This window comes from Thermobia domestica, chromosome 8, assembly GCF_964235325.1.
Source record: "Thermobia domestica chromosome 8, izTheDome1.hap1.1, whole genome shotgun sequence".
In the NCBI taxonomy this organism is placed as follows: domain Eukaryota; kingdom Metazoa; phylum Arthropoda; class Insecta; order Zygentoma; family Lepismatidae; genus Thermobia; species Thermobia domestica.
Window position 1 is genome coordinate 246,122,082 of NC_137461.1, and position 288,358 is coordinate 246,410,439.

The 288,358-nt window shown below is 35.1% G+C and overlaps 2 protein-coding genes across 2 annotated transcripts; both read left to right on the forward strand.

The window, feature by feature from the left end:
• Nucleotides 1–33,735: 33,735 nt before the first annotated feature.
• On the forward strand, nucleotides 33,736–73,250 carry LOC145691988 (protein takeout-like). Its single transcript, XM_081767286.1, has 6 exons — nucleotides 33,736–33,869; nucleotides 48,682–48,777; nucleotides 56,454–56,601; nucleotides 58,513–58,646; nucleotides 63,585–63,734; nucleotides 72,957–73,250. The coding sequence occupies exons 1-6, from the start codon at nucleotides 33,812–33,814 to the stop codon at nucleotides 73,109–73,111; spliced, it is 741 nt and encodes a 246-aa protein (XP_081623412.1). The 5' UTR covers nucleotides 33,736–33,811; the 3' UTR covers nucleotides 73,112–73,250.
• A 10,627-nt stretch (nucleotides 73,251–83,877) lies between these two features.
• Nucleotides 83,878–162,223, forward strand: LOC145691989 (protein takeout-like). The gene is made up of 6 exons (XM_081767287.1): nucleotides 83,878–83,990; nucleotides 115,889–115,984; nucleotides 119,765–119,912; nucleotides 123,543–123,676; nucleotides 136,348–136,497; nucleotides 161,875–162,223. The coding sequence occupies exons 1-6, from the start codon at nucleotides 83,933–83,935 to the stop codon at nucleotides 162,027–162,029; spliced, it is 741 nt and encodes a 246-aa protein (XP_081623413.1). The 5' UTR covers nucleotides 83,878–83,932; the 3' UTR covers nucleotides 162,030–162,223.
• The last annotated feature ends 126,135 nt before the right edge of the window (nucleotides 162,224–288,358 follow it).

The window sequence follows — 288,358 nt, forward strand, 5'->3', positions numbered from 1 at the left end:
CATCGAAAAAATTGGGGGGGTGGCACCAGCCAGCCTTACTTATTTCCACATAATAATATAAAATTATATTGTCGAAATACACACACGAGTTAGCTAGTAATATTTCATATAATAATAATAATAATAATAATAATAATACTAATAATAATAATTATTATTATTATTATTATTATTATTATTATTATTATTATTATTATTACTATTATTATTATTATTATTATTATTATTATTATTATTACGTGTGCATGTGTGCGCGTCTTTTAATTACGTGTGCATGTGTGACATTAAGCAAAAGAGAAGATCCATCATTCGTAGAAAGAATAAGATTAGCCAGTTACTTTAATTGTGAACGACCTCGTAAAATTCAGAAAGAGCGATCTTAGCGAAAAGAAACAATACTTACTCTGAATTGGATAAAAAAGCAAGCCGAGATGGATTCGAACTCGCATGGGCGGTGCGAACAGCCAGTTCATTGTCCACTTTTTTTTAACTGACTCACCGAACGTGTTTCAGTAACTTACTTATTGCTAATTTTACTTGCTTCACTCGTTCAACTTGCTTTTTCTAATAACTTATAACGACAGGGACACGAATGCAGAAACATCGAGGACAGTTAAAAATTATAGATGCTCTCCCGCTGGGAATCGAACCCGGGACACCATACATCAAAAGCGCACGTGCTAGCTACTAGACCAGCGTGCAGGGCACTGCTCACTCTCTGTGTTGTTAGGGATTACGACCACTGTATTGCATGCTATCACTTCTGTGGGTTGTATACTATGATCACATGTTTCTTCTTTGCTGGAAGAGTTAAACCTACATTCTATGTAGTACATGAGATATTTAGACCTACATCATCTTCATATAATGTAATAAAAGTGTCATGCTGGGAATAAGAAAAAGAACATTCCTTGGACAAAACGGAAACTATTGGCATCAGAAATATTTATCTACGAGGCATGCGCAGTAGTATATTTCAGAATAGTTACTGTTTAGTTCAGTAAACGAAGAAAGGGGTATAAAAAAGCAAATATGTCGAGTCAACGAGATCGACCAGAGTTGACAGAGGCGAAAGCAGATGTGTACCCCATCAGGATGCCGCGGTCGGCAAGAGGGATTGCCGCCGTCGACGGTGGCAGGCCGCCGGTAGGCAGCCGGCACCCGTCCGCGGCGGCACGACGATCTACTTGTTCAAAATTGCCGACCTTTTGCCGAGGCGGCAAGCGGTCGAAAATCGTAAAAAAAAAAAAAAATGCCCTCTGCCGACTCTTTGCCGACTGTTGCCGACCGCCAGGGTCGGCAAAACAGTCGGAAAGACCTCTTTCCGACCCTCTGCCGACTCCTTATGCCGGCCTCTTTTCGACGGCGGCGCCGGCGCATTTACTGCACCTTTACGGCTGTTTGCCGACTGCTCGGCAAGGCAACTTTCCGACGGCGGCGCCGGCGCATTTAATGCTCATTTCCGGCTGTTTGCCGACTGCTCGGCAAGTCAACTTCTCGACGGCGGTGCCGGCGCAGTTAATGCTAATTACCGGCTGTTTGCCGACTGCTCGGCAAGGCAACTTTCCGATGGCGGCGCCGGCGCATTTAATGCTCATTTCCGGCTGTTTGCCGACTGCTCGGCAAGTCGACTGTTCGACGGCGGCGCCGGCACATTTTATGTGCCTTTCCGGCTGTTTGCCGACTGCTGGAAAGGACCTCTTTTCGACGTCGGCTTCCCGATTCTCCCACTGGCGGCATCCGACTTCTTGCCGAAGTCGAAAAGTGGCCCTTTGCCGACTGGAAATCAACGCTTCAGGAAGGCAAAATTTTCATCAGCTTTTACATTAGTCTTGCCTAAGTCTTCCTCCATGCTATGATTTCTCGACAAGGAGCACCCTTGGAAGTTCTTGAAGTATAATACTTGCATTCTTCTGTGTGTCCCAGTATAAAATTTGTTCTTTTTGCTTTTTTGCAGCAGTTTCAGCCAAAAAACAAGAAATTGAATGGGACATGGAAGTATTATATACTTTCAGAACTAGCAATTGTGCCCTTCATGAGAAATCATAGCACGGAGGCAAACTTAGGCAAAGCTACTCTAAAAAGTGGTGAAAATTTTGCCTTCCTGAAGGGTTGATATCCAGTCGGCAAAGGGCTACTTTTCGACTGCGGCAAGAGGTCGGATGCCGCCTGTGGAAGAATTGAGAAGCTGACATCGAAAAGAGGTCCTTTCGAGCACTCGGCAAACAACCGGAAAGGCGCATAAAATGCGCCAGCGCCGCCGGTGGAAAGTTGCCTTTCCGACCAGTCGACAGACAGCAGAAAAGATGCGTAGCACTGCAATGAAAATCATGGCGGATTCCCACCAGTAATAAAAATGAAATGTAATCTTTAATTTTACGTCCCACGGTTATGCCGGTTAGGCTAAAGGAGACGGTGATGATGAATAATGAATGAAATGGTGGAATGAAGAAAGTGGGAGGAAACGGGAGAACCCCGAGAAAACCCACGCATACGGTGTTTGTCCACCACAAAGTTCACTTGGCGGGAGCAGGGCGGCACCAGAGGTGAACGCTCTACCACTGAGCCACCGCGGCCCTCCCCCACCAGTATATTGCACTCGGTACATACGCAGTACATTTCTACAATTCTCAGTACGATTTAAGTGCTATATAGAGGAAAAGTATCTGGAAATGACTTACAAATGCTTAACAGCGAACTAAAAATAACAACTGAGCAGCTAATAATGAACGTTAAGAATAATTCAATTAACATGTCTGTGCGCCTAATGTGAAAAACTTATAACAGTCAGTACATTTTCCCCCTGAAAGCACATTTTTCACTATCACGACCACTAGGAACAACACTGTTCTATGCAATCAAAATTTGCTAGTTGCAAACGCTTTCTTCGAAAAAAAAAAAAAAAAAAAAAGCCGCAGCAATCCGTCGGAAATACGGTCTTTTTAGGTTGTCGTTTTCCCATCAACTATTGGAAAAGGATTTTAAACGTCAATGATTTTCTAAATTTTTTTAAAGTACAAGGGTCACACTCCCAATGGAAAATGAGATTTAAATAAAAATTAATGAAGTAAAAATTATAAATAAAAATACTGTAATAAAAGGTATGTGGTGGCGGAGAGATTCAAACCGAGCCTACACGCAAAAAAAAAAAAAAAAAAAAGGTTAAAGTAAACAAGAAAAAGGTGGACAGTAACCATGTTAGTTTGTCAATATATGGAAAACAGAGACGTGTATCCAAGCAGCCAAGCCAAAATGTCTCTGCATTTGTTGTAACTTTGGTATTTAAAAAAAAAAAAAAAAAAAAAAAAAAGTGGCTGGAGCGATCACTTGTCTGCTTACACCCATGACTATATTCGTAGAAACCAAACACTGAAATGCACTAAACACAAGTTCTAACGACTAAGCTGTCAGTTCTAACTCTATGCCTTAAATATTTATTTAAATACACTTTAAAAGTGGAAATCATATTAAGATAAAATAATAATTAACAAGTAGGTAACTAATTGTTCATTTAATTCGTTCCTATATGATTTATACATTAATTGTATACAATGAAACAGAAAAATGTGAGAAAATAATTTATATCGTAAATGAAACAGCCACATGTACAGTATACTCATAGTGCATACCCATTATATAGAGAAAAAAGGTTAATGAAGTCATTTACATAAAAAATGAAGTGTTTTAACATAATACTTTGCAAAGATCCTTTGTTTTAAAGGAATTCTTTAAGAGAATAAATGAAGGGAAGATCACAATTTTTTCTGGTCTATATTAGCACTAAAAACACACCAAATTGTATTAACAAAATACAATGCACATCTTATTAACTTATATACATTAGCCTATGTAATGAACCTTATCATCATTTAGAAGTTATATGTAATATACCTTCGGATGTACTACTACTTTTTTTAAAAAAAAGAACAGAAATTTGTAGCATTCCATAACATTGAGTTTTAACACAGATAGCCTTCATACAGTATGTAAAATCAGAAAAGCAAATATATATGAAGTGATTACAATGTTCAAAAAAGCACTATATTATTCTAAAAAATTCCTGCTATCCATATTTTGTCTTGAATAACTCAGCCATTTTTTTTTTAGCCCATTGATATATACGAGGAAATCTTCCTCTGTTTCTTTGAGATTTTAAGGGTTTTACTTTTTATTATTTTTCTTCAGGTCTATTTAAATGTCTCTTACTTTGTGGAAATAAAATTCTGTGTTGTATATTTTTAATATTCATAAATGACATCTAATTTAAATAATAATATACTTATATATACTAAAAGATCATTTTGACAAAGCAAGGGACATTTAAATAGATATTCAGAAGAAATGAGTAAAATCAGAACATCAAAAATTTTATTCATTTCAAAGAAAAGGAAGAATACTTCCCCTACAAATCAATGGGATAGAAAAGAAAGGAGGTGATGGTACCGTTAAGGAGCTTGTACTCTGAGAAATATAATTACACTTTCTCTCTTAACTGATTCCACGCAAAAAAAAAAAAAAAAAAAAAAAGTTAAGAACAATATCAAACAACAGTTGTCTTTATAATTGAAGAAAACTTCAAACCTATGAAATAGTAATGTAGAATTTAAATAGCTCAGAATCAGGATTGTGAGAATATAGAGAGATACAGAAAATTTTACAACACTGCATAGAAAAGATGTAGTAATAATAAAAAAAGAATTTAACGACAAAAACTGGGATAGGGAGACTAAGGTAATATTGGCAAAACAAAAATCAATTTCAAAGCCGTAATTCTCAATATTCGCTTGAAAGGTAAGTGATGACCATAATTCCCGTGTGATTTGAAATAAACCGCATTAAAATGGGAAATTTTTTACAAATGTTATGATTGAATGAAATTCACCCCTTCTAAAAGGAAAAAAAAACTGTAGTCCCACATATATCCTACCACTCTTCACAAATATCTTTAAGGATGTTAGTACATATGATTTTTGTCAATACTCTCCGTTAGTGGCGTAGGGAAGGGGGGCCCAGAAAGGCCGGGCCCCCAAAGAGGTCCGACAATGTAGTTTGATGTTTGTAATTTTTTATATATTTTTATGTTTATATATTTTTTGTTCTGAATTGTTCCATATGTACCTATAACAGCACTTGCCCCACCAAACACACATCCTGGCTACGCTACTGCTCTCTGTGGGTCTTCTTCCATTGCAACACATCTGTATTTCTTGAGCAACATTTCCCCTTGCTTCCAGAAATAAATGAACTATCTAAAATAGAACAAATATAATGCTTTGTAAAATATACTCTTCAATGTGTACGGCGTTGGCACATCACGTATATTTATTACAATCGAAAATATACTTCATCACACCAAAACCAAACCAAACTACACAGTGTAATAGACCTTGTTGCAATGAACCGGCTTCAACGCTATATGTTAGACGCTATATGTTACAAGAAAACATGTAAGAGTAATGAAAACTATAGTCACTGATGAAGAATTCAATTACGTCGAAACAGTTAACTTTTACTTAACCTTTTGTCACTCGCGCTGTTGGAAAAAAACAAACAGGTGAGTAAAAACTAATGATTTTTACGAATGGGGTCGCATTAGCGGAGTCACCCTCACTCCTATTCCTCAAGTGGCTCCTTCCCCTCTATCACCCTAAAGCTCGCTGACGTGCTGCAATTGTAGTAGCTTCCAGTACAGGTTGAGGAAATAGTTTCGTCTGCGTTTGCTTTTTTCAAACGCGCGAGTAGTTCCGTGATAAAACTAGCAAACATATATTTTTATGGAGTTTGAAATTTTCCAACGCGCGATCGTTAATGTGATAATTATTGTTTATGAGTGAAGTTTTGTTTTTCTAAGCAACGTCTCGCTTCTTGAATAGAAGTGAGATAGAGAAGTGGCTTGACAATATTAATGATGAGTCTGATGTTAACTATCGAAAATTAGTGGCTGCTGAAAGTGATGCGAATTGAAGTAATGAAAAAGTGAATGAAGATGATATTGATCATGATAGTGAAGCAGATAAGAACAGTGTAGATGCAGATTCAGATGCAAACGATATGGATGTGAATTACAGTTACAGTGAAAATATTGTTTCATTGGGAAAGACAGGAAAACAAAATGTAAATAGTAACTGGCAGCACCAGCAAAGACAAAGTGTAAAAACATTGTGAAAAAGATGCTAGAACCGAAGTTTACTGCTAAGGGTATCACTGAGTAAACAGTTTTTTTTTTTCGAAATTTATCGATATAGCCGTGATTGATGAAATTGTAAAATGTACTAACAATTATTTGGATAAATTACGAACAAGTTTCGGCGAAGAACGCACTGCAACTGTACAGCAACTTCAAGAGCAAAATTAATGACTTTATTTCGACGTCTTTATTTGATTGCCAAAAGAAAGGAGCACGTGATGATGTACGATCACTGTGGACATGTGACGGAACAGGAATTCCAATCGTAAGAGCAGCAATGAGTTACACGAGCTTTTTACTGCTACTCAGGGCATTAGATTCGATGATTTCGAAAGCCGATCTCAGAGAAGAGATATTGACAAGCTATAGATATACCACATTGACTTGACACCTAGTTTTCTGTTCCAAGCGTTGCTATCGGCTGAAGGAATTCACTCCCTTTCGCCAAGGCTCTCTCGTTTAGCAACAGCTGAACCCTTATTGGCTCAACGCGTGGATGTGTCGATGGTTTGAACTTTAGTTCGCATTTTTGCCACGGATCAAGACATTTTGACAGCACTATAGCAACAATTCCAAATATCCTAAGTATTTACTCAACAATTGCATGCATTACTTCAAATAAGTTTACTAAATATATTGTTTGTATCTCAAAATGTCAATGTTGGAAAAAAACAAACGCGCGAGTAGTTATGTTACTAAATTTGGCGCGAGTGACAAAAGGTTAATCTTTATTACAACAGTACGGTCGCCACCCCAAACGAGAATCAGAAAAGAAAAGAAATCCTGCCGTATATCCAATGGTAGGAATTTGAGTTTCTTGAGAAATCTTTGAAACATTACCTTGAAGCTGCAAGTTAAACAATAAATCCCTAAGTCCCTCACCAGACAAAAAGATGTATTAAAATAGAATATTATATTTAGTGAAGATAGCATTATATTACTTTGAAATAGAACTTCGATACGCGTCAGGGTTTTGCGACACTATTGTATTGGCAATTGAGAATTTTGTATTCGGCTGAATACAAAATATTACATCTTAAAATAAAACCTTCTTAATGGAACAAATAAAATGCACATATACTTAAATAAACTACAGGTAAAATCGATCAGGTGGGCAAAAATGATAAAAGTTTCAAAACAAATACATTTTATGTTCTCCTAGGAGTCAATTTGAGTAAAATATCTAAAACACAAACCATCTGTAATAAGAATTCAATCGAATGAACATAACTTTGAGAAACGCTATAAAAAAAAAAAAAATCACAAAACTATAACTTTACATTTGTTCGTTTGTCTGCCGAGCTCCTTTATGGCTGAGAGGTTAGTGTACGCGTCTTAGGCGTGGGTGACCCGGGTTTGCTTCCCGGAGAGAGCTCACGTGGTTTGGATTCCACTTTAATCAGTAGGTCCCGTCTCATATAGCCTCGCTGCTGAAAGGGACGTTAAACACAAAATCAACTCAACTTTCGGCCTTTTAAGTTAAAATTTTCAGAGTACAAGCACGAGACACTCTAAATTCCCTGTTTAGATTTTGGCGGCATACCAACGTAATATATCAAAATGGCGGCCATTTTGTCAAATGAACGAGTATCTACGCTACGAAGCGCAATTTTCAGTCTTTTAAGTTGAAATTTTGACGGTAGAAGCACAAGATATGCTAAATTTGCTGTGTAGATTTTCTCGGCGGTCCAATGTAAAAAAAAAATAATCAAAATGGCGGCCATTTTTTCAAAACGGCAGTGAGTAGAAAATTGTTGCAAGTTGTGACAATGACAATATTGAAATATAAATCACATTTTAACACTTTTACCCCAAAGACATTGAAATATTTCGAAAAAAAACGATTAAACCCGAAAACAACCAACTAAACTCGAAAAAACCCGAAAAAATGGGCCCAGGTGGGTTTGGCTTTTTCAAAAAAGCCCGGGTTTTTTCAAACCCTCGTTCGTGATGAGCTTTTCTCCTCAAAAAAGTTTTAATAGTAGTCGCTAATGGTTTTCCACAGATGTTAATGTTAAATTCTTAAATTTTTTCAAACTTCCGATGTCCAAGTTTTTGTACCTACACATCGTGAAACAGTGTCAGGAGAAAGGGTTAACACTCGGAAAATGAAAATGAAATATTTGAGTTTTACGTCCCACGGTTATGCCGGTTAGGCTAAAGGAGACGGTGATGATGAGAGATGAATGAAAATGGTGGAATGAAGAAAGTGGGAGGAAACGGGAGAATCCCGAGAAAACCCACGCACACGGTGTTTGTCCACCGCAAAGTTCACTTGACAGGAGCAGGGTTTGAACCAGGAATCCCATGCACCAGAGATGAACGCTCTACCACTGAGCCACCGCGGCCAGCAAAAAATCAAAATAAGACAGTCTGGTGCAGGTGTAGTTTTGGTGCACTACATTTTGGAAGATTTACAGGTAAAATTCAATACTTTCCATGGAAAGACATGTTTATAAGGAACGAATTTCTACAGGTAACTTAAATACATACAATGTAATACAACTGTATCTTACGTTTACTAATGTTAAACCATTACAAGTGCTTTATGACGAATAAAACAAATGAGTGCATATGAAAAATGGCTCTATTAGATGTTATTTTCCACGGGCGGCTTATTTCTGCACCGTGTACACCGGCATCATATTTCTGCACAGTGTGCAGAACCTGTATTTTGTTTACAAGTGGAGAGTTACTAGTATGAAACAACAACAAGTGTTGTTGAAACTTGTATTATTCTCAAAACGCACTTCCTTCCACTACCCTTACTTCTCCGCATACACACTATCGCAGACGTGCCTGCTCCCTTCGGACGTATTCCCGCGCGGGCCCACCAGCTTCGCCCTATCTGACTCGGTTCGATAGCATTCGTGCTATTTAGTGGCCACCCAGCACAGATTGTTTTGTGCTTTTTTGCGCTGTTTTTATGCTAGACATCTGGAAGCCTTATTTATACGCAAATCGTAAAAGAATTATAATTTTTCAACAATTACTTCTAGAGGTCCCCTTGAATTTTATTTATGCCAAGTAAAATATATTCCGCCCATTTGAAACCGACTAGGGGACAATAAAAAAGAAACTGGTGAAAGAATTATAATTTTTCAATTTTTTTTAGTATTGCGCCACAAGTAAACATGTACACAAGAGCGTTTAACCACTACCTCATTTCTCCTTTTTTTTTTTAATTGGAAGTTTTCGCTCACATATGAAACAAGTCCTGCAGTATATAATCTAGTGGATCTTATTAGGTTACTAAAAATACACTAAATACTAGAGAATACTAAAGGAACACAAACCTTGTCATGGCACAAGCATTATGAGAAATTGTCCACGTTTCTCTAAGATAATTATCTTGCTTTTTGGTATTTCGGCTTAAAACTTATGTACAAATCCGAATTTGTGTTCGTTCAGGTTTATTTTCGGCGCACCACCCGGAATAATTGATGAAAAATTTTCATTATTTCACCAATTTCCTTCTTATTGCTTCTAAAATATTTCCACTGGGCGACATGAAAATATCACACCTGGCATAGATAAAATTATTAACTGCTTCTAGCAGCCATGTTATCCTTTAACCTCCAGTTGGTTACCGATTAATTTTCTCAGTGTACCACTCACCGCGCTGACGTTTTCCCCTGGAGTAGGATTTCTGCTTGGAAATAGCGTTCCTTTGATTGTATTATAAAAGTGCAGCCTGTATACCACCTCGCTTTATTAAGTATTTTAGCCATAAGAAAAGGTTGCGGGTCACTTTCTCACTCTATTATGAAACAACTATTCACAAAAGACAAAATCAAGCTAACATCTCTAGTAGTACGTCAGAGCACTTAATCTAAAAATTATCTAATCTAACCTAACCTAAATTTATGGATTTACTGTTGTATCGCAGAACCAATTTGAAAATCGAAAAAAAAAGTACCAAAACGTACTCCGATCGGTTATATTTGGTTGGATTAGATTAAGTTACGTTCGATTACTTTACATTAGCTTAGGGGCATAAAAACTACAGTGCAAAAACACGAACGAACCTGTGCTAGTCAGGGGCAGATCCAGGACGGATTTCTGGGGGGGGAGGCAGGTTGTAATACTACTACTTTGAGCTACTTTTAAGTACTCGAAACTCTGGAATGGGTTTTATTTATATATAAAATAAGAAGGATTTCTCTTTGGGAAGGGGGGGGCGCGGTGGCTCAGTGGTAGAGCGTTCACCTCTGGTGCTTCGGGTCCCGGGTTCGATCCCAGCCCCCGCCAAGTGAACTTTGTGGTGGACAAACACCGTGCTCGTGGGTTTTCTCGGGGTTCTCCCGTTTCCTCCCACTTTCTTCATTCCACCATTTCACTCATCTCTCATTATCACCGTCTCCTTTACCTAACCGGCATAAGCGTGGTACGTAAAACTCAAAGATTTCATTTCATTTTTTTTCTTTGGGAGGGGGCAATCGCCCCGATCGCTCCCCCTGGATTCGCCCCTGGTGCTAGTTGGCCACTAAAGAGCACGAATTCTATATAACTGAGTCAGAGCAGGGCAACGCTGATGGGAACAAGTGCGTCAGCGACGGTGGGTATACGCGTAAGCGAGGGTTCTGAAAACATATGGGCTTTGGTAATCATACATTTTTCAATATCACTTTTTATGGTTTCATACTAGTAACGCTTCAGTTGTAAACATAAAATACAGCTTTCGTACACTGTGCAGAAATACATTGGCGTTGAGTTAGAAGACACTTATCTTAAAAACTAAGACATGTAAACTTTTGCAATTTCAAGAAGAAAATAATGTACTACAGTTTCTTAACTGTCCCTCGTTTTGTAAATAAAAATTAAGTGAAACCTTTAATTTTTTTGTCCAACGGTTAGGCTAAAGAAGACGGTGATGAGTAATGAATGAAATGGTGGAATGGAGAAAGTGTAAATAAACGGGAGAACCCCGAGGAAACCCACGCAGACAGTGTTTGTCCATCACAAAGTTCACATGGCGATGGCTGGGATCGAACCCGGGACCCCAAGTACCAGAGGTGAACGTTCTACCACTGAGGCAGCGCGGACCCTACAATTGTAAGCGAGTTCTTGATATACCGGTAACTCTTTACTTTGGGCAAGGCAATGATATCCTGTCAGTACATACTATTGCCGAACGAGCGTTAGCGAGTGAAGACGGGTTAGAGCCCCGCAGGGCACATTGTTTTCTGTCTTTCCTTTTTGGGAACTGTAACTATAATTGCGGGAACCAGTTCAGATGACTTGGTTATTGTCACTGCCTTGCCTAAAGTAATGACTTGCCGATATACCTTAGGGGGTTCGTGAAGGTAAGCAGCAAGGCAACAAATAGAATCGAAGTTAATACACAGGTTGGGGTAGGTAGTACCATTTAAATTACTTTCTTTGATACCCGCCCCCCCAAAATTTTATATGCCAGAGACGCCAGTGCGCGGGAACATACTATAACCGAATCTTTTTCATGCGCAGCAACAATTAACATATGTAACACAACATATAAAATTCATGACAATTTGAAATGTATATGCATAATATTAAATTAACTCACCAAATGTATATTGCTCTCTCCACTTAATACTCAATGAATTTTCCATAAAACTATGAGCGTCCTGCTCCTTCGGGAACTGTTGCAGCCTGATATACACTTTATATATATACACAATATATATACACAATATATTTATATTTATAAACATTTTATCGCCATTTGGAAACTCAACCCCAACGAACTTTATGTTTGAACTCTGGCCCACACTGCATCACCATGTGACAAATGAAGAACGCGAACCGAACATACAGGCAGCGCAACCAGACTACGATTTCTGCAATCAGGTTCTTCAGCGGCAAAGGCGGCTCGGCGCCTGTCCGAGCATCTTTTCAAGGTCGGTCCATCCGCTGTTTGCCGACCTTCTTTCGGCTCCTTTACTTGTCGGCACGCCGCCAACGTTTCGGCGTCTTTCCGACAATATTTGCCGCGGTCGCCGTCCGCTGTTTGCCGTCTCCTCGCAAAATGTTTGTCAAGGATCCTCTCGTACTTGTAATTTATTTTAAGTATTTACTTCTCATATACCCTTTACGTGCAGTCCCTTTACTACATTTCTTTTCATGCATTTACCTTTTTCGTGGTCGGCACGCCGTCAACGTTTCGACGTCTTTACAACCATCCTTTGACGCTGTCGTTCCGTCCGCTGTATGCCGACTTTCTGCCGACTCCGTTTTCACAAGAAAAACCTTCGGACAGTTTCAATTTTTAATTCATCATTAAAGAAGATACAGGCTCTATTCATTTTCCAAAATTCGACTCTTTGCCGCTGGTACGCGTTATTGCAACTTTCGCCGACGTCGTGCCGACGTCGCTTTTCAAGAAATTGCCGGCAGTCTCTTTTTGCAGTCGTCGTCCGACTGTCTGCCGACTGTTTCGAGAAAGCTTTATACGAGGGAAATATAAGCCCTAATTTGTATTTTAAAGCAACAAATTACCTGCTAACTCTCTTTGTTTTCTATTGGTGAACGAATCTCTTTTTGCTCGTCGCGGTCGAAAATCGAGCGGAAAGACGCCGGTGTCCGGCGCCGGCAATCCGACCGCGGCATCTGGTCGGCATGCACAAATTGTCCGACTATAGGCGGCAGGATCCTGATGGGGTAGTAATACAACAACTTCGTTAAATTGATAATTGGTTCTTTATTCTGTAGTAGATTGTATCACAACTTTACGGGAGAGCACAGAAAGACTTACTAACGCTGCCATATAGTAAGCTTTAGTAACACGATCATACAGACACAAATGGATGTAACTGTGAGTACTACAACTTGGATTTAACGAAAGCCGTTTAGATTTTCAGTGGTTTGGATGATTGTATAAGACGCAAAAAGTTAAGAGACAATACAATTCTTCATACCTCAGCTTCCAGTAACTAGATACATGCAATTTCAGGATAGATACTGAAACTGCTGTCGGATTTTAATACATGACGTATTGCAGGACACAAAATGCTTTGCAATACTTGTTTGTTTGTAGGCAGCTACTAGCTTAGTGTTCTGAAAAGTTGTGTATAAACTAGGGATAGCCAATTCCGGAATTATTACTTTCCGGACTCCCGAAAGTAAAACCGGACAAATTCCGGAATTCGGAAAATTCCGATTTTGGAATAATTCCGTAATTCGGAAAAATCCGGAATTTAGAAATTTCTGATTTCGTTTACATTCCGGAATTCGGAAAAATCCGATTTTTTCGAAATCCGGAGTTTTTCTCAATTCTGGAATTTTCTAAATTCCGGATTCTTCCCGAGTTCCGGAATTCTTCTGAATTATGGAGTTTAACTGAATTCCATAATTTTCCGAAATCCGGAAAGTGAAGTTAAGTTCCGCTTCCAAAAAATGAATTTATTTTGGTTAATATGAATCGTGGTGGAAATAAGTCTTTGACCAGGTAATGGCGACTCCTTTGAAAGAAATAGAGAGTATGAGAATTCAATCTGTCATATTTGTAGTTTCGTGTGGAGAAAATATGAACTTGTGAACCAATGGTTTAAGGAAAACTTAAGTTATTAATGTAAACTTTTCGGACATCATAAAATAAATACGAAGGACATTTTGAATCGAAAAAATATAACATACAAGTTTGCAAGCGGAGACAAAGAAACCTAACGTAACCAGACTAAAGACGAATCGTTTACCGCGTAGCGATCAAGGTCAAGCTGTTTTCCAGGGCGAGTTTCGAGTTGAGTCGAGTTTGATAATGGCTCGCTCGCTCGTTCAGCTCGATTTAACTCTTTTCTAAATAATGGCCTGATAAGACTGGAAAGCGAAAGCCATGAGAAATGTAAGCACTAATGTGGAATACTTTTTAGTGTTGCTCAGGACAGGGGTGCGTCTCGTCTCGTAATTTTAGTGCATCTCGTGGGGCAATTTTTGTGTATCTCGTCTCGTCTAGATAACGAGAAGACAAGGGTTTTTTTTATTATTACGAGACAGCCTCAAATGTCGTAATCACCAATATAAGTATATACTGTTGTTCTTAAAATCAAGGCTGAGACCTGCACTGTCGAATTTTTGAGCCCAAGCAGAAGACCAACTCGGGTAGCTATATCAACCGGCTCTGCTCGTATCAGCTGAGCGAACAGCTCGAGTTGGCTCGGTTGGGATGAGCCGAGGACCCGAGCCGGCTCAGTTGGAACGAACCATCGACTCAGCTGAATTGAGCCGATGGCTCGAGCTTTCTCGGTTGGAATGGGTCCCCTACTCGGCTCATGTGAACCGGTTCAAGCCAGCTAAGTTAAAATTAGTCCATCAGCACGTTTCGATTCAGCTCAACTAAGCCGATGGCTCAAATCGGCTCGGTTGGGTGAGCTGTTGGCTCGGCTCACTTCTTGGTTCGGTTCGATAGTGAATGAGCTGTAAGCCGAGCCGCACGAGCCGTTGAGAAGCCTAGACCCGGTCCCAGCTGTTTTGAACATGTTTGGCTGAAGCCTATAACTTTTAACAATTTTTGGCTCGAGCCCGAATACTTGCCCCTTCGGAACTCAAACCCAGAACGTGACCGATGTCCTTCCCTCCTGAAGACTTCTCGACGACCGAGATCGACAGTCACTTAGCTTTTACTATTCAGATACAAACCGTATATCTTTTAAAGATTATACACGGTGTTGATATAATAATAATAATAATAATAATAATAATAATAATAATAATAATAATAATAATAATAATAATAATAATAATAATAATAATAATAATAAAAGTTTTAAACTTGCCGTTGAAATTTGGCAAAACTTACTTAAAAGTAGAGATTTCGGGGAAAGGGTTCCGTACCTTCAAGACAGTGGCGTAGGGAAGGGGGGACCGGCCCCCCCCCAAATAGGTCCGATAATGTACTTTGGTACTTTGATGTTTGTAATTTTTTATATATTTTTATGTTTATATATTTTTTGTTTGTAATTTTTCTATATGTGCCTATAACAGCACTTCCCCCCCCCAAACACACATCCTGGCTACGCTACTGCTTCAAGACACACCTCTGCAACTACCAACATTTTAAACTACAACGTTACATTGAAGTTTCATGTAGAAAGTATTCTACTGTATGTTTTAAGGAAAATAACTATAATAAATATAACTGAATATCACGCAACAGTAAGGCATATAATAAACTAATTTTTAGGATATGCAGAGGTAAATATAAAAGTTTTGCTACAAAATACCTACACAGAGCATAATTCAATGAGCTCTGAAATATAATGTAACAAAATAGCCTATGAGATTCAGTCTACAGACCAATTGTTACTTAAAGAATGGACATACACTATTTCGAGAATCGAGACAAGAAGGGAAATGTATACGATACTTTTCGTCTCGTCTCGATTCTCATCTCTAAAGCGAGACGAAAATTTTGAGTTAGCCTTGACCCGTCTCGAATGTAAAATGTTAATTCTTCTGTTATTCTATTTGTTTTAGAAACGAGATGAGAAAGTCCTCTTCTTGTGAGCAACATTAAACCAAACCGAAATATTCTTTCCAAATGTCACGCTTCTGCTTGTAATGGTATGACCTGAGCGATAATTAGCTCCTAGCTTTTAATCTTCTACGAGATAATAATAATAATAATAATAATAATAATAATAATAATAATAATAATTATTATTATTATTATTATTATTATTATTATTATTATTATTATTATTATTCCTGAAGATTTGATAGTTCAAATATTGAAACGTCCGAGTATTCAAATATCTGAATATAATAAAACATGTTATCGCTGATCAATCGCCATCAAAAATCGTAAAGTAAAAAAAAGTAAAAAAAAAAAAAAAAAAAAAAAAGACATTATAATGTGCATTCGCACAAGCACCTTCACCACTCAACCGTGATCGCTATGCGATAAAAGATTCGTTTTTAGTCTGGTTACGTAAGGTTTCTTTGTCTCCGCTTGCAAACTTGTGTTATATTTCTTCGATTCAAAATGTCTTTCGTATTTCCTTTATGAAGTCGGAAAAGTTTACATTAATAACTTGAGTTGTTCTTAAACCGCTGGTTCACAAGTTTGTTTTTTCTCCACACGAAACTACAAATATGACAGATTGAAATCTCATACGCCCCATTTCTTTCAAAGAAGTCGCCATTACCTGGTCAAAGACTTATTTCCGCCACGATTCATATTAACCAAAATAAATTCATTTTTCGGAAGCGGAACTTTCACTTTCCGAATTTCGGAAAATTATGAAATTCAGTTAAACTCCGGAATTCAGAATAATTTCGGAACTCGGAAAGAATACGGAATTTAGAAAATCCCGGAATTGAGAAAAACTCCGGATTTCGAAAAAGATCGGATTTTTCCGAATTCCGGAATGTAAAAGAAATCAGAAATTTCTAAATTCCGGATTTTTCCGAATTCCGGAATTTGTCCGGTTTTACTTTCGGGAGTCCGAAAAGTAATAATTCCGGAGTTGACTATCCCTAGTTTATACACAACCTTTCAGAACACTAAGCTAGTAGCTGTCTACAAACAAACAAGTATTGCAAAGCATTTTGTATCCTGCAATACGTCATGTATTAAAATCCGACAGCAGTTTCAGTATCTATCCTGAAATTGCATGTATCTAGTTACTGGAAGCTGAGGTATGAAGAATTGTATTGTGTCTTATACAACCATGCAAATCACTGAATATCTAAACGGCTTTCGTTAAATCCAAGTTGTAGTACTCACAGTTACATCCATTTGTGTCTGTATGATCGTGTTACTAAAGCTTACTATATGACAGCGTTAGTAAATCTCTCTCTGCTCTCCCGTAAAGTTGTGATACGATCTACTACAGAATAAAGAACCAATTATCAATTTAACGAAGTTGTTGTATTACTACACATCTGCTTCCGCCTCTGTCAACTCTAGTCGATCTCGTTAACTCGACATATTTGCTTTTTTATACCCCTTTCTTCGTTTACTGAACTAAACAGTAACTATTCTGAAATATACTACTGCGCATGCCTCGTAGATAAATATTTCTGATGCCAATAGTTTCCGTTTTGTCCAAGGAATGTTCTTTTTCTTATTCCCAGCATGACACTTTTATTACATTATATGAAGATGATGTAGGTCTAAATACCTCATGTATTACATAGAATGTAGGTTTAACTCTTCCAGCAAAGAAGAAACATGTGATCATAGTATACTATCCACAGAAGTGATAGCTTGCAATACAGTGGTCGTAATCCCTAACGACACAGAGAGTGAGCAGTGCCCTGCACGCTGGTCTAGTGGCTAGCACGTGCGCCTTTGGTGTATGGTTTCCCGGGTTCGACAGTTGTAATTTTTAACTGTCCTCGATGTTTCTGTGTTCGTGTTCCTGTCGTTGTAAGTTATTAGAAAAAGCAAGTTAAACCAGTGAAGCAAGTAAAATTAGCAATAAGTAAGTTACTGAAACACGTTCGGTGAGTCAGTTAAAAAAAAAAAGTGGACGATGAACTGGCTGGTCGCACCGCCCATGCGAGTTCGAATCTATCTCGGCTTGACTTTTTTATCCATTTGAGAGAAAGTATTATTTCTTTTCGCTAAGGTTGTCACACTCTTCGTATTTCTCGCCGTCGTTCACAATTAAAGTAACTGGCTATTCTTATTCTTTCTACGAATGATGGATCTTCTCTTTGGCTTCATGTCAAACATGCACACGTAATTAAAAGACGCTGTCGATAATAATAATAATAATAATAATAATAATAATAATAATAATAATAATAATAATAATAATAATAATAATAATAATAATAATATGAAATATTACTAGCTAACTCGTGTGTGTATTTCGACAATATAATTTTATATTATTATTTGGAAATAAGTAAGGCTGGCTGGTGTCCGCCCCCCCCCCCCTAATTTTTTCGATGCGCCTTATGGGTCTACGGTGTCCAACGTTGGTCCCATCTCACTATCACCTCCTGTTTCTCTCGATAAAAGTTATCGACATTTTGCCTAAAGAGGGCTCTGCTTGGCTCCATGACTACCCACGGCAATGACTCTTCGTTCATTATTCATTGAAATCGCTTATTTTTCTGAGTACTATGAGTGCATACTGTCCAACGTTGCTCCCATCACTCAACAGTTTCCCGTTCTCTCGATATAAATTGCTAATATTTTGTTTGTAAGGGAGATATGGCGTTACAACTATTACGTTTGAAGAAGAATTGAGGAAGATATTGCCTTGCCACAAACAACACCTATTATTTTTATTTTTATTATTTTATTATTATTATTATTATTATTATTATTATTGTTGTTGTTTTACTTACCACTAATGTTGCCTACCGTTATTTGCAATGCAATGTGTTACTAAAAAGCAAATCAAATAACACTCCTCGCCATTCAGGCTCCCGAACTCGAATTACATGATTTACAGTTCTCTGTGTTAGAGGAAAGGACATTTATTATATTATTCTTTCAAATAACACGTTTCACAAGTTACTTCACTTTCAATGTGTAATTTCATATCATCACTAGCAATCATCTTGTTCCCATACGAAAATAACCCCCTCCTGCAAAAAAAAAAAAAAAAAAAAAAAAAGCCTGACCGTAGCGAAAAGGGCGTGAACATTCTTTATGCGATTAATCGGGTCCAATATTTCAATAAGTCTCTGCACACAAATATTTCAGTAAAAGAGGAAAAGTTATTCAAACTTTCTGAATACCCACTTATGGGCGAAATTTGGCGAAGTTTTTAAGAGTTTAAAGGGCTGCCATTTTGAACATTTTCGTCTGATTATTCTGGTTAACGAACTGAAGATATTTCAACAATTAATGTTTGTGCCAAGTTTCATCTCAATCCGCTGAAAATTAGGGTGGTTATGGCATTCACAAATAGCGTTATATATATATAGATAGATAGATAAACAGACACACAGAGGGAGAGAGAAAAAGTGTTTTGCTCCCTTCTCGCACCTGTGGTGCGTCAGAGCTAAACCGGGCCCCTTTGCAAAACGTATTGACCAGCCTAACCTAAACACAAACCTCTTACTTGCTAACGTAGAAACGTGGTTGGGAGGTGTAAGGCATGCAGAAATTGTATTTCTAATAACCATGAGTATGGTCTACTTCCATGTTTTTCTTTTTACTTTTTGCAGCTACATCGGAACGTTCAATTTTTATTCTTTACTAATTGCAAATGGCGTTTACATTCAAAATATGAAGAATTTTGGTGGCATTTGTTCGGATATTTTTCTCTTTTTAAATGAAGAAAAGAATAAAAGCAATACGCAAAGACAAAAAGTATTATCAGTACTAAACCTTACCAATAATAATTGCTACGAAAGACTAAATACGACCTCTTTTACCATCTCTCATGAACTGCATGTATTATAAACAAAAAATTTTTAAAAATGTCCTCACCAAAGATTCGAACTGGGGACCTTTGCATTCGTAAGCCAGCACCTTAACCACTACACCAAGATCATGGCATGATGAACGTTTAGTTTTCGGCGTATTTTTTGTATTTTTGTTTTATGTTCCCACTTCAACAATTTTTACTCTTTTTTCTAAATTTAACAGCTGTTTGTGGCTTTCTCTTTCTTTTATTTTAACTATGCACTATTCATATTCACAGCTTGTGTCCCTCTGCAATGTCTTATTCAGATTAAACTTTTCTTTTTGCCCCTCAGTAAACATTTGATTGATTTAATTCTCATACTCTCCACGGATGGAGAGCAGGAATGCCAGACTCGAAAAACAGGTGTACACTTACTTTCCTGACAGATAATACCAAAAGGTCATGAAAAGACAATCAAAACTATCACAATATATGAAACTTCCATTGGGTTACAAAAACGTACACTACTTCCTTCCTTTGTAAGAAATGCATTCTCTAACAAGACCCCAACAATAGTCCCCCATCATTGAAGGATCCCATCGTCCCTGGTACCTTTTCTCCATTGCCATTATATTTTGGTGGAATCTTTCCCCCTGGTCGTCGCTGAGAGCACCTAGGTTAGCAGGAAAGAAGCTGAGGTGGGAGTGCAAAAAGTGGATTTTTAAAGACATCCTACAACCCAACTCTTTGTATTTCTGTATCATGTCCTGTACGATTTCTGTGTAACTCTCAGCTTTGTTATTGCCCAGAAAGTTGCGCACAACACACTTAAATACTGTCCAGGCAGCTAGCTCAGCACTGTTTAACTTGCTGTTAAAGCTATCATCAAGCATTAATTTCCTAATTTGGGGACCAATAAACACTCCCGCTGAAATCTTAGCATCACTCAGGTTAGGGAACTTATCTCGCAAATACTTGAAACCTTCACCAGATGTGTCCATGGCTTTGACAAAGTTTTTCATAAGTCCTAACTTGATATGAAGTGGCGGTAGTAATATCTTATTAGGATCTACCAAAGGAGCGTATTTGACGTTGCATTCTCCAGGTACGTAATTCACTCTAGGTTCCCATTCCTTCACTTCATAATGTTTGTCATCAGCTCGACTATCTCATAAACATAAAAATCATTGGTACTTCGTGTAACCGCACTGCAGTCCTAATAAAATACCAACTACCTTGAGATCACAACATATTTGACAACAATGGTCCTTGTAATTTATAAGATTTAGCAAACTTGACATGGTGTCATAGGATTCCTTAATCTTCACTGAGTGCGCAAGTGGTATAGAAGGTTTTCTATTTCCATTATGTAAAAGGACAGCTTTAAGGCTGACCTTTGACGCGTCGATAAATAACCTCCATTCTTCTGGAACGTAAGGAATTTCTAGCTCCGCCATCAACCCATTTATATCCGTACATACGCACACATTATCTTGCATTGAGAAATAGCTTGAAAATTGAACATGCCTTTTCCTGTACACTGATATGTTCGTTTCTGCATCCAATAAGTTCCACTGCTGGAGCCTTGATCCCAGAAGTTCCGTCTCTTGTTTTGTCAGGTGCAAATCACGGACTAGGTCATTAAGTTCACATTGCCGGATGAAATGTGGCTCGCGAACACAGTCAGGGATGAACGTTGGATCCTTGGATGTACATGTTGATGTCGATGGTTCATAAAGGTCATGATCATCATCAGAGTCTTTTGGCCATATCTCTTCCCAGTTGGTAGGGGGCTCGGGAAGTGGAAGTTCATCCCCGTGCGGAATAGGTCTAATTGCGGATTTAACGTTGGGATAGCTTATTGTGTATTTGCTTTTTTTAGAATGTCCCTTAACTACTGTGAGACAAAAATAACAATCATCCAGATGGTTGGTGGGTTCTCTCCACACCATTGGTAAGCAAATTTCATGAACTTCCGTTTCCCTTTGGCCCATGCAAGTAAAGTGACGTAGCACGACGCACAAATTATGTTGGGTGCCCAAGTTTTGTCCTGATCTCCCACACGACATCCGAAATATATATAATATGCTAGTTTCACCGATGGCGTAATGGATCTACACTGTCCTTTAACTACAAACTGGCCACACACATAACAAAAACTATTTGGTGAGTTAACACACAAACGCCGTCCTCTTGACGCCATTGTACTGATCACAAACTAAACTTCTGGTCTTAGTTGGGTATAATGCCGTTAAGATCAAACATGAAAGCACTCTTACCAGCAAAGACAACTTTGAAAGTGAAGTAGTGTTAAACCACACGTCAATATAAAAATGTACAAAACTCCCTCACCAGGTGTCAAGAACACAAGAAAGAAAGAAATGCGCGGGGGGAGGGGGGAAACGATACCGTAGTGGAAAATTCAGACTGCATTAGTTCATTGTTGTCAACAATGAGTCTGTATTCCATTCTTTCTTTCTTTTGCATTCTGTTACATTTGATAACAAATATTGATAACCATTTCATGAACAAAACGAAAAAACTTGGAGAATTGTATATATGTGTATTAAGATATACATATACTGTACGTTTAAAAAAATATACGTTGGAAGTACATTCTATTTTTATACACGTTTCTAATTTACAGAGAGCAATACAAGTGTGTTGTTGACTATTGTAAATATTCATTTTTATGTCTGTGTTTGTAGTAATAAAGCAAATCGTTTTTACCCCAACTCAGCAGATCTGAAAGCATTACTATCAGGTGCAATAAACAGTGCACACAGTATACATACAAATATATTTATTTCTCTAGAAAGAACAAAGCGATTTTTACGAAACTTTTAGGGTTTATTAAATATAAATCAAGGTATACTTAGGTATAATTTCTATGTTACTATATGTAAGGGGACAGGAGCTAGGGGAATAAAATATCTGGAAAAGGGAAATTTTTGAAGGAATTTCCCGAAAATCCCTCTGTTACGGGAAAACTGTACGTGATGGAGAGAAACCGAGTGCATATTCGAATTCAGCGCAAAAAGTTCCTTTAAGATCACGTGATTTTTCTCATGTAACAAACAAAAAGTTTAAATTTGTTAACTAGTGTTAGCAATAATAGCAATAATAACGATTTAAAAACAATAAGAAAGGAAGTCGGCCAACTCACAGTACACTATTTCTACTTCACAGATGAAATGAAGAAAAGTTTTGTCAGAATGGTCGAATGCTGAGTTGAATTCCGAACTTCCCGATACATGCGCCAAAGCTCCACTCAGTCATGTTTGTTGTGCAGTTGTATTTATCTCAACTTAAATATATTCCGTAGTTTTTTTTCTTTTTTTTTCTTTTTTCTTTTTTCTTTGGTGGTGGTGGTGGTAGGGGGAGAGTTCCGTAATGATACGAAGGGTGTGAGCCAAGAACATGGTAACCAACAGATTTTCAATTGCTGAATTATGCTGCACCAGATAGACAGCAACGCATACCGCTTCGTTTAATCCTTTATGTATAGTCTTATGTGAAAAATCAGATTTCCGACTTTCAAAATGAATTGTGCAGCAGAAAATCTCTAATTTCTTAAAATAATAAAATTGTGGGTTACCATGTTCTTGCCTCACACCCTTCATATGTTGAATCCCCTTGTTAAAAATTCAGAAAACTTGAGGACTGAGTAAACCGTGATGGTGGTTATATAAAACTATAGAATTTCAAGAATACACAGAACCAAAAGCTCTAGATGTGTAGCCTTTAAGTGTATCATATAAATCTAAGTATTTCTCTTATGTTTTATTTTAATTTTATTTTGTTACGAAAAGAGGGTATGGAATATTTTGAAGTAAAAATACTACATAGAATTTTGCTAATTATTTGTGTATTATTTAAAAGAAATATTTACTTTTAGGGTTGGCTGGCTTACACCAGCTGTTTTTGTCTTTTTTTTAAATAAATAAATAAACAACTGGTTTAAACCAAAAAATAAAAAGAATGAAAAATGCGAATCGTGTGAACTTCATGGTGACGTTTCCACACATCAAACTATCTGCACTAGTTTCTTTTCTTTTCACCTTTTAATCAAGGTGTCCCATGTTCAATTCTCTGTCGAACCACAATCCTTGTTTCATGTGTAAACAAAGTAGCGGTTCGGATGTCACTTTAAGCGAAAGTCTTCTCCTTGATAACCTAGGCATCACATAAGAATGTTAAGCCTGAACATACAAAACGAAACCAAATTGTATATTTCTCCATGCCTAAATGGCTGTTTTATAAAGAAGCCAAGGTTGCTTAAATATAATGATAGAAATTGGCAAAATTTATCGATTGCCTACGTAGCTTCCAACATTAGCTTGGATTGGACTTTCAATGATATGTACGTACTAAATTTGTAATTTAATACCTCAGTTTTAGCGTACTGATTATGATACGTTGACCTTTAAATTTTAAATCCAAAGCAATAACAGGATTTTTCCGTTATTGTTTTACATTTAGAGTAATAACGGGATTTTCCCGATGGCTAGGGCGAGAGTTTCTCAATTTAATAAACTCACTGACCGGATTTCTTTAAGCTTATGTGATCTCTTCCAGCATAACGCCGTTGTTGCATAATAACACCAAGGCGAAACAAACTTATTTCTGTCAATATGTATTATAAATACATAAAGCAGAATATCTAAACCCCCCAAAAAAACTGGTTTAAACCAAAAAACCTAGTTTAAACTCCCCCCAAACAACGGGTTTTTGGCATTTTCAAAAAACAACCATAGTTCTTGCCAACCCTGCTTACTTTTGTATATAGGAGGTTAAAAAAATCTTATTATATACATTGGTTAATCCTTTGGAAATCATAATGTAAATATGTTGAGAAATAAATTTATTTGAAATATCTTTTCGAAATTCATTGTTTATTTTCGTGATTTTATATTATTATCGGCATCAACCACTAATTAAATTACTTTTTGTGTTATAGAGAAGCGAAACAACATCTGTTTTATGAATTTAAAGCAGAATTTTGAAAAAAGCCCAAAATTTCCCAAGGATAAAATCGAAGCAGAAAAAAACGAGTTTTTTTCTTTCAAAAAAGCCGGTTTTTTTCCAAGCCCTTGCATCTCTATTCCTGGCTGATTATTTGTCTCGATGACTCGAGATCCGGAAAGTTTTTAATTGAAGCGAGCTATGGAAATGAAGGACAATGCATGTAAATCATTTGTGAGTTTTGCATCGCTGATTGAGGATTTCATCTGTTGAGTTGATTTTGAGTTTAATGTCCTTTCAGCATCGAGGCTATATGAGACGGAATCTACTGATTAACATGGAATTTAAACAACATGAGCTTCCGCTGTTGATCGAACCCAGGTCGTAATGTAATATTATGTAATATGGCGATTTTAAGTTAATAATTGTGGATGCAGAAACTAACAAGGTTTGTGACTAAAGTTGCATATTATCTTCTGTTAGTTTAGATCATGGCATGTCTAGTTACAGCATTCATGGTTACCATCATTAATAAATAGCTGCTCTGAAATTTGATGTTAGAAGTATGTAGTTCATCCGAGATCAGCTTACGTGCGTGAATCAACTTATGAAATTTCGTGTTTAATTTTAGTGATATTTCGGAGGTCTTGACTGATTTATTCATAAAGTGTCAAACGTGGAGATTCTAAAATATTTCTTTAAAAGTCGCTAAAGAAGGGCTGCATTGTTTAATGAACGACAGGAATATAGTTAAACCATAAGTTCATTACCTTATTTTGTAAAAGAGAACAAATACTTTCACAACTACAATACAAATAAATAGATCGGGCTATCAATGCCTTAACTAGACCTGGAATATCCTAAAGTAATACTAACCAGTACGCAATTTTAGGCACAGCACTTGTTAGTTTCTGCATTCACAGCTAGGCTTTATTAACTTAAATCACCATATTACAGAACAATACAGAAATTACAGCTGAAATCCTAGCTCAGCAATGCAAAACTGTACACAAATGATTTACGAACCTTGTTCTTCATGTAAATAGCCGCCTCATTAAATTAACTCAAAGCATCGAGAACTAAATAACAACGTAGAAATAAAAACAAGCAGAACTTATTTACAAAAATAAACCTTATTTACGCGTGTTTAATACTACTCTGGTTTGCGGGAAAAAGTAATATTATATCGAATAGATAACACGCAGCTTATTTTATCACATGTTACCCTCTTGTCGAGGATGTTTACGTTTAACCCTTTCGGACACATCATTTTTGACGTTATCCTACATTTTCAGTTAGTGACTTATTGCTCAAAAATAATTTACCCGATTGATATGGATAAGGTGTTGTGTTTTAGAAGTGGGATATGTTTTTTTGGTTTAAGTTAAACTGCAGTGTTGCTAACGGAAGGGAAATTATCGGAGGAAATGTTAGAGTGAAAATTTACAAAAAAAAACCGTAACCGAATTTCAAGGTTTTTGTAGCTGGCAACACTGTCGCCACATAGGACCAAGTCACCTAAAATACTCTTTGGTGCATTGACAAGGTACAGTGGAAACCTTAAGTTGCTGGCTTACATAAAAAGAGAGAGGAAAAATTGTCTTCATACACATGAAATTTTGAAACTTTTTACGCCTCAGAAGTAAAAATTAACAGATGTACCGCGGCTACAGCTTTCCTAATTATCCTATTGAAATTGTTTATGATGCGATCTGTAGGACAAAGGTGGCTTTAAGATAGTGGTACGTTTGTTCCAATGTAGCCAGCAAGAGGGAAATAATCGAGGGAAGAAGAGAAATTTTCCTAATTTCTTACCAAAAAATCGGATTATTTGGCTGAAAACACTACCAAACTACCTCAAAATAAACGTTAGTAATCTATCTTACAAGTACCATGGCGATATCTACAAAAGTAAGCATGAGGTAATATATTTCAATCTTGTATCTTGAAAACAAAGGGCGGAATAAATTGTTGAAAGTCTGAATTTAAGCCCTATATAGATATATATAAATATAATAGAAAAATTACTGCGCCATTACTATTTGGCCTAAAATCATGGCTCAAACGTATTTTTCTTCAGTATAACAACCTCTTCCTAGCGGTACCACTCACATGTTCGTATCGTACACTTGAACCGGAAACCCGGGAAAACCCGGAAATTTTTATTTAAAAAAAACACTCCCTCGGAACACTTGCACTCCTCGGGTCCGGTCCTGGTATCACGTAGGAATCTCAAGTGCAAAATACCCCCAAAAAAGTGCAAAATACCCAAAGATACGCACAACTCGTACCAAAGTTTCAATCTGATACCTTGAAAACTAAAGGTATGAAAAATGTTTGAAATTTACCTTAAGAAAGAAAAACGTCACGCCAGTCCGCCCTTACTTGGCGCCGCCAATTTGAACATTCGCTTCTAAAACACATCTGGGGTGTTCTTTAGTTCGTCGTTGACTTGACTAATGAAACAAACCCGGCTTAAATACCTGTTATAGAACATGAACAAGTGGTGCAAAAGGATACGCCATGGTATAAGAAATACACCATAAATCCATGATATGAGGATTTTCTGATCTCCAGATCCGGACATTATGACGGTTAACTGATCCAGAGACGTGAAATATAGCCTCATGGGAAAACCACACACCCCCGTTAAGAAATCATTTGCCTCATCCAAACGGTTCAGCATGTCTTTAGTAAATTGTTCACGTTTTGGGCAATCACGTGGTTGTACCTGTCCGTACATGAGATTACTTGTCCAAACATACTTGTCCATGGGATTACAAAATGAAACATCATAGCCATAATTTTGCAACACTCTTTATATAACGTTAAGAACTGGTTCATACTATTTTTGTTATCTTAAGTAACTTGTACTAGAAATGTAATTTGCTGAGTAAAAAAACGTTTATTTAAAAATAACAAATCTGTAACAGTTTCGCTAACTAACTAACCACCTCTATGGCCTATGGAACCCGGAGGTTCAATGCCGCCTTTACAAAAGCTCTCCACTGACTTCTATCCTTAGCTAACGTCATTCAGTTTCTACTTTGTATTTCTATCTCTGCGACATCCATCTTGATATCGTCCTCACATCTGCGCCTAGGTCTTCCTAATGGTCGTCTTCCGATTAGTCATCCAGTCAAGACTTTGAAAGCGTTTCTACTTTCTGACATTCTAGCTACATGACCCGCCCACCTAAGCCTCCTAGACTTGACGATCCTAACAATGTTGGGTAAACCATATAAATTATGTAGTTCCTTGTTATGAAGTTTCCGCCTATCTATCTATCTATCTATCTATCTATCTATCTATCTATATATATATATATATATATATATATATATATATATATATATATATATATATATATATATATATATATATATTGTCATTTAAAGTCATTTAAATTTAACAGTTTTGAATGTTATTCCATCTTCTTAAATTTCTAGAGGATTGCATAGTAAGGGAGGGGGCCCAAATTTCGTCCCCTAGTCATGTTTTCGTACCTTGAGGCTGCAGGATATAGGTTAGGAGAGCCAAACTTGCACATTATCTATAGTGACTATTCCTTTATTGGGTAGCCAAGATGAGTTGCGTGTATCAGCATTTAGTTTTATTTTTACAATATGATTTCAAAAGTATTGCAATTTGTCCAAAAACAAAAACGTGGTCCTAATTCCGTCCCCCATTAAAATTTCAAAAGAAAGTACAACGTTTAGGTTTCTTTCGTAATAAGCAGTTTTATTTAACTAGTTACAAAAAAATAGGCAGAAAAGTGAACATGCGTAGCTGACTATGATGATGTACTTTTAACTTTTACGTGTAACGAAGCAAACTACAAACAAATGAGCTAAGGAAAATACAAGTAAAACAAGTGCAAATAGAATTATAGAAAAACTGGTTATAAGATGAGGATTTAACCATTTAAACAATCCCGGCAAATGAATGTAGCACGGCGTTCAACACCACAACAAGCTTCATGAAACCATGTAAGGCATTGCGAGCAGCGGATCCACGTTTCACCATGTCTATCTGTAGAATATTTGCCCCCACAAATTGTGCATTGAGCATCAGCATCATCCTCACTAAAGCTGTCAGACGAGTCGGCATATGGAATGTCAAAGCTGGAGTCACTGTCGCTTGTCGTGTCTTCTTTGGCTTTGCGGAAGGATGGTTTCCCGCACTTTTGTTTGGCACTAGTAGGTTGAACACGTGTCTTCGAATGTCTCGAGCGATTTTTTGCCATAGCTTCTTCAATCTTTCTCTTATGGGGCGAGCTGGTGATAACAGTTGCTGTACCTCGTCTCGTAGATGTTGATGGTTGGATCACTGGAACGTTCCTAATGTTTTGAGGTGTAACTGCTGGCTGCTGGTTTCGAAACTGCTTGCTGGTGGATGCTTGGTCAGAAGGACGGATTATATCATCGGAATTATTAGTTTTATCCTGATGTTTGGTGTCAGACTGTGGATGGCCAAGAAAATCCGCTTCACTAAAAATATTCGGATTGTATGGAATAATGCCCGTTTTGCGAAATCCGTTGACAGCTGTTTGTACGACTGCAGCACGCTCATATGCTTCACGGAACAAACCAGTTACCTGAAGATTGCCAACTGTGCGACCAGGATGGTTACTCTACCAACTTTCAATGGCTTGACCATAATACGTCTTAAAGGAAAACATGAAAGCAACATCAAGCGGTTGCAGTTTCGATGTAGAATGAGGAGGCAAGCAAACTATTGACACTCCATGTTCGCGAGCAGCATCTATTACATTGATGTTACGCGTGTGCGAATAATGTCCGTCTACAATTAACACAACGGGGTCTTCTTTTGAAGGTTTTGTGATCAACAAGAATTGTTGAAACCACTTCTCAAACAGATCGGCCGTTATCCATCCAGACGGGTGAACCGCTCCGATACTTCCTGGTGGTGCCCCATCCATCAGTTCACTTTTCATTAGTTGTCTTGGGAAAATCATCATAGGGGGCACAAATTGCCCAGCAGCAGACATGCACATCACCACAGTGATTAACGAACCGCGCTCAGCAGAGGACACTTTATGCACCTCGCGTTTTCCTTTCATGGCCACAATTCGCGCAGCTTTGTGTTGCACGATCGAAATGCCCATCTCATCAACGTTGAACACTTTGACCGGGTTAAATTGCACTTTTTCCAGTTCTGGCTTTCCAGAGCAAAAAACTGTTCAACACTTTGAGGGGTGAATCCTTGAATCCGAGCAAGTGACAGAGATTGAGGTTTTCGAATTGAGATTTCGGGATGTCTTTTGAAGAATAGACGCTTCCACTTACGTCCAGCTGTTTTATTTTCTACTGAAAACGGGTGTGGAATATTGTTCCGAATAGCAAGTTGATAGGCCATGCGTCGTAAATCATTCAGTGTTACACCGTAAAAGTGCTTCTCCATGACCATGCAGTATTCAACAAGTTGTCTCTCCAAGTCGGGGGTCAGCACTAGTTTCCTGCCAATTGTCTTCGCTACCAACTCTTCTCCACTTAAATGTCCACCTTTCTTCACATAGTCTTTCAATGTCGCCCTAGGAACATTATACATCTTACTGGCTGCTTTGTATCCCAACTCTTTCTTCCGCACTGCAGCAATCGCAGTCCTCATAGCATCTTTATTCCATTGTTTCCGCGGACCCATCTGAAACAAATGGAATGCATGTGTGAGTTCCTAATTTCGTCCCCTGGGAATAAGGGGACAAAATTCGGAACATACAGGTGGACGAAATTAGGAACAACTTACATGCTCACATGTCTCCTCCTACCTTCCTAACAAAAATACCTTGTGACACTTAAACACGTACAAATATTGCTATTGTCATCTACTTACACCACTGACATGTGGACAGTACTAAACCAATACTTCCAACAAATACAATAGAATAATATGAACAACAGTGCAAGAACTCACCTTCGCAAAAATCACACGTTTCCTCGTCAAACAACAGCACACGCGTCCTTGACCGCTACACTCTCACAACTGCCCCCGCTTGTCTTCCCCTGCACAAATGTTGCTGCACCGACAGCGCTCCTACCATCAACAACGTGAAACTGAAGGGGACAAAATTAGGCACGTGGACGAAATTTGGGCCCCCTACCTTACAATTTCTCAAATTTTGGGAAATGTCAAAACGAAAAGCTTGGTACAGTAGTATAGAATTAGAGTGTGTTCGAGAATTAGAATATGTATGTATTCTGTCCCAAATCATAGTAATGGGATCTTTACAACATCGGAAGTTTGATTGGCTCATCTCGTGCCCTTTAATGTTAAAAAATGCCAAAAATTCAAATTTCGCGATATACTTGATTTCATTATCATGTTGTGTTGAAAGTATGAATCATAGAGTACACACATATATACTATGTGAATAAGTGCTCACTGATTTTGACTGCGATATTCTGAGTGATAGTAGAACATGAATTTAACCACCAGCTGGATGTTTTCGAGAAATGATAATGACAAGAGAGGATCGTATGGATTGAGTATTTGAGTTTTATGCAGGAAGATCGGTATTCACAGTGCAAAAAAATATCTCTACACAATTTCACATGGAGATACCAAGTGAAAACATAATGTGTAAATGGTAGGTACAACAATTAGATATATTGATAAGAAGAAATCCACGAGACGCCAATCTGTTTTCGATGATTCATGTCTGATAACGTGGCCTCCATGTTCCTGTAATTGGCTGTTGCTGTTTCTTTGCGGTTTAGTCAAATATGAAGTTACCTTGACAACCTTGACCAGTTAAGCTACCTTGACAACTAATTCTGATGGCCTGAAGAATCGATATACGTACAGTTGGCAAGAATATGGATGGATGGATGGATTGAAACTACCATGTTGATATGCACCGCGTGACTAAAGCAGAACGCGTACTGAGACTTGTAGTTCTTGTGGCTGAAGTATATTTTTCTACTGAGTGTTTTAATATTTACCACCTTAAACCTTTACTTATACTTTAATATTCTACGCCTAACACAACACGTCAACAAAATCATGGAGATCATTAATTGATCAATAATTCCACATAATTATTATCTGGAATAGGTGACGAGTTATCACATAGAACTGTTCTCTTACATGTAGTATTGTGCGGTGTGGTCTCGTCAGTTCTTGCAGCCCGACGTAACAAAAGTAAAATTAGGAATTTCTTGATTTAGAACATAGTCCATCCTAGGATTTAGTAAGCTATTATTTTTTAAAAGCAGAGATAATGGGTTCGTGACCTGGGTCGGTTCACAAATGAAATTGAATACTGTTTAACTGAAAAGAGATTGTGAAGTAAGGGGGTGAAAGATAAAGGATAAACTTAAGATGGTAAAAGTCTACACAAGCGATACTCCATCGATGATCCTCTCGATGTATTGTTGTCTTTATTCAGAAAAATAAAGTCTGAGTTATGGCAGCCAGACAGTGTGAACAGAAGCTCGGCACGGAAGCAACAAAATTAGGATGAACTTATAGCATGGAATGACTCGGAGTTCGAAAGCTTCCTAATAACAAAATCATTCTTAGCATATATGAACGAATACTATATGCGTTACCCTTATAAATAAGCGTAAGATTTAGGTGCTAAAATCAAATGTAGTGATGAGTTTCTTATTTACATCGTTGCAGTTGGTCAACTCTGTCTTACGACGTGTTCTTTCTGTAGTTTTGTTTCAAGACATCGTTCAATGTAAATCTAGTTCAACGAATCGAATACAGATTGATGAAATGCAAAACGCGTAGGTTCATATTGATATATTGACCTTTAGAAATGTGGGCAAAGGAATAACCTACATACTTATTTACTAATAAAAATGTAAAACGAAAGAGTCAACACAAATATAGAATTTTTTAATCTCTGAACGTGTAAAAAATCTTAAGTTTAGGGGCATGATTTAGGAAGGACAGGAGGGGCCAATTGCCCCACTCCCCAAGAGTTTGAGAAATACGTATACTTTAATCAATAGTACAAAACTTGAAAATCTTACGTTAGTGGTGCTCTTGACTTTCCCCCCAAAGAAAAGTATGTAATGACTCCTCTGATTAAATTGTACTAAAGTAATTGGATATTTAAAATATAATTTTTAACATAGATCTGAAAATTAAAATTCTCTGTATATGATTTAAATAAATTATGTTTGAAGCTTTCACAGAATTTCAATTCAACATATCACACGTTCTAACTTTTTATAATTGTTGTTACTATTTAAATCAGATCGTACTGAACAAGATATAAGATTCTTTTTTTTAAAAAAAATCGTATTTCTTCTGGATAATAGTTCATTGTAGTCATGGGCGGCGATTAGGGGGGCTAAGAGGGGCAGTTGCATCCCCACTTTTCTGAAATGGCCTATTAATGCATATAGTTTCAACCAGGGAAATTTGTATATTAACATTGATATGCAAATATTCAGATCATGTCTTCCCCCCCCTTCACTTTTAACGTCCAATCGCCGCAATTGACTTTGGTGTTTAAAAACGGTACGGTAGCTCACAAGTTCCATAAGGTTGGTGACCACTGGTATAGACCACAGTCACTATTTCAGTCTTTCGATTCCTCTCCCATAGTCCCATACTCGAGACAAGACGGAGATTTTCGAGACTAGGGGTAGTCTTATTTCAAATTATATGTGTTTGTTTCCATCTTGTTTCTAGTAAGTCCTGACCTGTCCGTGACGTCCGGCTTTATGCACGTACGTCTGAATCTCTGACCATAACTACTTTAATGTTAACTTTGCATTTTGTTTTCTGTTTAGTTTATATTCTCTTTTTTCATGTTACCTCATTCAGCATTATTATTGTAATATTATTAATAACTATGAGTCAGTATCATGCGAGACAGATAGATTATTCTGCCATGGAAAGGAGACAAAATAAAAACATTTTGTTTCTTAAGCTTCCTACTATGCAATGTCATGATGATTACGAATATATTTATAGTACATATTCTTTTCCATGAAATTTTTTCTAACATTATAAGTGGAGTACTTAATAAAAGGAAGATCTCCCCGCTCTCTTTCTTCCTCTTTATTACTGCCTGTCTCTCACCAAACCATACCGGTAACACTCAAAATATGATCTCCATGACTAGAGTATTCTTTTCCTACCGTACCGTATGTTTAAAATAAATCAAGAAATTGCCACTCATGTAATGATAATGGAAGTCAATTCCTCATTTAGAAAAGATCAAGGTTTCAAATAAATCTCACCAATTGAGATACAAGGTCACTTATATGCTAGTATAAAATAAGTTGCAAATGTTCCCTCTTGTGCAATTCTTATGATTCAAAAATCTACATAGGTAACACACCGTTTAGTAAGGCAATCAGACCTTAGGACTGCAGTTACCTCCATCATGAGTATTATTCTTTGCTTTCTCCTAACAGTTTTTGTGGTGTTGGAGGCCAAGATATGTAAGTATTACTAACATAGTAGCAGTTTATTTGCTGTGAAATACAAGATTATCATTTCGTGAATATAACTCTCTATATTAGTTAGTAATTATTTCATTTTTTTTTTTTTTTTTAACAGAAAGATAATAAAGTTGGACGAATATTGATGGTAGTTTCTAAAAATAACAATTTCGTTTGGGGTTTTGCATATCCTAGAAAAAACATACAGTCCTTGAGGAAACAAAAAGTTTTAATTAAAATTATAAACATGATATAGTTTTGCCAACTAATTAAACATTTGGCTTCATCAGACATAGTAACTTAAATACTAACTAAAACATAAAGTCAAATATTTAGTTATTTCACGAAACTGTAACATATTTTTAATTACAACTTTTTGCTTTATTCATAAACTATATTTTTTTCTTTATTAGCTTGAATTAATAAAGAAAGGCTAAGACGAATTAAATATTAATTGCATAGTATGTTAAAAACTATTTCTGATCTGTGCACCGTTAAAATCTTTTCTTAGAAACGAGATTTAACAGTTCTCATTCCTAAGAAAAACAATAGCTTAAATTGAGTTCTGATTTATACAATCGCCACCATTTTCCTTTTATTTCTCATAAATGCGAATTTGAAATCCCTTGTATAAGAAGCGTTCTTATCATTGTACATGTAAGAAACAGTTTCTCAAGATTTCTAACCACGTAATTAAGCGGAACTGTTAACATCTGATTTTGAAACAGTTGCAAACAGCCACGGTGGCTCAGTGGTAGAGCGTCCACCTTTAGTGCATGGGGTCTTTGGTTCGATCCCAACTAGTGTCAAGTGTGCTTTGTGCTGGACAAACACCGTGTGTGGGACTTTTCTCAGGGTTCTCCCGTTTCATCCCACTTTCTTTTTTCCACCGTTTCATTCGTTTCTCAGATCACTATCTCCTTTAGCCTAGCAGGCATAATCGTGGTACGTAAACCTTCAGAATTTTATTTTGTTATAGAAAAAATTCAAAGCTTCTTCCGTATGAAGTGTCATACTTATTAGAGATTTCCAAAGTTAAGATACACCTTAAATATAATAAATGAGCACTTTAGGGTGTGTGACTTCGGTAAGAGTACGCGTGTTACCGTTGGGATAAGACCACGGGCGGCGATTAGGGGGCAAAGGGTAGCAGTTGCCCTCTCACTTTTTTGAAGTGACCCATTAATGTATATCATTTGGAAATACAGTTATTGTATGTATTTCTGGTTCATAGAAAGAATGATGCCATATAATATTTGCCGTTACGTGAGTACATATTGGCTGTCTTCCCGTGGAGTTATGAAAGCTGCACAAATTACGTTTTAATTGCCACGGAAAATTGCCCAAAATTAACCTATTTTAGCTCCACAATTCCAGCGTACTTTCATTTCTTCTTACAAGGGATCGATATGTTAGTCAGCCGCTTTGAAACTAATTGAGATAACATTTCGAAAAAAGAAAGAAACAAAGGAAAAATTTTTCATAAGTTATCCTTTAATTGCACAAAAATTGGCAGTTCCTTAAAATGTCTTTTCTTCTTTCTAATAGTAAGGAATATTGATTAAAAAGAGAATAACAAGAAACAACTTCTATCTTTTGTATTGTTTTGCAGTATAATATACTAGTGAAGTGATGTGTTTAGGAGTGTACGAGTGTATATAGCCTACAACTAAATTTAGTGAATTCAACAGAATTCTAGATTCTAGGATTATTTTGTATAATTTGAGTGTGGAGTAATTCTAAGATTGTTGAGTTTTGATGTATTCCAAGAAAGTGAAAACTGCAATGAACTTAATGGCAATGAACAAGTTTCGGGAAGCTGCAAATGTATTTCTTTAAATGTCGTAGCATATGCTGCTAGTATTTACTGTCTTTCTAAGAGTAGTAACATACATTTAACAGCATGTGTAGAATTAAAAATATAAGATGTTCATTAATCCCCAGTTTCAATATAACTTTTGCAAAACAAGGCTCATTATCCATTATTATGATTAATATTATCCTTTATATTTAGTTGTTTTGCAAATTTATTATTAAATAATTAGATCATACAATATTCCAGACAGAATTTTAAGATGTTCATGAGCAATGAATTAAATTTTTTCTTACACCTTCGTTGTATAAGAGTACAAAGGGCTAGGTACCTACTTGCGTTTCTCTTGTGAATTTACGTAATAAAATTTGAAATGCGATATACAATATATTAACTGAAGATAGTATCCTATTAGTTATACAACCTTTCGTCAAACGAAGTGTTAGCATCAACCAGGAAAACCAACATTGTTATACAAATATTCAGATCATGTCTTGCCCCCCCCCCACTTTTAACGTCCGCCACTGGATAAGACAATAAAAAATGTAACTTATAAGTAACAGTACTTTATATATATATATATATATATATATATATATATATATATATATATATATATATATATATATATATATATATATATATATATATATATATATATATATCATATAAATGGGTAAACTATATGTTTCAGCAGAATAAAAAGTTGTAATTATTACTGACAAGGAGCGTCATATTTCTGTAAGGCCATAAAAGTTCGTTGTTTTTGTCTATTTTCTTGAAAATTGTGTATCTGGATTTACGCTCACCGATATAATTTTGTTTTCATCTTAATACCAACTAACTTACTGGCATACGAGTTGGTTCAAACAGTATCCAACCTTATTGTTTCCTCGCGTAAATCAATGAAGCGCGATAAACTTTCTTCAGTGTAGATGTAAAGAGGACACTCATACGCAGTCGTGATTGTTCTCACCTCCAGAAAGCTTCATTCGCTGGGAGTCGGCCAACGGATGAAGACGTGTAGTAAACAGTCGTCGAATTTAAGTTTTTTGTAACGTGACAGGAAAAACTCGAGTAGCGACATTGCATCAAATTTTGGCAAAAGCTTAGAGATACTCAAACGAAAAGCATTTAATCGAACCGATACACTCAAATTTGAACGAGAATTTGGTCATGAGCCAAATGTCCGCGAAATTTGATTCAGGTTTTCATCCCCAAACACAATATTTCTGTGTGTCGTCAGGCTTCCTACTCATCCGACGTGGCTCCGTGTGACTTTTGGTTATTTCCAAAATGCCACTATAAGGGGCCCGATTTGAGTAAAGAGAAGACATCATAAGGAATGCGACGACAGAGTTGTCCACCATTCCTAAAACTGCGTTCCTGGAGTGTTTCGAATAGTGGAGGTGGCACTGTGAGAAATGTATTTGGACCAAGGAGACTACTTTGAAGAGGATTAGTGTTTCGAGTTTCCCAATCAATAAATGTAGATTTCCCAAACAAAGGTTCAATACTTTTGGAACACACCTCATATTTCTTACTTTTTTTTTTTTTTTTTTTTTTTTTGGAATAATTGTAATATTGCAAACTTTAAGATGCCAATTTAGAGAAATATACCAGCTGCAAGTTTAAATGTATTATTACCATTATTACTAATATTTGCTGCTTCAGAAGATCACATGAAGCGTTCTAGGTTGTAAGGAAGTACTCAACAATACTTATATATGCTATAAACTCTCGGATCAACCTTCTCTGTAGCAGCCGGTGCTCGTGAGTACATGAATATTTTGTAGAAATATTTCTTCTTCTCCATAGAAAACGTAGTTTCAAAATAAATGGAAGTGTAGTTTGGCCCTTCAGAGTAGGGTTGAGATAATTTTTTGATCCAAAATACGGACAAGCCTTAAAATGACGACCCATCAAATATAAGGTGCCCATACAAACTCACACACATACAAAATAAATATCTTACGTAACAATCACTTTTTTGGTTATCACATAATAGTTTACTGAAGTACTTAAAACACCATTGTAAACTAACATGTTTTATAAGCTTTCTTCATTAACCCAAACATAATAAATCATACCATTAGATTACATATATTAAACCTAACAAAGAAAAAAACTGGAATGGAAAAATTAGACGTTTTTCAAAAATCGTTTACATTAATTTAGTAACTTTCGTGCTTGCCTTTATCACACCACGAGTACCAAATTTTAAAAATAAACTAAAAATCTAACAAACATTGTACAAAAGAAAAAAAAAACAAAATATATTATGATTATATTTATACTGTAGTATTTTTTTTCGAAATAACTTATTATTGCATATTAGTCCTGTAGTGCGTGAAAAACATTCACTTTTAGTACAATTCCAGTCATATTTTTTCTGAAGACAGTACCTTTAAAAATAATTGATTTTTAATAAAGTTTAACTCCTTTTTCAAATCACTGAAACTACACTTCCTCTTCTGCTTACTTGTCATGATTTTTATAAAATAAAGGTTATCATTATAATATACAAAGGTTATTCAAAATGTCACCTACTGTTGAAAGCTGTACCAATCACTATTCTGGTTTGTATATACAAACATATCCACTGAGAAAAGCTTTTAATGAAGCGCACGTTAGCTATTTGAACACGAAGGGCCTCACCTAGTCAGAAGAAGGATATGGTTAAATCATTCTTCTGATCTGAAAGAATATTTTTTTCTTATATACCAGTGTTTTCTGATTACAAATATGGGACTAGCACATAGGAGTTAAGTTCTAAAAGGTGTCGAGTTTTCTCTTTTTGATTTAATTGCCTGCAGTGTAGTTCCTTTAGTTTAGGCGTCTCAAGTTACAAATTCAGATGTGCTTTGAAAGCCCTTTAGAAAGAACGGTCCGATAAATATATTGTTCTATATTATATTTACAAAGTTAGGGCCGAAAAGGCACCAGAAATATGTTAGTATATTTAAAAATTTACCGCCCGACCTCGGCCCGAACTCGAGGTTATCAAGAATGAACAGTTAGCGTCTTTCGTCAAAATACTTCCCAGATGTTTGAAATGGTTGACTTGATCAAGTACTCTTTGTGCTACTTTGACCCATAAGGGCGCATTTCCACGGGATATTCTCATGACTGTCGATTTCTCGATGTTGATTTCCATTCTATATAGTTTTTTTTTTTTCCTGCGTCAACTATTTTGTCAATCATCTCCTGTAGTTCTTCTCCTGTTCTAGCTATAATAACAGTATCATCTGCATATCTCATCTTGTTAATAACTGCTTTCCAACCCTGAAACCTCCAATTTCCATTAATGCTCCCTCCATTATAACCGTTCTCTATAAATGTTGAATAATTGGAGCGACATACTACACCCTTATCTGACTCTTCTTTCAATCTCCATGTTATTGATTTCTCCTTCATTCCAGCGCATCTTGGCTAGTTGTCCTATGTATAGGTTGCGACTGAGCTGTCGATATCTGCAGTTGACCCCAATTTCTTTAAGTATTTACAAAAGTTTCGTCGAATTGACCCTGTCGAAAGCTTGTTGTCAGTCTATGAAGCACAAACACGTTGTCTCTTACCTTCTCAAAATTTCTTTAGTACTTCGTTTCACATATTGTTTCATATTCTCACAGTTTCAGAAGAAGAGAAGAGAAGAAACTATTGGCATTGCATGAAAAAACTTTTGAGATTGTAATGGATTTACAAGTTTCGTTCCTCTTATATGTCAAAAAGAATATTTTCGAGTCCCCTGTTCTAGTGTTCATCCGTTTTTACTTTTTAGTTTATTTTTTCATTTTCCTTTTTCCGTTTTCCACTAGCTCGCTGCATGTATGAACATGTACCTAGAGTGAATATCATGCAAGATATCAGAACCAAACTTTTAATTAATTATTTTTGCTAAATTCGTCAGGAAGATTTGTCGAATTTACCTCCTACAACTAAAAATAAGGAGTTTTTATTAAAAGGTGAAAGAAATTGCAGTTTTGAGAGAAATGGCTCAAACAGTTATATTTATATTACACACATAAATATTTGATTAAGTTGATTGATGTCACTATCTGATTAACAATTATACAACAATGTGAAACATACTTCTCTAGGAAATGTTCAAAAACGTTAGTTTTTTTTTCTTTTGTGTGTGTGTGTGTTACTTTTCCGACGATTGTTCTGAATACTACTCTCAGATTTTGTCTATATTTATAATGAAATATTCCAGTAAGGCACCTATATCTAGGGTAAACGGTAACGACGTGGAGAAACTTGGAGGGGTCATAGTAGATCCAAAAAGGAAACAAAAAAAGTCCTAGTGGAGATGGGGGAAATTCTGTCCCGTTTAGAAGTGACAGCGTGTCGAAACCGAGGAAACATGAAGTTCAGAGGACAATAGTTCAAAAACATTACGCCGTAGAGAGTGCGGTTAAAAAAGCCATCTAAGAAATCATACCTACTCTACTGAAAAATGAATATTTGAAATCTTTACGTGCCACGGGATTCCCCAAAACAACGGCGGGATTCCCGGACATGCTGTGAAGGAAGAAGTGTCATACGTTGAAAATCCGTGCGCACTCATAGCTACGATTTCAAACATGCATTTTTGAATAGAGCAGGTATAACTTTCTAAGTGACATTTTTAACCGTACTCTCTACAATGTATTGTTTTTAAGCTGTTGGCCTCTGAAGTTCATGTTCCCACGCTGTCACTCCTAAACGGGACAAAATTTCTCCCATGTTCACTAGGACTTTTTTGCTTCTTTTTAGATGTACTATTATCCCTCCAAGATATATATATATACTACAATTTGCAACCATTTGAAATAGTTTAAGAAGTTTTCACTTCTTGTTCAAACGCTAGAGAAGGATCAATACCAATAGAAACAATGCCATGAAGAAACAAACATTAAATTCTAAATTAAGAGATGTTTATTAGAAAATAATGCTTTATAAAGAGTAATAATAGGATTGTACATCCTTGACCATGACTTGCAATACAGTTACTTCTAGTTGCATAATTGTTTGGGAAATTTTACTACGAAAAACTAGAAAAAAACAACTACAACGATAACAAGGAAGCGACCTTGATTTTCAGTCAAATGATAGTACTGAAACTAAAAAAATACATAACTCAATGTTGTTACTACTCACAAAGTACAATTAGTATGTCAAAATCTTAATGAGAGATTAGTGCTTAGAACAATTATTTCCACGACCGGTTTCTTGCTAGTTTTTTACGCTCTTGATCTCTTTAATATAAAATCCATATAACTCCTTACACGGATCTCACTTTTAGATGACATTAAACGATAATGTTCGTTTAGAATTTAAAAAAGAAATTGGCGACATTTAATTTCTACAAATTCATTAGCGTTTAACGAAAAAAAAAAAACTTGTCCAAAGATGAAAGAATATACTAACCAGTAGTTCTCATTTAACTAAAATATATATACTTACTACGATAATATTAATACTAGGGGCCGCGGTGGCTCAGTGGTAGACCGTTCACCTCTGGTGCTTGGGGTTCCGGGTTCAAACGCTGCTTCCGCCAAGTGAAATTTGTGGTGGACAATCACCGAGTGCGTGGGCTTTCTTGAGGTTCTCCCTTTTCCTCCCACTTTCTTCATTCCACTATTTCATTCATCTCTCATGATCACCGTCTCCTTTAGCCTAACCGGCATAGCCGTAGAACATAAAACTCAAAAATTTCATTTCATAATATTAATACTGAAGTGCACTAACCAAACTTTTCATTATGACAGTAAGAAGAATAAAGGTATAGTTAATCAGATATAACCATACCTATGATGTTATCAAGTATACACTATGTTGCCATTCATCATCACACAACCCCTATAAAGGGCTTGAGATCGTCTGTACAAATCATACAATTTATGAAAGCTGTGGTTTACCTAGGTTCGTATCATAATCTTGCATACCGAAGCAGATGTCGACTGCAAAGAAGTTCATCTGCCATTCGTTTCTGAATGCGCGACTTTTGCGACACTATTACAGTCTATCATATATATGCTGCTCAATCAGGGAAACCACGGCAACAGGCCCAGCGCGAATATATACCGCTCTGCTAGACGAGTAGAGCAGTTCTTGGCAAGGCTGGACGTTGTGGAACAGCCTTCACTGATTGAGCTACGTAAAGCATGTGCATAACTTATCTGCTCTTCTTGTCCGTGATATGGCTTAGTCGTTGGGATCGTCATGTGCATCTGTAGTGCCTTCGTGGAGTGATCGAGTTTGCACGAGCTGGACAGTGCGAGAATTCCGCCCAATATTTGTTTGAATGCCGAGGCAGGATAAACCACACTTGCGATACGCTAATATTCGTCCGCTATAAAAGATCAAAACCTGCTAGATCAAGGTCTGCCACATTTGACCACGATACATATTTCGACCGGATACGCACACTCAAGTTATTTGTACCGTTGAACGTGTCTCTTTGGCCGTATTACACTTGCAAGGAATAGATGGCATACCAGCAACAACTCTGCTTTAGGGTGCCGTAGTGCTAATCAATTGCCTGTTCTTGCTTGTCTTACATGTTCTGCAAATTCCGACTTTCTATGATTTCTTCCTCTTGGTGTTGTATTTTTAATGGTAAACACCGAACTTGGTTGTTTATTGAAATGTATTATTTCTTCTTTAGCACAACGTTATGAGAATTATGCATATATCTCCAGGTGTTATCTGAGCTACTGTAAATCGCTCAATGACATCCAATCGGAAATCGAATACGAGAATGCATGTACTGAAAGTACTTGTACTAGTCACTAAAAAGACGAGGTCCACCAAAACTTAATTAACACCACATTTCGAAGACATTATGCTACCAGTTTGTGTCTCTAGGCTTAAAAAATATAGAAACATAATACTTTAATTGCATAATTATAAAGAACTGGATTTTAAGATGCAAAGTTATGGTCAGAAATGGGGAAGGAAAGCTGCTGAAAAAATATTCGAAGTTTTTTTTTAAAAAAAAATCGTGTTGCTATAATGCATTTATTAGGTGAAAAACAGTATCATGAACATCTTTCTTGCAACAATAAAATGCAAACTTACTTACAGAATCTAAGTACATTACGGCATTTCAAGAATCATATTGTATTTAATTATGCGCATCTCTTGAACTTATGGTTCTCTAGCTTGGAACTCAGTAAATCCTTGTATGTAGGGAAACTGCATTCAACTTCAACGGAAGCTAACAATGTATATCTTGCAATCATACTGGAAGAGAATTCAGTTGAAACTCCGAAGGTTTCTACATCCGCACTGTTTCTCAAATTTAATTCAAAATTTGGCTTTAGCAAATTAGTGAAGGTAGTTCCACATAGTGTTTAGCTTCTTCCGTCTCTTCTTCTTTCAAACTTTGAACCTAACTATGCAAATATTTGTAGTCATGCACTGTGAAAACTTAAAACTTAAAGGCCTTCTTCGTTTATTGGCCAAATTTGATGCGTGTTGCTGGTGCTGATAAACAAAATTGAAATAATTTATTTCAATGCTAAACTACATTAGAATACATAAGAGAAACACCATATATTAGCATTTAACAAAAACAAATGTGCAAAGATGAGTCATACACATATCAATATGTTTCATTAAGCTGAACAGAATTATATTCGTGAGTGTAAAGCTCCATGCATAGCTTTGGAGAAGACCAAGAAGAACGAATTAAAAGAAGAAATATTAATTGAAGCTGAATAAGAACAATATCACTTATTAAGACTAAATTGATACTGAAATATTTGCCTTCATTAAGCTCCTTGTTATGACAATAATAAAATTTATTTATTTATTCGACCCAACAGTTATCGTTCCTTAGAAATGCATTTAACCACAGTTATATATAAACTAACTAACTAACTCTATGGTCTATGGAACCCGGAGGTTCAATGCCGCGTTCACAAAAGCTCTCCACTGACTTCTATCCTTAGCTAACTGGATCCAGTTTCTACTTTGTATTCCAATCTCTGCGAGATCCATCTTAATATTGTCCTCCCATCTGCGCCTAGGTCTTCCTAATGGTCATTTTCCGATTGGTCTTCCAGTCAAGACTTTGAAAGCGTTTCTACTTTCTTCCATTCTAGCTACATGGCCCGCCCATTTAAGCCTCCTAGACTTGACGACCCTAACAATGTTGGGTAAACCGTATAAATTATGTAGTTTCTCGTTATGAAGTTTCCGCCATTCCCCATTCATATATATATATATATATATATATATATATATATATATATATATATATATATATATATATATTATGGCACTAAATTCGTTGTACAAAAGCGGCAGAGTGATTCCTGGGAGTAAAACAAACAAAAATATTCCAATAAACATAGGGCGAAACCCCCATCGTTTACGTGTTAAAGGCTGCCGAAAACATGAAAAATGAATTTTAAAGGTTCATACCTAAAAGCTATGGGACCTACCGTAGTCGGGTCAAGACTTCACTTATGAACTAGTATGTTCCCCATCCAAAAATGTGTGGTTCAGAATTCTGAGGTGCTTCCACAACAATTTTTATAGATGGAGTTTGATTACGGGCATATGAGTACTTTCCAACTACCTCCATAAAAATTCTTGCGTGAGTACCTTAGGATTCTAAAGCATGTATTTTTAGATAGAGCACATACTAGTTCCTAAGTGAAGTTTTGGCCAGGCTACAGTAGGTCTCATAGTTTTGGAGCTATGATCCTTTAGAATTCATTTTTCCATGTTTTCGGCAGCCTAAAGCACGTAAACGATGGAGTTTTCGCCCTATGTTTATTGGAACTTTTTCGTTTGTTTTACTCTCAGGAATTACTCCTCTGCTTTTGTACAACGAATTTAGCGCCATACTGTATATATATATATATATATATATATAGGCGGATCCAAAGGGGGCTATAGGGGCTATACCCCCTTGACGCTCATGTATACACTGGATAAAATGGGCTTCAATCCCATTACACTGGATAAAGCTACAAACTATGATTCAACAACTCCCTTGATCATATCCTGGACCCGCTACTGCAAACATATAAGCAGATAAAAGATGGCCAATAAAATAATAATCACTGTTCGTGATTGCATACCTCCTCAAAATGTACTTGTAAAGACGTTGTGCAAGATTTCACTGGAAATACCACGTCGCTACAATGTAAAAATACGTAAAATAGAACCCGATAGGTAACAGAGAATAAAGAAATTCCGATTGCTAATCTGCTCATATTAATGATATCGCAACACTTTTGACAACACTTTTTTACATTGTGGCGACGTGACGTTTCGTGTGATATCTTGCACAACCTCTTTACTAGTACTTTATAAGGAGGTATGCAACCACAAACAGTGATCATTACATTATGTGTCATCTTTTATCTGCGTATATGTATATAGACCTGCCACGTGGTATTGTTTCCAGGTAGTGAGAAGTCTTTTACGTACATACTTTTGTCAACTCAATTTACGTCATAAAATGTCCGAGAATCCCTAACGTCCTTTGGGAAATCCCTTGAACCACCATTGCACAAGTGCGAAAACTGCAAATTATGATTCTTTGATGATATCATGCCGCATCACGTGTATGCTCAGTACTTTTTGCAATATTTAACTCTAAGATTTGTTTTCCCACACTTTCAGCAGCTTATAACACGTAAACGAAGAGAATTTCGCCCTATGTTTATTAGAACTTTTTGTTTGTTTTGGTCTCGGAAACCACCCTTCTGTGCCATACTGTATATATATATATATATATATATATATATATATATATATATATATATATATATATATATATATATATATACATATATATATATATATATATGAGATTATACATTTTTACATATTCCTTATCACATAAATTTTAAAGTATATTCTTATATACTGTCTCCAACATACCAAAAACATCCATACCAAATATCCTTTTCAATTGCATTGCAGGAAGCACTCATCCTCCATATACGAGACTCAGAGAAGATGTTTGTTCTTGCCTTTTTGAAATGAATACTGTTGTTTCACACGCGAGTTTTACCTAACGGGACATGCAATTGAACTTTCGAAGTAACATTAGGACAGTCAATTTTACCATGTAGTAATTTGTGTAAAATTAGAAAAATCCGTATGTTGTCTCCGCTGTTTCAAAGTGTGTATATTGAAGTTTTGTATTTTGTACTATTTCTCAATATGACTCATATTTTGAATACACGCCAGTTTTTCCATAAACAACTAACTTCAAGAATATTGATTGTATCCTTTCAATTATACCAATGTGGTTCAGTGTTTTTGGTGACCAAACGAGAGTCGCATATTCTAATTGTGACCTCACAAAACAGAAGTAGAGTTTCATTAATATAACATTGTTTTGAAACTCTTTACCTAATCTCGTAATAAAACCAAGATAGCTATATGAATTGTTAACAATCGTTTCAATATGATAAGTAAAAACTTAATTTAGGATCAAATAGTACTCCTACATTTTTAATTAAGTATATCTAAAATATTTCCTTTAATATAGTAGTCATGTTTAATGCTGGTTTCCTTGCGGGTAAAGGAGAGAGTTTTGCATTTATTCAAGTTCATTTTAATCTTGATATTGTCACACCTATTCTCAATATTTCACAAGTCTATTTGCAGTTTTCCACAAGTAAATTTTCAAATGACAATACATGGCATGGTTAACGAGATATAATCTAAACTTGTCATTAATTTTTAGTTTATGTTTATCTAAAAATAAAAGAGAGAGAGACATGTATACTTCGGCAAACTTTCATGTGTAGGTTTCGAGAAAATAAAACAACAGTGCTAGAAAGTATGATATTCATAACCAAGATGAACTGAGTTTTCTTATTTTGCTGGAATAACATTAGAAATGAATAGAAATTAAAAGTAGGTTTTAACTATAATTTTATTGTATATATCTCATAAAGGACTACGCATTTGTCGTCTTACTTGTGCCATAATGAAGGGTTTAATGATGGTATATATATATATATATATATATATATATATATATATATATATAATTAGGAATATTACTTCAATAAATGTCATGGATTTTGTATAGTATCATTTATTAATTTTACAAATAAATTATGTTTTTCACTAACTTCTAGAAAAATACACATGAGATTTTACACTCGATGAATATTAATTTTTTCATATTGTGAGATCGTATATCGATGTCTCATTTTTGCATTTTTCTCTATTAAATACCAATAAGATTAAAGAATTTTAGGCAAGATTTACCATTAATTGTAATTAAAATAATTACAATGTTTTGTTCGGAAAAAAGTTAAGTTTCAATACTTTTATACGATTTTAGTAGTTCTATTAATACTAACTTGAGTATGATGAATCTAATGAAAGTATTCTAAACCTTATTCATACATGAAGTCACGTAGCAAGGATAGGACTCTACGAAAACAATTGTTGTTACACTCTGTAAGCAAATGAAACCAAAACTCATCCGAAAACTCTAAGGGAACTATGTTGTAATAATTTGTTATCGAACGAAATCGCTATCATTTGTTTAAAATTGCTCATAAATACCTCAGTATATGCAACATAACTATCTTTAGCAATGCTTTTCTCATAAAGTACACTATAAACACCAGAAATTTTCACAAATATTGATAAAGATTCATTTGAATCACTGTTCTAATGTATTTGCTTTATTTTACCTTTAATGGTATCAGTTTCTAGTCTAGTATACATAATTACGTTCAATACTTAAACTCAACAAAACATACACAGACTGCATAGTAGAAAGTGTGGAAACAGAGGAGGTTTTTCTTGTACACAATCTTAAATTCCATAAAAGATGACACATTGTTTCTATGTCTGATTGAGCTACGCTTCGTACAATTGAGTTCCACTAACACTTTTATCCTTCGTGTACGTAACTAAAATATGCGTTACTTTGTGCTAGTTCTTAGAGCCATGTTGACTTTTATTAAAATATTTCTGAGTATGGGCAAGAAGTACAAAACATCAAGATAGTCTGAGTATTCAAGCTTATTACATGTTAAGCAACAAGCGGATGCTGCTGTAGTAATAGATTGACTATGGGTTATTTTATGCCGGGTGATCATAAATGATTCTTCGGGTTTCAAAATGAAACTGTCGAATGCTGTTTACTTAATAAGTTTGAGCTGACGATGATACGAAATTACACATCTGAAAGTTTCATTAGTCATATTCACAATCTTTCGTCGTGGCAACAGATGGCAGCACAAACCTAGTTTCCGAAATTGTATCTTTACAACAGAGAAACATTCTTTGTTTTTTAGTATGAGAAGTGCTTTTCCGTTATTGTACAACTTGCATTCTCCAAACACTGAACTCCATCGCCAGGTCCTTTGGGGCTTGTAAAGGATGTAGCGTATGAGCGTCCACTATCAACGACTTTGGATGAGTTTCAGCATCCATCACTGCTGAATTTACTACTATTAGTATGGAATGCAAAAACACTACACTTCTGCATAACTGTGTGTCGTGGGGCGAAAGGAATCCACATTGAACATCTGCAACAGTATGTCACGAACCTGGACAGCCTATTAATATTTTCATGTATCAATCGTTACTGTACATGTATTTCTTGTAGTACAGTAAACCCAAAGAGTCATTTAAAATTACCTACAGGAATATTGAAGGGGCAGAATATTTCCTTACGACATTTGTAAATTACAACAGAAAAAGTGTCACCGTTATCCGTATCGGAGATTCATTTGGCAGTAACAATGATTCCCAAAGATAGTTTATCGTGTAAACATATATCTTATAAGTGTATACCGTATACAGTAATAAGATATATGAGGAACAACAAATTGCTAATGTTTGAATTAAAGAGTGGTAAATATGGTAACAAAACTTGAGTATCAGAAGTCGGTTTCAGAAAGGAAACCAGAATTATAGTATATTTGTAACCGTAGTTTACATGGAAGCATCATCTCAAACTGCTCATATTGTAAATTAATGCGATTTTCTACATAATGTATTATTTTATTACAGCTGACTACATAAAAGTATGTGACGCATCTAAACCAGATATCAATGACTGCATTGGGAAGTCTGCTCAGGCATTAATCAATCTCATGTCATCGAACGGTAAGTTCAACAATAGATACTCAGAATAAAACTACTACGCCTTCTCCATCAAGATTAGGATGTCTGTTTTTCTTTTTCTTTTTTTAAATCTGAAACAGTACATGACTGTAAACTGTGTGACCTTAGAATAAGAATGAATGAAACACCATAGACTAGTTATTGGTAGGGTATTGGACTCATGTCCGCATAGTGCCAGGTTTGATTCTCAACCGATGCTTCCCAAGTTTCGTTATCCACCCAGTGTCGTGAGGCAAATTAGGGAGTCACGTGAGTAAAAGACATGACGGCCTCTACGTCTATAAAGATCTTGATAACCTGGTAGAGACTGGGCTTTGTAGGGTTAGTCGCTACGAAGGACGTCGTTCAGCTGGTCGCTAACAGATGTCGTTGGAGGGTCTCAGGCCCACGAAAAGAGCTGCCATGCAAAGTGGAATAAATAAAAACTGCTAAAAATGATAATTTTACATGTCCTCATCAAAAATTGAGACCACGTATTGAATATCGTAACAGTGATTGTAATCTAAATAGATTTGGAAAACATTAAGACATTTTCGAAAAAAAAATGAATGAAATTGCATATTTTTACGTTTGAATAATGAAAGTCGAAGCATAATTTGTGAAAATATATAATTTCTGTGGTTAGACTATATAGTATTTCTTATTAGTATAGTAGTATTAGCCGGTGAAGGACGTTTTCTTACGGCTAGCCCAAACTAGTGAAGTCCCAGGTTCACATACCTTGTGCGTATAAGTTATAAACACGCCCTCCAACATTAGCATTCCACTTTGGAAACTATGTAATTTTATCCAAGACTCGCGTCGATTCTTCAGGACTGTTTGGAACAGCAAATAATTTCTACGTGGGATTATCCCGGCAAATTTTTCCCAGTGCTAATCCCCCAAGTGCGTCAATGGTGTGAGAAAAGCATTTACAATGAAATCTCAATTATAATTTTCTATATATAAATCAAAGTGATAAAGGGCTACAATATGCTGAAAAGCAAAGTGGGATTGTGATAATGGAAATAACACTATATATATATATATATATATATATATATATATATATAGTGTTAAGTGTTGTGATCATTTTTCTTCGTTCTTCTTTTTAATAGTATTCTAATAAATAAGTATAGTGTCATTTAACCCAGTATGTTTTCGTTGTAAGTGTGAGTGATATTTGTGTGCGTTAGGGTCTAGATGACCGTCTGATCGCCCGTGAGATTTTCGAGACGAGACATCCGAACATCTCCACGCCTAATGCTCATCTCATCATTGAGACCGACGAGCGATTTGGAAACAGTTTTGTAATCCCTTCTTGGAGAGGTCCTTCAACGTCCTACCCAGGTAAGTCCAGGTCTCAGGAAAATTCTTATTGGCAGGACCACGGAGGACAACGGAGGACAGACTACGATCAGGCGATTACTAATAAATGGTAGCCCGAACAGTGATCCGACACACTTGACGGTTACAAATAAATGGCAGCCGAACAGCGACCCGATACGTGGTCGATTACATTCCTTTAAGTCAACATTTGATTTTCGGGTACAAAGAGTCGTAAGGTGCCAAGTTAGTCGAGTGCAACATGTATCCTAACACTAGTGGCAGGTTCATTGTCATGATACAAGCTCCAGCTATTTTTTTTTCAAAATTGGTGTTTGTTTTCAACCTTTTCTCAATAACTGAACTTAGTAATTTGATTTAAGGTTTGTCCGTTAGGAAGCAAATCAAACATCATTATCCTCGAGTGTCAAAGAACACTACTTACATTGCTTTAAATTTGGAGTTTGAAATTTTTACCATTTTGGAACTGGGAGAGCCGAGGCATTTTCACAGCATCGATTGTCACTTTGCTTCCAAATCGCAGGTAAAAATGCATGTTACGTTAATAGTTGCAACCAAATTCAACAAATTTGAGTCGTTGTCAATCCTTTCCAAGATGTCAGTACACAAGTCCTTTCGGCACTGTTTTCGATCATGTTACAACACTTTGGAAACGGCACTTGTAAAAAAAAAAAAAAAAAAAAAATTCGTTTGCAATTCTTCTGAAAAGATGCGTCTAACTGATTTCCTTTCTAAATTCACGGCCATAGAAATTGCTTTAATAATCACTCTCTGGTAGTTTCACACAATATAACGAAATTTTGATATGTGTTTCTGTCACAGAAGAAAGAGGGCAATCTTATCGTTAATCATTATTATAACTCTACCTATCCTCCGAAAACCTTTTATGCAACTCAAAAACCTGTGTTCCTGACCTGGACATGGAAGAAGACATCATAAACTTACCTGAACATTTGAAATGTTTCTGTAACAGTTTCATTAGTAACTTGATATTCACTCTTGTTTTTCTTTCAAACTTGTCAGTTTGGCTCTGCACTGAAACACTTGTTCACACAGGAACACATACCTCGTGACTGGCTGATCCGAGTGAGACCAAATCACGGTAGTATGGAGGGAAGATATGTTAATTTAATCTTGCAGCCAGTAAAATATTTTTAGTAATACAGCCACAATCCATTTCTTTTGTATCACATACCTTGTATCTCAGTTCTCAAGGACAAACACTTCTTTATAGTTTCTCTCCTTGTGTCCGAGAGGGCTGTACGATTACAAGGTGTATGGCGCATGGCTACCCTTTTTGCTTCACCTTTAGAATGCATTCACATCCTAAGTTGCAGTACAAGTCACATGAGCAACCTCATGTGACTATGTATTCAAAAACTTGTGTATTTAGGTAGTATTGAAAATCAGCACGTATACAACACAGTCGCCTTATTCATTAAAAAGGAATATTTCACAATGATGAAGAAATGCTGTGTTTTTTACTCGTTCTGTAATCAAAAGTATTAGCATAGTTTAATGAAGTATGCTTCGATTTTCATGGTCTAAACATTGAAATGTACATAACTTTTTTTTTCGAAAATGTCCAAAAGCGTTTCCGAAAATATGCTTCTCTAATTTATTTGATCCATAATTACTTTCTATCATATTCTACACGTGCCTCAAACTTTAGTTGAGGGCCGTATCTTGAAATGAATTTTCATCAATTAACAAGGAAATGTGTGGACATGAAACCCCGGAGGATCCAAAGAAAAACGTGTGGATAATGTAAATCGTGCGGCACAGAAACAGTGGTGTTAGTCATTCCTATGCAAAACGCCGTGTCTGACGACAGGTACTATCTGATGACATTAGTTTGGAACTGCATTGGAAGATATTACAGGTCTGATGTAGTAGCAGAAGGCTTATAAATGGAGAGTTTGGTTGTGTGCAAATGTGCAAAAACTATAGAGTGGAACAATGAAATATTTAATCATATAAACGTTGTAAAATTAATGGACTCAAGTCAATAATCTTTCACACTATCACATAACAAAGATAACACACAGTTAGCATATTGAGTTTATGCATAGCTCCACTCACAGTTATACGATAGATGTAGCTATCTCAATAGGGGTCACAATTGCCAGATATTTTCAAGAGAGGGAAGGCAAATTATCCCATATGTTGCCAACGAAGTTGAAGAAACATGTCCTCGTATGATTTGCATGGAGGCAAATAAAGTGTTAATACAAAGGAAGTACATACATAAGTATTCTAACATCTGTACTTGGTGATGAGAAGTGAATGTAAAAAAAAAATAATAAATGAAATCTTTAAGTTTTACGTCCCACGTTTATACCGGGTAGCTAAAGGAGGCAGTGATGATGAGAGATGAATGAAATGATGGAATAAAGAAAGTTGGAAGAAACGAGAGAACCCCGAGAAAACCCACGAGCACGGAGTTTGTCCACCACAAAGTCCACACGGGGAGAAATGAATGTTATTATGTAGTTTCTGATTCGGGCATAAAGACAGTAGCGTATCTAGAAGGTAGAAACTGAATAGGAGAAGCCAGAACCGAGACTGTGATAGTTATATCATGAGTTTACTATAAACGTCTAAAAAATACGCGGGTGATTCAGAAGTAATGCCTCCTAGATGATAGTTTCATTTGTGTTTGACAAATACCACCGAAACACCTATTAATGAAATGCATGTATTGAATGCATTTTTCAACATAGTCCTCATTACAACACACTTGCGCCATGGAATCGGTGAATAAGCGTGGTGACTGCTTGCGACATCATTGCCGAACTGCTGCTTTCACCTCCGTGTCACAACTGTAGCGTTGGCCCATGAGGTGATCCTTATGTTTGCGAAAGAGCCAAAATTCGAAGGACGCAAAGTCCAGACTGTAGGCAGAATGAGGCAGAATGTCAGTAAAACTCAGACAAAGCAGGGCTCCCTGAGTTTTGTGGCTTCTGTGCGGGCGAGCATCATCGTGGTGCAAAATTGCCTGTTTATCTTTGCGTTTGCGCTATAATCTGAGCTGTAGTCGCTTTTGGGTGTCAACGTAGCAATCTAAGTTTATTGACTGTCCTGATGTTGATGATCCTCATCAGAGGCCGTTGCGGGCCGTCAACTTGCTGTGCTGTTCATAGAGATTTGATGCAGATTGACTTTGGTCTTTCATAGTCCTTGTCCACTTCCGCACAGTATTGACATCAACACAGGCATCCCCGAAAACTGCAGTCATTGCGCGATGAATGTTCCTGGGCGCATAACCTTCAGCAGTCAGATATTCGATGCTGTTTCAACGGACGTCACAACTAGACGCCATGGATTTCTCTATTACTCTAGAACGAGAACAGATAGGAAAGAGAAACAAGTGAAAGTCTATAGCTTAAACATCAGTACATTAATGACAAATAGTTTAGCCCGTGTACATATTATTGCCAAGTAGTGGGTTTGGAGGCATTACTTTCTAAATGTCCCATGTAATAGCTTAAATAATTTTTGTTACTCAAAAAACTAGGTAGCTAAGATCACTGTCCCCAGGCTAGATCCGCCACTGCATAAAGATCGTTCGTAGTTACGACTTTTTCCGAACAAAAATGTCACGTTGAAGATAACACCACCCAAGGTAAAGAAATATTTCAACTTCTTCTCATCTGTTTCTTTCCACAATAGAAACTCTTTACACTTGGGTATTTGATGTGGTATTGCTTCAATGTGACAAACTTAAGTGAATTTATACGATCGCTATTTCATTATCAAGCCACACTCTATAATCTACAAACAACTTCTAATCTATGTTATAATATGCTTGGAAGAAAGCACAATAGGATATTGTTTCAGTCATATCTTCATTTGATATTGCCATTAATTATCATTTAACAAGACTGTTAGCATGCAGAGGTGACGCTCACTGTGAGTCCGCAGCAATTGTCAAGTAAGCATTATTTAAACTATTATTGTGTTTTGACCAATTCTTTTACATCCCCCGTCTACGCGCATATGTATTGCAAAATTCGTGACCGAGTTTTTAAATTATGTGCTTTTTGTATAAGTAACATAGTGCTTCTTGCATATGTTCCAGACATAAAAACGAGCAATGATACTACTCTAAACAAAATGTCTAGTCTCGTATTTAATTGAAACTGAAAGAAGTGTTTTAATCAAACCAACCAAATATGTATATACATACAGGGAATCATGTTTATATGGTTAACACTTTATATTCAAATGCAGTTTGTAACTTTTAACCTTGTATACAAAAATTAGTGAAATTTAGTACTGTGCAAATAAATAACTCCAGGACAACGCTGCTTGACATACTCTGCCATACCACCAAAATAACAGTGTTGTCAACCCAACAAAAAGTATTTATTATAACAACGATAGTTTCTTACATATTAAACAAAACGACACTGTAACTGTGCATTAAGTCTGTTCTGTTATCCTTATGAAATAAATAAATAAAAATATACAATTTTGTACATATTGGAAACTAAGGATGCTACAGTATCACAAATATTAGAAAAAACAACTAAACTTTGAAGATCAATACGACAGTAATAATACAAGTAAAGGGATGGAGAATTACATCACGTTCACAATACCTCATTTTGCAGTACTATAAAGATCATGACGATGTCATGCATTTTGAATAAGCGGGAGAAATGCTTTAAAAATAGAAACTTTGACTTTTTCAAAATGTTTTGTTTCCTAAAATTGTTTAGATAATTACCACACGCAATCCTATGGATGGTTTCGGACAACGTAAATATCATATCACCGCATACAAGCAATTTGATATCTCAAACCATTCCGATGGTAAGATAAAAATTGTTAAAAATTGTTAAAGTGTTACAAGTTTTAAATCTATTTAGTTGGAAGTACTTGTAATTACTACCGTAAACTGTTGCTGTAATGTCATAGAAACAACTAAAAGCAAAATTATTTGTAAAAGTTCCCCAAAATAGGTCATTTTAAGCAGTATACCAATCTCTGGCCATACTTGTCATATGCACGGAACGGTTTGATGTATGAAAAGTAGCATTAAACCCTTTTTTGCGTGGGGAGAATACATTTCATTTTAGACACAAAGAGAACCAAAGCAGTCACCAATAAACTTAGCGGTCCCAAAAACTATGAATTCGACATGAACATCGGTCAGTTTCATTTTCTTAAATGTCACCATCCCACCCTATTAATACCAATGGGAGCTGAATTTGGATTTAAACTGCATCGGAAGTGTCACTGTTCATCTCATGGACCCCAAAAGTATGGATTCGGCACTGATATCGGTTATTTTCGATCATCTTGATATATATATATATATATATATATATATATATATATATATATATATATATATATATATATATATAGATAGATAGATAGATAGATAGATATAGATATATCCCTCTCCCGTCACCAAGTTGCAACTTCAAACTGAAATGACAAAAACATTACAGGCCAAATCCTCATCTATGTTGATCTATGTTGAAAACTTGATCGAGATAGGTTGGGTGGTTCAAGAGATATGAAGTTACAAACATTGTCCCTTTTATCTATCTATCTATCTATCTATCTATCTATCTGTGCTTATACATACGTATTAATCCCTTTTTCCAACTAAATCCTTTAAAAAAGAGTCTAATTTTGAATTCGTTGTAACTTTGAGTGTTATTTGAAATATATCATATCGTGATGATAGCACTTGGAAATAACATGTATTAGATGTGCGTTTCCCAATCTATTTCACTTAAGTTATTACTGGTTTAGGCCCCAAAGTAAATGTAGTGTCTTGAGTTTGCAACGCTGAACTAGAAGTGTGTATGTTCTTGTTTAGTATGTAGGTTTAAAACATGTGATAATGCTATTAATAAAACGCAACTTTATGTTTAGCTGCCAACACTGTTAATCGGGTGGTATTGTAGACTATTGACCATATAAGAATGGTGCGGATTTTCAATATTTCAATGTGATTTACAAGTTACTGGGTCGTTTCAAGATAATGGTCTACCTTGTATACCGCACATGTTTACTAAAAGAAATATAATATCATATGAATTTACTCACTCAGAAATTTTTACTGAGTTATTCTCACTTGAGAGTAAAGTGGGAGATCTTACTGATAAATGCAACAACACTTTTTAGATAAACGTCTTTTTTTTAATTACAAAAAATAAATATTTGAGGATGACTGAAGACAGAGTAAACATATTTTGGCTGAGATTGTACTACCAAAGCTAGGTTATAGAGGGCTCATTGTATGTGTATACATCTTGGATCTAGCGCAAGAGAGAAATATAATCAGCAAAATTCTATATTTCTATCCACAGGACTCAAAGAGTATGGTGTTCCACCTCTTGACCCACTGTCTGTTCCTGGAATGGTGATGGACCAAGGTAAAGGTCCTGTGGGTTTGGTCCTGTCTCTCAGTGATTCTAAGCATCATGGGTTCAAGAACATCGTTATAAAGAATGCTAAGTAAGTCATGTTCTTCTTGATATGTAGCGTTCAATTAAATTACCATTAATGTTATTTATAGAATCATATAGTTCCTGGTAGTAGCGACTAGTGTTCATTTCTCGGCAGTTATTGTTAAATATGGTAAAAAATATAAGAATCTTAGTATATACTTGCTAGTAGTTGGGTGTCTTGTTTTGCGATGAAGGGATCCCCGGAAGAGGTTTCTTAGATTTTCTTTGAGATTCCCATCTAAAATAACTGAGGACATTTTTAAATTCTAGACAGGGCACGGATAACTTCCTTGAAGATATTTTCTGTTAAAAGCGTATCCTGTAAATACAACGTTTTAGCTCGACAGAAAAAGCAATGATTTTCCCGACAATAATAATACTCTAGTCATGTTGGTAACATGTAAATATATCACTTTGAAACATACGCAAGAAAGTATGGTAACCTTATTTTTGTCTTGGCTCCTTTCATGGACCGCAAACTAGAAATTTGTCAAATAACAGATAAAAGCGAAAGTACTGCGGCTTATTTCTACAGTTTCATAATTTCATATACCGTAATGCTTTGCAAGATAATATTTTCCTTCGTAATACGCTGCTTTGAATTCACGAAATACTTTTGTAGTCTATATGTACAAATATATTCTCAGTAGTTAATTATAAACACTTTCTGAGTGTCTCTTTCTGATAATCTTGTCAGATATGGTTTATAACTATAATTATAATTATAGGTTAAATCAAGGGTTTTCAACCTATTTCACTGACGTAAAACTATATAACATTAATGTACCAGTTATTCTGAAAAGCACAATTTCAGATTTATTAGTTTCTTTCGCAGATTCCATATTGGGAAATAAATTATTCCCTCAGTACATTCAATGAATTCTTTATTTATGTACATCGAACAATATTTTCTTTTGCCATTTCAGTGAAGAAACAAAAGGAAGTAGCAGAAGAGGTTTCTGGCCAATGCTATGAAATAACTAGGAGATGTGTTATTTATTAAATTGAGTACGGAAATGAACATATTACCCCAGAAATTGAAACAACAGAAAAACCGGAAAGGAATTACTGATACAATCTCATGTTTTGCTGGTTATGTAAAGTAATTTCCGAAACGCGAGCTGAGAACTTGCAATTCATAACTCATTGTGGTGCTTTGTTTCGATATACTATAAGATACAAGAGTACACATGGCACTTTTGTTGTCAATCCTGCAGTAATTTTTCCTGTAGTATCTATACCATATTGAATTGGTATGTATTATTGAGAATCAAAGTGACACCTAATGGGGAAAGTCGAGTTTCCGAGGGAAGATTTATCACAACTATTAGATCAAACAAAAGCCCTTCTATAATGAATAAGAAATAAGTATACGCAGTTTTCTTGTAGAAAAAGTCTAATTTCAGCCTACCTTAATGATCATACGTATACATAACGAACATATATGGATCGCATTTTACGATGCAATTTTTCGTTTCTGTAGAAATTTCATACTATTATGTAGCAAATTGTGATGTGATACTGCTTTAAATACTATTAGACATGTATGGTAAAAATAAGATAAATATTTCCATTTTAGGTTTTTTCTCTATTTTTGTTTCACTTTGGTGTGCAGGCTTCATGGTTCGGTTCCCTGTTCCTATATATTTGAGATATTTGATTACCCAATTGGTTATTTTATTGAGTTTTACTCATGAATATCTTAAAAATGAAGTAATAGTAGTTACTGGATAGGTGAATCAACGTATAATTTTCTAAAGCAATGACGTCGGCCTAATTAGGTTGCATTCACATTTCATGTATAATCGTCTTTAAGTCCCTAACAGCTGTGAAAATATATTATTTCCCAGCCTTGAATACTTTTAGCATGAAATGCAAATTGTGGTTTTTAAACTTTTAATTACATTTTCCTTTACAGTGTAGACATAAAAAATAAACATGGGGAATTTGAAGTCTACTTCCCATATTATAGTATTGTCGGAAAGTACAAAGCAGAAGGACGAATTTTGGTTCTTCCAATTTCTGGAGAAGGAAACAGCAACTTGACACTGTGTAAGTTATTAATAGTAAGACAGGTATAGGAAGTTCCAAATGCTGTTTATGAAATGAAATCTAATAAACAGATAAAGTGGCAGGCTGTTAAGTGATGTTTTACATAGTAATGAAAGAAACACTTACTCCTTATGGTTGCACTGCTTCATGTAGCGAAACTTAGTAGGGCAAAGTAAATATTTTGAAAGGATTATACCTTTCTTTGTATGAAAATCAATGTGATTTAGGCATTTTATGTATAGTTGCTTTGCAAAACGAAGTAAGTGAGAAGTGTTTAGAGAAATAACAAAGCAGTCACTTAAGGGGAATTTTAAATGTTTTGAGTATTTTGTTTGGTTAACTGTTTGTTTTAACATTCTGCATTGGCCATTCCACTCTTGATCGAAGTATCATCATAATCATAGATAATCTGCTATTATTAGCACGTTACTCGCTGCAAGTGAGAAGCTTTCATGCTCCATGGTCTCCTGCTAACCTCTTTGTCTTCATGTGCGATTTTTCTGTTTGGATATTGTCCATTAATGTAGTCTCCTTCGCCTCCTCCCTCTCTTTCCTGCCACCATACACTATAGCACGTCTCTCATGAACAGTTTCTTTTTAGACAATGTCTAAACAGTCCCTCCTCCAATTCTTAATAATATCTAAAATCTTTTTTTTCTCCCTCACTTTTTCTAACACCTTTTCATTCTTTTTCGGCTTGACCCAACTAATTCTCTCCATTTTTCTCTACACACACATTTCTAAAGTTTCGAATCGTTTCTCATCATTTGTGCGTAATGTCCATGTTTCTCACCCATACAGCACAATACTCCACACGAAGCATTTTATGAGTGTTTTTCTCAACTATTTATTTAAAATTTCATAAAATATATTTTCTTCACCCTAAAGACTTCTTTCGAAATTCCTATCCTTGCTTTTATTTCATTACGCTTCATATCATCACTAATAATACTTACTAGTCAAATGTTCTATTCTTCCCCTCCCATTTCTATATTTGACACCGGCCGTCTTTCAAATACCATGGCTTTTGTCTTTTTAACATGTATTTTAATACCATATTCTCCACATCACATCTCAAGTTTTCCAACATCTTATTGATTTTCTTTTCAGATTCCGCAATAAGTGTTATATCGTCTGCAAACCGTATACACCTAAGAATTCTATGACCTATCGGAATGCCATCTTCATTATGAAGGATCTTTTTCTCTATCTCTTCTAGATAGATATTAAATAATGTTGACGAATGACAGCATGCCTGTCGAACTCCCCTTCCAACTGCACTTTCTTCTGTCACTTCCACCCTATTCTAACTTGTTCTAACTTGAGAAGCTTGCCTGTTGGTTCATATATAGGTTTCTTATGAGTCCCCATTTTTTCCATTTCAAGCCAATCTTTCTTAGAACTTAAAACAACAATTCCCAATGAAAGCGGTCAAAAGCTTTTTCGAGACTAATACTATCACATACACCTCTTTATCTTTTCTACAAACATTTCAGCGATGACTCTTAATAATCCAATGGCATCTCTTGTGTTCTTACCTCTCCTGAACCCGAACTGTTCCTTTGTCCTCCCATACAACATTCTGTTCAGAACGCGAAGTAAAACTATTGATACATGAGATATGAGACTATATTATAATCATCACACTTCACAGGATTAGAATTCTTTGCCATGCGTATAATGATCGTTTTCAGGAATCTTTTGGCACTCGCCTATTTCATATATTTCATTGCAGAGTCGGAACAATACTTTCTTACTCAGGTTTCCCATATTTTTAATGAATTCGATTGCTATATTATACATCGTTGCTTTTCCGTTTCTAATCTCGGATATAACTTTTAGAAACTCATCCCGAAGAATACCAAATCGTTTATCCTCCGCGTACTTCATTTTCTACTTTAACATCTAGGCCGCATAACCTATCCTTGCTCTGATATAAGTCCCCAATATACTCTTCCCATCTCCCCAAGACTTCACTTCTCTTGCTCACTATCTTCTCATTCTTATTTTCTACTTTCAGCTTAATATGCATTTGTTTGTTCCGAAGTTCCATAAATTTCACCTCCTTTACATTTCCCCTTATTTCCCCACTTTTTCTAAATTTTTTTATGATCTCGCATTTCTTTTCTTTCTCTTTCTTTCTTTTTCTTTTCTTTTCTTCTTGTTTTAGTAAAAATTTTCCCTTCATATTTTTACTATTAGATCATTAATACACTGTATAATAGCACCCTTTCAATGCATAAGTATCTTATTTAAACCTTTGAACGTACAGTATTGTATAACAATTTTTCTCAACCTTTTATGATTGACGACACACTTTACTGAATTTTGAAAACATCGCGACACACTTGTTTGATATTTTATTAATAATAATAATAATAATAATAATAATAATAATAATAATAATAATAATAATAATAATAATAATAATAATAATAATAATATTTTATAATGGTAAAACCATTTAGTTTTCATAATGACTTTATATAGAACTGACCACGTTATTGCTACTACTGGAGGTGTTAACTGGGTACAGTCTGTTTCGATTTTCACTAATTATTATTAAATTCTTTATGATTTTTAAATTCTAAAGAGACCCGGGTTCGATTCCCGGTGTAAGCTCATGTGGCTCGGAATCCACGTTAATCAGTAGGTCCACGTCTCATATACCCTCGCTGCTGAACTGGACGTTAAACTCAAAATCAACTCAACAACTAACTAACTAACTCTATGGCCTATGGAACCCGGAGGTTTAATGCCGCGTTCACAAAGCTCTCCACTGATTTCTATCCTTAGCTAACTGGATCCAGTTTCTACTTTGTATTCCAATCTCTGCGAGATCCATCTTAATATTGTCCTCCCATCTGCGCCTAGGTCTTCCTAATGGTCGTTTTCCGATTGATCTTCCAGCGTTTTTACTTTCTTCCATTCTAGCTACATGACCTGCCCATCTAAACCTCCTAGACTTGATGACCCTAACAATGTTGGGTAAACCGTATAAATTATGTAGTTCCTCGTTATGAAGTTTCCGCCATTCCCCATTCCCGTTCCTCTTGGGTCTGCATATTCGTCTCAGGACCTGTTCTCAAGTAATTTCAGTCTATGTTCTTCCTTCACAGTAAGCGACCATGTTTCGCAACCATACAGAACAACAGGCATGATTATCGTTTTATATATTTTAAGCTTCAAATTCCTCGACAGAATTCGCGACGACAAGAGATTTTGAACCGAATAGTAATACGAATTCCCTGCTTTTAGTCGACATTTAATTTCTTCTTGAATATGATTTTCGTATTTTAATATTGATCCTAGATATTTTAATCTATCCACTTTATCAAAAGTATTCTTTAATACTTCAACGCATCCATAATTTGCTGTATTATGGTTCCGACGCACTTCCATGTATTTAGTTTTCTCTGCTTTTACTTCTAAATCAACTCAAGTAAATTCTGAAATCTCTCGACATATCTTAGAGGACTGCGTCACACGTTAGTGTGTCGCGACGCAGCAGTTGAGAAGCACTGATTTAAACTATAGCAAATTATTTTTCGTTTGGCATAGAAAACTCCACTAGTCCAGAAAAATAAAAAAGAAACCCTTTCTTCTAACGTTGTTAGAAAATAATAGTGTTGGTTTGATGGTGCATTTTACTAAACTAAGGTTAGTTATTGTTGATAAGTCCATCTTTATAAGAAGTTCGTGTGGATATACACATAGGAATACATAATAAAGTATTCAGAAGAAAATCCACATTTAATTATTTGATTATTATTAGTGTAGAACTACGAACAAATGTGGCCAGCGATGACAGTAAGGGTAATACACAACATATCAAAATACTGCATGCATGATTTGTTGATTAAGCCTTATAAATATAAATTTAAAAATAGGAGTAGTTTGATGTTGTATATCGAGTTTCATGTACAACTTTTCATAGTTGTACGCCAAGAAAACATTGTACTGCTTACTCAAACATAAATGTTATGTTCATTTTAAATCTCTGCTATAATAGGTATGTGAACTAAGTAGAACTTATAGTTATTTCTAGTTGGAATTGTGAATAATGTGTGGGGAGCTAGTACACAAACGAATGACGTTATCTTTGGTCATTTCATTTATTTGCCCATTTTATTAGCTTACAAAACACGAGATATAAGTGTAAGTGTTACAGTTGTCAATAAGTGTTACAGTTGCCAATAAAATACATACAATATTATCAGGTAACAGAAGATATATATGATATTGTACCTGTGCATCTTTCTAAATACAACACCATAAAAGAACATATAACAAGTATTAAATATGATCACTCACATCGTAATTAGCTAACCGTTCATACCACAGCTAGCATGTACTCAGGAGTAAGTATCTATTATCCCTTTTTTTCATTTAATGAGTCATTTAAATATTCCTCAAATGTATAATAGCATTTTACAGCAAGTACTTTAACATGTTACGGAAAACAGTAACATTACTCCTATTCTTTAAGTACATAGGAAGTTTATTATACAACCTAACCTAACACAATTCATATGAACAGTTTTGCTTATATTAGCACATTTCTGGTGCATCATAAATATGTCACTGCTTTGTCTTGTATTATACTATGAATATTCTTATAAAAGGTAAAAAGATGCCATTTTTATAGTAAAAAGAATATATTTATAGATGTGTAACCTAGACGTTTTAGACGCTTTCCATGCTTAAGACTTTTACCTAAAGATCCTTTCCGTAGTTAAAAGATTCAAATCAAAATATACTGTAAATAGGCCTAGTTCTTGTAATCTAAAATACAATTTTCACTTTTCCATTTTCTTAAACGGAGTGTACAAACTTTGTGTCTCTTTTACCCTACACCCCGATATTTGAATTTGATTCCCATGTGCTCTGTAAACCCTACCTGTGTATTAATCCTTTTTTTTTTTTTTTTTTTTTTAGATGATGTTAATGCAAAGTGGATTATGGACGGTAAAGCTAAGGAAAAAGGTGGAAAGACATTTACAGATTTAACATCGTTTGTAGTGAACCTGGATGCTGCGAGAGGAAGTTTTGATATGGAAAATCTATTTAATGGCAATGAAGCGCTTGGTAAGTATGACAACTGTACAGGTACCAGAATGCCAGTCTATACCTTGCCGTTTCAGGAATCACAGTAGATAATTTCAGCCCGTTTTTTGAGCATCACTAATAAGAACTAGAACTATCATTGCGAGAAACTTTCGTCCCAAAACTAAATTGGCAGAAAAAATACTATCGTTTCTTGCTAACTATCGACAGTACAGATCTGAGTCTTTCGTTCTCCTCCATTGCAGCAGTTCGTGATGCTCTACTAGAAGGGCCGTGCCGTGGAAAATCAGCGCCCAGGGCGAGAGTATATGACGGCGCCCCCATACATATATTCCAAGCAATTTTTCCTATCTTTTTTCCTTTTTTCTCCCGAATTTTTCGCCCCCTTACTTCGGCGCCCTCCTGGGCGTCAATTTTGTCTGTGCCACAGACTGAAGTTTCTCGTTGCTTCAGCCACTATCTTTTACACATATTGTTATCGTATGCTATCCACTTTCATCACCTGTGGTCCGGTGCTTAAGAAATACCTCCAGTTCATTACGTTTCACTAGAGATTGGCAGATAGAATATTGATTAAATAAATATTTTGGGTCAGATTAGGTGTGTCCAAATATCTAGCCTTTTTCTGTAGATAATATTTTTCAAATTTTAAAACTGTATGTTGATGGATACAGAGGTCTTGTTGATATCGTAATTGCTTACATGTCCTGCTCGACTTTCTCCAGAATGTCATCCACTTTACTGTAACTGCTTGCCTACTGCGAAGAGCATTTGGACTTCGAAATTTCCAGAACGGATGAGACTTAACCACATTTTGGATGTTGATTTGAATAACGCATCTGGCCAATAAACAGTAAATATTTCAACACTTATTTCTTTACCGAAACAATTGTAAATTGCAGCAGAGTTTTGTAGAAATTTCACTAGTCTTCACGGAACAATATTTCACATGTCGTTATAAGAATTACAACATTTTTTTAAAACTACTATCCTCAGGTACTATCTGCAGAATGACGTTTGAACTGATCCCCTGTGGCTTATACGTTCTGAGATTTGAAACACTAATTACATCTTGTGCTCAAAGTGCTCACGATGCTCTCAGCTATCTCTTATTAAGAGCGAGATTACAGTTTCTTCTTTCCTCATGTTTTTGATTTGCAATTTCCTTACTTTTCTGTTATTCCGTCCATAAGTTTTAATCCTTTTTTTAGTGCTTATTATGTAGGTTGATTTTCTATCCTTCCACTAAAACAATATCAGGACTTTTGCATGCTATAATTTTGTTCGTGATTATTGATTTGCGCCGATATAGTTTTAAGGTTTTGTTTTCCATAAAGGAACGATAACACAACAAAGAAACTGTTGTAATTTCGTAATGGTTACCGCTAAAGGAAAGCCAACAGTGCGCTTCAATTTCTACAAAAAAAAAAAAAACAGCTTTTAAAATGACATAATTTTACTAAATGTGATTATTTGCAATGAAGACGATTCCGTATGATTCAAGATAGCGAACGCCATTGTGATATGTCCTCAAACATTTCTCCCATCTTTATTACCCACCTAAGTTGATACTTTACTTAAACTTTGCAGCGATCACTACTAATTATGGTATTTCCACCCTGTGTGCACAATTATTTGATATGGGGTTAAAGTATCGAATTATCAACATTGATACAAGTTGCTTAGTTACTCTAAAACTATACCAAATGCAAAGTTGGGTTAGAAGTATTGAATTAGTAACATTGGCATTAAATTAATTAGTTATCCTTGTATTATCTTGGAGCATATCATTGCAAAGTTCGGTTTAAAGTATCAAATTACAAACATCGTTACTAACTTGCTTAAAAACTCATGTCTTGGCCTGCAGCGTACCAATGTAAAATTGGGTCAAATTTTGGAACGTTGACGATGAGCTGCTATTCGTCCGAATCATACCAGTGTAAAATTGGGTATAAATACCGATTTAGCAACATTATTATTAAGTTGCAGAGTTACTTATTGCCTGCATGACAAGCCTACTCACCCGAGTTGGATCCTAGCGTAGTTTAGTCCAACTTACTGCATTTTCCACGCAATTGTTTCAACTTGAGTTTCTCAGTGAGTTTGTAAAATAATAATAATAATAATAATAATAATAATAATAATAATAATAATAATAAGTTTGCTATCTTTTTGTTAGGAAACCAGATGTTAGGAACTTCTTCGATGATAACACAGTTGCCATGTTGTTTCATTGTGCATGCTAATAAAACATGCTTGTCTATTTCTCTTGTTCTTAATACACACCATTAACGTCGCTATCATCTGTCACATATCATGCGCTTCATGTGTAACAGACTAGACGAAGCAAATAATAAGTGCGGTAAACGTTCCAGAAGCAGGATCAAAATTTAGATAGTTTCTAAACATTTAAACGTCTGGGGCTTTAAAATTATTCGCTTTTCAAATTTGGATAACATTGTAGATCAAGAATGTCCATAAACATAGAAATATTCACCCCAATTAGTAGTAGAAAATGGATCGATCTGGGACAACCTAGGCCAACCTAGGCCAACACAGAACAACTCAGGAGCCCCTGGGAAATTGAGCACCTTACAGCGTGAACCCACGGTCTTTTACGACCTCCATTTTAGGAGTGAATTTGTTCCCTTTTATGAGAACTTTTTAGGGGGTGTACTCGTTCCCTTTTATGATCACATTTTAAGGGTAAACTCGTTCCCTTTTATGAGCACTTTTCCAACCCCTATTTAATTACGAACACATAAAAGAGCAGATAACACATAAGAGTACGTAACACACAGCAGAGCAGATAACACATAAGAGTACGTAACATAACAAGGGTGTATTCGTTTTCTTTTATGAGCATATTTTTCAACCCCTATTGAAATATAGCAGATAATGCATAAGACTACGTAACATAGTAAGGGTGAACTCGTTCCCTTTTATGAGCATATTTTCCAACCCCTATTTGAACATAGCAGAGATTATTTTCTTTTACGGGGGTAGCAACACCCCCAACCCTACTCCTTTCTCATCCAGGGCTTGGGACCGGCAATGGCGGAGTTTAAAAAAATAACATCATCATACTCTCATAAATGAATAAAGCATAATATCATTAGCATCAATAGTGGTAAGTGAGAATTTGTTTTAAAAATCGTGCAGTGAATAACCAGATGCGCGACATGCAAGATATAGAAAACAGTAATATCCACAAAATTGAGATAAATCACCTTGAATACGTCTATTATTCCATGTATAATACAGACAGTTTCGTTTTAAAAACCTTATATGATGTTGTACATAGGGAGGTATATCATAGCTATCGAAATACTCTCCCACACACATATTAGATATATAAACAGCAACCCAATGTTCACCAGGCTTATCACTAGAATCAGTATTTATAATTATGGCGGCTGGAAATGTATGAATAAACAAAGGTAACTCATCAGCAGCATATACACCAACAAAATGATCTTTAGGCAAATTTTGTTGTAATGCTTCATAAAGCTCAATTGTATTTAACATTTTTTAAAATTAATATATATTTTTCTCTGGAAATCAATTTCTAATTCTAAAGAGAATTCACCATAAATAATTGTTGTTACAGGAGATGGCAGTGCTACTTTAAAATGAACCTCTAGGCGAACCTTCCTTGCCGTTGTGGACTAGTATGAAATGCAGCACTTGCGATTGAATCAGGAGTTAAATCAAACACCAGTAGAGTATAACCATTAGGATATTCGGCGAGTGAAATATTATTACCTTGATTTGAATAATAAATACCTGAACCTGTAAATAACGTAGAATATGCTTGTACATATAGATTATTATCAAAATCCGGTTGTAATGGTTTGAATGGGACTGCCGTTCCATCAGCATACAGTGTAAAAAACGTCATACTAAAATGTTGAAAATTGAATGGATTTGTTTGATAAGTACCATTGAAAGCAGTATTAGTAACAAAACCAATAATAATACGTTTAGGCACTATGCCTGAAAACAGATCTGGAAGTGTACTATCCATAATTCCTTGTGGCAGAGTTTCTGTCTTCACCTGCACTTTTGTTATAGGATATTTTATTCTAAATTTAGGATTTTGTAATACTTTATTTTGTGCTATTTTAACTGCTGGTGATAGATCAACCTTTTTCACAAGCAATGTTGCATCTGTAATTACAACTTTTCCATCAGCATCTGCGTCACCCATTAGACAAAATGTAGGTTTAGCTGGAATTAGTTTAATACGCAATTGTACACCATTCAGTAAAAATTTCTCCTGATTGAAAATATCAGCATGAATATAACCCAATAATTCAAATAACTGACTTAAAGCAGTGAGAAGAAAACGTTGTTTAAATCCTACATTAGCATCGGCCACACTGTCCATATGTCCTGCAGTATCTTTAAACCACATTGATGTTTGAAGATGCGTTGTTTTAGCTTCAGCATTATAATTTAGTAGTTTTTCAATATACGATCGATATGGATATGTATGTGAAGAGTAGAAAATAAGTTGATTATTTAAATATAATTGCACTTCACTGAACATTGCATTGAGAAAATCATTTACAGGGCCGATTTTCTTATCGGCAGAAGTTAAATTAGAACCATCTGATTTAGTAATTTTACCTTTAACATATAACATTGTGTGCGATAAGTCAATATAGTCATCCCATGACCGGGGACTACAAATTCTATTGGTGCATTATCAGCTATCGAAGCCACAGGCTTATATGGAACTATTTTATTACCTATAATACTGGTTTGAGTGGGTAAACCAGCAAATAAATCTAATTCTGATTTCATACACTCACACTGCATTTTTTCTTACTATTAATATTCACACAGGGTAAAATTTATAACACCGTATTACGTTTGAGAAAATGTAATTTTACACATAAACTGCGATATTGGAAAGGAAGTGGATTACCTGTACTATCTCTTAAATCAATAATAATTTGATCAAATTGTTTACGTTGCACGGGGACATAGTGAGGATTATCAAAAATATGTACATTATTAATACCATACTCTGTAATATTTGTATTTATAATACGTAACAATGGAGCTATGGTGTCACCCACCGTTTGTGGTTCTACAATATCACAGTAAATATACATAAGTGTAGGTAGCGATTTTTGTAAATCAGGTGGATAACGAGCATGATGAACAACTGCAATATCTTCTTGTTGTATGTGATCAAAGCCTAGTATTCTGGCTAGTTCAGGAGATAGACGTACTTCTATATGCTTCTCTTGATTTCTTATTACTCTATTAACCTCAATTCGTTTTACAGATGCTTTGACTTTTAATTGTAAATTTAATATATACCTTTTATGATTAATTTGAGTTAGAATATCATCAACATGATAATAGTGGCCTGCTAAGATTTTAGTTATGTTCCAGTTTTTTGTATTCATGAGACGGTAATAAATATTATTTGTATATTTGGAAACATTCTGAAATGAACTTGTATAATGTACTTCAACAACAGCTGTTTCCCACACTCCCTTTTCCAGTACAATAGGTTGATATAATTTAGTAGTATAACAAGCAAGAGTATTTTGAGGAAAATATTTCATAGAACTATTGCTAGGAAGTGTGAGATAAAAACTATCACTTTGCTCCATAATTAATCAATCAATCAAAAATATCTTTGGATGTTTTTATCCGTTTCACACCACCACCAGCAACACTAAAATGAACTTTCTTTCTTTTTGTTCTTCCATATCCTTCCAACACTTGATTTAATTTATTTTTTAAATTTGTTTTAGCTTCTTGCCATCGGTCATGCAAAGACTCTTCAATAGGTCTATTATTATCTAGTATATCTCCTGCTACATTAATTCCTGTACGTATCAATTCTTTACCAACAGTTTTTGCATGATCGATGGCAAGATGCTAAAACAAATTTAAAAAATAAAGCTCAAAATAAATTAAATCAGATGTTGGAAGGATCTGGAAGAAAAAGAAAGAAAGTTCATTTTAGTGGTGGTGGTGTGAAACGGATAAAAAGATCCAAAGATATTTTTGATTGTTTGATTATATAGCAAAGTGATAGTTTTTGTCTCACATTTCCTAGCAATAGTTCTATGGAATATTTTCCTCAAAATACTCTTGCTTGTTATACTACTAAATTATATCAACCTATTGTACTGGAAAAGGGAGTGTGGGAAACAGCTGTTGTTGAAGTACATTATACAAGTTGATTTCAGAATGTTTCCAAATATACAAATAATATTTATTACCGTCTCATGAATACAAAAAACTGGAACATAACTAAAATCTTAGCAGGCCACTATTATCATGTTGATGATATTCTATCTCAAATTAATCATAAAAGGAATATATTAAATTTACAATTAAAAGTCAAAGCATCTGTAAAATGAATTGAGGTTAATAGAGTAATAAGAAATCAAGAGAAGCATATAGAAGTACGTCTATCTCCTGAACTAGCCAGAATACTAGGCTTTGATCACATACAACAAGAAGATATTGCAGTTGTTCATCATGCTCGTTATCCACCTGATTTACAAAAATCGCTACCTACACTTATGTATATTTACTGTGATATTGTAGAACCACAAACGGTGGGTGACACCATAGCTCCATTGTTACGTATTATAAATACAAATATTACAGAGTATGGTATTAATAATGTACATATTTTTGATAATCCTCACTATGTCCCCGTGCAACGTAAACAATTTGATCAAATTATTATTGATTTAAGAGATAGTACAGGTAATCCACTTCCTTTCCAATATCGCAGTTTATGTGTAAAATTACATTTTCTCAAACGTAATACGGTGTTATAAATTTTACCCTGTGTGAATATTAATAGTAAGAAAAAATGCAGTGTGAGTGTATGAAATCAGAATTAGATTTATTTGCTGGTTTACCCACTCAAACCAGTATTATAGGTAATAAAATAGTTCCATATAAGCCTGTGGCTTCGATAGCTGATAATGCACCAATAGAATTTGTAGTCCCCGGTCATGGGATGACTATATTGACTTATCGCACACAATGTTATATGTTAAAGGTAAAATTACTAAATCAGATGGTTCTAATTTAACTTCTGCCGATAAGAAAATCGGCCCTGTAAATGATTTTCTCAATGCAATGTTCAGTGAAGTGCAATTATATTTAAATAATCAACTTATTTTCTACTCTTCACATACATATCCATATCGATCGTATATTGAAAAACTACTAAATTATAATGCTGAAGCTAAAACAACGCATCTTCAAACATCAATGTGGTTTAAAGATACTGCAGGACATATGGACAGTGTGGCCGATGCTAATGTAGGATTTAAACAACGTTTTCTTCTCACTGTTTTAAGTCAGTCATTTGAATTATTGGGTTATATTCATGCTGATATTTTCAATCAGGAGAAATTTTTACTGAATGGTGTATAATTGCGTATTAAACTAATTCCAGCTAAACCTACATTTTGTCTAATGGGTGACGCAGATGCTGATGGAAAAGTTGTAATTACAGATGCAACATTGCTTGTGAAAAAGGTTGATCTATCACCAGCAGTTAAAATAGCACAAAATAAAGTATTACAAAATCCTAAATTTAGAATAAAATATCCTATAACAAAAGTGCAGGTGAAGACAGAAACTCTGCCACAAGGAATTATGGATAGTACACTTCCAGATCTGTTTTCAGGCATAGTGCCTAAACGTATTATTATTGGTTTTGTTACTAATACTGCTTTCAATGGTACTTATCAAACAAATCCATTCAATTTTCAACATTTTAGTATGACGTTTTTTTACACTGTATGCTGATGGAACGGCAGTCCCATTCAAACCATTACAACCGGATTTTGATAATAATCTATATGTACAAGCATATTCTACGTTATTTACAGGTTCAGGTATTTATTATTCAAATCAAGGTAATAATATTTCACTCGCCGAATATCCTAATGGTTATACTCTACTGGTGTTTGATTTAACTCCTGATTCAATCGCAAGTGCTGCATTTCATACTAGTCCACAACGGCAAGGAAGGTTCGCCTAGAGGTTCATTTTAAAGAAGCACTGCCATCTCCTGTAACAACAATTATTTATGGTGAATTCTCTTTAGAATTAGAAATTGATTTCCAGAGAAAAATATATATTAATTTTAAAAAATGTTAAATACAATTGAGCTTTATGAAGCATTACAACAAAATTTGCCTAAAGATCATTTTATTGGTGTATATGCTGCTGATGAGTTACCTTTGTTTATTCATACATTTCCAGCCGCCATAATTATAAATACTGATTCTAGTGATAAGCCTGGTGAACATTGAGTTGCTGTTTATATATCTAATATGTGTGTGGGAGAGTATTTCGATAGCTATGGTATACCTCCCTATATACAACATCATATAAGGTTTTTAAAACGAAACTGTCTGTATTATACATGGAATAATAGACGTATTCAAGGTGATTTATCTCAATTTTGTGGATATTACTGTTTTCTATATCTTGCATGTCGTGCATCTGGTTATTCACTGCACGATTTTTAAAACAAATTCTCACTTACCACTATTGATGCTAATGATATTATGCTTTATTCATTTATGAGAGTATGATGATGTTATTTTTTTAAACTCCGCCATTGCCGGTCCCAAGCCCTGGATGAGAAAGGAGTAGGGTTGGGGGTGTTGCTACCCCCGTAAAAGAAAATAATCTCTGCTATGTTCAAATAGGGGTTGGAAAATATGCTCATAAAAGGGAACGAGTTCACCCTTACTATGTTACGTAGTCTTATGTATTATCTGCTATGTTTCAATAGGGGTTGAAAAATATGCTCATAAAAGAAAACGAATACACCCTTGTTATGTTACGTACTCTTATGTGTTATCTGCTCTGCTGTGTGTTACGTACTCTTATGTGTTATCTGCTCTTTTATGTGTTCGTAATTAAATAGGGGTTGGAAAAGTGCTCATAAAAGGGAACGAGTTCACCCTTAAAATGTGCTCATAAAAGGGAACGAGTACACCCCCTAAAAAGTGCTCATAAAAGGGAACAAATTCACCCCTAAAATGGAGGTCGTAAAAGACCGTGGGTTCACGGTGTAAGGTGCTCAATTTCCCAGGGGCTCCTGAGTTGTTCTATGTTGGCCTAGGTTGGCCTAGGTTGTCCCAGATCGATCCATTTTCTACTACTCCTATTTAAGTTTCTCACTTTACTACTATGATTATTTACAAATTGTTTTCTTTTATTCTATTTCAGCTGGACCAATGCTTACATTCCTGAATGAAAACAGCAAAGAAGTTATTGACGAATTAAAGCCAGCAATTAAAGAAGCATTCGGAAAACTTTTTCTTGATTTGTCCAGAAGAATATTCAACAAAGTTCCACTGAAAGAAATGTTTGATGGATTATAAGATAATGGATTACGTTTCTGTGTACAACGTTGTACGATTTGTAGACAACTTGAAAAATTATAGTTTAATTTGACATCAATTGTTATAGAGGTACATGACATTCCGAAGAAAGAACTAGAGCTCAGGAAATGTATTATTTTTTTAAAAAAAAAATACACTGTACATTTGTAATGTAGCTCGTCAAATTTACTGCTTTTCTCAAGACTCTATTTACCTGAATAAGCTTTAAAGACATTCCACGTAATAAACTGTATTCATATGTTTACAAACTTTGCGATCAGAATGCTTATATATTGTATTAAAGAGTGCATCTTTACTATACAGTTTGAAGAACTTCTTATAATAAAATACTAATATATATGCAGTTTATTTAATAGTTTTATTTCAAAGTGCAAACTATATAAGGTAAATATTACGTTCCACTAAAACTATTTGTGAATGACTGTACTATTGAACCTTGCTTTAAGCATTTCAAGCAACATTGTGTGTGAGAGAGATTACTTGTTTTCTTCCATTTTATCAAGAACTTCTTCCAAATCTATATACGTTTGTACGTACATTCCTGATGGAATTCCATACTTTTAATAGCCTTACTTAAGCCTTCAAGGTTAAGGCTATAGGTTTGCACAATCTTACGTTAGCACAATTGCAGACCAACCAAGGCTAAAACTAACTTACTAAGTCCTCGATTGCAAGCTTGCTTCAGACTTTTAAATAGTCTGTAATGTATGGCTAAGTTTGAAATTCCGTGAAATTGGAACACCTGTTAAATATGGTCTAAAATGTACACTTAGTAGAGTCATACTGAACTCAGAGAGAATCTCTAAGCGTAAGTTTAACGCGTATACGTTTTGCGCAGCCTTCTTTCTTATCTTTGGTTAATGCTTATACAACAAGTTTATACGACAAGCCTTTTAGACTCGAAGCATGACTTAAAATTTACACTTAACAAGGCCACTTAACAGGGAGAATCTCTAAAGTTAAGTCTGTCAAGAGAAGCAAACGGCGCACTTAGACTTAGGCCCCGTAGGCCTGCGTGCTTACTGGGTTGTTTCTTTCTCAACTTCTTATATATTTATTTCAATTAAGATGTAATTTCAAATTATATTTAGGCCGGGGTCGGTGATCATGCAATCCAGCTTTCTGGGAAGAGAATAAGTATGGGGTTGGTCTGTACTGTGAGGATTGAACTAGTATCATTGCGGTTTGCACACCCGCCAACTACATTAGATTCAAGACCCGATCATGGCTCAAAGCCTTCATCAAAAATAATTTCCATCTTTCATAACCCCATTGTTGCATAAGTACGACAAAGACAAGAACTCAAAACAAAAATTGATCAAGATATACAAAACACTCTTGTATAACTTTCTATTTACATAATAAAATTTACAACTCGGATATATGTAATTGTAAAATAAACGAGGTAAACAGACCAAAACAAACTACACATCTTTGGTCTCTTGAGTTACAGTCTGTTGTTGTCGAAGCTTAGCATCTTTTTTTCTTAGAACCGAGGCTATTTAAGACGTAGACTTATAGTTTAAATCTCTTCTCTGGTTAAGTTTCTGGCGAAATGATTTCCCGTTCTGTCCATTGTTTAAAGTTTGAAATGAAATGAAATGAAATATTTAAGTTTATCGTCCCAGTATTATGACCTATAAGTAATGGTAGACGATGATTAAGGCAAGTGAATGATAATGAAAAATTGGTGGAATGAGAATGTGGGACAAAACGAAAGTATCCTCAGAAAACTCTACGGGCACGATGTTGTCTACCACAAACTTACTCGGCCGGGAATCGAACCAGATACCCCCACACACCAGAAGTAAGTGCTGTACCATTGAGCCACCATGTCACCTTTTCTTAATTTGAGTAGTAATATTTTCAAATAGCTACTGCTCCAACACAATTCATCCAAGCAACATGGTTCATAGTCTTTCATAATGATCCAGCTTTCTTATTGATACGATCGTCATATGCACATGTTATGCAAGAAAAGTAAGATTTTGGACCATTCGAGAATTTTCCTCCAAAATTTCCTTCTCTTCTACACTTCTGTTCTCTCCACAGCATCTCCAGTTACGGTTAACCAAACACATTCTATCTTTAAAAGTGCTATGGTCTATACATATGTAATACACATGCCAAATTTTATTGCAATGTCTAGAATAGTTACGAGGGAAAAATCTCACTCAGGTATGTTACCAAGGAAAAACTTGTTATTCCGTTCAACACAGGTTAACTCAGTATGAGATATTAGCTAGTGTAATATTACACCCAGCACAGAGTATGCTATAGGGACTCAGGGTGAAACATGATGCTGAACACAGGGAAGGGGTTAAGTTAAAATGTGAACCACAGTAATCGAACCCGGGACTCCATCGGGAATCGAACCCTGGACTATGTGTATCAAATACACGCTAGCTGCAATCTGGATCATTATTGAAAGGAATCATTGGTTTTAAAGACCGATGTGCATGTGGTAAACAAAATTAAAATAAATAAGTAAATAAATAAATAAAAGCAAAATGTTCTTATTTACCTTCCAAGCCGTTCATTTTCATACTTCTTAAATATAATTATAATTTCCGGAAATTTTAGTTTTCATTCATTTTCTTTCTTTCATATTCACAGAATACCATCTTTTAACATTAATACCTTGAGACTATATATTGTAAGGACGAGTGTTCGCTCTCACTGTGTTTTATTTTTTGAATAAAGGATTAGTGTAAAATTGTACATAATTTTGTTAGTGATAAAAGCAAGTCTGGTCATATAGTTGGAGTTACTGATAAAGGTAAGCTGGGGGCTCGTAACTGGATTTTTTTTCATGATTCCAGAAGAAGCGCATGAATAGATAGAAAATAGTAAAGTTTCTGTTATTAAGATCTGCTACCTACCGTTTCCCTCGGGTGCTGGCTTCCGGAGAACTCCCTAAGAAAACAGCTGATAATAATTCTGGTCCAGGCTCATACTCTGTTCAGGCGCAGATTGATAATATTGAAATATAACAAATGATTTGACATGAGCAACGTTGGTGCTTTTGAGACTCAGCTTGTATTATACTTACTTTTGTGTATGCACACGTATACATGTACGTAACTGGCAAGCCGACTGCTCGTAGGGATTCACATACACATGAATGAAGACGATAGTATTTCCTTAGATGAATTCCTATTTATTACACAAGCATATATGTGGATACGGAGTGAAATGAGAGATATATATATTAACAACACACAAAATTTTCACTTTGCAGAGCTTAAACGCTCAAACAGAAGAAGTTGCGCTGACGCAATCAAATAAACGAAATGATGAAAATTAAAACATTCAGCATTGTATAGTAAACGTATATATGCGCACACTGTATAAGAACACTAGAAACATAGTCCTTCTATTTGATATCACTTGCACTATAAACTTATGATTCGCACTGAGATGAGACTTTCACTGCGTAATTATAACAAGGGGAATTGGGAAATTCTGGAAACACTAATTGTGATGAACTTTCCTGACCCCAAAGAAATGCTACATTCTCAAAAGATGATTGATCACTTTTTAGCTTCACCCCAAAGTAAGATTCTTCTTACATATTTAAGTATTCTTGATTATTCCTTCCTTCTTCCTACGATGACTCCGGCTCACTCTCTGCTTATCCTAACGCTTAGGGACAACCCGTTCGCTATACTTAGGGTTGGTAGTGCATTGTACAAAATAATAAAGAAATGTCAAAGTTTTCTACACTCATACACAATACCAATATGACGACGGTATAATGGAAAGCACTGGCAACATATGTTTTGGTCCCGTGGCAACGAAATTTGGAAGTAATAGTTAAAAAAAGTGTTGCAATCTGAACTAGTGGGTTCCTTCCATGACTATTAGATTTTTATACACTACGATGATACATAAAACAGTTCAGTGGAAAGGAGCGAACGTTGGTAATTGTGTGAATGAGTCATTTCACCTATGACTCCTGCAAGCCATGAACACTGTTCTCACGGTAGGAAGGATGACGTAATATGAGTACATGGGAACCCGACAGACGACGAAAATTCGTTCACACACAATATCAACTTCGGGTCCAAAAATATTCCCAATCTTAATAAATGTTGTTGTGGAGAAAATATATACGGTGTATATGGAACAGTCATGGTAACGAAAACTATAAGTTGGTAACTATTTTTAGGGAAAGAACAAAATGAGTCTGCTGCTACAAAGCACTTTGTCCAGACGATAAGCGTAGTATTGAAAAACAACAAGAATGGCAAACAGATGGAAAAAAAGAGGTACCCTCTAAGAAAAGCGAAAATTTGAGATATCTCTAGCAAGTGGCCATACGAAGAGTGTTGCAGTAATTACTCCAGCTTCGTGTATAAAATCACGTAATATTAAACATACATGCTACGTTTTCCGTAAGCCTAATATTTCTTTAATTTGTGGTGTAGACCTGATGCAGAAAATTTGGTATATCATTACATCTTAAAGAAGGTGGATGGATATTCAATATATATATATATATATATATATATATATATATATATATATATATATATATATATATATATATATATATATATATATATATATATGAGTAGGTTTTTCTAGTTCCATTATTCAAAATATTTTTCTATTCCCGTAACTCTTTGCAGCACGGAGTTACGCAAACGTTATGTAAAAGGTGTACCACCGTGCTTCAAAGAGTTAAGCCGTTTCTAAATTACAAGAGTTTATTCCAGCTTTTCCTTATATACTATGTATTGTAAACGCATCCAAAACTTTAGGTCGTTTGGAGCACTATTTAAAATTATTCAATGGATCTAATTTTTCTCCTGGCTTAATTTGGTCCCATATGGAACCATTTTAGGAGGTGAGTCCAAGTAAATTCCTAAATTTATTTTTCCCCATATAAATATGGACCACCCACATATATATATATACTACGTGATCAAAAGTATCCGGACACCCCCAACATACGTTTTTCATATTAGGTGCATTGTGCTGCCACCTACTGCCAGGTACTCATTATCAGCGACCTCAGTAGTCATTAGACATCGTGAGAAAGCAGAATGGGGCTCTCCGCGGAACTCAGGGACATCGAGCGTGGTCAGAACGGGCGTCACTTGTGTCAGAAGTCTGTACGCGAGATTTCCACACTCCTAAACATCCCTAGGTCGACTGTGTTTAATGTGATAGTGAAGTGGAAACATGAAGGAACATGTACAGCACAAAAGCGTGCCGGCCGACCTCGTCTGTTGACTGACAGAGACCGTCGAAGTTGAAGAGGATCGTAAAGTGTAATAGGCAAACATCTATCCAGACCATCACACAGGAATTCCAAACTCCATCTGGATCCACTCCAAGTACTATGACAGCTAGGCGTGAGGTGAGAAAACTTGGATTTCATAATCGAGCGGCTGCTCATAAGCCACACATCACGCAGGTAAATGCCAAATAACGCCTCACTTGGTGTAAGTAGCGTAAACATTGGACGATTGAACAGTGGAGAAACGTTGTATGCAGTGACGAATCACGGTACACAATGTAGCGATCCGATGGCAGTGTGTGGGTATGGCGAATGCCCGGTGAACGTTATCTGTCAGCGTGTGTAGTGCCAACAGTAAAATTCGGAAGTGGTGGTGTTATTGGGTGGTTGTGTCTTTTTTGGAGGGGGCTTGCACCCCTTGTTGCTTTGCGTGGTACTGTCACAGCGCAGGCCTACATTGATGTTTTAATCACCTCCTTGCTTCCCACTGTTGAAGAGCAATTCGGAGATGGCGATTGCATCTTTCAACACTATCGAGCACCTGTTCATACTGCACGGCCTGTGGCGGAGTGGTTATACGACCATAACTTCCCTGTAATGGACTGACCTACACAGAGTCCTCACTGGGATTCTATAGAACACCTTTGGGATGCTTTTAAACGCCGACTTCGTGCCAGGCTTCACCGACAATCATCGATACCTTTCCTCAGTTCAGCACTCCATGAAGAATGAGCTGCCATTCCCCAAGAAACCTTCTAGCACCTGATTGAAAGTATGGTTGCGAGAGTGGAAGCTGTCATCAAGGCTAAGGGTGGGCCAACACTATATTGAACTCATCAGTACCAATGGAGGGCGCCACGAACTTGTAAGTCATTTTCAGCCAGGTGTCCGGATACTTTTGATCACATAGTATATATATATATATATATATCAGGCACGTAGCCAGGATTTGGTAACGGGGGGGGGGGTGAAGTGACATGAAATTCTGAAGGCCCAGAAGCTCGATCAATCTAAACTACTTTACTATCAACATATATTGGTTTGTTAGGACAATAAAATGAGGATATGTTGGCAAGTATTTTAATAACAAGTTATGAAGAAATTTCGAGCAAAATAAAGAAGTATTGAAAAAGGTTTTGCAATATTTACGTCCTTCTTCTGTTTATTCAAATATAAAAATTTTCCTTTCGTTATAACCTCAATTATTATAAAAAGTACATACTGAATACTGTCTTGTAAACTATCTTCAAATATAAATAAAATAAAGAGTTTGTTTGTGTGTTTGTCTATCTGTCTGTGTGCGGCCTGGGGACCAGACGAGTGGACCGAGAGTTACCAAATTTTGGTCAGGGGTATCTTGGCCCAGGCCCCAGATCAAGACGAAGCGTTTTTTTTTTCAAATTTCGAAACAGTGAGGTCTCAGGCGGGCGTTTACCGGGACACGTAAAAGTAGTAGAAAATGACCGATATTTATTTATTTATTTAACAATCACCAGATACAGCTCAGAGGCCATTTTACATTGGATATCCAACAACATTAACAATGAAAAGGATTTGGGAAGGTATCGGCCAGGGCCTGTTTAGTAGGTGCCATCCCGGCATTTGCGTGGTAGGACTGAGGGGAAACACTGGAAAACCTCAGTCAGGATGGTAGGCAGCAGGACTCGAAGCCACGACCTCCCGAATGCGAAGCCAACGCTCTACCACTTGAGCTATTAGTGTCGAATTCATATTTTCGCGGTCGCTGAAATCAATGGTGAAACTCCAGTCGCATTAACGTCCAAATTCACGCTATTCGGCTCCGGGCCGGGAGTCACTGGAGGGAGGTGAGATACCAAGACATATAAAAGTAATCCAAAATGACCAATATTAGTGTCAAATCCATAGTTTTCGCGTCGCTGAAATCAATGGTGATACTGCCACAGCCGTTGATTTCCAAATACAGCCCGTGTGCGAAGAATGTGTATATTCAACTAGTTTTACAATATATGCGTTCCTTTCTCTGTTGAATCAAATGCTACCAGAACTTTCTTTCAACATATATTTTTGTTTTCATTATTCCGTCAACTACTGTCGGTTCCAAATGACAGGTTAAAGGAGCAACAGAAAATTGTCCTTGAAATAACATGTTTGATACTGCAAGGATGCGATGACGAAAAGTTATGATTTAAAAAGTCCACGCTGTTACACAACGGCATTTATACTTTCGAAAGCTTGAAATCTCCCTGACTAGTAGCAGGAATTCTGAGAATTCCATAACTTTTCTTGATTTTTCAAATTCCCTGACTCTTGCAGAATACCTCGCTTACCTCGCCACATATTTCAAGTAATACAAATCTCCTCATAAGAAAGAGTAAGCAAAAGCTTCCTGTAGTGTTCTTTTTAATTTTTAACGCTGATCCTTCTTTTTGTCATTTTATTTTGTTTTATCCTTCCTTAATTTTTCCATTTCTGGTCTCGAAGGGGGGGGGGGTCCGGACCCCCCTCCCCTTGGCTACGTGCCTGTATATATATATATATATATATATATATATATATATATATATATATATATATATATATATATATATATGTCTTTAACGAAACGTATCTTCACAATTGAAATGTTAAATATACTTTCGTCTGAGCGATGTTCTTCGGGGCACCTCAGCTTGTACTTCTGTTCCGTGTTGTCACATCCCTACTTATGTTAGTATAGACTGGAATAGTGATGTCGTCATTTCCTTCCCGTTACCATGGTGATCGTCATGTTTTTTCTATACAAACGCGTGAAGCTAATGGAGCTAAAGAGCTTATTTCTTAAAGCTCCATTCCTAAGTTATAAAGTAGAAATCGAATAGTTAATGTAAGCACAATTATCATGTAATCCACCATAGGAAGCAATTATACGCAATATAAACTCCCTAACGTATAGATTGACAAACTGTCGGCACAGAGAAAGCTGTAAAAATATATGATTTTTAAAAAAGAAAAAAGTCTTTTAGAATAATGTTAATTCTATTGGGGCATTTACACCTCTAATGTTACTGTTTATAATAGGAGCACAATATTATTTCTAAGTATACATTACAAAAGAAAGAAAAGGCTAGTCTTGAGAAATATTCAATCCAGATCATCAGTGGATATAGGTAACATATTTTCTTATATTCTCTATCAACTTTTTTTAAAAAAAGAAAACATTTAGAAAACGTACAATAATTACACATCCAATAATGAATGGTTCAGTATATATTTTAAACAACTGTTAAACAATAATCCTCTTCAAATTTGCAATACTATATCATACTCATATTACTGAATCAAAAATTTTCCGGAATTATTTAAAGTTAATATCTGATTATGAACAGGGTGAGTAGACTTTAAGGTTTAATTTAACCTGAAAATATAGAAATTCTCAAAATATACATCAGAGAGAAAATTTCTCAAGACATGTGAACTCGCTAATTTCAGTGTCAATGCTTGTCATGCACGTAACATTATTTAACATATTTCTTTTCTAATTACTTTTTCTAGCCTTTTTTTTTAAGTTTCAATCATTATAAATATTTAAAAACAAACATAAGTATTTGTTCCACTCTAATGTTTGAAGTTCCGAAATATTTCATCAGTGTTTTCGTTTTGCACATATTTTCTTTAGGTATTTAGGCTACTTGTGGTTTAGAAAATAAAATGGCGATCACCATGGCAACGACAAGGATGTGACGTCACACTATTTCAGTCTATTGACATTCAGTTTGCTATTGGTTTTTACAATGTAGAGTATTAGGATTTCCTCTTGAACTTTAACAAACGTGTAATGGAATAATCAATCAAAGATGGAAGTGTAATTTCAGATGATGTTTCAATCACTGTAATTTTAGAAGGATAATGTAATAGTTTTGTTGCTTTCACTTTGTAAGCTGCTGGATAAAAATTAACAATATATCTTGTATAATTTGTTCTATTATTGTTCCCGTGTGTAAAGATTTGTATCTACTACTAACGCAAGTGCTTAATCAGAGGATAATGATTCTGATACAGACAATTTTATTTCTTTTTTCTTTGTAGTGCCTTTGTTTGATGAACTTTCAAAGTTCATTCACTGCTGTTGCAGAATCTCTCTTTCCACTCTTACGCAACCTGAGTATTGTATAGTTAATAATGATTCGTCATAAATTGTTGTTTTCATAAGATTTTTCCTTCTCGTTTAGAAAATGGTGAATTTAAAATCTTTTGGAGTTCTCCTATGTCAATTTCTGAAGTGCTTGCAAGAACTTGAGTCACAGTATCAGGCAATGTAAACTCTGCCTGAAGCCAGGCATAATAACCTTACACAGATCGATTTCGATGAGTGCTGTTTTGATCCATTTTTGATTAAGTTTTTGACATAAACTACCTTTTTTTTTTACAACAATTACATCAAAAACTTAATGAAACCTAATATTATGTTCTTAACAATTCTGAAGAGGAAACGCATGGCCTTCTATTAAAAATCATCGTATTCATTATTACAGATAATACAGTGAAATATTTTCTATTGACACTATAAAAAAGCGTAATTGCAGTTTTTCTGAGTTGGTTTAACAATGCCAAAGAATGAGAGGTGTAATTCGACAGTTTAAAATGAAATGCCTGTTGGGTAAAGTACCTAAAGCGAATATTTTATGAGGGTATAATTCCAAGTTTCATATTGGATAAAATTATCATACTCTTAAGCACAAGCCGAAATTCGAATTCACTTTAATTGATTGGTCCCGTTTTATAAACTTTTGGTTGTAGAAAATATTGCAAAATGAAATCTATCAGTGTTACTTCCTATGGTTATGCCTTGTACGCTAACGGAGACAGTGATTACGAGAATGACTGAAATGGCGGAACGAAGAAAGTGGGAACAAACGGGACGACCCCAAAGGAAACCTGTGCACACAGTGTTTGTGAACTACAAAGCCCACTTAGAGCGAGCTGGGGTCGAACCAGGGAAAAGAAGCGCCAGAAGTGAAGGCTCTAGCACTGAGCTACTGAGTCAGTGAGATTCAAGCCCAATGTGATTTGTGTCTCCGTGATTGGAAATCGAATGCCAAAGACCACTCACTCAGCTATTGTCACCAGGAATCATCTATCAATTTGAGCACTTCATTCAAAATTATTGAACGAAACTATTCAGAGCAGTGACCTGCTCACTGTTATATTCGCAATATAAAATGAGCAAGTTATGTCATAGAAAATAATGATTTTTATTAGACTTTAAAACGAAAATTACTATGAGAACAAACAACGAGCGGATCACCTTAATAACAGTCTATGAGAAAAGAGAAGTTGTAACATGCAACTTGGTTTTCTTTTTATTTTATATAAGATTTTTTTATCCATATATTTAAAATATTTAACGAGAATAACCAAAAGAAACGAGCAAAGATCTCCAAGGTCAAGAATATTCATCCAATCAGAGACAAGGTTATGTGAAAATTGGTGCTGGGTGCAGAGCTTGGCTTTTTTCCTCCAATATATTTTAGGTTATATTAAAATAGAACAGGTTTACAGAAGAGTTTGCGTGCATCAGTACGTATATTACGATGAAATACGTTCTGTGTGTTTTGGTATCGTCTTTGATTCTTGTGGACGCAAAAATATGTAAGTACGCTGTGCAATTTGCTAATTCATTTCTTAAAGATATTTCCAATTGGAAACGAATATTAATAGTCACTTTGTTTTGCAAATAAGTACGACACAAAAACTCATCTTTGTTCTTAAAAAATATTATCAAGTTGTTATGTTCGAAAATCGTCAATACAAGCGAAAAGTAGTAAAGGTTCAAATGAGACGCATTGCGAAAAATATATAGATTAGGCTGCACAATATATATGATTAGGCTGCACAATATATATATATGTATATATATATATATATATATATATATATATATATATATATATATATATATATATATATATATATATATATATATATATATATATATGTGTGTGTGTGTGTTTGATACACAAGGTGGTTAGTCCTCGCTTCTAGGACTAATTCGAAAGGGGTGTCTTCCTACTTACGACAGCCCTATTAGCGACAGGAACTGTTAACTGTCCTATAAGCGACCGATTCGATCTGTTAACTGCCCTATGAGCCACCGATTCGTTCATACCAAGATGACGGAAGAAGATAAGGTTCTCTCTTCTTCAGCTTGTTTCATGCTAATGTGATTTAGAACCTAACAAAATGTGCTTTGAAAAATTTCGTTCCGCCTGAATTTAATACGTGAGAATTTTCTGATTACATTACCATTCTTTTATACGTTCTTCCTAATATTATATTATATTTTCGAATTTATTTATATGAATACACTGATTATATCAAAGAGAAGACTAAGTAAATATTTAGAGTAGCTTCGCCTTTGTCTATGATTCTAATATAATTAAAAATTTAATGTTAAAATGATTCGGAGCATAAGTTTAGCTTGTATATGTTTATGACATAAGAAAGAAATCAGAAAGAGGTAGGAGCGCCCGAAGAAAGTTTTCTAGGGAGGGGGGGCATCTCCATGTTGCTATATCACGTTTGGTATTTAATATACGTGGCTAGCTATATTACGTAAATATTTTCGTGAGTCAGGGGGTGCCCCTGTCTTCCCTTCGGGCGCCCATGGAAAGAGGGTGTTCATCACTTGAAGATATCAAAGAAATCTCAAAACACGGTGTATTCGAAGAAATTATTACACAAGTTACAAATCTCTTCCAGGACTTAACAGTTCGTCTAGTAATAAGGGATTATATCAGATTGCTATACGACAAGATTTTATGTAAAAGTCAAAACAAGGGAGGAAGGTGAATTAACCAATTAGTTTACGTTTTAGTAGATTACAATAGGGCAACGTAGTTTAAAGAGTTTGTGTACCTTATGGATTGTTTAGAGTGAACTGCATTGTAATTGGTGGATTGGATGAGAATCGTGAATCAGATGTAAGGGATCTCAAAAGCTTTTTATTATTGAAATATGTTATTTCATTTTATTCACAGTGCCTTATGAAGTCTGAAAAGTAGATAGTTTGCGGAACTGTTACACGTTTAAGTTTTCCAAAATAAAATATATAGCTGTGCTTAGTGGGTAATTAGATTGGAATCAAATTAAGTACAGAGAGCAGAGGTTTTGAAGAAAGGGGATATTACAACTGGATTTTCAATAATTGCATAGGAATATACTTTTCATGGAAATATCCCTGTAGCCTCGTTAAGTAGTTTGATATGTTTTATGCCAAATCTAACTCAAAATTAAAATAAGTTTTATTTGCACTCACAGTAGAAGAAAAATATATTTGACGAACAGTATCACTGGCACGTACATTTTTCATAGCAAAGTCGTTCGGACGCTAATAACGCTAGAGGCAAACATATTTAACGAGAAGGAATCATATCATCCTCCATCATCTCAATGTAAATGAATCGGTCGCTCATAGGACACATAACAGTTCCTGTCGCTAATAGGACTTGTGCTTCTAGGACTACTTCGTAGAAAGTCTCTTTCCCCAAGAAAAGTAAGGAAAGAAAATAAGTAATAAGCACTATTATGTCTCTTGATATAGTTGGGCTTCGTAACTAATGCATACCTATTCTGTTAAAGATTTGTATACTGACTAAAGTTACGGCATGCAGTATAGTTTGAGATCAATCGGAAACTAAGAAAACAACAACTTGTTATCGTGCTACAAGCTTGATGGAAACATATGGCGACAGTAGATTTCAAAGGTAGATTTTCAGGTGTGGAGACACCACCAGTTCTGCATGTGGGGTCATATTTGAACAGTATTTGTAAGCACAATAAAAATATTTACTTCACTCGGCTTATCTCATTTTATTTCTTCATATATTCGGAAAAGCGACTTCGTGCACAACCTATACATTCATACATACACACACACACACACACACACACACATATATATATATATATATATATATATATATATATATATATATATATATATATATATATATATATATATATATATATATATATATATATATATATATATATATATATATATATATATATACGGTGTTTCAAAACAACATCGACAATGTTTGGGAGGTAATTCCTGACACTAAGATAATACAAAATGTATAGACCAACCTAGGTGCACAAATACTTCCTTTTGGAGTGTTACGCTGCCGAAAACGTGAAACAATGAACTTTAAAGGTTCATAGCTCCAATACAATGGGACCTACCGTAGTCCAGTCAAGACTATACTTAGAAACTAGTGTGTGCGCTATCCAAAAATTTATGTTTCAGAATTCTAAGGTGCTCACGCAAGAATTTTTATAGAGGGAGTTTGGCTATGGACATGCAAATTGAAGCACTCACAAACTACCTCTATAAGAACTGTTGCTGAAGTACCATAGGATTCTGACACTTGGATATTTGGATAGGACACATACTAATTCCTAAATGAAATATTGACCCGACTAAGGTAGATCCCATGATTTTGGAGTTATGGACCCTTATGGTTCTTTTTTTGCTTTCGTCAATCTATAACTTTGAAAGGAAGCATTTGTGCACCCAGGCTGGTGTATACTTCTTGTCTTATCTTGGTGTCAGGAATCACCTCCCAAACGTTTGGTGTTGTCTTAAAACACCCTGTATAGGATGAATCATTAATCTTAGTACGCCGTTGTAACTCTTAAACTGATAGGAAAAAATGTTCAAATGTCGTACCATCCAAATATAGGCTAAGAAACATTGTCTGATATACTCCGTCATGTCACCAAGTTATAAATGTCCCCAATCTAACATAAAGTTATATATGGGACATTCTCATTTAACTACGGCTGCTCATGTAAGAAAAAAAGTCAGAAATGGTTTTCAATAAATAACAAGAAAGATGGTTTTTATTATGATCTTTGGAATTGCTTAGTAAAGATTTCATGTTTTGACGTACACTTTTCATCTTCATTTTACGAAAAATTAACGTTCTAAGAAAGATGTCGTAATTCATGTCACATTGCCGTATGCGCTTCTTCACTAAAGCGAGTTATTTTGTGCTTATGGAAGTGGTTTGTTTTGCAGAACTAGACAAGATATGCGTTATGGTGTGGACCAAATATTTCTTAACGGCTATCCTTGAAGAAAGTTTGCTACAAGGTACGAAAGTAACATATGTGACATGTACGTACAATTACTGTACGAAAGTTCAGATTTTAGTAGATGAAAAAGAAGAAAATTAACTTCTAAAACACTTATGAGACTCCACATTGAAATTTTCAATTTTCTTTCTTCTCAGTACCTACCTATTTGCAGATATAGTAGTATACCGAGTGCGCAAAAAAAATTGGGTCTCTTTATTTCGCTTCTAAATTAATTTGTTTCGGTTGCATTTTTTAATATTTTTAATATTTTTTAAAAAAAATCTCTTATATTTTTAATATGAAAGAACAAAATAATAATAATAATAATAATAATAATAATAATAATAATAATAATAATAATAATAATAATAATAATAATAATAATAATAATAATAATAATAATATATGTTTTAAATAATCTCCCCTGTATTTGACATATTTATAAAAGAATGTAAAAAAGATTGTATTATATAATGAAATAGTCTATACGAAAATCATGTTAAAGAATATGATCAACATTTAATTTCAAAAATGAAAGGACTTATTTTAACTTTCGCAAAAAATGCACTATTGCGTTTAATAATTTCAGCACAGCAGTAGTTCAGCCCAAGAAATCAGAAAACTGGATGTTAAAATAATTAAATAAATAAATAAATTAATTAATTAATTAATAAGCAAGGAGCCAATGCGACGAATTTATTGCAGATGCAAGCCCGTCGATCGGCGTTTGTTTTTCATTAGATTGAAAGAGAAAATTGTTTGTCACTTTGGAGATTGTTATTTATATCATCGTGCTATAGAATGACAATTATTGATGACATAATTCTTGTTCTATGTCAGAGGTGTTGTTTGAAGTCATATAGGTGAAGTTACTGAGACATTTGATAATGTATGTGACAGTAACGTATGTGACATTTTGTATATTTTAAAGAAAAATTTATCAGTTACTAACTTCGTATGCAATTTGTTTTAATACTTTATAAACGATAGGTCAGCGCTTCAGAATATAGTAAGTATAATTTTTTAGCAACATAAACAGTCCTGAAACATTGGCAACTTTTGTGATACATATTAAACCTACTTACGCATTTATCTACATGTTTTCTTCCACAAGATCAAAAATGTATAACGGCCATCGGCGCTACTAATTACACTGAAGCATGAAACATTCAGAGAACAAAATTAACTATGTTACTTTGTATTTTGGATCCTGCATTGTTTGTAAATTCATAGAATCAGAGAGTAACTTAAGTAACAGACAGTTACAGGACTGAATTATCTTTTTTAAAAAAATAACAAAGGTACTCACTAAAAAAGAAAATTTATGTTTTTTATTTCTATAAAAACTTCTGATTACAATCGTAATAATTTTATTTTGCATCTCATACTTTTCAATGTAGAATAACTACTTCAAACTTTGAAAATGCTATTGAAACCGGTAATTTAATTATTAATAGAGGTGACAAAATTAGTAATTTTTATATTATTTTCAAATAACTCTGAGATATATTCCCTGCTAATTCTGTTCCAAGAATTAGCAGCAGCTATCTTGTTTCCTTTTAAAATAGAAACTAGATAAATTGAAATTTGAACATCCTATGCAGTTGGACATAGCTTGCCAGAGTTAAGTGAGAATAACCCATATATATATTAATGGTGTTACGTCAAGTTATTACATACTTCAGATGTACTTCCTTAACTAGAACTTACAATATTATATTTTCTAATCAGTGCTAAATACTGAAGACACTACAGTATCACAACGTTCAAATTTTGAAGGCTTCTATAGCAGTAGTGACACAGATGAAATAATGATACGACGTATTTTGAATGAATAGGAACAAAGATAAAAGAGATTGAAAATATTTTTATTTTTGAAGAGCCTTTACTTAAAGAAAACTGCCAAGATAAGTACTTCATCCAATTGGGTAGATTGTTCTCAATAAATCTTAAGATTATAATGCCTTTTACCGCAAGTTGATATCTCAAACCCTTCCTGAGATTGGTGAATACTAGTAAAGTATACAACACTGCTTAAAATTATGTTATTTCGAGGACTTGTAATTACACCTACCTAAATGTGTTACCGTGATGTTATAGAAGTAAAGTAAATAAGATAAACGTTTTATAAAGTTCACAGAAATACGTAGTTTCAAGCAACATATCATACTTAACCATTTCTTTTATAGCTATAGAATAGTTTGAAATATAAATGTACTGTAAACGACATAATAATCGTTTAATCTATTGAAAACCATCTTTAAAAAGAAATAAAGTATTTTGAAAAACTAAAATTTCCAATTCCTTGTAACTTTGTTTCTGTTTGTACAAAATGCATCATATGATAACACTAGTATTCAACACTAAGATACTTAAGATTTGCATTACCCTGTCCATCTCACTTGCGCTATTACTGCTATAGAACACTCCAAGATTTGATTATTTTTCAAAGTTCATGATACTTTGCAATACTCCACAACAAATGAGTTATTGTGAGTTTTCATTTTATTTATAGATTTGAAACAGTAAGAACCTGACGTAGTGCTATTCGAAAGAATACAGATTTATGTTGGCTTTAAAATATTATTAATCTAATTGTGACAGAATATATCAGACAATGTTCCCTTGCCAATATGTGCATGGTGGAAAACTTCAAAGTGTTGTATTTATTAGTGTGAAAGCTATAAGAGTCATATCGAGATGAATGGTCCACTCTGTATAGTATGTGTAAGTATAATATAGAGCAATAATAAGTGTTGCTAAATTTCCGTATGGTATTTATTAAGGAGTTTGGTCCTTGTTTACCAAGACTCCTTTATAATATAAACCCTGTCTATGTATGTGTGTTCCTCAGGAAGGACCCCCCCCCAAAAAAAAAGAGCTACTTTTGATGAAGGAAAAGCAATTTTTGTCAGGTTATATAGGGGTTAGAACCGACTTCGTTAATGGAGATGATGCATCCATGTGAAGTGGTAGTGGTTGGCATAGTGCCGGTTTTAACGTTGATCGTTATAGAATGAGAAAAGTGACAGATAACGGTAATTGTACGGTAGCCAAGTGTCCCACATGCTCAAGTATTATATTATAAACTGCACTCCCCCACCCAAAAAAAAATCCATTAAGGGGTAATTCAAATCTATAGTTTTTAAAATTACTAATTTTGTCTGGGAACAAATAATCCAACTGATAGGAATCAAAATTGTAGTTTCGCGTCTCACCTGTAGATATTGACCTGTAAGCTGAAGAAGGTGGGTAATTAACGAAAGTTAGTAACTATACTGTAAAATAATGGCAAATGATAATATGAGAGGCAACTTGTGAGATGTTGTCCACCACAAACACACGTGGCTTGGAATCTGACTAAGTCCCACACTTAAGGTGAGCACTCTACCACTGAACTAGCGTGTTCTTTTAAATCCACTGATTTTCATGGGTCAAAAACGGTAAGAATGAAAGAGAAATATTTTTGTGGATTCACCACCTTCAAGAAAGTTTCACTGTTATAGATCGATTCATATCTAAAGTAGCTAATACAATCTGTAACAATAACTAAAATCATTAGCATCTTCAATAAATCTTCACTTCTATTGATTTTTTTTCCTATTTTAGCTTAGTCATTTTTGTATAACTTAGTCATATGCCTTTATGATTTAACTTTTTTTAAAAATCAGTATCTTTCTTGAATCTTCGAAAATTTTTGTTTCATTCCATGCCGCTGTCTACTGTCACTACACAATTTCGCATAAATGTATTGCAAGGGACAGGTTAATGACATTGAAGATTCTACCTTTTTTTATAAAAGAAAATCTTTAAGTTTTACGTCCCACGGATATGCCGGTTAGGCTAAAGGAGACGGTGATGAAGAGAAATGAATGAAATGCTGGAATGAAGAAAGTGGGAGGAAACGGGAGAACCCATAGAAAACCCACGAGCACGGTGTTTGTCCACCACCAAGTCCACACGGAGCGAGCTGGGACCGAACCAGGGACCTCAAGCATCGGAGGTGAACGTTCTACCACTGAGCCACCACGCCCCCGCTTCTCTTTTATAATGGTTGTTGCGATGTAATAATAATAATAATAATAATAATAATAATAATAATAATAATAATAATAAAATTGAAAGAGCAGTAAAATGCGGTAGCGATTGAGGTTCATTCTTCTTGTAGAATTATACACTTCACACTGTCTAACAAAAATAAAAATCATGTTGTTTCTCTTCTATCATTTTCTTTTTGCTGTTTCTCTACTTACTTTCAAGGTACGTTAGAATTGAAGAAACACTTTAATTTAGCACTTGGATGCAATTAAGCATCCCATGTCCTTTACATTTCATCTGTTTATGGTGTTTTAATAAGCTTAATTTTGTGCTTGTTTGCTTATCAGCATAAAATATTAGAAATTAAATTTTAGCCACTGTCATAGTACTACAATACTGAAATCTTTTATGTCAAAATCCATTCACAGTATAATATTGCAACATTGTTTTTTTCTGTAGTGGCCCCCAGTGGAGTAGTCGTTGATGCTATCGCCTATGGCGCGAGCGATCTCGGTTTCGATTCCCGGTGGGAACACTCGGTCGAAAATGTGTAATAGCTTTTCGAGGCCAGCCATCTGGAGTGAGGTTTTCCTGTGTTTTTCTCATTCACACCAGGCAAATGCCGGGATGGTACCTAACATATGTTTCAGGTCGCTTCCTTCCCTCCCTTTCATCGGATAGTGTGCTAGCCGAGGGACGTCATCACTCGTATATACGTGACGAGATAAATGGCCTTAGGTGCCGACAGCCGAGAAATCTAATTCCTAATTCCCTGTTTTTGCTGTAGCTCATCATTTCGCTGTATTCAAATGGCTTAATGCAGGGCGCGAAATTTCAAAATCAGACTCAGTTGCCAATACAGTATCTCTCACGTACACATTATAAGAGGCCTCCCCCTACCCCAGGACCTTTGGTTTGACAAACAAAGAGACTGCACCAGGGCATAAAATTTCAAAAGCAGAGAATTAGATTCGGTGTAATCAATTTTGAATTGGATAATTCATATACTTGTTAAAAAAATATCTTACTCTAAGACTACACCTTTGTGTAACGCTCTCTCTCTCTCTCTGCACTGAAGTACCAGTTGTCGATTGCAGTTTCCGGATCAATGTCCTTAAGTGAAGGGCCATTGATGGAAATTGTCAGCATATCATCCAGTGTGTCGGTCTTCAGTGGATTCCTGTAGAAAATGAGACTGCTGAAGTCTCTCTCACATGAAGCAGTACTCACAGGTAAAATTGCACAAAATGTGATAATTGGATGTAAATTCGGCAATCTCGCAGTATCTGATTCAACATCAAAATAAGAAAACAAAAGTTTTGAAGACTTCACATTCCCTGTTTTCTCTCACTCAGTAGCAATTACTTTCCTGCGAAACAAAAACTGCTCAATCCTGTGAGTTTAGGCAGAAACCATACCCACTGAACACTGGTCGCCAAACCTAGATTTCTAGTCTCCAGTTGCGACCTGGAGACTGGTAATTTTGTGCCCTGGCTTAATATTTCACAGTCCACTTTTACACCAGCGCATTCTGCATGACTCCAATCATTGCAGCTCTTACATCGAGTCCAAAGATCCTCTCGGAGCACCAAACTCCTTTAATGTATTGAGATATTTCATCCTTAAATCTCTTATTTCTTATACTCTCTTATTTCTGTGTGTTTCGATCGTAATTTTTCGTGTATAATCGTTAAGCTTTCCTCGCTTTCGTGCCACAGCTCTTAGTACTCTGAAAAATAAAATAATAAAATGGATTGTTATAACTTGAGCACAACTATTTTTTTATTACCACAAGTAAAACTTAGCGAAAATGTCTAAGATAATAATTTGAGTAGAAATTTTTGTAGATATCCGTTACTGCTTAGAATACAGCTATTGTAGCACAAGTGTTTGTCAAATTTTACTTACTTCCATACCTTCAGAATATCATAAAAATCGTAAATTGAAGATTTTTTTTAAAGCCAAAACACAGACTTAAAGTTTAAAGAGGAATTCGACTTACTAAGAATCCTGTTGGAGTTAAATGATGCTTTTTTCTTCAAGTGTAGCATGTGGTTGACATAATAAATAGTCTTCTCTACCGTGAAACTGAACTGGTGCTAATTTTAGGATGTGTCGTAGATATTACACAAATCAAAAACATTAAAGGAAAATTACAAGGAAATGTAGAGACTGTTATTTTGCATCACATAGCACTCACATGACATTTCTGCACACTTTCATGTTGCAACCATTAGAAACCTTTTTTTTTTCCTTTTCAGTTCTTTTTAATAAATAGTTGCAAAATGAAAGGGTGTACACAAATGAAGTGAGCACTATTTGATGAAAAATAACAGTCTCTAATTATCTCTATAATTCTCTTCGCTTATCTTGATTTGCAAGATATTTGCGAGGAATCATAAAATTAGTGGTAATTTAGTTTCCTGATAGGGAAAATTCTTAAACAATGTGAACTTCAATTACAATATGTAAAGACATTTTGTAATTTAAACAGTTTCATTGCATTCATAATGAATAAGATCTATTTCCTAAGTGCAATGAAATCAGTACCCGAATGGTGGATAAAGTGGAATAGTATTCCACATTAGTCATAGCTAGTATTCCACATTGACCGCACTCAGCTTACTTCAATTTCATTTTGATTCTAGAAATGTCACACATCAAACTTAACTAAATTTTTAGGTGTGACTTAGAGTAATGTGTTAACTTTAATAATTAGTACAGTGTCAATAGCTCATAGACTAATAAGTGTGAATACCGAGGCATTCAAAAAACATATTTTCTAGTTTTGTGTAGAATTGAATACTGTAGCATGCCATACTTCGGATAGAATATTTGTTTGCTGTGACTTTGCTTGTGCCATTCAAAACTTTGTGTTTCAACAGTCTGGTCAAATGAGGAATAGTGTGAGCATTGTTGCGAAGGCAAAACTCATCTTTTGTCCTCAAAGAAACTTTTGCTTACATCATAGACATAATTTTTAGGAGTTAGTCTTAATTTTTCAGTTTTTTTTTTAAATATACATTTCTCATGCAAGCTCACAGTCTTGTGGAGAATTAAGATTCTTTACCTAAATCTTCAGTGTTTATGTAAATCATACTAAATAATATTAAAGAAAGTAACGTTGTGACGGGGACAAGTAGTCTTGCTTTGAGATACCCGTTAAAATTTGTAATCAATTAATCAAGGATCAGGGCGAGTTTCCCAAACTTTATATTACCCTCACTACCACTCACTCAGAGGCCCATTTGGAAGTACACTTGCTGTTTTCATCACAAGTAAATCTCAAATATTCAAGATTACTAATAAAACTCCAACTGACCAAACCAGCATATATATTTTAATATTATATATTGTGTTACATTTTAGGTATGTAACATAGCCGAAACTGTAACACAAATGTATAATCTTAAAATATAATATATATACTGCTTTGGTCAGTTGGAGTTTTATTAGTAATTTTGAATTTTCCAAAGCTAAAATGAATAATTTACAAGTTGAAATATTCAGAGAAATTTTAATGTCTTTTGCAAGATATTGAATAGTTTTATGTACAACTTGAAAGTATGGATGTTCGCAGTATGTCAGATTAAGAACTGAGGGGCACGGTGGCTCAATTGTAGAGCGGTTACCTCTGATACGTAAAGTCTGTGGTTCGATCTCCGTCCAAGTAAGTATGTGGGTGAACAACATCGTGTTCGTGGGCTTTCTCGGAGTACTTCCGTTACCTCCCACATTCTTATTCCAACACTTCTTCTATCATCATTCAATTGTTTTAATCATTGTCTCTCTTAGCATAACATGCCTAACCGTAGGACGTTAAACTGAAGGATTTCCTTTCGTTTCACTTTTCGTTTCAAGAACAAGAAATTTCTTTCCTGTTTATTGATTTTAATCATTCAAAATTCTCAGAAGTTTGAGAACAAACGATAAGGCAAGTGTAGATTGCTGGGAAGCAAAATTCTTCCTTCACTTTTTGAAAGGACCTTACCGCTTCCAACTCATATGTTCATATATATATTTTTTAAGACATTAGTTTCAATTTTGAGGAATCCCTGAAAAGATAATTTCTCAAGCGAGCTTATAGCTAGGGGAAACGTGAAAGCTCACTCGCTAAATTTTCAGTCTTTATAAATTATGTTTAATAATGATCTGAAGGATTGAAGTGTTTCTCTAAATTTTGTTTATCTTATCACTTATAGCTAGTTGTTATTTTGTTCGAATCATTGTTTGTTGATGGTCTTTTTTTTTAACTGAAAATTTTTACCAATCGTAGTAGCTGTAATTGTATAAAAAATGAGATGAAGATGAGTTAGTTTCTTTCCTGTGTCGTTACCTGGAATTTAGTTTCTCTTTTTGGCACCGAGCCTATATAAGACGGGACTCCGTGCACCATAGATATGTGTGCTGACTATTAGTCCTACGGCGAAAGTTCTTCCCCTTGTCGTGTATGAAAAACTGAAAGTGGAAATAATGGAGTTAAAGTAAAAAAACATTGTTTGAAATTACGATTAGCGATACCTCTATTCTAAGAACTCAGTAATTATAGCTTTCAGCTTTCTTAAAAGCAATTTGAGGTACATGCGATAAGTCACTCCCTTCAATGTAAGACATTCTATAAGACAGAAGCAATGTAGGTGTAAGACTAACAATTATTAAAACAACAAATATAATAAATTAGTAGATGGGGTTCTTTGTTCGGCATACATAAGTTTAATACGAAACATAATATTTGGAAAGTATATATGAAACTCTTTCCCACATTAAAATATGTATTATCCTATTCTTACGATGCGTTTGGTGATGAAAGTAAAATTATAAGAACTAAGCTCAACCCAACTGCTAAGTTTTATGCACAAAACTTGAAAGGCATAGTTGAAACACATGGAGGAAAACTATGGAAGTCTCCATTTTAAAAACCAATTAGTTGTTATTGTTTTCTCCCATTCCTTTTACTTGAACTATATTTCCTATAGGATATGCACGTATATCCGCTTAGTAAACATAAATTTTAAAATAAAACTAAAATTAATTATAAAAAGAGAAAAAGAGAGAGAAAGCTCCAGCAAAGTACTATGTTCAGAATTCCATTTTAAAGAATTCAGTCATTTTCTCATGAAGCGGTGAGATAGGAAGCCAAAAATATTATAGAATTTGTTCTCTTCACCCGTCTACAAAGTGATGTAACCAAAGCGAAAACAAACAAGAGAAATGAAAGAGAAAGAGAGATTGAAACAGGACCGAAATTGCTACGTCATCACCTGTAGTCTTCCGCAGGGGAATCTGATGATCAACTACATCTTTGTTGGGCAAGGTCAAGGTAAACATAAACAACTCTCGTGACTAATATTAACAAGGTCCTTTTCTTTTCGAAATACAGATTGACAAAATACTATCAAAATATATTTTAGGAATATGCCATCGATATGCGTAGTTTATGTCCATATTTATTGTAGAAATGAAATTAGTTTAAACTTAGCTGAGTAAATAATTCTATGGCCTATGGAACCCCGAGCTTCAATGTTGCATGCACAAAACCTCTCCACTGACTTCTGACCTTAACCAACTGGGCTCAATTTCTATTTTGTATTCCTATTTCTGCGGGATCCATCTTAATATTGTCCTCCCATCTGGACCTAGATCTTTCTAATGGTTGTTTTCCGATTCGGACTACAGTTAGAATTTTGAAAGCTATTGAGCTTTCATTCATTCTGGCTACATAATCTGTCCATCTGAGCCTTCTAGACTTGCTGACCCAAAGAATGTGTGATAACTGTATAAATTATCAAGTATAAATCATTAACAATTTATTAACATAAGCACCAACAACCGAAAAGCTTACTAAAAACCGGAACTTACTTAAGGATGTCGCTGGCAAAAAGAAGTGATAAAAGATGCATCATGATACGAGAAGCTCTGCCTAATTTAAGCCAAAGAAAACCTGTGTTTTGGGAAATCTGTGCAGGCATTGGGAAACTTGGAGCAGCCTCACGCATTTCTAACAGCCTTGACAAACTGATTTAAGACGAATGTTACATTCATAGCATCGTCACAAGAAAACAAAGCAAACCATGGAAGACCACAGGCGTATAGTAGAAATGAACTCACGATTGGAGACCTGGAAAACTAACTTAATCACCATTGATGTTCTTGTTTCACTGTTTAAGCTCACTTCGTAAGGAGTTTTTTTTTAAAAGGTAGTTTTAAAATGATTGGAGGTAAGAAATCCTTCCATGAGGGTTAAAACTCTACAAGTGGTTACAATTGTATCGAAATATTTTCAAATTCAACTTTTAGTTTGGGTTTGATATGATCATAGTAGTTCGAAATTCTTCTACAAGTTGCAAGAGTGATGTTTTTGGATGCCTACCTGTATAAAGTATTTTGCATCCTACAATTTTATGTTATTCGGTTTGTTGTGAGTGTTCAATGTGAGCTTCGTACAAAATTTCGAAAAGAAGCACTATAAAAGAGATGCAGTCACAAGTAGTATAAAGAATTCAAGATAACACGATACATTTGTAAGACAAAATTGCGTCGTAGAACCTCCACATCTGAGGCAGACTTACGTTAGAGAAAGTTCCAATTTGTTTTCAACGCAACCCTGAAAAGTCTACAATGAGCGATATCTCGAGAATTTTAAGACGTTGTGCAGATAGTTTTCCCTGAAATATATATGAACTGCAACAGCGCCTTACTGCTGCAATACAAGCTGTTGATAGAAGCATGCTTAACATATCTGGAAGGAATTGAGCTATCGAGTTGATGAATGCAGAATAACAAACAAGGCCAACATTGCTTTTTTTTTTATTTATATTATCTTTCTTGCTTTACCATTAAAACTTAGACAGTTATAGTACTTTTGTTAAAAATTTTAAGCAATTTGCACATACAATAAAAATATATAAAGAACCTGAAATCGTTCAAATAATTTAGTCCCTCTGTATGTTCAGTCTGTGTGTCCGTCTGTCCGTACGGGAGCCAGAAAATCTCAATAGCTACTTGATGGATCAGAATTAGTTTCGACTCAGGGTCAAAAGTTAGAAATCGGGTTAATTGACGGAGGTTATTCATCAACTGGAAGTAGTATTTTTTTTTCAGTTTAACATCCCAGGATTATGTCCTTCAGACTAAGGGAGACAACAACTAAGGAAGTGAATGATGATAGAATAGTTATCGGAATAAAAAAGCGTCGGTAGAAACGTGAGTGCCCCGAGAAAACCTTAGGTCACGATGCTGTCCATCACAAATTTTCTTGCCGGGGATCGAACCATGAACTCAACGCACCAAAGCTAAGCGCTCTACCACTGAGCTGTCTTGCCACTCCCCTTTCCCCTCTTGAAGTGGTAGAAATCAATCACTTCCAATTTCAACGTTGATCAATATCACGCAAAAATGGTAATAGACAGTGAGAAGGGATTTACAGTACAGATTAAGCATCTCAAGAATATATTTGATATCTATGTTTAATTCTCTACCAAAACCATGAGAGATAAAAATCCACTACAACCCATCGTTTCAAAATCAATCAACATACAGAAAAGAAAAGATATTAAATAGCATTTCGTTTAAACCATTTATTGTTCTAAGAATAAGTATTACCTTTCTCTCTATTTAAAGCGAAAATAGAGAAACGACCATTTTCATTTTTAACGTTGATCACTATGAAGTTAAAAAGGAAATAACAAAAAGGGGCTTTATGCAATCAATTAAGCGTCCTGCATTTCTACTTAAATGCTTGTACTGAAGTGGCTCCGCGTAGGGTAGTCGCTAGAGCTCAAGCCTTTAGTGCGAGCGGACCCGGCTTCGATTCTCAGTGGGGACACTCGGTCGAACACGTGTAAAAGCTTTCTCAAGCCAATCATGCTGAATGAGATTTTCCTGGGTTTTCCTCATTCATACCAGGCAAATGCCGAGACCGTACCTAACATATGGGTCCCAGGCCGCTTCCTTCCTTTCCCAATAATTTCTTAGAAACCTTTCCTCCACTAATGTGATCGCCGAGAGACGTAGCGGTACATACGTGACGGGCAAACATGGCCGTAGGTACCGAAAGCCCAAAAATCTAAATCCCAGTCCTTCTTATCCTGCTTCTACTAAAATCAGAAATTGTATAAATCTCCCGAAAATTAGAAATAGTAAAAATCCTATTTCAGTATTACGTAGAGAACTTATCACGTCATACGAAACAAACTCCTTTACGTGGTGTACACGGGACACTGTTGTTTGCTTAACTTAGCTTTTCGTCTAATCGATTCAGAATGAGAGAAAAAATATATGATGCCATATAATTTCAAGTTTAAATCTAATAATGTCTTATTTCGTCATAAAATAACACGAGATATCTAACAGAGACTTGCTTATGGTTGTAAAATTGTATAGTTTTATTAACGTGCTAGCACAAATTACCCACTTCCCCGGGTTAAAATAGGAAAAAATTAACAATCTGTTCCGATAGTCAGTCACTTTTTTACTATTACTAAAACGATCACTGATATCAGTCATTTTCGATCATCTCTTTCCATTCCATTCACACAATTTGCGGCCTGAATTTGCATTTAAACACTGGTCATGTCAGTGACCTTGAACTTGTAACTTTCAATGCGTGATTCTTTTTAGTGATTGGCGGAGTCCATTTATGTACTATGTAACATAAAAATGCACGATTAAGCAGCAGCATTGTTCATCTTCTGATAGTGACACAGATATACGTCTAACAGCCGATACGCATAATGCTTGTGTGACAAAAGTAATTAACTCTTCAATATATCTTTATTGAAATGACATTCAGCCATTTTTTTTTTCGGATATTCAATATATAGTTTCAAATAATTCGCTACAGATACATGTTAATATTACGTAATCAAGCCTTGCCCCAAGTATGATAAGTTCACCTTTTTAGTTATATAACAGGCATCTACCTTCCTGACTGTGACATCACACGTGAAAGTCAAGGTCAAACAAACTGACGATGCAGATTATTTTCTATTCTCAATAGTCATCATTTCTTTTAGAAAAATCTAATTTTAATGAGAACCTCAGCTGGACATAATTAGAACTTTATACGTAAAAAAGATCTGTTCATTAAAACTTCCTAAGAAAGATTATTTATTTAGTTATGTAATGTATTTTTCTTCTTAAAATTATAAACATTAGTTCTTTACAAAAAACTAGGTACCTCCTTATTAAACTATTAGGAATTCCTTAGTAATAATTTCGTTGCATGAAAATTTTAGTTATAAAAAAGGAAAATAATAAAGCTAAGTTCATTCACGAAGTGTATTTAATCTACGGAACTGCGTCGTAAACTTTGTAACACAGTGAAAAAAAAAAATGAAGTATGGAAGATAATCAATCAATATACAGAGTGTCTCAAAAGTCCCTTGACAAAGGATAACTTTGTTATTATCAGAATTACAACAAAATGTAAAAGGGGAAACCGTCTCAAATATGATGTTTTCAATCTAAAGTGAAGGATTCATTTAAATCAGGCAAGCCGTTTGGGCTGTATACGCTTTATGCGCCAATGTTAATTGAAAATGCAATATTGCCATTTACCTGGAGCCACAAGATAAGTGAATGAAGTTAATGTCTTTTACACTTTTAACATGTTGATGACCAGTCCCCATTTCAAACTTGCCTCCATTCACCATACTTTTACGAACTTTATCCACCTCCTGCTCCATCTCCCCTCTCCAGCCCGTCTATTAATAACAAACGTTGCTTTTTCATTTAACCTTGTACGCATAAAGACCGTATAGCCCAAACGGCTCGTCGGATTAAAAAAAAAAAATTAAAAAAATGAAATGGAAATGAAATCTTTGAGTTTTACGTCCCACGGTTATGCCGGTTAGGCTAAAGGAGACGGTGATAATGAGAGATGAGTGAAATGGTGGAATGAAGAAAGTGGGAGGAAACGGGAGAACCCCGAGAAAACCCACGAGCACGGTGTTTGTCCACCACAAAGTTCACTTGGCGGTTAAAAAAAATCTTCACTTTAGATTGAAACCATCATATTTGTAAGCGGTTTTCCCTCTTATATTTGGTTATAATTCTGTTAATAACAGAGTTATCCTATGTCAGTGGACCTCTGAGACACTGTATAAGCGTCAAGAGAACGAGGAAAATAAAGAAGTAATAGGTACAGTACATAGTAGCAAATTTCTCGCAGAACATTATTTTTATAAAAGTAAAAAGAAAGGAAAATATGCTAGGTCAGTATTTAAGAAGAAGTAGCATTCTGATGGAATTGATAAAGGATATTTTAGGTTGCAATGCTGAACGTAGTGTAGGATGGAAAAGAATAAAATTATAATTTACGGGCGGTTTTTACGTTGAACATATTATATTTGTCTCACAGTTGAGAAGCCATGGCAGACTTCCAAACAATACAATTTCAATATTGAAAAAAAAAAAAAAAAAAAGGAGAAAAGTAAAAAGAATCTATGACTACCTGTTGTAATATATTTAGGAATTAGATTTCTGGGCTTTCGGCTTGTATGCAGTAATACTGAGAAGCGGATTAAGGGCGGAGCCAATGGAGCCCAGGCTCCGGGGCCCCCAGGTTCAAGGGCCCCCAAAATTCCCTCTCTTTAATACTAAAATATAGCGATCAACTTCAATCAAAATATAGCAATAGCAATCAATATTATTGGCTTCAGACCTATAGTAGCGTTGCTACGCTCGCTAGAGTTAAGTCACTAGCTAGGTATCGCTAGAGTTAATTGTCTTCTTTCACCGCGTCTTCACGATACTTATTTCGTGAGAGAGTGCGCTACTTTGAACCTCTATTACAAATCAAATTACCGTATTTACTCGCGTAATTTTCGCACTTGTTTAGACGAAAAAAGTTGTTTCGAAACAAGGGTGCGTAAATTATGCGGGGGAAAAAATAGCCACATCAATGAAGATCATCTATTTTTCCCCCAGTCAAAATAACACGAAAATACCGGTACACATTTTCTTTGTAGCAAGAATTGACAACAAACAACTAATTCTAAATTTGTAGAAAAATAACATTAAAAAATTGATTAAGAAGTTTCTTACCTTAGAAATAAATCACTGTCAAATCCTCGCGTGCGCAAATTACGTGAGGAAAATAAAATATACAGGAAATGCCCTTCAAAATTGGGATGGGAAAATTATGCGAGGGCGAAAATTACGCGCGTATTTACGGTATTAGCTTGTGATGACAATTCCTTTGAAACATCTCTGTCATTTTAACGTCGTTTAGTGCCATAATAGAATCCTTTGCAGAGCAAAAAATGTAGGAAGAAAACTTTTCTAACATTGTGGCCTTGTATAGCTTTACCTATTTGTGTATATTTTTTCTCCCTTTTACTCTATTAGTGTTTTAACAGGGATTGTTGGACATTTGGCTTGTATTTTGCATTTTTGTGTTACAGTGGAGTATATGAGCATTTAACTGTTAATAATGAATGTAATTAAACTAATTGTTGTAAACTTGGAGCACACTAAAATATTACAACATAGTTCTCAGTAGTTTAATAAGCCTATGAGGCTGTGGGAGGCAGAAAAGAAAATTTATACGCAGGAAATATTCGTAACGTAGGGCCTCCTTGATATAGTCAGCTCCAGGGCTCCAAAAGCCCTAATTCGCCCCTGGTGATACTAGTTTGAGGGAAATTTCCCGCGGCGTAGAGACATTTAGCAAAGATTTTTTAAAGGAGGACAAAAGGGAGATTTTACGAATATGAGATAAAATGTAGGGAAATTTAGCTTATCAACGAACATTTAATGTTATGTTACTAAGCACTGCGGTAGTATCACAGAAGACGGTGGTATTCTTTCCAGAATCCCACACACAAAGTGACAAACTTATTTTTCCCCACAAGCCTTCCAGCGGTTTGACTTGAAGATATCAATGATAGCTACAAGATAACACTGAAATAATACCAGAAGGTCAAAAGCACAAATGTATGTTGTGGAGATTGGAGCTCATTATAATAATCCATAGACACGCAATAGTTCTCTTTAAAGAATTATATATATATATATATATATATATATATATATATATATATATATATATATATATATATATATATATTGAACGAAAATTAGGGAAATTTTATCTTAAAAAGGGAATTTTTGAGGGAAATTTTAGCTTGAGGACCTAGCATTACTGCTTGTATGGCCTTGTTAGTTCGTTACGTATGAGCACTGGCGCAAATTCCGGGGCAATAAGTTGGAAATGTCCTTTTGAAATGTGCTTTTTAGGGAGAAATGTGATGATTTGTTTCCAACTGCCACAAAACAAAGTTAGATGAAATTGATGTCTCTTGAAAATAATCGCATTCTTTAATATTTCAAACTGAAGTTCCTGTCCAGATGCATTTAAGTCATATCAATCTGTATTAATTACCGCTACTTGGACACAAATTGCAATAAATGTGGAGCTCTTTAAACAAATTGCAATATATCTCTCTGCTCATGCTGAAAAATTGTCTCAGCTGTAGATACGGACACAAATCAGGGGGAAATGGGCTCCATGTCCCCAGTAAAGTAACTGGGAGGCTACCGCCAATAATCCGATTTGAAAAGTGCTTTATGGGGATAAGTGTAATGATTTGTGTCTGATTGCCACAAAAGAATGTGAGATGCAATTGATTTCTCTTGGATTTTCCATTTTTAAAAACGAATCGTATTCTGTAATATTTCAAACTGAACTTCGTGCTCTGGTGCGTTTAGTAGTCTACAGTCTGTATGAATTCCACTTCCGCTACTTGAGCACAAATTGCAATAAGTGGCAGAGGAGGTTGTGTCCCTCTCCTCATGCTGGAAAATTGTCTCAGCTGTAGATACGGGCACAAATCCCAGAGAAATAGGGGAACATGTCCCTCCAATATATTATACATCTCCTGGTATATAATATACAAGAGGTTTACCTCAGAAATGAGATTCATCTACCGTAATATGATTCTCAACTCTACCCCCTCAGAATAAGCCTCAAATCTGCCCACCTCACAACGTTGAAGGCAACTCTACTCCCCTGATGCTCCACAGCATTGTTTTTAAACTTTATTAATATTTTGAACATAGCTTAAAAAAAAATAAGGGAATGATCTCACCCGTCCCTCCCAATGTTGGAGACAGATTTGCACCTCTGCGTATGAGGCATGATGTCCCTCGGCGATCACACCATCCGAGAAAAGGGAAGGAAGGAAGCGACTAGGGGACCTACACGTTCGGTATCATCTCGGATTTGTCCGATGTGAATGAGGAAATCCATGTAAACGTCACACAGGATGGTTGGACTGAATAAGCTTTTACACTTTTTCAACCGAGGGTTGCTTCAGTAGAGTTAAAGTAAGAGTATAAACCTGTATAGTGAAATTAAAAATCCCTGGTCTTAGAAGAAATGGGAGAGCGTTCACCTCTGGTACTTGGGGTCCCGGGTTCGATCCCAGCCCCCGCCAAGTGAACTTTGTTGTGGACAAACACCGTGTGCGTGGGTTTTCTCGGGGTTCTCCCGTTTCCTCCCACTTTCTTCATTCCACCATTTTCATTCATTATTCACCATCACCGTCTCTTTTAGCCTAACCGGCATAAGCGTGGGACGTAAAACTTCAAGATTTCATTTCATTTTTTCTTAGAAGAGATATATAGAAGAAAATGGAATATATTCTTAACGCATGAATTGATTCCAAAAATACTGTGTGGCATTATCATACGCTGTATTCTTCTCTGACGATCAACATTGAAAACAGAAATTTCAACCATTTTCAATATTAGTCGTGTGTCACGGATGATTATGATATTTTTCTTGAGACACTAAATCAATTCCAAGATAACAGTATCGTTTTTACCGTTTTCTGTTTCATGGCGATCAATGTGAACGCAGAAAACGGTTAATTTCTACCACATCTGGTTAATGAAAAGTTGATAACGAAGGAGATGAATCCTATCATGGGACACTAAAAATCGATTGCAGAAAACGATTTTCGACAGGTTTTACCGTTTTTGCTCTATGGAAATCAATAGCTTATTGAAACCGAAAGCACTAGAAGATTTTACCGCTTATGGTTTTAGTAGAGTAAGAGAGGTAGAGATATCATAGTATCCTCTTCTGAGGCATTGAATCTATTTTAAGTACCCTTTGTTGAATGAAGTACTGAATAAAAAGGCAGATTAAAAACCGACAAAGGCATTAAAAGAAAAAGTCAACTTAGTACATGAGTTACTTGTCTATGTTTTTGTCTATGTTTGTGTCACTTCTAACGTGTTTCTGTCTGCGTTAACGACATTTCTGAAACAAAAAGAAGACGAAAGATGAAATCTCAACAAAAACTGGATCGGCAAAAACCTGAATGTTTGAAGGACATCTGATAATAGACAAGAGCAAATGAAGGTTATTCTTTTTTGTCAAAGAAATGTGCCAAATCGAAGATAATGCTCATTAAAATGATTTCCATAAAATGAACACTTCATTCAAGAACTACTGATTTAGAATTCTAGTTACCAAAATTAGTTGCGAAATAACTATGTATTTGGGCTAATGGATAGAAAAGACTAAACTTAGTACAAAATACATATCGAACAGTATTGTTTTTTACAGTGTCAAATTTGACCAGTGCTATAACCCTGACTAGCAGTGTCATAATCCAACATAAAGTTGTAGTTTTTCAAATAGTACTGATGGTGAGTCTTATTATTATATATTTTGAAATCTACATGTGAAGCGAAAATTTACGAAACAATAATTAATATTTAGCAGGGGCTCCCGAAAAAAATTGTAGGGGGCATCTGTATTGTTGCTGTATTACGTCTGGTATTTAACATACGTGATTTGCTACGTATACATTTTCGTGAGTCACCGGGGCATGCCCCCTCTTCAGGCGCTCATGATATTTTATCCCCCTTTCGAGCGACAAACTAAACTCGATGAATAATAAATGTGGTATCCTAAATATTCATATTGAGTTAGATTAGGTTATTTTGTGTAGGCGTATATTATAAACATGGAGTTGGTGAATATCTAAAAGTAACATTTGGATATTTAGAAGTGAAGCTATTAGTACATCTTGGAAAAATACTGAGTGTATTTGTCGAAAATTTTATGATTGTCCATAAAAATATGGGAAAGATCACGAAAGTGACATTTGCAATTGTGAACTGTAACCGAAAAGTTTGTTTTGTCTCATGCTTTCACGTATGAGATATTCATCATTGAGGTGGAAATAAAAAGAATATAATGACAAGTTCGAAGAGTATCGAAGAGTATTAGGAAATGAAAATGAAATGAAATGAAATTTTGAGTTTTACGTCCCACAGTTATGCCGGTTAGGCTAAAGGAGACGGTGATAATGAGTAATGAATGAAATGGTGGAATGAAGAAAGTGGGAAGAAACGGGAGAACCCCGAGAAAATCCACGCACACGGTGTTTGTCCACCACAAAGTTCACTTGGCGGGAGCAGGGTTTGAACCCGAGACCCCTAGCACTATAGGTGAACGCTCTACCACTGAGCCACCGCGGCCCCCGAAAAGTATTAGGATCACACAATTAAGATTTATAAGATTGTGAAGATAGTAGATTCGCATTTCATACGATAACTCATGAACGGAAACGATGTTTCGAATGCCTTTTCTTTTAAGTTTTGCTATTCATAGGTAGATCAATCATCTGGGCTAAGTGCGTTAATGAAGTTAATCCGCTAATATCTTCGCGGGTAACTTTGAGTAACGCCTGTCCGTTACTACACACGGTAACTCTCGAATGAAAGTTTACTCTTGAATTCTGTTGCTTCGAATAGATAGCTACAGTGATTTTCTCTGCTGACGTCGTGAATGGTTGCAATCCATTAACATATTCACGGGTGACGGTGACTTTACCTATGGCCGCCCATATCCCATTCATTCATAAGTATACGTATCCTCCTTTGTGTCTTTAGGAGGGTTTATGTAACACTTTGGTTTGTAAGTGATTTATGGAGAAATGTCTTAGTTTAGAAATGTTATGCTGAACATTAAAAAGGGAGCACAATGGCTAAGTGTTAAAGCACTTACTTCTGGTGCGTTGAGTTCCTGGATCGATCCCCGACCAAGTAAGTTTGTGGTGGACAACATCGTATCTATGGGTTTACTCTGGGTGCTTCCGTCTCCTCCAACATTGTCATTACACCAATTATTCCATCTGCATTCAGTTGCCTTTATCATGTCTCTCTTAACCTAAAGGACATAATCGTGGGACATTAAACTGAAAGATTTCATTTTTATATATTTCAATTTAAGAGCTGTACACTCCTTCAACAATTAATGAATCATTAAGGCATGAAAACTCTATGTGCTGCAGGCGGAGAATTTGTACTTCAAAGCACCGAATCTTACACCAGTGAGAAGGATGTATATCAGTGGAATTGGATGTTACCCTGTTTGTGTTTGAGTCCACAATTAATCGAAACTGAAAGCTGAAAGACTGCTGGCAAACAAGATACTGATTAAAAAAAAAAAAAAAAAAAAAAACGCATACAGGATGTCCTAGAAGGAAATGTCCTAGAAGGAAATGTCCTCCATTTAAAATGTGGTAGGAGAGGTAATTCTAACCAAAAACGTTCCTGTGACTGTGTCATGTTCTCAATGGTTTAAGAGCTACAGGTTGTTAACCATTTTTGAGCTTATGCTGAATCAAAGTGTTTGTAGTTCATTCTGCAGTTGTTCTACGAAGATGAGACAGTGCATTTGAATGGTGATCCAAGGGCTTTGCATGGTAATGGTATTTCTAAGAGGAAAGTTGTTAAGGTAAACTTCCCTATAAAAATTTCATTTTTAAGATTATTTAAAGGAGTTGATTCTGTCATACTGTCACTACGAAAAAAAATAATAATGTGTTGTGAATAAATGAAAGGCGATTTAAAGATTTATAATAATACAAACAGTTTCCTTGTTTCTGACGTTAAACAGATTTTGTTTGGCAACACTTGCCGCAAAACATATCTCGTATATCTTTAAGAAATTTTTCCATGCAGGGTGAAAACCTACTCTATTTTGTAGTGAACAAAGTAGAAATAGAGAAAGGATTATCTCTAATTAATAAATGAAATTAAATGTTTGAGTTTAACCTCTCCAGGATTTAAATCCAGGAACAAAATAAAAAAAGTATTCTTTTCAGTTATATTCATTTCATGAATTAAATTATTTGCAGAAGCACTGGGGGCCTCTCGTCCCTCCTCGATTTTTCTCAGAAAGCTTTATGCTTCTCGTCTCATTTATTCTTGGCAGTAGTTGAATATCTTTATCAATCGACTCAATTTACAAAATATAAAATCTTTAAAATATTATTCTGAAAAGTAATTTTTGCCTATTCCTTCTTATTTTTTCTACGAGCGCCTTCGATCTTTTTTTTTTTAAAGTTTGGAATATTAGTGTAATAGCATCTTTCAATAATAATCAATTTCAATAATCTATTTTTCCTTTGCATATATGTCTTAGTTTAATCGCTTTTAATCTGTAAAGTTATATATAACCTAATGGCTAAAATAATATGATCAAATTTCTTGATTGCAGATTTTATTGTTATGATTTTCATTAAAAATTTCGGAGTTGTAAGGAATCTTTATAATTTATTTGCACTTTACTAGAAATTTTATTTTTTTATTAATTAGAGCATTATCTTTATCCGAACTTGAAACATTATATTTTTTGACTGCTTGATCTCAAAAGGTTGATTTTATTTTGAACATTTTTAATATTATATCTCAGCGGAGAAAGTCAGGGGGAATCCGGGAGGATACAGTTACCCCACTTCAAAAAAAAAAAAAAAAAAAAAGTACATATAGCGTCCCTCTACTTCCTAAGAAATTACAATTGGTAAAGATAAGTACGAGAGACAGGTTGACGTCATACCTCCCCCTACCTTTTCAGATCCACCTTTTTACCTGAGAGGAGTGACATTTCTAAGAAATTGTTTCCTGATTAAAAAGTTAATTTAGAAAACACATCAACCTGAGTTAATATTCTCTTTCTTTTTAGGAAATAAACCGTTGCTAAAGAGGATAGGTATCTTATTTATGTTTTGTTTGATTCACATGATAAGATCCAGAAGCTGTTACATAAACAATTGTCTGTAATTTTTCTTATCTTGGAAGAAGCAAAAGAAAAAAATAAAATAAAGTTCTTTTTAAAGTGTAATGTATTTTTGGAAATTCGACGGCTTAGTTAAATTTATACTTGTAAATATAAACTTGTGTAAAAAAAAACTAAATTTTGAAAGACAGCTATATTGTCTCAAACGTACGCGCAAATCAGATGTCAACGTTCATTAAGACTTACGATATTCTTGGAATTACTCGGAATAGGCATATATTTGCATTTATAAATTTTACATAACCTATAATCGAACACTGATTTCTATTAATATTTAAAAAAGAAATTTAGGTTCTTGAAATTTTTGCTTATAACTAAATTTAACAAATTGGTTTATATGAATTACGAAGAAAAACTCTATTTTTTCTTTTTATATCTAAAATATAAAATTTAATTTAATTTAAACTTTATGTATTACTATTTGATAATACCGGAGCAACTAATGTAAAGGTTTCATAGATCTAAACCAAATATGGCTGGTAAAGAGCTAATCATTTAACTCCTTCAGTGTGGGTGTTGGGTTAACTCGTGTCTTCAAAACGCACCTGCTGTGCGGATGGCGTATATATACGCTTTCATTTTGCTTTGGCTATTTTGTATTGCGTATGGCGAATATACTTGCCCATAGTATGAGTAATGCTATCCCGACAATATTTAGCGAGTTTGCGCTCAGCTGGTTTCAATTGTTGTTAAATTAAAAGAAGAAGAGGAAACAGAAAGTAATGAAAATAGAGTTTGGGCTTCGTCAAAGACAGTTTTCATTCTTTGTTTTGTTTAAGAGGAGACAGGACAGTAATGGGTTTAAAACGATATTTCAACGATGCTGATATCGAGAAAGAGTTATTAATTAGTGATTTGATGTAAGTGATTTTGAAAAAGATTTACAATCAACACCCAGAGTTCTCAAGAAAGAAAGAAAAAAAAAAACTTTTTACAGCGGTTCGCATCTGAAAATTACGCACTGAAGGGGTTAAGGAATACCAACAGACAGGCTCACCTCTCTTCGGGTTGGCTTCTATGTGATACTTTATTTCTCGAAGTTTGGAATTCGATTAACGTATCGTCGAAGGAATTAAGATCACTGGATTTGGTGGATAGGCTCGGCTAGGAACAAACTTGGCTCAATGTGATACTTTATCTCTTTGTAACTACTGCCAATATCTGAATCAGCTTTAGTGATCAAGTACCCCAATTTCTAAGCAAAGAAGATCGCTATGTTTGGTGATCGAGCTCAGACGGAAACAGGCTCTGCTCTCCTTGTGTGTGGAACTTTATTCCTCGATAACTACTTGCCGGATTTGAACCAATTTTTTTAGGAGAGTACCTCATCGCTCAAGAAATAAAGATCACTCTTTGGTGGCCGAACTCGAAAGGAGAAAGGTTCGGCTCAGGGAAATTGACTGACTTAAACAGCCAGGTCCGGCTGTATCACATGTGCAACACACGCACTTATACTGGCGGTAAAATCTGTCATAATTATATTATTTAAAATAAATATTTCTTGTTGGAAACAGACTTCATGGTGATGGTAATTCAATTTACTAACCTGGCCTATTTGAATACTACATTCATAAATTATGTTTAGGTCGTATTAGTTTAAGGTCACATGGTCAATGCTGAAGCAAATGGTCAAACAAAACCCAGCATAAATTGCTTGATTGTTGTCAAATACAAGAACTCAATTCTCGAACACTTTTTCCATTTAGTTAGTCATCAGATTTTTGATATGAAAACTAGTCTTGTCGTTGTCACAAACAAGTTTCTTCATATTGAAGGTGCGAACAAGTTTTCTTTTCTTTTTTTAAAAAAAAAAATCTTAATAGATGTAGAAGGAAAATCAAGAAATAAAAATAAAATAACTAGTACTGGAATTGCAAAACTGGTATATATATTGAGATTGAAGGTTGATATGGAATTCTGTAAAAAAAAAAAAAAAAAAAAAAAAAAAGTCTCTGTAGGTGTGTTTGCTTTATCTTTCACTAGCATAATATATTATTATATAAAGGAAACACAAAACAACCAAAACGAAATTGTATTTCCAGTGTTTAAGCATTTCTGAGTGCGAGTTCTTTTTCCCTCCCCTTCGTTATTCTTGATAAGGTAACATACTTAGAGTCGTGGCTGTTAAGATTTGCTTTTTTTCTGGAGAAAGGAGTGCGATAAATGATGCTTTTGTACGAGATGGCAAATTGCCTAGGAAACTTCAAAGTGCTGGTATATTCCTCTTGTATTAAGATTTAGTGTCCGTTTTAGCACCACCACAAGAGCTACATAATACTTGAGTCTACATTTTAAATTGGAGTCTACATTAACGAAGTGAATGCTCTTCTTCATAGGATAAGACTGGGCAACACGTGCTTCAAATGCATGTTCACTAGCCTCTGGACTAGCGAGAATGGTTTCTCGAAGAAGGATTACTCTTTTTGAGATAGCCTACGTATGTATGTGTAGCTGATCATTTCTAGCCAATAATATTTTCTTCGTTTGACTAGGTAAAGACCTTTTTTTTTTTAAGTTACGTACGTAACTCTGTCAAGATAGCACAATAATGAAGTATTGTGCTCTGCCAAAGAGGAAACTATAAGGAAAAGTAGCTTGCTTTTAAGGATCTTCACTACAACGAAATTAAACTACCGCTAATTTAAGAGTTCTTCTGTAATATCTTCAAAACAAATAAAAATATTCAAAAAGCAGGAACGTAGTGAAGTAAACAATATGATTTTGCGTGTGATACCTTTACCACAATTTACCTATCTGTTTTTGGTATGCCACTATTTACAGAACCCGCAAAAAATACTAAACGTATCTACAGCTACAAATCGGAAGCAGATAGATGAGTTGTGTTAACGGTATGACATGCAAAATCATATTGTATAGTTCACTACGTTTCTGCTTTTTGAACATTTTTATTTGTTTTGAAGATATTACAGAAAAACTCTAAAATTAGCGGTAGTTTAATTTCGCTGTATTGAAGACCCTTAACATCAAGGTATTACGGTATTTAAAACAATGTGTTGAAAAGGATACAATAGTTTTTTTGTTGGCAGTTAGGCTAATTTAATGTCATAATAAAGTAGATATCCTTGAAAAAGTTTCCCATAAACGACATTACATTTCCATATTATGTTCACATCGTAAATGCATACAAGCACAGTCAGCACAATGTCTGATTTTGCTTGTTAATGAGAAATTTGTAACAGGAAGAGCGAGTGCATGAGTCATATTAAGGTCATATACATTCATTTTGTGTTTTCAGGCAATTTCTGCATCATTTGTGTTAGCAAAGTAAGGATCACAATTATATAATAACAGTCCAATTACTCACTGAGCACCTAGTGAAGTTTAATTAACTATGTATATACAAAAAAGACATTATTTGTTCCTTCACTGATTTAGCTAGCCGGTTTGATTTTTTTTTTCGGATTTGATTTGAAAATAAAATGAAGTGAAACGTTTCAGTTTAACGTTCCACAATGGTACTCTTTACGCTAAGGGAGACTGTGATTAAGGCAAGCAGGCCGGTAGCCACTCAAAAGCTGCAGGGGGGAGCCCGGTAGAGTTAGAGGGAGCCGACGCAATCATATTATAATTCATCAGCATATTATAGTTAATTTGCAAGCTTACCGTGAAGATTTTAGGGGGTGCGGCCCACCCTAGGCCCCCCGTAGATACGAGCCTGCCTGAAGACGAGTAAATGATGATACACCAAATGTTGGAATGAGAATGTGGGAGGAAATTGGATTATCCGTGGAAAACCCACTGAGACATTGTTATCCACTATAAACTTACTCGGCCGGGAACCAAACCAGGTACTCTACATACCAAAACTAAGCTCTCAATCATTGAGCCACCGTGCCCCGGATTTGGATTTGAATTTAGTGTTCTGTTCAGGAGCCAGGCCTTATGACCTACAGCTTAACGTGGGATCCTAACCACACGAGCTCCTGCTGGGAATTGCACCCGGGTTTCCCACGCCAAAGATGTGTGTCCACATAGCTACGAAGGAGTTCTATAATAGTATTCGTATCTTCTTTATGCGTCCAATTCTCAGGAGAGTTATTCAAGATTAGAAAATAGAAGAATGAAAAGATAAAATATGAATGAAGAATAACGAAAGAAGAAAAATAAAAGAAACCCTGGTCTCGAAATTTAGAATTAATTATATCAGGAGTTGATCATTAGGAAGTTTAATGATATTGACAGCGCAATGGTTGTTGTTTTGACTGCGCTTCAAGCGGTTGATGTGGTTAGGCATTACCATTCGTAGACTTATTCACAGCCAAATGACTAAGACGTGTACTATCTGTACGCAAAGTCCAGATTCCAGCGGGGTTCTTGCCTAGCATACAAACTCGACTAGTTGTTTGGATCTCACTTCAGGTCTGTTTCATATAGTCTTTGTGCTGAAAGGGTTTGCATCACAAAAAATAGTACAAAACAATAGCGACACGTGCTATATTACATGGAACGTAATGTTGGGCGACGAAGAAGAAAGAGGAACAAAACTTGCATGTTATGAAGATTAAGACGCTATGGTGGATGTGTGAAGTGACGCAGAAAAAAAGAACTTGAGAAGGGAATGATTTGGAGAACAGTAAAGGTGAGGCCAGTGGGATAAGAACTGAAAGAAAGTAGACTAAGATGGTTTGAACATGCAAGAAGAATAGCTTTGGAATACGTAGTTCAAATTGGAACGAGCTCTAGACCGGCCAAAGAAGTGCAAAGATTGTACGTATTTAGAACGATATGGTGCAGTTTAGAGACCTGCACGGGCCGAAAGTTTCGGCCCGAGCCCAATTCAGCCCGAATGTACCTAGGCCCGGCCCAGCCCGGGTGGAGATTTTCGGCCCGGCCCGATAAGTTTTTTAAAAATTCTTGGCCCAAACCCGGCCCGGGCCCGATAAATTTTAAAAGTTTCATTTTGTAACATTTTTCACGGGCACACTTCTTCATTCTTTGCCTTTATTCTAATTATCGTTTAACGAAAGTCAATAATTATTAAAGAATTGCAATTAATCGGCCCCAGCCCGGGCCGACCTGAAGAGAAATCAGTGTCAGCCCGCCCAAGCCCGGCTCGACCCAAAGAAATAACAGAGTCGGCCCGCCCAGGCCCGGCTCGTGCAGGTCTCTAGTGCAGTGTTGTGCCACAGCGGATATGTCACAAGATTGAAACAAGTAGAGGACAGCGATCCACAGCCAACTAGGAAAGAAGGCTTAGAATAGGATTGTTTTTAACTTGTGAAGACATTTATTATTATTTGTGGATGGAGGTACTGATGTCAGGAAACGAATAGAAGTTGCTGGTTTGTTTACGTAATACAGACTCATACGAGTACTTCCTAGTGTTGGGTAAGATACAGGAATTAAGCTTTCTATGCCTATTCTTTTCCCCTCTTTGTAAAGCAGGGTTAATAATACGTTCATGTAAAACATTTCCTCCGATAATGATTGATTGGAATTGAGTGTGCCTATTTAGCACCGAGGCCATATGAAACATGGGCCTATACTATAACCTGGAATCCAAGTTATAGTAGGGGGAACGGTGGCTCAGTGGTAGAGCGTTCACCTCCGATGCTTGGGGACCCGGGTTCAATCTCAGCTCGCGCCATGTGGACATTGTGGTGGACAAAGATCGTGCTCGCGTGTTTTCTCGGGGTCCTTTCGTTTCCTCCCACTTGCTTAATTCCTCCACTTCATTCACTTCTCATCTTCACCGTCTCCTTTAGCCTACCCGGCATAACCGTGGGACGTAAAACTTAAATATTTCATTTCATTTTTACAAATTTTAGTAATGGTGTTCAAATCTTAAGGCTTTTCCATCGAAAATCCAACCCGGAACCCAGTGTATCAAAGCCACCTGTGTTATACACTAGACCAAAATTAAACGCAAGAGTAATTATTGCGTATGAACTACTACAGATTACGAGTAAAATGCAAAAAATTCGCTAAATATCGAAGTAAGAAATAAACTGTAGGAGGTGGTTCTGCTGTAGGGTGCTCGTTTCTGGTGCAAGAGGTTCCGGATTAAATTCCAAGTCATGTAAGTTTGTTGCGTACGTCTTGTTAGTGGGTTTTTTGAAGATGCTCTCGTCTACTCCCACATTCCCATTCCATCAATCGTTTCCAATTATATTATTGTACACGTCCCCAATCCATATGTAAAGAAATAACGTACAATGCATTCATTCCTTGAAAATGTTAATCTTTAGATACATTAGAATTTCCTCTGATGATGAAAAATTTTAATAAGCCAAATTTATTTCAGCTGATTACGTGACGGTGTGCGATGTGGACGATCCCCAACTTAACGACTGTGTCAAAAATGCAGTGGAAAGCATCATGGAGATACTAAAGACACAAGGTAAGTATAATTCTTATCGTATGAAGGTCCCTGATTTTTAATACCAAAGAAATGGACCCTGTGTTTCGTTTCCGTTGCATGTATTATAGTGTCAATATACAGGGTGACTCATAACTATGTATATGTTATTTGACTGACTGTAACATTTGTAATTCTGGATAAATAGGTTTCTATATGGCAATACTGTGTAACCTGAGAGTAAGGATAATGGCCACTGGACTTAGAACCGTTAGTGTATACCAGACAGAATGACGGAACGGTTGCCTCTGGTAGAGCGTGTGCGTTTGTGTATAAACAATCACGCGAAGGTGAGACGGAGGATGAGTCGAGTTTGGAGGAACTGACCCCTCTGTGTCAAAAATCACAAGAATAATTTGATACGCTACTGGTAGTGTTTTCCATGCAAGTACTAGTAGACCCCTAAGTATGCATACAGATGTTAAAAGAACTCGTGTGTTGGAAGCCGGTAACTCGTCCCCTGGAATGCCAAAATCTCAAAGGCATATTTTCAGAGAGATGAACATTTCACGAACAACACTGCAGAAAATAATGAAGGATTTGAAATTAAAGCTATATCATCCTCATCTGATAAATAATCTTAACGACGGTAATTTGCCTAGGGGCTTGGAGTTTGCAGAAAAATGGCTGGGAATGCTCAAGCAAAATCTAGATTTGAAAGAATATAACATTTGGACAAATGTGGCCAAATTGCATGTTTCAGGAAATGTTAACCTACACAATTGCTTGTACTGGAGGGAATATCAATATCACATACGCAATTTGACCTAGCTACTGGAAACTGGCACAGAAGAGTTCCACAGGATACCAATTCTGATCTGTTAAGCTCCTTGTGACAACGTTGCTCTTGATCTCTAGGCATGGATGGTGCATAGGTTGACCATGCCATGAAGAACAGTAATTAAAATTCTTATCTAGAAAGGTATGAGATTGGCGTGTTTATGTTCAATTTTATGTTCTAGTTATGTTTCTAGTATCTTTACCGCAGTCTGAAATAGCATATACATAATGATGGGCCACCCTGTACACTTGATAACCTTGGAATTAAATTGGTATAGTAAACTAGTGTAGCGTCTCTTACGGCAAGGAATAACATTTCTGTTCAAGAACGTCAGATACTGTTGGTGAGATTATCTTTTTATCTGCTCAAATACCTTAATACAAACTTGTTATTTAAGGCCATGTGTTCTATTAGATTCAATTCTATTCCATTCGAACTACATGATATCAAATGAGTCTGCTGCTTATCCACATATGGTGTGTTGTAACATGTTCTCAGAGCTCCTTCATGGCTAAGCGGTTAGCGTACGTGACTTTGGCGTGGGAGACCCGGGTTCGATTCCCGGCGGGAGCTCATGTGGTTCGGATTCCACGTTAATCAGTAGGTCCACGTCTCATATACTAAAATCAACTCAACTCAACTCAGCATGTTCTCAACTTTAGATGTATTAGTTATAGATTAGCGACTATTGAACAGCGAGGGAACATATGAAGTGGATCTATAGCTTAACGTGGTATCCGAACCGCATTACTGCCACCGGCAATCGAAGCTGGGTCTTCCACACCGAAGACTCGTACTCTAGCCATACAGCCAAGAGGGTGCATAAGTACTTTTTCCCACGGGCTCATGTAGCTGTGTAAATTTCAGTTTTCTGCCAGTTTAGCTCTTATTGAAACATGAGTACTATGTAGTAAAAGGGAAAATAGTCAACATGCTGAATATACGGGAAGTAAATCTTTGCATGTTCGATTTAAAGATGCACACATTTATCGATATTGTAAAATAGAACTGTTAGAATATTGCATTAAACAAATACTCCTCTGCTGGAAAGAAAAGGAAAAGTAAAAACACAAACATGATTTGTAAAACAAAACAAAAAAAAAACAAAAACAAAAACAAAAAAAAGTTACTGATATCATTAGTGACATTGCTAGAAAGTAACATTTAACTAAATGTTTTCACTTCCATGCAAAATGTACGAGAAACAATGCAAAATGTTTGAAAAACGTTTATAGGTATTTTGTTTCTCAGCCGTACAGTACAGCAAAGTTCCTAAACCTAGGCACTGAATAACCTGCCAGTCCGGATAACCCGGTCACACCCTGGTAGGGCGAAAAACCCCGCGCGTGCACATCCCTTCAAGGTCATTGCCGGTATTTTTTCTAAGATCTGTCTTATCAGGTACATTACTGTACAGTGTGTATTCATTAATTTTCAATTTCATGTATAATAAAGGCTCTATGCCTTCATCAAGTATGTACTTTTCCTTTGTGTAAGGGTAATTGGGCAGTTTATACTCTGTTGTATTCTCAAGCAACTAATACATATAAGTATAGTACTGAATTTTTTGACGAAATACTTATGATTATTCTTTTAATTACCATTCCAGATAACCCGGCATTTTCACAAACTTGGCCACCCTTTGGCCCACATTAGGCCAACTTTTCGGCACTCTACTGTACCGTTTAAAACATATTTTCATTGTTCGAGACGTTCACAATTACACCATTCAAAATATCAAGATTTTTATTCTAAGCTCGAACTCGAATAATTTTTTGATACAATCGACAACCGATCACCACACTCAGAAATTTACTGAGAAACTTATATATAACTCCCGAACCACATACAGATTCCTTCCAGTTATATTAATAACGTACTAACGAGGGAACCTATCCAAGTGCAACTCTGACTTCGAGTCGAGACTATGGTCGTTGGATACCTTGTCTCAAAAGAACATAATACGAAAAGTGATATATCCTCGATCGCAACCGTTGCGGAGATATAAGCGTGAAAAGTTAGAAATTGAGCTCCATACTATACATACAACAAAACAGAAAAACACGTTTAAAAGTGCAAGGTATTGAAGTTAAACAAATTGTTGCAGAGTCTCTCACAGAGTTACACAACGGACCTTATCCAAGTATAAGTGTGACTTCGAATGACCAATGGACCATAGAATGACCATGGCCTTTGGATTGCGTGTCCTAGAAGAGAAAGGATACATTGTCAATCGCAACAGTCGTGGAGGGTGAAAAGTTCAAAAGGCAAAAGTTTCTGTTTTGTTATTGTCACAACTTAACGGATTTGGAAGAGTGGCTATATATTTTCTGATGTAGGTTGTATTGACATTTTGACCAGTTGCCCGTTTGCACAGGGTCATCATAGAGAGTTGAGATTTGTACTATTTTCTTTTACTTAACAATAGCTTTCATACAATATGCTACTTGACCCCGGTTCCATTTGCCAATTTTGAGTTGGACCCCGCCTGGGACCCTGCGAGTGCCCCGGGGGCAACATTTTTTCATTCAAAAGGTGGTGGTCTCCCAACACTAATTTGATATGTATTCGCTGAGTTTCCTTACCTCACCGTTTCCGAAAAATCTGAGCCGGAAGCTGACTTTGTAATGTATAGTATGGAGCTCAATTTCTAACTTTTCACGCTTATATCTCCGCAACGGTTGCGACCGAGGATGTATCACTTTTCGTGTTATGTTCTTTTGCTACAAGATATCCAACGACCATAGTCTCGACTCGAAGTCAGAGTTGCACTTGGATAGATTCCCTCGTAAGACCAGTACTCGGAGGTAGATTTGAAAGTGTTAATATCTTAAAATGTTCTTACAACCTCTTTAGGGAAAGTGTTTTCATCCCCGTAAGCTCTTTTGAAATTTTTGTCAACTCAGTAAATTTTAAAATGCATTTAAGTAAAGTTTCTCTTAGATGTAATAGGTCTAACATAAATTCTTTCTTTTCTCTAGGATTGAAAGAGTATGGCATTCCAAAGATAATACCTCTGACAGTGCCACTATTGGTGATGGATCAGGGACAAGGACCAGTTGGACTTACTTTATCTCTTAAGGATAACGAACATTTTGGCTTTGATGAATTAAAATTCTATTCTGCCAAGTAAGTATAAAAGCTTATAATAATAATAATAATAATAATAATAATAATAATAATAATAATAATAATAATAATAATAATAATAATAATAATAATATACCTTGTCGTTTCTCTTATTTCATCCAGGCTAATAGTAAATACAAAATTTTGCAGGAGAAGAATATAAAATTATACGCGCTAAAGATAAGACAAGGAGAAACGTATATAATAAACGTAATAAGCAACCTCACTTCTCAGAATATCACGTTATTCTATATAGTTTCTGTATGTTTGGTATTATTCTGCGGTATGCTTCTGTTAATCAGCACAGTCTTCTACACATTTTTTTTTTAAATATTCACCAATAAGTAAACGATTAGTCTTAAGATATAAATAGTTTATTGTAATGTAAGTTGTAAATAGAAAATGCTATAAAACTATCGAGAATTATACCAAATTTAAGAAATTAGAAGTACATTTAACTAGCTCTGTCGAAGAAGTCTTTTACTACCTAAATGTAAACTAATTATTTGCTTGGTTTGCTATGTTAGAAATACAGTAAATATATCGTACTTCTTTCTTTCTTTCTTTCTTTCTTTCTTTTTTTAAATAAACTCATTTGTTACAAGAAATTAAAATAGAACTTCGTTGGCAATCTGGTAGCACATTTAGGGATGCGCACGAGACGAGTCGAGACAGGATTTTCCTGACAAAATTCGAGTCCAGATAGGGCTCTTCCAATAGAGAAATGTACATTTTTCTAGTCGAGACGTTACTTTTACAGCACATTTTCGAGACGAGATAGCCACAAATTTTGTTTCGTGCACATCCCTAAGCACATTAAATCTTTCTTTTCTTAAAGATCATCTGAGTTATTTATTACACTCTAATGAGTTGGCATCGCTATTCTTCGTACAGAGCTTAATGAACGGTGTTTTATATCTTAGAAGGTTAAAATTAGTAAAGATTAATTATTTTAGTATACTACATAAAGCTTTTAATTATTTAACTGGTCTTCACATTTTATAACATACGGTACATTACGGTACATTACGGTACATTACCGCTATAATAATGAGAATTTTCTTTGCCATATAAAGACGTCTTGTATTCAAAAATATCCTAAACGACTAAAGTGGATCTACTAATACACTGAAGATAATTTTACAAGAAATATATTGATAACTAAAGTAATGTTACTAAATGATCGAAGTTGTCCAACAGTGTAAAACAATATTAAATGATTAATTAAAACTACAAAGCAACTCAAGTCATCCAAAAGAATACGAACTACATTAAACGATGTAATCGTACTTGCAATTGAATTGGTTTTAAATGTGTTTAATTTCTCTTCAGCACCCATGCTATTTGAGACTGAGAAGTACAGATAAACGACTAATACACACCACATAATCTTCCTCCGGGAATCGAACTCGAGTCTTCGTTGTGAAGTTGCGTACACTAACCACATTGACACGAGGGAGCACCTACCAATGAGAGAAGTTATATAATAGGAAAATGTGCATTATTAAATTACTAAATTAGTTTTAAACGCCCTAAGCAGAAAATGTATCACACCCAAAAGAATTTGCATACTTCCTTGGTAACACAATCTTTGACGTGGATCCTGTTTACAAATAAATTTATAAGATGTTGTAGTGTGCCACATCACTATGAGTCACCCTTAAATCCCATAGTTCAAATAAAATACGAGAATGCTTATTTCTAGGTTACACCCACTGCTCCAAATGTAGATTGAGAACAAATTTCTAGTCAAATTTTCACATTTATATGTTCACCAAAACTAAAGAAAGAAAATTAAAATATATGCCATTTGAAAGAATGATCTTTGTAGTTTATCTTCCCGAAATATATACTAAATCCGATAGTATTCATTGTGCTTCTTACGAGCTACTTTCCAGATATTGTATGGGCACTTCTGTCATTGCCAACCATTCTGTATTATATCCTAAGCAAGGTTGTACATAGTGGTTTTAATCTGCCTTAGTAATTCCTGGAGAGTGTGTAAGTGGAGAGACATAAATATTGTCATTTAAGAAAGAGGAAGTTGGATAAAGGGAAATTCGTGCAGAATAATCTATTGCTATATACTTACATCTTTCTCGAATATAAGTTACCGCATGACGCCAAGTGCTTGGTTGGATCCATTAGCTTTAGTATAATATACCAGTCAGAATACGTACGAGTACATTCTGTTAACCTTCCTTAACCTGTTCTCTACTACAAACTAGTTTAGTTCTCCTCGCATAATACTTGGGACTCCGTCACACTCGCCTTTTTGAAAGTCTCTTTCCATGTGATTTTCCCTATAACACTGGACCTTCTCATGTGATTTTCCCTTGGTAACAGATGCATTCTCCTTGTTAGAAAAAGAAATCGTTTATTTCAATCCAAATCCATTGCTACTTCCGGAATTACTAAGGCATATCAAATCAGCAACCATTAACGTACTCAAAGAATGCTGCCGAAAGTTTTAAGAAAACGGAAACATCAACTAGTCATCTGTAAGATAACACTGTGGGGTATACATTCTGAATGCGTTTGAAATAGCTAATAATTACACAAGAACAAACTATTAACTTCCTTCCTTGAAATGGTTTATAGGTTACTTTTCATTTGCTCTTCAGTTATGATGAACATATTACCGTACAAAAGTGACAAACAATTTGTGAGTGTCATGAAGTCTCACACATTATTATCTGTCCAGAAATTGCAACTCAACAAGAGATATTCCCATTAAGTAACTAGAGTCGGAATGCGACCGCAGCAATGGACTCTACTAAGCACTGGTTGAGCTTACCAATCACTTGGAACTATTCTTGTTTATAAATTTGTGACAACTCAAAGGTTTTAGAACATTTGTAAGAAAGTTGAATTCCACCTTGAAACATATCGAACAACCACAGAAGCGCACTTGAAGATCTGTTGAGGTGACTATAGTGATTACCTTTATATATTTGTGAGAAATTGCTCTTTCTGAGAAAACAAACCGGACCACACTATCCCAGTTATCACCGAGATATTTTGATTTCATATTTGTAGATATTTATTCCGTTACCTTGCAATGAAAACAACTTCACACCATCATCACCAAAAGATCATACAATTTATCATTCGTAATACAGTTTAGGCAAAATGTCTACAATGCTATTCATCTCATGTGAGACATTCAGTCACATTACTAGCAATATAGAATAAACCTTACGATCTTAATCAATAATGATATCACCGAATATTTAAGTGCTTTTCTTAATATCTCTCAATTCATCATGGAGGAAGCGTAGTTTTGAAAATCGTAGACAAGTACGAGTCATATACTTTTGCCAATACAACTTTCTTTAGCAGCTAATTATGTGGCCACTATCTTCCAGTAAAATTCAAATTATCATTGTCATTATCTTTGGTTGTTTTGGTGTAAGAAACACATCCAATATTACGTATATATGTAATTTACTAATTGGGTATTCATGAAGAAAAATTTGTAAATACAAGTACCTATATTTATATAGAAAGTATAATTTACTAGTTGGGTATTCACGAAGAGAAATTTGTAAATACAGGTATCTTATACCTATATAAAAGTTTTTTCGTGTGTAATACTAGAATTATAATTTGAATTTATTTAAATTGTAGAGCTGATCCAAGGAATTATCATCTGGAGTTCAGTTTGGTTTTCCCTTACTACAGAATGATAGGCGATTACAATGTGAACGGAAGAATTCTTCTGTTACCAATAGCAGGATCAGGTTTAAGCAATTTGACAATGTGTAAGTATTCTATATATATATATATATATATATATATATATATATATATATATATATATATATATATATATTGTCTTATTTGGAGTTGAAATTTGCTAATAGACATAGTAAATTTGGAAGTTATATACTATAATAACTTTAACATTGAATGGAAAATATATGCCTTATCATGAAAATTCTATAGGAGTAATTCACGCCCTTGTGTGATGATCTGATTTACTTGTGGGGTTTTCAGATAGTGCTTAGTGGATTGCCAAGTAATAATAATGGTTAAGGTAAAGCGTTAATATTCGACATAAATATTGATTTATTTATTATTGCCTATAATATTATGATTTCTTTGTCTTTGAGAGCAATGACTAAAGTTCGGTTCATGTATGGCAGTGGCTACCAGTGTATGGCAGTTCTCTGCTTCCAGTCTAGAAAATTTCATATATGCTATGCAGGTTCGTTATTCCCTATCGAAATAAGACAGTCTCTATCCGTTAAAAGCAAGAATAAAAGGGATCGTGCATATGAAATAAGTAACTTATTGTTCGTGAACGTAATACTAAAAAGAAGAATTAGAAAATATGCAAAAACTACCTTGCTTTCTGTAGGTACATCAGGTCCATTGCTAGGAGTTGACCAAGAGGCCGATCTCCCATGCGACCACCATTAACCTTCCTAAAATTTTCAGCTGTTCAGTACAATGAACGGACACCTTGTCTTGGTGAATGACAATGCAAGCTGTGCCGCTGCCATACAGGGATGGAATATCATGGCGGTGTTGTGGCTCCAAAGTTGTCATTTGGTTGGACCTGCACTGATTTTGGCTTCCTGTCCATTCCGCATGGCGTAAGTTTCCACTGTATCAATAACCATAGCAATATTAAATCTGTGAGAAAAACTCCACACACACTCAAGTACCCAGTCAGAGAGACCTCAGGAATCATTGGGGTAATAGGTGTTCTCTTTTTATCATATATGCCTCAAATATGCCCATGACCTGTCCAGAAATCACTACTATACGTCATCTGGCTTTCGTACCAATTTCGACTGTTCATCTGCCTCTAAGTATGGGAACGGAATGTATAAACTCAAGACGGCATTCCTTACCAAATCCAATTCTTGCACAATTATTACGTTGTACTGGCCTAGCTGTTACTATTATTCTCTTCGAGTGTGATATCTAACTTCCCCAACATATATGATGTCCAATATTTGAGGGGATAGCGACAAAGTTGTTGCCTTTGTTACAATTTAACACAGCTTTGATACTTTTGTTGATACGAGGAAATCCTCTTTTTTTTCACGTACTGTTCACTTATTTGCCTTTATTATAACCAATCTCGAAAATACGAGTCATTCTGAAAAGGCTTTAACTGTCTAAAATCATATGATCGCCTAAACAAACAACAGTCGTCTTTCCTTCAAGTCAACACACAGCATTTTCGAAGTACTCGTAATAATATCAAGAATATGTTCACGTCATTAATACCAACCTGAAACGTTATAAAATTCCATCTCGAGAAGTAGAAATTCCCAATTTGCTCTGTCATTTTCTTCAATATATGAATGAATTTTCAAAAGGTCCGATCGTCTACGTTTATCAAACAGATTATGAACATGCACTTTCCAATTGAAAGAGACAATTAAATATGCTGTTGAAAATAGGTAGACCTATATTTTGTTGTGAATCCAGTATTTCCGTCGCGTTTTTGTGTTATAGTCTTCTACTGAACGTAACAAAACTAGATAAGTTCTATTCTTAAATCATTTCGTGTGGAACGATTTGGAAGTTCGATGTTTCTCGTTTCAGTTTCTTCTGTTAATTCTGTTATTTCTTTCATTTCTACTTTTTCTAATACCAGAGTACAATGAACGTTCCTTGATTTTTGTTTCTTGAGATTCACAAGACACTGAATAACTAACTTACTTTAACATTAACATGCATTTTATAGTAATAAAATTTGACAGTTGGCATTACTGTTAAGTTTATTGAAGACTCATTCGTCTGCTCGTCCTCCATAGACAATTTTGCTCGCGTCAAAGTAATACGTAAATGAAAAATCCCATAACGCCTGCCAATTTTTACCACATTTTTCTATATCCCGTTTCAAGAAATCCTTGTGAAAAATCCCACAACATGGGATTTTTCTCACAGGTTGGCATCACTGGTTTACGTGTGCTTCTATCTAGCGAACAAGTTTGTTATCAAAGGCTGAAATGATATTTTGTATTTGCTAATATTATTTGTTGCATGATAAAAATGTGTTAATATTTGTATTAAATGTCGTGTTCTGTTCTGTAACCAATTTTTTAATAATCTCCATTAAAATCTCGGTAGTAAACCTTATAATATTGTAATATTTTACGTTCGTCTGTCCGTTGCTCCATATGTTAACTCTTGAACAAAAGCAAATTATTGAATTATGTTTCTTTTCTAGCTAGCTGATAAAATATCTGGACTAAACTAATGTATCTTCTTAAAAGAACGCTATAGTACGTAAGAATATATTGTAAACAGATTAAAGAATATGACCATCTATATTATACCAGTGAGGACAATATACAGAGTAATCACCTTATATAAATTTTTATTACGCTTGATTGGATATACTCGCAACCGTCGTCATATAGTCCATATTCTTCAATACCTAAGTTTCATCGCAACCCTCTCAAAATCTGGGTTTACTCGCAACCTGAAAACCACCACAAACAAAATTTTGTTTTATGGGCAAACATTCTTTAACAACCCACACGATAAATGTTACTTCTGTACAATAAAGCGTGTGCATACCACATACAAAAGTTCCCAAACCTTCGTTACATCATATTTTTTACTTTCACATTTTTTTAAAACTTCAATTATGCGGATGCACTCATTTTTGGGATACGGACAAAATCTCGCGGCCGAAACATCACCGTCCAAAATCTCGCGGACCAAAACCTCCGAGCCCAAAATCTCGCGTGGCCAAAACCTCGCCGCACAAAATCTCGTGGGCCAAAATCTAGCCTAGTCAAAACATCGTCGTCTAGAAACCTCGCGGACCAAAATCTGGCTGGGCAAAACCTTGCGGAATGAAACATTTCCTTAAAATTTACCCGATGAGTTTCTTAATATGCAATTCCATATTATAAATAATAATAATAATAATAATAATAATAATAATAATAATAATAATAATAATAATAATAATAATAAGTAGAAGAAGAAGAAGAAGATACAAAATATCGTGCGCGTGAGCTTTCTCGGGGTATTTCCTGTTTCCTCCCACTTTCTTCATTCCATCGTTTCCTTCATCCTGATCATCTACGTCTCCTTTAACCTACAAGACGTAATCGAGGGACGTAAAAACTCATGATATTATTTCATACTTTCATAAATATTATCCGATTTTGTTAGAATTTCCTAAGGTCATCGTCAAAGTGAAATAAAAACTATCCAAGGCTCCAACCCTATATATGTTGAAAATTTAATTGAGACCGGTCGGGTGATTCTCGAGTTATTAGGTAACAAATGCAGCCAGTTTCGTTTTTATGTATTTCTATATGTCTTTCCCTTCCCATCAAAATGAAATGAAATAAAAAAAAATCCCATACTCTAACTTGATCTGTATGCTAAAATAGATCGAAATTGGTCTTGTGATTCAAGAGTTATGAAGTTTTATTTATTTTCACAATCTTCCTCTCCCCTTCGTTGTGCCGTCAAAATGAAATTATAAAATACATCTCAGGCCCGAACCTCATCAATGTCGAAAATTTTATCGAAATCGGGTGGGTGGCTGAAGAGATATGATGTCACAAACATTGTCGTTTTCATTTTTATATAGGATAGATTTTCAAAGCACGCGTTAGAGTTTTTCTTCTCATTATTTTAATGCAATTATGTGTTATTAAAAATATATACATGTAGCAATATATAGAACATTCTACATTGAAGAAATCGTAGTGACGACGTTTTATACTGACGACATTTCTTCCCAGGCGAGATTACGTCCCGCGTAGTTTATTTTAGGTGAGAATCTGTGTCTCGAGATCAGGACGGTGAGGTTTTAGCCAAGCGAGATTTTGGGACGCGATGGTTTGGTAAGGTGAGGTTTTGGGCCGGCGAGGTTTCGGCCTGGCGAGATTTTGGGCCGCGAGATTTTGGGTGGCGAGGTTTTGGTCCTTGATTTTGTCGCCGCGAGATTTTCTACCAAACCTTCATTTATTTCTTCTCTCATCTCAGAATCCAAACCTATTGCTGCACCTCTTGGTGACTCTTCAATCAAGTATAGAGAATATCATTTCTGTCCTCAGGAAGTAAACAACATCCATTTTGAGCTACACCGGGTATTTACATAGCAAGTCATGTTTTCCCCATTCATTTTCTGAAATGCTAATCCGATCTTGATAATTCCTCTGAACTCTATACTTGCTAACATAGTATTTGCTTTTTTTATTATTATTATTATCCCTAATGACATACTGTAGTTGTTTTCGTGCTGCATTTTCGCCTCTTTCCTTGCTACCACAGGATGTAGGTCTACATATCAACTCTATACAATATAGGAAATACATAGTTCAATCAGTACTTTCCACCCAAAACTTCTTCAACCTACCTGGGATAATTGTGGGACGTTAAACTAAATAAATTTCCGCCCAAAAGAGTTAGAACATTTATCTTTGGTGAGATCGTTTTATTGTCAATCCGTTAATACCTTCATGGGTAACGGCGATTATCAAATCCCATAATCCTCTTTATTGCCTTTACGGGAGTGTATTTATTTGTATACAACACTTTCAGATACAACATGTAAGACATTTTACACTGGAACATACATTATAGTAACAGTAATAAGCAAGAAATAAAATAAAATAGAACAGAATCAAAAATCAATAACGTATTAACAAAAACTTACATAATAAGTATAATTTCATTTTGCATGTATATTAGGAAGGTTTCTGAGGTCAGCAAAGCGAAACAAGAGGCACGTAGAACAGGCGAATAAGAAAGTAAAGAGACAGAGAAGAGTTTAAGCGTTCTTGATATTAGTAAAATTGTAAATCATGAAAAATTTTGCAAAATGTTTCCAATATTATTGTTCTCATAGTCTATTCACATTCATTGTTCTCATAGTCTATTCGTTTCTACACATATATTGTTAAATTGTCTTGCATTGTTAAATTTATCTATATGCTTGTGTTGAGTTCCTTTTTCTAGTATGCACAATTATATAATAAATTAAATATTGAGGAAAAAATTGAAAATTTGATTTAGGGAATTTATTTATTTGTATAGTTCCAGACCGCATGTAAGACATTTTACTCTGAAACATACATTATATTAACAGTAATAAGTAAGAAATAAAATAATAGAACAAAATATCATCAAAAACTTACATAACAAAATTGCATAACAAAAATTTACGTAACAATAGTTACAACTTCATTTTGCAGAATGACGATTGGATGATTATTTCAGGAAAACATGTGTATTAAGCGGAAGTATATTGAATTTAGTGCATGTAATGAGCGAATTTAGGATTAACGTCAATCTAGGTTTTGAGACATACAGTGAACAAATTAGATGAAGTACTAGTGGGTACTCGGAAATTAAGAGTGAAAAATAGAAAGAGGCTTTTAATTTGTCATTTTCTTTTATTGATAAAGATACCAAATAGCAGCTTTCCTGTGACGAGTATTGTGTGATGGTATATTTAGCATTTCTAAAATAGTATCGTTATTGGGCATATGTACGTAAGAAACTGATGTAAAATAAAATTAAGAACAGAGTCTATTTTTGAAAAAGAAAGTAAGTTAGGTTATAAACAAAACAGGTGAAAATTTCTAAACTACAGGAGGATTCAAAATCTTGTAATACGTAGCTAATGCTGTGACATTTTAAATTCCCATAAATTCTTTCAAAAAAGTAAAATAAATAAATAAAATAAAATAAAAGTTAATCTTGTTGCTAATTAGTTGCAGAACTGTAGTTTTACATGAGTGGTAGTGTATCGCATACACTGTAACTTCAGCTTATTTTCTACCCTTATCTTTTACTCATTTAATTAATTTTATCTCTTTTCTAAAGTAGTGTGTATGCGTCAGTTTTAGGAGTACAAGACCCTCCCATCCTCTTTTCCCCTCTGATTTGTATATTCTGATTACCAATTAGTTAAAACATAACGAAACAAAAGCAATGAACTGCCTCGTAGAGTCGATCGGAAAGTTTTCGGCCTTACTATGAAAAGATTGAGACAGGACGATCAGATCCACAATTAGATCTTTCTCCACATATCTTCCGTGTGTAACGTAACACACGTTTGTAATCAGTCTTTTAGCTTCCATCATCTATTTTGAACTAGAAAACAAATACTGAGCAAAGCAAAGTTTGTTTTAAAATAATAATTGTGTGATAGTTTCGCCAACCAAGACTTGCTATACACTATGAGATAAATCCTAGGAGATATCTTAGGATTTACCTGAGGAAAAATGTTATGAAGTATCTCGTAGGAAATCCTACCCTTTCCTGTTATAACTACACTGCATATCATACGGATATTGATACCAAGCAATATACTGTTAATTTGCACACCTCTCAGAAAAGCACAAAAGTCAGAAGATAAATTAGCAAAACCTCACCAGTCCTTGCACCGCTGTTCATTTAGTCATTGTTGCTTTCTCACTCTTATACCACTGGCGGGGAGGGTACAAATTTGTTTTCACTTTATCTCACCCGGTATCGCTTCCGTTCCGAAATAAGAGTTTGGTCTAAACACGAAAAATCTCATACGGTCGTTCAGAAAATAGGAAATGGCATGCGATTTGATGCCATAAGGCTGGTCTACACGCTCCGGCTTGGTAACGATTTACCTGCGCAGTTTTAAGACGTTGCAAGCAAAACGTTGCAATTCGTGTGTGTCTACACAGCAGTCTTTTGCTCCGTCTTTGCCACTCAGTTTTGCGAAAGCCAACATGGAGGAAGTATTGCTGTGATCAACATTTGCGCTCTGTCTTGTCAAGAGAAATATAATTAGACGTCGTAAAAACACGCGACATTTGTGAATAGCCCATTACTACAACCAAGGGCCGTGTGGACTTTGTGGTGGTCAACCACCGTGCTCATGGGTTTTCTAGGGGTTCTCCCGTTTCCTCCCACATTATTCATTCCACCATTTCACTCATCTCTCATCATCACTGTCTCCTTTAGCCTAACTGGCATAAACGTGGAACGTAAAACGAAGATTTCATTTCGTTTGCAACCAAAGGGAGACCTCAAAAGCCCAAAACGCTTTATTTAATTATAAATGAAAAACAAACACTAAAATAAAGAAAAGCACTTTGTATGACCAACGGGGTGAGGCCCCACAATATCATTTTGTTTTCAGTTTTATTATCGAATTAGAAATGTTAGAAAAACCTAAAAATATAATTTATTGGCCTCCAAGAACCCCTCTGATATTGCTAGGGTTAATAAAGTAATGCGTGTCAATGATCATATTTAAACTTCAAAAATATTATTTCACAAAATAAATAAAAATTGAAGCAACTTCAGAGAAATTTTGCAGTCATCGCAAGTCAAAGAAAACAACTTTTTTGATTTGTGTCAATTTCAAATTATTTCTGAAGCCGATTCATGTTTTTTATTTCAAATTTTCGCACGTTTTTCCACGTTTGTGTACAAAACTTCCCCACTGGGAAAATAACCTGAAATCATTACTGATAGCGGGAGATTTTCTTACCTCTTCAAAGTCTTTGGATCATTGTCTATGGTGTTCCTATATTTCCTGGGAGTTTCTTGGTCGCTCAAACACGCAAGCAAATCATAATACCACAACACTGGCTTGTATATCTGAGCTTCTCCAGCACCGGATCGAATAGACTTGTTTACTTTTGACAATTCCTTCCTATAAGCACTTCGAAGAGAATTAATATTCTTCACAATAGTTTCTCTGTTTGCAGAAACATCCATTCCTTTGTACTTATTAACTAGGACATCATAAGCCTGACTTTTCTTATCCCGTTCGTTATATTCTTTTGACTTAACACGTCACAGGCGTGGAAAACTACAATTCTGTAAACTCCGTGAGAAATTGTCTGGAACACTGCCGAAGATCAGCCATCGCTTCCCAATTGTTACGAAAACGGAGCAAATGCCTGAACTGAAGGCGGAGTGACTCCCTACACGCTACGACTTATCTGAACACGTTGCGAATGTTTGTGCTAATTTGCTCAGTCTTTTAGCTCCGTGTTCCGTCTTCGTTTAGTTCGGAAAACTGGACAAATTTCCTGTCTTCACGCTACGTTTTGCCTGCAACGTCTTAAAACTGTGCAGGCAAATCGTTGCCAAGACGGAGTGTGTAGACCAGCCTATACACGTTGAGATTTTGACTCTAAGAAAAAAAACGTAAGAGATTTCCTAGGATCTATTCTCTAGTGAATAGCAGACCTAATTGAACATATTGGAATCATCAGTTCAGATAGTTGGCAAAACTGTCACACGTTGTTATTTTAAAATAAACGTTGCTATGTTCACTGATTTTATTTCTAGTTTAAGTTACTTAAGGGTCTTCACTACAGCGAAATCAAACTACCGCTAATTTTAGAGGTTTTCTGTAATATCTTCAAAACAAATAAAAATTTTCGAAAAATAGAAACGTAGTGGACTAGACAATACGATTTTACATGTGATACCTTTACCACAATTCACCTACCTGCTTTTGGTATGCCGCTATTTACAAAACCCGCAAAAAAAAAAATGCTAATTCTATCTACAACTGAAAATCGAAACTAGATAGATGAGTTGTGATAACGGTATTAGATGAAAAAGCGTATTGTCTAGTTCACTATGTTTCTCCTTTTTGAATATTTTTATTTATTTTGAATATATAACCTCTAAAATTAGCGCTAGTTTAATTTCGCTGTAGTGAAGACCCTTAAAATGGCAAAGCTTATGTGAACCAATTATTTGACCTATTTTGTATTAGAGAAAGTGGCTAGAAAACCAATAGTCGGAAATATCCTCCGCATCTGAAGAAAAATGCATTCATTTAAGCGACTGCTTCATTTGGGAAACAAGAAGTGCGACGACGCGATGTCAGGAGAGTATGGCGGATGGGATAGTAAGTAAAAGATGAAATGAAATCTTTGAGTTTTACGGGGATAGTAAGTAATTGGTATCCGAGACTTTGCACAAGGTTCATGATTTTCTTGGCTTTGTGAGCTGTGGCATTGTTCATTAAGAGGCCAACAATTTTGGTGATCATGTCACTGCGCTTTTACCTTCAGGACGTCACGAAGGTTTTCAAGCAGAATCTTGTAATATCTACCAGTCACAATATGCGCCTAGATTAAATCAGTGAGAGGGAAACTATGGTCCGTGCGCCAGATGCGGCCGCTGAAAGGTTCTACACGGCCCGCGACATCATTCATAATCTAACGAATATAAAGAAGAATAGGATTATTTCGGACTCATAGATAAGTATTTAACTTCACTTTCAACAATCAGTACACCACAATTAGCACCAGATTATGAGAAACTCCAGTCAAAAATAGGGATTAGTTTTACCAGAATTTTGTAAAATGTACTATCCGGCATCACCCGGCATCACACGCCTTTTCGATATTCCATTTTCGACTGTTCCGACACTTTCGCTACTTCCAGACTTCACACCTTCGACAGTACTGAACTTACGAGAATAATACTCATAATTGGATTCATGAGACATTGGGATTTCTTCTACACAACTTTTCTTCAATTAGGTCTTCTATGCGAGGATAAAAATAGAGTGGCGGACTCTCATATATTGAATGGTGTGAATAAATCGGGAGTTCAGAGCAAAAGAAAATCACGTACCATTGCCAAAATTGTGAGAAAAGGGTACATAAAGTTTGTACGATACGCTTAATTACTTGAAAAATTAACAATGCCTTTTCACATTATAAAAGCTACTTAGGTACAATATCTGGACATAAATCTTTTAAAGTTTGGAAAGAACTTCAGGTAGAGATCTTAAAGATGTTCAGAATGACCAAAAGTGGATTCCATTCTCTTCTGCACTGGACGCGTCGTATGTAGACGCTTATTTTACTTTCTCGTGTGTTATCGTACACTATAACAAAACATACAATTTATCTACATTTAGGAATTGGATAGTAGCTAATATGGTTAATTCGAGTTCTTTCCAATACATTAATCTGTCAACACTTGTTCAAAATGTCTGAAAATAGATGCCTCTTTATTTTTAAATAATTCTTCAATAGTAATGATTTAGCATTTTCCTCTAGATACAGTAGGACATGGATATTCCGAACGTCAAAAATACGAACGCGGTCGCTACAAGCTTTCTACATTTTGTCTTAGCGCTAGCGATAAACAAGAATATGGTTTCCGTCGGCGTTTTGTGAAGTCAGTGTTTCTACAAAAGCTCATTCATATGCAATTGTTGTCATACATATTTTTATTTTTCATTCTCCCTTAGGCCTACACAAGTTTTAAGTGTGAATTACAAGAATAGTGTAATTTAGTGTACGAGCAGGTTCTTCAGAAACATTAAATGTACGTAGCATTACGTACGGTATTGTAATTACTGTATGTACTGTATAACCACTGTATCGATACTTTAACTTTCAAAGTGCATACCGCCAAAGGCGCCGACTTTGGGGGCAGGACACTTTTGGCCCCCCCCCCAATATTTAGAGGTTGGGTCCTCGCCTCTCCAATATAATCCGGCCGTTGAAGAATTAACAAAGAGGAGCAAGAATTTCTGTTGTAAACTTCGTCATTCCTTTAATTCAATGTTAGGAATAGCCTTCTAGGAATAGGGACGAGTCGAGCTAAAACTCGACTCGACTCGAATTCGAATCGAGTTCCGAGTCGAGTCAAACGTAATTTTCTCGAGTCGAGTTCCGAGCCGAGTCGCTGTTTTTTTTTTTTAGGTCGAGTTTCAAGTTGAATCGAGTTTGATAAATGGCTCGCTCGTTCAGCTCGTTTTAACTCGTTTTAAAATCATGGCATGATTAGACTGGAAAGCGAAAGCCATGAGAAATGTAAGCGATAAAATGGAATACTTTTAGTATTTTTCACGAGAGAGGACACTGCTTGTATCTTGTTTCGTCTCGATAACGAGACGACAAAGGATTTTATAACGAGGTCTCAAATGTCGTTAGCACCAATTTAAGTACGGTATATACTTTAGTTCTTACCATCATGGCTGAGAACTGCACGGTCGAATTTTTCAACCCAAACAGAAGCTCAACCTGGTAGTGATGTAAACTTGCTCGGCACAGTTCAACGGAGCGAAATGCTCGAGCTGTCATGGTTGGGATGAGCCATCGGCTTAAATCGGTTCACCCAGGCCGACAACCCTAAGCCCGAGCCGAGCAGTTTTGAACATGTTTGGCCAGCGCCCTATAACTTTTAACAATATTTGGCCTTAGCCAAATCCTTGCTTCTCAGGAACTCAAATCCAGAATCTCGTGAACGATGGCCATGCCTCCCAGACTTCACGACTACCGAAGTCGGCTGTCAATTAGTTTTTAGTATTCAGATAGAAACCACCTATCTTTCATGTTTATACACGGTGTTCTTATAATAATAATAATAATAATAATAATAATAATAATAATAATAATAATAATAATAATAATAATAATAATAATAAGTTGTAGTAACAGTAGTATCATTGATAATAATTACACTGTCTATGTAGGATAGTTGAAGAGTACTTGAAACTACATAAAATTTAGCTCCATTTGGCTCGTTCAAGCTCGAATTGACTCGAAACTCGACCTGGATTCGAGTCGAGTTGGAGAAAATTTTTCGAGCCGAGTTCTCGAGTCGAGCTTAAATATGTCTGTTTCGAATCGAGTCTCAAAGAAAACTCGCCCAAAGTCGCTCGTGGCCATCCCTACATCCTTCTTATTCGATAGAAAAGGCGGTTTTCAGACTGGTGTTGAATAGAGCACTGAAGCTTCAACCAACACTCTGGCAGCACTGACCTGACAAGTGAAGATCAATGCAGTGTGAATTTTGCAGCGGAACAGCGGATCGAGATTTGGGGGGAGGGGGGGTTCATCAAGCAGTTTATTGAAAACGATTGAATACGATGATGATATATTTATTCATTGTTTGAACCCCCCAATATTTTCTTCAAGTCGCGCGCCTATGCATACCGCACAGAATATTTAAGCCTAAATGGCATTTTCTTGGTCGTTTTCGAAAATCCGAACAATTTGAAAATCAAAACTATCTGTGGTCCCAATTAGTTCAGATTATCGACTTCCTACTGTAGTTCTAAGGATCGAAACGTATTTGTTACCTTAATTGTTGATGTTAGTATATGATACAATAGAAAGTAAGTAAACAAACATACAGTAAATAATGGAAAAGAGTTTTTTTCTTAATCTAAAATGTACTACTGTATATACCAGTGTCGTAGGGAAGGGGGTCCCAGAGGGGCCGGGCCCCCACAAAGAGGCCCGACAATGTACTTTGGTACTTTGATGTTTGCAATTTTTTTAAATATATTTTTTGTTTATATATTTTTTGTTGGTAATTTTTCTATGTGTACCTATAACAGCACTTGGGCCCTCCCCCAAACACACATCCTGGCTACGCTACTGGTATATACTAATATGTCATCTTAAGAAATTTATCAGTTTTCAAGAGAAATAATCTCAGGTAATCATATTGTTTCTTCCAGTTGATATCGAAACCAAGTGGATAATCAAGGGGCAACCAATGACCAAAAATGGAAAAACGTACATGAAGCTTGATTCTTTTGATGTAAAGATTAACTCTGAGAAAGGAAAATTCCATTTAGGCAATCTGTTTAATGGAAACAAAGTTTTAGGTAAGATTCGTCATATGTTCAAGCTGAATTTTGATGGTAATTCACTCGTTTCTTTGCTTTCTATTTGCATATTTTATTATAAGTTTCAAATATTTGCGTCAAATCCAAGCGTGTTTGTTTACATTTGACGTCATCGTCATTGTCAATATTGCCAAATATACTGTTTTCACTTGAGAGTTATTGCGTGTACATGTCTATTACAGAATATAAAACAATAAGCTGAATCTAATCAAATTTAATTGAGAACAGTCGTCTAGGTACGCGCTGAAAATTTAAAACTATTTCCCTTAATATCAAATTATTAGTCGTTTAGGTTGACCATTTCTGCAGTTTTCTTCTTCGTAACGACCATATTTACTCGTATATCCGATATGCATCATGACCTGAGACTCGCCAATGGATCGCTCGTGCTTTCGAAAGTGTCATCGCGGACGTATTTGCATGGCCGTCTGTTCGTTTGCTGCAAGTTAGTTTATTTTCTTTCTTTCTTTCTTTTCTTTTCTTCTTCTTCTTCTTCTTCTTTTTTTTTCATTATGGAAGTTGACTCTGCTAAGGCTCCAATTGTCATCACACCACAGAAGCGCATTATGCATTTGGTTCGTTCAGGCTTGCGTTAGCTAATCTCAATTCGGCCGCGTTCACTCACGCTCAGGATCGCTTCTCTCAATTAAACTTGGACTCACTCGAGTTTGTACTCAATTATTAAGCCGATTGAACTAGTATGGTATATGGGAAACATAGCTGCCGTCTAAATCTATACTTTTGAATGCAACTTTGAATTTTCAAATGGGTAGGAGGTAAATCGTCTGTGGAAGTTGCTGTACGTACTTCTACCAGAAGATTCCCTGCGTGACGGATAGGCGAAGGACTACTAGATATGTTGGGTGCCGGAGGTTTCCGAGATGAATCAAAATCAACCGCCACTTTTGCTTTGCAGTTAGTAGGGAGATTTACAAATGCTAAGAGCATGATGCCCGACAGAAAAATCCCGGTCCTCCAGAGTGGAGTTTGGGAGTGTTGCCAACGACCTCATCACAGAGAAAAGAACACAAATTGCGAAACATTAAAATCAGCCTTGGATAGATGGATTACAAAGAGGAAGATCAATGCAACGAGGACAATGAAAGAACACTATAAAAATGTCTAATACAAACGTGGAATATACAAACGATGAAACAACCTGGAAGGATGCAAAACATATTAAAACAGATGCTCCAGTATAAAATAGATTTGATAGGTGTCCAAGAAATAAGATGGCAGGGTAGCAGCAGAATAAATACAAAAGAATATACGATTATATGCAGTGGAGCGGAAGCAAAAAAACAGGACAAGTAAGAAAACGATTTATAACGACCAGGAAAATGAGACGGTACGAGGCCATCAACGATAGAATAAAATACGGTTCAAAGGAAAAATTAGGAACATAACAATAATAATAACACATGCAGGTACAGAAGAGAAAGAAAAATTCCAAAACGATGCATTTTATGGGAAATTAGAAAGATTATATCAGCTGACACGAAAGTACGACTTGACTATATAAATGGGAGATTTTAATGCTAAAATTGGAAAAGAAGATCTTAGAAACATGGCCGACACTTTAATCTTACATAATGAAAGCAACAGAAATGGAAACAGCTAGCACAACTCGCAGAAAGTGATAACAAGTTCATCAAAATCACAACATTTCAGCACAAGAACATACACCCAGAGTTGGAGTGGGTCAGTGGGTCAAGTTTTCTGAGTGGGTCAGTGGGTCGTGGGTCAACATCATCTGACCCACTGTGACCCACCACCCACCATGATCCACTGTGACCCACCACCCACCATGACCCACTGTGACCCACCACCCACCATGACCTACTGCGACCCACCACCCACCGTGACACACTGCGACTCACTGACTCAGTATAATCTACCGACCCTCTCTGCTTACTGCATTGTAGACAGTATCTTCTGAAGACTGGTAAATTTGTCTGCGTTTTACTTTCAAGACCTTCATTTCCCTTCCTTTTCCACTTGTTTCTGTCTACTTACCTGAGGTGAGAATATCTAACCAAGTGAAAAAAGAACTTAGGACACTTTTAGATATTGATATTTTTAATTGTAATAATAGCAATAGGACTTACACTACAACTTGGCTTTCGAGACCTGTGAGTTTTTAGAGCTAACTACTGGAAAAAATACATTTTTGAATATCTGTAATATATAAATTATTATATAAATAATTGAATGTAACTATGTGTGCCTGAACATCACGGTCATATTGCAAAGTCAAATGAAATTACTTTTGGTAAAAGTCCTTAATCCAAATTGGGATGTTATATTGCTTTTATTATAATGCATAATATCCTAAGGAGGTAGTGAGGATCCGAATTTTTGCGGGAAAAAAAATGAGTATCTCGCAAGCCATTAAACTTACGGAGATGAAATTCAGTGTATTAACTCTTTATTGAAAATAAACAGAATGTGTCCTAGCATTTTTAAAAATTCTCCTTTATGTGGGGGGGAGGGCACTTTCTATATATGGAAAATTGGTAGTGAGTTGGTTTGTAAAAACGATCGAAAACGATCAATGTTATTTAAGAAAAAAATCAGAAACAAAAAATACAGTGCTTGGTTTCATATATCCATTGCTTTCTGCTATAATAATTGCTGAAGCTTATGTTTATTATATGGAGCACTTACAGCACAGGGCAATCAACCCATAAAGTTGTGAGAAAAATAGGCATAAAATTTGTACTGTAAGCTTAATTATGTACACGGAAATTTGAAGTTTGGATTGTACGCATAATTGTATGGAAAATTTTACACATTTTTCCCTTTACGTTGGTCTACTTACTTTGATTTGGAACTTTGAAATTTCATCCTTTTTCTTCCACTGAAAAGTATTGATAATTCAACAAGGAAATAATTATACTATGATAATTTAATTGAAATTCATCGTAATTTGGCACATGGCAAACAGCAGTGTGGTAACTGAAGTTTCTGTTCTACATGGGTCGACATTGCCAACTGACATGGTCGATATGGAAAAGATGTTGTATGGTGATAGAGAGATGATACTTCTTGCTAAGTATTTCAAACCTGACCAAGAAAAATCGTTATCAGACTTAAGTCTAACAAGTAGATTGTCGATGAGAAGTTGCAGAAATCGGGTAGAAGTATTATCAATTTCCACGACAGAGTGCGAACGGGGATTTCCCTTATGAATTTACAGATAACTGATATTAGAAATAGACTAAATGCTCAAACATTGTCTAACTTGTTGCTCATCAATGTTAATGGCCCACCGCTAGACATGCTCAAAGTAGACGAGCTAGTTATTTCTTGGCTGAAGGATGGACATCATTCCACTCCGGATGATTTACTGCCAATAAGTTACCAACAGGAAATAAATCCGATTTCAGATTTGTTTTAAGGTGGAAAATTACGAGTTACGGAAAATGTATACTTGTATTACTAATGGCTTATTTGTGCTATTCAACTTTGTACCTAATTTTTAGTAAATCTCTTCTTTGCTTTAGGTAAACTACTTTGAATGAATCTTCATAATAATTGCAATTATGCATATTTGTAACTTAAATTTAACGTGGTGTTTTAGTGATTGCACAAATTACAATTATGAGCATACTTTATGGAAATGCTCTCACACAGGGTACCCGAGCACCTTTATACCCTATGAACAACTGATTTTTCAAGTCTTTTGTGAGAAAAATACTGTCAACTGAGAAACCATAACCTTTTCCATATTGTACAGTGGTATTTTCCTGCGAATAGAAGTTTCTTTTGGAATGCGTTCAGAAATTAACACTTGCAACAATACTCTCTTAGTACAAGTATATTTTAGGCACACACTAATTTCCCCCCACCTCGAACTATTTCAGTTTCCTCACTGACAAACCATTTTATATCGTAAAGGTCAGATCCACCGTTATTGTAACAGTGGTGCTTGAGCGATTGACTAGAAATTCAAACTTCGATTAGTGACAATTTCACAGTCTTGTTTTATTACAAGTGTAAACTCTTTAGTCAGTTCAGAAGAGGCCGTGTATCGTGTTCAGAGTTGATGACGATGGATTTTGGTGAGTCAGAATAGGTCAGTGGATGAGAGTGTTTCATGGTGGGTGGTGGGTCAGAGTTTGTCACGGTGGCTGGTGGGTCAGAGTGGGTCATCGTGGGCGGTGGGTCATGGTGGGTCATCGTGGGTGGTGGGTCATGGTGGGTCGTGGGTCAGAGTGGGTCATGGTGGGTGGTGGGTCAGTGGGTCGTGGGTCACGGTGGGTGGTGGTCAGTGGGTCGTGGGTCAAGTTTTCATTGACTCACGCCAACTCTGCATACACCTCGGGATCTGACGAATACCTGAAACAGGAGAGGTAAATCAAGTAAATCATGTTTTGATACAGAAAAGGCACACACTTCATTAATAGATATACGTAGTTGTTTGGCCATAAATGTGAATCCGATTACATATTAGTAAGAGTAAATATTCAGGAAAAATAACAACAGTACCAAGAATTACCAGCTAAAGAGTGGAATAAAGATAAAATAAACATATGCAGACTCAGACAGAACACCTGCGTTGATTGAGGCAAAGTAGTCGAAGATAAAGAAGTGGATACTGAATGGATAAAACAACAGTTGGCAAATCAGGTAATTGGAGGAGAAGGAGAAAAGAAGTACAAGGAATGGCTTGATGAGGAGTGCGTCAATTCTGTCCGAGAGAAGAGACAAGCAAGAGAGAATATGTTACCTACGGACAAGAGAGCGAACTGTAAATCTTTTCAAAAAATACGGAAGAAAGCCAAAAAATTGTAGAAAGAAAAAGAAATAGTATCTGAAGAGACAAATAGAAAAGAAATGCGATATTAGATAAATATAGTGAAAGTATATATATATATATATATATATATATATATATATATATATATATATATATATATCAGTAGCGGCTCGTAGCCTGTACAATCACCGGTTGCAATGTTGCAATATCAAAGGTATGTAGGTACGCGCAAGTGTTCCCCTCCCCCAGCATTCTTGAGTCTTATCCAAGAAATATTCAGGAAATATGAAGAGGAAAGTCTTTTAAGTTATATTTGTATATTATTGATTAAATTATTTCTCTAATATTAATTTAATATATAAGCTATTTCCCTTTTTTTTCAAACAACCACTATCAATACATTTATACACTATTTATATACAAAACGTCTACACTCATGTTATTAAACACGAGATAAATCGAATATATAGTATGTGCTGTAAGCCATGAATGATGGTGTTAATCCGAAAAGAAGAAAAAAAACAAGAAAATTGCATGCACGCAGTTAAACAAAATTATTTAATTATATAAACTATGCATTATTTTAGAATGGAAGGTCTTTCTTCGATCTTTCGGGCTTTAAATTTTTCTATGACTTTATTGAAATCTGAAATGCTGCTCGCCAAGTTTCTCTGAATAGAAAGCATCGCTACCGCAAATATTTTCCGCTTTATTTTCTTTAGGGTCCAGAAACACCACTCTCCTCCGACAATATGCATTTTGTTAGCATTGCTTTGTATAAATATACGGAACAAAAAGTCCATTTTCAGGAACCACGTATTTTTTTGTCTGTAAAGAAGCAGGAAATCTAAGATGTTTTCCTTTGAAAATGAAAAAAAAAAAATAGTTTAACATTCCAGCAAATTAGGTTAAAGAAGACAGATGAGTATTGGAAGTGAATGATTTGATATTAATTTATGCTCTCCGCCGGAAATCGAACACAGAATCATGTGCACGAAAGACACAGAGCTAGGAATTAGACCAGTAGTAAGACATTTTCTTCTTGGAGACTCGATTTACCCCCCCCCCCAGAATAGGATTTTTTTAAAAATAAATCTTATCCCAAGGATTTTCACCTTTGTATTATAAATGTTAAATAAAATCTATGGACTTCGAACGACCGCCCCCCAAACTTTCAGCCTGGATCCGTCCCTGCTACCACCAGACTTACATTTGTTCTTTGCGAGCTTATGTTTTGTGAATAACTTCTTTCTTCCACGCGTCTGTATCTTGCTCACCCTATCAATTGAGTCAAGCGCTGCTAAGCGGAGGAATTCGTAACTATTACAGAAGCTGACCAGTTGCGGAAGAAAATGCAACCGTAAGGGTCCAATACAGGAAGATAGGAGCGTTGCAAGAATAAATCCACTTCCCCATGTTAAGAGATAGCAGCACGCTGCCATATACTCAATGTTACTGCTTCCAGTGGCAACGTTCGCTGCCACTGGAAAGGTAAATCTCTCTCTTTCTTTCCGTTTTTTAATTGACTTTTTTCACTAATGCATCAATACTGTTTTGCTTTCAAGACCAAATGTTTATTTTTTACTGATACACTACTTTAACACTTAAAAATATTTTTAGTATTAAAAAATATCCAGTTGCACAACCATGCAACATATAGTACCAGCCGCCACTGATATATATATTAGGGATGGCCAATTCCGGAATTTTTACTTTCCGGAATCCGGAAAGTAAAATTGGAAAATTCCGGAATTCGGAAAAATTCCGGAATTCAGAAAAATCCGGAATTCGGAAAAATTCCGGAATTCAGAAAAAATCCGGATTTCGGAAAAATTCCGGAATTCAGAAAAATTCCGGATTTCGGAAAAATTCCGGAATTCAGAAAAATTCCGGAATTCGGAAAAATTATTTTTTCTTTTTGTAATCCTAAGAATTTTGTTCAAACGGAAACGAACAAATTTCCTTTTTGTAATCCTAAGAATGTATGATGCAAGTTAAGCTGAAACTTACATCCTAAAATATACACTACTCAATCTTCCCATGGTTAATGAGATGTAGTCCAAAAGTACGATGTACTTCTAATATTTAATTTTTGTTTTACTGTGATATTGTCCAGAGATAAGACATATATCACACTGAGATAAACAACTTCACATAATGAAGATGTTATCATACGTAGTTTTCCAGAAAATCGTGAGAAACGAATTTTTATGAAGTTAAAATATGCGTCGCTTGTTGCCAGTGTGATGCAATTGATAACTTTTATGCTGGAATAGTCTTATTATTATTATTATTATTATTATTATTATTATTATTATTATTATTATTATTATTATTATTATTATTATTATTAATCGTTTATGTACTGTAAAAGAAAAATGTGAACCGTTAAGTAGTAGATTTTATCTGTTGTTTTTTGATATCTTCTAGCAGTAATAACAAATTGCTTGTAAATACGCAATGATTATCAAGGACAATGGCATATTAATGTAAGGACTACTCTGCAGACTAGCAATAAACAATAAACAATAACAGATAAACAATAGTTGCAAATAAATAAATAAATAAATAAATAACTTGGGCACGTCAGAATGTTCGCGAGAATATAGGGACGCATTGAGACTAGCAAAGAGCGTGGTATTATCATTACTCAAAGGGCCGTACGATGGAGGCATTGATGTTAATGGCACTAAGGAGCACTTACTTGCTCTAACGGTTAACCTCATTTTTGAGATGATTCTTAGAAGTGGGTGTGTTGGCATGCAGTTAGAAGACCTATATCCATTATTTAAAAAGCACACGTTATCTGTGGAGTACTAACGATTTGCGTCACTATCGAACACTAACGTAGCACTAGCGACGTTTCAAGTCGAAATTGGAGTCTAACATAAGTGGCTTGTCAACTTCACTTCCGGGGGGCACACTTAGTATTTCGGAGGGGGGTCACTGCTGGTGCTATTCTATTTATTATTATATTATAGACGTATTATTTTGGTCTCCTCCGAGGGGACACTCTGAGAGCTCTGGGGAGGCCAGTGTTCCCCCAAAATCGTCTCTGGAAAAAGCAGTGACTGCGTTGATCCGTTGTGTTCTTTTGGCTTATATTGACTTATATGGCGTTGCAAATTTTGGGAAGGGAGAAAAACAACAGAAACCAATGAGAAACAAAAAGCTTCCAAAAAACTTATCAGATGATTTTTTAGTGATGATAAGCACAAACAAAACAAACCAAACATAATTCCAATAAAAGTCTATCACCAAAATGTGCAGGGGTGGAACATTCAAAAAAAGCTTATGTTAGAAATAACGATGCTAGATGATTTATGTGATGTAGATATTATATGCTTAACTGAACACTGGCACAAGGTAAATGAAATAGAGTACCTACATGTAGAAGGTTTCAAATTACTAGCAAATTCATGTAGATGTCACATGAACAGAGGGGGGTCGTGCATATTGGTTAAAGCAGGCTTGGATGGAAACAAAAATACGAAATTTGAAAATTTTAATGTAGATAAACATTTTGAAAGTAGCATAGTAGAATTATTGCAATTAAATTTAGCTATAGTATGTGTATATAGAACACCTGACGGTAACTTAGACTTATTCACAAACAAACTGGAAACAATTGTTAGATATTACCAAGAAAGAAGAAAAAACGTAGCAGTAATAGGGGATATAAATGTTGATTTTTTAAAAACTGAAAAGATTGATTTTAAATTTAATGCTATGTTAGAAACGTATGGCTTGAAAGCAATCGTACGAACACCTACTAGAATAACCAAAAATAGCAAAACAGCAATAGATCAACTTCTGATAAATGACTTAATATTAAATAGTCATGCTAGGGTAGTAAACACTGGGTATTCTGACCATCTCGGTCAACTCTTCACTATTAATGTACCAATAAATAAAAGTACGTCTTTAAAACGGGAACAAGAAAAAATACACGCATATAGGCGGAATTTCAATACAAATAATATTATGCACTTTAAAATGCTAATTAAAGATGAAAATTGGGAAGAAATATTTTTGCACAATGACGTAAATGAAGCCTGGAACATTTTTCTTGATAACTTTAGTTACTATTTCAATGTAGCTTTTCCCAAAAAGAGTGTTACTTTACGAACAAAAGCTTCCAAACAATAGTGTACTCAGGGTATTAAAATTTCCAGTCAAAAAATGAAAACACTAAACTTGTTAAGGAAGGAAGGAAATACTACTGAAGCATTCGAAAAATATTACAAGAAATATAAATATATATATAAACGTGTAATTATAGCAGCAAAACAAATGCACTACGAAACTATAGTACAGCATTCGTCTAATAAGACCAAAGCGTTGTGGTCATTAGTAAATAATGAACTAAAAATAAATGAAACAAGAGAAAATATTACTGAAATAAAACACAATGATGAAGTAATTCATAACCCACAAATGATTTCAGACACATTCAATTCTTATTACACAAATTTAAGTAGAATATATGACAAACACAAAAATAGCAACCAATTTGGGAAAGTTAACATAAGAAATAATCTAAATTCAATGTATATATATCCTGTAAATGTGACCGACGTAATAAAAATTATCAATCAAATGAAAAATAAATGGTCAGCAGGCATTGATGAAGTACCTCCTGCGCTTATCAAAAAAGTTGTAAACAGTTCTCTAGCTGAAGCTTTATGCTATTTAATAAACTTTTCTTTCCAAACAGGAGTATTTCCTGATAAATTAAAAGTTACCAAAGTCAAACCAATTTATAAAAAGGGAGATAAAATGGATACCAGTAACTATAGACCAATTTCTCTTATTACAACATTTGCGAAAATATTAGAATTAGCAATGAACAAACAGGTTACACTGTATTTACAAAGTACTGGAACAATTTCAAAAGATCAACATGGATTTATTCAAGGAAAATCAACGGAAACCGCTATTTATCAATATCTGAATTACGTAAGCGAACTACTAGATAAAAGAAATAAGTGCATAGGATTGTTTTTAGACCTTACAAAAGCGTTTGACTTAGTGCCTCATAGATAACTTTTATATAAAATAGAGAAATGTGGAATAAGAGGAGTAATAAGAAACTGGTTTCGTTCATATTTGACAGATAGAATGCAGGTGGTGGAAATAACTAGAGTAGATGGGAGAAATTCAAAATTAACTACTTTCACATCTACAATGAATAAAATAAAATGCGGCGTACCACAAGGATCAATTCTTGGGCCATTACTGTTCTTAATATATATAAACGATCTCCCGGATAATTTAAACTTTGCAAAAGCCACATTATTCGCGGATGACACATGTGTAGCAATAACAGGCGAAAACCAACAACGATTAAATACTAACATAGAAAACACCGTAAAACAGCTAACGAACTGGTTTGATCATAATAAGTTAATAGTAAATTCAGAGAAAACCTTGTCAATAAGTTTTAAATTAACAAACAACAATCTAGATAAAGGAAGTATAAAAATAGGAGAAAACGAAATAAAACAAGTTAGTTCTGTAAAATTTTTAGGTGTACATATATCAGCAGATTTAAAATGGGATTATCATATAGCAAAAATTGCAAATAGGTTAAGAAAAATGTGTTTTGCCGTACAAACCATCAAAAATACTATAAACCGAAATACAGCAAAAATATTATATTACTGCTCATTTGAATCTATATTAAGATATGGATTAATATTTTGGGGAAATACTGTAAAAAGTAGAGATATTTTTGTTCTTCAAAAAAGAGTTGTACGAATCCTAGCTGGTGTAGGACCCCGAGAGTCCTGTAGGAAATATTTTAAAGAACTAGCTATACTACTTTTACCATGTTTGTATATATATTGCTTAATAGAATTTGTAAGATCCAACATAAATGAGTACACAACAAACAGTGACGTGCATGGATACAACACAAGAAATAAGACTCATTTTCATCCACCAAACCATAGAACAGCAATGTACGAAAAGGGAGTAAAATATGCTGGTATTATGCTATACAATAAGTTACCAAACAAATTAAAGGTAATCAAGTCTAATGTTATATTCAAAAGAAAATTAAAAGAATACCTATTGTCACATTGCTTCTATACAACAGATGAATATAATCAATTAAATAGTCACAATGTAAATAGTAGTAGCAAAGTAACAAGATAGGTTCATTTATGTATAAGGTATGCTGTAGTATTGGTATAATGATATTTCAAATTACTGTAATGTATAAATGTATGAATTATGTTTAACAAATGTGTCTAATATATATGTACTGCATCAATTAACCATGACGAATCCCATGTACTATCGGAAAATTATTTCCAAGTTTGTACAGAATGGAGGATAAATAAAATGAAATGAAGTTTATTCTCTCCTTATATAGCCACGATGAAAATAAATCACCAATGGCATGGTTGTGGGGGGAGGATTGTTTATGCTGTAATGTCAGCCCCTCCGAGCAAATGCGTAAGCTCCAATAGGTTCTTTTATTTCGCAGGGCTCAAACTTCCCGGTGGAGGTACATCGCAGGCGCAATTTTCCCTGTTCTTGAGATAGGGCGCAAATTTCCCAGACGCAAAATTCTCGACACCGTTCGAATGACCTCGGAAGACTATATCTTTTTCAATACTTTTTTATATTCTTTTACTCGAGATTTCTTCATAGCTTCTTATTAAAATACTTACTAATATATTCTCATTTTATTGTCCTAATCAATCAATATGGGTATGTTGTCAGTAAAATATTTAGATTGATCGAGCCTCTGGTGTGTAACCACAGTATTTCATATCATCCCCCCATTAGAAATCTTGGCTAAACGAACCAATATATGTTGCCAATAAAATAGTTTAGAATGATTGAGCCCCTGGTAAATAACCACAGTATTTCGTGACAGACCCCCCCCCTTCCTATTACCATATTCTAGCTACATGCCTGACTCAGCTAATTCTCTACATTCTTTACCAAGCACACATTTTCTAAAGTGGAAAATGCTCTCTAAATACCTAAGCTCATTATTTTCAGCAGATGCACAAATTGGGTAACATTCTATCTACATGAATGTTATATATATGTCGATTACTGGAAACCGCTTCTCGCTATCTATTACCATATTTACTATATAATGATTAACGTTAAAACCGGAAATGGTTGATTTTTACCGCTTCCGGTTTGAATATTACTTTCATCAGGGAACTCGATTCTTAACTATTGACTCTGTACATCATGGCCAAAATTGATTGGTAATCCATCAGATAGTTCTTGAGACTGTTTGTTTCACTGACGGACAGAATGAATATATGGCTATAGAGTTTTGATAAACTAAATTCGTTAATGAGTGATGATGGAACAAATATAAGAAAGGTAGGCCTTCCACCGGGAAAATTTTCGAACACAAAATTAGGCATCGAAAACCCACATGTCCTGGGTTAGAATACCATAGATGAAAACTCTACCACTGAGTCATCAATCACCCGCTTATTAGTTTTATTAATTATTATATTAATATAAATTAATGAATGCCTGCTTATGTTAATTATTGAACAATTACATTGTACACTTCGTAAAGTCAAAAGTTATAAATTTGTATTTACTGTACATACAGTGAGCACAGGAAGTGTTCGTACACCTATGCTATTGAAACGAGAATGCCTGCGAAAAAGAAACAGAAAATTTAAGAAGTGTAATAACACACACAATATGAATAATGAAAACTAAGCTTTATGAATATATCAATAAAGAACCACAAAGACAAGTTTAATGGTCAGAAAGTAAATAAATTCCATAGAAAGTGTATAGAGTAGACGCAAAAAGAGATCGTACACCTGACGTACGAATATGAAACAAAGATACCACAACTGGGGTTCACTAGTATTCACCTGAGTATACACCTCTATATAGCATGACGAGTAACAGAATGAGTTTAGTTGTGAATAGGAGTGAAAAACTACACGGTGGGCTGTCAAAGTGGGAAGCAACCGAACAGAAACAAATGAGGAGACAAGAAAAGTAATTATTAAATTGCATAAGAAGGGTAAGTCTTTGAGAAAGATAGCAAACCTTACAGACAGGCCTCGTTCAACAGTACAAACAATAATTGCGATGTATAATGTTTCTATCACTGTGAAAAAAAAAAAAAAAAAACTGGAAGACCAAGAGTGTTGAGTGAACAAGATAAACCTTACATTATTAGGGAAAGAAAAAAGGTTCCAAAAAATAGTGCTGTGCAATTGGCAACGGATCTGGAAACACGCGGTGTTTAAGTATCAGCCAGTACAGTGCGGAATATTTGGAGGGTATCATGGTCGGATAGCCAGGAAAATGTTCTGGGTGAACAAGACAAATCGTATAAAGAGACTAAAGTTTGAAAAAGAGTATAAAAATAAGGGATCAGGCTTCTTTCTGGAATAGGGTCATATTTTCGGACGAAAGTAAATTTAACTTTATCGAGTCCAATGGGAGGCGTATGGTATGGCGCAAGGTGAATACAGAGATGAATCCTCAAAATCTCGTCCCTAAAAGACACGGAGGAGGGTCCGTGCTCGTCTGGGGTTGTATGAGTGCCTCAGGAGTAGGTCGTCTCCACCTTATCGATGGAGTGATGATCCACAAAGTGTATATTAACATATTAAAGGAAAATCTCCATACTAGTGCGCAGAAGATGGTTCTTGAAAACAATTTATTGTTCAGCAAGACAACGACTCCAAATATACAGCGGAAAATACTCGATTGTGGCTACTCTATAATACCTTGAAACAGCTTCGCACACCTCCCTAATCCCCAGACATGAACCCCATAGAACATCTATGGTCTGTTCTGGAGACAACAATAAGAAGGCACAGCTTCTCTACTCAGGGCCGGCGCTAGCAATTTTGCCGCCTTGGGCGGTGCTTTCACATGCCGCCCCATTAATCCGCAAACCTAATTTTGGCAGATAACATTCAAGTGTCATTTAAAAACATGTATAAAATGGAAAAGTAAACAAACAAACAAACAAAAAAAAGAACTACCTTTCTGGAATGCTCACGTAATATTTAAACGACTCTATACTGACACAATATTCAGTATGCTCGATTTCGCTGTATATCTGTAATATAGAGCAGCGCATACAGAAAATAAAGTTTTAAAAATATACTTTAATCATGACTAAGAATTTTAATTTTTAGGCTTATTTTATATCAAAAGGCGTTTTCAACAGAGTATGGAGCAAGAAGATAATACAGTAAATCAGATATTATGGTAAATGTAAGTGATTAGCCTAAGCCTTATAATGTACTAAAACACAATAGACATACATAAATTTAACATACCTTAATTGAAAGAAACTTTTCTTGCTTTGATATGAGCAAATTCCTTTATCACATCGCGTAGTCCAATGTTTTAGCCAATTTGTGTTCTATTGATATCGTCGCTAGACCACTCAAGCGTGTTTCAGACATAGAAGAGTGTAGATAGTTTCTAATAAACTTAAGTTTCCAAAAACTTCTTTCTCCACTTGCCACTGTTACAGGCAAGATTAACAAAATTCTACGTGCAATACTAACATTGGGAGCAAAGTCATGTTCCTTAATTAATTTTTTTTTTTTTGTGAACTTTCACAGGCTTAATTATAGTGAATAACACTTTCAATTTGTCTTTCAAATCACTGGGGTTAATATCTTTCAATTCTTCGTGTGTTAAAATGGTGGTAAGTTTAGTACACTTTTCAGACAAAAAGTTCAGGAAGTACTTATATCGCAAAGTTATGTTTAAGTTGCTCAAATCTTTCTCTTAAAAGCTAACACAATCACTTCTAGAACTTTGCAATAAAAATCGATCTTGTATCTTGTTTGTGGATGTTTTCAGTAGCTTCATCCTCTGCCTCGTACTGAAACTGTCTCTTCTTTCAACTTCGAGCTTGCACTGTATTACGTATCAGTGGATCCCCCGTATCTAATGCTGATGCCAAGGCCATCGTATAAAGTAAGATTTAAACTTTGCATAATTTCTGCTCCTCTCAAAGTACCCAGATATATTTCCTACTGCATCCAACACATGAGAATCAATGCTTTAAAGTCATACCAGACAACGAGTGAGTAAAGGAAAGAAAAGTAACTCAGCTGGTTTGCTATACACAGAGCATCGTGGACGACCATTCTATCGGTTCTATTGTCATTACTTATTTGAAGTAAGGCATCATAATCTTCCTATATTTGATAACTGAGTCAGAGCATCAATTCGGCTCTCCCACCTTGTGATGGATAATGATTTTAAAGTGAAACTACTAATATGTTCCTTTAGTATGGCCTAACGTTGAACTGACGCAGAAAAAAAGTCATAAACTTTTTTTAGCTATACAAAAAAATGAAACATTTCTCAAGAAATAATACGCTGTACGATTTACTATATTCGGAAAGAACAATTTGTAAATTGGTCAAAAACTCGCTGTTAGAACCTAAATGTCTCTAGATGCTACAGGCTAGAACGGCCTGTCTCAAGTGGGAGTGTACCTTTTGCATACTTGGAGCGGAGCGTTAGAACATTACTGAATAGAAAAAAATATAAAAAGACACCGTGATAATCTTATGCACTCTAGCTCAAAATCCTATCTGCTGCAAGGGAAATATTGAACGAGATACCTGTGGCTAGTAGTTTGATAATTGAAAACGAGGAGGCATGCTCTGAATTTCCTGAGAGAGTATTTTCTTGAATGTGAGTGAAGTAAGTTCAGTTACATTCTCAGGTTAACACAATCTTATTTTTCCATGTGAGCCTATTACGAAGCATTATATTTTGATAGTATTCTTTTCTTTTTCGAATTTTGCCGCCCATTAGACTTGCCACTCTGGGCGGTGGCACGGCTCGACCCTCTCTCGCGCCGGCCCTGTCTCTACTAAAGAGGGCATAAGAAAAGCTATTCAAGAAGAATGGGACATAGTCAGTCCCGAAGTTACAGAACTACGAACTACTACAGGTGAAATCAATGCCACGAAGACTACAGACAATCATTAACGCACAGGGTAATCCCACAAAATATTAAATAACGTAATATAGTTTATAAGCATTAATTCAAGCATAAGTGTACGGTGACTTTCTGCGTTTACAAAAAAGGAATTCTCTCTTTTCTTCTGAACAAAACAATTATTGTGTTTGTTTGGCCTTTCTCTTGTATATAGAAATAAAATGTATGAATGTGTAGTCTTAATTCTGGTTATATATATATTTTCCACCTCCCGTTCTCATGCTAGCTGTTTTCAATATAAAGTATGCACGGTGTACGAACACTTTCTGCGCTCACTGTAGGTATGTTGACAATAAGCGAATGTTATTAGAATATTTGTTGAGATTTCTTTTCCTTCACTGCCTTTCGCCTGGTTAAAAAGTAGTTTGCAGTGCTTTGGAGCAGCTGCAGGTGGGAACGCGATAATGTTTGAGACATACCGGCGACTTTTTTGTGTGTGAAAATAAGACCTTCCTCATAAAGCAGTAAATAACTGCAGTAGCAATTGTCTACGTAAGTGATAAAGACATATCCAATTACAAGAAACTAATACAGTATATATATTCATTATTGTGTTTCTCTTTTAACAGCTACTAGCTAGGGATGGCCAATTCCAGAATTTTTACTTTCCGGAATCCGGAAAGTAAAATCGGAAAAATTCCGGATTTTTTCCGAATGTCGGAATTTTTCCGAAATCCGGAATTTTTCTGAATTCCGGAACTTTTCTGAATTCTGGAATTTTTCTGACCGAAATCCAGATTTTTTCTGAATTCCGGATTTTTTCCGAATTCCGGAATTTTTCTAAATTCTGGATTTTTTCCGAATTTCGAATTTTTTTCTGAATTCCGGAATTTTTCTGGATTACGGATTTTTTCCGAATTCCGGATTTTTTCCGAAATCCGGAATTTTTCTGAATTCCGGAATTTTTCCGAATTCCGGATTTTTTCCGAAATCCGGAATTTTTCCGAATTCCGGAAAGTAAATTTCCGATTCCGGAAAACAAAATTTCCGGAATCCGGATTCCGGATTCCGGAAAATTTTGGCCATCCCTAATAAATATATATATATATATATATATATATATATATATATATATATATATATATATATATATATATATATTGGAGATCAATAGAGTGGATAACACATTCCAAGCTAAAGTGGAAAACCAAAAGACAAGGATGGGTACAATAAATGGATGAAATAATAGTGCTGAAGGGATGGGAAAAATGTTTCCAGAACTGGTAACCAGTGAACGAGAAAGGAATGTTCATGGTCGAGAAGTACTGAAAGCAACACAAACACTGAAAAATAACAAAACCCAAGGGGAAGATAAAATCACAGTTAATAAAGTATGGAGGGGAAGGAATAATAGAAGCAGTAGCTATGCTGATCTAGTAAATATGGAGAAAAGAAATGATGCCGAGTGGTGGAAGGTTGGGATTGTATGCCCAGTATAGAAGAAAGGGTATTTGCTAGATTGCTCGTATTACAGAGGCGTCACTGTACTGAATACATACTATATTTTTTCAATGTATTGAATACAGAATTCAGAACAAGTAAAAGTACAGTACATCAATTTTTGTCATCAGGCAAATAATAGCGTATCACACTAAACAAGGATCGGAATTACACATTCTGTTTGTTGATTACATTCGTTCGTTTCTAATCGTACTCAGCTCCTATTTTTTTTTATTCGTAACCTTAAATCTAATATCCTACATTAATTCTTTATTCCCTGACGTATAGGACATTAGGGTACATTAATAAATCGATTTCTGGGTGTCGGCATTTAAAACCATTTATCTCGTGAACAGGTCTTCTCGGGCTAGCAGCCAGGTAAATACTTTTATATCTTGCGGAAGAACACAATCTGCCTCCCATACACCGGGAACACCTCTGGAAAGCTCAGCAGACTATTTGCCAGGTACAACATCAGGACAATACACAAGCCTCCAGCAAAAATAAAGAACTTAATACGATCAACCAAAGACGACCTGGGCCTCCGAACTCCTGGAGTTTACCGCATCCCATGTGAATGTGGTAAGTCATATATTGGACAAACAGGACGAACCATTGAAGCCAGATGCAAAGAACACAACAGTTACATCAGACTAAACCAACCAGAAAAATCCGGACTGGCTGAACATAGCATCAAACAGCAACATAAGATTTTATTTACAGATGCCGAAATAATAGCAAAATGCTCAAGAGTTTGGGACAGGAGGATAAAAGAAGCCGTTGCAATCATACAAGAAAAAACGAACCTTAACAGAGACACAGGATTCCAACTGAGCAAAACATGGACACCAATCATATCCCGCCATTTCAAGCACCAATCAGAAGCCGCCATTTCAACCACCAATCAGAAGAGTCCAATCATACATACATGAGTATATATATCCCATACACTCCATTGCACCATCATATTCGCCTGAAGATGAGGACGATGTCAGCCCTCGAAACGTCGCAAGATATAACAGTATTTACCTGGCTGCTAGCCCGAGAAGACCTGTTCACAATACGTCGCCAGGAAAGCTTCAATAGATACTTTAGGTTCCTTTACAGGGAGGAAATACTTCGTAGCATTCACCATCTACAAGAACTACGAAGCAAGAAGGCACGTCTTTTATGCAACTTAGCCTTCCTCTTGAGATGCAGAGACAATGGAGTGTCACCTAGCTTTACCAGACTGCACTTCCCTCTAAAGTCTGCCAGAATTTCAAGAATCTTAAGACACACAAGTATGGCACTTGTAAGAGAACGAATACATTTCATCCGTCAGCAGCTGGACCGTACGGACCGACAGCTTTTAACAACTCACCTGGAACTAGCCGGCTGTCTCTCTCCAATAGATTGGGAATGGATCGACATATCTTCAACAGCGTTGGCCGATATCTCACGCACCAAAAGGACGACTAAACAAATTAAGAAATTCAATCGACTAAAACCATCCATACCAACCAAACAGGGAATCGAAGCTGAGAAAGTGGTCGTAAATCTCACCAGTGTACCTTTGGATGAAAACACTACCAGTTTACTAAAGAAAGGGCTAAATTTTGCCATCACACCGAAGAAAATTCCGGCCATAGACATCATTGCCAGCATAGAACAAGCAATTAGCAATCTTCCCAACGACACAGCAGAAGAAATACGTCAGGAAGCCAGCGTGGTCCTGAAAAGAGCCGTCATGCCCAGACCAAACATTAGCAAAGCCGAATGGACCGCACTTAAAGCATTAAGAGAAGACGCAAGTATCACTATTCTACCAGCTGACAAAGGAAACATCACTGTAGTGCTTCCCACAGATGTCTATCAAGAGAAGATTTCAGAGTTACTTCGAGATCCAGCATATACCACCTTGTCACGAGATCCAACATCTGCAGTAGAAAGAAGAACAGCCTCACTACTTAAGAAGTCGGGACTGGACGAAGAAACACGCAAACAACTTACACCACACTGCAGCATACCTCCGAGACTATATGGCTTACCAAAAATACATAAAGCAGGGATACCCCTGAGACCAATTGTTAGTGCAATAGGAAGCCCAACCTATTCTTTGGCCAAGTATCTTACAACATTACTCCAACCATACGAGGGCAAGTGTGAACCCCATGTGAAAAACTCAACAGAGTTTGTAAAAAGCCTGAAGACGATGAAGATTTCTTCCACAGATCTTATGGTTAGTTTCGACGTGGTATCATTGTTTACCAGAGTTCCGGTCCAGGATACAATACTGCTTCTTGGGAAACACTTCCGGCCTGAGATATTGGATCTCTTTCAACATGTTCTCACTTCAACCTTCTTCCTATACCGTGGTCAGTACTATGAGCAAACAGACGGCGTCGCCATGGGTTCTCCACTCTCACCTGCAGTAGCCAATTTTTATATGGAGCACTTTGAACATGAAGCACTGAAGAAAGCACCACTTGCACCCACACATTTCTATAGATATGTTGATGACACCTTCACCATCTGGCCACATGGACGCGACTCCTTACAGGAATTCCTACAGCATCTCAATAACCAGCATCCGAATATTAAATTCACAATGGAAGTTGAACAAGATGGACGTCTACCATTTTTTGACATCATGATATACAGAAGACCGGATGGCAGCCTAGGCCATAGGGTATACAAGAAACCAACACATACAGATTTATATCTGAACGCAAACAGTTTCCATCACAAAGCTCAACGGCTTGGAGTTCTCAACACTTTAGCACATAGAGCATTCTCCATCTCCGACAAGGATTGTTTGATAGAGGAACTTAATCACCTTCGCAGCGCCATGCTACAGAATGGAAACTCAATGAGAGATATAAATATGGCCCTGAAAAGGACCAGAACGAGGGACACTGACAACAAGGACAAAAGTGCAGAAGAAACTGTGAATGAAGAACGGAAGAACACAATCTGCCTCCCATACACCGGGAACACCTCTGGAAAGCTCAGCAGACTATTTGCCAGGTACAACATCAGGACAATACACAAGCCTCCAGCAAAAATAAAGAACTTAATACGATCAACCAAAGACGACCTGGGCCTCCGAACTCCTGGAGTTTACCGCATCCCATGTGAATGTGGTAAGTCATATATTGGACAAACAGGACGAACCATTGAAGCCAGATGCAAAGAACACAACAGTTACATCAGACTAAACCAACCAGAAAAATCCGGACTGGCTGAACATAGCATCAAACAGCAACATAAGATTTTATTTACAGGTGCCGAAATAATAGCAAAATGCTCAAGAGTTTGGGACAGGAGGATAAAAGAAGCCGTTGCAATCATACAAGAAAAAACGAACCTTAACAGAGACACAGGATTCCAACTGAGCAAAACATGGACACCAATCATATCCCGCCATTTCAAGCACCAATCAGAAGCCGCCATTTCAACCACCAATCAGAAGAGTCCAATCATACATACATGAGTATATATATCCCATACACTCCATTACACCATCATATTCGCCTGAAGATGAGGAAGATGTCAGCCCTCGAAACGTCGCAAGATATAACAGTATTTACCTGGCTGCTAGCCCGAGAAGACCTGTTCACAATACGTCGCCAGGAAAGCTTCAATAGATACCATTTATCTCGTCACGTATATGAGGGGTAACGCTACTTGGCGAGCACACTAATGGGGCGTTTACACTTAGTCGATTTGCGTTCGATTCAGTTGAATTGACGTCACTTTCAACTTAATCGACCGTGTAAACGGGACTTCAACTTAATCGCTTGTTAATCGAAGGCAACTAATCGACTGGCAACTGAATTGAAAGACGTTCTATTTCCTGTGATTGAAATAATTGAACACATCCATCGATCTGATTTGGCCTAGTTATTTCGATTTAGTGGCAAATGCAGCGAGTCGATTTAGTCGTGCGACTAAATCGACCAAGTGTAAACGCCCCATAACTGATGAAAGGGAAGGAAAAATGGATTGGGGAAGTGGCCTGTTACCATTATGTTAGGTACCATCTCCGCATTTTCCTGGTGTGTATGATTGAAACCCAAGCAACACCTCACTCAAGATGGCTGGTCTGAAAAGGCTGTAACAATTTTTGACCGAATGCCCCCACCGGAAATCGAACTTGTGGCCGTTCGAACCAAGAGCGTTAACTACTATTCCACGCTGGGCTATAGTAATATTATGAGTTATATTAGTGCAGTTAAAGATAGTAGTCATCAACTTTCCTCTTACACTTCAAAGTTGAGTCACTAAAATTCAACATTTATATATATATATATATATATATATATATATATATATATATATACTGCTTTGGTCAAGGTTTATTAGGAACTAGTATATATTACCCGCTTCGCTGGGTTGAAATAAATAATTTAAAAGCACACTGATATTGCTCATTTTAGATCATTTTAATGTATGTCATCCCTCCTCATCCCCCAAATGTCAGGACTGAAAATTGACTTAAATAGCATCAGAAGTGTCACTGTTCATTTCGGCGATAGCAAGAACTATAGATTCAACAGTAGTATCTGTCATTTTTGACCATTTATATATATACTTATATATATTTCTCCCACCCCGATGTTGCGGGCCATGGTATCGGAAGTGTCACCGTTCATCTCAGCGACCTCAAAAAAGGGAATTCAGCACTAATATTGGTTATTTTCTGTGATAAAACGGTTAAATATATCTTCCTCCCCCTCCCCTAAGTTGTGGGTTTCAATTTGGATTTAAACGGGATCGAAAGTACCGCTGTTCATCTACGGGATCCAGAAAACTATAAATTCGACTGATAGTGGCCATTTTCGATCATTTTTATATATCTCTTTCTTCCCCTCCCCAAAGTGGCGGGGCTGATTTCAGATTTAAACCGGATCGGAAATGTCACTCTTCATATGAATGATCCCAAAAACTATGGATTAGACACTAGTATTGATCATTTTCGATCATTATTATATATAGCTCCTCTTCCCCTTCTCTTTGCTGTGACACACGGCATCAGAATTTCAATCATTTTCGATCATTTTAAAATGTTTATCCCCCTCCTCAACTATCAGGGTTGAAGTTGGATTCAAAACAGCATCAGAAGTGTTGCTGTTTCTCTCATCGACCCCGAAAACTATGGATTAAACACTATAATCGGTCATTTTTGATTATTTTGAAATGTCTCCTCCTCCCCCTCCCCTACGTTGTATCGTCAAACTGAATAGCATAAAGCAATCCCTGCCGCTAAATTCATGTATGTTAAAAATTTGATTGAGTTCGGTCGGGTGGTTCAAGAGTAATGAAGTCACAAAGGCAGTCATTTTCTTATTTTTTTTTACATATATATCTCCCTTCCACCCCGCCGCCCCCCCCCCCTGCTACGTTGGCTCGTCAAAGTGAAACGATAAAATACTCCCAAGGCTTGACCCTCATATATGTTGAAACTTTGAACGAGATTGGTTGGGTGGTTCGAAGTTATTAGGTTTTATTAGTTTTTATTTATACGCCCCCCCCTAGGATCTATGGTTAAAGTGTAATTGCAAATATGTTTTCAGATCCGAACCTCATGTATCTTGAAAATTTGATTGAGATCGGTCGGATAGTTCAAGAGTTATTAAGTTACAAAAATAGTCACTTTCAGTCTTATATAAATTGATTTCTATATATCTCCTTCCTCCCCCTCCCCTAGGTTGCATTGTAAAAGTGAAATGACGAAAACATTTAAGGCCCGAACCCTATGTATCTTGAAAGTTTGATCAAGATCGGTCTGGTGGCTCAGGAGTTATTAAGTTAGTATATTTTTAAAGATGTCTCCCCTCCCCTCCCTCACCCCTAAGTTCTACCCTTAAAGTGATATGATAAAAACCACCTCAGGTCCGATCCTCATCTATGTTGATGCTTTTAAAGATCGGTCGGGTGATTTAAGCGTGATGAAGTCACAAAGACAGTCACTTTTGTTTTTACTTGTTTTTACATATATCTTCACCCTCCACCTAACCCTTCGTTGCACTGTAAAAGTGAAATGAAGAGAACTTCCCACGCCCGAACTTTATGTATGTTGAAAATTAGATGGAGATCGGTAGGGTGGTTAGTTCAAGAGTTATTAAGTTTTATTCATTTTCATATATTTCCCCTTCACCCCTGCCCCACCCCTAAACTCTAGTGTCAAAATAAAATGATAAAAAACTTTCCGGGTTTGAACTTGATATATGTGGAAAATTTGATTGAGATCGATCGGGTGGTTCAAGAGTTATTAATTCACAAACATAGTGACTTTTATTTTTATATTTATTGATTTTTCTATATTTCCCCCTCCACCTCCTCCCCTACGTTGCTCCGTCAAAATGAAATGATAAAAGTCATACCAGTCCCAAACCTCATCCACATTAAACAATTTGATCAAGATCGGTCTGCTGGTTCAAGAGTTATTAAGTTTTGTTTATTTTTTCTATGTCCTCCATCTCCCCCACCCCCAAGTTCTAATGTCAAAGTAAATAGCTAAAAACACTCCCAGGCCAGAACCGCATCTACGTTAGAAATTTGATCCGAGATCGGTCGGGCGGTTCAGAAGATTAAGACTCATAAACATAGTCACTTTCAATTTTATAATATAGATATTGAATTTTCAAAAGTTACAATTAATATTTTACACGCTGCATACAGTGTCAACCTACAATTTATATATATAATATAATATGTAATATATATATATATATATATATATATATATATATATATATATATATATATATATATATATATATATATATATATATATATATATCAAAAAGAGTAGTTTCATATATTCTCTTCTGTATTAGACTAAGTATGTTCTTGAATACACAATGACCTCCTTTAAAATAATAATAATAATAATTTCATTACCTTGAAGAAACTGCCTCCTCCTAAGAAAGCTTAAATCCACAAATTTATGAGTGCCAGAACGCGATACTTGTATGAGAAGTATATATCAACGTGAACAGGATTTTAGTTGGTAAACAAAGTAGAAAAGAGACTTTTGGTATGCCAATACGATGATGAAAATTTAGTATAATATAGTATATCGTGAATGTTACTGTTTTACGTAGAGTTGATTTTGTATCATGTGATGTGATTGATTTGTATTTAACGTTCATTTTCAGCACGGGCACGACTTATATAAGATATGAGCAAATATGTAATGTGAAATACAAAATCAGATAGTTTTCTGTCGAGAATGAAACTTGAATCTTCCTACTGAATGTGCATGTGCTAATCAAATATCTACGAGGTACCTAATAGGACACAAGTTCGTGATTTATTTTTTTATTCCTGACGAAAGTAATCTCAAAATTTTATTAAACCATTAAAAGTGACGTTTAGTTCATTCGTTAAGGGGGTAGACTACTAAATATTTTTGAAAAACTAATAATTTTTCTTTTGCCCGTTTTTCGTAAGTGGAAAGAGGTAATAAAATGTAACTTACTACAATAATAGATAATGTTATTCTACACCCGAAAATACGAATCGGAAGAATTATCAGTGTTGCCATCCATAGAAATTACAGTGTGACCAGAATTTGAATTACTCAAAAATCTAGATAAAGGCAGCGACTAGAAAAATGAACTCAACGGTAATTTATAACTTATCATGGTATCTACCTTTCTTGTTTACTACTTTTTAAAAAAATGTTTCTACTTATTTTGTAATAACTTATTTATTTTGTAAAAATTTATGTAAGTTTTATAAAATAAATAGAATTGTTCTTTGAAAAGTAGTAAACAAGAAAGGTAGACAGCATGATAAGTCATAAATTACCGTTGAGTTCATTTTTCTAGTCTCTGCCTTTATCTAGATTTTGAGTAATTCAAATTCTGGTCACACTGTAATTTCTATGGATGGCAACACTGAAAATTCTTCCGATTCGTATTTTCGGGTGTAGAATAACATTATCTATTATTGTAGTAAGTTACATTTTATTACCTCTTTCCACTTACGAAAAATGGGCAAAAGAAAAATTATTAGTTTTTCAAAAATATTTAGTAGTCTGCCGCCTTAATTACTGTCTTGTCTTTCTACTATAACTCAGTCTGAAATGCCATCAAAATCATCTCAAAAACAATTATCATAAGTAACCGAAATTTATGTAGTAAAAACTGAATTTACTTATTTATTGCAGGAGATACAATGAACAACTTCCTAAACGAGAATGCCAAAGAAGTTATTCAAGAACTGAAGCCAGCAATTGAAGAAGCTTTTAGCAGTTTGTACAAAGGCCTTGCCCAACGATTATTTGACCGAGTGCCATATAATGTATTGTTTAAGGGATTGTAATGCACTGCCCCTTATTTTTCACTCTTTCTCTCTTTCCTTTTAATTATATTTTGAGACATATACTATGACTTTAACATAATAGATTTTAACACAAATTTAAATTCAAATGAAAATGATTCACATAAATTTATGTTTTACGTTTTGTAAACAAAACACATGCAACAATTAAGATGTTTCTTAGTTAGTAAGCAAATTTCAGGTAAATTAAAAAAAATAAAGTAAATTAACAAATTTATAACCATTTCGCCTCTTATTGCAGTAGTTTGAAACAGATAGAACATAATGCCAGATGATAATATAACACATTGGTAGCTCTAGGAAGTTTCTCTTTGCAGTGCTGTGAGTATTTGCTTTCCTATATACCTTTGTCCTTCGATCAAAGTACTATTGTAAAACCAGACAAAAACATCCGAAGTTCTTATCTTACAAAACCAAATATCGCCCAATTTATTTAATATGTATACGATTTCCAAGTCGATGTAGTCCACATTGCTATTCACGACAATGAACAGTATACATATGGCCTGACTTTGGATTATACGTTTGAATGCTGACTACATTAAGTATTAAAAGTTACCACCATTGAACTTCTAACACATTTGAGGGCAACTCTCCAAGTTAGCAATAGCGTTGCCCACGAAAAGGATTTTTTCATAAATATAATAGAAAAATACATACTTGCCCAATATAAACATATATACTTATCGCCCAATTTATTTAATATGTATACGATTTCCAAGTCGATGTAGTCCACATTGCTATTCACGACAATGAACAGTATACATATGGCCTGACTTTGGATTATACGTTTGAATGCTGACTACATTAAGTATTAAAAGTTACCACCATTGAACTTCTAACACATTTGAGGGCAACTCTCCAAGTTAGCAATAGCGTTGCCCACGAAAAGGATTTTTTCATAAATATAATAGAAAAATACATACTTGCCCAATATAAACATATATACTTATCGAGACACGATAATTTTTCGAGAAGAAACTGCCTAAACTCTTCTCTTGTAGACAACTGTAGTTAGAAATGTCATTCGCCAACTCCGTGGCAATCACCAGTTTAATTTTGTACAGAATTTGTGCTTGTAGTGGAACTAAATTTCTTGACCTGTTGCGGCATATACCATCTTCCAACATACTCTAGAGAGAGAAATATGCCAGCTACGGATCAGGTATTCCACGAGTGTCAAATCCGTCAGACTGTATTTAACCTCACGTACGTTACGTGATCTCAATTTCTGTAGCGCCATCTGTGACAGGAATGAGAACATAGAACACAAGACTGTTTTACCACGTTTAATAACAGCTGGAGACCGATTGCAAGCGTAAACTATCTCACTGTATAATCTAGAACCAAATTCATGAGCATACTTTAAAACTAATAATAATGAAACCTAAATCGTAGCAAAGAAAAGTAATTGCAAAATAAGAAGGAAACTTTCATCTTTGAGCTCTGAGCCCACGATGGAATTACTTAAATACTTACTCATTTGAAATTTCGTACTTACATAACAGCGGATAGAAAGATAGCGGATTTCAAAATAAAGGTCATAATCGCCAAGTATGCTACAAGTTGTGTCCCTTTGTACATTTATTGATCATTAGAGATACGATGAGTCTTGTTCAATACATTTAACTAGACGCCCCTAGTTGGAAGACTTTTAATTCGTACTTTCAATTCGAGTTAATTCAAAAACCTATGTGGATTTCACTTGGTCATTTAAGATCCTTATTTAGAGTCAAAATATTAGGAGTTCTTACCTGTGGTTGCCATAACATATCTTTCTAAACAAGGTGGGCGGCCAAGATAGTTTGAACAAAACTGTATTGATTAAGACCTTAGATGGATTTAGTTGATCCTCTTCATATTAATTCCAGTATCCTTGACTTGATATTAACATATTAACCAGAGTTTCATTCTCAACATAGTTTCTCAGATTATGTTCTATAATATGATAAATTCAAACACATCAAAAAAAAATGTAGTTAGCAACTTCCTTCCTCTCTTCTCTTGCATTCGACATAGCGAAAGCCTTCGATAGTGGCTGGCATAGCTGCCTAATGTAGATACTAAGATCTTTCTGTTACCAGCAACCTATATTAATTCCTACCAATTTCTTTATAATCGATAGTTGATGTATCTAAGAATTACAATGTATCCAACTTCACTTCTTAACTCCAAGGAGTTGCTTAAGCTAATATTCTGCCTTACAATCTTGAAATTTCCAATTCCACCAATGTTTCCTGCATTACACATTCACTGTAAATATTGACTAACTGAAGGGATATATTACATCCTTGCCTGAACCCTCTTCTAATCTAAAAGAAGTTTATACATACAAAAAATAATTCATTTCAATGCAATTTCCATAGTTTATTTCAGGGAGAGTAAAAATTGGGTAAACTATTGTAAAATTACAACTCACTAGCATAAATTTACATAAATTGAGTAGGCTACTAATTACTGCATTATGTTTAATTGGCGTGAGAACATTCGAAATGGATCACCTACATCCTTTTTTAGTTTATATTATATACCCCAAGCACAAATTATTTAGTTACTGCTTCAAAATAACACACATTCAGAAACATAAAGTATGAAATATTAAATATAAAATTCAGATTTTTCGTGAGGGATGGAGCAATTTTATGTATTATTTAGAGCTAGTTACAAATCCCAAAGTCTTAAAGCTTGGATGAGGCGTTAAACCTCAAAGGCAAGAACGGAAATACAAATGTGTGGCTATTAGTTATTGCTATTAAATAATTAGATTCAAATTAAAAATATACTCGAGTGAAGACACATTCTAATGCCCACTGTAATTGCCAACAGAAATTTTGAAACGTTTCACCGTGTTTCATTGAGTCCTTCTTTAATATGACAGTCAACACAATTTTGTTTGCTTCCTATTTCAGAGCAGATACTATATGAGACATGGATCTAGAATCTAAGATGAAATCCAAACCACCGTAATACGTTCAAACTTCTATTCTCTTCCACCCGTAATCCAACCCGAGGCCTCGTGCACAAAAGATGCACGCGCTAGCCACCCCATCAATAGGAACAGTCAGAACAGTTTCTATACGAGTAGTTATCCTTCCTAGAGAAGAACTAAATCTTATATTGTACATAATTATAGACATACTTCAAACTTCTTTCAGTACATAAGGGTATTTAGTGCATTCTTTGGTCATTGGAGATGTTTCATCTTTAACATTTCTAGGGGTCACGGTGGCTTTGTGGTAAAGCGCTTACCTCTGGTGTGTGGAGTTCCTGGTTTGTTCCCGGGCCAAGTAAGTTTGTGGTGGACAACATGGTGTCCGTGGGTTTGCTCAAGGTACTCCCGTTCGCTCCCATTTTCTCATTGTAGCATTTCTTCCATCATCATTCACTTCCTTTAATTTGTTCAGACTTTTCATTTCCCACAATGCCACAATCGTAATGAAAGTGGATATTTAGTTATAGGTAAATTGCTATCGTGGAATCTTCTCTTTTATTTTGGAATATTCTTCTTGTTCCATTCATCGATTCAATTGAACTTGGACCTCTTACACTTTAAAGAACTTGGATCTCTTACGCTTTAAAGAACTTAGATCGCTTAGGCTTTAGAGAACTTGGACCTCTTACGCCTTAAAGAACTGGGACCTCTTACGCCTTAAGGAACTTGGATCTCTTACGCTTTAAAGAACTTAGATCGCTTAGGCTTTAAAAAACTTGGACCTCTTACGCTTTAAAGAACTTGGATCTCTTATGCTTTAAAGAACTTGGACCTCTTACGCTTTAAAAAACTTGGATCTCTTAAGCTTTTAAGAACTTGGATCTCTTACGCTTTTAAGAACTTGGACCTCTTACACTTTAAAGAACTTGGATCTCTTACGCTTTAAAGAACTTAGATCGCTTAGGCTTTAAAGAACTTGGACCTCTTACACTTTAAAGAACTTGGATCTTTTACGCTTTAGAAGGTCCGATCCACAGATTTTAGGTTAAGCACAATGCAATAAATTTCAGAAATTACTTTCTCCTATATTTGGGAATTATGTTATCGGAAAATAATATACCATTCAATGCAGATTTAATAGTTGTTAAGATTTTATTTTATCAACGTGTTTCTTATAAAAGCACAAAATAACTTATTTTAAAAGTTTAACCACCTTAGAGTAGCTAAAAAATAAAAATATACATAGAGTAGAAAGCTAAATACAATATATATAAATATCGATGAGATAATAATACGTTATTCATCTTACAACTCATTCCAGCAGTGCAGGCTACTACAGTGGTTGCTGTGAAAACGTTTTCATTTAGTTTTCTGGAAAAAGTGAGCGTATAGGAATTTCACTAAATAATTTATTGACAACCTGCGTGAAGATTTTGCCGAAAGCTCTGTTACTAGCTGGCCTTAGAAAGTCGTAAATTTCCACTATATTGTTGTTCAGTACTCTATTCATTGCATCACCTGAAAGAGGAAAGAGTTACTAGAACTTGAGATAATCTTCGTAAGTACAGTAATTATGAAAAACAGAGAACATCATCATTATTTTTTAATATATATACAGTAAATATAATTTGTAGACAAGGTAATTGTGTCTCTGAAAACGAACACAACGTGTTCGTTAGACTCTAATAGCGAACGATTTCAGAACATTTCCGCCAGGAGGTGGTAAAAATGTTAATGCACGAAGGTAGTGGTGAAAAGTACTTTCACAAAAATATTGCTTATCAGTGATGCGAACTTGTAGGAAATATCTCAATTTGGAGAATTTTTGAATTTTTTAAAACAAGTTATTATTTTAGTTTTCATTTTTTTTTTCAAAATTAGCAATAAATGTGGGATTTCTCATCTATCTATCTATCTATCTATCTATCTATCTATCTATCTATCTATATATATATATATATATATATATATATATATATATATATATATATATATATATATATATATATACAGGGTGGGCCATAAGTTCTTTACCACCCCTTGTAAAATCCGTGTTCGTAAAAAAATAGTGAACAACAACCAGGTAGTAACATAGTACGCCGAAGGGGAAGTCGGAATGTGATGGTGACCAAGATGAGAGCCATCTTGAAAGGCGCCATCTTGAATTCACGTCAAGATTTTTAAATGGGAACATGGTCATGTGGCAAATCATTTTAGACTAGAATTTAAAGACAAACACAATGGGGAAATCGGTTTGTTGATATCTTAATTTGTTCAAGAGTAACACTCATTTCAAATTGCTACGTTTTATTTGCATATAAATACTAGACCTATTTATTTGAAATATTGATAAACTCTATTTTCATTTATTTTTTTAATTAAAACTCTTTCAGTTTCATACTTATTCAATAAGAAAAAGGGTAAAGCGTAAAAAGGAATTTTAATTATAAGTACCGTATCATTTCTCTTTCCACTATTCCGTATTTAAACTTATCCAAGTACAAAGGGCGTAATTAGACTATTTAGAAAACTTACCTAACCTTTTGTTTCCATTGAACAGATTATCGAAATGTAAGCTTCCTGCTTTAATAGAAGTGTCAAGTACCACTTCTGTAAAATTGAAATACATTTCGTTGTCTTCCTTTTTCACTGGATTCCCGCCTAACCGAAGAAATATGGACATACCACCTGAAATTGAATTGAATGAAAAAGAAATGAATGAAATTTCTTCTCCTGACTTTTGATATAATTTTAATTCTTTTAACAATAAGGGTAACTAACGACTCAACTTCTTTTCTTTCTTGGTAGTTAATTCAGTGTCTTGTCGCAACTCAATAATCGCTTATATTTCCTAATTCAATGTGTTGTTTGTAATTATTTAGTTGGCTCTATTCAGAGTTCGTAGTTTGTGGGAAATTTTCCTATTCTTGGGAAATCTAAAGCAATCTCGTAGGTAAATTTAGCGAAAAGTTAGAAAGGGAATTTTTCGATAAAACGTGAAATCCAGGGAAATTCTTTTGCTTACTGATTGATTAATATAAATGCTTAAATTTTTCTTTGTTCTTCAGAAATGAGCCAATACAATAGCAATAGTTTCTGTGTGTGTATTCAAGGTAGCATAACTTGCACCCTTCTTTGCTGGGTTATTTATTTGTATTTATTTTGTAAGAAAGCAAAAGAGATTTTACAAAATAAAACAGAAAGAAAATGAATAGGTAAAATGTCGTTGGAATTTCCTTTAATATAGACAAGATAATCTTGTCATATAACTTCTGTCATAGGAATCGGACACTCAACAAACTAGGGAAATTTTGATAAGAAAAGGGAAAAAAATTTTGTCAGCCGAGGGAAGTTTTCCTCAGGAAACCTACGGTCACTAGCTCTACTTATTTCCTTTAGCAATAGAAGCTATTCGACTTAATTCGGGTTGCCGTTTTGAATCAAGAAGTACTCTATAGTAAAGAGTACTTCTTGTAAAGAGTACTCTATAGTACAATTTTTCATATTTCAGCTGTAATGTTTTAATTTTAGTATCTGTTTTTAATGTTTTCTGTGAAAATTGCTCTTTTACGTTTCTCGAGCTTTGAAAAATAAAACATACTCCTCAATAATTTTGTTTAGAATATAATATCCCTCTACATCTTCAATTTTGAATGGAATCCGGACCGTGGCGAGAGCAAGAGTATGCGTTTTACCCTCTTAGGTAGGGCTGGCAAGTGTCCCGAATTAGGCGAGACATCCCGAATTTTAAGAACATTGTCAGCTTATGGAATTACGCCAGGGGTACACTACATTGCTGGACACAAAGATATCTAAAACACTGACAAATTATAGTATTCTTGAGTTAGCATAGTTTATTCTGGAAAATGAATTTCCTTGGACGACCTCTTTCAACAACGACTACTGCGATTTTGTTCATGTAGGATTTAGAATTTAGGATATAGATTTCTGTCTGGGATTTCGGCTTCTCTCGCCATGTTAGCCTGCCTTGTTTGAGGGATGACGTCGCCGAGCACACTATCCGGGGAAAGAGGAGGAAGAAAGGATTGGGGAAGGAAGTGACCTGGAAGCTATATCTTAGGTACCAACCCAGCATTTGCCTGGTGAGAATGAGAAAAAATCAGGAAAACCTCATTTAGGATGGCTGGCCTGAAAAAGATTTAAAGACTTTTTCGACCGAGTGCCCCACCGGAAATCGAACCTGGGACCGCTTGCACCAAAGGCTTGAGCGTTAGCGACTACGGTACGCTGGCCCATGCGGTTTTGTTCATATTTTATAAGTAAATATTTCATTAATTAAATGAAAATAGTCATAACTCATTTATCTTAAGAAGATCTACGAGGGATAGTTTACTTTTGGGAGTTTGTTTCTGTTCAGACCACTTTCTCAAAAATGACTCAGGCAATCTTTGTTAAGTTCATAAAGAAATACTTTGTTATTATTCCCATAATGTTGCTCAAATAATTTCTGTGAGAATATCCACTGAGGTAAGTTCTTTTTACTTTTTAGAATTTTATAAAATATCACTCATGCGGTTTTGTTGTTTTACAAACAAATATTTCATTAATAACCTTATATATTGCATATGTTATTTCTTACAAAAAAATCTACAAAGGGTAGTTTACTTTTGGGGATGAGTTGTCTTTGGACGAAGTTTTCTGAAAACACGTTATAAATTCCTTCACATTTCACAAGAAGATTTTTAATTAATAACTGTAACACACGATGATTTCGTTTAAGGAATAGGAAATACAAAGTTTCCGTACCTTTAATTTATTTTGTCAGTGGCTTTCTGAAATATTTGTTTACATTAAGAGTGATAACTGGAATTAATAACTTCAAACATCTGACTTCATGTAAATGGCTCTGTCAATACTACAAGGTTACTTACATCACAACTGCCACGCTAATATAATTAATGTGTTTGGTAATTCCAGATTGAGGCTATAAAGAACATAAAAAATCTGGTACTTGTTTTACCTAAACATATTCTGAAAACATTGCTGTTATGTATTGTTTTCTGTAAAATTCTTACAGTAAATATTACTCCTATTAACATGGATTTCAGGTAAAAGTATGTATATATACAAAATTAAGATGAGATATAGTAACTAAAAGAAAGTTAACAACAATAAACCTCTTTTCACTAGAAGATCATATTGAAGAATGTTTAGCCTTCCCAGCCCTGAAATACCCTTACGCTTCGCCCATCTAGGTTTAATAACGAGCATATTCTAACTAACTAACTCTATGGCCTATGGAAATCGGAGGTTCAATGCCACACTCATAAAAGCTCTCCACTGACTTCTATCCTTAGCCAACTGGACCCAGTTTTTACTTTAACGAGCTGGTTTCTATTGTTCATAATTATTTTTATAATCGGTATCCCCTCCCCAACATGTTTGTATATTTCTTTTATAAACTATTCTCACCAATCGAATAAGGCTTTTTAATCGCATAATTATCTACTAATGTGTTTTTCTTTCAAGATGTAGGAAGAAGTTTAAAAATCCATGCTTGACACCACTCTAGTTATCAGAAAAATAAACAGTTATTGAAAATTTAAAAGAAAGAAGTAAGTTTAGCCTGATACTACGAAATTACGATAGACTTCCAAACTAAATGGATCAAGCATTGAAACCGGAAGTCATAGTTATACCAGTTCTAGTTGAAACACGTGATAAGGGAAAAGTTAAAATGTATTCTTGGATTGCTCACTGACAAAATACGATTATAAAAATATGATGATCAGGAAACTGAAAATCCTTATATCATCACTGAATAAAACAGAAAATATCTGTATTATGAGGCTTTGGGCTTTTTCTTCTTTGAATAAACGCAGAAGAAAATACTCGAACTCATATGGTCACCGTTCACGAGTTCAGAGCTCATCACATCCGACTCCATCCAACATCGGATGAAACGAGTGTAAGATCAAGTAAGCGTGATACCAAAAGGATGTTTTGAGTGTAAGCTTGAGTGGGCGTGATGTCGAAGGGACATTGGGATCGTGAGGTCGACTTAACATGGAGTCGAGATGATATTGTGAGTGTGAGGACGATGGATTGTGATGCCAAAAAGATGCTAAAAGTTTATGGTTGAGGGAGCGTGATGTGGAAAGTATATTGTAGCGTGAGGCAGGGTAAGTGTGATACTGAAAGTATGTTCTGAGCGCAGTGTAGAAATGATGTGACTCTGAAGTCGAGTGAGCATGATATCAAAAGGATGTTGTGAGAGTGAGGTTGAATGGGCGTGATGTAATGATGTTATGAATTAGCAACAAAAGTTATGAGATAGTTCTGCTTTCGTCATAAACCATGAGCTCTAAATGTATATGCACATAATATATAACTGATATCTTGATAAACGTTGTAATTTTTAGAGATTTTATTTCTGGTCTTGGAGGAAGAATTGTTTACTTTCTTTGAGCTGCTGTGCAAAAAGTTGGATGCTTGAGTAACACAATGTTTGTTTTGTAACTCACTGACTTCATTCAGGGATCCATAATCCACTATACGCAGACAACAAAACATGTTCATGTGTGATTTGTATACTATTAACAGCACGATACACATCCAGATAAAAGTACATTTCAAGTTACCTTCTAGCAGAATGGGGGACCCTTCATTTTGTTTGTATTAGTTTACGAGTTCTGGATGTTAGTATTGAATATCCATGAATTGGACATCAATGACCCAATCCTTCCCATCAAGAAGCCTAACTTCACGCCATTAGATGTTTTCTCTTTTGGAGTTTTATCAAATACATAGTGAAACGTGTCAAAATTGACAATGTGAACCTTCTGAAAGCAAAACGCAACGTAAGAATTGGAACTTTTACATGCTCGACACATGTTCACCAGGAACTGGTGTGAAACTGATTATTATCGCCCTAACGTGTGTCATGCTATGAATACTGTACACATAGAAACACAATAATATGCCAGCGCACCTTCACATGTTTTTCCTCACAATACATTTGACTCTAGTAGCACAACATTAATTTACATTGTTTTCGAACTGAATAAACTATTTGAATTAAAAAAAGACTGTATAATTCAACTATCAAGTGCCATCCCTATGCACAGCAGCCGTTACAAAAATCTAAATATTGTTTCCTGAAGACTTTTTGTATATGCGAAGCACTTATAATTACTGCAAACTTTACTCTCTGCTGGTAGTGGTTTCGAACATGATACTTTCCTTCACATTTTGCATTATGGCGAATTATCGTCGTTCAAACGACATTTTCTACTTGATATATCAGCTTCATAGATACGAGTACTTTTGTGTTCTAGTCGCGTTTATAAGATGCCATATGAGCTCTCCTATAGCTATATGGTCAGTGCATTTGTCTTTGGCATGGGAAACTCGAGTTCGATTCTCAGTGGAAGCTTTCATAAAGCTGTGGACCACGTCTCATATAGCCTCGCTGCTAAACGAACGCTAAACTTTAATCAACAAAACTTATAATCCTTGTTTCTAATTCTCCTAGAAACAAGTAAAACAGCTTCTGAAAAATAGTATTTCAAAATAAATGTTCATTAGTTATAGTGACAAAATTAGAATACTATTACAGATTTTTCGTCATTAAACTAATATGTTATTGCTTTCAACACAAAAATTGCACTTAACTTAATGTAAAGTAAAATAATACTTACTGTAATTTGCACTTTCGTGACCATGTCCATGAATGGGGAGAAGCATAATTCTACCTTCCACAGAATAATCTGAGTAAATCTGTACTTCACCGTCTGTGAGGTTAGCCTCAATAACAGCATTGTTCAAGTCAACACTAAAATTGAAATAATAACGATACAAATACTAATATCGGATTACGAAGTGGTCCACAAGACATTGGAAAGAACACTTGTAATATTTGAAATTGAAAAAAAAAAATCATAAATGAAACGGAAAAGTGTAATACTGGATAAATGTAGAATCTTAAGAAACGTGCTATGAAACCCAATAAAATGTAATAATAATAATAATAATAATAATAATAATAATAATAATAATAATAATAATAATAATAATAATAATAATAAAAAAGAAAAACAGAAAAAAACTGTAATATTCTTGCATTACAGTAAACGTTAGCATAAATGAACCATTTGTTTTGAAAAGGCTTTATTTTTAAATGTATTACACGTACACACAAGAAATATATATGAAAAGAAATTTAGTGAGTTTGTGGTTCATTTCATATATCTCTCATGTGTGTACACGTGTACCTTTGAAAATATATCTGCTCCGCCGCACTTCATTATTCTTTTTTTAACATCTGACAAACGCTCCGAGATTAATAATTGTTAGTATCAACGTTGCGGGTGTGACTTGCATGACATGCAGTATTGTAGGTGTTTGGGCAAAGCAATTTCTGCATTCAGTTGAGTGATTCTAAATATAAAGGTAACCAACAAAATTCTGTAACTTTGTGTGGATGTCTGTGTTCAATTGGCCCTCACACCGTGAGTTCATGGCGAATGGAGATAACGCGAAGGCCAGTTGTTGGTATGGGTATATCCAACATACTACCTGGTTGTGGCAGTTAAGTTATACCGTGAAATTGCGTAAGGACAGAGTGAACATGAGACTTCCACAGAGCTTCAAAAGGGCGTGTATGATGTACGAGTTCAAACTGGGGTCAAACGCCGCTCCAGTGGGGCGGAAGATATGCCAGAGAATTGATGAAGGTGTGGCGACTACGCAGACAGTGAGTAATAGTTTAACAAGTTTAAAGACGGTGACAAAACACTTGATGACGCACCACGTGCGGATAACTAACACATGTACAAAATGAAGATTTTCTGGCAGCAATTGAGGCGAACAATGGCCAAATATGTGAGGAACTGACACTACAATTCAGTGTGAGTGAAGAAACCATTCGGCAGCACCTCCATCAATTTGGGAAGCACTACAAGTTGGTTTGATGGGTTCCACATGATTTGATTCGTCGCCAGAGGGCAATGCGAGCAGATATTTGTATTTCTTTGCTGTCTCGTCTGAAGAAGGAGCAATTTCTGGACAGAATGTTGAAATATAATAGAATAAATATAGAATAACTTTATAGAATAAATATTCATATTATCCATTTTGAACTTGGTGTTTTAAAATAATACATTCCAAGAACCATTTTTTTTAAACGAATGAGTCATTTATGCTAACTAAGCATATTTCTTTATTCGCTCTTCCCATAAGGTCTGTAGATAATAGAAAAATACTACTACTACTACTACTACTACTACTACTACTACTACTACTACTACTACTACTACTACTACTACTACCACTACTACTACTACTATTATTACTACTACTACTACTTCAACTATTACTATTACTACTATTACTACTAATATATAGTAATATTGAAATAAGTTCAGTCCTGAGTTACCTCCTTGTGTTATATCTACTGTTACTATAAATACGAGTATATGCTCCAAAACACGATCTGAACTTGGGGCCGCCAGCCCCTCTTGGCCTAAAAGGCATAATTATGGAACATTAAAGTGAAAGATTTCGTTCATTGTGGAGCCCGGTCAAAGTGACAGATCGCTCATCTTTGCCTCCTGAGGTCTACCGTTCGACTTTATCTCCCGCTAAATGAACTTTGTGGTGGAAAAAATACTTTCTGCGTCTGTTTTCGCAGGGTTCTCCCGTTTCTTCGAACTTTCTTGATTCCAAGATTATTATCCAACTCATCATCATTGTTTCCCATAGCCCAAATGCATAACCGTAAGACGTTAAACTCGAAAAGGAAAAGACCGGGACTTTAATCCAGTGTGGGTAGTAGATACAGAGACCACCATAGAAAATTATCCTTCCTGCCAAACAATCTGGCCTCCAGCGGAGCTGAATGGCCAGTAGTGCTGATTATGAGAATTTGATGTTTCAGCCGTTGATACAACACGATTATTTGCTTCGCCGAGACAGAGTAACTTTTAACACAATATATATTTGTCGCATCAAATCATGTTATTTTGTAGAATATAGAAAAAACAAATATTGTTGTTTTGTTGATTGATTTGTTATTTTCTAGATTAGAACATTTTTTAAAAACGTTTTGATCTAAAATTATTCTGAAGTTTAATATATAATTCATTTACAGCATAGTATGATCTAGTTTCATTACGTTTTAATATGTTGTAAATTTCTTTATCTTAAACGATAAACTATTCACCTTCATAATTCTTCTTTACTTGATTGTAGGGAACAGCTCTGAAAATGACAACATTTCAGTAACATATTCAAATGATTTTACAAACAAACTGATTACTGGCTTTGAAAATGACAACTTTTTAGCGACATGTTTAAATGATTTTACAAACAAACTGATTACTACGCTCCTAAAGCCCATAAAACTTCGTGCAGCAGGAGATGTTCTTAATATTTGAGATCAGAATTACTCCTAGAAGCTACAGAGATACATTCATAACCATGAACCGACGTTGACCAAATTTTTCCAAGATTAGTTTTTTTATTGTACTGTACATGAATGACATAATATCCATGTTCAGTTAAGAGTAATCCATTCTTTCTTCAAAAATTATAAATTTAATGAGGCTATTTTCTAAAACTAAGCTAAATGTTCATTTTATTAATAACAATAAGAGAAGAATTTATTTTCAAAATCTTACAATGAAGACACAAAATATTTAAAATGTCTATCAGACGATCCCATGAGTAGTATTTTGTTTACAAACTTTCTTTAAATTTTATAAAATCTTTTGAACAAATCCCTACGAGATTTCAACTTAATATATTCCAAAATTATAAATTTTCATGAATCTACTGATTACATTCTTATGGGATTTCAACACATTTCATTCCAAAAGTTCAAATTTCAGGTACGTTTTGAATAAATTGTGATGAGATTTTAGCCAAATTAATTTAAGAAAAATACATAAACTTTAAAATACATTTGAATATATTAATAAAGAATATTATCAAAATTTACTAAATATTTAACCTTGCGAATCCTTTGAATATATCGTTATGCAATTTTAACACTTTATATATTCCAAATTTTGGAACTTCAAAAATGTTTTTGAATACATTCTTAAGCGATGTTTATAAAATTTATCGCAAAATTTTAAATTTTGTTAATCTTTTTAAAAAGCCCACATAAAATTTAACATTTTTACAAACCTTTAATTTTCAAGATTCTATTGAATAAATTTATACAAAACTTTAGGAAATTTTACTTCAAATATCTGAACTTTAGAAATCTTTTGAATAGATACTTAAGCAATTCTACCAAATGTTATAGCAAACTGTTAAATGTAAAAAATCTTTTAAATAAGTTTACATGGAATTTTGTCAAAAATTTGTTTCAAAATTTTAAATTTCGAGATGTTGTTGAATAAATTCTTATGGAATTTTAAAATGATGTTCCAAACTATAAAATTTAAAGAATCATTTGTGTAAATTACTTCGTGCTTTCCACTAAAATTCTGAATTTAGGAATCCTTTGAAAAATTTTTAAGCCATTCTCACAATTGTTATGTAACATTTTAAGTTTCAAACATTTTTAAAGTAAATTCATGTAAAACTTCCCATTTCTTATGGGATTTTAACAAAAGTATGTTCGAAAACTTTTTAATTCAGAAATGCTTTGAATATATCCTTTCTGGGATTTTAGCACAACCTACTCCAAAATTCGAGATTTGAGATCTTTTGAATAAATTCTTTAAAACAATATCGCAAAATTGGAAATTTCACCCAACTTTTAAATATATTTGAGACTTTTTAAAAAAAATCCAAAATTCTAAATCTTAGCAATCTTGAATAAATTCTTATACGCTTGAAAATAAATCCAAAATTCTGGATTTAGGAATCATTTGAATAATTTCTTATGGGAACAAAATAATATTCCAAAATTCTTGATTTAGGAATCTTTGAGCAAATTATTAAGGGATTTTAGCAAAAAAAAAAAAAAAAAAAGTATTAATATTTCAAATTTCAGAAATTGTTTCAGTAAATACAAAAGGGATTCTCAAAAAATTTGCTCCAAAATTTGCAAAAAAGAAGAAGAAGAAGAAGAAGAAGAAGAAGAAGAAACTGTAAACTTATGGATTAATTTCATTATTCTATGGTAAATATATATAGAAAGTTTTTTTTTATTTAATGTTAATCGTAGAAAAGAGTTATGACTCTTATTGGAATAATTGGTTATCACTTCAAAAAGTATAATTTAATAATACATTTCTAATGGTGTTTACATTAATATTTGAAAGTTTAATTGAGATTTTAGATGTAAATTTATATTGAGTATTGTTATTTTTTATTTATAAAGGAAACTCACCTTGCATTTTTTACTTGAAAGGTGGAAAGACCATAAGCCTTCAAGTTCGTTAAACGAAATGAAACGTAAAACGGCCCTCTTCCGTAGCCTTGAGTAACTACAATTTCTGGAATCGTCAAGGGATTCGTTGATGGAATTCCTAACTGAGGTATACCTGTAATAATAATAATAATAATAATAATAATAATAATAATAATAATAATAATAATAATAATAATAATAATAATAATAATACATAAATGCAATACTCAAACCATGTAAGAGTTACGGGTCACATAAACATCTAGGCAAAAATATTTAGATATCTTTAATCCTTCTTATTAACGCAAAGCGCTTCATTGTCAGTATTAGTTCTCTATCAAACTAATAGTTGTGCTGGTTTACTAACTCACACATGATGAAAAGAGATTCACTTAGAAACATCGGAAAAGAAGTTGTACACTTCCCCTGGTGTCCTGGCCAGCTTCCCCAATCCCTGTACACCACTGAACATCTGTGATTCGGTTTGGAGATATTGTGACGGTGCAAGCTTAGATCTGCATTATCTCTTACGGAACTGAATAATGAATTGCACCCTTAATGGTGTAATATTCCACTTGCTACCACTGAAACCACCGTTACGTCTCCATTCGACGTGACATCAGAGCTGTTTTGAGGGTGAAAGGTGGTACAACTCTATGTTAGACTGGTATGTGGTACTTTTGTTCAGGTATTCTCACTTAATTGGTAAGTATCTGTGTATTATATATATGTTAGCGTCTCATTGTGTCATGCTAATTCTCAATCTTGAACAACCACGGTAATTCCAAATAGCAAACAGTCACTCTAATTCCCAATTGTAAACGGTCATGCTAATTCACAATTGTAAACGGTCATGCTAATTCTTAATACTAAACAGTCACGCTAATTCCGAATAGTAAACAGTCAGCTAATTCCCAATAGCAAACAGTCATGCTTATTTCCAATAGTAATCATTCACTCTAATTTCCAATATAAACAGTCATGCTAATTTCCAATAGTAAATAGTCACTCTAATTCCCAATAGTAAGCAGCCAGTCTAATTCCGAATAGTAAACAGTCACGCTAATTCACAATTGTAAACGGTCATGCTAATTTCCAATAGTAAACAGTTACTCTAATTCCCAATAGTAAACAGTCACTCTAATTCCCGATATTAAACAGTCACTCTAATTCCCAATAGTAAACAGTCACGCTATTTCAGAATTGTAAACGGTAATGCTAATTCCCAATAGTAAAGAGTCACGCTACTTCCCAATAGTAAACAGTAGCTAATTCCCAATAGTAAACAGCCATACTAATTCCCAATAGTAAACAGCCATGATAATTCCTTCGTTATGTAGTTCTATTAGGGGACGGAAGAAGAGACTATACTCTGGTATGCACAATATGTAGTTAAAAAAAAAATCAGCAAACAAAGGATCTACGTCAGGGAACTGAACAGAATACTTAGTATTTAACTATATTAAATTCTTAGTGCGTTCCACACTAGTGGAACTTACGAATCTTAATTCCGACCCAAGCCGTATACAGCCTAGGCTATTATTTTCGTTACCCAAAAATTGGTATCATCCAAAAATTCCTTTGCTAAGTACCATATCCAAGTACACAAGGAATGTAGCACTTCTGGACTTGTATATCCAATTTCTCTAGTTTAAAATGGAGCTTAATTCCCTGTTTATACTCAGCCCTCACTATATGCTTATTCAACTTTAAAGAGAAGATCCACTCGATATCTCTAAGAAAACATAACTTTCTACTCCTAGCATCTTAGTCCAAGAGAGTCTCCCAGAAAGTGCTTCTCTTTTTTTCTTTCCTTGTTTTTTTTGGGGGGGGGGGCAGGATTTAACTTAGCCCAAGGAAGTCTAGTGAAGAACATCCCTTTACGATCAGGACCTACTTTAGTCCACGAAAGTTTCCGACAAAGTACTGCTCTTACAGGACAGAACTTAGCCTAAGTAAGACCTACTGAACAATATTCCTTGTCGACTAAAGTTAAGTACGCCATTACTTAGCCGGCCGGTCTACAAGGATTATATGTTAAGGACACCTAATATTCTCCCAGTATGGGAGAAGACTTACCCAGCCGAACAGTCTTATTCGACTACATCTTGGAGTCTGATCCCTTCTCTGGAAGGAAATTTCCATTTATATAGGAAAGCTATTCATTAAGAAAAAAGAGTGTCGTATTTTAAACTATGAAGAAAAAAGAAACGAGCAAAAGGAAACGTTCCCTCATATTTTGAACATACTGTTATTCTCAGCACATGGTTGTTATGTAAGAGTAATTTTTATGTAATATCTGAAATAGAAATAATATAAATATACACTCATGTCCAAAATTATTCTCTCATGTCTATAAATATATTGTTCTAGGAATATAATTTGATAACGAATTCGCCCGCTATTTCTTATAATGTTCCTATGTGTATAATCGGCAAAGACATGTATGTGGAAAATTTCATGTCAAAAGAGCAGTAAATAAGAACAATAAAACGAAAATAAAACTTTCTTGTCCATTTAGCAATATTTTGTTTTATTCATTCTAATTTCTGTATTTATAATTCTTTCCCTATAAAATTTACCACAAATATGCATTTCCCGATTACACACATAGTATCAGTATTAAAAGTACCCTGCAAAATCATTATCAGATTATATTCTTACAAAAAGACAGTTATAGATATGCGACAATCATTTTGAACATGAGTGTACATAGTAAACACAATCAAATAGAGTTTCATACAAATAATAATAATAATAATAATAATAATAATAATAATAATAATAATAATAATAATAATAATAATAATAATAATAATAATAAATCATGCCAACTTTCAGATCTGGATTTTTAATCTAATAACAATAATAACTAAAATAAATAAAATAAATACCAATATACAAATATATAACTTAAGCATTATTTACATATAAGAAAACCTGCAACTGACCCAGAAGTAACCCTTGTAATTTGAGGATTAATATTTTTTGATAATCGCCAAAAAAAAAAAAAAAATCCTTAAAAACTAGGGGAGGGGACAAAATAAATGCTCTAGGAAAGTAAGCTTTTAGTTCCTAGTGAAATGTTGATACTAACCTTCCACTGATTCTTCTAGTAGCCGCTGAAGTGATTTCTTTACACACTCATCGAATTCAGGGTCACTACGTCTACATTGTATCACAAAATTTGCTGAAAGATGGAAAATATATTTATTATTTGTTCTGTTTTGGTAAAAGTAACGTTATATATATAATGGCGAAGGGTAAGTCTAGGGTGAGAAGATATAGAAAATGGGAAAGAGAGTTACTTGGCAAGTTTTTTTTTTTTTTTTTTTTTTTTTTTAAGTTTATGCACCAAGGCTAAAGGAGACGGTGATGATAGGATGAATAACTGTGAAATGATGGAAGTTCGGGAAACGGGAGAGCTCTGAGAAAACCTATGCACTCGGTGTCTGGCATAATTTGAGAACCTGCCTAGGAATAGTCATTGTTAGATTTTGCTTCTGTCCACGCGTAACCTTCCACATGAACCAGGGAAATGTCCTAACAATCAAAACATGGAGTATACTACGGAACGATAGCAAATATTGAAACAATGGGCACCCTAGAAGCCCGAAAGTATAATCGTAACTATCAACAGTTGTGGCAAAATGTCATATTTTAATATTTTTTACAAGACATCGTGAATAAATGCATTTGAAGCAACATGAAGGATGAACTTGGTAACCACCATGTTACAGATTTTACAGAATGAGAGCATGCGCCAATATTGTTTCTCAGGAAAAGTCCACAAGGAGTAATTTAGTTTTGGAAATGATATTTTTTCTACGTTTTCCTGAAACACCTTCCATAATTTTCTACATATTTCATAAATTAATATATCCGTAAAATATAAATTAATATATAATATAAATTAGTATAATTAATATAATATAAATTAATATAAATGCAATATTACTGGATTTAATTGCAAAACTAGGAGTCAGAAAGTCCATTGCAGATGTCCATATCTTTTTTATTCAAAACTTTTCTTTATAAAACCATTAAAGAAAATTAAATTTAAATGAAAATTAAATGAAATCTTTAAGTTTAACGTTCCACGGTTAGCTAAAGGAGACGTTGAAGATGAGAAATGAATGAAATCGTGGAATGAAGAAAGTGGGAGGAAACGGGAAAACCGCGAGAAAACCCACGCACACGGTGTTTGTCCATCCCAAAGTTCACTTGTGAGGGCTGGGTTCAAACTCAGGACCCCATGCATGAGAGGTGAACGTTCTACCACTAAAAAATTAAATTAAATAGCCAGACTAGTAATATGGGAGTCAATATACATTTAGTGTTAAGTTCAGTTCGCTTTAGGTCAATTGTTTCTGAGGACATAAATACTACTACGAACAGTGGCGTATTTACGATTTTCTTTCGGGGAGGGCTTTGCTAACTTTCAGGGGGGCTTTGCCTGTAAATGTGAAAATTCTGCATTATATTTCATATACTTTACTATAGTAAGTAAGATTTCGGGGGGGCTTAAGCCCGGAAGTCCCCCTCTAAATACGCCACTGACTACGAAATACAATTTTCTTTATCAAGGTTCGATAAAACAAACGCATTTTAACTGCATTGGACAGTTAGCACAGTCTAGTGTGATTTCAACAATTTCTGTAAATTGATTACAAAGTAAATATGTAATTCTATCGCATGAAGCGCCTGATTGCGGAAAAGGAATTCATTTCAAACTTTAATGAAAGAAACAAAGCAGGAAAGACCAGATCAACCAGACCAGCAGAATAAATACAACTTCTGAAGAAAAGAAAAGACTTAAGTCCAATCCTTCTTCTGTGATGCCAGGAATCCTTGTTAAATCAATAAGGAATGCGCCAAGGAAAAAGTCCCATTTGTCGCAAATACAATGAACCTGAAACTATAAACTATTAAATTGAATTTTCTATTCTTATATCAGCACTTTCTTTCTCTGCTTCCAACCAAATAACCTATTCAAGTTTCTTAATCTCTTATTATTTGAGCGTAATTTATCCAAACGAATCGAAGTTTCCAAGGCTGAATATATGAAGCTGAGCAGCGCCCTAACTTGGAATTATTCAATGAGGAAGCAAACATGTACATTTGGGCCTCCATTAGATAATTACACAGCAGGGATCTTATTGAATTGTGAAACGCGAAATTTATTGTCCCTAGATTTCGATAACCTTAATAAACATATTTATTTCTTCTAAAGACTCTTGTTGGGATTTTATTAATGTAGGGCCCACATTTTCAGTTATGCTTTGTCTTAAGGAAGTTGTTTGGATGATCTGGCAACAAGAGCATTTTAAATTATTTTCAGTTCTCTTGGAAATGGCATGGTGGCCCATTACATGTTTAACTAATTGAATTTAGGAGACAGTATTTGGTAGAACTTAAAGACTTAAGAAATACGTATCTTTGAGGGTTCTACTAGTAGACATTTTATGGAAATATTTGTAGATCTCATTTCTGCTTAAGATATTTGTGTGTGTGTGTGTGTGTGTGTGTGTGTGTGTGTGTGTGTGTGTGTGTGTGTGTGTGTGTGTGTGTGTGTGTGTGTGTGTATGTTGTTTTGGGATGTGAACGTATTACATGGTTCATTTATACTTTCATATTCGTATTGTATCATAAGGAGCAATAAACTTTTATCCTGAAATAGGCAGGGAGCTAAAATGAGGGCAGTTGGCCTGGCCCCCAACAAGTTACGACTCTAAGGCGGAGCACTTTGTGGTCACCAATACCTATGAGCCTGGACTAAGAGTAACTACGACAAAGGTCATATTGAGAATGATAATAAAGGAAAAAAAGAGTACGGCAAGGAAAGAAACAGAAAATATGAAATGAAATCTTCCAATTTACTGTCCATAAGTAATTATGTCCTTTAGGCTAAGTGAGACGGTTGATTAAGGTAAGTGAATGATGATGGAAGAATTGATGGAATGTTAATGCGGGAGGAAACGAGAATACCACTAGAAAATTCACGGACACGATGTTGTAATTTAAAAACTTATTTGGTCGGCTATCGAACCAGGGACCCCACGTAACAGAGCTAATTGCTCTATCATTGAGCCACCGCACTTCACAGGAAGGAAATAGAGATAAATAGTGTCGCGAAATTAAAATGCGTGTTACTACTCCAACTAAATATGCTATAATTGTAACTGAAGAAAAAGGAATTGCAAAAGTATGATTCTACATGTTATGTTGTACGGTAGAGAAAGCCAAAGGCTAATATGTATTTTTGTATAATTAAAATATGTAGTTTTTAGGAGGTGGAGTACGTGCGAAGAAAGATAAACAGTCGAGAATATTTAGAAAATGTAATATAATAGATAGAATAAACAAATTGATTAGTTAAGATAACAATAACATTTTAAATGAACTTCTTCATGGCTATGTGGATAGTTTACGCGCCTTTCGCGTGGGAGACCCAGATTCGATTCCCGGTAGGAGCTCATCTGGTCCGTTATCATAAATTAAGCTGTAGGTCCAGGTCTCATGTAGCCTTGTTTCTGAACGGCACGCTAAATTGAAATCAAACCGAAGGATCCCTTAGGTAAGCGGTTAGCGTACACGCCTTTGGTGTGGAAGATTCGGATTCGGTTCCCGGCGGGAGCTCATGTAGTTCGGATTCCACGTTAAGCTGTAAGTGTACGTCTTATATAGCCTTGTTGCTGGAAGGAACGCTAAACTGAAATCAAATCAAACCACATACTGCAGAAAAAATGTCTGAATTAAGAGAGAGAGAGAGAGAGAGAGAGAGAGAGAGAGAGAGAGAGAAAGAGTTAAAACGAGCAACTTGTCGGTGCTGCCGCCTCACGCCATCCTCCGTAACTAACACTGCTCTTGGCTCGTACGAGCGAAAGATAACTTGGCAGTATGGATAAGTACAAAGCAGTTTGTTCTTTCATTCACATTTTGCAACTATAAATCTATCTAGTAAATCTATATACGAACAATTAATATATGGTCAATTTGTTGTACTGTAAAGCCATTATTAAAATAATAATAATTCTAGGAAGGATTGTAAGGTGAGGTAGTTCCGAAAGGTTGATCAAGACCTTGAGCAACGTTATTCTGATAGTAATATAAAAACACAATGAAAATCACGTAACAGTTTAAACATACTGTTTCTTGCACTCCTACTGTGAGTTGATGAAGCCATTAGTGTGTTGAAACTGTTACGTGAATGTGATCCTATTTATATATTATTATCACAATAGCCTTGCTCAGTTTCTTGTTGTGTTAGTTTGACAATATGAAAACAATGTCTGCTAGAATAGATATTAAAATTTAAAGTGCTGGTCTCCGCATGACCTCGCAGTTACAGCGAGACACAAGTCATTTTTTTTCGCAGCTAGTGATGTCAGATACTGTTTTTGACATACCCATGCGGAAGAATAAACACTTCCTTCGTAGTTAGACGACTGAGTTGAGTTGAATTTGAAATGAAATGAAATTTTTGAGTTTTACGTCCCACGATTATGCCGGATAGGCTAAAGGAGACGGTGATTATGAGAAATGAATGAAATGGTGGAATGAAGAAAGTGAGAGGAAACGAGAGAACCCCGAGGAAACCCACGTACACGGTGTTTGTCCACCACAAGGTTAACTTGGTGGGAGCAAGGTTTGAACCCAGGACCCCTTGCGCCAGAGGTGAACGCTCTACCACTGAGCCACCGCGACCACTGAGTTGAGTTTGAGTTTAACGTCCCGTTCAGCAGCGTGGCTATATAAGACGTGGACCTACTGATTAACGTGGAATCCGAACAAAATTACGTCGTCGGCAATTCAAAACCTGCTATGTGACATTTTCGGCCGTTTCGAGATAATCTGGTGAAGCTTTTTGACTCTTTTAGACTCTCTAATTTATTATTACTTGACAAGGTATCTAGATACTTGCAGCATCAAATATTACTTATAACATCACTTTTATAAAGCGAAAAATCTAACCAGGATACTGTTTTTTGTTTCTCCTGAGAAATTTATAAAAATGCACATAGCAGGTTTTGAATTGCCGACGACGATGAGCTCCTGCCGGCAATCGTAGTTACATGACGCAATTTTTACTCTTTCGGAGATGTCTCTTTTTATACGCCCACACGAAGGTTATTTGAAGTCTTGACTTAGCAAACCACGAGATGTATTAAACAGATGCTATGTAGAGAATGCCAGTCTTGTCAGCTCCCTGCAACGTCCTTACAATAACAATAATAATAACAGAACGCAAATATTGGACATGAAACTAACTTAAATTCACAACTATAATATTGAAATTATTTAGAAACTAATATACGACGAAGCATTAATATGTTGTGCGGTTTACGAGGTACCAGTGTTGGCACACTTGGTACAATTGTACCAAATTCAGCCCTTTCTGTCATTCATTGGCCCGTTGGTACCACGCTGGCATTTTCAGCCCCTTTTGTGAAAAAGTTGGTACAATTGTAGCCAATTCAACACCATTTTACATACTTGTCGCATTTCCAAAAGTGTCAGTAAGACTTTTCCTACATCTCACGTTACTCATACTGTGTCTTGGACATAGGCGGCACCACAGTGGGTGCAGCTGCACACACATTAATTTCGATTTTCATATTTCCTACAATAATTCTATTTTGTATATTTCTTGTTTCCTATTTTTGGATATATTTGAGTGACTTCCTAAGTCTCTCATAAGTTACTTGCTATCATACAGTGTTTTTCTATTTTTTTCCCAGTAAAACTTAGGGATTATTTTTGAGATCTTAAGGCTTAATAGTTCAGAGCGTTCTGGCAACAATGTTAGATGTGTTGTCCCATCCTTGCCTGCACCCACATTATCAAAATCCTGGCGCCGCCTACGGTTTTGGACTATGTCAGTTTACTTACCTTATATTCTTCTTATAGTCTATTATCCTCCTTCTTCGTGAAATAAGCGAGAATAAGGTGCAATAATTTGTTTTAATATTTTATTATAACGTACTGTTTACACATGAGCTCGAAAATGATAGATTTGTTCCTCGTTTTATATTTTTTTTTCATATATGGCCATATCTTTTTGGTTTATTGGTCATTTCGAAATAGAGGCGCGTTTAGTTTCCTTGCAGTGCATACTGAAGGTGATAACTGTTTTCCCTTTTAATTTGCGGCCTCTGTTATACTTCGTACGTGCAAGAAAAGTTTCATCTACTTCCACGGTTGTTTGGGGTCGTCCTATTTGGACTTTTTTTAAAGTACTTTTTCAAAAGAGCACTTTCTTGATTTGGACTCGTGGAAGAGGGAGGGGAGAGTGTTCTAGAACTTTACCTGTTTTAGTTTCGTGTTATAAAGCCATGTAATACACTGGTATAAAATAATGAATTCAGCCCTTTTTGTTTCAATTTGGTACTATTTTTCAGGCCGCTCCAGAGCTAGGACTGTGGCAACACTGCGAGGTACCAACTGGAGCCTCAGTATAAACTACTACTTTATAAGTACGTATAAAGTCTTTGTTTGTCCTGTTCTTACTCATGGACATATAGGCTAGTCATATGCTCCTCCAAAGTTCTATAACAGATACACTGTGAGAAAAATCCATTCTTCAGACAGTGGTATTTTGTACAAATATACGGAATCCTCTTGCTTGCTACAGCAATCACTACGGAGCATAAATTATCCGTATGCTGCAAAGGCACTGCCCTTAGGTGTTACATCATGCCGTTGTAGGATGTCTTATATCTAACAGTCTTTCTTATACTTGTACATACATGTCTATGTATGTTACCTTCGTCAGCTGTATGTTATATACGTCCATTTGTATGAGAGATCCTGACTGCCTATATTGTTTCATACGGAAAGTACCTACAGATGGAACACTTATACAGAAAGTACTATAAAACATGCTTTTTCGGTTATACGTTTCCTGTATGCTAAGCCCAAAAATTACAGGATTTACAAATGTAACATACGATTTTACGTCCGCCACATACATATTTTTTTCAATGTAACAGGTCCTCGAAAGTCACGTCTTGCGCCTTGCCTACTCACTACCGGCACGAGCTCCAAAACAAGAAGTCTACCGCCGTACAACTATCCCTACTCTTTTACAGCATCTTTACTGTCTCCACGAGAGGGCCGCGGTGGCTCAGTGGTAGAGCGTTCACCTCTGGTGCATGAGTTTCGGGTTCAAGCCCTGCTCCCGCCAAGTGAACTTTGTGGACAAACACCATGTGCGTGGGTTTTCTCGGGGTTCTCCCGTTTCCTCCAACTTTCCTCATCCCACCATTTTACTCATTTCTCATCTTCACTGTCTCCTTTGGCCTAGCCGGCATAAACGTGGGACGTAAATCTCAAAACATTCATTTTTTCTACTGTCTCCGCTGTCTCATATCACCCGATCTTTCATGAACTTTTAGACCAAATTCCAGTTGTGCCACGTTACACATATTCATCAATCGATCATCTTTTTGCACTCCAGGGGCGGATTCAGGACGGACTTCTCGGGGGGACGGTGGGTTGTAATACTGCTACTTAGAGCTACTTTTAAGAGCGTCAAGAAATAAACTATATATTTTATTTATATATAAAATTAAAAAGTTTCCTCTTCTGGGGGTGATCGCCCCCCTCCTGGATCCGCCCTGCCATGAACGTGATCAGACCACTACTCTCTACAGCTCTCGTCGTCACATTTACCATCACCATCCGCACATCTATTGCTCATAAATTCATTCTTGCGCTCCTTTGTTCTCACTTACAGGGCTCCGATTGTCTCAACCCGCTCTGAGAAGCCCCAGAGCAGAAAAATAACACCGTCGTCTCAGCTAACATTATGTAACCTTATGTTATGAGAACAACACTTCATTCCTACCATCATCTCATCTCTTACTTCATTCTTATGTATTAATGACAATAAATAAATAGATAAAATCTTGATACCCGCTTCTAATACCTTTTTACCACACTTAAATTGATGTCATTGGCCAAGAGGGCGTTGCCTTCTGTGCCCGCCTATCCATTGATAAAAAAAAAAAAACACACTTTTGTAGAAGACAATCGAAGTTACTAATGCAAACACTCAAACAAAGTTTATTTTTATGTTTTTAATTTAAAATCATATTTCTGTTTACCATAAGCAGCAATAACCAGTTTAACTTTGGTTTGCACATTTTCTATGAATTCAGCATATATTCTATGAATTCTAAAACGTCCCTTATGATATAGCTCTTCTTAGACAATATCTCCATCAGTTTCTCTTCTTCTTCTGAATAATATCTAAAATTGTTCTTTTCACCCCCATCATCTCTAACATTTTTCATTAGTTTTCCCCTCGACCCAGCTAATTCTCTCCTTTCTTCTCTACACCCACATTTTGAAAGCTTCCAGATATTTTTCATATTTTTGCAAAATGTCCATGTTACTGACTTTACAGTACACCTTCTCTCAACACATTATTCAAGGTCCCACAAAATAATATCTTCTTTCTCCTAGAGGCTTCTTTCGCCATTCCTATCCTTGCTTTTATTTCACGTTGAGACTTCATATCATCACTAATAATATTATCGAGATATCGAAATCTAGACTTGTTCTATTTGCTTCTGTCCTACGTCTATATGTGACACTGAACCTTCGTTCCGATCACCATGGCTTTTGTTTTTCTCATATGTATTTTCATCATATATTCCTCACAGCCCTTCCTCAAGTCTTATAACATTTTATCCATTTTCTTTCCAGATTCTGCAACAAGCGCCATATCATCTGCAAATCGTATATACCTAATCATTGTACCTCATACCTCATACTCATCTTTATTGTGTAAGTTTTTCTACATTATACCTTTCTCACTATCTCCTCTAGATAGATACGGTTACCTATAGAGTTGTTTAGTTATAGAAAACTTATAATTCGAATGAAAACTGATGCTTACCAAAAGGCTACAGGGAGATAACAAATCTTTGACTTAATATTCTGATGTGATTGGAGACAGAAAGAATGAAAAAACGATGCAATAATTAGGTTTAAATATTCTATCAATTAAGACGATCTCAAAACCAATCCTTGACATTCGAGTTTACATATTACTTATTCATTAAAATAAACTTTAAAAAAAAAATGGTACAATGCCGTTCTAACTGTGTAAGTGGCCACCTACTCTAATTTCAATAGTAATAATACATATTGATTTTTCCTGAAATACAGTGTTGGATGAGACAATTAAAAAAGTACTATACATTAGAAACCGGAAGTAACATACCTTCTTTTGATTCTAAGTGAAGAAAGTGAATCACAGACAAGAACTTTTTGTTATTGTTGAAAGAAAATAGTACTTTACTTTCGACACCTACGGATATTATCTATCTATTAAAATGCTTCAATCGCAAGAAAAGTGCCTCAGCTCCAACCTATAACTTTGGATTTCACATCTTTCATATTAGGTTATTTATGATTTCACGTTTAACAGACACAAACATTTTAAATGTGTGTACCTTAAATAAATTACTTAAATACATCTTTTACATAAAGTTTACGTTTTAAAATTATTGTTCAAAACCTTTGTATTTTAATAAGCCTTCTACAAAATCAACATAAATGAACTGTGCTACCATCTTTGGAGTTCTTTTAGATTATATGTTTGTGGACTTTTATATGTTTGTGGCCAATCCTTTCTACAATGAGATCTCGGAAACTACAGGCTCTAGAAAGATAACGTTTTCACTGACCGATTGCAAATTTTGCGTAGATTGCCCAGTTCTAATTGAATATTTAAAAAACATGACCATTATTTCTTTTACGGGTACACTGGAAGTGTTGAAATTAAAAAGAAAAAAAAAAAAAAAAACTAAAGCATCATATCTTATGCATTATACATTCCTACACCACACAGTTGTATATTGGGGTTGTACATGTGTCAGGCGTTTGTTTCATAGCCAAATAGTAATGAAAAAGGAAGGATAACCATTTCTCCACTCTAAGATGAATCTTTGTTGATTGGAATGTTTTGCCCAATGAATACATACAGCATGTCACTGACATTATAATTAATTGTGTGTGTAATGTATTTATTTATTACATACAGCATGGAAGAAGAAAGAAAACAGTGATTCTACATGAATTAGAAACTCCAACCGGAAGTAGATTCAAATCTTGAAAACGGTGCGAGATATTGAAACAAAATATCGAATAAATCTCCCCTTTATGGTACCCCTTGTCGATTTTTATTATCAAAACATCTTCCACTTGTCTCTGTAAAGGGACATGTACAGATGTTGTGAGGAATAACAAGGAGATTTATGCTTATATGTGAATGCTGCGCTGTGTAGAGAGGGATAGGTTCAGCTAGTTTTACAAATTTTGTATATTTAACAGCGGCGAACCTCTGCCTAAGGAAACTAGACAGCTGCCAATTGCCTCAACTTGGAAAATCCCGGCTCAGGTAGGAAATGGTACACATTGGGGTCACAGAAAACGGAGGATAATCTAGTCTCGGGACTATAGTAAAGACATCCTTTATTTGCAGAGACGAAAGTTTGTAGTGTGGCAATGTCATACTGTAATTATAAATTTAAAATTCATAATTTGTAAACGTAAAGGATAGTTGGTATTTAATGTTGTCCACGGGACTAAAAATAAGGATTTTTTCTTTCGTGTTGACTCTAGAAAAGGTTTTTTTCGTCTCAATTTGTAAATTTATGTAAAAAAAAAAGTATTCTGATTTTTTCTTTCAAAATTTCGTTTATAATTCCTCATTACAAGGCTGTGACTTAACAACATTTATACCAATTTTATTATTCGAGTCTATTGTGTATTTGTTTGTTAAAGGTTAATAAATATTTTTCATTTTGTTCATACAAATCCCTTTATCTATTTATAATTTCTATACTATAAACAATCTAACACTAAAGCAGTGTCTCAGATGTAAGTCTTAGGTGATCTAGTGTTGCCCACTAATCTTCAGAAATTTTCTTGTTTCCGTTACGATTCTTAGCTGGAAAATGAGACGAGAATTGTAAGTTGCTCGTCTCGTCTCGTGCAGTAAGAGTGAGTACTAACACGACTAAGAGCAATAACTGGCTTCCGTGTCACCTTCTTAAAATTTGCTAGATGTATGTATGAATCATTAAGCTATGTTACACATATGTGTGTCTATAGAAAATTAATTACGTACTTCAACTCAAGATAGAACAAAATTAGACAATACTTGCATGATTAAAGATTAATTTCAATCTGGCAATATAGCTGGAGCATCGATCAAGAAGTCATACTTTCTACCAGGTTACCATAAAATAAGTATCGCTGTTCAGAGAACTCTGGAGACGTAACCACTTGACAGATTGCAACAAAGCTTGGTAGGAGTATATTTGGGAACATGCAGAAGCGATTGGTGTAGAAAACAAAATTAGTTTCAATTTTCGCCATCAGAGGTAATTGTGGCGCTGCACAACGCCCAGTAAGTTCAGTGTGGAAGAAAAGCAGCCCTGGTGATGCTAACTGATAAGAAAGGATGTCATTACCTCTTCTGTGGGTCTCATGGCATTGATTATCAATACTATTATTACCCTGTGGTCAGTGACGGATTTACGAGGGCTTTTGGCCAGAAACTTCCCTTAAAATTCCGGAATGAACATCGGTATCTGCGGGACGCAATTGATGTTTTATCGTTACCTTGTAGAGATTCCAATGCAACACTTTGCGAAGAATTTTCCACACAGTTACACAGGGCATGTTCAGATGTTTTGACATTGCTTTCGTAGTTATCACTGCCATTGATACTCACGGACTTCTCCTCCACGAACATTTTTGAACTTTTTCCTGTGTTACACTCTTACGACCTCTTCCTGGTCTTAATCCTTATGCCGGTATCCTCAAACTTTCTTACATTTTTTTAACCCACATTATATAATGGAACCACGACGTAACACCTATCATCGGAGATATTCACGAATAGTACCAGCATTATTGCTCAACATCTAGTAAAGTTTTACTAACAGGGACCTTCCTGGCAACTTCAACATTTTGGTCGCTCTCTCGGTATCCTATTCGTAACTTGATCTTGAACTGTACGACAATTCAGGTGCTTACTCACGCCTGCATGTGTTTCAATGATACGGGTTTGAGCCCCACTATGTCCCAGAAGTGACCTTGATAATATTCGATGTTTGTTTCTTTTTTGTTTCCACGGTCTTTGCCTTGATATCAAGGGGTCCCGGGACCGATTCCGAAGAAGACTCATGAGTCGGATCCCATGTTAACCTGTAGGTTCCCTTCTTGGAACGTCATCATCAATTTACACGGTACTAGTCGCCATGAGTTTTCGTTGTACAGGAACCTTCAAGTCAAAGTCCTGCCTTCGGACAGAATTCCACATCACCATCATCGCCAGTAACACATCACTAAGCCACGGGGTTATTAATAGGAGTAGAAATCAATGCCACGCGTCGCACAAGGGGCATAATTACGCCTTTCTTTCATTCATCATCAATAATATCATTTGTCTTCCATACTGCAATTACCATACTTCCCACTGAACAGCAACAGAATAACCCCTGGAACTAAGATTTGATACTAACCTTTTCCTGGAATTTTGTGGGGAACTTGCAATTTATGTGCATAGGAAACACTAACATTTAACTTCGTTTGTGTAAGATATCCAATAATTTTAAAAGGATGCTTCAGCTGGAAAGCCCCTATCCCCATAAATCCACCACTGACCACGGGGTATTAACAGCATTGGTAATCAATACCACAAGATATACAGGAGATGTAATTATAGCCTTTATTATTATTTAGCATCACTAGTGCCGTTTTCGTTTCACGCTGCACTTACTTGGCGTTGTGCAGCGCCACAATTACCTCTGGTGGCGAAAATGGAACTAATTTTGTTTTCTATATTAATCGCTTCTTCATGTTCCCAAATATACTCCTACCAAGTTTGGTTGCATTCTGTCAAGTGGTCACGTTTCCAGAGTTCTCTGAACAGCGGTACTTATTTTGTGATAACCTGGTACTTTTCCTCGGAAATACGACGCATAATTTGATACTTTTAGCAGTGTTACCAACTCGAAAACATTTTCAGTTTAATGTTTCACGTTTATGCCCTTTAAGCTAAGGGAGACGATGAATAGGGCAAGTGAATGATGATGAATGAGAAAGTGGGAGAAAACAGGAGTTTTCGAGAAAGCCCACCGACACACACACACACACACACACATATATATATATATATATATATATATATATATATATATATATATATATATATATATATGCTGCTTTGTGCTACACATATATATACTGCTTTGGTCAGTTGGAGTTTTATTAGGAAACTTGAATTTTCCAAAGTTACAATTAATAGTTTACACGGTGCATAAGGTGTCAGCCTACAGTTTAAAAGTGAAATTCGAATTACTGAAATGCGTTCAATTATCTCTCATTGAGAATCTAATTCGGGAACGTAAACCAAAGACGCACGTGCTAACCGCTTGCTCATTTGGATTTTCATAAAATGGAAACAAGTGACGGATCTTGTTGTGGGGCCTGGGCTCCCTCAGTTTCTTGAGTAATAACTATTGTAATACTATATATAAAAGTATTTTTGAAAATTTATAATAAGGTTACCTTTTACTCTTTATTGGAAAATTTTTGAAACACTAGATATTCCTTGTTCCTGTTAACGAAGTACGTAAACGGATTTCAAACTAAAATAAGTTCCTGATATACCAATCATAGTCTGAGTTCTGGCTTGCCCCTCCCAATTTTTACTTTCTAGATCCGCCACTGTGTGATAATTAAATCATTAAACATACACAAGGGAAGGGAAATGTATGCTTTACACACCGTACCAAGCAAGCAAGCGAAAAAAAAAAGTAAGAAAATTTACTAGGAATTTCAAAATGCATGCCTCTGTTTGTTCGCTCTGTTTAGTCGATGACTTACAAACATAAGCTAAATTTATTCTTCGCTACGAACAACTGAGTTCCTTGCTTTTAATATCGTGGAACTACTTTTACACGTGAGCGAAATATCACATTGTATGGAAACAAATAAAGAAGTTACGAAGACATTTCTCCTTGATCCTTGGGGGTCAGGGGTTACATAACACCTGAGGCGTCAAGAGAATTTTAAAACAAAATATCTTAATTGAAGATTTTCCGCCTCTTCAAGGTTTCTAGAAAGTAAATAATTATTACAATTCATGTAGAAAGTATCTAAGTAAGAATATTTTGAGTGGTAATGAAAGTTACCTATTTCAATGTGAAGCATCAAACATTTTTTCTTTTAAAAGTATTGTTAATGTGCTGCTAACTTATTATAGACTAAATATACATAAGATACGTGATTTTACACTCGCAGACCAGGGTCCTTTTTCGTATACGTTTTCCTCAATGCAACACAAACTCCTTATTTGAATTTGCGATAATCGACAGAGCCATTATGGTTGTATATTGATATTTTTTTCTTTTGTATTTCGATGCAATTCATAAATTTTACGAAGATCAATATCTAATCAGGCCCCAGAAAAAGTGATTATGAGGCAGGGGTTCCTGAATACATAGTCTCAAACAAAATGAGGAAATTCATAGCGTCCTCAGATAAAGATATTTTAGAAATAGTGATCTGGTCGCCCCCTTGAATCGACATTTCATTATGGGATATAGCTATTTGTGCAATTTCAATAAACCTTCTATGGACTAATAAGTGTGAAATGAAACATTTCTGCACCTACGAGTATAAGTTGGGTTTTCTTTTTTTTTTCTTTTTTTTTCTTAGTTTCGTGCAACCTTGAAACAAGAAAGTATAGTGCTCTGAAAAAAAAAGAAAAAGAAAATTGAATTCGAGATTTCAATGGACTCACACGTTTCATGGCTCCTATGCCGAAAACGTGATATTTGAATGTCCTTTCGTTTGTCCCGATGTATAGACACTCGTATAGAGGCCCTACTCCTGAATGTATCCACAATAAAAATTTAAACTTAAGGTTTTAATAAAGATATTCAGTAAGATTTTCGAATATTTTTCCTACTCCGAAAAATAAGCGATAGTTTACTGAAGAGTGAAGTTCCGATATTCTCCAAAATTGCTATAACAAGCTTTTTCATATATATATATATATATATATATATATATATATATATATATATATATATATATATATATATATATATATCAATATTTGTAACTCCATACTGTGCTGATTCTATATTATAATTGACAACGCTATACTTTACTACAAGTATTTTACCCGGGAAAAATATAGAAGGGTTAGTTTGCTCTTGAGGGTGAGTTATTTTCGGACAATCTCAAAAACTACCTACTCAGGCGATTTTGCCCTCATTTCATAAATACACGTTTCATTAATAACTTTACAGTACGACATAAGTTATTTATTCTGGAAAGTCCACAAAGAGTTCTTTACCCTTTGCAGTGAGATTCTTTTTGTTAGATTTTCTCAGAAACGACTCAAATGATTTCTTTCATATATCATAAAAGCATTACATTAATAACCGTAAAACAAGTACTAAATCATTTCTCTCCTAAATATCCCTAAGGAATTTATATATGCCATGTTCCTTGGGGGTGACTTTTGTTTGACTGTTTCCTCAAATATGCATATGGGATTTTCTTGATATATTACAAACAAATACTTTATTAATAGCCCAAATACAAATATATAGCTTGTCATTTCTCTTGGAAAAAGTACGTAAATGATACTTCGTAGTAAGTTTGTCCGGACAACGTTTTCAGAAAAGGCCTTATTAATTTGTTCTACTACATACATATAGTCCCATGTTAATGTTTTAGTAATAACTGCAGTATAACATGATATAGTTTAAGAAAGTTTGCTTCAGCTAAAGTCTTTTATTTTTCATCTTCCGTGCGAGGAGTCATATCTCGAAAATAGTATGTTTCTTTTGTGTGCACTCTATAGGTACTTCTCAGATGTTAATATCTATCAGGAGCTATAGCCTGTATCAGGGTTTCTCAACCTGTGGGTCGCAAGAAGGTTTCATGGGGTCGTGAAGATAAGTGGAAGTGATAAATATAATTAGAATCTAATACCGTAAATGTTTTTAAATATTATTTTGAATTTTATTCCGATAGGGATTCTTTTATTTTTTTTTTGTACATACTGTTAAGAACAACAAAAAATAGGTCTACTAAAAATATTCAATAGGTGAGGAATTGTTTAAAAATCAATTTAAATGAAAGAGATACGATATGAAAATAATGAGAATTGCATATTGAAATACCAGAAAAATACGAATGCAACAAAACCATTATATTGAAATACAATTATAATTGAAAGCTAATGAGATATCTTAGCATGATGTGATTTCACTAGAGTGGTAATGTCCGATTCAAACTTCGTGATGTAGATTATTAAGTCATTTAAAATACTAAATAACTTAAAAAAAACTGTCCAAGTTTTTAACCAAAATTAGATATATCTTTATTTTTTATCATATGAACCAAAATTAAGGAACTTATGAAGTTTTAAAATTATCAAACGGCTTTCATTTTGAAAGAGTATGACGGATCGGAATAATCATATTAGTAATATGAATGAATTAGTTTATGAACGAAGGATACTGGGTAAAAGTGTCCTATTCTCTCCTATTCGTTTTAAAATATCTTTATTTGATGCTCTCTGTGTCCATTTTATCTCCTACATTTTTCTACAATACCACATTTCGAAGCTCTCGAAAATATTTCTTCCCTATCTACCGTAATATCCAAGTCTCTAAACAACACAGTCCAATACTTCAGATTTAGCATTTGACCATCTTTTTGCTTAGTCCAATATTGAACCTGCAGGTTAAGAGTGATATTTCCTTGTTGAATATTTCTTTGGCTATGTTAGTTCTTGGCCTGATTTCTTTGTTACAGTAAAGAGTGTATTGTCAAAATACTTCCCAGATACTTGGAATTGTCGACTTCTTCAAGTTCTCTTTGTTCTATTCTGAGCCGTAAGGGAGCGTTGTTACAGAATACGAGGCACGTCCAGAAAGTAAGTTCCGTTTGGTAATAAAATTAAATTGTGTACAGATACAGAAAAAAATATTCATTTCACAAAATTCTACAGCTCTTAAACTACTTTTCCACATAACTGCCGAAATTTTGCAGGCATTTGTCATAGCGTGGCACAAGGTTTTGTATACCTTCTTTATAGAAGTTTGCGGCCTGTGTCTTCAACCAGTTGGAAACAGTTTCTTTCAGCTCGTCGTCATTGTTGAAGTGTTGACCGCCAAGCATACCATATTCCATACCGAGAGCACTAATTGTAAACCTGCGGTTTTCCTGGATCTTGTCATCAATCGCGTGAACCAGTTCTTCTGTAACCAAAGATGGACGCCCACTTCGTTCTTCATCGTGCACGTCACTACGTCCTCCATTGAATTGTCGGATCCATCTTCTCACCATTGAATCACTCATCGCATTTTGTCCGTAAACATCGCAAATTTGCCGATAAATTTCACTTGGTTTCACTTTCCTCGCATTCAGAATCACCGCTCTGATTTCACAAGCGGCGGGTATTTCAATCAACACCGACATTGTAAACAAGCACAACAAAGCGTACGTGACTGACAGCGATCTCCAAATGGCGCACGTTTCTTCTCCTTGATACAGAGCGTCTACCGCGCATGTGCGGACCTGCGATCGCAGCGCTGCAGCGGAGATAAATTGAAACGGAACTTACTTTCTGGACGTGCTATGTATTCTCAAGACTTTCGACTTTTCAATGTTAATTTCCATTTTATATAATTTTCCAGTGTCAACTATTTTCTCAAACTTCTCCTGTAGTCCTCCTTCGCTTCTATTCTAAGAAATCATCGTATGTGGTGTACGTAAAAGCGTAGGTTATATTTGTAAATCCTGTAGTTTTTGAACTTAACGTACAGCGAACGTATAATTAACAAAGTATATTTTATAAGCACTTCCCGTATAAGTGTTCCGAATAAGCGTACTTTTTTCATACGAACGAAAAAACTGCAAATAGGCGGCAGTATCTCACATACAGATGGACGTATGTAACATCTAGCTGACGTATGCAACATATGTATACGTATGCAATATCCGGAAGACTGTTAGATATCAGACATCCTGCAACGGCATACTCTAAGGACAGTAAATATGTAGGATGTGGATATTGTATGCTCCGTATTGACTTCTGTTGTAAACATAAGGATATCATATATCTATCCAATATACCGCTGTGCGGAGAACGGATTTTTCTCAGTGTCCTTATCATCTGCATACCTAATCTTGTTAATGATCTGCCCTCCAATCTTAAAATCCCCAATTCCCATTAATGTTTCCTCCATTAAACATTGACTGTAAATGTAGAATGAAGCGAAATACTACATTCTTCTCTGACACCTCTTCCAATCTCTACACTATTGGTTTCTCGTTCATTCAAGCACAACTTCACTCGTTGCCCTATTTACAGGTTTCGAATGCGTAGTTGTTCTCTTCAGTTGATTCCAATTTCTTTAAGTATTTTCAAAAGCATATACAGCAATAAGAAAAACGACAACAACAACAACACTGAAGCCAAGAAATTCATATTGCAAATAAAAAATGTCCTATTTAATTGGGAGAAAAAAAAAACGTTTTGAATTTTAGTATTAGGTCCATTGTTTCCACGAGAGAAGTCCGTATTTCTTCTTTTCAAAATTTGACTAGTGCTTTTAGGAGGTTCCTATCCTTCTTGACTTCAGTCCTCCTTTGCATGTCTAAAATGTTTATGGCAGGGGTGCCCACAAGGGGGGGGCTATGACGCAAACTGCGTCATTGAAATATTTGGGGGGGGTTAAAAATCTATATAAATATGTTTGAGAGGGTGTAAAAATTAATCGAAAAGATTTTTTTTTCATGGAAGAACACCTACGGAGAGGCAATTGAGTGGGGGTGCGTCAGGACATGAGGGGGGGTGGGCACCACTGTTTATGGGATTGTAGTTTGTTGATTGTAGAAATTTGTTTTCCATGAGCAGCATTTCGTTTATTTCGCTAATCTTCCCGCTCCGGATATTTCCTATTTTCTTTCCTTGAAAGTTCCGGGTGATATTGTCTTTAAGAGGTAGGCATGGTCGTTATGCAGATGATATAATTATGTATTAATTTTATAATAGATTTTCAGAAAAAGGTTCTCTACTGGTCTAATTACAAGGACGCGTGTCTTTGATGCTCAACGGATTGTGTTCGATTCCCGGTGGGAAGGAACATTTGAACGCATTACGATACTTTGGATTCCATTCTTGATATATGGATTTACGTCTGATGTAGTTTCGGTGCTCCAAAGGGAAATAGGCTAAGCTCTAAGAAGCAAACTAACAAACATTTTTCCAGAAGCTGCTAAAATCACGCTTAACTGTGCTAATTGTTTAGTGTATTTCAAATATTTTTGTTCTTACGTAATCTTTAAATAAAGCCATACTTCAGGAGCACTATGGTTTAGTGGTAAAATGCGTACTTTTGGTGCATGAAGTCCCTGGTTTAATTCTTGACCAAATGAGTTTCTGGTGGACAACATCGTGTCCGTGGGTTTTCTGTTTTTTTTTCATTTCCTGCCACATTCTCATTCCACCTATTCATTTATCATCATTCGTTTCCCTTAATCATCGTCTCCCTTAGCCTAGAGGCCATAAGCGTGAGACATTAAACTGTTAAGTTTTCATTTCATTTCATTTTCAAATCATACTTCATAATTAAACCATTTATGTAACAAGAAGTTACCTCCATTTAGAAAGAGGGGAAGAAAGATCTCCGACTCTATCTTCGTGTTCTGGCTACGTGTTCTATTACAGTTTGTAACAAGTAATTATGCCATTTGCATACCACGTGAAGGAGTTGACTTTCTATAACGTGACAATTTCTCAATTAACACAAAAACCATATACTTCTACCATTTCCAGTTTTAGTTGCAAGATTAGGGTGAAAATAAAATATACTTTTCGGATCCTGAATTGATTACAGAAGACCACTTCTCGCTGCTGTTTTATCGTTTTCAATCTATGTCGATGAACATGAAAACCGGAAGGAGTTGATTTCTATTTCTTCTAGTTTAAATGGAGTGTTAAGACATTAGACGGTACTTATTCTTAATCGTTTAAAAATAACATTTCTCGTTTTCTCTTATCGGTTTCGTTCTAGGTATATCAATATTAAAATCGGGAATATTATCCATACACGAGAGTTAAGGAAAGAGATTATATGTATCATTGGGATGCTTAATAGATTACAGTAAAACTCTTCTTGTTATCTAATCGTTTATGCTGTAAGTAGATCAATATTAAAACCGGAAATTTAAATAGATAATTATCCATCCACGAGAGTTAAGGAAAGAGTTTATATGTATCCTTGGGACACTTAATAGGTTGCAGAAAATTGCTTTTCGCTATCTAATCGTCTACGCTGCACATAGATCAATATTAAAACCGGACATTGTAGTAGATAATTATCCAGCAACGAGAGTTAATGACAGAGACTATATGTATCCTTGGGTCGCTTAATCGATTGTAGAAAAATGCTTCTTGCTATCTAATTAGTTTTGCTCTATAATAATCAACGTAATTTCCAGAAATGGTTGAGAAACTCCCCGATCAATAAACACGAGCCCCAACTATTGAACCCTTACATCTTGACCAAATTTGGTAGTGAACCATCAAGTCTGTAAAAATCAGTCAACAAATATTATTTGGAAGTGTTAGCCCTTACGTAAGCAAACAAAACTCATTAAAAATTTCAGTTGCTCATTTTATCCGTATCCGCTGAGCCAGCTATTGTGTACTGAGTCCACGGAGCACAGTTAAAATATAACAAGAAAATAACATGCAAAAATAAACTTACAGATTTCTCCTTCATTGAAGTCAAATACTGCGAATAGGCATAACAGAACGATGTTGATCTCCACATGCATGGTAAGCGTTTAACAATATCTCTGACATGGAGCAAGTAATATAAAAAATTCTGTTTTGCTTTCGTATCACCTAAATTGCGTTAAGCAGAAGATTCTCATAATGGCAATTGATTAATTAGTTCCAAGGTTAGCTTTTGTGCTGGTAAAGCACGTACTTAACTGCCAAGTCTCCTTCAAAGTTGCTAATAGAAGATAACAAATATTAATTATTGCAAAAATGATTCATCAGATATTGAAAGGTGAGTGAGAGTAGAATCGATTGAAAAAAAAATAGTTTGCACAATTTCATATTAATTTGCGTTAAATTCCTTTACGAAGATTCCTTCATTATCATTTTGTAATGTTGTTCATCTTCAATGGTTAAAATTATCTAAGAAGATGTGATGATAAATTCACTATTTGTTATCAAATGCTGACTTTGTTTATATATTCGAAACATGTCAAAACAAATCTTTTCGATATTTGTATGCCACTGTCAACGAGGATTGACGTGTCTTACCACATTACGAAATACTGTCTATAAAAATTGTTGCGTGAGTACTCTAGGATTCTGAAACATGTATTTTTGGATAGCGCACATATTAGTTCCTAAATGAAGTCTTGACCTGACTACGGTAAGTCCCATAGTTTTAGAGCTATTGACATTTAATGTTCATTTTTTCATGTTTTCGGCAGCCTATAACTCCGAAAGAAAGCATTTGTGCACCCAGGTTGCTCCATACTTATATATATATATATATATATATATATATATATATATATATATATATATATATATATGTGTGTGTGTGTGTGTGTGTGTGTGTGTGTGTATGTGCCCACACTTTACGTCTAAAATATACCACCAAAATAAAACAAAATAAATAAATAAATAAAAGAAAATTGGAAACTGAATAACCTCACATTAATTTTAGTAAAAATGAAAACAAAAGCAAACAGCCTACACAATTGTAGGCTAAAAAAATAATAATATTAGTTAAATAAATAAAACAAAAATAAATAATTAAATAAAATCAACTCAATAATTCAACACAAAATAAAATAATTATATGCATTAGATCAAGGCAGAAAAATAACATACTCATATGAATAAAATATATTATTTCTTAAGCAGAAAAAAATGAACATAATTTCCCCACATAAGAAAAATGTTCTGCATTTTCGAAGCGAAGCCTAAAATTAGCTCTTAACACAAAATGGCGTTCTCCAGTAAGACGTATTTTCGGTTCTAGACGGGTTATAGGACTTTTGATATTTTGAGTTCAAAATGAAAGTTATTCGATTCTAGACTTTTACTTAGTTTATACACTAAATTTCAACTTGCGCAAATGAAAAAATCTAAAATTATCGGCGGATCAAAATTTTGTTAAAAATTCAGAGGATAATAGGACTCTTGAGTTTTTCACTTCAAAATTGATGTTATTCGATTGTACACGTCTAAGTTAGTCTACACATCAAGTTTCAACTTGCACAAAAGAAGGGATCAAAAGTTATGTGGGATTATTATTTTGCCAAAAAAATATATATAGGGATGTAGGACTTTTGATTTTTTCACTTGAAATTTTGAATTTCACAAATTAAACCCGGTAATAATTTAAGACAAGGGTCATTTTGCAAACTGGTATTCAAAGCTTATACATTTGAAAAGAAAATGCTTTCACAATTTGAAATCGTCGCTTTGATAATGCATAGAAAAGTGAAGCTTGTGTGGATTTGCAAACGTGATTGTTTAAAGCTATTGCTGTTTGTGTGATTGTGGAAAAAAAAAATGTTGTTCTGAGAGAAGCCACATACGGACCACGCTCTATTTTTCATTATAAGTAGCTCATTTTTTCAGTAATAGAAAGGGGCTAAAACTAGAAGGCATTGATGAAATCAATTGAAATTATTATTTAAAGAATGAAGAAGATGTAATTGCATTCCTTGCAAAACATAATCTTCTTCCGACAATAGAAAACACTGACAAAAAGTGAAATATAATATATATGGATTCGATACATGCAGACACAAAAAATAAATAAATAAATAAATAAATAAATAAGATAAAAATAAAAATTATTACAAAATTGGCTTTGTTTTCATCTGCAACAAGGGAAAGTGCCCAAAAGATAAAATATGTAAATCGTGCAAGAAAACAGCAGGAAAACACAACACTGAAGAAGGTAATAATGTAATCAATCTGCTCTCAAACACTATTTTCCTTAAAAAAAAAAAAAAAAAAAAAAAAAAAAAAAACTGTAATTTTGGCAAAATTTTGACTCTTTATAACTTTGAACCCATTCGTTTGCGCAAGTTGAAATTTACTGTGTGAACTAAGTAAGACGTGTAGAATCGAACAACATCAATTTTGAAATCAAAATATCAAAAGTCCTACAACCAGTTTCCAACAGTTATCAGCTGACGAGGAAGGTCCATAAACCGTGAGAGTTGAATTTTGATGAAAATTTGTGACAAGATTCAGTTCAAGTTGCTAAGTAACGTAGTAATAGTCACTCGATGCGCAAATGCTTCGTTGAGCTGCTACACCGACGCTATCTTGAAATCCAGTAGGCAATGTCCAAGAATACCCTTTTGGCACAAAAATGAAAAAGCTTTTGATAGATCTGACTTCAGTATTATAAACCAAGGTAGACCATCTATATGTGGGAGTACTTCCAGTGCATGATCGCCATCTTGAAAGGCGCCATATTGAATCGCCGTCAAATATGATAAATAGCAAGGGGGTCATGTGGGATATCAATTAGCACTGGAATTTACTTCTGAATCCATTTCCGTAACCAAATTTTACATATCTGTTTTCACTTCAGGGTTAAGAGTTCTCATACCAACTGGAATATATAAAAAATGTGCTCGTTAGACTTGTGTTATGAAACACGTTCGTGCGAGCACTTGCAGGATTTTAACTAATGCAGTAGTTAATACAGTATAATAAGCTACTATAGCAATCAAATCTTGAGACTATACATTGTTCAGCGTAAGCTCTAAACTCCGATAAACAAAATATTTGTATCCTTCCGCTTGTCACAAATACGATTGGCTAGTGATGTATCACTTCCACTCCCCCCGTGAAGGAGCAAATTATACACGTGCATTTTGACAATACTGTCTAATGTTGTCCAGATACTTACAGCAGCAGCAGAAAAGAAAGAAAAGAAACTCGAAAGATTAAAAAAGATATTTGAATTTCGCTCGTAAACAATTGTTGCTTAGTGAGTAAACGTTTGCCTTGTTGGTGTTTCACCACAACACTCGCGGAACCGAGATTCATGCAAGTCATCTTTCAGATTTTAAAACCAGAACACCTGCCCACAGTTGAGTTGGCGCCATAATTACTGCGCGTGCTTAGTGTTTATTTCTATTGTTCCATTAGCCACACTCGATTGCAGTATTATTAGATAATCCGTATTATATTTTTGTCATTTATAATAAAATAGCAGTTTTATATGAAGCTTCATAGTAAAAGTAATAATGCAATCACATGGACTATTTTGCGGAGGAGTACAAGCGTCGGTAGGACAACAACAAATCAGCGAGATTTAGTTTCACGTGGCTTTGTTTATCGGTTACGCCGAATAATGTATAGTAAGAGAAATCGTTAATTACATTGAAATGTCTGTAGTGAAAAATGGAATAGCAGCATGCTACAAGTTATACCTATTTCAAAGTGCGATAGAATAGACTGCTGGTCGATGAAACACCTGCCTAATAGTGCTGACGGGCAGAGAATACCAAAGGGATTGTACGGATATATATTAGAAAAATGATATGAAGTGGTGCATATTATTTGAACGACCAAAATGGTTCGGATTCCACTATAATCAATAGGTCCACGTCTCCTTTAGCGTAGCAGGCATAAGTGTGGGACGTTGAACTGTATCAAACCAAAAATCTATTTTAGGCAATTTTACATGGTCCATTATAGTGTGTTAAGTTTCTTCTCCAATCTTGACATCTTACGCAAATACCATAATTGTTGCAGAATATTGCATTCTTTTCCAATACTCATACTTGACAACCTACAATTTACCGTGTATATTACGAAGGTAAAATACTTTAATGTATTTATTGCCAGTTCGTCTAAATACAATCGATTTATTGCTGCCACATTAAACAATGAAGTGGATTTAAATTATCAGTTCACCGCCAATTCTTAGAAGAAGATACACCTGGAAACTCAGAATTCACTTTTCTTATGTCTGTTCTGCTATTGGTGATAAGAGAATACATACACACCTGCTGAAAATAGATGGCAGTAAATATTACAAGATTCAATACCAAGCTGTTATCCATAAAACAAGCCTCTTTCTTGCTTTTTCCTAGAATATTAAATAATTAAATATCTACATCTTTCCACCTTTAACGATAAAACACTTGCTTATAATAAGGGCAAGACTAGTTTTCATATCAAAACTGTGATAAATAACTACTTGTAGCAGGTGTTCACTTGTTCGGTGTACAAGGTATATGGAAGAATGTCCATAAAGAAAATGCATTCTGTAGTGTATCGTCAATTTTGTGCGCCAGTCTTATAGGACATGCTTGCATGTGCATGACAGAAACGTGGGTACGTAAGAGGAGCAATAGTTCATTATTTACAAATGTTCTGGAGACTAGTAAAAAATAGTGTCTGTGGTCATGAAAATTGTGACGAAAGTGCATTTGTTAAGTGTTTGCACTGCTCCATGATGCTTTGTGCTAATCACTTCGTTTTGGATATCCATCATCACAACTGAAGAGCAAAAGGTTAGTAGGTTAATGTTTGCTTATGTGCACTAGTTTATATTATTTTTCTAATAATTTTTCTATTATTTTTCTATTAATTTTCTAATAACTTCAAGACATATTCTTGTAAAGTCATATGTGCCGTTGCAACTAACTTATATTACAGCATTTAAATGCTATGCATAATCGCAACACACATATACTTATATATATAGCGCACTTTGAAATAGGTATAACTTGTAACATGCTGCTATTCCATTTTTCACTACAGACATTTCAATGTAATTGACGATTTCTCTCACTAGTCTCAAGATTTGATTGCTATAGTAGCTATTATACTGCATTAGTTAAAATCCTGCAAGTGCTCGCACGAACGTGTTTCATAACATAAGTCTAACTAGCCAATTTTTTATATATTCCTGTTGGTATGAGACCTCTTAACTCTGAAGTGAAAACAGATATGTAAAATTTGGTTACGGAAATGGATTCAGGAGTAAATTCCAGTGCTAATTGATACCCTACATGACCCCCTTGCTATTTATCATATTTGATGGCGATTCAATATGGCGCCTTTCAAGATGGCGATCATGCACTGGAAGTACTCCCACATATAGGTGGTTTACCTTGGTTTATAATACTGAAGTCAGATCTATCAAAAGCTTTTTCATTTTTGTGCCAAAAGGGTATTCTTGGACATTGCCTACTGGATTTCAAGATGGCGTCGGTGTAGCAGCTCAACGAAGCATTTGCACATCAAGTGACTATTACTACGTTACTTAGCAACTTGAACTGAATCTTGTCACAAATTTTCATCAAAATTCAACTCTCACGGTTTATGGACCTTCCTCGTGAGTCGTAGACCATAACTTGTATCTCAATATAAGTACCATATGTATACCATACTTTGTTAATTCATCACATGCATAATCTTATTATCGAGTCGTAGCTAATAAATTAGTGCGAAGCACGACTTGTTTTAAACTTAACCTTCTACATATACGTAGCAAATCCAGATATTATACTTAAAATTCATAGTAAATAAACAGGGCGGACAACCTTATCGTCACAAAAACAATTACCTACTGCACTGCATGCACAAAAACATAACTGGGCCAAAAGCAGTGGGAAGTGTTTAAACACTTACTAAACAATCAAGAAAAATTAAACACCCTCCGTCTTATGCAGAGTCGTCTTGACGTATGATTAGCGTAATACTAAAGGCCTGACTACTGCAGGAAACATATGTTAGTCGAACTCTCTAGTACGGCACTAATCACGCGTCGGAACGACTCTACATAAGGTCCCATAAGTCTTGGACTAACTGAGCTGAGGATAAATCAGCGGCACATCGGAAGTACGCTTTAAATCTTACATTACAATTTAATAATGAGTATTCTTTATATTTATAGACAGAACCCAAAACGTCGCAAGGACTAAATAGGACATTACTCATAAGGATGCTGGAGGTCAACATACTAATTGTTCGCTGATAAACTCAACAGCGACGCATTAGAATACGTATCAATTTCAACGAATAAAGTACACGACTCATAGTTACCCAGTATAACTTAATACATCAAAGGTTTTCCATAAGCTTCAAGGGAGATGGCCTATGTAATTAGTAATTACTAAAAATAGAGAGTAAACAACAAAGAAATCAACTACTAGTAGTACTAGTAGTAGTTGAGACAATACAAAAAAATTCAAATATATATGGCACATCTTAGTGAATAACCGGTCAAGTTAGGACTTGTTAATTTTACAGGAGAGAAGTTTGAAAGTTCTACTGGTTCATGTGAGTATGAATACAGCCAAATCAACTCAATTTTTTGAGGATATACTTATGTCATTTGGATGTGTTACGTGGCAAAATCTCATTCAGAATATGCAACAATGAAGTGTGATTTTGCACTGTTTTATTCAGTTGCCTGCTTATGCACTGCGAAATTGACCTACTTACCTGGTTATGCACGTTTATGCTATATAGTAAAAACCTGTAAAATATTAAAAATGTGAATAGTAAATGTTACCAAAACAGTTTTATTACATGTTTCGTACTGAATAGTTACTCCTAAAATTGACAGTTGTTTCAATATTGTTCACTAAGTTTAACACAGTGGAAGTTATCTGAATAATAATTTCTTTGAATAACAGTAGTTAACAAATTTAAACTTTTTGTTTGTTACATGAGAAAAATCACCTGATCTTAAAGGAACTTTTTGCGCTGAATTCGAATATGCACTCGGTTTCTCTCCATCACGTACAGTTTTCCCGTAACAGAGGGATTTTCGGGAAATTCCCTCAAAAATTTCCCTTTTTCAGATATTTTATTCCTCTAGCTCCTGTCCCCTTACATATAGTAACATAGAAATTATACCTAAGTATACCTTGATTTATATTTAATAAACCTTAAAAGTTTCGTAAAAATCGCTTTGTTCTTTCTAGAGAAATAAATATATTTGTATGTATACTGTGTGCACTGTTTATTGCACCTGATAGCTTTCCGATCTCCTGAGTTGGGGTAAAAACGATTTGCTTTATTACTACAAACACAGACATAAAAATGAATATTTACAATAGTCAACAACACACTTGTATTGCTCTCTGTAAATTAGAAACGTGTATAAAAATAGAATGTACTTCCAACGTATATTTTTTTTTAAACGTACAGTATATGTATATCTTAATACATATATATACAATTCTCCAAGTTTTTTCGTTTTGTTCATGAAATGGTTATCAATATTTGTTATCAAATGTAACAGAATGCGAAAGAAAGAATGGAATACAGACTCATTGTTGACAACAATGAACTAATGCAGTCTGAATTTTTCACTACGGTATCGTTTCCCCCCTCCCCCAGCGCATTTCTTTCTTTCTTGTGTTCTTGACACCTGGTGAGGGAGTTTTGTACATTTTTATATTGACGTGTGGTTTAACACTACTTCACTTTCAAAGTTGTCTTTGCTGCTAAGAGTGCTTTCATGCTTGATCTTAACGGCATTATACCCAACTAAGGCCAGACGTTTAGTTTGTGATCAGTACAATGGCGTCAAGAGGACGGCGTTCGTGTGTTAACTCACCAAATAGTTTTTGTTATGTGTGTGGCCAGTTTGTAGTTAAAGGACAGTGTAGATCCATTACGCCATCGGTGAAACTAGCATATTATATATATTTCGGATGTCGTGTGGGAGATCAGGACAAAACTTGGGCACCCAACATAATTTGTGCGTCGTGCTACGTCACTTTACTTGCATGGGCCAAAGGGAAACGGAGGTTCATGAAATTTGCTGTACCAATGGTGTGGAGAGAACCCACCAACCATCTGGATGATTGTTATTTTTGTCTCACAGTAGTTAAGGGACATTCTAAAAAAGCAAATACACAATAAGTTATCCCAACGTTAAATCCGCAATTAGACCTATTCCCCACGGGGATGAACTTCCACTTCCCGAGCCCCCTACCAACTGGGAAGAGATATGGCCAAAAGACTCTGATGATGATCATGACCTTGATGAACCATCGACATCAACATGTACATCCAAAGATCCAACGTTCATACCTGACTGTGTTCGCGAGCCACATTTCATCCGGCAATGTGAACTTAATGACCTAGTCCGTGATTTGCACCTGACAAAACAAGAGGCGGAACTTCTGGGATCACGGCTCCAGCAGTGGAACTTATTGGATGCAGAAACGAACATATCAGTGTACAGGAAAAGGCATGTTCAATTTTCAAGCTATTTCTCAATGCAAGATAATGTGTGCGTATGTACGGATATAAATGGGTTGATGGCGGAGCTAGGAATTTCTTACGTTCCAGAAGAATGGAGGTTATTTATCGACGCGTCAAAGGTCAGCCTTAAAGCTGTCCTTTTACATAATGGAAATAAAAAAACCTTCTATACCACTTGCGCACTCAGTGAAGATTAAGGAATCCTATGACACCTTGTCAACTTTGCTAAATCTTATAAATTACAAGGACCATTGTAGGCAAATATGTTGTGATCTCAGTTTAGTTGGTATTTTATTAGGACTGCAGTGCGGTTACACGAAGTACCAATGTTTTTTATGTTTATGGGATAGCCGAGCTGATGACAAACATTAGGAAGTGAAGGAATGGGAACCTAGAGTGAATTACGTACCTGGAGAATGCAACGTCAAATACGCTCCTTTGGTAGATCCTAATAAGATATTACTACCGCCACTTCATATCAAGTTAGGACTTATGAAAAACTTTGTCAAAGCCATGGGCACATCTGGTGAAGGTTTCAAGTATTTGCGAGATAAGTTCCCTAACCTGAATGATGCTAAGATTTCAGCGGGAGTGTTTATTGGTCCCCAAATTAGGAAATTAATGCTTGATGATAGCTTTGACAGCAAGTTAAACAGTGCTGAGCTAGCTGCCTGGACAGCATTTAAGTGTGTTGTGCGCAACTTTCTGGGCAATAACAAAGCTGAGAGTTACACAGAAATCGTACAGGACATGATACAGAAATACAAAGAGTTGGGTTGTAGGATGTCTTTAAAAATCCACTTTTTGCACTCCCACCTCAGCTTCTTTCCTGCTAACCTAGGTGCTCTCAGCGACGAACAGGGGGAAAGATTCCACCAAGATATAATGGCAATGGAGAAAAGGTACCAGGGACGATGGGATCCTTCAATGATGGGGGACTATTGTTGGGGTCTTGTTAGAGAATGCAACATTTCTTACAAAAGAAGGACGTAGTGTACGTTTTTGTAACCCAATGGAAGTTTCATATATTGTGATAGTTTTGATTGTCTTTTCATGACCTTTTGGTACATTTGTATTATTGTTTATTGTAAATTGTCACACTTGTAAATTATATTGTATTATATTTTATATATGAGTTTGTGGTAATAAAGCAAAACGTTTTACCTCAACTTAAGAAATCTAAAAGCATTACTATAAGGTGCAATAAACAGTACACACAGTATACATACAAACATATTTATTTCTCTAGAAAGAATACAGCGATTATTACGAAACTTGGAGGGTTTGTTAAATATGAATCAAAGTATACTTAGGTATAATTTCTATGTTAGTATATGCAAGGGGACAAGATCTTGGGGTGTAAAATAAACGAAAAGGAAAATTTTTGAGGGATTTTCCCGAAAATCCCTCTGTTAGGGAAAATCGTACGTGATGGAGAAAAACCGAGTGGATATTCGGATTCAGTGCAAAAAGTTCCTTTAAGAACAGGTATTTCCTTTTATGTAACAAAACCTTTGTTAACTAGTGTAATGAACTGTTGAAGTTCATTAAGAAAATACAATGTATGGTTAAACACTGTTCACACAATGAAATTCAAAAAGAGCACATATGCTCGTAATGAATACAATAAGTTCAAGGATCCGGATCAAATCCTTCGAAATCTGGGTCAATTTCGGAAATCTCATCAGATGTTCGTAAATTTCTGTAAAAGTTATGGAACACAGGATCTGTTAATGGAAGCAAATCCAGATGGTCCTTCTTCTTTTCCTTACTGAGGGGTACAGGATCTTCATGGATCAAGGGCAATGATGGCATTTCTGAATCCTTTCGCCGTTGTCTCAAATTCAGCATCAGGAACGGGTCTTCGTCTTTTAATGAGTGCTTGTATTTAAACTGGAAGGAATGCTTCTCATACTGAAGCCACTGCACTCGGTGCCGGAGAAATCTTTCTCCCTTTTCATTTAGCTTTCGCAATACGAAGGGACTGTCATCTTTACACAAACTGCTAAAATTAAAAAAGTTCTCCTTTCTCATGGAAATCACATTGAAATGTAACTTCCTGTTACTTGTGCGTACAAGCTGCATCCAATCATGAGGATGATGGATCTTCATGCCAGATCGTTTTTTTTTTCCTTTCTATTATTGAGTGATTGGTATCACATTCCATATGGGTATGGCCACTTACTAGAAACTTGTGGTTTATTACTTGCAACTCTGTTTTCTTGTGAAGGACATACATAAACATTAATGCTACACGACTGTTCTTATTTTGCCCTCTACAAATATCAGAATAGAAAGTCACTTCTTGAACATGAGATGAGAGGTTCAGTATGTGTTGGTAAAGACATGATGCTATTTGGTTACCTTCTTTTCCAGACACAGATTTATCTCACATGTAACACGTAGCTTCATCTGAAGCGAGATTGTGAATTGTTAGATTAAAGGTCCACAGTAATCGTTTGTAAAATGACACAGATGATGTTAAATAAGGAGTAGGGAGGCATTGCTGGAGGTCAAAAGCAAAAGTCATCTTTATGTTATCTTCTTTAGATATTTCCTTGTTTCTTCGCTTAGCGCTGTACGCTTCTTCGGCGAGTGTATGATGTTTGGTACGTTCACTAATAACCTCTTCCAAGTTACCTTCTTCGGAAGCCCTAATTTTAGCTTCCAATAAGTCACATTTGTGGCAAGTATCTTTTTTTGGTTTATTGAATGCAAGATTCAACTCATGAAAGTACTTAGAATGTAGAGAGAGTGAAATAGGGTTGTTTCTTCCTTCTGTGTACAATCGGTACATCTTACTTATGGTTAAATCTGAACTTAAGAATTTTTGAATGTTTTTTTGCGACAATAGTGACTTTCGTAACTTGGAAAAGACAATATGTGATTCTTCGCATCTTGGACTTTCTCTTCTGGTATTGTCTTTGATGTTTCTTTTCCTCTCAAGTCTTCAGGTACCACTCCAGCGTGTAACTGCTTTTTCTTTTGAAGAACGCACTCAAAAAATTATTTAGTTTCTCCAAGAGTTTTTTAGAAGGCATATCTTACAAATTGAATGTCTGCCATTTTTCACAGTGACACTCACGCGTCTTCTTTTTTCTTACCGCACACTTTTTCTGCTTTCTTCTCTTTGATAGTGATTTAGCACGATTAGCACTCGCGTATTTAGCACGATTATCACGAGAACCTAATTTCCAGTACTCATTGAAACACAATTGGCGATCACTATCTGTGAATCTACTAGCACACTTCATTCTACACTCAGTAAGTTTACTCATCTTTCTTGCCGGAACTTCCTTCCCCTTTTCTGTGATATATGCATGTCCTTCATTCCTTAGTCTTTTGCTTCTTTCTCTCTCTTTTCTACTACGTGGTTTTATTTCCCTTTGGATCACTTTCTCAGGTAAAGGATTCAAAGTTTCACTATTTTTTGCATACACTGCGATAGATCTACGGAAATCACTCCACACTCTAACTTTGCGTTACCAGTTTGATTGCAAACTGTATCGAATACAGAACTCGAAGAAGCGAAATTCTCCACATTAAAGTCTCTGGCAGCACCTACATCTTTTGGTTTTTCCTCCTTACGACCAACTTGTTTTCTGGATGTCATCATTTGTTCGTCGCTACTTGACGAATAACTTAGATGAAAATCTGGATCTCTTGTGTTATCATCAGAGTCTAAGTCACGATCCAGTCATCACAAACGGTTTCTGGATGGGTGGATATAAGTTTCCCAGTCTTCCTCAGGCTTCTACAATCTGAAAACAAAGAAAAATATGTTGTAATAATCAAAAGAGAATCAGCATTTATAACAGTAACAAATATTAAGGTTCTTTGAACAGTTGTCTTTGCAATAAACCTGTGATAGTCTCATTTGGATTAGTTGGCACTCATTTTAGTGCAGCTCTGTTATTATTATTATTATTATTATTATTATTATTATTATTATTATTATTATTATTATTATTATTATTATTATTAACTTTTACATTTATTAATCCATTACTTAAAAAAGCTTTATTTCAATAATAGAATTGGCTACTATTGAAACATTGCGTTCTCACGCCAAGCATTGGTTTCGTGTTCGAGAGATCTTGAGTCCGATCCCCACTATTGAAGATCCTGAAAAGAGTTTTCGGAAATTTCCTACTTTACCAAACAAATCTCAAGATGGTACATAACAAATAGGTTCTGGCCGACTGGCCGACACTTACAGAAATCCTTTCAATTTCTTGCTATTCTGGTCTTGTGTCCAAGTAGCAATTAGCTGTATATCGTGTTTGCTAATTTTGAAAAAAAAAAATGTTTATATAATAATTAATTTCAAATTCAAATATCTAGAGGTATTAAATATTTTAATAATCATAGTGTTTTATTATTTACTGTCAAAACTAAATAACTAAATTGCCAGTCATATGACCTTCTGAGATATCTCTGATACCTCTGTTCTTCAGATAGATTTAAAATAATTGTAATATATACATTCCATTAACATCCGACTCTTACAAATAAGACAGATGTCAAGATATTGTAAAATTGGCCCTTAAAGGCCTTAAAGAGTCCGGTGCCGGTTTTATCTATAAAGAGAATGTTAAGCCGGCTCAATTATCTCATGAAAGACTCGTTTGATTTCTACGGAAATTGGTACAAATATTCTTGAATGACATAGGAAGAGTTTCTTGTGATAAAATATGGATTATTCATTATAGGTTTTGAGCATAGTACTTTAAATGAGCTTTTCATGTTATGTTTGTGCCGGAAATATATAATAATAATAATAATAATAATAATAATAATAATAATAATAATAATAATAATAATAATAATAATAATAATAATAATAATAATAATAATAATAATAATTATTATTATTATTATTATTATTATTATTTTATTTATTTATTTTTTTTTTGGAAATATTTATAGAAGTTTCTGTAGAAATTGAACGAGTCTTTCATGAGATAACTGAGCCGGCGTAACATCTTTTTTGTAGCAGAAACCTGCAGCTGACCCTTAAACCTTCAAACAAGCATATTTTAATTAACCGGAAGATGTGAATGATAATTACATACGACTTTTTCCTAAGACTTTACAGCTTCTTATGTAATATGAGTAATTTAAAGAAATATGCTTACCTTCATATTGTGTTATATTCATCAGAATCGGACGTGTTTTCGTTTTTAAAATAAGCTCTTTTTGCAAGTCGTACTCGAGACAGAGGCGGATCCAGGAAGGGGGGGCGTTCGGGGCGATTGCCTCACCAGAAGAGGAAACTTTCTTATTTTATATATATAAATAAAACCCATCCCAAAGTTTGGAGCCCTTAAAAGTAGCAGTATGACAACCCACCGCCCCACAGAAGTCAATCTTGGATCCGCCCCTGGCTCGAGACATCTTGTAGTCCGAAACTTCACACTCTGCCCAATACGCTGGAATGAATGTTTCTGCTTGCATTTCTACAAGCAACACATCAACAATCTGATATAATAATAATAACTACAATAATATTTGCAGCATATCGGCTTTCGGTTCTGTAGAAAGTAAACAAAGGCATCAGAGGAAAGCGAAATGTGACACAGAGAGTCCCCGATTTTAGTTAACATAAAAGGTTATATCTACATGAAAACAACGTAATATGTATTATACTAATTTATTATAACAGGTCATCTTGATTTAACCGCTTATTTACGCTCAGTGCAAAGTTCATTACAACGGACACAAACAGGTAAAATAACTTACCTTGTTATTCATTAAACAAATATTTTCATTAATAAGGAGTTAACTCGAGTTAAGTTGTCAATTTTGAAGTAACTGGTTATACACATGCTGTAACTTCGTCAATTTTAGGAATTCGACTTAACGTTTCTACACTATGGAGAACTCGCCAAAAGAAGTTTATATCTTTAAAATCTCAATTTAGAAAAAAAAATGTAGACTTAACCACTAAGAGGATCTATATATATACAGGGCGTTGGCTGCGGGACTATAATTTGAAGTACTCACCAACACCCTCTATAAAAATTGTTGCATTTGACATTAACATTTTTGACATTCTTGAGTTTTACGTCCCATGGTTATGCCGGTTAGGCTGCGTTGTTGCGAGAGTACCATAGAGTTCTGAAACATGTATTTTTGGATAGCGCATATATTAGTTCCTAAACGAAGCCTTGACTACGGTAGATTCTATAGCTTTTGGCCTTTAAAGTTCATTTTTTCATGTTTCAGTAGCCTATAACTCCGAAAAGAAACATTTGTGCAACCAGATTGGTCGAAATTTTTCGGTGTTGTCTTGAAACACCTTATATATATATATATATATATATATATATATATATATATATAGGGAGAGAGAGAGAGAGATGCCCTTGAAAATCTGGGTTTAGGTAGAAAAAATGGGATGAGCTTAACCTTCACATGAACAAAAGGGAAAATTTTCTCTGGAATGAAAATTATTCATCCTTACAAACGACAAAACTTGCACGTAACAGAAGAGAAAGCAACAAGTGGAAATACCGAACGTGTTTTTCCCACGTCAAGCGACGTAGCAAAGAAAATAAAAAGAAATATCGCTGATTTAGGAAAAATAACTCACATCAGACACGCAATAAACAATGACCTTTCCTATTTATATATATTACGCCATAGGTTGATTTAAATAACTAACTAATGTAAATGAATTAATTAACTACAAGTTTACTATAATAAACAACAATACCAAATAAAAAAATATATAATAAGGTAGGTGCACGTAAGTACGCATGTTAAGGGCGTTGGATTTTTTATGGCCTTAATTTTCATGAAACACAAAGAACAAGACATGTACGTTGCAGAGTAGCCCTTTCCGCGTGTAGTTAAAAATGAGGCAATGATACGACTCACTTCTATTTTGTACTTAAGGTAAAAGAAAAAAAGTTTTACAAAGTGGCGTATTTACTAACAGGTGCAGGTAATTACGCCAAGTCTAGGATACTACTAGAAACCTGTAATAATCTTGTAACTGCTTACGTCGCCTGTATTATACGAACTCAAATATTACTACACAACATGGCTGAAGCAAAAAATAGAATAACCAAAATGGAAGATGAAGATTAAAAAATAAAATGTAAAAAGTATAATCTCGAAAGTTAAAGATCCAAACTGAAAAATTTTAGTCCATAAGAAGATTAAAAATAAAATGTAAAAAGAATAATCTCCAAAATTAAAATAAAGTTCCAAAAGGTGCACGGCGGCTCAGTGGTAGAACGTTCACCTCCGGTGCTTGGGGTTCCTGGTTCAATCCCAGCTCGCGCCGTGTGGATTTTGTGGTGGACAAACACCGTGTTCGTGGGTTTTCTCGGGGTTCTCCCGTTTCCTCCACTTTCTTCATTTTACTCATCTCTCATCATCACCCTCTCCTTTAGAATAACCTACATAAACGTGGGACGTAAAACTTTAAGACTTCATTTTCATAAATTTCCAAACTGAAAAATTGTAATCCATAAGAAGATAAAGAAACAGTGTCACTGTTCTGTGAGTTAAAAACACTACACCGATATTACATGGGACAAATGAAAACATCTTTTGTCTTCTGCATTCAGTCCGGCACAAGCTCCGGCGTATTTCGCTGCATCATGCTTGGTATTGATTTAGTAGCCATGGAATCACAAATACTGAAATTACAATTACAAAACAAAGTGTTCCTAGACGGACATGAAATAAAGCGTACATTGCTGTAAACATTCGGCAATGTTCTGAGTTAGCACGGTACTAATAACGGATTCTTACCTCCATTGAAACACTAACGTCCTTCCAAGGAACCTTCCCGAAGCAAAGAACACTGCACGGCGTGACGATCTCCCGGAGTATTCGTCAAATCGGATTTGTCCAAAACCGTGGCATGTATTAAATACGCATTTTAGCGGATTCCATCGGTAACGTCGCTGCACTGAACACTTGGTATATCTAGCTGCACTGGCTTATACACCTACAGTTACCTCACATCTCTACATTTAAATAAAAATTTTTATTAACCCATATTAGAACAAAAACTTAAGAAATAGAATTAGAACTAAGACAAAACAATAAAAACATCACAGCGAAATTCAGCCCTATAAACCAACTCAATAATTCACGTGGTCACACACACACACACACACACACACACACACACACACACACACACACACACACATATATATATATATATATATATATATATATATATATAATGTAGCTGATAACTCACATAATTTGATATTCAGAAAAATAACCCACACATTAGTTAAGATTAAAATTGAAGCAAAACAATATAAAATCCTAGTATAAAAATGTGTAACTAATAAAAATAACAATAACCAATTTATGTACCGTATACAGGATTTTTCCAAACAACACCGACAACGTTTGGGAGGTGATTGCTTACACCAAGATAAAACAAAACGTATAAACCAATCTGGGTGCACAATTGCCTATTTTCGGAGTTATAGACTGAAGAAAACATGAGAAACTAAACTTTAAAGGTAACTAGTTCCAAAACTATGGACCTACCGTAGTTGGATCAAGACTTCAATAGGAACTTATATGTGCACTATCCAAATGTCGTTGTTTCAGGATTCTGCGGTACTTCCGCAACAAATTTTATAGAGAGATACTGAGTATTTCCAATTTTATGCCCTATCCTAAATCCCTCTATAAAAATTGTTGTGTGAGCACCATAGGATTCTTCAAAATTGATTGTTTGGATAGGGCCCATATTAGTTTCTAAATGAAGTATTGACTCGACAACGGTAAGTCCCACAGTTTTCGAGATATGGACCTTTAAAGTTCATTTTTTCATGTTTTCGATAGCTTATAACTCCAAAAGGAAGCATTTATGCACCCAGATTGGTCTATACCTTTTGGCTTATCTTGATGCCAGATATCACCTCTCAAACGCTGTTGGGGCTGTTCTGAAACACCTGATATATATATATATATATATATATATATATATATATACACTGTTCCATAATTCTTGTAACTTTCTACAACACTAGAAGAAGATGAAGTTTTCACACTATTAATGTAAAATTGGTACTCTTATTGAGAAATATCTGAATTTTTCGAATTTCTAAAGGACATAAGAGAAAATTGCTGTTTAGCACCCCTTTTGGGGATGTAAACGCGAAAGCTCATTTTCCTTATGAGAGATTCAATGTTAAATTTTGGAAGCAGTTTTCTCCAATAATCATTCGTACAGGTTTTTGGGGGCAAATCAGTTGTATTTTTTACAAAATGCAAAAACACTCATTCACAAAGCTAGTAAAGTGGTTTCAAACATTATTTTGGGAAGACCGCCTTTTGGGGGGCAAGGGGTGTAGAAAGGTGGTGAGTGATGTGTTACCAAAATCCCAAAATTTATTTTCGGAATGCCAGTAAGCATCAGATTAACCACGAATGTCATAGAATTAATGCTCTAATGCACTTTACATGTAAGAGTGATTGATAATGGGGCTACAGGCCCCTTTCAAAGATAAAAAATCACCATAAATATCGTTAGTAGGGACATACGAGAAGAAGGTATGTTTTGTCAATTAATGTGAAATGTGATGTCATTGTAGCAAAGGAGTATGCGTTCTTCAAATCTGGGACGCTATTTTGACAACCACCGCCTTAGGGGGGTACAAGGGCGAATCATCAGATTATAGATCTTTATGAAAATTCAACATTTTGTTCCGTAAATGCCAGTGAGCGTCAGATTTTTCACAACTGTCACAGAATTAATATTCTAATATTCTAATGCTCCTTGCATGTGCCAGTGACTTATATGGGGCTATAGCTCCCTTTCAAAAATTAAAAAAAAAGTCACCATAAATATCCTTAGTAGGGACATACGAGAAGAAGGTATTTTTTGTCAATTAATGTGAAATTTGTCGTCGTTGTAGCAAAAAGGTATTCGTTTTCCACATCTGGGATGTTATTTTGGTAACCATCGTCTTAGGGGGGCACCAGGGGTGAAGCATCAGATGATGGATCTTTATAAAAATTCAAAATTATGTTCCGGAAATGCCAGTGCGCGTCAGATTATTGAAAAATGTCACATAATTAATATTCCAATGCTTCTTGCATGGTCAGTGACTTATATGGGGGTACAGCTACCTTCCAAAAAAAAAAATCCACCGTGAATATCCTTATTAGGGACATAGGAGAAAAGGTATTTTTTGTTAATTAATCTGAAATTTGGCGGCATTGTAGCAGAAACGTATACGTTTATGAAATCAGGAACTTATTTTTTTTATATAATGCACCGCCTTAAGCAGGCACAGGGACGAAGGATAATTTGGTGGATCTTTATAAAAATTTCAAATTTTATTTTGGAATTTCCAGGGAGCGTTCGATTAATAACAAATGATACAAAATTAATATTCTGATGTCCCTTGCATGTGCTCCAGTGACTGATATTGGTCCAGCCACCCTTCCAAATTTCATATAATTTACGACAAATATCCTTAGCAGGGACGTACGGGAAGAAGGTAAATATGCTTTACAATTAATGCGGAATTTGTTATTATTGTAGAAGAATGTTTTGATTTTTTTTAAATCTCGAATCTAGTGTAAATTAATATCGTCTGTCAGTGTACAAGATTGAGGATATAGCTTCGTTGTTTTGGCATCACTGGAATATAATCAAAGAATTTTGCGTTTTTGAAAACCAAATTGGACCCTTCTTATAGCATACATACAAGTCATCTGTATATTTTCTGCATACTTAAGCAAACCAGCTCGAAATAGAACACAAAATAAGAATGGAAATTGCGGCGACTACCACGAACGCAAAAATCTTGGTGAGGAGTAATATTTTAAAAATTAAAAGTCGAATAGGTAACGTTTAAGTTTTAATATTGTTTTTTTTATTCATAAAAAAAACCTAACTTTTCCGTACTTCTTAAACAATAACTGTATGATCCCACTTTCCACGCAGTAGCTTACTCGTATAATGCACATGTAAGCACGTCAGGAAGTCGTATACTATGGACAAGTGGTTGTAATAAAAACAAATGTCTCACGAGGAATAAGGATCAAGTTGAGTAAGGCTATACCATAAACCCAAGAAAACATATTATTCCTTTTTAAAAACAAAACACTTTTTTGGCTCAGTTGTCATTAACTAAAATGTTTAAAGATTTCATTAATTTGAGTGGAAGACATATAAAATGAAATTACTTTTACTTAGTATGCCCTTGTGAACAAGCAAGACATGAATTAATGCGATTTACTGAAGCCACTGTGAACACCTTCTCCAACATATCTGGAGTTACCATCTCTACTCCCTGGACATTTTTTTCTTTTCTTCTTTTTTTTTGTTTTAAGTCGTTTACATTGTTAAATGATTTTTGATAGAATTTGTTTTAGGAATATCCACAAGAAAGAAACCGCATGGAGCAAGATCTGGACTACTTGCTGGCCATTCGACACTTCACCCCATAGAAATAAGTCATTTCCCAAACTTCTCTTTTAAAAGATTTATAGTCGTAGTCGTATAAGAAGGTTGTGTGGATACTTATTGTGGTTTTCAAAGAGATTTTGGGACCAGGAAGGGTAAGTTATAGTCCCACAATGTCCACTGGCACATGGAAGTAGCTTCTGAGCGTTATTTCTGTGATATTAGTAATTATTTTAACGCTCACGCCAATAACACAAATAACGAAAAGTTTGAAATTTTCTTGTCGCTGCTGTTGGCCAATAAGAAGGAATGGCCGTAATAAAATTCCAGACGCATGCACCATCATAGGTAGAAGCGAAAGAGTGTTATTGTATTTTCTAACTAAAAATGCAAATGCAAAATTCTTACAAATAATTAGAAAAAACTGCTTTCAACATTTCACATTGACACTCCCATTTGACAAAAGAAATTCTAAGTCCACGCCCCTGAAAGAAATTCATACATGGGTATGATCTTATTGTCACTTAAGAATTCTTTCTAAACAAACGGTTTTTCTAAAATAATGGAAAATTACACATTAATTATTAAAAAAATGCTTCTGCCAGTGGGTGTTTGCGTAAGAACAATCATGTTGAATTTTAGATGCTGTTCAAAGAGAGCTGTACTCCCATATTAGTCAGTGCTACATAAAAGTAGTATGGAGCAATAATTCTGTGCATCTTGCAACTAATTACACAATCATGAGCACTCCCAAAGTAAAATTTGGAATTTCTATAAGTCCTCCCCTATGACCCTCAAAGATACCAAATTACCTTCATACCCTGTGCCTCCTGTTACCAAAATAATATTCCAGATTTTTACTACCATAACGCCAAATTTCACATTAATTGACAAAATATAGCTTCTTCCGTATGTCCCTGCTAAGGATATTTATCGTGAATTTTTAATGTGACTTTTGGAATTGTGGCTGTAGCCCAATAACAGCCACTGGCACATGCAATGAGCATTGGAATATTAATTTTGTATCATTTGTGATTAATCTAACGCTTTCTGGAATTTTCAAACTAAAATTTGCAATTTTTATAAGGATACATCAAATTATACTTCGCCCCCTGTACCCCCTTAAGACAGTGCGTTATCAAAATAATATTCCAGATTTCACAAACGCATACTTCTTTGTAACAATGCCGCCAAATTTCACATTAATTAACAAAAAATACCTTATTTTCGTATGCCTCTAATAAGGATATTTATGGTGATTTTTTAATTTTTGAAAGGGGGCTATAGCCCCATCCATATCTTACTGGCACATGCAAGGAGCATTAGAATATTAGAATATTAATTATAGACAGTTGTGAAAAATCTGAAGCGCTCTGACATTTTAGGAACAAAATTTTAAATTTTTATAAGGATTTATCATCTGATGATTCGCCCCCTGTGCTCCCCTAAGGCGGTGGTTACCAAAATAGCATTCCAGATTTGAAGAACGCATACTCCTTTGCTACAATGACATCACATTTCACATTAATTGACAAAAAATACTTTGTTCTCGTATGTTCCTACCAAGAATATTTATGGTGATTTTTTTTTATTTTTGAAAGGGGCTGTGGCCCCATTATCAGTCACTCTTACATGTAAGGTGCATTAGAGCATTAATTCTATGACATTCGTGGTTAATCTGACGCTTACTGGCATTCCGAAAATAAATTTTGGGATTTTGGTAACACATCACTCGCCACCTTTTTACGCCTCTTGGCCCCCAAAAGAGGGGCCTTCCGAAAATAATGATTGAGACGGCTTTACTAGCTTTGTGAATGAGTGTTTTTGCATTCTGTAACAAATACAACTCATTTGTCCCAAAATATTTACGAATGATTATTGGAGAAAACTGCTTCCAAAATTTAACATTGAATATCCCATAAGGAAAATGAACTTTCGTGTTTACAATCCCAAAAGGGAGGCTAAACAGCAATTTTCTCTTATGTTCTTTAGAAATTCAAAAATTCAGATATTTCTCAATAATAGTCCCAAATTTTACATTAATAGTGTTAAAACTTCAACTTCTCCTAGTTCTGTAGAAAATTACACTGAATTATGGAACAGTCTGTATATATATATATACATACATATATATATATATATATATATATATATATATATATATATATATATATATATATATGAGCTCCTTCGTGGCTAAGTGGTTAGCGTTTGCGCCATTGGCGTGAGAGACCTGGGTTCGATATCAGGCGGGAACTCATGTGGTTCGGATTCCACGTTAATCAGTAGGTCCCGTCTCATATAGCCCCGCTGCTGAAAAAGACGTTAAACTCAAAATCACCTCACCTCATATATATATATATATCCGTAGAAACAACTATTCACAAAAAAACATACGTTTAGCAAAAAAAATGAATTTCTTTCCTTGAACAAGATAAGTTTTTCATGAGGGGAGACAAACCTAGCTTATTTTCCATAACAAGAGAAGTAGTCCACCTAATTTGATAATTAAAACACCAGAGTAAACTTATACTTATTCCTATGACGAGCAAGCTATCCATCTATCTGCTGTTGGTGGACATTTGGATGAAAAATAACACAAATGGAGTAATTTGAATTTTCGAAAGAATGCGCAGAATTCTTGGTGTATACGAAGTAGGAATTGTGCGTATTCATTTCGACACAAAGAACAAAAGGTCACTGGTCAATTTCGATTCTAAGAGCTCGTTGAAATCAGAATGGCGGCAGGAAAAATGAGCGAGAAACCATCTATCATATATCCTTGTTATATAACTAACCCTAACTTACGTGTACGTAGCATTACCGAAAGTAAAATGGTACTCAGCAAAGGATTTCGAGACTCAGTTTCATATTCACAATATTTACAGGGTGTAAATAAATTAATGAGGTTTTCTTCCGCAGAAAGAAGCAGAACGCGTTATCGGTGATTGTTTAAATGGGGAAGACTCGGAAACAATTTTTCCTAGACCAACGTTCCAAGAAAAAGAACCCCAGAATATGTTAATAACCAAAGCAAAACTCAAGAAAAGTAAGCAAGAATAAAACATCCAACTCTTAAAGTGGGTGGTGTTTGGGAGAAATGTACAACGTATTAAGGTGGGAGATTAAAATTTAATGCAACGAGAGGACCACAGATTAAAGGTCTGCACGGTTCGGGCCTGACTCGGGCCTACAAAGTAAGTGTCACTTCGGGCACGGGCCGTGCTAAGTCCGTAAATTTTCAAATATACAATCATATTTCTCGTGCCTTTTCGCAACTTTGTAAATATACTGTACAACGATGTTCATTGACCGTTCTTTTAGAAGAACATTTAGGCACAACTACAAAATTAACCCTCTAATTGCTGTAAATAACAATACAACTTTGCATTAATTATTAAGTTTTTGTAATTCGGGCTTATTTCAGGCTCATTTAATTATCACACGAGCTCGGACCGGGCCTCATATTATAAATTAACGGGACTGGCTAGAAATTCCGGCCCGTGCAGACCTCTACCACAGAGATACGAAACCAAAACCGAACACCATCCAACGCTATACTATGCTTTGACAACTACGACACATTTGCCATGAATAGTGACCTTATCGAAGCCAACAAAATGTAATAAGAGGATTGAAGTAGGGCTAAAGCCACAGATTGAATTACTAAATAAGTAGCATTTCACAAACTATTAAATTGGAAGCGTCCACCAGTACGTGTAAAGCTAGATATGATAAATGAAATTAACCAAATTTATAACAATAGAATAATACCAATATTTCAAATGATATCTAAATGAAATTCAACACAATTTAAATGATAAAATAATGTAACAGCTACTAAGGTTATTAAGGTAATTGCACTAAATAATTTCTCTGATCTCAATCACTATTGTTAATAGTCAATGTCCAAGAACTGGCTTCACACGGACATAAGTTCGATGAATATGAACACTGCTTTTTATTTCACCAGATTAACACGACAAAGTCTAAGTCGAAGACAAATCGATAAGTTTTGTTCGGTTTGGGTTATAACGTAAGAAGATATAGCAGGAAGGAAAGTAACGTTGGGTCCATACTACTACGTCATGCAAAACTCCAAAATTCTGCGTCAGCTTTACGAAAGTTGTCCTTGTGACTTTGACTACCCAAAAGAAGACATGAAGTTGTAGTTCTTGGCATGTAGCCCGATACGACCACATATCATCCTTGAAGATGGAATTTTTGAGTTAACACTAACTACTAGGACAGAGGAAAGACACATCCTCCCCAAATCGATGTGTCGTCTTTTTGATATTGAAATATAGCAAGAACAGTCTGGTAAATACACTTACCACACTTGGAATTGTCACAATTCAAGCAGAAAAGAATTCGATACAGGGTGAGGCAATAATCATGTAAAGAAAAGTAAAACAGGATATACCATGGCATATGCAGGATGAAGAAAATCTATAGCTGCAATTCAACAAAGAGAATTTTCAAAAGACCGTATAATAGCTGCTACCCTAAGGTTTATTTCCAGTAATTCACAAAGAAATATTTGCTTTCATTGACCAAAGTAAATTACTATTTCATATCAAAGCTGAAGACGGTAATATAAATAAGGTAAATCTCCTGGAATGGCCAAAATCTTGGTTGTCGGTCACCGCTAGTTAGAAACTGGGAATGCTTCTCAAACCTTGGCTGGTAAGGAAAGGTTAATTTCTAAAAGTAATGGGAAATGAACGATATTAATGTCAAATCCACAATTATCGATGTCGGTAAGAATAGTAATCATAATCCCGATAGTGTTAGAGTTTAAGTTCAGGATGCATCAGCATCTGGTAAGAAAAGGTGAAACATAGAATGTCTCAAATTAGTATCCACCTCATAGTGTTTGTTTATCAAGCCATTAGGCTCAATCGTGATAACATTTTTCCCAAGTTTTGACACGAACGAGCATGCCAGCTTTATTGAGAATTTATAGGCGCAGCGCCAAAGATGTTGCTCACAGAAACACACACACACACACACACACACACACACACACATATATATATATATATATATATATATATATATATATATATATATATATATATATATATATATATATATATATATATATATATATATATTGTTAAAATATCAATATAACGCATACATAATCCAATGTCTTTTACCAAAAGAAAGGGTGTTACTATGTATGTAACTTTGGAACATCTGGTGTAATCTTAATCAAACTTGGTAAACATATCCGGACGAAAGTACTGTGTAAGAATCCAAGTGTTAGGAGTGGAAGGAGTAATATCTAAAACCTGGGGTTGACAAAAGTTTTTTTTTAAAAAAAAAGAACTAAACGTGCTTAAAACATGAAAAAGTTGTTCAAAATGTTTTGACGCGCACATCAAAAAAAGTTTTGAAAAGTTTAAAGCATGATTTTAAACATATTTCAAAATCGCGTAATAACCTATTTGTTAAGAAGTTTTGCTCTTTACTTGCAGCCAGTGATGCTATTCTATTTTTCTGTATATATATATATATATATATATATATATATATATATATATATATATATATATATATATAAATGTATATATGGGGGGAGAAAGGGAGAGAGAGATAGTAGATGGATAGGTAGATAAATAGACTCTCTTAGGAAACAAACCATAAAAGACGGACAAATCCAATTTTTTACTGGATACCACAAGTGATAAGTAGAGACCTACACAACATCTTAATATAAGGTAGTATGACGATATTAGGTAGCACTGCGAATATCTTGGAAACAAATTACCCAAGATAGATGGTTGTCAAAAGGTATTGGTAACACCTTAATCCAGCAATGGATCGACAAGTTTTGATAGAAACATTTTGGACAAAATTTGGACTAAGTTCACAGGACAATATAGTATGCTGTAAACAATAACTGGAAGACTTGAAAAGGCATTCAAATATCTTTGAGATTTAGAAATAAGTTACTCCTTATTTTGCGTAAGGAAAGGTATACTTTTTTCTAGGAACATAAAACTATTAGTTTTTAAGTGAAATACAAGTTATATACACCAAATGAATGCTCAAGTTTTCTCCATTTACATCCAGTCACCCCCATGGGTTTATGTGAAATGACAATGATTTTAATCATTTTGCATCCAATTACCTCCAAGGGCTAAGTGGGTGGAAATCAGACCAACAATAATAAAAATGTAGCAGCATCAAAAGTAAAGATGCCGAAAGCTTATCACTGTCAAAGTAGGAGTGAAAGAACCTGCAACATACAATCAGTTCTTAAAAACTAGAAAAAAACACCTATAATCTGTGAGGAAAAAGAGGTTAAAAATATATCTACCAATTAGCCCTTTTACTCTAGATTTTAAAATCTACTTACTATGGAGATTTCGCACAATCTATCAATATACGGTACATGGTGAAACAAAAGTCCTCAACCTTGTGTGTTGAGAACGGATTGAGGGAAAATGATAAATCTTGGGGGTGGCCTGACAGATCGGATAGCGCTATCAGGCATCATGGCATCCATCTTTGACTGATATTTGAAATTTCAAACGCAAAGGGTGTCATGTTTCATGTTGTAAGGCTATGAGTTTACCAGAAATACACAAGCGCGGTTATTTTAGCCCTAAAACAAGTCATTTCGGAATTATTTCTTCCGATAGTTTTCTAATTGAAGACCTGAATTGCATAACACTGCCAAGTCCACTCTGTTTCTTCGTATTTTGCATTTTTTGTTTTTTATGTTAGCATCTATGTTTTAAGGGTTATTCACTTGCATAATACGTAAATCCAAATTAAAACCTTTTTGAAAAAAAAAATAATTTCAACTAAAGAGAATAGCATACCATGTACGATCTTCTTGTCTTTCTTCTAAAATCAGAAAAGTATTCCGGTGGACTTGGGATGTTCTGTAGTTCAGGTCTTCAATTATGCCCTTAGAGGCTAAGCTCGTGTTTGATGGAGGTGGGTCAGATTTTTGTTGCAAAATTTGATTACCATTTCAGAACACATGCTAATAAAACTATTTTAAAATAATAAATTTTTGGAAAGTAATGTTTCAAGCACACTTCATGTTAGCTAACTTGAGAATATTTTCTGCAAGCTTATGTAATTGATTGCTATTTCAAATCGATAATTTATTGAAGAAAAACAATATTTGGGACATTCAGAGCACAATCGATACAAGTCCATTTTTAATAAGGTTCAGTTTTGCTCAGCAAATGGATTCTATTTCAGAACGTAATATTTTCGCAGTCAAGAGTCCGATATGAATTGGACTAAAATCACGTGAAAGGATTCAGCATAGTTTCATATAACAGCCACTAGACAGGGGCGTCAGTAGGACAGGAAGGCAGCCGCCCCATCCCATCCTGAATTTCAGATTTTGGCGGCAGAAACCTTTTTATAAGCAAAAGCCAACGGAACAAGTTTCAGGTCCTTACACCGAATAAATACGGAGGAAATATTTCTGGTCTGAGATGATAAAAACTTGAAAGTTGCTTAGGCCCAACAGGCCCGAAACTCGAAAGTAGAGCCATCTTTGGGATTCATGGGCCAAAAATTTACAAGAGAGCAATATAGGCCAATAGCTCCTTACGGCCAATAGAAATGTATTATAAGTAATGAAAATCAGTAATTATTTGGTGTAAGGACTTTAAAACAAAATGTTTAAAATTTGTTTTAAAATAAAATTTGCTTTAAACAAAATCAATTGTGTGAAACAAGTTTTAATCATTTGTTTTAAACAAAACAACCCTGTCTAAAACCAATGCAAAACGACTTGAACGACTTACATATTTGTGTGTAATCTAAATTTTTCGGTAGCTGAAATGAATATCTACTATCAGGATGAATTTTAAGACCAAGTTCATCCACACCGGAAAATTATTTATTTCTTATTTCTTATTTAAATTGGCAGAGTTTAGGCATAACCTTTTCTTCCACTCAACCATTTACATTTTTCTTTTACAGTCGGATCTCATAATAGAGTTTTTTTCTTTTTTTACGACGAGAATAAAAAGGATATACACTTAGACACGCTAAAGAGTTACCGACATACAGAACAATACAGAAAATAAAACATGAAAAGTGAAAATGAAACATATAAAATATACACTAAAATAAACAAGCGACAATGCTGAAGACATGTTAAACTATACAAGGAGAAACAAAGAAATCAATCTTGATTATATATAACATATAAAATACATTCCTATGATTGACTTTGTATAGATAAAATGATGCACATACATAAGTGATTGTGTATAATATATACGTTCATACACTTTGTATCAAAAGGGAATAGAAAAGAAAATAAGAAGAAATAGAAAGAGAGAGAGAGAAAAAACGAACAACTGCATGTTTACGCAAGGAATAGTTTCGTGTGTAACAAATTTTTTATTTATTTTTTTTATTTTTTATTTATTTTTTTTTTTTTTTACTGAAGACCTTCATTAGAGAGCCGGCGTTTAAAAGTCAACACTGAACCAGAGTTTCTGATTCTTTCAGGAGTGTCATTCCAAGCTTTGGTGGCAAATAGTGTGAAAGATTTGGAAAACAAATTAGATTTGTACGTTTAAACGGCAAGTGTTGTATTTCCTTTAGAACGGGTATTTAGTGGGTGGGTATCGCCGAGAGATTTAAATTTAGAGGATAGATAAGTAGGTTTTTTACAATTATTTATTTTATATAAAAGTGTTAGAGAATGAATGCGGCGGCGGGTGCTTTGATTGCACCATCCTAGTTGCTGATAACAATGGAAGATGTGGTCGAAGCGCTTTTTATTAAATATGAAGCGAACGCAGGCATTCTGAATGCGCTGTAAAGTTTTGCCTGATCTTCGGTTAAATCAACATATGCTGCATCACAATAATCTAAATGAGAGATTACCAAGGATTGAACCAGGGACGCTTTAATGGATTCCGGAAGAAGGTTTTTAAAACGCTGAAGAGAATGAAGAGAGTCGTAAGTTTTCTTGCATACTGTATTAATATGGCCTGTCCAATTTAAGAATTTATCGATCTGGAGTCCTAGGCTATTGACGCTATCGCTTACAAGAATGGCTACGTTGTTTACAAGAACATTCGGTAGGCTTGTAATATTAATTGTGGGGAGTAGTTTACGAGAACCAAGCATGATAAATTTTGATTTGGTTGGGTTTACTTGCAGTCCATTGTTACGTGCCCATGTGCAGATACTTTCAATGTCACTGTTTAAGTAATCAATCGCGGTAGTTAAATTTAGGGGATTAGTGGTTAAATAGCATTGTATATAATCTGCATATAAGTGATGTTTACAATGGGTGATGTGTTCAGGTAAATCCTTGATGTATAAGGAAAACAGAAGAGGTTCTAGGACGCTACCCTGCGGGTCTCCACATGGGACAAGTTTCGTATTGGAACATATGTTATTAGTGACAACTTTTTGTTTTCTATTTGATAAATAGGAGCTAAACCAAGATAAAGTTCACTGGGAGAAGTTGTAGAAGGAAGACAGTTTGGCAATCAGTATGTCATGATCTATAGTTTGGAAAGCTTTAGAAAAATTTAGTATTGATAACAGTGTAATTTGGCGTTCATCCATAGCGGTCCGAATATCATCAGTAATATTTACTAGAGCAGTGCAAGTGCTGTGCTGAGATTCGAAAACTGACTGAAACGGATTTAAGATTTTTTTTAGGAACTTAGTTAATTGGTAATGTATTATATGCTCTAACGCTTTGGAGAGTGTAGGGAGTATCCTAATAGGGCGGAGATCTTCTGCTTTTGTTGGATTTGTAGTTTTAGGCAATGGGCGAACGTGAGAGTTTCCAAATTGATAGAAATTCTCCGGTTGTGATGGAACTATTAAAAATATGCACAATGACATCTACAATGAACGGTAATAGTTTTTGATACGAATGATTGGCAAGTCCTCAGCTTCTGAAGCAGGTGATTTGGGGAGAGGTGAAACATAAAATGTTATATTAAGTGAAATTTGTGTCGAATTCATATTTTTGGGGGTCGGAAAAACATATGATCCGTTTGAAATTACTTTTGAAAAATAGCACCTGCTTAAGGTTGGGCTTTTTAATCATATAAATATAACTAAAAGTGTATATTGTGGCGATAAGATGTTTCAATATGCAAGTAAAAAGTAGAGTATGTTTTGTGTTTTTTTATATAACTTTTATTGAAATAAATATTCTAAGAGGAAGGTGATTCAACATTTCCCACAAACACATTCTCCCTGTGCAAACAAAGGGGATTTTAGCTAGTAGAAATAAATAAATCAGAATGCACTTGCCCTAGTTAATTAAATATGTTGAATATACCTAACTATGTATGCGTCTTTCTGAGTGAACATTCGATATAATGCTAGAACAATTGAAATAAAACTCATGAAAACGACATTCATAAAATAAAACTTTCGAATTGAAAAATAATTATTGATAAAGTAGGAACAAGAAAAAGCTGAATTTCCAATGTTTTTAATACAAAAGGAAATTCCCGTTCAGCTCAGGACAAAAAATCTTTATATATCTTTGTCTTCTGCCTCTTCCACATTTAAGGTTTTGACACAGTCAATGTTAACACCATAGTGCACTGCCCTATATGAATTCTATATGGTTATCTTGTATTGCCATCAATCTCCTCTCATTCTAATTTGTTAATTATATTTTGTTACTTTTATAAATCTGTGAGTTTCTGATGTCGACCTTTACACGTTCTGGTAAACTTACCTATGAATCACTGTGTTAAAATTAAATCCCCTACGAGGCATGGGCTCACACTAACTGTAAAGGAGCGCAAGAGTTACCTAATTCGGATAAATTAAAGCTCCTCTTTGCTGTTTCAATGTTATTTCTTTATTGATGCTAGGGTTTAAGTAACAATTACCGAATCTTTCCAAAAGGTTACTGAAACAAGATCTGAAATAGTTTCTCTAACTGCTTCTTTGCCGTGTGATCTCATGCTATAATCAGCTTTAGAGTTACTAGATTTAATCGATAATCAAGGTTAATTAACCCAAATCTGAAATGAGCTTCTTTTTATCTTTCAATTAGGTGCTAGGATGAATTCTTAAAATTGAGAAATTGACCAAACAAAAAAGGTATGGTAGTTTCAGAGTGATGACATTAAAAGTGGAATTAATACTTAACGTAGTAAGTCAATCACGTCTCACGCCAAACTAAAACACAGAAGAGAACAGCTGTATTGTTCCTCATTATTCATTTTCCAAAAGATGTTAGGTTCAATATCCGATAGGGACACAAGTGTTTCCATGTTAAACTAATGTTCCTAAACCTAGAAATTCAAAGGTCCTTCTGGGCAGAACACAAGTCATTATCCCATTATTCGTACAATCAATACATGTCTAAGCTTTGTGTTGCATCGCTGTCTAATGCCAATTAGCAAGATTCGGTTTTGAATAATGTGGGCACATGTGATTTAGATTGCACGTTAAGCTGTAGGTCCACGTCTCATATAGCCTCACTGCTGAAAGAAGGCCCAAAGAAAAATTAAGTGCATCAAATCATTTCAGTAATTATTTGCCGGAGTACCGTGGCATGTTAAAGAGTCTGAATGACTGATGAGAACCACGAATCTAAAAGAATTAATTGAAATTAATTGTCAGTAGTATGCGAATCTGACAAGAACACAAATTTGAGAATCGTTGAGGTGTAGTTAGCTTCTTTACAATGAAATTTTTGAAAGCAACTGGAACAAACTAACAGAAATTATTTGATGGTTGTACTGTTTTGAGGACAGAGCTTTCCAGACCTCTCTCTGAGATCCTATCATTCCTTAGTTATTTATGAGCCTGAAAACAAGGGTGAGCCTAAACAAAGTATTGTAAGAACCGCTGCTCATCTTTACATACAATTTCGGTTATTCAAGGCCGGATTTAAGCTTAATTTTCCTTAATATTACGTAATATGTGTGTTGTTAAGGCATCGTACTGAAAAACGTCAGTCAAGATAACGAGCAGTCCGTAATATTAATTCCGAGATGTTCGCCAATAGACCACAGGGTCAGGATAATACGGATTCACGCTTTAATGTATAGACGATTTATTCAAGTTTCAAAATTTCCGCAACTTTGAGTGTTTTGTTTTATGTAATTGTAAGTTTGTTACATATTGGTTTCAGTAACACAGTACCATGCAGTTTTAAGACTGCTGAGCCATTTACACCTGAACTACCTCGTTTAATTCGAATTTAATTTTTGCGTTATTTACGCAGCTTTGGCTCGGGGCAGACAAACGTTGAAGGGGTGGATTGTTTGGGTGAAAAGAGTTTGAGGTACCGGTAGAACCTCGATAAACTCACACATACCGTCTTTGTTTCCCACATAGTCCACATTGCATGAGCAGGGATCGAAAGAGCTGAAGAGTAAAATACAGAAGAAACCTCAAAGTGTTTTATCGTTATTGATAGAATTTTGTATTTATTTATGATATTTAGGAAATTCCACTATGAACGAAATCTTGACGGGTCGCTCTCAGCTCTCCGACGAAGTTGAATTAATGCAAAATAACGTATCTTTTCCAACTTATCTGTCTTCATCTTTTTCTTCTAATGCTGGTTCCACTTTTTCGTAGAAGCTAAGAATATGTTACTGCCGTTTGAACAGAACCAAAGATTCTCAAATGTCTGAAAACTGGGTTTCGAACAGAAACTAAATATACATTAATCCACCTCTGAAACCGTGTTTCATAATGCATCGTTACACGCGTGATAGTCATGTGACTTGATTTGTAATAAATTATTTACACTGGTAACACTGAATTTAGTGAATACTATACTTTGACCTTTAGTCTGTAAGTAGTAAAATAGTAGCTTACACATATATGTATATATATTTAGTTATCTTCTGCTTCCTGATATTTCAGAATATTGTGACTTCCCAAGTTAAATATTATCGTTTGAGGGAGCACTGGCTCTTTTTATTATTATTACTTACACTGGCCCCACTTCCTCTTACATTTATTATTATAATTTCTTCATAGACCCTAATATTTACTGTTTGGTTAATTCTTGGTTAATTATTTTAGTCTGTACGCATTTTCTTACCTAATTGACGTATATGTAGTCAGCAAACAGTGACTTTACAAACACTGAAGCAGGCATTGAAATTAAGTTAAAAACAGATTAAACTTTTTCTTTTTTATATAAAACTGGCTGTTGCATATCACTAGTTAATAATACACTTCGGAATGGCCAATCTCGTTATTTAAACAGAAGGCATTAACAATTCAATTTTTACTTGCAATTGCATTATTAATAGTTGATTTTCAGTTATTATTAATACTATTATATGATCAGTTTCCTGCATCAGATTGTAAATTTCCTTTTTCTACCCATCACATATAGGTATATAAATGGAAGGAGTGAAAGAGAGAGAAAAGAGAGAAATACTGGAGAGTGTGAATAGGATATAATTTTACATCTAGAAACACAAATGTTATCCTAACTTCTCCATCTCTCCCTTTATTTTACACATAAGCAAATAAGACCTCAGATAGCAAGAAAACTAAAGGAAGAGATAAACAGGAGAAGATCTAACAAAATAACAGTGTGAAGGAAAGTTAAAGTAAATAAATTAAACATGGAGCAATCATTGATGTGTTGCTATACCACACACACACTTATTAATATCTTCACTGTATAATGATTGTCATTTCATAGTAAGGGCATGATGATTCTGATACAAGTATAATTTGAAAAACGAAACAAATCGTAGCTTACCTGAAGTCAATCCTCCATCTACGGATTTAAACTCCAACATGTTAACTGTTATATTTCATCCGATATAGTTCTTTGTTTGCTAAGATCGTATTAGCATTGCATTCATCAGCATCAAAAGAAAGGAAATTTATGCCAGTGGTATTCAGTAGTTTCAATTCTTCACTATTTTATATGTCTTTCTAGAAGCCTTTCCTTCGTCATAATCATCTTGAAGACATATATAACACAGCTTGGTTGCTTGCTAGCAAATTCTGTACTTTTGTCATTTGATGAAGAACAGTTACTATTGGGTTATGGGCTAGTAGAAAAAATACCTAACTGATCAGTGTTCAAACCTGTTTCTCTGTTGTGCTATTTTAAAAATGAAAGGATTTCACAATTAGCTATCTTCACAACGAAAGGAGTTTGGAGAAGATGTGTCTTTTTTACACCACCACAATATCAAGTCATGCTAAGTGAATAATTTTATTATGATAAGTGAGTTTAGACCAGGAAACGGGTGATTAGTTTAGGTTAGTAATAATGAAGCAAACTTACTATTTCCGTAAGGAATGATATTTGTTTCCATCTGTTGTTCTCGTAACAGAACACGACTGTGGATGCTTTTTCCTGGTGTAAATACAAAATGATTTTTATAGATGTAAAGGCAATATAACAATTTACTTTCTTAGAATAGCTTTTATTGTATATGAACATTCATTTATGAAAATTATTCTTGTTATTATTATATTACTTCCGGCAATCTAAGATTATTTTACGAACGATGAGAAAAGAGTTCCTCACAAGAGGTGTGTTCTGCAAGTAACTAAGTACATGTAAGTTATAAAATGTTACTTCTTTGTTCCTCATGGCACTCTTTGTATATGTTTCTGCAATTCTACTAATAAAGAAAATTTCTTCTGGATTTGAACTTAGAACCTGAAGATTGGGAATTCCGCAATGTACCAGTGTGCTAACATAAACTTATAAACTCATTTTGAAGAAACATGACATTGAATTTAGAGTGTTCATAAGAATGATACTTATACCCGATGAAAATGCTGTATTAAGCTTGAGATATTCCGAAACACACGATGTTTCGGAGTCTCGATGCAACAAATATTTAAACACACTTAAACAGAAAATGGCAATGGAAATATTTGGATTTACTTTCATTACTCAAATAGTGAAAATATGGATTTAAACTATTTCTTTTCTAAAATCAAGTTAAGTCTTTGTCATCTTCCGTACTTTTGATTGTGAAATTTTCACTTTCTACAGTTCCGAAATTCAGAAATGCCTAAATTGTTTGATCCTCTGGACTTTGGAAACTGAGCTAATAACTTCCTAATTCTAACTATTCAAGAAAAATGGTTCTTATACAAGATGTATCACAAAACTTCAGGTTCGAACTGTTTAATGACGTACAAATACGCATATTTCAGTCTCTTACTTAAAGTGTGAGTAGATATGCTGATAGATACATAGGAGTAGAATCATAGTTTTTTTATAGAAATTACAATAGAAAAAAATAGTGCATTATAGTACAATAATTAGTGCATTATAATATTTACTGTTTGATTAATTTTCCGTTACTTATTTTAGTTTTTACGCTTTTTCCCATAACTTTGCATGTATGCACACAGTAAACTGTGGCTTAACAAACCCAGAACCAAGCTTTGAAATTAGGTTAAGAACAGATAAAGTTTTTTTTTGTTATATTAAATGCTCTGTCCCATATCACAAATTAATAATAGACATCGCATTCGCGAATCTCACTGTTTAAACAATTAATAACTTAATCACGTATTAGAGGAATATAGTTCACATATTATAATACACAATTTTAGCAATTATTCAAATAAACGCCAGATGCATATTTCTGATATTTAGCCATTATAATATTTCAGTTAAGTACGTAAATCCCATGCAATAATGCTAATATTAAGAAGTAACTTCAGTATGAGAAATAGCTGCAAACAAATATGGAACACATTTACGAATTCCCTTACTCGTTTCGCTTAATTTGTAATTTGAATTCGCATAATAAACCGTATTTCTTTTCACACCCACCACATCTCAGATATTATATTTTAATCATGATAATTACCTATGTCCTAAAATGACTGTATGAATATATTTGCATGCAAATGACTGTATGAATATATTTGCAATTTTATTTTAATTGAAAAATATATCATTACATACTAAAAAGTTTGACCCTAACGGGAAACCGACTCACAACCTTACGATTAAAAGTTTCGCGTCTTACCACTGAGTTAATGTTTTAAAGCATTTTAGTTATAAGCTAATTAGTACAAATATGGATTTGGACGCAGTATTACGTACATGTGGAAATAAAAAAATACGGGAAATAAAAAAGTTTTAAAAAAACTCCCCAAAACATTTTGATTCATTAGGACAACTATCGTAAGCAAGTTAAAAGAGTTAAAAATTTGCATACTAAATTCATTTATGAACAAGTGATATGCTGTGAACAGAATGTGTGAGGTAAACAAGTTAGGTGTCGAAATGGTAAGCACCTCGCATAGCTAAAACGTAAATCGCTGTTGGACAACGAACCAAATAACAGCTTTGTTCTCACACGGGAGGGTCCCACAAGTTGTCGCTAAAATCTGATTACCACATAGCACATCTGATAGAGCATTATGAGAAATGAAAATAAGCAAAATTTAAGGTTCCATGGACCAGAAGGATAGAAGATAGGGGGCTTCAAAATTGGAATATACAAAGAATTATATCATGGAATTATATACGTTTCAAATAAATATCTTGCAAACCGTTAAAGCAATGAAAACAAAAGTTGCACAATATAATGAAACAAAATTCACTTTCGAAAACCATAAACAATGTTGCCATAGGTGAAGAAGTGTTGCCAACTGAGCATAAAATATTTTATTATAAATAGCACCATATATAAGTGTGCACATATTTAAAATGCACTATTATCACTAAACATAATAGTTTAATGTAGTGGTACCGTGTTGCACACTATTGGCGCTACGTGTGCTGAAAGTGTACAATGGAAAGGTCTGATATGTGGGAACAGATGGTAATAAAGGTATTTGGGTCTCATACTATGAATTTAGTTCAAATGCATAGCACAGAAGGTATAACATAGCAAAATGTCAGCAGTGTCACAAAATATTGATGCATTAGAAAAACGAAATTGAGTGATCCCATTTTTAGGTGCTGTGTCAGCATCGAAGCTATATAGGAGTGCAAAGTGGGATTCCAATCACTATGAAAGAGAAAGATAACACTGAAATGTAAGGTAAAAAGTACAATAGAAACATGAACGAGGAGGGATTGTAACCCGTGTTACCTAATGTGTCGATTGCCTAGCCTTCTAGATCATACCGCTATTCGGTCCGACTAAAAACGAGATGAGGTAGTAACAAAATAATTATATTTCCAATGTGAATATGGTAATATTATTGTGTACAAACATAATCATATGGTATGTAGGAGAGGAAGTAAAAGAATATGTTACTTAATACGAAAGACCAAACAAAGAAAGTACTCTTCTAAACACTGATAAGATAACCTGGAGAACCAGTTTACGGAATTAGAAAGCATGTGTTTCTTTCCTCGCGCGTATCATTTTGTTTTCGCGATTTGTCTGCTTATTTATCGGGACTACAGAAGTATATTTCAAAACCCTCACCTTTTTCTAATGCATTATTTTATTACCCTTTGTTCCCAAATATCAGACTTTTCCATTGTACATTTTTAGCACATGTAGCTCCAATAGCGTGCAACACTGTACCACTACACTTCACTATTATGTTTAGTGATAATAGTGCATTTTAAATCTGTGCACACTTATATATGGCGCTATTTATAATAAAATATTTTTATGTTCAATTGGCAACAATGTTTCACCTATGGCAACAGTGTTTATGGTTGTCGATAGAGCGTTTTGTTGTCATTATAATGTGCAACTTTTGTTTTGATTGCTTTAAAGGTTTTCAAGATATATACATTAAACGTACATAATTCCATGATATAATTTTTGGATATTCAAATTTTGAAGCCCCTAGTTCATTTCTCATGATGCTTTATCAGATGTGCTATGTGGCAATCAGATTTTAGCGAAAACTTGTGGGATCTCCCGTATCAGTAATAGTATAATAGTTAACATCAGTATAAAAGGATTAAATTGATGACACTGAAGGAAGAAGGCGGCGTATTTTACTTAACAATTCATACAACTTCTGCTAAATACTACTTACATTGCTACACGTTTCTAACCCATGACTAAAACTATAGACCTGGTGGCAGGTATTGCGCTAGTGATCATTAAAAATACCCAAAATAAACTACCTTTCTTTGGTTTCATAAACATTATTATAATAACATACCACATAGAGTAATATGTATAGTTAAAATGCCGTGATATTATACCAGATTCAAAACTAGTTGTGGGATAAATACTTTAACATCATACGTCGTGTAGTAGATTTCTGGATGTTCGTGTAAAACCAAACTTAAACTTTAACAGAAATACTTTTTTATTTTACATTTGGGTCATAATGCATAGGTCATTTCTAAAGCAACGTCACGGAGGTAAGGAACGCCTGATTACATGGAAAGGCATTTATTAGTTCTTCAAGGTCAATACAAGAAAAACTAAACATTCCTACTGACATACTGTGAGTATTTGAACACTCGATAACTACGATGCAACAAAACTGCCTTAAGTTGAGTGTTTACGTCCAGAAAACTTATGTCCTTCATCATTGGGTGAAGCCTTAGCTGAGTGGAAGAAACTCGCAGTAACGTTCTGTTCCAAAGGAGAAACAACGCATCGCTTTGTAAAGGAGTGATATAAAGAGGGGAATGACCTGAGTAAAATACCATAATAAACTAAAGACTATTTCTTTAAAAATAAAACTTTGCGAGCTAACCAAGTCACAACATTTATGAAAATGAAGAATGTGATCACATTTGTTACTAATAATATATGTAGTAGAAAAACATTCAATTATGATTATCTTAATCAAGTCAAAAACATAAAAGATAATCACTATACAGTGTTTAGGTTCCTCATTTAGACGTATAATTTAATTTTACATTTATTTAATGTGCACCTGAAACCTGTTGATCCTAAATAATTAAATACAAAATTTGTTATATTTGTACAGCTCCGTTAATAAAATAATGAGTATCATCAATATAATTTTGAACAGCAATATTAGAACTGTAAAGAGTTCTCTGGTAAAGAATATGTAAGAATGTAAAGAGTCTTCTTCTGATACTGTATAGCAAATAACAGTAGAGTCAAATATAAACTTAATATACTGCACACGCTACCAACCACAAGTACCATTATTAACCCTTTCACAGAGGAAGTCGACTTTTGTCGACAGAACCAAATTTCCTTAACATGCGAATGTCGACTATAGTCGACGTGTTAAAATTTGTTTGTCCGTATCTTGGCTTTGTCGAGAGTAATCGCCAAAGTTCCCGTTCTTTTTTCACGTTCATTTTTGTTTGTGTTCTATTGTTTTCGATAAACAATAGAAATCACACAGAAAAGCTTTGGCGACTACAATCGACAAACCCAAGATACAGACAAATTTTAACACGTCGACTATAATCGACATTCGCAGGTTAGGGAAATTTTGTTCCGTCGCCTTCCACAGTGAAAGGGTTAAAAGAAATCAATATATTTAAGGCACCATTGATCTTTAGTTTGTTTGCCCTATGGAAAAGAGATACCTCTGATCATAGATATAAATTGTGCATAAATTTTATGAGCTAGCACAAGGGTTTTCAAACTTTTTGCAGTTGAGGTTCTCTTTAACCACCACCATCTGAACGCTCCTACCCTATCAAAATGAAATGTGTCAACAACATAAATACATGTGTCTCTAAAAGAAAGACTATCACTATGTTAAAGAATATTTCATTTATTAATCATTAATGGAAATATCTTGTTAACATAGGTGATCTACATTGTACACACTGACTACTCCTTTTAATGCTATAATCCGGCGTTAATGATTATAAATTTTGGAAAGTCAGACACTTATGTTAAAAGTGAAAAATACGAGCAGAGTGCGTATTTAAGTAATAAAACCCGGCACATTTAAATGTTGAGCATAGTCAGTGGGATGTATGAGTTTGTTTTGAGTCACTATTTTTTTTAAATCTCGGCATATGTTTTGAAATGGAAAGACATATCTCTTTCTGGAGATTTATTTTAGAAAACATTAAAAGTCAAGAATTGTCCCAACAATAATAACAGAAAATTAAGAGAAAGAAAAATTCATTAGTCCCGCGAAAATTCAAAGACATCTAAGAAGGCATACTATATTCTACAGAGATAAAGTAGAAGATCGTTAGTGGATATCTAACAAGCGTTATACACGTTTAAGCCAAAGGGGAAAGGGTCATCACTGATCACATCTCGCATGTGTAACAGAGGTGATACAAAGGCTTAGTTCACTATGTATTACTAAAAAAGAAGGATGCAGATTATAAGTGTGCGGGTTGCATTATAAATATAGTCCTTTGTAGGATCTTATTTTAGAAGTCCTCGGGCCTCCCCTGAGAACCTTCCACCCTAGGGAGGCCAGCCGCACAGTTTCAAAACCCCTGAGCTCACACGTTAAACAGATATTGATGCTGAATTTTATCGAAGCTTTAGAATAGTCTGTTGGAAATATTGCTGATGTATTATCGCATTTAAACTCTTAATACACCATAAAGTTTCCAATTTAAAGAGCGTTTCATAAAGGTGCAGGGATTGACAATGTCCATATGGAAATGGTCTTATATTTCTTCAATGTAAGTTTTCATAGGAAGAGTAAGAAAACGTGTTAATATTTTACGATCAGTAGAAAGTAAGCTAATGGGACGAAAAGCATCAGCATCATTGGACTTTGTGAGTTTCGAAATAAACACAGTAATACTTGTCCATTGAGATGCCCTTGTATGAAAATTTCTTGATATTGGTTTAAGAGATCAACAAGAAGGGAAGTAAGAATATCGATAAAGGATAAAATTGGCATGTCAAGAAGTCAACACCAGCGGGTTTACTTTTATTCTCAAGTTTAATTAGTGTAATGATCTCTTCTATAGTAAAGGGACTGTTGAGGTATTCTATATTACACTTCTATATTACACGATGTCGTTCCTTGATCAAACAAAAGACTGTCGATGATTTGCAACGCAGGCTTGGCTTATAGACGATTATCACAGTGAATACTATAAGTATTTGGTAAGCAATTTCTTTATCTGTCATTTAACAAATTTAAAAGTGTAGAGAAAATCAAGAACATAGAAAAATTACTCAGTACTTTATATTTCATTTTATTAATTTCATGTTAATTAATTGAAACTTTATATTCTTAAATTCGCTGTCTTTTACAAACTAAATTAATGATGGATGCTAAAGAATTATTATCTTACAAAACTTCTTAATTATTTTGAAATTACGAACCATTTATAGTAAAGTAGTAAATTTCCCGATTGCGACAAAAGTCGTATGTAACTGATTTTAAAAACAAATTATTATTATTATTATTATTATTATTATTATTATTATTATTATTATTATTATTATTGTTATTATTATTATATTATAACATTGGTAACCAATAGTCTCATCAAGTATTTTCTTACTCCTTATGTCATATGTCGGTTTACAATATATATAGTTTTGTGTCAGTATGTAAATTCTTATGTAAATTTCACATTTGAATATCTAATTTGAATATTTAGTTTGATTACAATCATAAGATTTTATATTTCAATTAAGTAAATGTACCTGTAAGTTACAAATATTTTAATAGTATTTAATAATAATTGTTGTAATTAAGAAATTTTCTATAGAAATATTAGAAGCGTCTTCATCATAAACCAAGAAATTGAATAGAAACACTAAAATAAAAGATTATTGATCAAGATAGTGTAAGAAATCACCAACTCAGTCTTTCAATTAGAAACTAAGAATATCAATTTTAATAAGGTATTGGATATAGCTACAAGACTTAAAAGTAAGTAGAAATTATTCTAGAGAGATAGGAACCTGCAATAAATGCGACAGTAAGACTAAGGTTCAATTATTGTTGTAATTTTACATCTCCGTTCGAAGTTACAGCACAATAATAGATGTTAAATTCTTTTCCCAAGCAGGATTTTCACAAATTTAGAAAAATTAGCTTTAGTTTACTTATGCTACAGTTACGTACATAGGAAAACTAAAGTAGCTTTGCAGACAAAAGTGCCAGATGTATTGTTCGAAAATTGACATTCATAATTATACTTAATAATAGTATTCATACTCTTGGAAAATGTTTTAAAATGTGTGTTTTTCTACTTTCGCTACCTTTCCTCGGTATTGGTTTTAAAACGTTGTCTTTAATTCATTTTCGTTTTTAAAAGGAACACAAAAATACTTCTGGCAGCAGTGGGATAAGCTTACCAGCATGATTGTGAGTGTAAACAAACTGTCATCGAACGCAAAGGAAATTTAGTATTTTTAACTTTTTTGAAGAATACAATATTAAGGTGATCGTATATATTTCTATGTAAGTATTATATCCATGGAAGTTAGTTTTATGTAGCAGCAATTTTTTTTTAAAAAAAGTAGCATTGTAAGGAACCAAAACAAGTTCAGAAATAAACCATGTGGATATAGTTTACGTGACTTATTCACATTTTCGTCATTAGAGGGAAGTCATGCATGGAGCAGGTACCACCCTCACCTATGTCTGACATGACAGAGAAAAAGACTAAGTATCAGGTCTAGTTCAAAAAATAGACAAACTGTATAAGGTGTCAAATTAAACAACCCGAATATTTGTAATTTATTGTAAAGTCATGAGAATTAAGTGACATTCAATTATTAAATAGTATATCATTGTAGCTGTATGCAGAGGAACAGCTCCCGGAAAAAAAAACATTATCCCACAGAAACAAAAAGGCAGCTAAGACCTCTTTGAAAAGTGTCATGCAAAATATGCCATACCTAACAAAAGCAAGAGAAGGATAGTTTCTGCAGACAGTCGTATTAGTCATTCTTCGTTTAGTAAGGCATCACTCTTCAGTTTGTTTTCATTCAGTCTGCAGAGTTTAGTATTGAGTTATTATAATATTCAGTTTTATTCATTCTGCATCGAGGAATATTCCGTGCTTCGGTCAGTTCTTATTTATTGTTATGCTCTTGTGGCCAGGCTATGAAATTTTGATCCCAATTCCTCCATTTGCCTTCCTGTCAGACTTTCGGCACAACACGAAAACAGTGTCTTGCAGCAACGGAGTGTCTATGAGTGCATTGATAAATTCAAAACTGGTCGCATGAGGGTTACGCAAAGGAAGGAGATGGACGATCATCTACTACTACAAACAATGACAACATTGAGAGTACAAGTGAAATTAGAAATTTCATGTTGTAAATTCAATTAAATAGCAATGTGCTTGTAAGTATAAACCCTGCATTATATCCACCTGCCATTTCGTCCTCTGTCAAATGTCCACTGGCCACTTCCTCCATTAGATTGGGCTGAAATATTTCCTGTCCTTTTGTCCGCTCTCAATAATATCTTCTGCTATTTTCTGTGCAAGAGACAAGAAGTGGCCCTGCTACCGCATGGTATGGTGAAATTAAGAAGCACTGAGGCATGATTTGAAAGAGGGTTGCCCAAGATGAAATGTTCTGGAAAAATGTTGAAAGATCTTTATCAAACATTTGATTGACAACGATTGTAAATAATAGTTATCATGATTTTATCTAATATTTTTGATTCCCCAGATAATACAGATAATTTAAATTAGAGTTGTTATATTAATTTTCCATCTAGTATAAAATAACTTATGAACAAAAATCTATTGTTATTGCTTATAGACTACCTAATTTGCAAATATAGAAATATTACATTACAGTGTTATCCAGACGCCCACCCCCCCACAAAGTTGTAGAATTCCTCCTAAGATTTTTGAAAATACCTGCAACAAAAGTTCAAAAGTCATGAACATGGTCATCCCCTAGAGTGTTAGATTCTCCTCAAAATCAACAAAACTGGACAAAACACTGCTGGTAGTTATTTTACAACTTTATCTCACAACGCTTTAAGAGCTTTACATAGTTCGTAGTTCATAGAAATGAATAGTCATAGTCCATTTCTATGCTAAAGGTTAATGTTCTAATTTGTAGTTAATCATTGAGAACCTAATACTGCAAAATTCTAAACTTCGGAAATGAAAAGTCAGATAAAATGATTTGTTTTAAATAGATTATATATCTACATCTATCTACATTATAACTTACAGCATTATTAATCTAGTTAATGCGCTTACCGTAGTTCCAGTATTCGGTTGCAGGGGCGTAAATAAGGGTCTCGCGCATCCCGCATTGTGGGGGACCCTCAACATCAGGGAGCTCCAAATTGAGAAGTAGGATGTAGAAAAGGGGCCCCACTCCACGCTCTCTGCGGGAGAGCCCCCAAGCTTTTAGTTACGCCACTGTTTGGTTGTGCCATTTGTTTGTATGGCTGGAGAAATCAAATTTATGCCAAGATAAATTTGACTTCCAGTCCTGGTTTCGAAGAGTCGCTTGAGTAATCAATCACATTGAATTTAAGATCGATATACTAACTACTATGAAGTCAATTCCGAAAAGGACCGCCATTTGATTATCAATGGCTACACTCGCAGATACAAATCTTTTATTAAACACATGGGGAAAATATCAGATTTCTTTAAATTTCAACATATTCACCATTCAAATTGAGGCACTTGTCATAACGTTTTACAACGTTTGAATTCCTTCTAAGAAAAAAAAAAATGAAACAACGTTCTTTCACAGAAGCTTACTGTTATTACCATATATATAGTACATGTGTTATGTATCCTATTCCGTAGCTCATTGAATCCGTGCAGAATTCTCCTTCCCGCGACCCGTGTTCGAGCCTTAATCCTACTACTTTTTTTGTTTTTATTTTTCATCGATGAGAAAGGACACCAGTAAAGAGGAAAATATAGTTTCAGTTTAAGGTGTGATTTTATATTCTGCAAGTATTTATTTATATATTTATTGTCTAGCGAACAAAATGAAGTAGAATTTTACAAGCGTAAAACTGTTCTAGATTTTACTATTAATAAAAACTATGAATAAGTTTACAGCTCAAAAATAAATTGAATGCTCTTCATTTCCAATCCATAATTAGATAATTAGTTAGCTATGGTCAAGAAGATGGGCTTAAGGTGTTTTGTGTGTCGTCAGCGCATTGGTTTCTATCATCTTTAATTCTGGAACTAAATACAACTAATTTCATTTTTCGTATAGAAATTAAATAGTCACCTTTAGCTCTCAACGAAACAGAGAGCGTAGTGGAAAATGTCACTTTGGCATTACATTTCGTTATGTAAAGAAATGAAAAAAAAAAGATACATTTATACTTGAAAATGTCGAAGATAATTTGACAAATATTATGAACAATTCTCTAATAGAATAAGTTATTGCTTAATAACTTATAATAAAATAAACTACAATGAAAAGCAGGGTATATGAAGTTTGCAAAAATATTTGCCCCTATATACTGAAATACAAGATTCTTGGATAGATAGGGAAACTTCACTTTGAAATATACACCATGAATTTAATTCTAGATAGAATCTGAAATATGTTAAGATCATGGGATTATTTATTGTGAGATCATGGTTTGTACCTCATTTTCTTCAGAATAGATTGCAATGGCGGATCCAAAGGGGGTTATAACGGCTATAGCTCCCCCTTGACTCTCAGGTATACACTGGATAAAATGGGGTTCAATCCTGCTTTACACTGGATAAAGGTACAAACTACGGTTTAGCCCCTCCCTTTATCATATCCTGGATCCGCCACTAATAGAGCATCCTTTTCAACGGTACCACTCATTTGTCCGTATTATACACCAGAAACTGGAAAATCGAGGAAAACCGGGATATTTTTCGATTTTTCCGAAATTTTTGCGTCCCTCGGACCCAGGTCTTGGCTCAAGTAGTAATATGAATTTTTTAAATGTAAAAAACAAGATTTTTAGTTATGTACACAATACGTGTGCAAAATTACAATCCTGTATCTTGGAAATTAATGTCGGGAGAAAGTTTTGAAAGTCTGAAAGTGACACACACACACACACACACACACACACACACACACACACACATATATATATATATATATAGATAGATAGATAGATAGATAGATAGATAGATAGATACAATTTACTGCGTCGTTACTATTTGGCCTAGTGTCATGGTTCAAACGCAATTTTCTTCAGTATAACAAACCCCTTCCAACGATACTACTCACGTATCCGTATCATACACCTGAACGGGAAAAAATCGGAAAAACACGAAGTTTTTAAAAAGAATCCCCCCAAAACACTTCATCCTTTTGGCTAGTGGTGGATCTAGCCCGTGGCCCAGAGACCTAGGATCCCAGTTTTTTGAGTGAAGAATAATTTATTATTTATATATTTTTGAAAGGTAATAGTAAAGTCATAATATACCTATCATAGTCTGGGGTCTAGTTGGCCTCCCGAGTTTTTACCTTCTACATAGTGAGCCACTGACTCTGGCCCGTCCCTAGGTTCACGCAGGGATGTGAAAAATTCTTGAAAAATATGTACTTCCGTACACAATGCGTGTGCAAAATTTCAATCTTGTATCTTGTAAACAAAGAGATGATTTTCTTTTTAATCTGAGTTTAGGATACAGACACACACACACACACAAATATATATACTGTATATATATATACTTGGGGCAAGAACGTATATTTTATCTCTTAATTTAGATATATTCTGTGGACACAAATATAAAAAAAATGAATGAAAAACCTCAGCAATTAAACGACACTCGTCTTTCAGCTTACGATTGACGACTTCTTAGGTGTCTAAATAGGTAACACCGTTCTATATTTCTTTTCTTTTTTCAACATAAATACAATTATATCATTGCCACGGACGTGATAATTGCAAACGCCGCATAACCATTCTTTTCCATTGCAAAGCTTTTTATTTTACTACGGCGAGAACACAAATTACTAAGAAACAGGAATTGCCCTTTCACGAGTGATAGGTAGAAACACACACACACATACACAACCAAACCTCGTGACCCTCTTTTTTTTTCGTTAAGAAAAAAGTTGAAATAGTTCGCATAACCTCCGAAAGATGTCAGATTCTATTGACCTTCTGCGAGAGATATCTCCGAGCGGTATCGCCGTGTGGAAATAGAAAATATCTGTCTTGCATATGATAAAAAAAAAACTCTACCCCTGATGATTTATCACCAAATCTAAAACATGACTTAGACAGACTCTTGACTATTGACTATTGTGCTCAAAGTCTTTGATAGATTGTGGTCCCTGATACACTTTCGACCACAGAAACCGGATCACTGCTGGTTGTTCCCCTTTGGTGCAAACTTCTAATTGAGAGGTTATGATCTATCTGCAAGAAAAGGGAGAAAAATAAAGTAATTAGGATCAAACTTTCATAACATAACTACAACAGCATAACAATAAAATAAAAAGGACAGTACGAACAACGTATGAGGAGTTAAGTTAAAATTGCTGATAAATTGCTTAAAATTGGTTACCCTTATATATATATATATATATATATATATATATATATATATATATATAATCATCATAGGTATTCTGCCTTTATTGGCAGGTCACTTGCCGCAGCTGAGAAGCTTCCATGCTCCACGGTCCTCCGCTAACCTTTTCGTCTTCACGTATGATCTTTCTGTTTTAATATCATCCATTAATTGTAGTTTCCTTCGCACCCTCCCTCTCTTTCCCGCCACCATACCCTCTAGGACGTCCCTCATGATACAATCTCTTCTTAGGCAATGTCCCAACCAGTTTCTCTTCCTCTTCCTAATAATATCTAAAATTGTTCTTTTCTCATCCACCATTTCTAACACTCTCATGCGTTTTCCGCTCTACCCAACTAATTCTTTCCATTCTTCTCCACACCCACATTTCGAAGGCTTCCAGTCGATTTTCGTCACCATTACGTAATGTCCACGTTTCCGCCCCATACAGTACAACACTCCACACGAAGCATTTTATGAGTCTTTTTCTCAACTCTTTATTCAAGGTCCCACAAAACAGACTTTTCTTCCTCCTAAAGGCTTCTTTCGCCATTCCTATCCTTGCTTTTATTTCACGTTCGCATTTCATGTCATTACTAAGAATACTACCCAGGTATCGAAGACTATTCACTTGTTCTATTTTCTCCCCTCCTACTTTTATATTTGACACAGACCCCTTCGTTCCAATCACCATGACTTTCGTCTTTCTAACATTTATTTTCATCCCATATTCTTCAAAGCCCTTTCTCATTTTTCCTAACATTTTAATGATTTTCTTTTCAGATTCTGCAACAAGCGCCATATCGTCTGCAAATCTTATGCATCTAATCATTCTACCTCCTACCGAAATGCCATCGTCATCATGTAGGCTCTTTTTCATTATCTTTTCTAGATAGACATTAAATAGTGTTGGCGAGAGGCAGCATCCTTGCCGAACTCCCCTTCCAATTGCACTCTCTTCCGTCAGTTCTTCCCCTATCCTAACACTTACTTATTGGTTCATGTATAAGTTTCTTATAAGTCTTCTATCTTTCCATTCCAACCTTATCTTTGTTAGAACTACCAACAACAATTTCCAATTCACGCGGTCAAAAGCCTTTTCTAGATCAATAAATACAACATACACCTCTTTCCCTTTTTCTATAAATCTTTCACCGATCGCCCTTAATAATTCAATAGCATCTCTTGTGCCCTTGCGTCTTCTGAACTCGAACTGCTCCTCCTCAACATCTTTATTTGTTCTTCCATATAACCTTCTGTTCAGTATTCGGAGCAGAATTTTAGCTGTATGAGATATGAGACTAATAGTTCTATAATCCTCACATATCTTTGGGTTCGATATCTTAGCCATCGGTATGATGATCGTTTTGAGAAAATCTTTTGGTCATTCTCTATTTCATATATTTCATTGCATAGTCGCAACAATTTTTTCTTTCCCTTGTCTCCTATATTTTTAATGAATTCAATTTTATGTTATCTATTCGGGTGCCTTTCCATTCCTAATCTCGGATATAGCCTTTTCAAACTCATCCCGAAGAATACTATATCCTTTATCATCCTCGCCTACTTCATTTTCTACTTCAACATTTAGGCTACACGGTCTATCCCTACTCTCATATAAGTCTTCAACGTATTCTTTCCACCTTCCTATGACCTCATTTCTCTCGCTGACTACCTTCCCATTCTTATTTTCTACTGGCATCATAATAGCCCCTTGTTTCTTCCGAAATTCCGTAGATTTCATCTCCTTGAACATTTCCTCATATTTCCCAACTCTTTCTAATTCTTCTATGTCCTCGCACTTTCTTTTGTAAAACTCTTCCCTCGATCTGTCTGTTTCTTTTCGCAATTCATTATTTAACTTTCTGTACATCTTTCTGCCCTCTTCTGTATCAACCAGTTTCCACATCTTCCTCTCCCTCATTTTTTGCAACATCTGCTCTGTAATCCATGGTTTTTTTTTTTTAGCAGTTTTGTGTTCGCGGTAACCTGCTGCTTCTTCTGCAGCCTGCTGTAAGCGACGTTTAATATGTTCTCACCGTGCGTTACTACCTGCGCCTATCCTTTGCTCGTTTGAACATTTTTCTTCGAATTTTTCAACGAAAAGATTTTTTATTTCCTCGTTTTTCAGCTTTTCAGTATTCAACACTTTATTACCTACTTTTCTTCTGCCTACATTTTCAGTTGAATATCTACTTCGGCCAGCACAAGATTATGATCAGAGAAAATATCAGCCCCGGGAAAGGTCTTCGCGTTCTTTAAGCTATTCCGATGCCTGTCCTGAATCATTACATAGTCTATCTGATATCTTCCGCCGTCTATTGGTGATTTCCATGTATATCTTCTTCTTTTCTGCTGATTGAACCAAGTGTTTCCAATTACTAGTGAATTCTGTCTACAGAAATTCACTAGTCCCTCTCCCCTTTCATTTCTTTCGCCTAAACCACATTTGCCTACTATACTACCTTCCTTTTTTCTCCCACAACTGCATTGAAATCTCCCATTAGAATTATGCATGCAACCTTCCTCTCCCTATCTATAATTTCTTCTATTTTCTCATAATTTTCCTCTACTTGTTCATTTGCATGCGAAGTCGTCGGTGCATATGTCTGTATCACCACTAGATCTTTCGTTTTTCCTTTAAGTCTTAACATCATAACTCTATCATCAATAAATTCTACTTTCACTACCTTCTCCTTTAAGCGCTTTCCAAGTATTACTCCTACGCCATTATGACCGCCCTTTTCATTACCTAAGTAATACATTCTATATCCTTCGCTGTTCAATACCCCATTATCTTCCCATCTAACTTCACAAACGCCTACCAAATCTAAATTATTTTGTTTCATTGCTTCTTTAAGATTTTCTAATTTTCCTCCCTGTAACATAGTACATACGTTTCATGTCCCTATCCTAAACCTTTTGCTCTTCCCTGTCTTTCTTTTTCTGCCTGCCTTCCCCCCATTATTACTTTCTCGTCCAATAGTCTTTCCCAAGCCGAATGGGGAGATCCGAATGGGGGGATATTTTACCTCCGGAACTACATTTTGACCTGCGAAAGACCATCGTTCATACGTTCTATTTTTGCTGCCAGCAAACTAAGGAAAATAGAGTGGTGGTTTCCCGTTGCCTTCCACCCCGCAGTATCCCAGCCGTTAAAATCACTGTGACCACGCCTGGGACTAATGTCCAAGTTGCCGTACCAATCACTATGATTTCCGCCAACTTGGCTACTGGAGAACTTCTGCCTTCTCCCAGAACACTCTTCGTCTGGCTACTCCATTTAGACCAATTCGGTAGGGGTGGCCCTTCTGGTAGTGAACTACCACCGACACAGCTCTAAATTTCACTGTAGCACCGATGTAAATATATATCGGTAGTTCTGAAATGGCGACAGAACATGATTCTACAAGTCATATTAAAACTATTTATCTACGTATCTATATCTTTCCTTCTATCTATCTATATATATACTTGTGTAATTTTCGGGCCTTGTCTGAAGACACGAATTGCATTAGGTGGCAACGTCGCAAATAAAGAACCATAAAGTAGATATACCAATCTATCAAATAGTTGTATCGATTCTTTCCAGATGACAGTTAAAATCGATATAGATTTACACTAGCATCACTTCCCCATCAGGATGCTGCCGCCTACAGTCGGACAACTTGTCCATGCCGACCAGATGCCACTGTCGGATTGCCGGCGCCGGACATCGCCCTCTTTCCGCGCGATTTTCGACCGCGTCGAATAGTTGCCTTGCCGAGCAGTCGGCAAGCAGCCGGATATGAACATTAAATGTGTCAGCGCCGCCGTCGAAAAGAAGCCTGCATAAGGGTCGGCAGAGTCGGCAAGAGGCCTTTCCGACGGTCTGCAACAGGCTTCAAAGGCTCGGCAATGGACATTTTATTTTAGGATTTTCGATCGCTTGCCGCCTCGGAAAAAAGTTTGGCAGCTTTAACAGTAAGATCGTCGTGGCGCCACGGACTTTTCCGCGTGGAATTTTCCCGTGCAAGTGGAATTTTCCCGTGCAAATACATTTATACTAAATGAAGCTAGTCAACACTTGAGATATTTGGGTTGTCAGTGTTACCAACCCGATACAAAGTGTTATGTTTTCAAATAGCACTAGACGTTCACACTTTAGCACATGATTGCTGACATCGAAATGTTCCTGAACATAGGGCTGATTCGACTTCGTTTTCGGAAGATAAGGCGTCCAAGTATGAAATCAATTAACGACTTACAATAGGAAACAACGGTTCATATATCAAAATTCTTGCATGAACCCTATTGTGAACCGTTAATAGGAACATTTTTACTTATTTGTATGTCCGCAATAACCTCGTCACTTTTGACCATGCATTTATGTTACACCCTATATATATATATATATATATATATATATATATATATATATATATATATATATATATATATATATATATATATATATATATATATATATTCCTTCGTGGCTAAGGGGTTAGAACACTAGCCTTCGGCGTGTGAGACCGGGTTCGCTTCCCGGCGGGAGCTCATGTGGTTCGGATTCCACGTTAATCAGTAGGTCCACATCTCGCATAGTCTCGCTGCTGAACGGAACGTTAAACAAATTCAATTATATATATATATATATATATATATATATATATATATATATATATATATATATATATATATATATATGAGAAACGTCAAATGGAGGAAGAAATATGCTAGGTAAAGAATTATGATTATAAGTTATTATTATTATTATTATTATTATTATTATTATTATATTATTATTATTATTATTATTACGGTACTTAAAGAAATGATTACGTGACCATTTTCATATGTGTGAATAAACATAATTTGAGCTTAGAATATGTTAGAGATGTTGCCTAAGAATGGGAAAATTACATCTCTAACCCGTTCAACTTACGATTTGAGGTTGATTAGGGGAGATGGTGTTACGTAAGTTTTCATATCTCACTCGGTAAATGAGCATAGATAAGGTCAAAAGAGTTTCAAGGATGTTACAATCCATCAGTGCGTGAAAAACGAAATAATATATATTGCAGAATTTATATGCGAAGTATAGAAGAGTGTTATAGTTAAATTATTCTTGAATGTAACAACTAAATAACTACATATAAACATATACTCGGAATGAAATATTCAAAGGAATTTCCCACAATTACCAAGTAGTTACATAAATTACCTAAAGAGATATTTGTGTTTTCTTTCTACTTTTTTAAGTTAATAATTAGGCGCTTTAGTGCATAAGATATTTTGACGCAAAATCATGGAAGTTATTTTACTGCAGTCTAAGACTCTTCATCGTTGTGTTTATTTGTTAGTTAGACCGTTATTTAGTAACTACTGTACATCCAATGATGAACGAAGTCGTATTTTGTGTGTTACTTCTGATTATTTTCACTAAAGCAGAACTGTGTAAGCTTTTTTCTCGTTTTATTAGTTTGGGTTAACTTTATTTTAATATATAGATTAAAATTATATCAATAAATAGGTATGCATCAATCTGGTTTATATATATCGATTTAATGGGTATGGGAAGTAGCGGACAAAGTCTGGAGCTAGTTCGGTTTGAAAGTTCTGCTCCCTACAGCTGGGACTGAGACAACAGAGAAGATAATAAGATCATGAATTTTTTTTGTACACTGGGATGGATTGACTTCATACTAAGGACAATGGTGTAGATATTAGGACGGTGCCTTTCCAATTGGTGGGAGAGGAGGTATAATGTTATGCATAGATGTCTGCTTTTAGATATGTTTTATTATATATATAGCTATACATCCTCTTAATTATAACATAAGAAAAAAGATTGAAATAAATATACATTATGCATATTAAGAGATTAACAGGTGGGAAATTGTTTTTCATCTGATTACAATTGAAGCAGTGACTTCCAGAATCACACAAGCCCAGCTCAAGAAATATTGAGAAACTCAATAAAAACTGAACATTTGTAGGAATGCGAACCAGGAAATCATTTTTTTATACTTAGTGACATTTGTTATGCAGCAAAGTGTAAGTATGAAAAAAGTCCGATTTCCAAGCTCACATTTCCAACAAATATTAAGTTTTTATTGAGTTTCTCAATATCTCTTAAGCTAGACTTGTGGGGTTCTGCAAGTCAGAGCTTCTATAACGCGGTCAAGGAAGTTTGCGTGAAAAGTAAATTGTTTCAGTTTCTTCTTTAACTGCTTATGGAAATATGTGAGGACCAAAAGTCTGGTATCGACATGACCACTCATCAGAAACTAAAAGAACCAATGAAAAGCATAAAGGAAAGGTAATAACGTAGTATGAAAATCGAGTTAATTTTGGCGTATGCATATGTAGATCCATCAAAACTTCAGAATTTCTTGGATAGAGTTTGATACAACCTTCAAAGACTCAACTCCCAAGACTCAACATTGTTTGATCCAAGACTCAATGTTGCTTTCCTTAGGAAGATCGCAGAATTGACGATATATACAAGAAAACTATTGATAATCATTGGACAGTTATAGTTATAACGAATATAAATAAATTCGAGACTATATTTTAGAGAAACCTGTTAAAAGAGTGGTTGGAAACAGATAATTATCGCTGACGCCAGAGCCAAAGAAACTTGAATTTCAAGTATTTCAGGGTAGAAGCGTTTAAAGGATATATTCTAGTTGGCGATCAGTCCACTTTGTGATAAACTCAACTTTCATCCGTTCAACCATCACCTCTAATTGACCAGTATACAAGATTTATCAGCTATGATAAAATGGCAAACAGGAGCCATCAAACAGTGAGTGATTCTTTGAACGAGACCTTTGGGAAGATGGAATCTTAACTGGGTGTTAGGTTAAAATGTTAGAAAAAAATTAAAATAGAAATAAATTAACCAAATAGGTAAGCATAGGAGATTACAAAACTTTGCGTAGCTCTTTTAAGAGGAATATTAACATTTCCACAAAAACAATATAACATTGAAATAATATAGTCTTCCTAATGGAAAATTTAACATATATATATAGCAAACTTTCGTCACATTTCAGTGAGAATTTCGCTTTTTATATATCTTTTAAAATTCTGTTCTATATTTTGACCTCCATTTCCTATCATGTCTGTAATGATATTTCATTATATTTCTGCAAATTTCCTACTGTAGTTTTTATCCATTAATTAATTTTTCCTAAAGTTTATGTATTTAAGTACCTTATTATCATGCATTAAGTTCTGCGGAAATGGTGTGTATCGGTTTACGTACTCTGAAACAAGAAATTCATTTATAACACTTAAAATTTCCTTTTAAAATATAACAAACATATCTAGTTTGTTTAACACAGAACAATATAATGACTTTATTTTGTCATTTCTACAGCGACAATCTTCAGGTTTTTAAGCTATGGAAATTGCAGAGAAGTCAGCTTTAGAACGCCAGTGATGTTTCTAAGTGAACATTTTATAGTATTTGATCAGTGGCGTCATATGAGGTTATGCCGCTGGGCATGGGAGGAAGGGGAGGTAAAAGCCAGGTTATACACTGAATAAAAGTTTCGCGATTTTTTAAAATTGTTGTTAATTCACACTAGATTCTCCCCTTTCTCCTGGTGTCTCAATGTGTAAATTTTCACAAATACTGTACAAATCAGGAACCTTCAGTCATATTTGCAATCTAAGCGGAAATACGCTTAGTATGGATAAGTTCTCCAACTCCTTTGAGTGTTATCGAATTTTGCATTTTTAATATTTACAAATAAATTACTGCATACCAATATTTAGCATTCTCAAAGGACATTTAACGAATAATGAAATCGGATAAGTCTTTCTTTCGAGGTAGTATTACGTATCAAACAGTGGCGCCGGAACCAAGGAGCTCAGGCCTTGTTAGACCCCAAAATTTTCATTGGAGGTTGGGCTCTTCCCCGAATGATCGATCCATATTTTAATTGATTTGCAGGTAGGACTATTCTTAATAGTTTCAAAATTCAGCGCAAGACATTGTGTTTACTTAAAAAATATCGTACTACATATACCGCATAATCTATCTGTATATTATTTGATACGGATATATGTATAGTCATTTGAAGTAAGTTAACTTCTTTATAATCCCTTATTTGAGTTCATCATAAGATTATTTAAGTCCCCTGGCTATTATCTACTTATCGGCGCCTCTGGTGTCCGTATATATTTTTCTGGTATTGTGCTGTTTACTGTGAGTACAAGTATCCAAAGACTCCCTTTTGCCATTTCGACAGCCAGCGTTTCTCCTCACTCCTACACAAAAACACACTTTACGATTTGTTCTTTTGGGGGCCACTTCATGCTGCTGTTCTAGCTACTCTATCAGGCGTAATTAATCTTGGAGCAGGCGTTAGTCGGGTTGCTTATCTCGCGAACTTTGTACATCAAGAATTTCTGTGGCCTACTGTACACCATGCGAAGGAGTTTGGTTTGATAGTCATGTAAACAAAATAGTCAGTACAAATAAGTAAATAGGCAAGAGATTATTTAAATTTCGTCTACCAAATTAGCCTAGTGGCCAAGTGGCTTTAACCTCTGGTGATTTGAATCCTGGTTCTTTCCCAGCTCGCACCAGATACCTTGTGTTTGACAAGGTTCGTGTAGGTTGATTCCCTTTGGGCCCTCCCGTTTCCTCCCACTTTATTCATCCCATCATTTCATTCTTTCTCATCATCAGCCTTTCCTTCAGCCTCCATGGCATAACCGTGGAATAATGTTTCTTTCAGAAAAAGATGTTCCGGAAGGAACACTTAGTATTCGGAGGTGCAGCATATATTATTTTTACAGGTACTAGTCTATTTATTATTATTATAGACGTATTATTTTCTACTCCTCCCGAGGAGGGGTACTCTTTGAGCTTCTGGGGAAGAGTGACCCCTAAAAACATGTTTGGAAGGCTCACTGCAATAAATGGAAGATAAACTATAGTTTCCTAAAAGCATTGTATTTTCCGAGTCAAGTATTTTAGAGTAATATGAAATAATAGTAATAATAATGCACACTCTTTTTCTAGCCAGTCATAATTTTATGAAAGTATTTTTGTGGTGTTTCAGCAACATATTACTCTTAAATCGTTAAGTTACATTAAATATCTTCTCATTCAATATGCCACTCATCTAGTGGTAGTAGGTTTATCCCATTTCTGGTTTGAATAGATGGTTGAGAAAAAAGATAGTACCTATTATTTCAACTCTAAGTTGATAAGAAAAACGCTTCTCTGCTATCTTATCGTTTCTGCTATATGTATATCAATGTTGAAACCGGAAGTTGTAGTCGATCTCTCTCATCTGTTGTTTTAGTAAAGCTTTAGGAGTGAAGATGAAATGTATTTTTGCAAAGCTTAATCGATTTCAGGAAACCACGTTTGGCTATCTATTACCATTTTGCTCTTTGTAATCAACCATAAGGCCGGAAATGGTTTATTTCTGTCACTTCCGGTTTAAATATCAACTCTGTCAACGATCTCATTCTTAATTTTTGCCCGTCTAGATCCAGATCAAAATTGAAAGTGATTCTCTAATCCATTGTTGTGCTTTTTTCCTGTCTCCTAAACGTACTGACGCACAGACAAGCGGGGTAAATAGGAATATTGGTATATTAACTCCTTATGAAATAAGTTTAGCTATATATTAAGAAATGTAAAATGAAGAACGAAGAAATGGAATAGATTTAAAGAGGAATAGTTGAACAAGCGTCTCATATTGATCTTTCAAAGTACACAGATGGGGGTTCTAGATTAGAATTCTTGGATTTCAGAAGCTGTGACTATTTTAGTCAGTCATGTATGAGAAATGACGTTCCTCGGCGAACACACTATCAAGGAAATTATAGAGGCTTGACGAAATATGGAAAGAAGCCATCCCAGGAAGCCTTTATCTTAGGTGCCATCCCGGTATTTGTCTGGTGTAAATGAAGCAAATCCAGTGAAAATCCAATTCAGAATGGTTGATCTTTTAAAAAAAGAAAATCTTTTACAATTTTTCGACCGAGTGTATCTAGCGAGAATCGCACCGGAGACCTTTCCCACCAAACGCGAGAGAGAGTTAGCTACAAAAAACACATAAACTAAATACAGATGATGTTGAAATACATATATTGTACAACCATTTGTTTCCATATTATGAAAATCTCATGTCTGAAGTTATTTCGATTTCTTTAAAATATGTGATGGAAAAGTTCAAAACTTAGATTTTATTGGTAATTTTATCCTTATTTTTTTCTTTCTTGCAGCAAATTACTTGACCATTTGTAAACGTAACGATCCTGAATTGAATCAATGCATTAAACGATCAACTCAACAATTTCTACAGTCATCAATCAAAGGTAAGTATCAATACTAATTAAATCTGAAAATAATAACCATAATTTATATTTTTACACTGATAATAAAATTCACATTAATTCAATATCATAGCACGATAATTAAATTAGATCTTCATCGTAAAAGGCAGTACCCTCTACTTTAGAGGATGGGTATAGAAATATATACATTTATTAACAAAGTTTAATGAAATGCAATGAGATGAAATCTTTTGTTTATGAAATGAGATGAAATCTTTAAGTCCCACGATTATGCCGACTAAGCTAAAGGAAACGGTTGTATCGACTAATGAAGGAAATGCTGGAAGCAAGAAGGTTGGGAAAAGGGAGAATCCCGAGAAAGCCCACGCACATGTTTGTTGTCCACCACAAAGTTCACCTTGCTCGGTTCTGGGACCGAACTAAGAACCTCATGCACCAGAGGTGAACCCTGTACCGCTGAGCCAACGCGGTGCCGGCAATCTTGTGTTTAATTTCCTACAGTTATTAACTATAGTGTTAAAAGAGATGGATGGGAAATCCAACTGAATAAATATACTGCACAAGAAATAGTGGAATACGAATGTAGGAGAGAATGGTAGAGCCCCAAAACAAGTGAATGATAAATATTGAAGTAAGGACGGCCTGATATCAGTTAATCATTCGAACATCAACTATATGTGATGTTGATTGAAAATTTGTAAATTGTTTGCTGATTAATTTGTGATTTTTGTCAGCAGCGACGTTATAAAACAGGTAGTACTTTCAACTATTTAGATCAGTGATCGCCAAACCGTCGATTATGGGCTACTGGTATCGGTGCATCGTATTAACTCGCCGGTCGGCAACTCTTATAGGCTAAGAGCCAATCTATTTTCCACTAAACCCCCCTCACACACACACACGCACAGCTATACAGTAAAATTGACATCGACTGACCAATGTAGTTTTTCGTATTGAAGAAAAATATACTTTAATCATCAAGGTGAGTCAAAGCTCTCGAAATTTATCGCATGTGGAATTTAACATTAGAGTATATGGCCAGAAGTACTTGTTTTCGATTTTAAAAGAACGGTAAGAGATAGAAACTCAGTTCTTAGGAAGTTTCCAGGAGACAATATCAAGGCACATCTAATGGTACGTTTTCGGAAAGTTCCGGAGCATTCTTAAATCTGGATCGAATTTTCTGAACTTGTATGAAAGTAGATGTATCTTATCTACACAAACAAGAATTGTAGGAATGAGTCAAAAAATGAATCAAAAGATCGCGATTTTCACAAAGAGTTATAAGAATTATCCAAAAATGAATCAAAAAATTGCGAACTTGGTCAATAATTTGTTTTTTTGGTCGGGGACCGAAAAAGTTTTGAACGTATCTCAAATCAAGTTTTCCTACCTTTGCGGAATAGATACATCATACTAAGTTCAGTAACATTTTGGGTTTGGCTATACTATATGTAGTTCTTCAGATATAAGGCCTATATTAGGGATGATGCCGAGTTCGAGACGAGATCGAAACTAGTCTCGGACTCGGCACCATCCCTAAATATTTGTTAATTTAATTGCTTTCTTTTCCAACTCACAATTGTTTATACTTTACAATGTTTTTTCAACCGTGCGTTTCAAGTAAATTCTGTATCAAAGTGCCTTATCTGGCTTCTGTGTTAATTCGGTACTTTAGCAGCAAATTCCATCCCGATTTAAGCAATGTTCCGGACTTGCCGGAAACCTGCTCTAGTACCATTAGGTGTGCCTTGATATTGTCTCTTGGAAACGTCCTAAGAAGTGAGTTTTTATCACTTACCGTTCTTTTAAAATCTAAAACAGTACAATGGCCATATACTCTAATGTTGAATTCCACATGAGATAATTTTTGAAAACTATCACTCAGCTTGATGATTGAAGTATCTTCCTTCAGTATGAAAAGCAATGTTGATTAGTCGATGTACATTTTCCGGTCAGCTGTGGAGGTTATCAATGGAAAATGGAAATGGCTCTTTATAGGAAATAAACAAACGTTGGTAGTTCTTTTGGTTGGAAGTTCACAGTAGAATGTAGAAACTGTACGATAGCTGAGAAGCTTCCTAAGTTTGGTGACTACTGATCTAGATGAATATGTAACTCATTTTCAATTAGAAGTGGAAAGGAGACCGCCCGATGTTATATACTTTCAAAATTCCTCGTATTAGCGTGAATAAAAAAAAATGAGAAAACTACCAGAACTAGTGACTACCAGAATAAGACCTCTAAATTGCGGGGTGAAATTTGTAATTCTGCACTTAAGCTCACTTCGTAAATATATGTTATATACAGGTACGACGGAGGTAATTTAATACCTTTTCTGAACTAGTACGGAATTGATAGAGCGCTCACCTCTAATCCGAGGGATTCTTTGTCCGATTCCACAGCGGAGTTTGTGGTGGACAAAATCGTATCCGTAGATATACTTTGGACTTTTTCGTGTCCTGCCAGGCTATCAATCTACTACTTGCTTTCAAAATATTTCAGTTTCATCAACCGTCAGTCTCCTTTAGCCTATACAGGATAAAAAAGGGACGTAAGTATTTCATTTCAAAACAAAAGAGTCCATAAGCTGCAGAGCAAAGCATAATTCTTTAACATAAAAAACAAATATTAGACAGAAATAAACGATTACTGTAAAGTGTGCTTGTCAGATATACAGGATGGGTCATTTGTTTTGATAAAACCTTTGTGACTTCTCAGTTAAGGCGGCAGACTACTAAATATTTTTTAAAAACTAATGTTTCTTCTTTTGCCCGTTTTTCGTAAGTGGAAAGAGGTAATAAAATGTAACTTACCACAATAATAAATAATGTTATTCTACACCCGAAAATATGAATCGGAAGAATTTTCAGTGTTGCCATCCATAGAAATTATAGTGTGACCAGAATTTGAATTACTCAAAAATCTAGGTTAAGGCAGCGACTAAGAAAATGAACTCAACGGTAATTGATGACTTATCATACTGTCTATGTTCCTTGTTTACTAGTTTTTAAATAATATTTCTATTTATTTTATAAAACTTAAATAAATTATTACAAAATAAATAAGTTATTACAAAATAAATAGAAATATTATTTAAAAAGTAGTAAACAAGGAACATAGACACCATGATAAGTCATCAATTACCGTTGAGTACATTTTTCTAGTCGCTGCCTTAACCTAGATTTTTGAGTAATTCAAATTCTGGTAACACTGTAATTTCTATGGATGGCAACACTGAAAATTCTTCCGATTCGTATTTTGAGGTGTAGAATAACATTATCTATTATTGCGGTAAGTTACATTTTAATACCTGTTTCCACTTACGAAAAACGGGCAAAAGAAAAAGTATTAGTTTTTCAAAAATATTTAGTAGTCTGCCCCCTTAACATAACAAGACACCGAAACTTTTACGAAAACTGTATCATAACTGTGGGTTTCCTGTTGGGAATTTTGACACCAATACAACATGGCAGCTTTAAAATGATTGTCAAGGTTCTCAAGTGGTTTACCATATGTCCTACTTCTCTCGTATCATACCAACAGGTTTGATTTCATATTTCCCACATCTGTTGTTTTTATTCGATATTCACATACTTTGGACAAATCTGCATAGTGTTCAACTGAATTTTATATGTGAGGGTGATTCAAAAAGTAATGCCTCCAAGGTAATATCTTTATTTATGTTTGACTGGTAGCACTGATACAGGTATCAGTGGAAAGCTTGCAGTGTCGGCTACAAATGGTAGCATCATTTTTCAACACAGTCCCCATTACGGGCAACACAGTTTCGCCAACTCGAAACAAGGATTTTTCATGCCGTCGTGTCAATAGAAGAATTGTGGTGGCTGCTAGTAACGGTATGGCCCAACTGCTGTTTTTACCTCCGTGTCATAACTGTAGAGTAGCCCTTAAGATGATCATTAAGTTTGAAGAAGAGCCAAAACTAGCAGGACGCAAAATTCGAACTATAGGCAGGATGAGGCAGAATGTTACCAACACGTTGGCAACAGATGGGAAAACTTTGAATTTTCTGGCGGAGAAGAGGACGTGTGGGGGTACTTCATCGACTGACGTTTCGGTTCCACGTCGAAATGGTTTATCCAAGACTCGTCATCGGTGATGAATCTTCCTGGGAGCACAACCTTCCGCAGTCAGAAATTCAATGATAGCCCGCAGTTTCAAGTGGACTTCACCACTGGATGCCATGGATTCCTCCACTGTTCTGAAACGAGAAGAGATAGGAAGTTTAAACAAGTGACCTTCTATAGCTTAAACATTGATGAATTAATGACATACAGTTTAGAATATATGCAGAACTATTCGCCAAGTAGTAGGCTTGGAGGCGTAAATTTCTGAATCACCCATACATATAAGTTTAGGAATACAAAACATACAATTACATGTATTGATTTGATTCAGTATGGATACTCTTTCTTAACGTAAAAATCATATTTCAGGAATTCCTGAGTTTCAAATTCCACCAATACAACCTTTGGAGATTCCAGAACTCGACGTTACCGAAGGACATGGAGTATTCTATGTTTCATTTCACTTAAAGAACGTTAAACTTTATGGCCTCCCAAGTTTTAAGGTGAGGTCTGTCAGGTGAGTTTCTTTTAAACTCGAGTGTAAATATATATTTCTTATTATTCTTTTCTATTTCTTATTCTTATTCTTCTATTTCTTATTATTCATATGAAAAATATAAACGCACGATTTGATAATTATAGTTCAGACACAAACTAAATCAAAATATTTCCTTAAAGGTGAAGGCCCAGACTCCTAGCTAGGAAATGGTCAGGTGGCTCAGTATCCTAGCAACCAATTTCACCACCCGAAACTTTCAGTTGTGTGTTGGTTTGTATGTATGAATGTAAGGAGAATTTAGCCCTACCCCACATAAAAGGTATTACCTCGCTCTCCCGCCCTTGTGTCTTGGGTACGAAAATGTCAATACCAACAGGCAACAAGATCCAATAAACCTCGAGGTAACAATCGTGAACAGATAAAGCAATATAACGATTCCGTGCATTTTCACAGGGTGCAATTTCGCACAGTGCTAGTTATCGAGCAGTTTCACACGGTCCGTTTTATCGGATATACCACTTTGCAGTAGTGGTGCATTTTCAAGTTTACCATTTGTCAATCACGTGGTTCATTCTGAAACGTTTCACTATAAGATGAGAGAGAACACAGAGCAAATATGAACTAAGTAAGAAGTGAAAAAGAGCAAACACATGTTAAAATAAATACGGACAATTGCAATTAATAGTTGAGAAGCTAGGAAAAAGCAAAAATAGCAAACAGAAGTTACACTAAAGAAGAAGAAACTAATTAAAAAACAAATTTAAACTAATAACAAAAAATAATAGCTAATTAAAGTAGATGGAAATAAAAATAAAAATTCAGAAAAAAGACAATATCGTGAAAACAATAAAATATGTTACTTTTTCCACTCCAGTGTTTTCGGAAATTGGTATATTTTCTAGACGTCAACTTTCAAGATATTTTGCTGCTAAGTTAATCAAAGCCTGTATTTTTTGAAAATAACGTATGTGAGCATTCTCAAACGCAAAGAATAAAATAAGCATTTTATTAATCAAATCGGAGCCCATTGTTTATAAGACAGGAAGATGAATTAAATAAACTTTTAGTTTTTGATTGGTTCTCTTCCAGTTCTTGGTTAGTTCGCTCTGTACTGTGAAGAACTTGCTTCAAGTATTTTCGCCAATTGTACATCATACATACAGATATAGAAAACACACACCATAAGACAGTTTATATCAATCTCGTGTGTAATACTATCAGATAAAACGGTGCAAACATTCAAATAACTGTTTACATTTCTTAAAATGGGTCTGGCCAGAACGAACATCGAGTTCCAAAAGTGGATTTTGAACTTGCTTCAATCAATGCGTTGCGTGCGGTGTTTCCTAATTCATTGGTTTCTGGCTGCCATTACCATTGTAACCAGAATATCTGGCGGAAGGTTCAGAGTATAGGTCTCGTCGCAGATAATTTACATCATGAAGATGTACTCCATCATGTTTGAGTGTGTAGTGTATTGTTATTAATATCATCAAACAGGACCGGATCATGGAGGACAGTCCATCCGTCCAGAAAATCGAATTTTCAAAGATTATTTCATTGAACAATGGATGGACAATTCAAACGTTCCAAGAGAAATATGGAACTGCAACGGTCAAAGGCATAAAACAAACAACCCAGTTGAGCGTTGTCACAATACCTTAAACCGCACTGTATCTAAGAGTACCAACATATCTTGGAGTTGTGAGTGTATTAAAAGAGATGCGACAACTAGTTTTAATTCTTTTGCGAGACAGGCCTTAGACTGCAATCTGGAGAAGCGTAGGAAACCCACTTACATCTGTCTTGATGAACGATGGTAATTAGTTCTGGAAAACCTAGGAAATGACACAGTCCTTCAAATGCTTGAGAAGCTTGAGCTATCTCCAAAAGCTGGAAGATTGGGCTATGAACTGTAGAAATAGGTTGACGATGTACAAAAGTATGAAGATTCCTCCTAAACGATGTGATGTTCGCTTGGAAAATGACAAGATGACAAGGTTCTTCTTAGAGCTTTCTTGGAGCTAATGTTATGTGTTTCATAGATCAAAACGTCTTCCTATGTTCTGGAGTGGGTACATTTGTCTTCGATTCTTGAACTACCTGACAGAATTCTCTGATGTACTGCTTATTTTATGCATTCTCTATTTCAATATGTGATATTTCTATTTTCAGTTCTTAATTATTTAAATCTTTGATTATTATTTTCCTGTTTTCATATATTTTCATTTGATATTCTGTTTGTACAGTTCGAGGCATATAAATTGTTACAAAAAATTCCAAGTACAAATTAATAAACTCTTGCCCCGTCTTCTTATGCATCCAGAAATACATGTCTCAATCGATTAGTTGCTTTTAGTTTTCAATCCAACTCCTCGACCTCTTCCACCTCTCCTTGTCTAAAGCAGTGTGGGTGTGACGTAGTACACTTTTTCCATTCAGCTGAAAAAGAAACAGGAATCAAGTTTACAACGTTATAGCTTTAGAACAGTATTTTCCATTTGTTTGTTCTGTAATATTTTTAAGACCCTAAATTTAAAAAATCACACAATATTCCCAGAGCTTCATAAAGACCTTTAGTTTCATTCTTTCCCTTCTTTAAAGACTGCAAGCAAGTAAGATGCTCCCCAAGAACATCTATGGAAATTGCCAATAACGGCAGTAGATTTTGTACTTCCTAAGGTCTGTAATGCACGCACAGAGCTCTAAAACATCTACTGACAGAAGTGAGTGTTATTCATTGATTCATTTAATTTCTTTTCAGTAATTTAAGCAAATGTTCCAAAGGCGTCATTTGGGCAAGACAGGAGGGTGTAATTCCCCCTCCCTTGAGCTTCATAAATACGTATTGTATGATCAAAAGTATAGTCATAAACTGATAAAAAGTGAAAATTTTTTGAAGGCGAAGAATCTACTCCCACCCCCGAATAAAATTTACAATGACACTGCTTTTAGCAACAAACCTATAGAGTTACGATAGCACATTGCTAGAGAGCCTACATTTGGTTTCAAGAATCGGAGGTTTGATCTCAAGCCATATGAGTTCCTGGGCGGCATTGAGAGAGAGAGAGAGAGAGAGAGAGAGATTCAAGTATGGAGACAGAGAGAGATGATATATATACACAGATTTAGAATTGGGTAAATATGGTCGGACAGAATTCGTATTATGATAAAAATGCTGATTTTGTGAAATAGAAGAAGGGATGGTTTTGAACTGCGAGGATCACATTAGGTAGTTGTCAAATTAAGGTGGAGAACTCTTTTTGGAGCATCAGGTGATTACGAAGGGAGAGAAAGATCTTGAGAACTGAGGAATTAAGAATTTAAAAGATCTGCAGCTTCCGAGACGGGTTTCAAACCACGAACCTTGTAGTTATCGAACCATGACTTTACCCATTCTGCTACGGAGAACTCTATGTATTCGTTCACATACATTTCCTTTAGTTACGGTGAAAGCTAACTGAATGGAATATTCCGAAAATTGACTCGCTGAATGCGCCGTTCAGATAGGACGTAAATCTCTTGTAACATAGTTACAATGTGCATAGTGAACTTCCCCTTGTTCAGGACACTTTTTAATGCAGTAAAATTGGTTATTATTGTATTAAGTAACATTTGATAGAACCATCTAATAGAGTATTGCCAAGCCCTGTACATCACTGTCTGTTAGGTGAATGGTTAATGTAAGTTACTCCTACGTGGATGGTCCGAGCTTCAAATCAAGACCATTTTTATTGATCATTTTCCTTGAGCTATGCTCATACTGTGCATACCACAAGTACTATTTTGAAGTAATGTAGTCACAGCAAGTTTAATTCGAAATTATTTTCAAATATATTTGTTATTACATTGCACTCCTCACTTATTTGTAGTACTGCATAAATGCAAAATTGTTTTAAAAGTATATTTTACTTTCAAGTATGATTGGTTAAAAAACTTGTTCTTCAATTTTAATTTATAGTTGTTTTCTATTATTGTCAATTCCATGCCAACCATGGCTTAATTTGGACTTACACAGCATCCACAGTGTCACTATTCATCTTTGCACTTGAATTCGACACTAATATCGTTCGTCTTTAACTACTTTTACATATCACCTTCACCTCTTGGTGGGAATGGTTTAAGTATCTCGCTCCCACAACTATGGAGGAATTTCAACCAACGTACGTATAATTACCACCTGAAGAAACAACTATACGTATGATCTTTTTCGGAGAGGAATTCGTTAACTACTTTTTCAATATCAATGTATTGCCTTTTTCTGCTTTCCATGCTGAAGATTGCCAAAGGCCTAAACTTCATCTGCACTATTGTGCTATGAATATAGATTTTAGTGGTTTAATTCACTGAATACTCGCTTAGATGTGGCTCTCGTCACAGGAAAAGTGACATACAGTTATTTAAAAGATGAAATGAAAGAGACTTTTGTTAATTCTGTCTTCTTGTTATACATAGGTAGAACCATCATCTTGGCTGAGTTTCTTAGTAGACATAATCCGTTAACTTACCTGTATTAACGGACAATGATGACTTCAACGCTGTCTAATAATAGCTAATATCCCATGCATTTAAACGATTTTTTAAAAATGTTGTTTTTGGCAATAGATAGCTAAAGATATTATGTGGATCAAATTTGTTAATAGAAGTAATGGGTTAAATTATTGATGGATACATTAACATATTCTTGGATTGTGTTTCTTGCAATAGATAACTAGGACGATTATCTCGACAAAGAAGCTAACGAAGTCTATACAGTAAGGTATTAATGTATAACGACAACTTTATCGGTGATAATATATAGCCCACATTCCATACAGGTGAGCGAATGTTTGAATTCTGTTTCTTGCCATAGATAAGGTAATTGTCTCTGCCATGTTCGTTATTAGACTCAATTCGTTAACGTATTAACAGATAACGGTGACTGTAACGCTTACTACTTATAGCTTATATCGCATACATCTCAGGAAACTTTGTGCTAGGAATTTTGCAACAGATAAACAAGGCAATTACTTCCGAAGAATTCGTTAATGGAGTCAACCACTAACACGTAACGATGATTTAACAGTGGCTATTCATGTTCATACACATATTTCGTGTCATCCTCTGTTCTGTGTTTATAAGAGTTTATTTGAATTGTGAGTTGTTAACGATTTCCACAATTCCAACTAATTTCACAAGTCATATTGTACTAAGAATTAAAAATTTATATAACGAATTTCACATTACCGAGAATATTTACATCTTTGAATAAATGAGAAATTTAAGTGATATAGAAATTGCAATTTCTTTTCTCTATTAGGTATATAATATTCCATTAGACTGATATAGGTAATATCTTATTTTTAGTCAAGGGTTTAAACATCTAATTTCGTACCTCTAACTTCAGCAAATAATTACACTGTGAATATCCTGAATGGAAAATCGGAAACTATAGTATTATAGAAATGCATCCTTTCCCCCTTTAATAGCGGGATTAAGAAAAAAAGAAAAAGAAAACGAAAGACATGTTCATCACACACTCAACTTAAGCAAATCCATGCATTGGGTATTTTCTGAATAAATAATGAGAAATTTTAATTAAGCAAAGAATTCGAATTATTCAGTTGAAAATCTCTCGTCGTTGCGAATTCTGTCGAGGAATTTGAAGCTCAAAATATATAAAACAATAATCATGCCTTTTGTGCTGTATGGTCGCGAAACATGGTCGCTTACTTTGAGGGAAGAAGAGAGATTGAAAATATTTTGGAACAAGATCCTGAGACGAATATTAAGTCCCAAGATGAACGGGAATGCAGAACGGCGGAAACTTCATAACGAAGAGCTACGTAATTTATGCCATTTACCAAACATTGTTAGGGTAATCAAATCTAAGAAGCTCAAGTGGGGAGGTCATGTAACCAGAATGCAAGAAAGTAAAAAAGCTTTCAAAGTTTTAACTGGAAGTTCAATAGGAAAACGACAATTAGGAAAACCTAGGCGCAGATGGGAGGACAATATTAAGATGGATCTTGCAGAAATAGGAATACAAAGTAGAAACTGGATTCAATTGGCTGAGGATAGAAGTCAGTAGAGAGCTTTGGTGAACGCGGCGTTGAACCTCAAGGTTCCATAGGCCACAGAGTGAGTTAGTTATCAATTGCCTAATTCTTTCCTTAGCAACCGAATTTTCGAAAACGTTGTAACACATACTCTTTTATTTTTAATTAAAGGTTATATACCAAATTTCACATCTCTCCAGCTGAAGCGAATTCTCATATTGATGTTTTCTCAACAAATAAAGGGAAATTTGAATGTTACAGAAATGGCCTCATTCTCTCCCTCATTGACACAAGTTTTTCCTTATATTTATTTGGGAGTGTATATTCCAAATTTGACATAACGAATTTAAGCGAATCTTCACATTCATCATATTCTTAGTAACTAGACAACTAACTAATCACCTGCATGACCTTTGGAATGAAACCCGGAGGTTCAATGCCACGTTAAGAAAACCTCTCTACTGACTTCTGTCCTTAGACAACTGGACTCAGTTTCTACTTCATGTTCCTATTTTTTCGATTTTCATTTTAATATTGTTTTCTCATCCCGACTCGATCTTCCTAATGGTCATTTTCCGAAAAAAAAAAAAACAAAATTGGGATATTATAAATCCTCAATTTTCCCCTTAGCAGGAGAATTTTCGGAAACATTCGCTTTTAAAAAAAAATTATATGCCAAATTTCACATTTTCAGCTTAAGCGAATTTTAAAATTTGGATCTTGCTAAATAAGCAAAGGAAATTTGAGTATTTAATGACATTTCTAGTTGTAAGTGGATTTTTTAAAAAATGCTGTAAAATGTGTTCCCTTACTTTTAACGAAGTATTTATATGCCGAATTTCATCTCTCTAAGTTTAGTGAGTTTTGAGACACTGAGTTTTTTGCCAGAGAACTTGTGGTGGGCTGTACAATACAAACGCTGGTTCATTCTTTTGTATACGATAGTTCGGTTTAATAACATTATGAATTTTTCTTTCAATTTCACAATTAAGCAAAATGCACATCGTTAACACTATGGTGATGTAGCTATAGGCTGCGCGCACACTCATAGACTACTATTCTATACAGTTTCAACAAGAATCTACTCGATCAGCTTTCTTTTCTAATACACGTAACAAAGTTACATTGAACGAACATCTTTTAAGAAAACTAATCAATTTAAATAATTGAATCGGTCATTGCAGAAAGGGCACATGTTACAAAATCGAGAAATGTTTTCGAGAAAAAGGCAAAAAACCGTTTAGTTCGCACGTGTGTGCTGTTACCGAAATGGCATATCACGTGGTTTGATAGTGAAGGTAACTTACGCCATTATTTTATGCGAAACAAAAGTTCTCGATCGTTATTCATTTTTCTAATAGACAAGCTTGAAATTTTGCACATGTGCCCTTTCTGCACTGACTGAACTCAGAATGAAGCAACGAAATATCAGTAATTAGTAATCTACTAATATTACGGTATATGATCTTCCAACGAACAATATACTGTTGCGCGAATTGCTTTGAGAAATAAATAAGGACTAACAATGTAATTTAATGTAATTTAATTGAAGTTTGAAAGAAGGTATTCAAATAAATCTTTAACGCAGAAACGCCTTAAAAAGATTACTCTCTAAAACAATGACCAATCTAATTTATTTTAAGGTAACAATATTGTAGATTATTATTAATAATAAACGTGGAGGATGTTATTCTACATGGATTGATTTCTTAGGTAGTTTACAGCAGAGGTAAAAGTGGATCTGAAAAGGTAGGGGAACGGTAAGTAGGGGCATGACATGACGCGGTCCCCCTACCTATCTTTACCCATTGTAATTTCTTAGGAACCGGGGAGATTCCGTACATATTTTTTGGAGGTGAGGTGACGGCGTCCTCCCGCGTTCTCCCGCACTTTTACCTCTGGGTTACAGTAGAAAACATTCCAAGTCGACTGAGTAAACATGCTAATAAAGCCGAAAATAAAAACATTATTTAGGATATCAGTCTTTTCTCCATTCCGCTTCATCCTCACTGTCGTCATTCATGCGTTGCTATAAATCTTCATGGGTACTCGGGCACTGCTGCAATCGATGATAAAACTCAAAATATCCGACTTTGCAGATAGATATCCTGGGAATCTTTGGGGTCTAATAAAAGGAAAAATATGCCAGTATACTGCATCGCTCATTTTCGGTAATTTTTGAAAAACACTTTAATCTACACCGGCAATCATCACCTGTTCTTACAGCTAGAATATACTTCACGGAATATGATGTAGGTTGCCGTCCTTTAACTTTGGCTTGTTTCATGGAATTTTTCTGGTACTCCTCAGTATGGCGAATTCCTTTTTGTTTCTTGGTCTGCGGAGATTCATCGTCGCTACTTTCAGACATGATAAAGTCAGCACTACTAATCACAACATAAGATGAACTCATTCAATAGAGTGCCAACATCTAGTCCCTCAACAACAAAAGCAGAACAGTGAAAACTAGTACAAGATTGAGATATTTAGCTACTTTATTGCCCACACTCTATGGTAAATCCAGTTTCTAATACCTGATTAAGCACTTGCACCGTACCTAAGACGTATTTTAATAGTAATTTTGCGGAAATAAAATACTAATTCTTTCTGGTACTCCTTTGCATAATCAACCCACCATCGGAGAAAGTTCAGCGCTAAAACGTGGTGTATAAAACCTACACAACTAAAGTTTGCTATGTTTTTCGGGGTAAAATGACTTTCTTGAATAAATTAAATAGATGAAGCCACCGCTATGATTTATAATACAAACATCTTCAAAATTATTCCATTTTTCACAAAATACTTAGTTTTAGATAGGTAAATTTAGGTGTGAATTCCCGGTAAATACACATATTTGTTTACCCACCCACTGGGTATTTACCCAACTTATATTACTTTTCAAACCTGCTTCAAGATATAATATCATTTTGGATAAAGCACATAGTTTAGGGTATACGATATTTGAAAAAAATTATGTCAAAAAGTATCTTACGGATAATGTATTGTTACCATTTATCGTTACATTTTTATTCCTATGGCAGAAGGGTATTCAAGTATGTTCTATAAACACATTTTCCCAGTGCGAAGAAAGAAGATTTCATCTTAAAAAAAAAAAAAAAAAAAAAAAAAAGATATAAAACTTTTGGTAAGTTTTGGCTTTTTGCCTTCACTGTATTTCCTACTTAAAATTGTTGAAATAGCTTTCTTTTTTTATTATTTAAGAGCTGATCTGAATAACGTATATTTAGAAGCAAACTTAACAGATGGAGAGATACGGTTTGACGCTGACTACACTGTTAAAGGAAGAATTATGCTTCTCCCTGTATCTGGAAGTGGACATGAATATACTAATTATAGTAAGTAGAGCTTTTCTTCTTTGCTTAGAAAACTATTCTATAAAAAGAAACTATTTAAATATTCTGAGAAGTGCATACTCCGGAGTGCCAAGCATAAGGAGGAGATAGGTAAATGTAACGTAAAATATTGCGTAATCGATGGAAATTAAGGCAAGTCCAGTACCATCTTGCCAGAGGTCTCACACACGCACAGAGAGGAATGTGTTGCAAAGCGTGACGTCAGCGTGACCGTAGTGTCGAATGTATCTGCTTCCCAAACACGAAACAATTGAACCAACGGGACGAGAGAAAGGCCGTGTCCAAAAGATACAATGCGAATTCGAGGTAAGCTTATTTCGGAACTGACGTCAACTGGGTGCGTCGAAAGATTCAATTTCACACCTTTGCGAGTACATAGTGCGTAGTGTGCGAGGATGTACATTAAGTTAGTACACTTGTGTGCTTAAGACGGCGATTCTTTGTAGTAGGATCGATGATACTGACAAAACGAACTAATAGAATTTTAAAAGGCATATTTCAAATATTTTTGTTGAGGTGCATATTTTTGTAAGCTGATCTTATAATAATTTACTTGATAAATATACAAATTAGTGATTTTATAAGTGAAATATAGAAATGTGACACAAATAACAAACGTATTTATGTCATGCTCTCTGAGTTTGCAATGTAATTTAAAATGGCGTAGGGAAAACAACCAAATACTTTTTTAATAACGCTACTACGACATTTGAGCGTAAAGTATTACAGTGTATATGTAGCTTAATTATGATAATTAGACTATCGCTAATGCTGCTATTTGCATGCAAATTACAAAGTTTAATGGCATGTGTATTAAAATTTTAAACTTTAGCATAGAGTTATGAATACTCTATGGCTACAGTTACCGCGGCAAATGTTAATTCGTAGGTAGATAGAATTAATTTTCTAGTTTTGATTCTAAATTAACAAATTCGTTCAAAGCTACCACATTTCCTTGTTCTTGTTTTGTATGAGGGACCGTAATATGAAAATTATCGTACATTTTGCATTTTGACAGCTGATCAAAAGTGAAATACAGGTCAAAAATTTCTTTCTACACATTTATCAAAGAGTTCACAAGTTCCTCTTCATTCACATAATCGCATTACCCACTAGCAAACGATTATGATCACGTAATTCCTACAGTATAGTTGAATGAGAGCCATTAAATAACATACACACTGTATTTTTCACGAGACCTCAATTGGTTTTCATAAAATACTTATTCTATTACTAGTATTTTCTTATAATTATACTTTGGCGAGGATACTTTTTTTGTAACTGAGTAACTATTTTCGCAGTTAGAAGCATGTGGCAGATAGCGAGTGTATATAAAGAGAGATATAGAGTGCCGAAAGAGTACTGAAGTACTTGCAAGTGTTGGCGTGTATATAATGTATAGGGCTTCATTTCAGGGGGCTTATAAGATAGCAATCAATCATTTTTTTTCTAATTTTTACCATATAGTTTTAATTAGGATTATCCATCTTAAGTATATGTAATCCTTATACATTGGTATTAGCTTTTTACTGTAAATTTTAGTTATCGTGATCAACTGCACAACTTATTTTGCTTGTCATCCTTGTAAGTACGTATTAACTTTCGGTAGAGATTAATAATATGGAGACTATTTCGAAGATTTACGGTTAACATCTATAGATTTCAACAAAGAGTAACATCTAAGGAACTTAATTATTTGCGAAAGTATGTTAAAAAATAGTTCAATCAGTATGCCTGTAACTGAAGTAGTACGGTACAACTACCGCAACTACAATTTTAGTCTGTGAAGCAATTATACATGACACGAACTCTCTCCCAAGTAGTTTTTCGCCACATTATTGTACATAGCGCTCCCCTCAGTACTTTCGGTGTCCTAATGCTTTTGCAAATTGGTTGCTTTGCTTGAAATGAATTTCCTAAGTTACTTTGCAACAGTGTCATCAGTCCGCTCTTAGCCAGTGCTACTCTCTTCCATGTGAATTAATGAATATTTCCTCGCGCAAGCGTGCCCAATGAAATAGAACATCGCCAATAGTTCAACAGGTTTTATGCTGTTAAGAGTTTCTTGTGTACGTAACACAATATGTATATAGTTACTGTCTTTACACTTCGCGTTTGATAATCTGCGTGTGAAAGATCCGAAATAACAAATATTTGTAGGTACGGCAAAGCTCAAGCTGTTGGCATACATGCAAGAAACTATGAAGTCTTTGTACGAGTATGGTTGCCCCATACTGTCAATCTGAACAGCATATTTATCATTAATGTAACTGGAAAGTAATTCATATATAGTGGCTACGCGTAGCATAGTCACTAACGCCCTCGCTTTCGGTGCGACCGGTCCCGGGTACGATTCTCGGTGGGGCACTCGGTCCCAAAATGTAAAACGTTTTTTTTTCAGGGCAGCCACCCTGAATGAGGTTTTCCTTATTCACCCCAGGCAAATGCCGGGGTGGTACCTAACTTATAAGTCCCAGGCCGCTTCCTTCCTTTTCCTAATCCTTTCTTCCTTTCCCTTCTCCGGATAGTGTGCTCTGTCTCAAACGTGACGGGATAAATACCCTTAGATGCCAAATGCCGATAAATCTAGATCCTAAACCATTCATATATATATATATATATATATATATATATATATATATATATATAACAGTAGTGTGTCAGAGAGCTGTTACTGTGTATTATGCTGACGTTACTCACATCATGACTCAGAAATAACATATGGGTGACTTCACACTCACACGGGAGAGTCCCACAAGTTGTCGCTAAAATTTGATTGCTACATAGCACATCTGGTAGAGCATCATGAGAAATGAAATTGAGCAAAATTTAAGTTGCTATGGACCCAAAAGGATAGGAGCTACAGGGCTTCAAAATTTGAATGTCCAAAAAATTATAACATGGAATTATGTAAGTTTAAAGTAAATATCTTGAAAACCGTTAAAGCAATATACAGTTACACAATATAATGAGAACACAATGCTCTATCAAAACCATAGACAGTGTTGCCAACTCAGCATTAAAATATTTTGTTTGAAATAGCACTATATACAAGTGTGCACAGAATTGAAATGCACTATTATCACTAACAAACAGTGAAGTGTACTGGTACAGTGTTGCACACAATTGGTGCTACGTGTGCTGAAAATGTACAATGGAGAAGTATGTTATGTGGCAAGAGATGGTAATAAAGGATTCTGGGTCTCATACTATGAATTTAGTTCAAATGCGTAACTCATATATTATAACATAGCAAAATGTCAGCAGTTTCACAAAATATTGATGCATTTGAAAAACGAAACTGAGTGCTGCCATTTTTACATTCTGTGTCAGCTCCGAACCTACGTAGGAGTGTAAAGTGAGATCCGAATCAATATAAAAGAGAAAGATTACAATGAAATGTAAGGTGAAAACTACAACAAAAAAATGTCGGAAGCGGGATTAGAACCAGCGATGTCTAATATGTTCGTTGTCTAGCCTTGTAGACCACACGGCTATCCTGGCCGACTAGAAACGAAATAAGGTAGTAATAAAATAATTATAATTCCAATGGGGGCGCGGTGGCTCAGTGGTAGAGCGTTCACCTCTGGTGCTTGGGGTCCCGGGTTCGATCCCAGCCCCCGCCAAGTGAACTTTGTGGTGGACAAACACCGTGCTCGTGGGTTTTCTCGGGGTTCTCCCGTTTCCTCCCACTTTCTTCATTCCATCATTTCACTCATCTCTCATCATCACCGTCTCCTTTAGCCTAACCGGCATAACCGTGGGACGTAAAACTTAAAGATTTCATTTCATTTTTTTATATTTCCAATGTGAATATGGTAATATTACAGTGTGCGAACATAATCATATGGTATGTAGGAGAGGAAGTAAAATAATATGTCACTTATCACGAAGGAAAGAAACCAAGAAAGTACTCTTCTAATTGAATCGGTGAGTTGAAAAAGGTACACATTCCAAAAATATAAACTTTCGGAAAACTAAGAAAAACTGTTTTGTGAGAAAACTAATTGCTCTACCAAAACATTTACTATTGTCAATATGTGTCGTTTAGTGTAGCAAACCTATTGCACATGGTACCTGTACATAATTTTTTTATATATACCATATAATTGTGTAAAGATGTTTAGGAATATGTTCCTTTTTCAACTCAATGTTTTTAAATGCACAATACTGTATCCCAATTAGTGGATTATGTTAAACAGGTTTCAGAAATAAGTGAGAAATACTATTCAATCTTTGTACAAAGGCAAACAAATGTATTTCAAAACTGTTAGCTACACATATTGACAAAATAACCATGTTTCCGAAAAATCAATGGTCATTGTTGAATTTTTCAGAGTAGACAATCATAAATCATCTTGATCTAGCGGATCAGCAGCTAAAAAACAAAAGCCTTGATCGAAAAACATTATAAAAAGATGTTCCCTTTCAGTTTGACCATCATTAGTAATTTTTTTTATGTGATTAAAACACACCGAGCTGCGAAAAATTGCTGAGATAATAATATTAAAACGATTTGTTTTACTTTGCCATTGCAAATCAGTCTTTTTTTGTTACATACAGAATCCAATGTCATAACCTACCATAAAACATGCCTGTAATAAAGATAGCAATACTTAGGTTAGGTTAGGTTAGATTGTATTATGAAGTTTCGTGTTATATTCAGACTGTAGTTAAGATAGATAAGTTCAGGTAAAATGAAAATGGTCTAAAGTAATTTACAAAATATAAAATACTGAATATAAAATTTACATGTTTTTCATTGTCATTAAGCATGTTTGATTTAATTTTGATCTTCAGGTCTTCACAGGTACTGCAGACACCGACCTGAGGTCTGCCAAATCCGTAACCAAAGTTTTTCTTGAAATATTCCAAATAAAACTCATACTTAATTACATTCTTCAAGTCAGGAAATTTTTGTATGAAAAGTTCATGCATTTTTGCCACATTAGGCTGAGCATCGAGATATATGAATGATGTAGACTTATAATGTGCAACATATTTATGAAATTAATCAATATGTTCATGTATTTTAACTAGATGTGAGGCTGGAACAGTATTAGAACGGTGTTCCTGTTTACCTCTCATGTCAATAGGGAATTTCCAAGAAGCCAAAATCTTTGTCAACCTAATAACAACTTTGCGTGACACAGCATGAAGTCTTATGTACGCATTACGACATACTTCAACTCTGCTCGTTCCTTTCGTGGCAAATTACTTGAAAGAGGACTCGTATTGCTTTGGGTTTTGATTTGGTGGTCTGAGCCTTGCAACCTCATGCCTCTCAATTAGGCTCACTAATAATGTGTCCTGCTCGTTCTTAAGTCTGCCACTATTTAGGGTTTTAAACCAACATGACCTTAAACAACAGCTCACCTGTTAAGTCATAATACACAACTGAGCACTAGCGCTGTGGCGAGTGCCGCCGGCACTAGCGCGGCAGTGAGTTGAAGAAGGGACGTATTCCTGGAATATGTTCCTTCTTCAACTCAATCACATCTACATATTTTTGGAAAGATTATTTGCAATAGTGAAATATGCTTCTTTTTCTGCTGTATGGATGTAGATACGTCCAAAGAAAAAAATGGCTATCTCAGTTTAATTTGTGATATTTTTGGAATATGTTCCTTTTTCAACTCACCCGTTCAATTATTGATAAGATAATCGAGAACCAGTTTACAGAATTAGAAAACATGTGTTTCTTTCGTCACGTGTATCATTTTGTTTTCTCGAGTTGTCTCCTTGTTCATCGGGAATTTGCAGAAGTATAATACAAAATCCTCACTTGTTTCTAATGCATTTCTTTATTACCCTCTGTTCTTACATATCAGACATCTCTATTGTACATTATCAGCATATGTAGCTCCAATAGTGTGCAACACTGTACCACTACACTTCACGGTTATGTTTAGTGATAATAGTGCATTTCAAATCTGTTCACACTTATGTATGGTGCTATTTTAAACAAAATATTTTATTCTGAGTTGGCAACGCTGCATCACCTATGGCAACAATGTTTACGGTTTTGGATAGGGCATTGTGTTCTCCTCATCTTGTGCAACTTTTGTTTAGATTGCTTTAACCGTTTTCAAGATATTTACTTCAACGGATAGCGGTATATTGTATCCTCGTCGCCATAAGTGCCTTTACATCGCAGTGACGGGTATGTGACCGCGCAGTACTCCAAGGAAGGGATGGTTGTATAAGAATTTGTGATTAATTTTGAAGAGTTTTTATTTTGACTAGGGAATTAACATAGGTGAAGGGAGTAAAGACACAGATTTGAAGCATCAGTTCACTGTTATTGAAGCATCAGTGCACGAAAAGATTCGTATTCTCAGTTTTTCTATTTATTGTTTTATATGTTAAGTTAAACACCACAATATGTATCACTGATATCGCAGATCGTATTATTTTTTAAAATCGTGTTTGTAACCTATTGTCAAAACATTCATCTCCAGACATGATGTAGAGAGAAGAGAAAGAGGTACGACATCTGTAATATATGTATATGTGATTCACTAAGTAACTGTAGAAATTAGTTAAAGGACAGATAAGAGAGCGAAAAGGAGCTCTAGAAGTCTGAACTTTTTAGAAACGTCCTAGATAGGTGAAAATATAGTTAAAAATTGCAAAAGGTATCATGTAAATTACCTCTCCTTTCTTATATTCTAGTATACTTTTTCTTTCACATCCAAACATCTCTATTCAGAATTACGAGATAAAGGTGGAGGGAGAAACATTCCCATTTCAAGAATTATATCAGGAAAAAAAATCTTTTGACTTAGACTAGATTCGAACTCGCAACCCTTGAATCCATGGCTCAGCGCTCTACCGATTGAGCTAACAACTACTGTTAGAAAAGCCAGATTTCTACAACTACCGGTTGCTGAATGGTGTGTATTAACCAAGTTTGCCGAGACAATTGCTTCATATAGCTATAATAATAATAATAATAATAATAATAATAATAATAATAATAATAATAATAATAATAATAATAATAAAGTAGAAGAAGAACAGAATCTAAAAAGTCACATATGGTAAAAGTTTGACGTGCAGAGTAAGTCCTAATATGAGATTTTATTAATTATATATAATAAATAAAATAAGCGTGGTATATAATATATAAAATAATAAGATTTTATTTATTATATATTAATTATATATAATAAATAAATATAATAATATAATAAATAAATTATATATAAGCGTGGTTTATTCGTGCGTGCTACTCAAACTGCGCAACTCACTACCTAGTCCCATAAGGGTTGTACGCATATGGTACAGTAGCCTTGCGTCCTCCAACCGTGAAGAATGTTTCTGTTTGAACCTATGCGTGTCCTAAGAGGAAGGAGGAGATTGAAAGAAAGAAAAGTGGTTTAGAAATTATGCAAACGTAGAATATCTCACGAGGCGAGGTGATATAGAGTTCAGCGTGTCTTTCAGCTACTACTCTATACAAGACGTGCATCTACGACTTAACTTGGAACCCGAACCACACGACTCCTGACGGGAATCGAAACCCGTATCACCTCTAGTTCTATCATGGGAGACACAGGAACATGTAAAAATAATCGAAAATGAACGATATTAATGTTAAATCCATAGCTTTTGAGTGCATGAATTATGTATGATACCCTCTATATCGTTCACATCAAATTTTAGCATTATCTGCATGGAGGTTTAATAGGAGGGGTGATAATTAAAAATTCCTAATTGAAATATATGAGTGTCTATTCAATAGCTTTCGGGGTCACTGAAATGCATAATTACACTCCCGATACTATTAAAGCCCAAAGCTTTACTCTTTCGTTAACAGGAAGTTTATTCATTTACTTAACTCAGGACACCTTAAAGTTAAGGATATGAAACTCGATGCATATATTTCTAATTCAAAATTATTAGATACGTATTGTAGCTTAGACTTCTAAGGAGGGGAAGGGACAATTTACGCAATGATTTCCTTCACATTCGAATAAAATACTGCCTCATTATATTGCAAAAACTCATTTCGAGTGGTGTCATTGCTAATAGTTTTCCGTATTTGTTTATATCCCTACTCATTTATAACAGTATCTCACTTTTCCTGTGACGGGAGCAACACCTAAGCGAGCATTCAGTAAAGTAAACGCCATTAAAATCTATATTCATAGCACAGTGGTGAAATAAAGTTGAGCTCTTTGGCAATCTTTAGCATGGGAAGCGAATAAAGCCACCACATTGGAAAAGCAGCTAATGAATTCCTTTCCGAAAAAGATCACCCGCACATTTATTTTACAGGTGGTGTTTTATAGTTATACTTAAGTTTGTTGCAATTGCTCCAGTGAGGCGAGACACTGAAGTCATTCGTAATAAGGGGAAAGGGACATGTAAAAGTAGTCAAATATGAACAATATTAGTATCGAAATCATAGTTTTCGTGGTCGAAGATGAATAGTGACGCTGTTGATGTTGCTTAGGTAGAAGTTAAGCCTTGGTTGGCATGGAGGTCAGAGTGGGAGGGTGACAGGCAAAAAATAAATAAAATAAAATTGAAACATCCTATATTTGTGTCGAATATATATTTTTCGGTATGTCTGACATAAATAGTAATATTCCAGATGTGGTATATGACCAAGGTCGGCCCCATTCGCATGTGGTTTCAGAGGAGAGAATCGGTGAAGATTTCAGAACAGTTCCTTTGACTTAAGTTTCAGTACACTGAGAGGGAAGAGTGGTAACACACAAATACTGGTGTCACATCCGGACCTATCAGAGGTATGATTTCTGGGGAACTGTCGTTGCTCCAGGGAGGCATTACCCCCTGATCAGTCCGTAACATTCTTACTGCTTTACAGGGGCGTAGGCAGGAATTTATTTCAGTGATCGAAAGCATTTTTAGGGGTAAATTGTGCACCCTCCAGGAGCCATGTAGCATCGTACGTTCAACAGTACTTTTTCTGAGTCAAAACTTTCTCTCTCTCTCTCTCTCTCTCTCTCTCTATATATATATATATATATATATATATATATATATATATATATATATATATATGTATGTATGTATAGATAGATAGATAGATAGATAATAGTAACAGGGGCGGTTGTAGACATTTCGTAACTGTAAGCAAATAATATTTAGGCGCCCCGCCTATATGATAATAAAAGAATTGAATGCTGTAATGGACAAAAATTCTTCAGATAATTGTTACAATTACAAATTTCTTCAATATATAATAATTCAGTCTTCCAGTGAGTATTAAAGGAAAATGGCAAAATTAAACCTAATTAACTGTGGATGAATCATGACCAAAGTTTCAGTTTTAATAATTTATATCTTTTTATTATTATTATTATTATTATTATTATTATTAAATAAGCACAGGAAACAACTAAAATGTATACCTAAGATGTATTTTGACAAATACAGTTGAAACATAAAAGTCGAAATAGAATAAAACTAATGAGCTTCAAGTCTAACATTATCACAGGTTTGATTTTGACAAAGAGATATGCTCTTACACTTCATTAAAAGCATATTTAAATAGTGTTTTCTAGTGATACAAATATGGTAATTAGCTTAATTTCTCGTTTTCTTTGTTACTGTAAAGTTCATGTTATAAAGACACTTTTCTGGATTTCAATTTGGCAAAATCTCTTATTATTGCATCCATATCAATTTCATTCAGAATGTCATCTTCAATGGCCATCAAAGCTAGTCCATTTAATCGTTCTTGAGATATACTTGATTTCAAATAATTCTTTATTAATTTTAGTTAAACTAGTTCAATACACAACAAATGACAAAAGTGTGTCTTAATTTATATGTAATTTGTCCCCGATCAGTGGCAGAACTTTAAAATCATGTTTCTCCGCAAAAATTCTTTTCAGGGCCCCTTATGCCTATAGAACAATTCAATTCTTTCATGGGGCCGCGGTGGCTCAGTGGTAGAGCGTTCACCTCTGGTGCTTGGGGTCCCGGGTTCGATCCCAGCCCCCGCTAAGTGAACTTTGTGGTGGACAAACACCGTGTGCGTGGGTTTTCTCGGGGTTCTCCCGTTTCCTCCCACTTTCTTCATTCCACCATTTCATTCATTACTCATCATCACCGTCTCCTTTAGCCTAACCGGCATAACCGTGGGACGTAAAACTTAAAGATTTCATTTCAATTCTTTCATGTTTCTTTCCAACATAGACGTTCGAAATCAGGCAGTAACACAATGTAAACACAAGTAATGATGCACCCATTGAGGTCCGAAGATTTTTTCGGAAGAGCCTACAAAATGCAAATAATTTTGTGTATTTGCCCCCTGAAATTATGCTAATTGGGGGATCTAGACTCTCAGACTGCCTGTTCAGTGTTTCGTCCACACATATTTTAGGGGGCCACTCCCCCCGGGAGAAGTTCACAATAATACGTCTATAATATAATAATAAATAAAAGAGTACCAGCAGTGGCCCTACTAAGTGTGCCCCCCGGAAGATGTTTTCTGAATAGAAAACTGCACCTATTAGGGATGCGCACGATACAAGATTTGTGGCTGTCTCGTCTCGAAAATGTGCTGTAAAAGTGATGGCTCGACTCGAAAAATGTATATTTCTCTATTGGAAGAGCCGTGTCTCGACTCGAATTTTGTCTGGAAAATTCTGTCTCGACCTGGCCCCTTGCGCATCCGTAGCACCTATGTCGTTACATCCCTGAACAAAAGTAACTAATAATCAAAATTCTACTTTGCATTAGAATTATTACTAATTTAAAATATCGCTCCATCTAAATTTATTAGCAGAGAATGGATTAATAATTATTGTTATCTGTCATAATAAAACGAGCATCTGTATACGCTGCTGTGATTGAAAGTGAGAGTACTGAAAAAAATACTTGTCATCCAAATGACCTTTCGTCGCTTTCGATTATATCCTTTCAAGTTCTATACTTATATGCCACGTGAAAACTAATTGTATTCAAACAAATTTTGAAATACATGAAATTTAATTCAGACCCGTAACCGAAATGACCGTATCGTTCCATTTTAATTCAACAATTAAATTACTGCAATCAGGTTAAAATAAATTTGTCAGCTTCAAAAGAATGTCGACCTGCAAATGCTTCGTTAACAGTGACTGATATTGACAACTCCCCACCTCAATATTTGTCTAATTTTGTCCAGCACTCGAAAGAAACTTTTTTAGAGCCTTCGGTTGCCTCTTATCTTCTTTCACGTTTTGTAGCTTTCTTTTCCGATAAAATGCTCACTTGGTTTTATATCGTTGGTCATTATTATTACATGAAAAACAAAGTACTATTAAAAAGTGAAAGCACACATCATTATAAATTAAAAATATAAACAAAAACGAAATGATTTAGGATAGAAATGAAAATGTTGACGAATGACAAATGACTAATAGATATTAACAAAGTGAGCATTAAGCACTGGACAGCGATTGTGAGTCATTAGGAACTTAAGTTAAAATTTCCCTCAGAAATGATTTTTAAAGAACCCGTTTGTACCGCCCGTCTTTTCTTAGTATTCGCTCCACTCCCTAGACGAATGGACAAGAAAGCCTACTTGCTTGCATGGGGGCCCGAAGAATGTTTTTAGGGTGGTCATCTCCCTAGTTACTATATTACGTTTAGTATTTTTATTTGTATTAAGAAAATCTTAAGAAATTATACATATACATTATACTTGTCTTAAGCCAGGTGGGGCCTGGCCCTTTCGTCTCCTTTTGGGTGCCCATGCTTGCTTCAACTTTGATAATGTGCATTTCATTTACGGTGATCTTTCTCAACCCTTAACTGTTGAGAAAGGAATGAAGAGTCTGTTATATTTGTATTTTGTGCATATGGTGGGATTGTGGAAAGAATACCAGTCTTTAGCTCTACGGTCATAGTACTTAATACAACATCTATTGGAAAGCTAAATTTACATTGATTTTATCTCATATTCGTAAAATATCCCTTTTCCCTCTTTAAAAGGTCTATCCTGTGCCATGGAAATTTTCCTCAAACTAGCATCTCTTGTGAGTGTGGCATTGGCATCAATTTCTAGAGGATATCAGGCTTAGCGCCTATTTTGAATTCTCCCTTATGTTGTTATTGTTCTTCAAACAAGAAATTGTAATTATTAAATAATAAAGAAGAGACTTCCCTATGTTGTCACCTCATCCCAATACAAATTCATGCTTACCATTCTCTTCCTAGTTTCCGTAACTTCATCAAAACAAGCTCAGCCACGCCGTTTCAGCAATTAACAAACTTCCCTATTGACCAATATAATTGTGATGAGCTAGTCATCCACGTGCGGAGCACCAGGAAGAAGCGAAAGCAAAGAAGTAGAACAAAACCAGGGGACACGGGACCCTCGAGGTGAGAAGTGTGACAGAAGCCGCCAGAAACACACTTTGGACCCCTATTCAGAAGAGTCGTCGTAGCAGCAATTGAAAGACAGTCGGCACGCCTGGGCCCTCACCAACCATTGCATGACAGAGGTGTCATTCTGAAGAGGCCAGGACATCTGGGAGCTGTTGCCCTGAGGTCGAGAGGTTCTTCACTCTCGAACGTGAGGTCCGGGATCGATACCAGACGGAAACACTCAACGAATTGGAGGATAAGGCTTCACCCGATATTTGAAGAGGCTCATCATATCGAAATGGCTGAGGTACAGTAAAACCCTTTCCTTTCCTAACCTTTGTGTCTCTGTGATTTCTTCTATTAGAAAACATGCATTTCATTTCATTCATCCCCAATTAATTACTTCAGCGCTGTACTGCTCAGATCCCCACGTACTTTCTCTCTTGCCATGCAAAGTACTATCCCCACATTCTTTCAGTAAAGAACTGATAATTGAGCAAATAACTGTGGTTGTAACTCCACAGTACAGTACAGCAAGAAATTGATGTGCGAGTCCATTTCATTTGTAAAGGGGTGTTTTACAGCCAACCAAGCGAAGATTCGACTTTATAGTCCTTTTGATGTATTTTATCTGTATCTCAGTCTGTACAATATTTATTCGAAGCTATATGAGGAAAATTTTTCATCATAACATTTTTAAAATGAATATTTACATTTAAAACAAAATTCATTTTTCTAATTTGGTGCCCTGTTCACCTGGCGCCTCCTGCGAACGCGTAGTTCGCAGGATTCAAGATCCGGCCCTGCAGTAACAATGGAATTCTGAATTACCGCCCGACTATCGTTGTTGTGAAAACATTCATCATAATATGACGTAGGAAAATGAGTTACATTAAGGTCTAAGATCAAATATCAAAGTTGAAACATCGCAAGTAAAGCAAAAACATATAATAGCAAAAAGTTTTGAAAATAATTTCAATTTAAACTAGCTGCGACTACATTTAATTCAAAATTGAACTTCTGGAGCGCAACATATGAGCGTAAGTAAAAGAAAAAATCAATAAGAACTGTCGGGATTTGAACCTAAAGAAAACAAGCAGGAGTCCCTTATACTAACCATTCATCTACTATATTTTGTTTACTAAAAATATTTTCCATGCAGCAAAATGCCATTTCACACTGAAACATTAACAACATAACAAAGTTTTCAAGAAAATTTGCCAAAGCTTATGTATTAAAAGTATCCCGGTATTCGCCCAGTGGTACTGCAAAATCACTAGTCAGGATGCCTCGTATCGAAATTTGAACCTGGAGACTTCCAATTACAAAGGTCAACGCTAACCAGTAACCTATGTTCGCTCAGTAAATGTCATGAAATTACTTTTCTGTAATTATTTTTGGAAAATGTTTATTATTTTCATGAAGCAAAGAGTGCATCTTCTACTTGGGTAGAGAACTATATACTATACTTCTAAGAGTCAACTAATAGTTGATGTTTATTATTTCCGTCGATTTTCTACGTCTGCAAAGATATTTCAATTTTTTTTAAAGTTTTCCCTTCCGGTTATGACAATGATTAGAAATGAAGAGTCCTCTTCTTATACAATTCTTGATCATTGTAACATTTTTTAGTCTAAATTCTGAATTATTGAAAATATTTAAATTAGTTAGAATGAAGAGGATAATCCTAAGAAACATGATTAGAAAAAAAAGAAACATTGTTGTTTAACGAATTGATGGAATCAAGCTTTTTCAAAACATAAAAAATACTGTATGGTATGGGATGATCATGGAAAAAGTAAAAATAGCCATCGAGGACACACTAACCAACTACTGTACGCAGGTAAGTCAAGGTTCGTTAACTTGAAAATGAAATGAAATGAAATCTTTGAGTTTTACGTCCCGCGATTATGCCGGTTAGGCTAAAGGAGACGGTGATGATGAATAATGAATGAAATGGTGGAATGAAGAAAGTGGGAGGAAACGGGAGAACTCCGAGAAAACCAATGCACACGGTGTTTATCCGCCACAAAGTTCACTTGGCGGGGACTGGGATCGAACCCGTGACCCCAAGCACCAGAGGTGAACGTTCTATCACTGATTCGTTATCTTGGTTATATGAAGAAATCACTAACAGAAGATAGCTGATAGCTTTACGCCTAACCATCTCAGCGACCTCGAAACTATGAACTCTACATGAACATCGGTTGTCGTTTTCAATCATTTTATATGTTACTCCATTCCAAGGTCGCAAGGTGTCTTGCCCTTTATCCTAATGCATGAAAAGCAAATAATATTTTCGCCAGCCAGGGGCAGGGAAGGAAGAAAGCACACAACTCGCTGTATAGCTTTAGGGCAAATACCTAAAGGCACAAGCAATAAACCACTTGACCAAGAGCAATGTTGCGAAACATAAGGCAGGGTAAGCCCACGCTCAGCCTGTTCGACACAAAATCACTGACCCTTCGAACAAGATAACATTATTGCGCTCTCAGAGTCAGGTTTTAAATGCATTTGTGTTGAAGTACGTTTACTTTGATTTTTAAACATTTGATGAATTTCTTACACACTGTTGTGTATGATATTTTCTATGTGGAATATTATTGAATATTTTCTACTGTACACATTGTGTAAATAGAACTCATCTGTATTTCTTACATTGACTTTGAAAACTTTAGCAATGCCCTCATGCGCTGTGTACGGCTTTAAAATGAACACACGAAATAGAAAAGTTAGTGAAGCGAATGTCAAGTTCCGTTCATTTCCAAAGCAGGGAGATTTACAGCAATTGTAAAGCAATAGGGGTGTAATTTTGTCATCTGTGGTTGGACCCAAAAAGCCGTAGGTCCACGCTGCTTATGCTCTTAGCAAAGCTGAGCTGATTTTGAGTTTAACATTCCGTTCAGCAGCGAGGCTATATGATATGTAGACCTACTGGTTAACGTGGAATCCGAATCACATGAGCTTCCACCGGGAATCGAACCTGGGTCTCCCACGCCAAACGCGCGTACGCTAAGCTTGTGCCCTTAGTTTTATGAATTTTACCAAATGAATGAATATCTACATATTTTAACACAGTATATGAGTTCTTTGCTATATTGCTTTTGTAGTAATATTTTTGTCATTAATTTGCTTATTATGTATCTTTCTATATAAAATAACAAGTTCTGGCTGGCTGATTGATCAACGCTAGGCCAAACCGCTTAAGCTAGAAACTTGAAGTTTAGAAAGGGCATATGATTTGTAATGTAAGGTTCCACTAAAAGAAGAATATTTGGAAATTTGGAGGGAAAAGGGAGAAAGAGGAGTGGCAATTATCTTAA

Bases quoted from the DNA above. Each gene is read 5' to 3' on its own strand.
- LOC145691988 (XM_081767286.1), top strand. From the start codon at position 33,812: ATGAGTATTATTCTTTGCTTTCTCCTAACAGTTTTTGTGGTGTTGGAG. The intron at 33,870-48,681 runs GTAAGTATTACT...ATTTTATTACAG, and splicing joins GGTGTTGGAGGCCAAGATAT to CTGACTACATAAAAGTATGT. The intron at 56,602-58,512 runs GTAAGTCATGTT...TTTCCTTTACAG, and splicing joins ATCGTTATAAAGAATGCTAA to TGTAGACATAAAAAATAAAC.
- LOC145691989 (XM_081767287.1), top strand. From the start codon at position 83,933: ATGAAATACGTTCTGTGTGTTTTGGTATCGTCTTTGATTCTTGTGGAC. The intron at 83,991-115,888 runs GTAAGTACGCTG...AATTTATTTCAG, and splicing joins TCTTGTGGACGCAAAAATAT to CTGATTACGTGACGGTGTGC. The intron at 119,913-123,542 runs GTAAGTATAAAA...TTTAAATTGTAG, and splicing joins TTAAAATTCTATTCTGCCAA to AGCTGATCCAAGGAATTATC.